The sequence below is a fragment of the Phaenicophaeus curvirostris genome, chromosome 1 (assembly GCF_032191515.1).
Source record: "Phaenicophaeus curvirostris isolate KB17595 chromosome 1, BPBGC_Pcur_1.0, whole genome shotgun sequence".
Classification (NCBI taxonomy): domain Eukaryota; kingdom Metazoa; phylum Chordata; class Aves; order Cuculiformes; family Cuculidae; genus Phaenicophaeus; species Phaenicophaeus curvirostris.
The window spans coordinates 29,785,667-30,074,024 of record NC_091392.1 but is presented as its reverse complement, the minus strand read 5'-3'; the positions used below and the strand labels follow the sequence as shown (position 1 = coordinate 30,074,024).

The following is a 288,358-nucleotide window of genomic DNA, read 5'->3' as shown; positions in this document are numbered from 1 at the left end:
CAGGACCATACTTACTCCTGAACTATACTCATGGCTGCTTCTGCATGTCCCAGCAAGAAACTCTTCTAAAAATTTACCAAGACAGGCAACTGAGTTCCAATGCACAGTAATACTCCCTGTCATTCTTTGATTAACATAGTACAGATGCAATGCAAGTGTCCCTAGGATCAGGTCCAGCAAGAGGTATGAATACTGAATATTACTCCTATGCACTTACATACTGGGCAGAATTAGTATTTCAAAAAACATTCTTCTGATTCTTAGCACTTGTAGCATCTAGAGTTTAAATATCTACATGATATTTGTGATTTTTTTTCCATTTAAAAACACACTGTTTTCTTTGGTTACTCAGACTTTTGTCTAATCTCATTGTAATATTCAAATGGTTATCTTGCTGTGCTAATCAGAACTGCACGTACAATTTAAGACTCACAGCAAGTGTAACCATTTAGAATTCAAGATGCTCCTCTTGACCTATAAAGCCCATTATAATTTTGAACATTATCTACCCAATGTGACCTCAAGCATACAGATACTGAGTTTGTATGATATCCACCTTACCTCACTACAGGCGATACACTTGAATAGGGAATGTGCTTTTGCTTACAGCACTGAGGTTGCCTTAATATGGCATCAGGAAAGAATAAGCATGCAATTTTCATATGACAAGTATACAATGGCAGTACACATCCTTAGCTCACATGAAAAATAAGCTAACAATTTGAAACTACAATGGTTTTACTGATAAAGAAAATTATCAACTAAGAACTATACATCTGGACCCCCACAAAGTCACTGTGCTTCGTGTACACTCCGTTCTTATATGTATTGTTTCCAAGGTACAATAGAAGCCATTCTCTGGTTCCAGAGTATCTTCTCTGTTGACATTAACTTCCATCCACAGTCACATCCTTACAAAAGAATAAATTTCTAATTATGAAAAGTCACTTCAAACACAACAAGCCTTTTGGTCTTTCCAAGACAAAAACTAAAAATAGTATGGATGTTAGAAAGGAGAATCAGTGAGAAGTATAATAGGAGTAAAGTTATACTTTCCATTATCAGCAAAGCAAAATAAACTAACATTTTGTGATAATTCTCAATGCACTTTCCTTTAACTTTAACCTCATGCACCAAGCCATGAAAACTCACTCACTACACTTGTTGGAGAGGAGCGCACAAGCTAATATGAGCTGCCATGTCCAATGAAAACACTGCAATCTTCAATGTAAATGCAGACAGCACTTAAATAAATAAACCCAACTATAAAACAAAATTTAAATATGACAAATAAGAATACAGTAAGTTTGGGCATTTCTGTATTTTTTTCTGCTAGTATAAGAGTACATTTACACTGCTTTTGAACTAAGTGAAAAGCGCCATGTCAGAATGAAACAAAAATATACTCTTAGAACCTTGATCAACATAGAAATTAATCAAACTAAAAGTATCTCTAGAAGGTAACACTTCATGTTACTCCACAGAAAGGGGGAAAGGCATTCAAAAGATCAGTATCATACTACTAGTGTAATGGTTACACTATATTACACAAAAAAAGAAATTAAATTAGCACAGCACTTGCTTTTATTAACAGTAAACCAGTGGACAGTAAGTCAGTCAAATTTGACACGGCATTTTTTTTCCAAAAAACTATTAGTACTGTCTTGGTCTGAGGAATATGACATTCCAACACTGCACTGTGACTCATCTACTTGACCAGAATGCACTAAAATAATTTGCGTCCATTTATAACAAGCAGCATATCAAGGCAATTATTATCAATTTTGCTGTGTCTCCTGTCTTACAGCTCTTCTGTAATGTTATTCTTGAGGAGTCTTTTTTACAAGAAATGTCACAGGGGCAATGAGAGAGAGAAAAAGCAGTAATGTTCTCTGGATATTGGTCCAGTATTTGAAGCACTGATTATATGAAATTCAATTACAAAATGCATCTTTTGCAATGACAAGAGAAAAAACAGCCTTGCCTACTAAAACCTTGAACAGCCAGCAGAACTCTATGAAACCAAACCACTTATTTAAATAGATAGCTATTTTTATGCATTAAAGATTTGGCCCAAATCTTAGCTGTAATGGAGCTGAAAGCACTAATGGTCCAGTGGTTACAGAATCAATGTATCTCCTAAGCGGTAAGGCAGAGAAGGTTGCAGAACATTTACATATAACTGAGATATTAATCTGTATAATCACTCAGTTCTCCATTTCCATGGCAACTGTTAGAGAAGAGTTTTCACCCTGAAGGAATTTTTCTTTCACGGTATTACTGGAAAGCTGCCACCAGAACAGTATTATTTGTTGCCCCGAGCACAGAAAATTTAAGGGCAGGTACAACAACACTGTAAAACTTCAAGAAAGGCTGTGCCCACCGAGACCAGAGAGGAACGTTAGGCAGACCCACATAGCCTGGAGTATCTGACCCTGCATCGCCTTTCATTTCTATTCACCACAAAAATCCCACAAGTAGAAAGAGGCCCACACATGTTAGATTTGTTTCACATGAATGAGACTAGCATAATGAAAAGGCAACAAATTTGAAAAATAAAAAATGGAAGTGATTCCAAGTACGAAAAAGCTGGTATCACCCAAGAGGACATTACAGCCCCCCATTCAGAGCCAGTTTGTGTGGGACCCCCGAGAGCAGAGCGCTGCTGCCTGCCCAGGGGGTTCCTGACCATCTCATGAGTGCTCTGGCTGCTCGGGGACAGCAGATGCCACTTCACTTGCAGTTTGGCCAATCAGCCTAAAGGCTTAACGTCCCAAAGGAGCCAATGTTACACTTGGAAATAGCACCATTCCCTCCAACCTGTGGGAATCTTTCATTCTTCCTCCCTTACATTACTCATCAACACTTTATTAGTTTCATGACTTCTATATACTGAAAGCCTGCTTAGCGACCTAATCCAATTCAACTGAAATACACAGCAAAAAACTCCCATTACTTTGGGAGAGAAGACAGATTGAAACCATTTATACCAAAGCATGCAATAATTCCAAAAATATTACGTGTCCCAAAACTGTATTTATAATATTACCAAATACAGCAGGTCATTGGGTTTTGTTTAGGATTTTTAGTAATCATTATATACCAGAGCTGACAAAATTAAGACAGCTTATGAAAACGAAAATTTATCAGGCATAATGTTTACTTGGCACCACCTGGGAATGACTCAAACAACAGACTATTCACACACTGGGCATTTAAAAACAATTTTTTTTTTTTGTAAATACATGCTTTCAATGTATTTGAAGGAGTTAATAAAGTACTGTACTTCCAGGATGAAAAACTGCAATTTCACATAAGATTATATTAAAGTAGACAAGTGGTTCCTGGGAAGTATACTATAGCACAATGTAGATCCCACAGGCATCTTCCTTAAAGGACAATCCTCTTGGTGTCCCTTCTCCTGAAACACCTCCCAGATTTCCTCCACTCTCTTTAAAGTTTTCCCATACCCTCTCACTGCCTGAATTACCAGCAGGGCAAGAGGCAGGACCATACTATCTACTGGTGCCTGCCAGCAGATCAAATATACATGAACAGGTACCTGTTTTGTTTTGTTGACCTTGGGTTAAACACATCCTAAAGAAAATATGAAAAAATTGGTTCATCAGATACTCTACTAGAAAGACAGGCAGACAGGGCTCATTACTGAAGCTAACTGTGGTATTTGCATATGGCAGAGGCAGTGTCTTCACCTTTCCATTTTTTGAGGCAGATCAGCAGCTTTCATTATGAAATAAAAGCCATAAATACGAATCATAACTGTCCTCAGATTGATGAGAAAATGAACACATTGGTAAGATGAGCTTTTTACCTATAATTCTATTATTCTATTAAAAAAATAAGAAAGCAAATTATATTATTAAGGGATCATTTTCCACAACTACTGAAAACAGCAGGACTGCTCAAAGGAAGGCATGCTATCACACTGATATCCTCAAAGTTTCACTAGGAAGCATTTGTATTTTAATCTCTTACAATTTGTTTTTCATAAGATACTTAATTTCTGTCCATTAGTGTGCTGTAACCAGTACACGTCTACTGCTCTATGCAACTTCTAGTGACTGATAGAATTTCTAGCTTAAAACTATGACAAATCAATAATTTTATAACAAGCATAAAGTGATCACTCAGATAAACAAACTCACATTTAACATAGTAGTGGCAGTCAATAAACACTAGTGCTACTTATTATAGGTATTTATCTACCAAATAATGCCATAATACAAAAAATCTCTTGTCACGCAGTTCACCTGGTTGTAAAGGTCAGCATCTCTGGCAGTCACATCCACAGCAGTGAAAAAAACACCCAAACAAATCCAAAAAATATCAACAAATTAAGAAAACCAACTACAAGAATACAAACCAACATTGCTGTCCCACTGCCTTAGATTGGTTTAGAACATGTAAGTAAAGTTTTCAGTTTGCTTTCTCTCCATGCTGGAATGCAGGATAAGCAGTATGCAGAAGTTTTTGTTTTACATCTTCAAATACTTCTCTTTTTTCACTGCTCAAACAAGCTTCCATTATTTGTCTTTTTGACTCTAAGATCACTTTGGAAGATCAGAAAGAAAATTAGCTGACATCAACGTGTTTTTAGTAAATTCTTTTGTTGTTAGGTGACAATATACTTTGGAGAAAATAAAACTGTTTATTTGAGATGACTGCTACCTGCATCAGCAGATGGAAAATGTCAAATTTAAATACTTAAAAGCTCTCGGTTATAAAGACTGGAATGACTGAAAATTTAAAATCTTTAATACTGTATGTTCAGATTTATCTAAAATATGTAGATGTACAATTAGCCTTTTGCTCTCCTACAAATTTATTATATGACAGTATACTTATCAAAACTCTTCTGCTCATCTTTTCCTTACAGCTGTGCTACCAAATGAAATTGAAACATTAAACTATCACTATGACAAAAATGGAAATAATTCATTAGTTTTTCAGTCAACTAATTTTATGATTGTTTTACTTGATATTTTTATGGTGCTTCTTGCTAAATCCCACTGGAACCCACAATGTCTGAAAATAGAATTCAATTTCTCAGAGCTCAGTAGGACAGAAATACATTTCTGAGGAGTTGAAATGCCAAACCTATTGCCTTCCCGTTTATTAAAAAACACAGGTCAAATAAATTCCCAAATTTTCCCTGGAAATGCTTAAAAGGAATGTAAAATTTGAAGTAAAATATTTCATTAATACTATTATGCATCCATTTTGATTCAGTGCCAGATGTTTTGTGCCTCATGACTCGTAGACTCTTGGATGTTCAGGCAGTTCACTCAAATTTTGCAACAAAAATGATTTCAGCATTGCGGGGAGGGAGGTTGTTTGTTGTAAGAGATACGTAACTGAGAAGCAAAAGGATGTTTTTGATTAAAAGAAGTAGTAAGTGACAGGCTTTTTAAGTGACTCTTAGAGGCTCTTCCTAGAATTTACCAAGGTGATCTCTTTTAAAAAGTAAATTCCTCAGAGACAAACTAAAATCAATTCAACATCCACACAGAAAGAAAAGTCAAGGGCAAACCCCACTTTCGTTTGACTAGAGTCACACACAAATTCCAGTTGGAGCATCATCATCCTCTCTTTTCCCATGAAATCCAATCATGCAAATATTTAACCAGTGACCTGTCAAACTACACCTCATGACAGTATCAGCACCAGCAAATGATGCCCTAAGGTTTCAATATGCATTGACTTTTCTATTACTCCATTAAGAGATAAACTCTAAAACAGTACATAAAACATGACCTACTTCTTCCATCTTACAGTTTTCATTTACTGCCTCTAGTGATAACCAGAAGACTACCCTCCAGGGGCCACATCAGTGTTGTCTGAATTGAAGAGGGAAAATGAACCTAATCCCCAGCAGTCAAAGCTGAAATTCAGTCCCTGAGAAAAGAACATCCTTGCACAGGACAACCATCTGTCCAAATGTTTCAACAGAGAATGCTCTTGTTTGAACAGCTACCAAAATCCCGAAACAAGGCATAAAATTTACTCAAAATTAAACATAATGAATATTCTAAAACTACCAACCTATTGCATTACGTCCCCCCCGCAAAAAAAACCCAAACCAACCATCATTACTTATTAATTTAAACCGAAATGGATCTTTCTGTCATCAAGCAATGAAATCTAGTGGAGTTCTTACTTCTTTGCTTCTATAGTAATTATTGAACCTTCATTCTATTTTTTGACTATGCTTACACCTTTCAACAGCTCTAAGTACTCAGGGGAAAAAAAGCAAAAAACAGGACTAAAAATAGAGTACATCAACAGAAATAGCATACTTGCAATCCTCCATGCAAATATCTAAGGGCATTACTTGGTATATCACTAATATGAGGACCAGAAGCCCGTATCAAATGGGTTCACAGGAGACAAAACACTGTGCTGAAAAAGATAACAAATACAAGCACTGTATTTTGGGGATTATCTCGTGAGATGCTGTGCATGTCTGTGAGCTGAACTAAGCTACAAAGGCAGCTCAAACAAGGTAAATGACATTGGCAAATTCTTTAAAGAAACTTGCTTTTAAAGGACCATTGAGATTTGCACTGTTCAGACAGTAAATGTAGGGTCAATGTGTCCTTCCCAATTCTCCTGAAAGTGTTTTCTTCTTATCAAGCAAGGACTCAGAGTTCTTCCAAATTAAAAGGCGCTATCAGGTATTTCCATTAAAATACATAAAAAAACCATTAAACTGTAAGGAGATTGGCATTTTGAGAAAAATAGGTTGGTGTGGTTGAATCTGTTCACTTTAAAAAAAATAATAAATTAGACACTCCAAAGCAGGAAGAAAATAGCCTTTTATAGGGTGACACTTAAAAGCCATTCTATGTCACCTTCCTCCTCTTCTACTGCTCCTTGTATGAACTATTACATTGAAAAACTGATCACTACAAGAGTTTTAGAAATCCACCACTATTTAATAAAACTAAGCTATTGCTAAGGTGATTATTTTTACTTTGTAAGTAGGAGACACTTAAATTTTTCAGGAGCTCAACTGCTAAAAAACATATAATTATTCTCTGCTTTTTCTCAAAGTGAATATATTGCATCTATGGAAAGCAGCAGATGAAATCATCTGGGATATCATTCATTCCCTTGATCTATCCATATATTTCAATATTCAAACTAACTCAAGGAGCCGTGAAATAGGTATTGAAATCTGTGTTGAAAATGTCTGGCTTTTTCCACCCCAAACCTTGTTCATTTATAAACAATATATTCAATTATATTCCAAATGAATAAGTAATCTTATTGTGCAATGTGAAAATATGGCACTAGATCTCTTCATAAATTCAATTTCTGCATCTTTATTATAGCAAGAAAAAAAGAACAAAAATCTCTAGGATTAATAACTCATATGAAAAGAGTTAGAAGAAAGCAGAATGACTATACTAAAATGAGGAATTGTGTTACCATCAACTGAAGCTCAAAAATACTGCAAAAATATCCAATGAAATTCTACCAAAAACCCTTTTCCCTCAACACTCCCAAATATTCAGCACTAAGTTTACACATCAGTCAACAAATTTTAGGGTACTATCTCATATCTGACAGCCACTAATTTTTGCCCCTAGTGTCATTAAGCAATAACAACATTAAAATGGTTTAAATACCTTAAAGTTTGGTCTTTCCTCATTCTATTTTAAATTTATGTTATTTTTAACTATTTAGGCAGCCAAGAACTATCACACACAAAGCAGCTATCACAAAATAACAGCCTTTTTTTTTTTAAAATTAATCTCACAGTAGCCTCAGTTAAGCATTGTTTACATGGACTTTTGTTAGGCTATAAAATAATAAACTTAACTTTCATTTACTAAAAACAGGAGTATTTAAATATTTCCAAACTGAAGTATTCAAATACTTCAGAGAATTATTTAGGTTTATCAAAGTCCAACCGTAAACCTACCTCTGCCAACTGCAGCACAAAACCATGTCCCTAAGACCATATTTATAACATAACACGTAAATGTTAACAGTGGTGACGATTTCAAATTGTTTAGCTACATTACCATAATAATTCAGAACAAAATGGAAACAAAAGGAAATAGACACAGTAATTTCCTTTGAGAATGCAGGTTTTAGTTAATCTTAATTAAAAATAATGGTCTAATTTACTTGCAGGTTCTTAGAAAATCACTTCAAGACTCAAAGTTATAAATGTGCTATTTAAAATCAAAACCTGAATTAGATTTTTTTTTTGGAGAATGAATGGAATTCACATTTTACTGTAGAGTTACAAAGTATGGAATGCCTCCATAATTACTGAGCTATTCATCACATAAAATTGACAACCCCATACCGTGAAACCATCTAGTGAACACTCTGCAGCCAATCTGCTCAAAGGTACATATAAGACCCAAATGAAATGCTCAGGTAATTAAAAGTCCTGAAATGAAATTAAAACATCGCTCTATGTTGCAATCTATATCTAAAGGATATATGAAATGCTGAGCACCTATAGACACCAAAAATAAGAGAAATAACCTACCTGACTTACAAAACAGTAAGGCTAACTAGCTTGATGCCTAATGTCAACACTCACTAGATATTCAATATTTTTCCAGATGTGAAAAACACAACCTAAATTTATCTGCATTCTGAAGCATACAAGATGCCTTTAGCTAACATCAGAAATGAAATATATTAGATCAGAGCAGCATTTAAAACTACTTCTTCAAATACAATTATTCCTTTTGCAACCAAATCAAGACGTGAAACAAAGCCAGTGAAAATGGCTTTTGCAAAGCAATTAACTTCATCTCATCCTACATATGGATGAAATTACATATCTACATATCCATCCATGGAAGCAATAGGGTACTACGTGAGAAAATTCTGAGATCATCGGATGCCTAAGAATCTACATAGGTACCTAGTGTGACCTTGAAGCAGCTAAAACAGTAGGTTATAAGGGCATCCTTTTAGAAGAGGCCTCTGATATTGTTCAGGCATATAGAAATATAATATAGGAAAAACATTTTATGTACTAAAAGCAGTTGATAGAACAATATTGAATAGTATCAACAGAACAGTAACTGTAATGCTCTTACATATCCTGGTCAGATCTTTTCATCTTACTTACAGTGATGAAATAGTACTTTCAATTAACAGCAACTAAATCTGAAGTAATCTACTTTTTTGTGGACAAAAGAAAAAAAAAAAGATGTTATGCAAATTACTCCTTATCTTCAAAGTTCTCTACCGACAAAGCTCATTAAAATCAGTTTTATGTCAGTGCCAGTCTTTTAACATCAGGTAAATTATTCCCAATGCATACTTCCACATGTCTGAAAAGTCAGGCTTAATAACCAGCCAATCACAGTGGAAATCCATAATGCTTTCTCCCATTCCTTACCACAAGTTTCAAGCGAAGAATTTTGAATTCTAAAAGTTTGGTAAAATGGACCAAAAGTTATAATATTTATGATCGAGATGTTTTATTGGTGTTTTATTGCTAAAAGGTGTGGGGTGTGTGGAGATTCTTCTCTCAAATGTATGCCTATGATTGTCTGACCCAAAGTAACAAGAGTAATATAGGCTCAAGAGGAGGGAATGAAGTATTGACACCAAAGGTGTATAAACTTAAAACAAAAGATGCATCTTGAGTCAGAGAGTATTACAAGGAAAATCCAGCATTTGCTGATAACACATTAAAGACAAACCCTTTACAGTCAGCAACATGCATAATCACAATGTTTTAAACACAACCTAATGACAGAAGTTGTATTTTATTAGAAATTCCCAAATGGTGTCAAATATAAATATTATATAAAGAACAATTATTCATCTGACCTAAGAATGATGTATTTCTTGAAAGAAAATTCCTTCTACCTTGAATATAAAGGAGGGGCTGGCGTGTTCAGTGAGGAAGACACCAAGATATTCTTATGCTTTCCACACATTCCTTAATGGTTTTAACTGTATGATTCTTTGCAGTCTTTCATCAGATTTCTATACCTTCTTAATAGTCTTTATGACTGCTATTCATACAAAGTGTGTTTGTATAGCAGTCTGATTCTGAGTGACACACAGAGGCACTGCTTCAATGAAAATTAATTTCTAAGTATACTTCTAACAAATCATCTTAACAATAGAAATAACTTACAGCAGAATCTCAGACTAATATTTCCTCCTTGAACTTCTCTTCCTAATTTTCCTCTAAGTGAGAAGGAACAAGAAGGAGCAAAGAATCACATTTTCAGATGCACAGTACAGAAATGTTTCTTTTAACGGAAGGAGGAAAGGAGCCATTCTTTGTATAGCTGCAAACTGACAACTTTTTTCTTCCTTGTACAGAATTCTTTTTTTCCACTCATTTCACACAGGTACCCCTGAAAGTTTTCCCAATTGGCACCTACTTTAACTTCTAAGCATTCTTAGACTGGCTTTCAAAAATACTGGTGAGACTGAGCTGTCATCTCTTAGCTGGTTCAGCAAAACACAAGTCATTGAGGACAAGTACTTATTCCTTATGCTGCCTACATGTATGGATTCTTTCTTTGAGAAAACTGAATAATAGCTGATTTTCTCTGGAAAAGAAAAAGAACTTGTCTTAAAAAGTCTATATTGTAGCATAAGAGAAGGAAGCAATTTCCTTACCCAACTTCTATGCCAATTAACAAGCTGTGCAGCTTACAACTCTCATTTATTGGAAGCTAGCACCTGCCACCTGCCTCTAGACCAGCAGAGGAAAAAGACACAGTAATGTTTTATGTACACTTCTGCAGTCAGAATTAACAAAAAATCTCACCATTTGCAACTGTCTGTAAAACCATAAGAGAATATTTCTACATGTCTGCAACAAATATTTCTGCTTTTAAATCACACCGAACTGAGTAAAAATGTAAACCCAAATCTCCAGATGAGCATCTTAGGAAACTGTTCCATAATGGTTTCTTTCATTGCTTTCAGCTGTTTCAGCCTTCTAGGTTGGACTAACTGAAAAACAAGAATACAGATATTTCTACATATCAACATGCAATAATGCAAAACTTCATAACAAAAAAGCTCATCCTTGTAAGGGTCCCTACCTTCCTACAAACTAACAAGTATAAATTGATTGGCAGACTACAATTCCTCCCTCAAAAGTGGTCCAGTTATACACAGTGAGTCATAAATGCATGCAAAAATGTGTGTAGTCTGCAAATTAAGAAATAAGTGCCTTTATTTGGAAACTGTTACAATGTAGATGCATAGGAAGAGCAATAAAATTGTTGAAATTATAACAGTAACCACTGGACTACAAATACTTAGAAACCAGGACATTTTGTGCATGCAGAAATGAAAGGTTTTAACAAAAAGCATAGTCCATAGTTTGAGTATATTCAATCATCAAGCAGGTTCTTCAATTCATTGGCTTGAATTAAAGTCTGAGGTTTTTTTCTAATAAATCTTCACATAACAATTAAAAATAATAATCCTGCTATGTTAATTTGCATCTTTGATTTGATTATATATCCCCATACTTAATACAGGAAAATTTGTCCTTACCTGGTATCTGAGTCATCTTCATCTTTCTTTAATTTTTTAGGTACTTTGAGAGACGGCAGGCTTACATACAAATTATAAATTAGGTATTAGGTTTCCATATTAAGTCCCGGGATCAGCTGAAGCCCACAACCTTAGCCTGGCGAGACTTCTAAGATTCTGCTGTTCTGAAGTTACCACTTAGTTAACAGCAAACATCCACTGAATAAGTCAGGACCTCTAATTCTTGGGCGCATTTCACACGAAGTCTGAAAGACAACTACCTCTGAGCAGACAGGTAATTTCACAGTAATTATGTACCAAATTGGAAGACTCTTGAAGGGAATAGCATGACAACTGCATGAACATAGGAACTGGCTGCAGTCCTACTACTTATTGAAATCTGGCCTAGATGACACTCTGTTTTTGAGACACAATCAGTAAATTTATGAGCAGTCCTAATCCAGGCTAGGGCAAAACCAGACGAGTTATTTTAAACCAGTGATTTGATTTTAAAGTCATGCAGACAACTTCAGACTGAAGTACAGAACAGGCCAGGCAAATTAAGAGATGTGTGTTAGCACTCGTTACGTATTACTTCTTCTGACCAAGTTTCTCATCACTCCCTGCCCTTAGGAATGAGATCAGGTTCACCCAAAGGGTTCTCCCCAGGCTATCAAGAGAACTTCAGAGCAGATGAGAGGACCACCCAGGATGAACGCCAGGATTACAAGTTTTAATGGGCCATAAATTCATAGAAAAGCATGAGCTCAAGCCATACTACTAACAAAGAATCATAGAATGCCTTGAGTTCGAAGACACTTTTAAAAGCCATCTAGTCCAACCCCCCTACAATGAGCAGGAACATCTCCAACCAGATCAGGTTGCTCAGAACCTCATCCAACCTGACCTTGAATGTTTCCAGGAATGGGGCATTTGCCACCTCTATGGGAAACCTGTTCCCATGTTTCACCAGCCTCACTGTAAAGAATGTCTTCCTTGTATCTAGTCTAAATCTATTCTCTTTTAGTTTAAAACCATTACCCCTTGTCCTATCACAACAGGCCTTACTAAAAAAGATTGTCCCCATCTTTCTTATAAACCCCCTCTAAATATTGAAAGGCCACAACAAAGTCTCCCTGAAGCCTGACCTTCTCCAGACTGAACAACCCCAACACTCTCAGCCTGTCCTCATAGATAAGGTGTTCCATCCCTCTGATCATTCCTGTGGCCCTCCTATGGACCCACTCCAATAGGTCTGTGTCTTTTCTTTGCTGAGGACTTGAGTTGGATGCAGTTTTGCAAGTGGGGTCTCACAAGAGCAGAATATTGGGGCATAACCACCTCCTTCGAACCGCAGGCCATGCTTCTTTTGATGCAACCCAGGATATGCTTTCTGTGACCTTTCTTTTCTGGTTGACATAACTGTAGAAACCCTTCTTATTCTTCCTTGAATCCCTTGCCATGTTCAGCTCCAACCACACCTTGGCCTTCCTGACCCTATCGCTACACAACTGGGCGGTGCTCCTATACTCTTCCTAGGGCATCTGTCCCTGCGTGCACTGCCTGTGCATTCCCTTCTTGCCATTTAGTTCAACCAGCATTTTAACATTTTAAAATATTACACAAACTGGCACCGCAATACAAATAGCAGGGAAAGATCCAACAGAACTTTTTATTCTAACAAAGTCAGAATAAAAAGACTGTAGACTAGCAAATAGAAAGCCACAAACATAAATACATTTTTTACATAAGTGCTTAGCAACATCCTGAAGAACTGTTTAGAAGAAGAACAAGTGCCTGTGTTCTGCAAGGTTACTCCAAACACCTAAGTACTCTATACTAGGGTAAACATCATCAGTCAGGTAGTGCTCATTCCAGCCCAAAACTTGCATCCAGATGATAAAGTTTAAAGGTCTAATGATAACAGCTAATATAAAGTCCTATCATTTAAATCCACCTATATTTGACTCTGAAAAGCCCTTATTGACTCTTCCGTTAAAACAAAGCAACAAGCAAAAATTTATTGTCGACGTGTATTTAACCACTCTTTCTCCCTGAGCAGGCAGGAATCAGCCCCTGGACTCTCTGGAATAGTGGCCTCTATTTTACAAAGCTGAACTGGAAGTACCTTGCCAGTAAAACAAAATTTCCAAAACACAGTTTATCAGCTATACAGATATTTCCCTTTGAAGTATTTCGTTATCTTAGATTAAAATGTCTCCAAGTCAAACTGCCAAATAAGTGCTCTTTGGCTGCTTGCATGCTCCATTAAATAGCACAGCATGTAGCTAGTACCTGCATAATAAATGTTTCCCCTTTTATAAAAAGGTTTTCTGTTTTATAAAGAGGTTCTAGATCTATAATCTATCATATTAATAACTCATTAACCATGAAAATCCATGAAAAAGAGGCCAAGAATATCCTAAATGTTTGGAGTGCTTCAGTTTAGACAGTCATAAACAAGTATCAAAATAGTTCTACCTAGAAGTGTGCTGACCTGAGAATGGGGCTGTCTAGAAACAGATCCCAAAGGGCTGAAATAAAAATTACAATTCCAAGTGCTCCATATCCTTCACTGTACTTATATTAACACACCAGTTTTTCTTCAAGCTGGTCTGCAAAGAATGTCTGAAAGCTGAGTAGTTCTGTAACATAAAATTCTGTAGGTGCTTTGATAGTTTTAAATAATAAAACAACAGTAAATTGTGACCTTTACTCATTGGTTTATGTGGTATATTAGATTTTTTTGACAGTGGCCAAAAAGGCACATATATTTTTCCATACATATCTTTCATCTCTTGTCACACTAGTATACGTTAACATGGGTGCAGAAAAGGAATGCTTGATGTTAAAAAAAAAAGAAACAAGAAAACAATAAAAAAACCAAAAAAACACACACCCAAAAAAACCAAAATACCCCAAAGAAATAGAAAAAAGACAAAAAACCCCCTCAAACTAAACCTCCACATACACAGTAAATTTCAGTGACTGTTTACAGGCTTCAACTAATCATTATTAGTTTAAATACTGCCAGTTGGTAACATTACTAAAGATAAGACCAGCTAAAAATATCCAGTAGGGCACGACAGCTTGCTACATGAATGTAAACAAAATTAAGGTAATACCTAAGTATGTGGTATGGCGGCTCATTAAAGTATGGTTCTTTCAGAATTGTCACAGCTAAAAAGACCCACCCTAAACCTCTGTGCTTCCTTCCAGTACACGCATAGGCAAGTTCTGAATTATATGAAGGTGCTGTAACTTCTGATACAAACATCATATTGGAATGGAGTTAAAATGGAGTTCCTGTGAAAGAAATAAAAGGATTTATATCTTTTGAACTCTTCATATAAGATCTCATAGAAGTGAGACAAAACAAGTTGTATGGTTCAGCCACATTTAAGACTGGGTCAGCTGGTCTGTAGAGAGCTTACAGAACGTATTACATTTAAAGAATGTTAGGGGAAATGGGAACAGCTGTTTGAACTACAAAACTTTCTTTAGGCCTTTAAGTTTCTGTAGGACATTCTGCTGTTCTTAGCAGCATATTCAAAACTCCCATTTCCTCAACAACAAAATATTTGGTTTAGTCAGATTTATCTTTTTCTGTATCTTAACATTATAGCTAAGTGTAAATTAATCTTTCTTCTCAGAAATAGGACTTTCCTCCATGCTTCAAAATCACATTTTGTAATCACACAGCCTAACAGTAAATGAACCGGCAAACTGCTGGCAATAAAAATGAAATCAAGTCTTTTTCATTCAAGAGCCTTTAGCCATCTCAAGTATTCTTAGTTAATAAACCACAGATCGCCACCACATTAAAAACAAAAAGCTATTTAATATTTTAAAAACGATTATCCACTCCATTTCCCTAGAGGGAGTGTTTACACTGGTTTTGCTCCTGGTTCATATTCACTATGATTTTCCTGAGAAGAAACAGGCAGAAATACTTCAGTTCAAGAAAACCCCTGAAGAAATGACTCATTTTTTGCACATACTGGCAGAAGGTCCCCAGAATAATAAAACCCATCCATTACCAAGTGAGTATGCTTTTTAATTCTTAATTTCATTATTACAATGCAAGTACCTCAAAGTACTGCTTACATTGACATTCTAATAATACAATCAGTAACTTCTAAACTCATTTATTAAAAATGATCCTACCTGAGGTTATCTGCTTCTCTTTCTTTCCATTATTTTTGGGGCATTTATTAGAGGTTAGCTTTCTCCTTCAGTCCACTATCTTCAGACAAACAGAAGTGCATTGGAGGTGAGGAGGAGCAGGGGAAGACCATGATGTAGATATGTTTGGGTATGTACACAAATATATATTAATATAATAGTGACTGGATGAGGCCAGGACAATGTGTTAGATGAGAGTTATGTATTTTTTGCATTATGCATTTTTTATATAATTTAATTAGGTTTTGTCAGTGCTTTCCAGATTCTTATTTTGTAAATACCAGCTACTTTAAAAGAGATTAACTCTTCATCTAAACTGCTAATATCCCCCTTGCACCTGACACGTCAAAATAAAACATACCTGCTTTGTAACTCTTCCCTAGTTACAGAGTTCTTCCTGCATGACAATACTATGCTTACACAGATAAACTGTTTATAAAAAGAAAATAACTTTGAGATAAATTGGTTGTGATAGGAATTATTCACCATGTACTGTAAATTTTCAGTTAATGCACCGGTAAATTTTGCAAAACTCTACATTTCAATGTGGCAGAATATCAAGAAATGAAAGAGGCAATGAACTATGATGACCTAATGCAAAACTGAACTGGAAGATACAGAAGATGTTTAAAGAACAAAGTATAATTGAGCAATCACCCGGTTGTTTAGAAATCACCCGGTTGTTTAGAAATCAGCATTGGAACTATTCCACTAGTTATTCTTTAGTGGGGTTGTTTTCCAATAGCCGGCACCGTTCTTACGTGATATATAGAGTCGAGAAAGAAGTGAAAGCAATCAAAAAGAAATTCAAACTTAGTTTTCTAAGCTCAGATAATGTTGAACTTTCATATTAATCAGTCTTTAGTTTGTGACTTTCAAGTCAAGCTGTAGACTAACTTTGCCATTGTGACAGCGTGAATTTGCCTTGTTTTCCAGGGATAGCATTGCTACACTTAGGGTAAATGTCAGAACAGGATACTTCTTTAAAATATTAATGTATTAAACAATTTTGGAAAATTACAAGGCCAGGAAAAGTCAGAGAGAAAAGGTGGAATAAGAATCAAGAGCAAAGAAAGTTAACAAATTGACAAGAAGGAAAAAGGAGCATTTAAGAATGCCTGGCTTTCCAAGAACTCTTTCAACAGCAGCTGGTGTCCCTTGGAGCTCCTTTAAAACGAAAATCTGAAGTGGGAACTGTTCAATATTCCAAAGTTCATTTTTATGAAAGAACTAAACTGTAGACAGCTGATGAAAGAGGAGCTGGGCTACTGGCAATATTTCAGAAGAGTGATGGCCTTATTCTTCACAAGAAGAAATACAGAAAACTAAAAAGAAGTATATTTCTAGCTGCTTTTCCTCATTTATCTTAATCCTTCTTTTTTTCTTATTGCATTGCTCAAAAATGTTCATAGTGAAAATATGCCATACTGTAGCAAAAAATACTACCAGCAACAGCAGTGAGTCTTCTTACTTCTAGAAACAGTGAGCCTTGTCAACAGGTAAGTTATCCTACTAGGCACTTTTAGAAGTTCACCATTAATAGTTAGTAAAGAAAAATACAGGTTTCATCTTCAACATATGAAGACATCTAATCACTTTTCTACTTTATTTTATGTCTTTCCAGTGAGTAGCTGGCAAGACAACTGACCACCTTTATCCAAATGAAGTCAGCTTTATTTCACCTTTCACAGAAAGCATACCAGTTGGAAATCTGGTTATCTAGAAGAAAATCTTCATTAAGAAATATTTAGGATATAAGGCTGCCTCTCTTTTCCCATGCAAGAAACAAAATAATTTTTTTTTTCTCCTAAGCTGAAATGAGGCTTGAACATGAAAAGCCTGAAGAACAGACATAATGAAAAACAAAACTACACGTGAAAGGTGCATTTATGATATTAATAAAATCAAGATAGCTTAAAAAAAGTTATGCATTCATTACTGCATCACATATTACTTTAATTATAAGCAGGCACTCCAAAAATCATTTGGTTTACAGAACACAGATGTGGACTTCTTTCCCAGTCATAGTAAATCCAAAATTCCCCATCTCACTGCAGCTGATGTGTTAGACAAAGTCACTCTTCTGTTGTCCCATCCCTCTGCTTATGACAGGGCATCTAGTTATCCCCCTCATTCAGCCAGCTGTGGTCATCCAAAAAAGATTAGCCCCTTAACTAGGTATAAAACTGAGAGAACTCAACAGCCTGTTCCAACAATCAATACCCAGTGTTTGTTTTAAATATTTACATTCAGATTGAGTGTGTGAAATTTGATTTGAAAGATATGTTTCTTAAAACAGCTGTATTAAGAAAAGGGATCCTTTCTTCCAAAGAAATTGAAGACATATCATTAGTTAAGTACTACAACTTGTTACAACATACCAACGTTAACTGACCATGCTACCTAATCCTGTTATTATCTCCCATTAAAAAGACCTATAATATGACATCAAGCCTACCTAATGCACACAACAAATCTAGCAGTGCATTTAAATAAAATTAGCAATTTAAACTAAAAAGGGAATTCAGTCTGTACAATTAAATATTTCATTCAGACATTAAAAATTTTGCCTCCTGGCAAAAGCTATTCTTCCCCTTTCAGAAAGTACTGCTCAGACTGTATATTAATGTTTCCTCTTTACAAAGAAAATAACAGGATAATGTCATAGGATAATTCATGTTGTAAGGGACATCAGGAGGTTTCTAGCCCAATTTCCTCCTCAAAGCAGGATCAGCTAAGCTATCAGATCAAGTTTCTGGGGGCTTTATCCATTTAAGTCTCGAAAACTTTGAAGGAAGGAAAGTGTAAAACTTCTCTGAGTAATCAGGTTCAATTCTTCGCTGAATATATCAACAACTTTCCTTGATTTCTACATATAAATTTAATTTAGCAGTTGCTAAGCTGTAGTGCATTGCTCAGATCTTATGGATGAGAAAAACAATTTTACGCAGAAACTAATACAACAGTAAATTCAACCGCATGCCTAACAACTCTGAGTACTGACTTGACCAGGAATCAACAGCAAATTACAGTTACGCTTGTATTCAAATATTTTGCTAAACTGGAGAAAATTGAATAGTCTATGGTAAAGCAGAGTGCTTCTGATAAAGCCACAGAGAGCACCCATCTCTGACTAAATCATGATCCTATGCTACAAGCTAACTCCTTTGCAGGGATAATCTGGTTACTATGTGTCAATTACAAAAGTATTACACAAATACAAGCAAACAACTTGTCAAGCATGTCTATTTATATGTGTTCATTTCAACACTGCACTACTGGTACAAGCTTTTAAGATGATTCCACAGATATCAAAAAGTTTTTACATATTGTCTCACGTTAATTACAATATTCATCCTGTGATATAAGCCATAACCCATCTGTACCCCCGGTTTCGGACATGAGACCCTACTAAGCTACTGCAAATAGTATTTTTATCACATCAAAAGGACTGCCTTATGTAAATAAAACAAAATACTTCGGTGGAGTGGTAACATTGAGAGGCCTCTATTTTCTTTTTGTAAATATTTCTCTAAAATGGCGTGACGGAACCTTAACATAAAATGGATGAATCCAAACCAAAGACCAAAATCATCAGTTATTTTATTTGCCAGCCTAGAAACCCCCAAAGCATAGCAGATTTAAGCCAAAATACAGTATATGCTCTCGTTGGAATTGCTGATGTGCCTTCATAGTTCAGACTATTTAAGTTGCTCAACATTTCTAATGTTTACTACTACTTACAACTTTGGCAAAGTGTCTTGTCTGTCCTTGCTTTCTGCCAATGCATATGCAGAAACACATACATACATGTCTCAATGAAAACTTCTTTGAAGAGTTCAGTTTTTAAAAGGGACCATAGAGGACACAATTTTCTCCTTTTTTTTTCTCAGCAAAAGTCTATTTTACTTCAAAAGAAAAAGTTAGTGAGTATGATGTGAAACCATCACCATAAGCAAGCTTTGAGTTCATGCTACACTCTTTCCTGTATCTCTACAAAGGTAGAATGAACCAACTTCTTAGAAGAAAATACTGTGTCATTTCGGTGCAGAAGAACAAAAGCCACCTATTCCCCTCTACAAAGGGGAACAAAAATTGAGACCAATGTCTGGTAAAAGCACGGGAAAAGTCACTGAAGACTGAGAAGAGAAGGAGACTAGGTTGGACTGATGTAGCAAATTAAGAAGAAGCAGGTCATGGGAATAAAGAAAATAAAAGGAATGGTGTCAGGCAAAAGGCAAGGAGAGACAGGACTGGCTGAGACTAGAAACCTAAGAAAAATTTGGAATGTTCAAGATCAGAAATACTGATAAAAAAGAAGACTGAAACTGGCTACAGGAGTATAAGGAGACTGCTTGCAGAAGACTGGCAAAAGAGCCTCCATCCACCATGATACATTCTCTCTAAAGCCTAGAATAGCAAGGACTCCAACCTTTCACATCTCTTCCACTATTAGAAGCACCTGTTCAAATGTACCACAAACTATGCCATTCTGCTTTATTCACTGATACATATAAATGGGAATGCACTCCCATCATGCTATCACTTACAATACTAAAAGTTCAAGAACTTTTGCAAAGGTTTCAACTTTTCCAATCCTGTTGATAACCATTATGTATCCAACACAGTAAAAAAAGAAGAAATTTACTTCGAGAGTTGAAAATTTTCTATGCTTTCTTGTGAGCTTTTGTAATTATTATTTTTCCCTTAAGTTTAGTTCTCCAGGTTTTGTGGAAGTATACAGGTGTATATTTTACCCCACAACTAACATAGTAAAATATTAAGGTTACTAAATCAACCGCTCAAAAGTTATAAATTACAACACTGTTGCCCGTGCAATCATAATTCTCTGCCCATGAGTGTGTAGATTTTTATGCAATATTTAAATAAACATGTACTGCTTCTTCAAAGTCACCTTGACTCATTCAGTGCATAGGATGAACATGCACTGAATGATGATATAGAACCTACTGTCTCTTGTCTTACCTACTGAAGAACAGGAATGAGGCAGGGCTTGCAGGAAAAGAAAAATGGATGGGTGCTCTGTAACACGCCACAAAGGCTTTAATGATTGAAACTCTCCTTTTTGTAGTTTCCCCCATTCCTCTTACTGTCATGCACACCATTTAATGCAAAATTTCCATAGTTTGTAATTAACTGTGAATTCCTATTTTTCCCATCTACTCTGCAGATACATTCATGGATGTGTGGAGTGCTTAGGACTGTTACTAAAAGCAGTGGCAGCTGTAACTTGAGCAAACATATTTACAAGAATTGCAGAAATTTCAAATCGGACACCAAAAAATAAGTGAATATTTCTTTACCTAACTCTCTTTGTGCCTCAGTTCACCATCTGTTGAAGTCTTATCTTAGGTAGTATTTGATAAACTAATCATTATTTGTAAGGTATTCTGATCATGTAATGATAAGGACTTCAGAAAAGCTCATACAGATGTTACCAGTTCTGTCTTCAAAGCAGAGCAGAGTAATGTGGAGTAAATAAATCATGGGCTTACACAGTGATCAATGAAAAATACTGAACTGTGTTAAAGTGAGCTCCATCCATCCTATGCATAGGGGATAAGACAGGGCTCCTGCAGAAAAAAGATAGTATGTGATCACGCAGTTAAGACTGTATCAGCAAGACATGCTCAAAAAGGCACTTAAAAGCTTTTGTGCCATAGTGGGATTTATTCTACAGAAGGTGTTTAAGATACTTAATTTAAGATTCTATGAAATCAAGTAAGTTCTCGCACTATCATGAAATGGTGTTGAGGTTGCATGGCTTTTTGGTGTCTGTAAGAAGTAAAACTGGAAATTCCTTGTTAGCTTAGAACCACACTGTAGATAATACAAACACGGACGAGGACAGCAGGGTTTGCTTAGTTTCATTTTTTTTTTACTTTTTGCAAAATATAGTGATGGATAAGGTATGTAATGACAACTATCACTAAACAGAAATATAAAAACTAAGCAACTGATGCCGATAATTCACATTCATATAAACAAAAAATCAAAAGCTCCATACTACAAACAGGCTCTTGCAACATTAAGAGAACTGAGTTATTAAAGAAATATTGGTCGATTATTTTTAGTTGTACAAAGTAGGCCAAAGACCATCCTTTCATAGATGTTTCCATTGGAAGAAAGACATTTAAAAGCTACTAAAGGCAGAAAAAAGAATTTGTATAACTTCAGGTTATTTCAGAAAGCTTTCCTCTGCTTTCATGCCATTTCAAGTTCATTATTCTTACTGGTTTACAAATATTTTTATATCAAAGATTGATATTTGGTAAAATGTAATTGTTAACACCTCTGATTTTTTTGCCTAAGTTGTATATACCAGTAATTAAGCAACAGTTGAATTTTAAAACCTTAAATAACGGTTAAAATATTTTGTATGGGTTTTAATATACTAACCATCGAAATCGTTCTGAGCTCGCAGGTCACGGTTTACTTTCATTACTAAATGGAGCATAGTCGATTAACTGCACGGATAATCTCTGTTAGATTTTATAAGCAGAATTAAACTGCGTTTCATAAAGCAGATGGGATTCCCAAAGAGCCCCTCGCTGCCCCCGTAGCTCCGCGCGGCCGCGCTCAGCCCCTTCAGGTGACTTTTAGGAGGCTCAGCAGCGGCATTTCTGCTCTCACCAGCAGGTGTTACTACAGGCAGCCCGCATCCCTGCCGCTGATGGAAAACCGCGGCGGAAAAGCAGCAGAATTACCATTTTACAAGGGGAAAACAAAGTGAAACAGTATTATTTTTTTTTTGCTGCGAGAAGATGCTACGAAGAAAAACAAACAAACAAAACACAACGTAGCTGATCAACATGAAACAGATGAAATACGCAGCCAAGTCAAAGGAGCCGCTCTGCCCCGCAGCCCCGCAGCCCCGCAGCCCCGCAGCCCCGCAGCCCCGCAGCCCCGCAGCCCCGCAGCCCAACCCACGCGCTGCACGGACGCAGCACGGACGCGTTTTCCCACGAGCCGGAGCCGAGCATCAGGTCGTCCCCGAGCCCCCGCCGAGAGGGTCGCCCCGGGGGAGCGCGTCCGCAGCGCCCCGGGAGCGGGCGGCTCCGCGCGTCCCACCCCCCCACCCGGCCCCGCCATCCCCTCCCGCGCCGCGCAAGGGCGGCAGCTCCCCGGCAGCGGCCCCGGGCTCCGCGGGGCGGCCGGGGGCTCTCCCCGCACCCGCATCCCGGCCGCGCCGGCAAAGCCGAGTGCCCCTCCGCGCTTCTTCCCCTCGCCGCGCGGAAGCGGGACGGGGCCGGGGAAGGGGGGGGCGGCCCCGCCGAGCGAGCCGTGCCCTACCTGTCACCCCGCCCGGCACGGGACGCGGCGGCGCGGGCAGCGCGGGCGGGCGGGCGGCGCGGGATGCGGGGAGCGGCGGAGGCTGATTGGACGGGGGTGATGTCACTCGGGCGCGCGCGCGGGGGCGAGCGGCGAGGAGCGGGCGACGCCGCGGGGAGAGTGCGGGGAAGGGAGGGGAGGGGAGGGGCGGCGCCGCGGGACAGGGCGGGGCCGGGCTGCTGCGGGAGCCGAGGGCGTCCCTTCCAACCTCGGGGCCAGAGGAGAAGCGGGCAGCGGCGGCCCCGCTCCAGGGGGAAGAGGGGCTCCAGCATCCCTCCCCCGGCGCCCGTCCCGCTGGCTGCGCCACGAGACTGCGGCTGGCGCTCCGCGGTGCCCAGTGAGCATGCCCCGCGGGAGCCACCGCCCGTGCGGAGGGGAAGGGGCGGCTCGGCGAGAGGCGTGATGCTCGGGAGCCGAAAGACAGGGGCCCGGTAACGCCGGCTGCAAACCTTGGGTTAATGCCCGCCTCCTAGGTTAAGAGAATATTTCTGAAATGGCAGGATTTTTCTTAACCGTCCGTTTCTTCTCAGGGCTTTCCATATTCTGGGTGGAAGTGTGGATCTGCTGGAGGGTAGGGAGGCTCTGCAAAGGGATCTGAACAGGCTGGACCGCTGGGCTGAGTCCAATGGCATGAGGTTTAACAAGGCCAAATGCCGGGTCCTGCACTTGGGGCACAACAACCCTGTGCAGGGCTACAGACTAGGAGAAGTCTGTCTAGAAAGCTGCCTGGAGGAGAGGGACCTGGGGGTGTTGGTTGACAACCGACTGAACATGAGCCAGCAGTGTGCCCAGGTGGCCAAGAAGGCCAATGGCATCTTGGCTTGTATCAGAAACACCGTGACCAGCAGGTCCAGGGAGGTTATTCTCCCTCTGTACTCGGCACTGGTGAGACCGCTGCTCGAATCCTGTGTTCAGTTCTGGGCCCCTCACCACAAGAAGGATGTTGAGGCTCTGGAAAGAGTCCAGAGAAGAGCAACAAAGCTGGTGAGGGGGCTGGAGAACAGGCCTTATGAGGAGCGACTGAGAGAGCTGGGGTTGTTTAGCCTGGAGAAGAGGAGGCTGAGGGGAGACCTCATTGCTCTCTACAACTACCTGAAAGGAGGTTGTAGAGAGGAGGGAGCTGGCCTCTTCTCCCAAGTGACAGGGGACAGGACAAGAGGGAATGGCCTCCAGCTCCGCCAGGGAAGGTTCAGGCTGGACATTAGGAAAAAAATTCTTCACAGAAAAGGTCATTGGGTACTGGCACAGGCTACCCAGGGAGGTGGTTGAGTCACCTTCGCTGGAGGTGTTTAAGTGACAGGTGGACGTGGCGCTGAGGGGCATGGTTTAGTGTTTGATAGGAATGGTTGTACTCAATGATCCAGTGGGTCTTTTCCAACCTGGTGATTCTATGATTCTATGCAGGATTGTTTTTCTTAATTATTCTTCGTTAGCATAAAGGTAGGTATTTATCTGTAAAGACAACACCTCTCCCTCCACCTCAAGTCCTGTAGTATTTTCCTTTGTAAACTGCTGCAGGAATCAAAACTCCCAGAGGAAAAAAAGACAAAAGGGCTGTGTGAATCATAGAATCATAGAATAACCAGGTTGGAAGAGACCCACCGGATCATCGAGTCCAAATGCACAAGCAGGAAGATGCCTTGTCCCGAGATAAGTATGGGGCTTGCTGCATACCTGTTTGAGGAAAGCAAATAGGGCCAGGGTAGAGAAATCATCCACTGAGGAGTCATAAGCTGCGAGCTTCGTGACAGCAGCTGCGGGAAGGATTCGTGAGGGATGGAACATGGAACCTGCAAAACTGTGAGACGTGAGTTCCCATTGTATGTGAAACTGCTTTTGGGGAGAGCAGGGATGCTTTGTATTTACAGAGAGTCACAGATAAAACACAGTCACAGCACACTAATAACACTTGACTAGGTTATGCCACCTGCACAAAAATAAGGACAAGAGAGTAGAAAACTGTAGCTAGTTCAAGACCTTCAGCCTGAAAGCCTGAAGCCCCATGTTGCTCCGTAATAAATCCTTTCTGTTGAGAGTAACAGCAAAATGCATGCATTTCCCCTTATAAGAAATGAGGTCTCTGACCAGAGAGGCATCTGAACTTTTGTTCAGCAGCTTGAGGTAAGTAGGAGCAGGAGAATGGAAGTCAGGACTGCTTTACTTGTAGCCATCATCTCAGCGAGTTCCAGCATGTCTGAAAGGACTTGAACTCGCTCCTCTAAAACACAAGATACCACTGACCTTATGGCTTTGCAGTCTGCAGATTGCAGCAGATACTGTTGTGTCAATTACAGGGAGATCATACTCTCACAACCATATGGGTCAGAAGCTGCTTGTTCAAGGATAAAAAAGATAGTTCATAAAAAAAAAACTGTAACAGATTCTCATTTAATCATTCCGGAGTTGGAGATTTAGTCTTAGGTCTTTAATTCCTGTGTCTAATCCAACACTGAGCATTGTATCTGTACACAAACATGCAGAAGAGAAGAGTTGTCACTGTGGGTGTGCTCTCGAAGCACGAGCACAGAGGCTGCATGCAGAGAAGAAAACTGGGTGGTACCAATGACGCAGAAAAACTGGGAAATAAAAACTGAGTAGCAGAGCGTATTACAGTAAGGAGGGTAGATTATACACGTTGGCAAACAATGATAGAAATGGACCAGAAGGCTTTTTAAATATTAGTGAGCTTTGAAACTGTGGCACAGACGTCATCTGCAGTGCAGTGTTTAGACACCTTAACTGCTTTCTTGCAGTGATGACCATAACACCATTTCATCCCCTGGCAGGGTTTAGAGCTATCTTAGCACTGCTCTGAATGGCGTTCAGTTCCAAAACTGCCTCAGGCTGCATTTTGCAGTTAAAAGCATTAAAGCTCGACAAAATCAACTTTAGGATGAAGATGCTGGAGGGAGTGGTAGGCTGCTCAGTATGTCCCCTCACAGGTATAGCACAGGCAGCTATATACTGCCACAGTTTATCCAACATCTAGGATACTCCCTGAAGGACATTCTGTAATAGTCAGTAACTTTAGTTTCCCATTTCATTGCCAAAAGTTAAGATGGCTGTCGTGCATGTTTTGAGATGGGGTGATTTTTTTTATTTTGCTTAAATATACCAGTGGGTGTCTCTGCGCTGCACAGAATGTCCCTGTCTCTCCCTGTGCTTGATTCAAACATCCTTCTCTGAGCCTAGGAGTCAGCAAAGCAAAACAGGAACATAAAATATGCAAAAAGCAGTAGCAGGGTGTATTCAACACCGTGTTCATTTGTAACCATCAACTGCCCGTTATTCCATAACGCACTCTTCCTAATACACATACCTACAGCCCTGGGTACTTGATTCCTCTGAGGTATTGGTTCCTTGGAAAGAGGCATAGGTCATTTAGGATCCAACCATGAGGATGGAAGAGGCATAGCTGCAGCCTGCATCACTAGTGGAGGAACAGCAACCAGTGACCTCACTTTGTAGTTCCTGCCACAAACATTCATAGCATCCACCATGGGAGGAAGGGGGGATGGGAGAATATGAAGCAGGGACGTCAGCTTTCTGTTATTATAATAAAATGGAGACACAGGGCAGCATGACCTCTATATACCCCTACCCAGCCTCAGCAATCTTTTAGAGGATTAATAAGATTAGAAGCCGCTATTGTTTTGCTAATGGCTGTTTATTTGAAAAATGGCTTTTCTTGTAAACATACAGAGTGACCATATGTTACTCCGTACTCCAGTGCTGCCTTGGGATGATTCCAGAAGCAAAGAATGTGAATCATGTTCCAGTTGTAAATTTTGCAAAAAAGAAACAATTGATTTGCCCTTCAACTCTGCTGCTGTGGAGTCACCTGGTTGAGGGTAACCATTAAAGTAGCTTAGGAGTACTCTTTCTTTGAAAAATTTTGCTGGAGCTTATGCTGCTGTAAGAAGGCTAACAATCCATTTCAAAATCCATGCTTATTTGAATTCCATATGTCTATTTGCAGAGATAATTTGAACTCTGACTGTATTCAAGTCTATCATCCATAAAGTTGACACATGCAAGTTCCTTTCCATTGCCACCAAATGATGTGAAATATTTCCTATTATATTAAAAATTTTCAAATTAAAGTGAGAGTTTTGAAGTCAGATACCACTGAGCTGAACATTACTCTTGTAGAATTCCTAACTTTCCAAAACAAATGGAACACATCAGAAAGGTGATTTTAATTATAAAGCTTGAAACAGAGCATACAGCAAGACTTAAAGTTGAAATTATCTTCTGTATATTATGAATCTCTTTTCAGTAGTTTGTAGTTTAATCATTGAGGCTATTGTTTCCTATGATTGATTTCTTTCCCAACTCAAATGCTTCTGGAAAATGATTCAGACATTTTTGTGGATGAAAAATAACAAAAATAGGTACTTCTAGTGAGAAACAACTAATCATTCCTTTAATGGGAGTACTGTTCCTTTATCCCTCCAAAGGAAAGAGTCAGAACTTGAAATCTGTGCAAAGAGGTAGCTTGGAGCTCAGACAGATTTTTCTTTATGACCAAAAATATTCATATCTGACAAAGAACCAGAGCAGGAGAGAATTGATGACATGAGAGCATATTTACACTCTCTTGATCTCTAAGTGGTACTGTGAGCTGTAGAGACTGGTCCAGAGCTTGTTATTTTAGACATTTAGACATTAAGTCTAAGATACACTGGGGTTTGTTTAAGAAGCAGTCACATCAGATCAGGTGTTGGGTGGTTATAAAATTATCTGTTCCTCTCAGTAAGCAGATCTCAACTTTCCTGTGAATCTAGTCCCACAAATTAAAATGTTGAACTTTCCCATGAAACTATTTACTTTATAAGCTATTACTAAAACATGAGGTTTGTACCACAAGACAGGTGATTCGAGTGTCACTTTAGAGAAGTGTCTATATACGATATTGAGTCAAAAATACAGTCTCTCACCGGGCCAGTCCATATTCCGTACATATAGCCAGATGCATGTAGACAGAGCCTTCCCAAAGTAAAATAAAGGAGAAAACCATAATAAATAACATTTTCAGAAAACAAATTTTGTGGTCCTATATTGTCTATTTCTCACACATGCTAATACCTATCGATGCCCACAGTCACTCGTTTGGCCCAAGTAAGAGAGACAATCATGTAATGAACACAAAATTCCTCAGTTTACTGGCAGTTCTACACATTGGGAAGATGTTTCAGTTTTCCTTAGGTATATATGGAAATCTGCATAAACACTCTGCAAAAAGGGTACTAATACTGCAGCTGCAAGTATTTAAATTTAAGAATGATTGTGTTACCTTACTTTTGTCACTCTGCTCTTATGTATTATGTAAACTTTCATATAAGCTCAGTGCTTTTTTTTCTGTGCATTCCTGTCTCATTCAGTGTAAAAGGTGAATATATATGATAGAGAGTCTCTGCAGTATTTCTTTATGTTCTTACCAATAACTAGATTCGGATGCAATTTACAGCTAAATGTTGCTAAATAAAAACTCATGTTCTTTTTCCATTGTACTGATAAGCGCAGTTCCTGAGGGTTCTCCAAGGCTCCTGGCTTTGAAACTTTTCTTCCAAAAACACAGGTAAAAGATTATGGTCTCTTCATTTCACTATATGCAACTGAGAAACAAAAAGGCATGTGGAAACTCCTAAACGAATTGCAAATATCTCAGCAATGGAATGTCCAACTCAAAATATTCATAGTTTGTTATTTTTAGAAATGGTAAATATTTTCCATATTCTTTGCAGGAAAGTGTGAAGCTAGAAAAAAAATCCTCAAAATCAGGCCTGGCATTTCAGTCTGGCTGAATGGAGGAAAAAGAACACCTGTTTTCTTTGAGACCCATGCACAGTATCATATAGTCTTGTTTTAAGCACCTTCTACTATTTGAAATCAAGTAGTGTAGGGCTTCCATGAGAAAGCACACCCATTTCAAAGAAAACCGCTTTGTTCACTTGTCAGTAATAATGCACACGTAATCTTTGCTTTGACCTTTGGATTTTACACTTCTTCCAGCATAATTTTTAGAGGGAAATATATAATGCATAATTGTATGTTACGTTCTATTTGCTTTTTAAAATAAAATATTCATCAGATGCAAAAAGAAAGAATTAATTTACTTAACAGTAGAAGAATTGCTGCGCAGTGGAGTTTGGGATGTCTTAAGAGGCTACAGTACGCTCCAGATTTCTGATGATTATTGAACTATTCTTTGATGATATTTTCAGAAACTCTTTTAGAAGGAGAATTTATGAGGAAAAAACTCTCAGCTACAGTAGGTGTTTAGGTATTAGGTACTTAGCTTTAACTATCGGATGCTTTCCAATAAGGTGCAACAGGTTGCTTGGGCCGTTAGCACCTTCATTTTTATACTCCCTGGCCTGCTAGTCATCACATATTAGCAATGTGAGATTTAAACTCTATTGTTTCCTAAATCTTATATGAAATCAGCCTGACAGGACAAGGTACAGTAGCTAATGTAGCCCCTGTCTGATTGTAGGAGGAAATAGGAGAAGGAGATTTGTGCTAAAAAGTGTATGGCTGCTGTTATCTGTGCTGTTAGTGGCCATCAAGGTCAGTAATGGGCTGTTCTTTTCAGCCGGGAAATATTGACATGTCTGTGTCAAGGCGGGAGTGCTGCCACCATTCAAACTTCTTCAATGAAAGAACCACAACATCAGCTTGAAGGTAATGGCAAGGCCAATCTTGCTGCTTGCCTGTGCGACCCTAACACATTTCCCTAATGATCATCAGTACAGGAGATAAGGCATATCAAAATGATGTGCTGGTGGTAGGGTATGTGGAACAGCACCAAAAAACCTCCCCGAAGACTACCATCATCATCACTTAGTTTTAATTCTTATTTCATGAGCAGAACAACCTTGCTTAAGCATTGCATTCGCTCTGTATCTTCATTTTCTTAATATCCTGTCTTAGGTGACCTAACCCCAGCTTTATCAGGTTCATCAGATGTACTGTATCTAGCACAGTTTTTCTTTCCTTCTGTCCTGATAAGACATTGTGTGAATACTGCAGCAAGATTTTATGGGATCTACATTGCTCGAAGCATGCTTGACTTCTACAGCTACAACCTAAGTGCTATGGGAATTTGTCACACAGCTACTTATGTTAGTGACAAGGCTAAAACCCTGAAACCTCCATATCTGAAATGTCTTTGTTCACCTTGCCTCAACCACATCTATATAGGTAAATATACAGATATAAATACAGGTGCAGATCCATACATGTGTGCATGCTCCTATGAATTTAGAACAGTTTTCATCAGGAAGAAAATAACGAAAAAGACTATGTAATAATTTTCATCCAATATAGTTTTTTCTTTTAGAACTCCAAATGGTCTTTAATCTTCTCAGCAATGTACAGCTGAACTTAATTTAAAGAATTCTCATGGGATAGACACAAATTGGTTACTCAGCAGTCAAGATCATCTAATAAAAGGCTAATCTTTAAACTACAAAGACCAGGAGCTTCTACTTCAAAAGACTATACTTTTTTTTCACTCATGGTTTTTCAAGCAAGGTATTTGCCTTCTAAAAGGACACAAAAGAAATAAAGAAAGGGAGATGCAACAAAATGCATATTTTAAAAGGCTCATATTTTAAAGTTTTTTCCAACTTCATTAATACTTAACATATTTTACAAATAAGTTCGCGGAATTTATTTTAATGACTGTTAGCTGTGGATTAGAAGAGATTACCAATGAGAGAGACACTTAAATATTCTTGAAACTTTGATTATGTGAAAGTTTAATTGACATTCACAAAGTTCTTTGCAAAACTGCAATTATAATTATTCTGATGTATTTTGCACAACGTATTGAAAGTTTTCAAGTTTCAGATGTTTTAATCTTAGAAACAGTGTTAAAATGTTTTCCCATCTCCAGCAGTAAAAGATGCAGCTGCCAGAATTACCACCAGGGAACCTGACACAACTCTTAGCAACCAGCATTGCACCCTTGCAGCAAAGAAGGCCAACAGCATCCAGAGCTGCATTAGGAAGAACATTGCTTGCAGGTTGAGGGAGGCAATTTTTCCTTGTTCCTCACCATTGATGATACACATCTGGAGTGCTAAGCCTGGTGCTGGGCTCTCAAGTACAAAAGAGACAGGACGTACTGGATCAAGTCTAGTGCAGGACCACAAAAATGATTAAGGGACTGAAACATCTGATACAAGAGAGGGCTCACATTCCCTAGTGCCAAGAGCTGGAATATTTTAGCCTGGAAAGGAGAAGACTCAGAGACGTCTTATAAATGTATGTAAGCGTAAGGAAGACAGAGCCAAGCTCTTCTCAGTGGTGCCTAGCAACACGATGAGAAGAAATGGGCATATAGTAAAATACCAGAAATTCCATTTAAGCATAACCCTCCCCTTTTTTGCTGTGAGGGTGGTCAAATATGGTGACAGGCTGTCCAGAGAGGCTGAAGAGGCTTCACCCTTCAGAAGATACTTAGAAATTGACATGACATGTCCCTGAGCAGCTTTCCCTGGCTGACCCTTCTAGATGATCTTTAAGGTCCCTTTGAACCCAAACAGTTCTATGATCTTTTCTATGATCTGTATACGTAAGAATTTTTTTCTTAGCACAGTGACATTTTACAGAATCACAGAATCACAAAATAACCAGGTTGGAAGAGACCCACCGGATCATCGAGTCCAACCGTTCCCATCAAACACTAAACCATATCCCTCAGCACCTCATCCACCCGTGCCTTAAACACCTCCAGGGAAGGTGAATCAACCACCTCCCTGGGCAGCCTGTTCCAGTGCCCAATGACCCTTTCTGTAAAGAATTTTTTCCTAACGTCTAGCCTAAACCTCCCCTGATGGAGCTTGAGGCCATTCCCTCTTGTCCTGTCCCCTGTCACTTGGGAGAAGAGGCCAGCACCCTCCTCTCTACAACGTCCTTTCAGGTAGTTGTAGAGAGCAATGAGGTCTCCCCTCAGCCTCCTCTTCTCCAGGCCAAACAACCCCAGCTCTCTCAGCCGCTCCTCATAAGGCCTGTTCTCCAGCCCTTTCACCAGCTTTGTTGCTCTTCTCTGGACTCTCTCCAGAGCCTCAACATCCTTCTTGTGGTGAGGGGCCCAGAACTGAACACAGTATTCGAGCAGCGGTCTCACCAGGGCCGAGTACAGAGGGAGGATAACCTCCCTGGACCTGCTCGTCACACCGTTTCTGAGACAAGCCAAGATGCCATTGGCCTTCTTGGCCACCTGGGCACACTGCTGGCTCATATTCAGTCGGTTGTCAACCAACACCCCCAGGTCCCTCTCCTCCAGGCAGCTTTCTAGACAGACTTCTCCTAGTCTGTAGCACTGCACAGGGTTGTTGTGCCCCAAGTGCAGGACCCGGCATTTGGCCTTGTTAAACCTCATGCCATTGGACTCAGCCCAGCGGTCCAGCCTGTTCAGATCCCTTTGCAGAGCCTCCCGACCCTCCAGCAGATCGACACTTCCACCCAGCTTAGTGTCATCCGCAAACTTGCTAAAGATGCACTCGATGCCTTCATCCAGATCATTGATGAAGACATTGAACAGGGCTGGACCCAGCACTGAGCCCTGGGGAACCCCACTTGTCACTGGCCTCCAGCTGGATTTCACACCATTTCCCACCACTCTCTGGGCCCGGCCATCCAACCAGTTTTCCACCCAGGAGAGTGTGCGCCTGTCCAGGCCAGAGGCTGACAGTTTCTCAAGCAGAATGCTGTGAGAAACTGTGTCAAAGGCTTTGCTGAAGTCCAGGAAGACCACATCCACAGCCTTTCCCTCATCCAGCAGGCGAGTCACTTTGTCATTTAAATGAATGTATGCATCTGTCATTTTAAATTTTAAATGAATGTATGCATCTGTATACATGTGTATGCAAAACATAGTGAAACATAAAGGATATTCCTTATTTTTCAAAAGGAACAAAGATTTTATATAGGTTAAATACCTCCATAAGTATTTGCAGAAATCAGGATTTTAATTTCTTTTTAGCTATTATAATGCATTCATTACAGATAGAGTAATATTTCTACAGATTGCATTACTTAATCCCTCTCTGAAGTACACCCTCTTTTCCAAGTGGAATACATCATGACAAGGAACTCTAAGGTATAAAACCTGCACAATTAACTTCAGAAGCAAACATAAAAATAATATATTTATACACACACAGAGTATTTCAAATGCCTAAGCATCAGCTATGTTCTTGATCTTCCCCTTTATTTTTGCAGACTACACAATGCTTGAATCTTCCTATTGCTCACTGAATATATATACTAGGAAGTATTCTGCAGTTTGCTGCATATGCTGTCATGATTGGATACAATATGGGCCATTTAAAAGTAAACCTAAATTGTCTAATTTTCTGCTATTCAGGAGTGGAGTTGATCTCTTACAGACTTGTATCCCTTCTATAAGTCTTTACTTTCTGCTAACATAATATTTGCCAGTGAAAAAAACCTATCCACAGCTAATCGTTTGAATAGAAGATCATTAACATGGGTTAATCATAAATTAAATCTCATAAAGGTTGGCAACATACATTATAGGAACATAAAGTTTTCAGTGTGGTTGTTTCTTACCTCCACTCTTTAGAATTCAGAGTAGAAGTCAATGTTTAGCATTTTAAACTGGCAGATTTTTCCCTAAGGTAAATCATTTCACAGGCTCTAGGAATAACATTGTCAACTTTATATATACCTATCAAGTTTTTAATGATTTTTTATAGAAGTGATGCTTTTAAACTTACAATACATGTTTCCATCCCACTATCTCTGTGACCATTTGAAAAGCTCTGATCATGTTGGCCAAATTTGAAGCACTGAAGCATAAGAGCTAAATTCTTACATGTTTTGTGAAGGCAGGGCAGAGTAGAAATACTTTGTAAAATGGCTTGATTCAAGGAAAAGCTATATTCTGTTAAAGATCATAAAACCTGCATGGGAAAGAGCATCCCTATAAAAGTCCCAAAAACCCACATAAACTGTTCCAAGGATAACCCATTAAACTCATCCACAGGAAAAATCCTGTCTCCAGTGCTATAGGCTTAGTGCAGTAGTAATTCAGAACTGAGATTGTTCATACAGTAAAACACAGGGAAATATCCTAATTTTATACAGTCCAATCTGCTTGGTACATAAACCACGCTGAATTAATGTCTGAGACTTGCTCCACCACTACCTGATTTTTTGTTTACACATTGCTGCTCACATGCTTTTCTTCTTGATTAACAGTAAACTGTGACAGAAAAAAACAATAAACACAACAGAAATAAAAATGAGATAAATGCAGTATTATCAACATAACATTCCATTTAATGTCAACAAGGATATAAAAATAAGTGAAGACAAAAATTACAGCTCCAGTAAAGTTAGCATTTGTTGCCTGGTGCTTTTTATGTTTAGCAGATGCTATACCTCAGGGGGAGGGAGGCAACCCGACGATTACAGTTTACAATTAATGCTTTCGTAGTTCCTAACAATTTACTGACTAATCACAACAAGCTACATCATTATGCTTGCAGTACACACAATTTCTCTGTTAAAAGGGTAGTTGAGAAAGAGAAATTTAAGTTCAGCCTAATATCCATCTGTTTTTTTCATCCAGTGGCATTCTAGTGGAAAACATAGAAACTGCTCTGAACAGCAACCAGAAGCTGAAAGTCTCTGTCCTGTCTGAGTGACATAATTCCTTCTTCTTCATATTTTTCCCATTAAATCTTCATTTAGTTTCTGCATAGCTTCAGTTAAGAGACTCTTAATCCTGCTGGGATTTAAGAACTAAATGTTACTGGGGTGCAGACTGCATTTGGGAAAATACACACTTCCTAGAAGAAACATAAAAGCCAAGGAAATTCAATGATTAGAAACTATGAGTTTGGAGGATGAGGGTCTCAGATACCTGAAATGACAGTTAGGTGGCACTTAAGTCTTTTCGTTAACCTACCTTTCTGCTTCTCTGCAGATATGACAAGACCGAATTGTATCAGACCAATCTAATCTCCTCATACAACAGCCTAATTGATCGTGTGGACAGATAAAAGGCAGTAGATTTCAAATACTAAGAATCTTTTAAGGTTTCCCATAACAGACTCTGAGCATTGGGAATTGAGGAAGATGGTTTAGATAAAAATGTAATTGCCTGGCTATAAAAACAGTTGGAAAAGCATATTCAGGGTAATTGGCACTGACTCAAAGTCAAAATGGAGAGATGTGTTGGGAGATGTTTGTCAAGGACCTGTCCTGGCATGGCATTGCTTAATATTTGTATTGTTGAGAGGAGTGATAGAAGAGACTACATAACTTACTAAATTCAAAGATAGTCTAGATGGGAGGGAGCTAGCTTGCCAGAGGACAAGTTTGAGTTCAAAATGGAATCTTGACAAGCAGAGATTCAATCTGAAAAAAAGTAATTTCCTATAGGAAAGGATCTGTGGGTTGTCTGAGGTGCTTCCTGAACACAGGCACACAGCATCATATTGCTGCAAGAAAATCAAACGTCAGCCTGGGACTTATAAACAGCAATATGAAGTTGCAGAATGCATGAATCTGTCCTTCTACCTTACTCAGGTCTGGTAAGGCCTTATTACAGACCCATGCCTTGTTTTGGACGCAACAGCAAATGGACATGGAACTGAGAAAAACTGAGCAGAGTCACTGTGCCATATGGAAAAATCAGACAAAATGAGATTATTTAGCCTAGGAGAATGGGACTAAGGTGGTGACATGACTGCAGTGTGTTAAGTAAAAGGTGGAAGAGATGGAGGTTCACATGTCGTTCACGCCCATAATAGAGAAGACAAGAAGTAATAGTTGTAAATTACAACAAGGAAGCATCAGCTTAGATACTAGTGGTTTGAAGTTTCAAACTTGAGAGCTTTGTAAAAGCAAGAATAATCTCACTAAAGATGATATTGCCTCAGGAATCTGGCTGTACTAGGTGATCTTGTTTAAGCTCCTTCAGCCCTGTGATTGATTGTCTTACTGATGTCTAAATCTCAGCTAGGCAGTTTTCCTGTAGCAAAAGCCTCAAGCAATAGCAAAACTGAGTCCTGAATATATTCAGTACAGTTTTTAGGTTATCCAGACCATAGCAATATTGCATTCTGAAGCTATAAAAGATTATTTTGGCCATATTACTCTGCATTAACTGAATGATGATGGGAACACCTGCTGCTTTTCATAAGAATATATTGCAACACAGGCAGTATTTACTTCATTTATTGCCCTTCCTGGGACCTGCTCAGCCATATCATAACCTGTCAATTATGAAACAGAGAGAACTGCCAAGGCGGTGGCCAGATTCATCTCACCTACTTTCCTATGTCCACAGTATAAATGTCTACAACTGCATCACTCATTCTAATCTCCATCCATGGTGAACAGAAAAAACCAGGCAATTTTAGAATGCAATTCATTTGACTTATTTTAGATGTCTGTACTAGGGTGAGATGAACATAAGTGCTTATTTTCCTCCATTGACCAGATGCAGACTAGATGAATAGCTCAGATGGGGTAATCTGCGTGGCAAATATCTTCATTTCCTAAGATGAATTCTGTCTGGTATGTGGATTTCAGAGTCCAACAGAATCCACATAACAATATGAATACACAACAGTGTTGACTAGCAGTTGTTTGAAAGAGAAGGTAATAGAGAGACCTCACTCCATCTCTCAATTAACTCCTACAGCTGTTAACAGCAGATAAAGCTAGGATGTAGAGATTATATTTAAAATTGAAATGACTGAGCCCATAAGAAAAGAGTATGATCATGCAAATTATGATAAAACCAGAGAATTTATATGTGAAAACAGGGCCAATACCTTTCACCTGGAAAGACTATTGATTAAAACTGCTATGTACATGACTGCAGTGCACTGGTGTTTATTTTTAATTAAAGCAACCATTTATATTGGAAAGTATACTACGTCTTCTTTTGGGCCCTCCAGATGAATCATTAAGATCAGGTTCAAGCTAAATCTGAAGTTATATATTAATTATCATATTATTATATTTTCAGTCATTAAAACCAAAAATATTTAAAAGGGAGGAGCACTTAACCTCATGTCTAGCACTAAGATTTTTTTTCTGGAAAATGACTGCCTCTCCTATCTAAGTATTTTCAGCAAAACACTATTTTATAATTGACAAAAGCACAGAATATACTTTTTAGCCTCAACCTTTGGGTCTTTAATGTTGCTTTCCTCTACAATACCAGATAGTTCTCTTTTTCTCTGGTCTCAACAACTGCTGCGTATTGTCTAAATAAAGTAAAATTGAAATGTTAACAAATATACATTTTTTTTCCAGTTCCTTCCTTCAAAGGCCAGGCATCTTGACTGGTTCCATAATCTTTGGTCCTTTTGCCTTACCCTTCTCCCCTCTTCTCATCTTCTCCCTCTTCAGTATTTGCCTGTAATATATTTCACTGTCTTTATATTTCTTAGAGTATTTTGTTCTGGAATTGCCTATGACAGTCAGACCCCATGCTAACAGCCACAGCGTATGTACCTAATCAGCAGAAGCATTCCAGTGTCAAGTTCCAGTCTGAATATTGCTTTTCACAATGCTTGAGTCACTCTCAAAGAGTCACTTGCAGGAGAAAACTTACCTCTGGGGCTACTAGGGGCAACATTTTCTCAATTACATGGAGGATTATTTGCTGTTTGATTGCCTGAGGATCCAGAATATTGAAGCCAATCAGATGGACAAAGACCATCCTGCAGACATGTTCCCCAGAAAGCCCTGAAAATATACACACCATTGGATACTATTTCTGTAAGCCTTCTGAAAATATCCATCAAGTATTTTAGGAAATAGTTTGCATAAAAACCAGAATAAGTGCCTTGATGGAGTAACTAGGGATTGCAAGAATATTTCTGAGAATTCAATATGTATTAGTCAGATACATTGGAGCCCTGAAAAATCTGAAGAACCTTCTCTGAACTGCAGTGGGTTATGCCGCAGTCCCTAGAGTTTCATTATGAACATGGTTTTAAATAGCTTCATGGGATTCATGTTGAGGTGGAAAAAACCTGTGTGGAGAAAGAGTTAATAGTTAATTCCACTCCTTTTGTAACAGCTGAAAAACTTCCCTGTTCTTGACCAGGAAGTTTTGAATCCTGAACAATATTCCATGGATTGTCCAAGGTAAAACCCCAAAATCTTGCTCAAGGGAGGAAAAAATAAAACTACTGTGCCTTGTAAGAAATATTAAACATGCTTTGCACTGTGGATTGTTTCTAAATATGATGTGCAATACTATTGCCTTGTGACTCAGCCATTACATGCCTGTATTCACTAAACAACAGCTTTTTTTAAACAGTAATACACTGAATGTGGCTGTGCTGAAATACATCACAAATAAAACTGTTGTTTCCTTAAAGTAAACTGCTAAGAGAAATGTATTAATTTTTAAATCACTTTGATGTCACTATCAGGCGTCAAGATTGAAGATACTTAAAAAAAAGGGCTTTCCATCACTGCTGAGGTCAGTGAAACTGCATACATGGTAGGGTTTGCTGGATAAAGCTCTTTAAGTTGCTCCTTAGTATTGTAAATACCATAGGAAAAATGATTCATCAATATTTTATGTGTATATTTACTTATGTTCCAGACTGCAGTCACTGAAATTGTATTATAAATAAACAACATAGACACAAAAATCTAAATGCATAGGTGAGTGAATAAGCAGATTCTAGAATGCCACATGGTTATTGGTTTCCAGAATTAAGACTGAGAATGAAGATGCATCATTTAAATTGTCTTCTAAAAAGAAGCAGGTGCTCCAAGTTAGAGAACCCAAGTACCTGTGAAGTTTTCCGTAACTCAGTAGACATGCAAACTAAACAGATTAAAAGACCAGAGGACAGATTGAGTGCAAATCAGAAGGGAATGCACAAGGCTGATCCACCCATCATCAATCTTGGGTTACAGCAACCTGCAAATTGTTCTTGAGCAGAGAACCAAGGTATCCCCTGGAAGCAGATGCTTGATTGTTTCTAGCTGTGTATGGGCTGCTCCTGGCCTGGGCTCTGGCAGCAGTACAAGCAGTATGAAGAGAACACTACCACACCATATAACTTTCCCTCCAGAAACTATAGATCACGTTAGTCTTCCACCATGTCTCTGTTTTCAAGCAGAATCTGAAAAATCAGCTCTCCAGTAAAGTCCAACTGCATTAAGGGCTTTTAAATGTATGAGGATAGGTTTCAGATGTCAGTGGTGACACCATCATGCTGGTAAGTGATATTTTCTGACAGACACAGTAATCTTTGCAAAATGCTGCACGTGTATGCTGAAAGAATCCTTCTGTGTGCAACCTGAAATCAGTAAAGCATGAAAGATAGAATTGCTAGTAATGACTGCATAGCAAATGATCACTTTAATGTCATAAATAAAACGAGCAAAACCACTAAGATTAGGAAAAAACCAAAACATTGTAGTTTTATTTTATTTTATTTTGTTTTATTTCTAAACCCAACAAGTTCACAGTCTGGCAGCAGCCTATTTTGAGCTCTATACTGATTTTCAGCTCACAGCTGCTAAACTCCAGCTGCTCACACCTTTTTTGGCACCCCACCTGCTATTCCTGCAGCTTTCCAAAACCCACACTTGGTGAGCTGACCTTTAAGAGAGATAATGTGGAAGAAATTAGATGTTTCCTGCCTGTCCAAAAGGAAGGTAAAAACACTGAAAGCTTTCTAAGAATTTAAGGAATCCTGGATAGGAACGACTAACTAGCAGGCTGCTGTAGAGAACAGACAGTCTGATCCCACCACAGGTTACACATTGCTAAGTCTGACAAGGTCTCTACTGCTCTGCTAGTGGAACTAAGAAAAGTAAACCTAGTCTCCGCAGCATTACTGCTCCTTCTGCAAAGGAGCTTTTTACTGGTGTAGCTAACGGAGTGGTGTCACCTCATACTTTGCATTAAAAAAATTTCATTTGATTTCCATATAGTTTTTCCAAATTTTTTTTTTTTTTTAGGCATATGACTTGACATAATCTTCAGTTAATTCCCAAGATGCTGATTTTTCTCTTTAGGAAACTGTGGGACTTTGGACAAGAACTTGTTTGATGGGGAGGTAGATTTGCACTGTTACTCCTGTGATGATGGCTTAAACTCAGGCAAACTGACTACCCAAGTGAGTGAAGACTGCTGCTTTTTTTACAGGTTGAAGGTGTAATGAGTAAGCATGACTGAGAGTCTTCAGGTGAAAAATATTAAATGTGCCTGATCTCTGGTACATAGACCAGCTGGCCCAGCATTGCCCTTAGCATCTTTGAATTCTCTTTCTCCTTATGGCAGTGGGGCCTCATTGCTACTGTCTGCTGGGAAAGGTGCCTGGCTGTGCTGATTTCCACATGGTGCCAGTGAATTGTTTGTCAGAGTGCTTGGTACAAGTCCAAACTGTGCCATCACCTGAGAGTATGGATAGGTGACCATCACTGGCCTGAAACTGTTTAATTTGCTTTAAACTCAGAGCTCCTGATCTTGGGTGTCATCTTCACATTCAAACATGCTTCATTGCCTCCCTGTTCCTAAACAAGCTCGAGATTCATGAGATGTCCCCATAAAGAGCAAACACGTTTGTCCAGACTCACCAGTGGCAAGCCAAGCTTTCCTTGAAACAGCTTCTTTTGCCCGACCTTAGGGAGCCCTTCTCCTCACTGATATTGTGCTAGAAGCAGCCTAATTCAATACCCACCAGGACTGGTGTGCTGAGCAAGTGGGGACTGGACCAGCCAGGGCAAAGCAAGACATGAGCAAACTACTGCCTCCAGACATAGTGGAGGAGTTTGACAGTCTGTCTGATGGTAAAATTAAGGACTCATTGATTCTATGAGGTCTTAGAATTGTAATGAATTGCCTCCGTATAAGTGACTTGAACTCTTGTGTATCACTTAGCTATCAGCATCTGTGCAAATACAAAATAGAAGGCAGCATTTTTTTTCCACAAAGGAGATCATCCTTCAACAGCCCTTCCTGCTTTCTTGGTGGGGAGGTTGTGTCAAGTTAGTTCAAATTAGTTCAAAGCTTCTAGAAGTTTTCTATATGGAAATATGAATGATGACCTTTGATGTGCTCAGAAAATACAAATGAGATTTGGACTTTTAAAAAATATTAATTAAATCAGATGTACTATAAAATAATTAATATAATCTGGCCTTTGATTTACAGTAGTAATATATGAGATTGTCACAGATAATAGGTCAAACAGGGAGACTTAAAACCTTTTAATACAGAGCTTACATTAAATTTTATTTATTCATCAAATCCTTTATTGCAGTTATGAGATTTGGAGGCACAATATGTACTCATTCTGTCATGAAGGTATAAACCCCTTATTGTTTGACCTCAGTCATAAGTGTATATTAAATAAAAAGCTAACATAAGATTAAAAATGAGGTCAAAACCAGGATGATTACTTTTCTTTGGCACATCTGGCATTTGATAATTATTTCAGTGTCTTAAAATGCAAGTGACCAATTCCATAAGAAATGGATTATTCATGCACGTATCATAAGGCAAATCCAGACACTTCCCTCAGAATAAAAACTGTTCCCTTATCTCCCCAAAACACACTGTATATTCTCCACAATTCCACATACTGGTTAGTGTATTTTAGAGTGAGATGCAGTGATGAAATTGCAGCGCCACAGTGAGGACACAAATTTACATCACTAGCAGATGCAAGGGCTCTCTCCTGATCTTTTGTTTCCTTTGAATGTGTTGGTCAGTGTGCAACTGAAACAGTCAGCAGACTGCCCTGGGTTTGGCTGGCAGTCAAACAGCAAGATGCTTGGGTTCATGCACTGCAAGTACTGGGCTTTGGGGAAGTGTGCTTGATTCAAGGATGGAAAAAAATGTCCACAATTAAGATGAAAATTCAAAAATAAGTGTGACCACGTGTTCATTAAGGGAGCCATTAGACAAGCTGTGTGGTTTTGCATGACTGTTCGTTTGTGAGAAATGCTTCCAATAAATATCACAGATTAGTAAACTGATAAGTATTAAGCCAAATTATAGCTACATTAAACTGAGATTATTTTTTTCCCAAAGTGTCTGTCCCACATTAAAACCAGATATTTTGTTCTCTGAAGCTTATGTCCTTTTTTTTCAGGAGAAAACTCCTCAAGGCCCTTATCCAGGTCCTGTTCCCAACAACTCTCTATGTGCTCTTAAAATCTGGATCCAGAGCTCTTATGTGTCTATTCTTTTTCTCAAAATGTATGTGTAAAGTCTCTGCAGGTGGAGATTGATTGGAAGTCAAAGGGTTAATACTCACTGCATGTTCTGGGTTGTACAAGGACGGGGAGAAACTGCATCTCTGATTTCAGGCTCCCTACAAGGACAAGCTGAGTGTGCAAAGGGACATCTTGGAAACAGTCCAGACTCTAGGTTTTCCTAGGTTCAGATAGCTCGGCTAAACACAGACCACAGACAGGATGATGGGCTTATACTGAATTTACAACTTTTATGAAAGGGAACAGATATTCTCAGCAACAGGCTCTGTCTCTCACTATCATAGAATCATAGAATCATAGAATCACCAGGTTGGAAGAGACCCACCAGATCATCGAGTCCAACCATGTCGCCACGGCAGAGGCCCCACAGAAAGCTGAACTCGGAGCACCAGGTTTTGTTTTGACCGGAGGGGTCAAGCAGGAGGAAGCAACAAGAACAGCACCATTGTACAGTATTGCAATATTTTTAAGTCCAAAAAAAGAATAATTTTAGGCTCTAGTTTTCTTTGTTCCCACACAAAGAGAGAATGACAAAGGAATATCTGGAAATAAAGTGGTTCTCAATGTTCTTCTTGGTTACTTCTGAAATTGTATAGTAAGGGTACTAGCCATCAACTAGTCACAAACGGCTCTGCACATCAGTAACAGGGAGGCAAAACTGTCTCATAGAACATGGGTCAAAAAAGATGTGTGCATGTAGAGCTGAATCCCATGTAATTCAGGGACCTGATGAGTATTTTTCAAGCCTTTCTTGTGAGAGAAGCCTTCTTTTAGAGTAATGTTTTGCTTTTTTTTAGAGTAATGTTTCCCTTTGTCTAGGGAGCTGGCAGGGGGAAAGGACAGAAGCTCTTCAGGCTGTGGAAGTTGAATTTAATAGGATTCACAGAAGAGATTTAAGGAGCTAATCATCCTTACAGCTGCTCAAGTCCAATTTTTATCCCCCAGAGCTACTATATTTTTTAAGTATGTATTTTTGGCAGTGCTCTCCAGCAAATATCTCCCCTCGGACCACACTGAACTGAGTAGGCTGTATTATGTAAATGAGCTGCTCAGCCCTAAATGCCAGTGTGAGACATAACTAGGTATTCCCTTATCTTAACAGGCTGACCTAGTCTTAGCCTTCCACCTATTAAACGCAGAAGAGGACAGCCATTCAACATAGTATTTGGGACGTAGTGGCACACAACACTACAGTACCTAGATGCCAGGATCCAGAGTCAGAACTGACTGTATTGTGTGCTCAAAATAGCCTTATCCAAATATGAAGGCAGCTCAGGTGTCTACAACAAGATTCAAAGCAATTAGAACTTTCACCATCTACCAGACGAAGGAAATACAGTAGATGTTTGATATTCCATATATATACACACACACACACACATTCCCATAGAGATGAAAAAGGGCGGGGAAAATGCAAACCAAGCTAACAATTCAATTCCATATGTATATCGTTCCCTGGCTTGCTCCTATCATGGATTCAGCATAATTTGAATTAGTGGAGTAAGAGGAACATTGCCCGCAATTTGTAAAGTGCTATTTAGGCACTACTTGGGTGCCCCTTAAGTCCAATAGATCGCTCGTTATCATTGGCACAATGCTTGTCAACAGGGCTGTCAAGTGCTTTTGACAGGTAATAAACAGGCAGAAAAGTGAAATAACTGTGGGGTTTGAGGATTTTATTACCACATTTTAGATGGAAGAGTTAGAGGCTCTGCTTTCCTTGAACTCCCAAAATTCCTCTCTGCTTTAAAGAAACACCCATGTTATACAAGTCTAGTATCTCTGTAGCACATCCTTCTTAAAACATAAAGGCACTATCTTAGCTTACTAAATGCAAGGACACCTGGTTTGATTTCTGTCCTTTCTGAGAAACTGTGAATATCTCACTTCACAGCAGTTTCCTTCAAAACAACTGTGTGTCTTGCGCCTGCATTGTAGAAGTGATTCATTCATCACTGACTGGGCTCTCAGCCCTGCACTGGGATGTGGCCAGGACTCATCTGAACCCTTGATACTTGGAGAAGGCAGGCTCTCTGAGATTTTCTCATATTTGATATTTACTGCAGCACACTAGAAAAACAGCAGGGCTGAAATCAGGCAGATCTGGAAGGGCTAAGCTGCCATCACTGTTTTCACCAAAACAACAAATCTGAGGATAGCCCACACACAGTTATTAGGTTTCTTCTATCTCATCTGCTGCTATGTTCAGGGCTAAATGGTTCTTCCACCTACCCAAAATCCTTCCACCTACCCAATATCCTTCCACCTATCCAATATCTCAGCAACTGGGGCTATGCTGAGACAGGCAATAAGAGCCAGAAATGTCATTGGATAAATAAAGATTGTGAATTACATACCACGAGAATACCTGGATCTTTTGGGATGTACTTTAACCATATAATTAGTCCCAACACTGCAAAGTCCACAACCGTACTTCAGTTCTTATCTCTTTTCTGCCTAGGTACAGTAGTCACCCCTTCGCATCAAGAAAAGCAAGTCAGTGCCAGTGTATATTGCTCACACTATCTGAAAATAAGATACATCTTGTTTCTGGGGTATCTCTCATCATGAAAGCCTTATCCTTACACTTGAAGAGAAAGACATAAATGGAGCTTGTCAGGGTTATCTATGGACTTGGATGATAAATTTCTAGTCATTCCTATAGAACCGGGTATTTCATAGCAATTTTGAATAGGGTTATTGTAAAGGTTTTTGATTTAGTTTCTTTAATGTTGATAACATGAAAGATATGCAGTATCACGTACACTAAAACATTAAAAAAATTACACCAGTGTACTACTAAAAGCTTATTTAATCACATTTTTATAACATTAACATGCTGGATTAGAATATCTGATCATATTTATCAGATAAATACCAGAACCAGTAATCACACAGTCACTGGGAGCTACTTCTGCACTCCCACAAAAGCTGCACTCATTTACTTTCAAACTTGTGGCTTTGAGCCAGTGTAAATGGGCAGACTAAAATTATAAAACAAGGAACTGCTTCTTCAGTTGTGAAAATCTTTCTGGCTACAGACCTTTGGTAGCTCCCGGTGCCATTAATTCAAAAGCCTCATCCAATTGTGTGGGAACTTGCTCAGACTTGCTTCATTTCTCACTTGATCAGGGCTGAGCCTTTAAACCTGCACAAATTCTACAATATATGTAAACTGCTGATGGTACAGAGCTGGGTTCCTTAAACATTGTTTTGCATTCTGGTGAGAAAAATAATTAGCATAAGCATATATCTACAATTACAATAACAAGCTTTCCTATTTCATGGTGCTAAAACGTATTTTTAATTGGATTCACAAACTGAATTCATTTTATATAATCACCTTGGATTCTGTAGTTCAGCTGTTAAAAATCATTATTTCAGCTGGCCCCTAGCAGTCTTTCCCCACATCTGACCAGCCAGTCCTGAATGCAGACACGCGTGAAAGGCTGCCTCGTGCTCCAGGGGATGATGGAAATATGGGAAGCTATCAATAGCCAGCTCAGGCTAATGAAAGCACATCTCTGCAGGGGCTAAGCAAGCTGATGTTGGTTGTTAATTATATGGGGCAAGTTCAATTGCATTTCCCTGCATTAGGTTATGTCTGTTTGACCATGATATCTACTCGGTTTACATACCTATTTAATTACATTGCAGCTTTCGTATTTGCAAAATATGGAAACTATTATTAAGTGAATAATTCAGAAATATATCCATTATCTCATTTTAAATAGTTTTGCCAGTCATATAAAGTCATAAGGAATTTTCATTGTATATGTATGCAATAGAAATAACAAGGTATAAGTACCGTGTGGTATCTAATTTCTCTGTTCCAAAACAGCAATTCCCAGCCTGCTCCATGTATCTCCCCTTTTTATACTTATCTTGAAATTTCTACCAAATGAACCCTCTAGAGCTGCTGCATAGAACTTCTCTGCCCAGCTCTTTCCTTCCTTCCACTGAGCTTGATTCAGCCTCCCTTTTGAAAGTCCTCTGCGTAGAGCTTTCACTGCATTTATGGAGGAAGTTGTGTCATCCAACTCAATATCTCTTCTGCTTCCAGCACAGCAGCCAGCGTATTTTTTTTTTATATTCCATCCTATGTCAGTTTTTGTCTGACCGCTGTTTAAGATTTCCTTTGTGACTCATCCACCTTTCTCCTGTGCTTCAACTCTGTTTTCTTCCTGTGCTTGCTTTGTTTATCTAGTTAGTTGGAATCAGCCTGACCTTCCAGCCTGACACCTTTCTGATCTAACCCTTTGCTTGTTGCCTCTCTTGAAGGCAACAGATGTGTGTCCCAGCCTATCTCTCTTCCTTTTCTGGGTCAGAGTTCCACCTACACACCTTCCACCACCTCTGTAATTTTTTCAAACTCTCCCCATGATCTCCTTTCCTTGGCGCAATTCAAAACTTCACTGTACTCTCTCTATCTTTTCCATTATTTGGCAGTCATATTTGATTTTCCTTCATATTTTTTTCTCTGTCCAAATATTAGTAGTTCTTCTGTCAAATCTGTCTGCCTGTGTCTTTCTCTTTCTGTCTCTTGGAAAGAAATGTTATCCTTGTTAGAGTAACTGGAGTTCTTTTGAGGTGTTTTGCCTATATATTTTCTACGTATTCTCTATGGTAAAGTAGAGTCCAGGAAACTGGAAAGAGACTATTTTGAACCAGTGAGGGCATTAAGGGAATCTTTGCCACTGCAGAGTCCAGATTTGCTTGATTTCCAAAGCAGAGGAAAAGAATGTCAGACGTGGAGTAAATGTGTCTTACGCTAATGTGTATTACTTTGAATTTAAAGCCACATGAAGCACCTTTGCCTGTGAGACACAGTCTGAACCCAGCCAGTCCATAAGCAGTGATAAATGGTTCAGCCACAGGTCTGTTTTCCTAGAAATTGTTTTATATATTGCTGCAAAAACATTCCAGTTAAATGGTCAGCCACGTTATCATTGCACCACGCTCTGACCATTTGGGTTATGTGGGATCTGCTCAGAAATAGAGTCTCAATAATCTTTTTTTTTTACTCTTCTCAGACCTTTATACAGCTTCCAAATTTGAATCATAGTAGCTGTATTCAGTGCCTGGAAAAACAGTTCCCATTCATAATCATCCCTCCTTGGTCTCTCCCATACTCCCTGTGTTGCCCAATCACCATCACTGCTTTTATGTTCAGTTTGTATTTATCTTCATGTTCCATTGTCTCACCTTCTTTTCCTGTTTTGTGTTCTTTAATGATAATTAAAAAATGTATCATGCATTTGTTTGAAATAATACTGGGTTTAAGTGGCACATCCACCTGCAGGCTTGGGTGCTTGCTTGCTCATATTCAACAGCCATTTATCAAAGTGCAATACTGATTTCACTCATAATTATGGACCCAGTGAGAGAGAGTACTATGGGATCTCACTTTTTAGGAGCATCAATGCACAACAGAACCGGAGTCCAATGGAGCCAAAGGGTCAGGATTTAGCTTTTTGCTCCAAAATTGTGTGGGCAAAACTATAAATTTTATGAAATGTTATTTCTCGCCCATAATTCATTGATTTTGGATGGGATCTGGAGATTCACACTTGATGATGAAAATACTAGGTGATGGAATATACTTGCAATATAAACTTTAGAATTCCTGTATTATACCCACATATGTTTGTAGCCATTTCATCTCCTTGAGCATACTGTCAGGCTGTTTCACAGGTACATATGATTTATGCCTTTTTTCTTGGAGTGAAACTTATTTCACTGGAGTAATCAGGATTTTCAGCCTATCTTTTATCAATGACATCAACTCACTCACCAGCTTAATGCTTCATTATCCCAGGAACATCACACTGTTTTGGTATTACCTTTCCCTGGAGGAGGCTGAATTGCTTTTATTACTTCCTGCTTGAACAACCACTAATCTCTTTCCTGGAGTTCTTCCAACAGGATGACTATACTTCTGACACAACTGATTCAAACTGCCCTTGCCAGGATTTAGCGGACTGAAATATTTGCCTCTCTTTCTTCAAGGACAGAGATTTGATTTCCTATAGAATCTGTGATTTAAAAACAAGTGTTGTTTTTTTGTGCAGTTTCCCATGTTCCCTACTTTGCCCACATTCTGAGTTTCCTGATGTCACATTGCTAGTTACTAGTACATACAGCCAGACTCCATAAGGGTTTAAAAACTGTAAATCCTACAGATTTCTGTTCCTATTAAAAATCTAAACTATGTAGAATTTGTTGTTAAATCCCTATTTTACTGCTTAAATTTTCTGGACTGTGACTTTCTAGTTTGCTAACCTGAGCCGCCAATCATCTGCTTACTTCGAAATCTAATGTTCAATATAGAAAAAGTTTTGTTAAACCAGTTCATGATCTTTACTGATGTACAAAGACTTTAGATCTTCTAGGGCCAAGAGTAGTTACAAGACAAATACATCCAGTACCCAGCCTTCACCAAATTAACACTGTGGCCATACGCTCAACATACACTAAGAGATACTCCCTTACCTAAAGTAACAAATTAAATTCCCCTGAGATTAAGCAGTAAAATTGCAGCAATGAACTAATATTCAAAAAGCCTTCAGCTTCACCATTGAATACAATGCCTACAACAGGGCTTGGGACTTCATGGGGTTGGAGGAGGATAAGGGGTCTAAGGAAGGTGGTAGAAAAAGAAAATGAGAATCTATCCCATGACTACCAAAAGCCTTCCACAATTCCCCTTTTCCACCATCCTGCCATAGACCCACAGACAGGTCCTGCAGAGCTATGCAGCTTGCTCAGATGTCTACAAAAAGAATTACTAATGCATTGTGTGCCCTAACTTCTGCTTTTAGCTGGAGATTAGTATTTTTTATATAAAGGGCTGTCCCTTGAGCAGCACCCCTTCAGTTCTTGGGGAGATATAGAACAAAAGTAAAGCTGGTTCCTCCTGCTGACAAGGGATGTTCAGAATAAACATCTTAGAAAAGTAAGTGGATAGCTGCAAGTCACGCAGGTCCCACTGTCTCTCCATTTCCCTTCCCAGTCTGTGATGTGCTTTTTTACTTTTGGCAGAAGGATTTAAGAGATGGGCCTGAATCTGATGGTTGGCTGCCACTCACGAGAATTGACAAAAATAAGGGGAATGGCTTATAAGTGTCTTTTGTAAGTGGATATCAAGATTAACTTAAAGGCAAAACCTAAGTTGTTTTTCTAAGCAACATAAATGAGATGGGATGCACCCTGTCTCATTTTTATTATTGCTTAACACATTGAGTTCTCCAAAGCTCTCCTTTTGATGTTGTAACATAAATAACAATGGCAACAATTGATTCTTTCTGGTTATGGATCTGATCTTACAGCTGAAAATCACGTATGTAAAATAGTACGAAAAAGAGACATATTTAAATATGTTGACAGCTCTTTTCCAGGTTGCCAGGATTCTGATAGTCCAGGTTTCTAATTTTAACAAAGTGTTTAGACCTGGCTATTTCAAGCCAGTTTAGTCCTACTCCGCTTGATGGAAGTAATATAGACTAGCTGAAGATCAAGTCCATTATCTTTCACTGCTGGAAGGGTAGAGGCAGTACAACAGAAAGCTGAACCCATTGCCACAATCAAATAAATAAATAAAATTAGCAAACTACATAGTACAAACAGTGAAAAATCTAATCTTCTTCCTATTAACTTCACTGCCACATAAGTTTAAATTCACCATTAATTTTATTAATTACATGAAGTTACTCATTTTGAAGCTGGTAGCATACATGTCTATAGGCTACCACCTGTAGTTTGACTATCCAAAAGAGAAGCAGAACTTCCAAGCAGAACCTTCTTGGTGCTCAGAAGTGGTGTGGACCCCTGAAGGTACTGTGCTTTTAACTGAATCCATGTCTGGATTCAGCAAAAAAGCTGCATGCTCAGATATTAGGTCCACTAACAATGACCGCATTATTAAATGGAGACTGTGACCTATTTGCTTATCCATTTAGTCAGAGCAGGCTTGCTGAATTCCCTTTAGAATAAAGTATTTAAATCAACTCAGTTCTCCCTAGATGTCTTATTAACTATTATTCAATGAAGGAGTGCCAATTATGTAGCTCTAAATTTGTTTTTCCCCTCCAATAAAACCATTTTAAGGCATCACACAAGTGTACATGTAGCAGCAGGCAGAAAATTTCTTTTTATGTTTGGACAAACAGCTATTTGTCTCTGCTTTTAGTTTCCTCAAGTTTAATCCTTCTTTTGTCATGTTTTAGTGGCAATAATTCTTTTCTAGATGGATTTATTCTTGCCTATTCATAGAATCCAATGTGAAGATATTACAGATTAATTTCTTTCAAAGCTTTAGAAGTAAATGTATCTATTGTAGAAAAGTCTTGTCTTGGTCACTTACACTTTCCTTATCTCTTCCTTTTTCTTGGATTTATTGCTTTCCAATTTACTTACCATGTTCATTCCTCCTGTGCCCTCTGCTTTGGCACTTATCCCTGAATTCGGTTGAGGCGATAGTGCTTGAAAAAATGTGTACAGGAAACATACCTTACATCTGCTACACAGATATACCACCCCCCCGCACTACCCCGCCCCCCCCATAGGCATATGATACATTCATGTCCTCTGACCTATGCACTTTTTCCTGTTAGTTGATGTCTTTAAAGGTAAAAATATTTTGTTTACCTGGAACATCCATTCTCAGCATCATTGCACAGATGTTCATGATCTCTTTGAAAAGCACACTTTAATTATAGATATTTAATAGTGGTGATTTCTTGTGTCTCAAGTGAGTAAAAGAATAAAACTGTATATTCTCTTAAGAAACAGATCATGCCATATAAAAGAAAGAGGAAAGGAAAGCATTATCTGACAAGCTAACCTAAGGTAAAGCAAACAGCAAAAGCTGAGCGCAGGAATAGATCATACCAGCCACATGAGACCATTAGGACCTCCCTGTATCCTGTCTTTAGCTGGAAGTAGTCTCCAACACCTCAGAGGAAAGTGGAATATTCTCTCTGGTCACCACTTGTGATTTTATCTCACACTGAGATGAACTCTGGGATCTCCCATTTCACTTTTTGATGGGCGTTGTCATCACTCTGCTTGCAATAAGAAACATGCAGAGGTGGATTTCCTAAACGAACTATTTTCTCAATGCGAAAATAAAATGAGATTGGGTCACTTTGGACTATTTTATTTTAAGTATTTATTGTTTGAGGGATCTTTTTTCTCTCTTCCCTCTTCCCTCTTCAGGGTGACATGGTTGTCACAGACAGTGAATGAACAGGACCACAGCAGTGCAGCTCTATGCACACTCTCAAATAAAAGAAGTTGTAGGATGAGTTGTTTGCCCCAAAAACAAGGATGACAGACCTGTTTGTGAACTTTGTACATTGAGCCCAGTCTGCAAGGGATTAGCTGGATCCACCAAGACTCAGCCTGACCCTTCTCCTTCCCTAGGTCTAAAGCTGTGGTAGCAGTATGAGAGCCTGTCTTCTGATGGATGAATCTGGTGTACTTTGGCTGTTTGGCATATGAAGCATGCTGAGGTGATACTGAAGAGAGACAGAGCTCATGCCTTTTGGGAACAGGTACCTCTGAGGCCCCACAGAGCCCATTAAAGCAGAGCCCAGTAATGAGCTAACAGTGATGCTCTGGGCTGAGTCAGAACTACTGTGGTGAGCTGAGCCCGGGGATGCCTCTAATTAACAGCAGACAAACCCGCTGAGGCCAGTGCAGAGTCAACAACACACCAAGTGCTTGTTTGCATTAGGGTTCAAATCCAGTTGTTTGACCAAACACAGAATGAAGCAAACCAACACATTCTAAAGTTACACCAGGCCATAGACAGGAACCACGGGGAGGCTTCAGCACTTGTTTGAGTTTTCTGAAAAATTATGACTGAAAATGTCTGGGTATATGTATAATTTATTGGAAATATATATACATTCTGGATGTGTTTTGAGCACACCTTTTGAAAAGGAAGGGGTGCAATTGATAATTACAATATGACATTACTATCACCTGGTCACATGCAGCTAGGCTATGTGCCAATTATTTTAATCAGTTTATATTTCAATTTTATCTGTAGTTTTGTTTCAGAACACAGCTCCTCAAATATGATTTGGCCTATCACTTCAAGGTTAGGCATGTGTTCAGCTTATTAGGATCCTGAAATTTGAAAAAATCAGTAGTGCGTAGATTAATGAAGTTGACAAATCTGCCTGCAAGGATGATGCATGGACCCATACCAAAACGGAAGCAGAATGCCTGGGGCTATTCAATCTGGACAACAACCTTTGATGAACATATTTATCCAGTGAAACTCTTTAAAAAAAAGCACATTTTTAGAAGAGTTGCACCAATGCATTTTCAGTTTGTTGCCTGTTGTTGTTAGGAGCAATGAAAGAAGGAGAGATTTACAGATCACTTATGTGACACACTGGGCGATTCACTGCATGCGACTACGGTCAACCTACAGCACCTCAGGAATCTTCTTATTTTGTATGACACAAGCTTTCTCAGGATTTAGCTCTATAAGTGTTTTATGCAGTAAGAACAAAATAATTCCGAATGCTTCTTTTGTTTCGAATAACATAATGTTGTACTCACAGTTGTACTAAACAAGCCCATGCAGTGCAACAGGCTTGAGGATGAATGGCTGGGAAGCTGCCTGGCAGAGAAGGACCTGGAGGTGTTGGTTGAGGGCTGAATGTGAGTCAGTAGTGTTCCCGAATGACCATGAAGGCAAATGGAATCTTGGCCTGTATCAGAAACAGTGTGGCCAGCAGGACCAGGGAAGTGATTGTGTCCCTGTACTCTGCATTGGTGAGGCCACACATCTAGCACTGTGTTCGGTTTTGGGCCCTTTGATACAAGAAAGACATTGAGGTGCTGGAGAGTGTCCAGAGAAGACAAACAAAGCCGATGAAGGGGCTGAAGAACAAGCCACAGGAGAGGCAGATGAGGGAACTGGGGTTGTTTAGCCTAGAGAAAAAGAAGCTGAGAGGAGACCTTGTCACTGTCTACAATTACCTTAAAGGAGGTTGTAGCGAGGTTGATGTTGGTCTCTTCTCCCAGACAGCTAGTGATAGGACAAGAGGATATATTTCTTCACTGAAAGCATTACCAGTCACTGGAACAGATTGCCCGGGGAAGTGGTTGAGTCACCATCCCTGGGGGTGTTTAAAAGACGGGTAGATGAGGTGTTCAGGGGTATTTTTTAGCAGTGGACGGGTATAGTTGGACTTGATGATCTCAAAGGTCTTTTCCAACCCTATGATTCTATGATTTCTGAAGAGTGTTTTGCTGGTGAAGATATACTGTAATGATAACTTGCTTAAGTAGTCCTTGCTGATATCTAAACTCCTGCTCCTTCATATATGTCCCAAGTGTCTCTATGAGAATTAAAAAAGCCAGAAGTCAGCATGATAGTCTATCTAAGTGTGCTGTTTACCAGCATGTGAGGGAACAGCACAACGATGTAATACACTGTAAAACCATCATCCATTTATCACAAGGTCAGCAACAAATATAATACTAATAAATTGTGGCGCAATATATTTAGGGGATTAGTTTTCAGTGCTCTGATTGTCTAGCCTACCAACAGCTACCACATCGAACAATTGCTTTTACATACAACGATGTGAATCTACACAAAAGCATAGTATCTAGTAACTTGACTTTTACAAAGGCCAGAGGTTATTTGAGGGGTAGTTGAACTTTCCAGAGTCAATACTGATGTATTTTTATATCACTTCAAGTCTCACATGGAAAGCTTCTTTGAAATTAAAACCTAAGTTACAGAGAAAGACTATTGCTAAGTGCAGGACTAGGCTGCATTGATTGTCACATCTGATATTTGATAGACATACTCTTATGGCATACAGCAATTTTTCTCTTAACATCTTAAAGAAAACCTCATCATTCAGTGATGAATGGATGTAAATCAGTCTTGAAATATATCCTACAAGATGTAGTAAGAAAAATAAATGCCTGACAGGCAACCAAAACTAGAATCAAACCTGCAGAAATATTTGAGATGAATGACAGGGAAACTCATCCTATTTCTTCTGTTATCTTTTACACAGAACATCAAATCCTAGCCATTAATAAAAATCAAAAATTTTATCTACAATTCAGGATGTTGCAATGATTCTCCTCAAGCTTTTCTATGTAGAATTAAGATGTGCAGAGTTGAACTGTACAGTCTGAGGCTGAGCCTCTTAAAAACATGGACTATGCCTCTGCAGTGGTCCTGTTACATTATTTTTATTGTTATAAATCTTTAGTGAACAACTGGTTAGCAATATTCTCACCAATATTAGCTACAAAATTAAAGTGGTTTGCTTTTTTAATATTTATAGTAGAATTTTTTCACCTGCAATCTGAAATACATGATTTAGCAAAGACAGATCACAGTTCTGCCATGTGTCTGTCTCCAGTAAGCTGGCTGTGGCTGTGATGTCCTCGCTGGAGGCTGCTGTCACTAGTAGAGAAACCCTGACACTCTATTAGACAGTTATTCACTAAAAAAATATTCATTATGCAAAACTCTGCCTGGAGACGTGGCTAAAATGCCACAAGCAGAAGTCTTAGCTGGTGTAAATGAACACAGCTTCAATGGCTTTGACAGGGAGGTTGACTGCCTGCTCCATATGAAGCATCTGTCCTAGGTTCCAGTTTTCAGCATCTCTGCTCTCACTACCAGCAAAAAGAAACAATTTGCCAGAGTTTGTTGGTAATAAGTAACCTGTGGCTGTGTTCCCATGTATATCTTGTACCTATGTGTTTTGTATGGTGCTTAAGCGATGATTTTTCTACAGTAGTGTTTTGAAAAAAATTCACTCTTTTCTTAACACCTTAGTATCTCTTATTTTATTCTACAGCCTCAATCCACACAAGTGTCTTCCTACAATACCATGCGTACCTTGCAAATGTTCCCCTTTCACCTCTTGCTGCTAGCACAAGGATGATGTGATGCTAATCCTGAAAGGCAGAGCTTCTGTCCTCCTCACGTGAATGGGCCCTGATGTGCTGAGGTGGTTCCTGCAGGCACAATTTCTCTGAAGATGATGCTGTCTGACAATGCAAATCAATTCAGTGTTTCTTCATGTCATAAAACCATAGAATCGTTTGGTTAGAAAAGACCTTTAAGATCATTGAATCCCACCATTCACCTAACACTGCAAAGTCCACCACTAAACCATGTCCCTAAGCACCACATCTACTCATCCTTTAAATACCTCCAGGAATGGTGACTCAACCACTTCCCTGGGAAGCCTGTTCCAATGCTTGACAAACCATTCTGTAAGAATTTTTTGTCTAATGTCCAATCTAAACCTCCCCTAGTGCAACATGAGACCATTTCCTCTTGTCATATTACTTGTTACTTGGGAGAAGAGACAAACATCCACCTCAATACAATCTCCCTTCAGACAGTTGTTGAGTGCGATATGGTCTCCTCTGCTCCCTTTTGTCCAGACTAAATAGTCCCAGTTCCCTCAACTCCTTCTCATGAGAGTTGTTCTCCAGACCCTTCACCAGTTTTGTTGCCTTTCTTTGCACAAGCTCCGTCACCTCAATATCTTTCCTGTACTGAGGGGCCCAAAACTGAACACAGTATTCAAGATGCGGCCTCAGCAGCACCAAGTACAGGAGGATAAACACTTCCCTACTCTGCTGACCGCACTATTTCTCATACAAGCCAGGTTGCTGTTAGCTGTCTTGGTGACCTGGCCACACTGCTGGTTCATGTTCGGTTGCTTGTCAACCAACATCCCCAAGTCCTTTTCTGCCAGACAGCTTTCCAGCCACATTTCCCTGTGGCGTTGCATGAGGTAGCTGTGGCCCAGCTGCAGGACCTACTCAGCCTTGTTGAACCCCATACAGCTAGTGTTGGCCCACTGATCCAGCCTGCCCAGATCCCTCTGCACAGCCTTCCTTCCCTCAAGCAGGTCAACACTCCCATCCAACTTGGTGTCATCTGTAAACTTACTGAGGGTGCACTCTGTTACCTCATTTAGATCATTGATAAAGGTATTAAACAAGACGGGACCCAACACTGAGCCCTTGGGAACACTGCTTGTGACCGGCCACCAACTGGAGGTAACTCCATTCTCCACATTCCTTTGTGCCCGGCCATCCAGGCAGTTTTTTTACCTAGTGAAGAGTACACCCATCCAATCCATGAGCAGACAATTTCTCCAGAAGACTCCTGTGGGAAATGGTGTCAAACACTTTATTAAAATCTAGGTAGACAACATCCACAGGCTTTCCTTCATCCACTAAGCAGGTCACACTATCATAGAATGAGATCAGGTTAGTCAGGCAGGACCTGCCTTTCATGATGTCATGCTGACTAATCCTGATCACCTGGTTATCCTGTATGTGCAAGGGTACCTGGGAAAGTGGAGATGGGCCTGCTGTGCCATTGTCACCATTGTCCCTTAAGTCAATGTGTTGAATCATGTGGAGAGAGGATAGGGAATCCTCCATATCATGTATCCTTTCTGCCTGTTGGACCTGTCCCAGGGAAGGCTGGGTGTGATTCCAGTAGTCTGTCTCTCTCGCAGACTTCATGATGCTCCTTAACCATCCTGCTTGCTCCTGGAGCTGTGTCACTAAGCAGAGGCATTCCTCTACCTGGGCGCATCTCCCACAGGTGTTCTCTTATGAGGAGCGGCTGAGAGAGCTGGGGTTGTTTAGCCTGGAGAAGAGGAGGCTGAGGGGAGACCTCATTGCTCTCTACAACTACCTGAAAGGAGGTCGTGGAGAGGAGGGTGCTGGCCTCTTCTCCCTAGTGACAGGGGACAGGACAAGAGGGAATGGCCTCAAGCTCCGCCAGGGGAGGTTCAGGCTGGACATTAGGAAAAAATTTTTCACAGAAAGGGTCATTGGGCACTGGAACAGGCTGCCCAGGGAGGTGGTTAATTCACCTTCCCTGGAGGTGTTTAAGGCACGGGTGGACGAGGTGCTGAGGGGCATGGTTTAGTGTTTGATAGGAAGGGTTGGACTTGATGATCCGGTGGGTCTCTTCCAACGTGGTTATTCTATGATTCTATGATTCTATGATTCTCACTGCTGCTATGCGGTGCTGCCATAATAGCCAGACCCACCCTGCAGCCTGGCTCCTGGGTGGCAGCGCGTTCCCACTGGAGCATTGTCTGGGAAGCTGCGGCAGTCATAGTGGGTGCAGAACTTAGAGGGGCTATGGCTTTCTGCCTGGTGGATACCATTGCTCCTCTGTTGAGCTGGCAGAGCTTCAGTGCCTTTTCTACATGCCTGTGAACTGCTGCACAAACTGCAGTTCCATACCCTTGTTGCCGTGCTCTATTTGCCCACCCTGGCCCAGGCCTTGTCAGACACTGTCTTGTGAGCTGCAGGCTGCTGGTGGCTCTCTTGGCTCCCCTTGAGGTTTTCCCAGTTTGGGACCTCCCCCTGTGCACCACACTGGAGAATCCACTGTGGATCCTGCCAGCACCAAAGCTGCTCACCTCAGCGACTGAGTGACACAACCAATGTGTCTTCTGGCGGTGTGATACTGAAAACATGCTGCATGCTGCCTGCCCTGAACAGAAGGGTTAATAGTGGGCACCATCCTGGACAGTGCAGTGACCTAAAGAGTGTCGGTGCGTGGGTCAGGCAGAGCAGGTCCAGTCCTGAGCTTTACTCCCTCTGCTGAGACAACCCACTCAGCCTGAGCACAATCTGCTGCGAGGCAAGCCGTTTCCATCTTCATGCGTCAAGACCTTAAGCCTTTCTTCTTTGACACAGAGATTAAAGACAATCCTGACAAATTCAACCCCAGATCAAATACGGTACTTTGGCTGGATGAACTACTGGCCTGCAAATTATCCGGCACAGGCTGGACTCCTGGGATACCCGCCACTGGTTTTGCACCTGTGGGTATCAGGTCACCTTTTCCTGAACCCACTCTGAGCCTTTACCTGAACTGCAAAAGCTGAGCTAACTGGCTGCAAAGGAAGCAAATCAATACCATCTTTATTAACCTTTATGAGCTGCCCAATGCAGGTATCTACAGACACCGACCTGGGAACTGCAATCTAGCCCAGCATTTGGCTGGTTTCTGATTCTGCTTCTAAAAAGCGCTATTTCCTTGTGTCTTTGGAACATTGCTGCCTGCTGAATTTTAGATCAAGCATCCCTGTCCCATAGTTCTTACCAATTTGCTTTACAAACAGCAATTCTGCGCAAAACGGCATAATTTGGGAAGTGTCATTAAATCCATAATCAAATAAATTAGTTTCAAAATTTTATTATGAAGATTACATAATGCATTTATTCCTATTCTATCATTATTATTATTTTTAGTATAATACAAAAAAATATACTAAACTTCAGTAATTCTCCATGGCAATCATATCAGCTGTTCCTACTCCCTCTATTGTCTCTTCATGTGTATCCATAAAATCAAATAAAAGCAGGGTTCTTTGCAAACAGGCACAAACATGCTCTGGTAATATAGTTCATATACTAATTAACAGTGGGGGAAAGCACATACTTTAGCACAGGCTGAATGAGAGTACTGCAGACCTCAGACGTGTTCTTGCATCTCTGATCCATTCTGAGATCTGTTACTTCATCCTCACTGCTATTGGCTACCCAAGTACAGCTATTACGAGTGGACCCGCTATACTCATAGATTACACAGGCAATCACAAGGGATGTGAGCTTCAATGTTTTGCTTTGGGTAGCAGTTTTCCCCAGGCTCCCGCTAACCAACAACTGTGACTTCCCCCTAGTGGTCAATTGTTATTTTTAAATGCTGAGTATTAAAGACTAGGCTGCCTCACATGAAAAAAAAAATCAGTTTCTTTTAGAAAAATATATATGAGCTTTGTTTTGATAAAGCTGCTGGTCATTGCCTAATTTTAATAGAGGTTGGGGAAAAAAAAAGACAAGAATTAAAAAATAATCTCAGCTGAGTAAAAGATCTTGCTGGCTAATTGGCTCACTAATTTTTCAGGTTATGTAAAAAAACCCACCTAAAAACTGTGTCTTGTGGACCACTACAAAATTAAAGCTATAATGTTCACTTTTAAGTACTGTAACAATTTTTAGGGCTTCCTTCTGCAATGTTTGTGTCTAGAGACCATCAGATTGCCTAGCAAAGGACACTTTTCCTCTCCTTACTGGAAATCAAACTATTCCAGTCCATGTCAGCTGTTTTTCCCATTCATTTGTCCTGGTCAGAAACTGTTTCAATCAGCTGATTTTTTTTTTCCTCTCCTCTCAACTTTTTTTCCTGAAGAAGCTCTTAAAAAAACATTGATTTTTGGTATTTCAGGTTTGGAGTCCTCATTGTGTAGGTTCTTGATTACCAGTTTGTAAGTCTCCCTTGTACCTCCCTTATCTCAACAGCTTAGAGAGTTCCTACTTTCATCAGATTACTAGAACAACATTGGTCAAACCCCAAAGCAAAGGGAAAAGGTTTTTTTCAGTTGGCCTTGCCCCACACTTACAGAAAGCAGTTGCTTCCTGGAAGACAGTTTTATCTTGCTTCAAAAAGTAAGGAAATTAAGGCAACTGCTTCATGTGTTTGTTTGTCTTTCTGAGTGCTTCCCCTATCCTAAACCTAGTAATTTTCAATTAAATTTGACACAAGTCTCAGAAATCACTAAGTCCTTGTAAGCCTCTTGAAATAGTAGTTGGATAAATAGAAAACAAAACCAATGTAAAATTCTTTGGAAGGAGAGTGAGGTACTATTAATCTATTACATGTTGTTTGTCAACAACAGTGTGGTCTACACATAGTGGTTTGTGCTCCTCTAGACTAGCAAAGGCTCCCGCTGCCTCTCCCGTGTGTGGGTAAAGTAGACTTCGGCTGCTCTCCTCCATTTCCCTTCAGGCCAGCTGTCTTACTGGTGTTCCTCAAATCTCTTAAAGAAACAACAAATATTAAACCTTTGTTTTTCATTTCTCTGTCCCAATAGTCTCATTTTTGCTTCCTTTTATTCTTACCGTGCTGGCGAGGCAAACGTTTAATGCCGACATGCCTGTAAGAACTCCCTCACCACAGCATCCACTGTGCAGACCATCTACTTGCAATATATTCTGAATACTGCCATTTAGATAACTTGATTTATCCCCTTAGTCCTATAAAGAGTTGAAGCCCTTTAAATCTTCACAAACACAAGGCTGATCAATGTATGGAGCAGGGTGCTATCCTCTGTCAGGCAAGATGCTGGGTTTCAAGATCAAAACATCCCTCTTCAGAGGCCCGTGGACTGGGAAATAGGACAGCACCCTCTGGAAGATGCGTATCAAATATAGTTTATTCATAGAGGTAAATATAGTTCATTCCCTAATGAAGCATGAGACCTAGCAATTTTTAAGATGTTAGACACTGGAATAAGACTGTTTAAAACTTCCCAGTCTGAAGGCTCAGGTCTGGAACCCTCGATATGCACACTTGTACAAGATGGCAGGCTGGGGACCAGGGTATTTTTCCTCCTCCTCACTTATATCCAAAATGTAATAGAAATCCAGGCAGAACTAAATCCAATTTACAGTTGCAGCTTACATTTTTTACATGATGCCATGGTGTTTTTTTCAACTGACAGTTGAACCATCCAATCTTTTCAAACTTCATTATTTTCCCTGAGCACCTCAGAGCAAGAGAGAAAAAGATGAAAGGCTGGCCAGGGCCCTGTGACAGGAGCTGTCTCCTGCCCTGCCTCACTATCCAACTTGCAACATATGCAAACCTATTACTTGCAAGCTGAATTCAATTTTATCCCGTGGGGCTTCCTCAGGGGACAAATCCAGTGCTGCCAAACTCACATTTGAGCAGAATTCTCCAACCCTAAATGCAGCATCCATCTTTTACTTATTAAACATGGTCTGATTTTTTTTTATCTGCTAACATACATGTGAGCATAAAAAGAAGGTCTGTATTTTTTTGTTGCTAAAAGTAATGAGATAACAAGGATCACAATGCTCCTGCTTGTTTACAGTCATGACGGATCACATCTACTGTCTGTCAAAGTCCTGTTGACATGTATTTAACTTGACAGTTTGATCTAAAGTTTCCACTTCATGTGTACAAAGTGCAGCAAGAGACCCCTTCAGAGATTAAAAAATAATGGCCAGTAGGATTTAGTTGCATCCCAGGGGGCATAATTGAGTGTAGATTCCTACAAGTAGCACACTCAGCTTTTTCCATCTTCCCATGATACCAGTTGCTGTTTCTGCCAGCTCTCTGAAATGTTCTTTCCTAAGGTAGAGAGAGGGGAAAGACTGAGAGGGAGGGGGACAGAAACACAACAAAGGACAATTACTTTCCAGAAATTCTCATCCTCCTGCTTTCTCCCTAACTCTTCTTTCACAGAAGAAACCTTTTCCATATTGTAGACGGTATTTCCTCATATATTAGTTCCTCTAGTTTCCATCTTAAAATGGGGCAGACAGCATATAAAGGTAATCTGTTTCCCAAATCTTTTGCCATTTGCCTCTGCTATGTGGAGTCACAAGGAAAGTTTATTTTCCTAGGAACAATGCAAGAATAGAAGATTACAAGAAAAATTACTGTTGGGGTATCCTCTTTAATTCCCTCCAGATTTATACAACCACTTCAGTGAGAATAAAGCCAAAAGCAAAGGCATATCACTAAAAGGAAAACTTAGCAACTATACGTATTAGTACACTTTGGGGAACATGCACAGAGAACGCACTTGTGTCTCCAAAAATAGTTATCGTATAAAATCTTCTGTCCCAACAAAGCCTAGGGAACTCAGACCCCTCTTTTCAGGAATTACTCTTTAATCAAAACAGAAACAGCTGTATTTCATATCTCCCAGTCAATGCATATGTTGGAAAAATCAACAGATACCTGTACAGAAAAATAGGCAGCCCAATATCTGAAGAACTGAGACTGTGTGAACAACAGAGCTGGAATAGCTGAGGGCTTCCAATTGCACATTGGTGGCTCAGAAGGCTGACAGAACTGCTTCTTCAGTGATATAATCCTTCTTTCAAGTATCGTGGTCAAACATTGACTTTCTGTTGTATCTCCTGAAGCACCTGTATCTCTCGGAATCCGTGGCTTTCCTGCAGCCTTCTCTGCAGAGCAGATGCCCTCCTGCCCAGTCTGTTTCCATTCATACACAGAATAGGCAAGATATGAAAAGAGCATTGCAATGGATTTTGTGTACTGTAAAAGGTTTTATTTAAAATTTCCTCACTTCTGTTAAAAACAGATGCCCAGAATTTTTTTATGTCAAACATTTCCTTTAGGACATGAAATCCTGATTTGGGATTCTATCTAGAGGGCTTTTAATTCTGAATAAACGTTCTTATTTCCTCTTACTCACTCTTGCAGGTATGGAACATGACTGCTTAGAGGTTTTTTTCTTTGCAGAAATATGACTAAAGAAAGCATCTCTAGAAGTAAAATGTAAATAGCAGAAGATTTCAATGGGAAATGGTCAGACAAATTCACATTTTTTCAAACAGTAGCATATAAGGATGCGCAACTTTCAATTTGGCTGCAGTACATAAAGTCCTATAACAGTATGGGAACACCTTCTGCCAGAGCTGTTTCATGCATTTTTTCACTTTGAATTCTTAGTTACATGCTGAATCAGAAGTGATTTTTACTGCTGGTGTAAACAGAACAAACGGTGAAATTTTAAAACCACATTTATTTTTAATACAAAATCTGTTGCACTGTTACAGAAGTGAGCCTCTATGTTTACCCCCACATGCACAGATAAGTCAGCATCTACAATTAAATATAATTATAGTTCTCTTTTACCAAAACCACTGGCAAATCTTATTAAGAAATGTTCTCTTTGTGCTTTATAATCAACGCTCGTAGAATTCATTTATTTTGGTTCCCATTAAGAAAATTGATCAATGGAAAGCTCAAAGGTGCAAAAGAAGCTGATTACAGCTACCTTACAGTTGTGATTACTTCAGTTGTGCTTTACCTACAATATATACATGGAAGCTGCGAGGTGTACTATGGTCTAATGTAATGCACTGGCAAAAGCTCTGAATGGTTCAGTTAGGAATCTGCAGTAAATAAGCAGACAGTTCACTATTTTGTTTTCACAGCAAAAAAAATATATATTTGAGTAGATGCTTTAAAATACCATGCACACCATTGGCTATAGTACTTCTTACACAGTACAACATAAGCTTTCTGTTCTTATTTTTCTGTAACACCTAGAAGCATATAGCATCTACGCTTTAAGTGTATTTACAAATTCAACAAAATATCTACATATAAAAAGCTTACTTAAAATTAAACTTGATGCAAGTTATGAAAAACCAATTTATTGGCAAATGAAACTGAGCATTCCTTCAACCATAGGTTGTTATAAAAATTTATATTTGGAGGTAAACATTTGATTGATAATAGTATGTGAGAAAATAATTTTGTAACTGATAATGGTAATCCTTTACCACTGAACAATACTAGCACTTGTCAGATTGAATTCTGTGGTTTGAGCAGTAACCCCTACACTGCTTCAGGGTGTAGATAATTACAAAGCTGCCACACTGATCAGGCCAGGACACAGAGGGAAATGAGCTCTTGCTGGTGTGGTTGGCTGTTTAACAATTTCTTTTACAAGGGCTTATACCATGCTGTGTTAGTAAATCATTTAAATCTGATTATGTTTTGTTTTTAATCTTCTAAGGCCATGAAACATGTTGTGCTGTAACTGTGTAGAAAGCATTTATCTTCTGTTTAAAGGAAAAAAAAATCATACTTTTCTATGTGTAATTTAAAATACTAAAACCCTTACCTTTTTAGCACAACAGTTTCATACCACTTTTATTCTCTACTTTTTTTATTTTATTTGGCAATGACGGTGGTCCACTAATCACAGTTTACTGCACCAACTGATTTAGTAGTACAGCACATTATGGAATGCATGTTGTATAAAGGCACTGAATGTATTTTGCCCTGTTTTCTGGAACATTTTCTCTCATATTAAAGTTTTTCTTTCAGTGACTGTACAAAGTCCAAAATGCATTGCAATGCGTATCTTTTATGCCCTAAAATCAATCCAATGTGTTTTGATGTAAAAATAGAACACTGTACTGCTGTAATACTTGATAGATTAAAAAGGCTATAAAGTAATAGGAGCAAAGAGCAGATAATAGGGTCTCATTAAGCATCAGCAAATGCAAGTGTCATACTTAAATCATTTAGCAATTATATACTGTACATACTGTTCCTAACTGTCTTGCAAAAAGACATATGATAGCTAGACATTAAGTCACCAATTTCACAACAATGTCCACAAAGACATTGAAGTTCTATATATAATACTACTATAACACTCTGACAATGAAAACGGAATTCCTATCCAGGGATTCAGCTGAGGACTGCATAACAAATTGTCAAACCATGTTTTTATAGTGTACATGAGATTACCTGTGAATTGTGTAGCATTTTTTCCCATGCATTATACTGTATTTTCAACAGGAAACAAAATTATAAGTTGATGTTATTGTTTGTGTCAGTTCCTTTTAAAAAAGTAAAAATACCCATGTTTTGAAAAAAAATTGTATTTCATATCTTGATTCATATCTAACATACCACTTAAGTGTGTCATTATGCCGTGTAACTGTATTGACCTGCATATTGTCATATCATAAACATCTTGTGGTGCGGAGCTCCGTTACCTGCATGTTCATAGTATGAGGAGGAGGATGTACAAGTGCATTAAACAAACTGGAGATACAAGGGGATCAAGTTCTGTGGTTACACGAATGAATTCATGGCATTTACAGGAGAAGGAGCCTCAGAGCTTTCATTTCCTTCTGCAGGTTCTTTCTCTTTTTTACCGCTATATTGTCCAATAAAGGAGCCATCCTCATTGAATTGACCATTTACACCTTCTCCATAGTCAACTAAACTATCATCACTGTCTTCTTTTTTCACAGTTCTGTCTGAAGGTGTCCGGCTTCCTTTTTTTAGAGGTTTATGGTCCTCTGCATCACTGGAGACACAAACAAACAAACAAAACGAATTAACTGATGTATTATATATTAAGACAAAATCAGCCATGCATGCAGAGTTTCTAAAAAGCATGTGTGCAGCCCTGTAATCCTTTAGTAAACCCACATCACATTGTAGAGACAAATCAATATGATGCAGTTGACATGAATACATGGTGTAGGAATGGTTTAAACAGATAATGTCTTCAGTGGAAGGAGGGGGGCTTGTGGTTTAGTTCTTTTTTCCCCCATCGTGCATGACTTCTCAATGATAAGACCTGTGCCCTTGGCTTGGAAGCAATTTAGATGCAACTGCAAGCATTAAAAACAGGGTTGTAAAGTTATAAAAAAAAAATTTATTTGTTCTCCAAAGTAACAAGCTTATGATGTGCTGTGAAGTTAGTCTGTTAAACTCCTTAATTTCTTTGACTCCTTGAACATGAATGAAGAATGAATTTGGTTAAATGAAATATACTGATTTTCTTTACTAGTATAAAGAAAATAGAGTGCTGCATTTCAAATAATTTGTTACATAATGCAGGCCAGACTTGCAATTTTCAACCTTACCTTTCAAGAGACCTACATATTCCATTAAAAGGGTGCAGAAGAAACAAATGAAAATAGCCTAAGAAGAAAAGCAAAGTCCATATCCTGATAGTGATCAGTATTTTAACAATAATAAGTTGCTCTTAAAATTGCTAAAACATTTGCTGTATACAGATAAAGGAACAATAGAGCTTACAGTAGCTACAGGTGAGCAGTTAAGAGCATGCTTAGATTTTTTTTTTCATTACTTATCAGATCAACTTCTTACCCTAATCCATAACTGATGACATGTTCTGAAAATGATGATGGTGATTTGGAGGACAATAGAAAAAGGAAAGGAAAGAAAGGGAGGGAGGAGGGATTCCTGTAGCAAAGTACTGTGATCTTTGTCTTGTCAGTAGAAAAGCTGCAGCACCATCAGAATTCTCAAGTAAATTTGCAGCTGTGCTAAGCTTGTATTTCATGCAATAGATGTAGCTGGGGTCTTTTCAGAATCCTTTACTCTGCACTCCAGTATCTTGATGAAGATTTCATCAGTGGCTCTAAAGCTTTTCCAACTAAAAAGCACTATTACCAGCTTGCACTTTTGGGTGCAATTATTTACCTTGTCTTAAACAGAACATGTGACTTTATTTGCATATAGGGTATAAAAGACTAAGTGATTTTTGCTTTTTATTTAAAGATTCCCAGCTTATGGAAAAGAAATATCCTTAGAATATCAAGGGTATAAAAATATAATTACAATATCCACAATATCAGGCTGAACTTATACTCAGCAAATTATCATAACTGTGTAACTCCTATAACCAAATACCTTAGTTCTTCCAATAATTATATTTTTTATTTTTTTTTCTCATTAATATCTTTGAACATCCAGAGAAACCATATATATACATATAGCTCTCTCACGTACAAGGTCACACAGATTATATTGTTAGCTAGCAAACGTCCTGTTGAGAAACATGCCACTATTGCTAGAAAACTATTACATCAATTTTCCATCAAGTTGCTGCTTCTCATCTCATCACATTTTTTGGCTTTGGAAGACTACAAGCTGTCACATTCTAAAAGAAGTACACCTCTAATACATACCAGAGCATACCAGAGGTTTTATTGTTCTATGCATACAACAAGAAAGAAGTGGTTGGAATATCTATCATCTTAACATGTAAGAAAACCATCACATTTAAAATACACAAAGGCGAAAACTCTAAATTTGACTATATCAATCTTGAATGTTAGTATTGCTGTTTATATGGCGTAAGGATAAATATTATGTAATTGGTCTTCTGTGCTCAGTGGTACTGCAAACATACAGGCTAGTAACATTTAAAAGAATGCTACTCCAAAATGTCAAGCATCCAGCAGCAAAGTGCAAATGTTTATTACACTGCAAAAAAAAAATAGCAGATTACAAGGACATTACTGAAGAGAGTTCATTTTGGAAGGATCCTGTATTTAAAAGGTTGAAGTTAGAGTTGAGTATTTAAAAATTACACACAACGCAGTTTCTCCATTGCCTCATCAGAGGGCATTAGCATCATTACAACAGGGTATTCAAGCCAAATGAAGACCAGACCCTCACTTTGAAATAGTACCCAGTCCTACTCCCAAAGAATGACCTGCAGTGGTTAATGCTTTCTAGGCAATTCTATTTAAAAAAAAAAAAGAATATTGTGCATATGATTTCCTGTTTAATTTTAGGTGGACAGCTTCATAATCGCTTACACTGTAATACATAGGAATGAAAATAAATTAAAATTGCATTTGTACCATATTCCAACTGGTACAGAAATCCTGTACAAATTCTAAGGTGTGGCCTTATGCAATGTAATTCACTAGGCTAGAATATATAGTAAAAAAATAAAGCATCATCACGGTATTAAAAAATTCACATTTTTGTATTTAATCCAAAATAAAGCTTGAGTGTAATTTATAACTTAGATAACTGAGTAATGGAACTTCTGCTGTTAGGGTTTCTGTGTTTGCATTTTTGAAAACAAAGTTTATTTAAAGGCCAAACAATGAAGCAATACTTACACAGTTGTTTGTATTGTGTTTGTGAATTTTCTCTATTTTAGCAATGATGCAGATTCTACTGTCTGCATAATTAAATCAAACCAGCAAAATTGCAGATTTACCCAGGAGCATACCTGCACAGAGGTGCAGACTGGTGTAATAGCACGGTTACAGCACACACAAAAATCAAATCTGAATCGGGGGATTCTCTCCCTTTATTGCACTATACAAGTCCAGAAAGAAGTTCCACCAAGATTTTGGCAGTGGAAGAAGATGTGGGATTATCCAAGGTTCTTTTCACTCCTAGTTCAGGAAAAGGAAATAGATGCCATAGTACCATTTATTCTTCATCAAACTGGATTATGACTCTTGTAATGTATGAATAGAATGTTTTGGGTGGAAGGGAAAGAAACTGAGAAATAAAAAGCAAAACAACAAAGCAGGAGAGAGAGGGAAAAAGAGTGAAGGCATCAATGTTTTGGATGGCACTTTTGTAACCCTGGGGGTTCAAAATAGAGAAGACACACTGGTGCTCTGGGGAAATGCATGTATTTTCTATCTGATGCCAAGAAACAAAGTGCAAAAGACATTGAATTACATTATGAATATGGATGACCTAAGAGCTATTGAACATATACTGGCTGTGTGAATGTATAGTGCTATATTTCAAAAACACATTAAAGCCATAGATTTCAATAAAAATATCTCCAGGATTTGCTGATCTTGCTTAAGATTGTTCATAAAACTATTCCAAAATGCAACCAGGATAGATCACAATTTCTCTTAGTTTTTGTTTGTGCTTTCGCTTGCTGACTTTTAGACTGACATAGTATAACATCATGAAATAAATAATAAAGTTAAAAGTGAGTTGACTAAAATTAGACTGGAAAACTGAAGGAGTTTTGATTAAGTGTTATATATGGAGTGCGTACAACTAACAGTGAGACCACACGTACTGGGAAGGAACAAAGCAAGAAATGAGAACTGGTGTGAATTCTATGTTTGTAACAGACAGACATGAAAGTTATGTGTAGTGAGACTTCTGCTATTTGTCTGTACTAAAAGCTTTTCAAGGATGAAAGTTTCTCATTGATATATACCAGATGATTTGATAAACATGGATATGCACCACACGCATTTCTTCCCCTTTTAGCAAGAACAGTATTTAATACTAAAGCATACACTAAAAGTGTGATTTAAATACTTTTAATGAATGACTGCCAATATATGAATAAATGTTTCTTTTATTTCTTAGTTTAATGAAACTCGTAGCAAATTTGCAGGTAATGATTAAGAGATATAACAAGTATGGAGGTGACAATAATGTGTAAGTGCAAAGTACAAACTTTTTTTTTTTAAAAAAGTACTTCCATTTCACAAGCTCATCAGTTATTGAAAGAAATAGGTACCTTGAAATCTCCTTTCTTCTTTCAACTTTTCAATTTTTCCTCCTTAGATATGGGTACATGCAGCAACCAGTCAGAATGGGGAAGACAGTTTTACGAGGCCTCTGCAGTCCAGCAGGCAACTAGTTCCCACTAAACTTTGCCACATTCATGGACATGCAAAAAGACTCAATATATGGTTAGCAATATACTACTTTTCCTTATAACACAACTGTCAGATGAAAGGCAACATAGAACAAACAAAATAGGTAAAGCATTCTGGGCTACAGGACACAGAAAGAGGCTGCAGAAGATGAAATCTGTTGGCAATAAATTCCTTTTTCTGTGCCCTTAGGAAATCAGCCCAGAAATATTTAAGTATAAACAGTCATGTAAAGTCACTGAAGCACCTCACACTATAGCTTCTTGCATGCTCCAGAAGAACCTCTGACCCAATACCTTGCAGGTTTCTTTCTGCTCATGCTCCTAAACTGATAGGACTGCACAGATGAAAAATGCTTTCCCTATATACTTATGCACTTGGATCAATCCAGAGCTCAAAACATTTTACTACTTCTAATCTTGGTAAGACAGAAGCACATCTGTATTAGTTTTCTGAGTAGTTTTTGTTTAGCATCTCTTTAATGCTCAATCTTCAATCCTGGCAGAAGCTGAAAAAAAGTGGGGGAATAAGCTCTGGCTTTAAATGGCAGTGGGTTGAAAAAACTTTCTACCTTTGCTGTTTCTGGTGGAAAATTTTACAAAGAGAAATCAAAGCACTGCTTTAAAAAGCTGTAATACAGATGTTCAAGAATTAAAATAAGAACTGTTAAAGAAAGCACATGTGCATAAATGAGAACACAATAAGACTGCTGCCAAATCCAATCAGACTATTCAGAGACAAGAATTCTTCAGGCAGTCCACTGACATCATCTCTTATACTATAAGGGACCAAGCTTAGAATTATGGTGCTGAGGAAAAAAAATCATTGCTCAATCCCCCTGGAAACACACCTAAGCTGCAATAAAACTTGAATAACTACAAAAGAAGTAGTTAAAAACTATTTTCTCATTGTTAATCAACCAGAACATGAAGGAAGAGTACTATATTATCTAGCAATCTCAGAACTCTCCACTAGCCATTTCCAGAAAGTCTCTCATGGGATATCAAAGAATTTCTAGGAAAAACATTGTGTGTGTCAAAGTGTTAAAGAAAAGAGGCAAAATAAATCAACACAATGCGCAAACATCCTGCATTACCACAATAGCAGTCCAACTACTGTAGTTACCTGCCTTATTTGATTTTCCTAAGAACATTTTGCAGACTGCAATGAGATGCTAAACTTCCATACTTCCTATGAAGTTAACTAAGAAATGCATGCTTGCAGTCTCTCCATCTCCAGGAATCCACAGGTCTGTAGATGGCATAACTTTTTAATTTCTCTTGATTTAAGGCCCAGGATAGAAATTTAGGCTAATTTATGCACCTATACTATCCTGAATGAGAACTCTAGAAAGTCTTTAATTTGAACTTAAATGAACATAAATTTCTGGTACTTCTTGAAGTTTCCTGGTGTAAGGATTGACTGTCCAGTATTTACCACCTCGGTCTTCTCAGGAAACTACTGGGACTGTAGTGTAGTTTGCTACAGAGGCACCGTTTTCCCTTATTAAGTACAAGTGCAGGTATGCCTCCAGTTACAGGAACACAGTGTACCTGGTTATTCTGTGGCTCCTGAAACACCTGTGTTTCCTAAAGCCTTACTTCCAAAGTTGGCTGGTTCTGCAGAAAGTATGCTCTTAGGTGAAGCTGAAGAGTGCAGAACGTCAGACAAATCCAAGCCATCCCAAGAACACTGGGAGGCCTGAATGTGACAGAACTGAAATGTGACAAAAACCTCCCCTGAAACTGAAAGCTATGAATTCTCTAGAAGATTTCAGTCAGTCATTAAGGTTTAAGTAATTTAAAAATTTAAATCGTATTTTGAAACAACTAATCTTCTAAGCACTAGGCTTACTTGTCCAGAAATATTGAATTGTATTCAGTATAAAATCCAAAGTTTTTCTTTCTTCCCAGTTACTGAGAAAAGAGAAGCATGTCTATATCCTTAGAAAGTTCCTCTTGCTGATCTGGTGTCTCTCTGAAAGTGAGATGTCCTTTCATATCTGGCATGCAATAATTGTGAAGCCTTATACTTTCCCTTCTGTCCTTTAAACTTTGGGGGAGAATGAAAGGAGCTCAGACACTTGTGAGGATAATAAAATGAAGAGCTTCCAACAGAGCTCTTTTTTTTCAGCTGACGTAAGGAGCATTTGCGTTCTGAGAAATCCTTCATGACCTGAACCAAGGAGTCACCAAATAGTTTGCCGCCTGTGTATGGTAGAGAGAGCAGTTTACGTTTTAGATCTTGCGATGATGTCCAAGGACGTAGCCATATAGCTCTCCAGGCTACAATGAGGCATGCCATGTTTTTAACAGTAAGTCTAAGAGAATCTTCAGCTGCATCATGGATAAAATTAGCTGCAATTTTACATAGCCTGCGTTTCCTCTGCATGACACCAGATGAGGCACATTTCTTTTTGCATCTGGCTCGTTCTTCCTCCAGCCATATTAGTAATGCTTTAGAAGTGTAAGTGCAATAGATAGATACTCCAAGTTGGGCTGCTACTAGCTTGAAAGATCTTTTAATTGCTTCCTCAACCTTTCTATCAGTAGGATCCTTAGGGAAAACATCCCTATTAGCTGGTACTGATAACACAGAAGCATCGGTAACCAATGCCCTGTCCACCTTGGGCAAGTTCCTCCACAAAACAGCTTTATCCACTGGAAGAGGATAGAGTTTATGTAGGAGTGCTGGGGCTTCATGCTTTGCCTCAGGATTACCCCAAATCCTACAGACAAGATCTTCCACAGCTGAATGGATAGGAAGAGCATTATCTACTTTGACTTCTTCAGATGCAACAGGCAATTCTTCTGAAGCATATTCAGATTTGGAATATTTTAGCATTAACACTTTCTTTATGCACTTGAACAGAAAATTCTGATTCTCCATGTCAAACTTACGCACAGGATCCGGTCCCTCTTCTTCGTCTTCTGTAGGGGATTCAGATGACACATCCTCATCTTCAGGGGATGACTCAACCTCCAAAGCCTTGTCAGCTTTATAGTTCTCCTTCCTAGAAGATGCCTGACCTTTTGAACTGTCCATATGGTGAGACTCAAAAGTTTGGGAGCTGCTCGCAGTTGTTTCTAGAGTAACCACTGGAACTTCTGCAACTGGTACCCTGGAACGCTTTACCGAATGGGACCTAGCCTGTGCCACAGATGTTATACTTTGTCTGGCTGCTGTCAAAGCATTCTTTAAGACAGTAGCTAGTTCAGGCAAAATTACAGATTTCATTAATGAATTCTTTTCAGATTCAGAGAAGTAAGTAGTGGTAGCAGAAGGTCTTACCTTCCTGTGGTAGGAGATCTGAGCGTCTTCTGAATCTGAGCTGTGGTCTGGGCTCTGGCTGAACCAGTGCTGGAGAGATTGCTGCCTTTTCAGTGAGCCACGAACTGAGTTGCAGCTGAGGGGTTGTAGGAAAGGGGATGGCTGTCCTGCCTGAGAATCTGAGCCCTCCTCCGACCCCATTATCTGTTGCTCAGAAGCATGATGTCTAGAGCCATGCCTGTACTTCCATTCGTCTGACCTTTTTTCCTCTTGGCAGAGGGAAGCAGAGGCAGAACTAACCCTTGTAAGCTCTGAAGACTGCCTAGCCTTCCTCCTCTTGTAGGAGGTGTCTGATCTGGTGCTGAAGTATTGATCCCCTGACCTTCTGAAGAAGCTGGATCTGTCAGATCTCACAGATTTTGCTTTGGTAAAGACAGGGTCTGCTTCAGAAGAATTGGCACAGCTACCTTTTCTTTTCTTTTCCTTGTCCAGTTTCCTTCCTGTCCAAGCAGATATGGACCTGAAGTGATGAAAAAAGTTCAAAATACTCGAATTCCTACATCTTTCAAAAATTACTATTTTTTTCAAGGAAATCCTACGCCCTTTTTCCTCAAAGAAGCACTGCATCATGACCAGTGGCATGTGTGGTAGGCAACCTGGGAACTGAGTGAATGCAGCGATGCTGGGCTGCAGAGAGGGTGCCAAGATATCTTCTGTAATCTGACTGGTTGCTGCTGCTGCCCTGTCTCTAAGGAAAAAAGAGGAAAGCCCAATACAGACTAATTATGCAGAAATATATTTTAGAAAGGAGTTTTTGCATGGTACATAGGATGAGCTCTTTCATGTGAACAAGTCTGAAAGCTTGGCATGCATCTGTCCGTATGCACCAGTCATGAGGTGGATAAATGCATTATAAAATAATTTCATAAAGCACTAGATGATTCTTTAGATTAACTCAAGCCACTTAAATATAGAGAAATAAATTCAAATCTTGCTACAGGTCACACATAAAAGCAGACTTGAACAGTCTTCTTCTAGGCCTGAGAAAAACTGCACTGAGGTCACATAATTTGTACAATTCTGTACAAAGGTCTTTTCTACTGTTGAAAGTTTCAAGTATTGAAAAATGGGAGCAATTAAGCAGCACACAAACAGGATTGCCTAGGAAAACTTACACAGTAGTATATCAGCTTCCAAACATTGCCCTTTTATTAGCTGAATTTAATTAATCCATATGCACTTAATGCTATAATAAAATACTATTCTGAATTCATTAACCCCCACACAGAGTATTGTATTTTTAGGTTTTTTTAAATCATGGAAAAATAAGCAGAAACAGTTCTTTAGCATTCAGAATCAAGACATCAGATCAAGACGTACATTTCTCTTATATGAAGAAGCAATGGAGTGGATCCTCAAAAAAAATTATTTTTCTATGTACATTTATAAATGCCACCTCTCCAAAATAATAAAGAGCTTCTACAATGCTTTTCACAGAGGAATGCCCTGGAGAATCTATTATAATATCAACTTAAAATATTACTGCATTGACATATTTAGAAATAATAACATTATTTCCTATACTAATTAAAAAAAACAAATAAAATGCTTCTTTTTTAATTGTTATTTTAACAGACTTGCCAAGGCATGCTTCTTGTGATGCCAGGAGACTCCATTTACAATAAGGAAGAGAGTCAGGAAAAAGAGCTCTCTTGCATGCTTTGAAGCTGCTTGCCGTGTACCTTGTATTGAAAATGAGATTTCTTTTTTCTTGGAGGACAATCCTTCACCTCTGCATATAACATCACTTTCTTGTTATTGGATTAGATGTTAGTATGGGCAGTCATTTTAAATACATTTGTTTTCCAGTCCATGTACCCCAAGACTGTCTTTCTTAGGCTTCAATTAGAAGTGCATTTTCAAAAACCATACTGCTAACTGAAAAGACACTGTATCTAGTAACTTAATTATCTGAAAGATGAACTTGTAAATAAAGATTCCTCACTTTGCGACAATCATGTTTGAATCTGGATTTCACTTTGCATTTGTGAATGACTTATTCTAAGCTTGGATATTTAATTTTTTTCCCGATGGTGTGGTTGAAATGCTGTCTATACTTTTGTACAACACTGGATACAGAATCTTTGCCAACACAGAAAAGAAGTTAGTTTTGAAATATTAAGCGTGATATTATACATAGTGCATGTGTGATATGAAGAGTGAACATGACAAACCACATCAGTTGCTCACCTGTATTCACCAAATGTTCCATCATCTTCCTTCATAGGTTGTATTTCTGGATCAGCATGTGCATCCTCCTTTTCCTTCACTAAAATATTTGAAATGGTAGTTTTTATCATTAAACTGCAAGATGAGAAATCTTAAGACGTTAATTTCTCAAACTGACCGCATTTGACAGGAACATGGTTTAAGTAAAAAATATTTTCTGAACTGGGGGCCTTAGCCTGTTATGGTTTTTCTTTTGAAGGAAAAGATCTTTCAGTTTCTTATGGAATTTTATTTTAATTCAAGTACAAAATATCCCACATCATTCTGAATTAGTAAAACTTTTATTCCTTTCATTTCTAGCACTAAATTTTTGTTAAAAGTCCACTGAAACACTTTCTTTACTTATGTTATTAGTAGAGCTATTATTTATTGAAAGCTAAATAATTTAGTTGTACTTATCCATACTTCATATTTCCTCTTGATATTCCTCTCATACTGATTGATAAAACTGAATCATATCCAATTGCGTTCACTGTCACTTTGTACACTTTCTGCTTCCATTTCCAGGAAATTTTAAATAGTATATTAATAATTATGAATATTGGAAAAAAATGGGTATGGTCTGTTCATTTCTTCTTTTCTATAACACGATCAAAAGCAAAGAAAAACCACCTACACCGAAACCTAAATTTAAACCCACTGTATCTCCTACACATCGTTGTTATAGATTTAATCATCATTCACTGATAGGAATAAATCCATGCATATAACAAGTCCCTATCATAAACTATGTAGCACTGTGTCCTTTGGCACAGAAACCCACTAGCACTTGAGTCAACTGATACTCCTCACCACAAGAAGGATGTTGAGGCTCTGGAGCGAGTCCAGAGAAGAGCAACAAAGCTGGTGAAGGGGCTGGAGAACAAGTCTTAGGAGGAGTGGCTGAGAGAGCTGGGGTTGTTTAGCCTGGAGAAGAGGAGGCTGAGGGGAGACCTCATTGCTCTCCATAACTACCTGAAAGGAGGTTGTAGAGAGGAGGGTGCTGGCCTCTTCTCCCTAGTGACAGGGGACAGGACAAGAGGGAATGGCCTCAAGCTCCACCAGGGGAGATTTAGGCTGGACATTAGGAAAAAATTCTTCACAGAAAGGGTCATTGGGCACTGGCACAGGCTGCCCAGGGAGGTGGTTGAGTCACCTTCCCTGAAGGCGTTTAAGGCACGGGTGGATGAGGTGCTAGGGGGAATGGTTTAGTGTTTGATAGGAATGGTTGGACTCGATGATCCAGTGGGTCTCTTCCAACCTGGTTATTCTATGATTCTATGATTCCTATAGGTTAAGATTATTGACAAGAGAAAATAATTCACTGGCTTCTATAATTACCTTTTCTGGTTCTTCCCTTTGTCTCTTCATGTCTGTTTTTCTGGCTACTAAGCAAATTTTGCCCTTGTTTGGCAGATACAGTTATATAATTCAATATGCAATCTCTTATGTTTTATTCTAGTAATTTCAACACTTAATCTGTATATCATTAGTTTTTACACTGTTACTCAAGATAATATGAATCATTCCTGACAGTATTTTCTACATCTGTAACTACAATAATGTGTAACACCTTGAAATGAATTTGCCTGTTATGATTTTAACCTGAAATAACTTATTCTTTTTATTAAACTACTCATGATGACATTCTACAATTATGACGAAAAATAAGAGTTAATACTGTTGTGCTTTGCATTTATCTTTATCTATGGAACAGTACACTTGCAATGACACAAGAAACACAATTAGCTCTGGAGTCAGTGCTATAAACAAGAGTATATACTGAATCTGGAAATCTTATACACAGTCAAGGTCTACTGTGTCTACTTAATGGCTAGCATTTTTATATATGTGTGTGTATATGCATGTGTATGTGTGTATTAAAAAAATAATATCTTACAACTAGTAAATCTGCAGAAGCGGAGAAAAAAGGACATAGTGGGGATCTCCACCAAGTAATGACAACCTTAGCACCCAACTGCCTTCTATGCTTTTACTCAGATTGTGTTTTACTCTCTTCTAGAGGGAGGCTTATTCCGAGTCTTCCCTAGTCTCTTCAGTTCCATCACTCGCTTGTTTCATCCTCCATATGTTCCTTCCCTTTTCTCAGCTCTCTCCACTAACAGTCCCTTTTCCCATCTCCTCTGTAATCTCATTTTGTCTTTAAAAAATTAAAATATTAGGAAAAAGCTTAAGATGATGTCTTCAGCATGTCATTCAATTCATATATAATGCTGTGTTCCTTAATCATTTGCCTTTTCTTCATGGACACATGCAGTTTGGACAGAAGCTTCTCTTACTTAATTTCTGCTGTCACTAAAAATCATTGCTGTCTCCATAGAAGAATGAAATGGTTAGATTGGTACATTGGGTGGAGTAGAATTCTTATACTTACTAAGGTGATTTCATCTTCTTATAAAAATAATCTGTTAAACTAAGATCAGCTGTAAAAGCTTTGCCTATTTAAAGGAAAAGTTGAAACATTCAACGACACTAGTTTTCAGAAGTGCACTGGTCAAAATAAATGGGAGAAATTGAAACATATTATGGTGTAAGTTTTTTTCTGTACTTTCTTAAGTACAACTACTTTTTTCATGTCAAAATTAACAACATGAACTTCAAGAAGTTTGAGTTGACATTAAGTAAGCATTCCAGCGTCTGGATATCTATATCATTTCCAAACCTTTTGAGTTGACATTAAATAAGCATTCCAGTGCCTGGATATCTATATGATTTCCAAACCTTTGGAATCTGTAATATAGAACAGATTTTTTTTTCCTGAAATCAAGATTTTACTTGAAACTTAGCAATCATACTTTCTATTGTGTGTAGCAGAGGAAAAAGAAAAATCAAAATATCCTTTGATGCCCAGTTTAAGTTCATTCATATCCACTCGTACATCACAGCAGCTCTGAGATCCTATTAGGCAGTGCTACTATTCTCTGCAAATTGGTTGTCAGTGTCCTTTCAAGAGAGCTTTAGTCTATCGACCTACCCCATAAACACAAGTCTAAGACTGGGGAACAATATATGTAAGACACATATAAGCATGGATATGTACATATGCATATTTATGCCTTTTATAACATGTACACCCACATGCATCAGAGTTTTGATAGAAGGCATACATTGTATAGTTCTAATTTTAGTCACACATTATAAAAAATGCTTGGCTCTTCCTAGGCCTAAAAAAGAAAAGCCTAAAAAGAGAAACTTTTATAAAGAAAAACTTAATAGGAGAAAACCTGCCGAAATGAAGGATCGTACTTCAAATTTGGCAGCAAAAATGCAGAGAAGATAACACAGATTCCGAGAAGAAGACTAAAGTATTTGAAACAAAAAACTGCATGAAGTGATTTGTCGTATGAAATGAATTCCCAGTCCATTAAAGTAACATGACAGCTACAGTCTCGTATATTTCCACACTTATATTCTAATTCATTTCTTTTTAGTGGGTTCAACTGATTTGCACTAGACTTCTGAAAGTGGGGCAGGACAACCAAGTATCTCAAACCAAGCATCTCAAACCAAGCTCAGATCTTTCTAGAGTGGTAATGTTGTAATATGACCCTCCAGGAATGAAGCAGATACTTTTCTTATGCTTAAACAGATTAAGAATTTCTACCAATAGGCAGATTGCTCCTCACAGGCCTATTAAATGATGACTGATTTACCCTATAGACCAGACAAATCTAAATTGTCAGCAAATGTAGTTTCTCCAGTAAATCTGAGGTCTATCTTAATGGATTACTAATACATGATTTTTACTCTCATTGTTATGTACCATACCTGGATATTTGCCACCCTTATTCCTCCTTATGAAGCAAACAATCAGTAAAATCAAAATCAGAAGAGCAACAGCACACATAAGACCAATGAACCATCCTTGAGTAGCGATGTCTACCTGCCGACTTGCCATTGCTAGAGAATAAAAGAAGAAAAATGAGATACTTTGCTGCATTAAAATGCTATGCTAGTTCAAATAAATGATAGCCAGTATACATTGTTCATTAAGGAATAACATTCACTGTGAAAATTAGTATTAAGAAAAACAGTGATACTGTATTTTGTGAATATTTTCATTATTTAAAATACTTACAAGTACATGTGCATAGAACTTACTTTTGAGTATGTAAGATTCCATCAACATTTAAGCTTAGCAGCTACTTTGCAAAACCTGTACACATACTACATTGCTTTTCACAAACCTCAAAACTATTCAGAACCATTTTACATTAATTAAACTACAGAAACAAAATTGAAAATTATAATTCACACAAACAATTCAACTGCATTCTTGTAATTAATAAAAAGCCAATACTCATTAGCTAACACACTCCCATTAGTCTGAAATGGGTAAACAGATGGGTCATTCAAGACCTTAACATTCAATTTCAACTAAAAATCAACAATGAAGCATCCTTTAAAGCCTTATTAAGCATCATCTTTTCTTCATCTCCTTAAACTTGTACCTCATCCTACAATTTATCATGATTGCCATGATTTAGTATTAGAGCTTAACACTATGCAATTGGGAAGCCTTTCCTTGGCACTGTTTCTTTCTAAAAGCTGAACAGGAAAAACTACAGTCACAAATAAGGACAGAAATTATCTGTGCAGTCTTGGGGCTTGATCCCTCCTACTGGTCTTCAACACAGCAGGAGAATTTTCCTGGTTAAGCTTACTTTTTACTCCCCTGTCTGGAAACACACTACAGGCAACTAGTCTTAGGATTTGCCATTGGGAGAAAGCAGGAAAGGTGAGAGGAGTTAAGAATGTGTGCTACAGACAGGAGAAGACATGAAGTGGAGAGATGGACATTCAGCCAAACCGACAGCATTGGTTCTTAACCTTCTCCTCTAGCCCCCAAACCCAAGAGTTTGTATCTCTAAGAGTTGCCTAATAGTCCTCTCTCTGTTTGGGAAATGGAGACAAACGGTCAACTTCCCACATGAATAACGAATGCAAAACACTTCCTATGCATAACTCATATGGCATTTTAGTTCAGTGTTCTTTCTTCTGGCTTCACGAATTATTGGATTATTCACTACCAGTAAACTACCTAAGGTATTACTAAGGGTCAATAGTACTTCCCTCTAGGACGAGATTATACTTTAGACCTTCAGTCAGTCTTTTTGGATGCTGTGAGTACCTCTCATCTCTCATGGCAAAACGTTTCACCCATATGTGCTAGGAAAGGTCTGTAGACTTGCTTCCACTGAAGTGGAGGACACAAAGCATGAATAGCTTTACACACAGAAACGTGAAAATTCCAGAGCACCACAAAGATTTCCACCTCTCCTTAGAGAATATATGTCTACGAGGGAAGGATCACAAGAGTACACAATTCCAGGTGATACAGCATAAACTCTTCCCCTTACAAAACATGTTGGATGACAATTGTCCTGTGCTGCTACTGTCCATTGAACAATAACTGAGCCTTGCTGGACAGACAGCTAGCTGACAAGAGATTGCATTGGGCTGACAAGCATGCCAACAATAAAATGGAACAATATTCAGTTACAGGACAGAATTCAACTCCATGTCTCAATGTTATTTGTTAGTTAAGAGAAAGATGAGACAGCTAGCTTGAAAGCATCAGCTGTCAATGGTCGGAAGTACCTCTGATGTCTGGAGACAGTTTCTACCCTCCATTTCGCATGGAAGATCAATGTGTACTCTACTGTAGATGCACTAGGCTAAAATAGACTACTTATTTTGCTGCCTATTTTTGGTCTTACTGGGCAAAGTTATGACTTAATTTTCATTTAAATAGACTAATGAATGAATGTGTCTGGTTATTGTTGAGCTACAATTAGGAGATTTCCCAGCCACTGCTTAAGATTATCCCTTCTGATACTTTAGAAACTGTTTCTCACATGCACACCAATTTAAACATTTGCATTTTGCACTAAATTTTCTACATTTACAACTTTTATATATATATATTACATACATACTTAATATCCTATATATAAGTACAAATACATATGGCAATTTTAAGAAAAGAAAATCATAATGGCAATCTTCCTCAGAATTAGAAATCAAATTAAAATAAATTTTTATTTCCACCTTAAGGTTAAAATTATTTTGAGTTTTGCACATAATAATAAGGCATTAAAGGTTGTATAATACATTCTGTGACAAAATGCAAAAGCACATTGAACATTCAGACGTCATAAGAAATAGCATCAAGCAAAACAACTCATGCAGAACAATATGCAAAATAGATGGGAGAGAGTAAACACAAAAACTTTCTTATGTAGCTTCCTGGATTGTTTAACTTATTGCATATCCAGTAGGAAAAGGTTTCTAGATCTCAGTGCAACTTTAAAAATGGCACAATGTTTCCTGTTTACATTAAATAAATTATCTGCTTCAGGCAAAAAGACCTCCATTCTTGGTGAACTGCTAATGCTGGAGTCAATGCAATACACTGTACTAGTACGCTCAAAAAGATAAACCCACACACTATGAGGATGCCCTTTAGGAATGCTTGTCAAAGAAAAAAATGTGGCAAAAGCCTCATATATGAAATATTGCCATTTCATTCATAATTAAGGACATATCCCATATTCTAATATTCTCCTCTTTATCCACTTCATTTTTTGCAGTGTTTAAAAGCTCTGATGTAGGCTGGAAACCGCATGACACAACATTTTTCTATAAGAATTTTGCTATATATAGAATTTAATGCTGCACACTGAACTTTTCTATTACAAAGAAGCCAAAAAACACGTCTTTAAATTGCCTTTTTCCTAAAGTATTCTAGGACACAAGCCACGGTGACTGGGTATGTACAGGATTCCTTATCTACTGGCTCAGTATTTTTTGGGCAGAAAGATGCTTTTGGGAAGGCTTCCACTCAGCTTGTTTCAAATTATACTATAGACCTAATCCTTGCTTTACTGCTGCTTTAGGCTTTGCATGTGTATTTACATAAAACTTTACATATGTGCTTTTATGCCATTAGCTGTCTCTGGCATAAATAACCTCTGTGTTTAGCCCATACGTATTCACTTGGCACTGTTACTCAGCACCATATTTTCAAAGCTTTCCTGCAACACAATACACCGTGAACAGAAATGGAACAAAACAAAGCAGAAAATTAGGATTTCAGAAAGTGCTCACTCTCAAACTGGAATATTCATTATTTAGTTTGTTGTCTGATAATTATAACAACTGTTTGAACATATTTGTGTATTTAAAGTACTTTCTTAAATCATAACATTCTGGAGTTGGCGAGGATACTGCTAAATAATTATGCACTGACCAAAATGCTTGAAATGAGCAGAAGTGGCTAGCAAATACACAACAAATAAGAACAGCTGACCAAGAACATGCTATGATGGTGATGATATATTCAGCAAACATCAAAAAACTTCCATTAAAGCCCTTTCCCTCAGTTAAATGAACAAGCATTACTAATTTGCTTATGAAGAAATATGACTAAAATTTGTACATAAGGAACTCAAACGGACTTATTGGTTCACAGGATACAGTTGTGACATCAAAATCTATATACAACCAGTATATGACAGGAAAAGAAACATTTGCAAGTAGGAATCTCTTAACAGTGGTATAAAGAGATTACATGAAACATCAAACTGAATCTGTACTCTGATTGTGCAAGCATTTCAGCTCAGATTATTTGTATTAAAACTGATCACATACGGAATGCTAGCTTTAAAAATATATACTTGGCTCTAATAAAGTACGTTATTTAAATACAGCCATCTAATTATTTTAATTAGAAATAAATTAAACAGGTCATCTTCAGTGCATAGCAAATACGGAGTGTGAGCAGCGAGTATCTTAACCCTACTTTAAACAACAGACACAGAGTGAATTATAAGGATGAAAACATTCATAACCTACATAACAATATGCTGGCATGATTTAGGAGTTTATAAAATAATTCAACATTGCTCTGAAAAAAAGAACATGCAAAGATGCTAGCTACATCTTTTAGTTAGAAGCAGTTCAAAGTTTCAACACTGTCTACCACAATTCTGACTTCAATACAGGACTGGTACGGTGTGCCTCACCTGGACCTGTCTCAAACACATCCTCTGAACTCCTAAAATCAGACAGGCCCTCAGCACCAACCCGGACTTTATATGCTGTTCCTGGTGTTAAACCTTTTAACACAAAGAAGCTTCGAGAACCATTTACAATTTCTTTTTTCCAATCTTCTTTGCCTACAAAAATTTTAGGAAAACAACATATTGGAATTTTAATTTTCTCTGCATTACTGAAAGTTTCTAGACAGAATACTATCAACAGTTACTTAACTAAACTATGGATTGGCTGAAAAAATAACTAGTCTATCAAAAAGTAATAAAATCATAAAAAGTGTGACTTCAAATAATATATTGCATGCAATATATTGAAGAAGACATTGTACATGAATTATGAAAATATTTTAAGCATTTGTTCCATTGTACTAGAGAAATATTATTTTAATTTATTTTTTAAAAGCTTATTGAACTTGCAATTATAAAATACATTAAAATAGATTTTAATCAATTAATTAAATTACACTTCTGTAGTTTCAGTCAATATTTACTTTAGCTGTGAATTCTACTTGGAAATCTGAACCTACCATACTTCTTGATCATTCTCTTGTACCTTTTTCTTACACAGTCTCAGCTGCTCCTTTGACTAATATCCAGAAAAATGTATTTATATTCTGATTTTCATATTAGCCACCTTTAATCATAACCTTAGAAGGACAGAATATTTGAACAGAACTATCTCCGTTTTATTAGCTAACTGTGTTTTAATTAATACTGGTATTATCAAAGGATAAAACCTTGCTTTATGCCAATAAAAGTACATAAGCTGGTTAACATCTTACTTTAAGGTTTAATTTAACAAAAAATATTGGTTTTATTTGCTATCATTTTTTTTTTCCTGGATTTGCCATAATTTAGGAAAAACGTCATATCTTATTTTAATGCAAGCAATATTATTTTTACACATGTAATCACTGCATGATAAACAACTTCACGTAAACTACATTTTTAGAAGTTCACGTTCAAAAGATTTTGTAAAATAATACAAAGGAACAAAGGCTGACATTATATCTAAGCATCAAATACCTGCTACACATTGATGTTTATTATAATAAAAATTATTTGATCTTCAAGATCAAATTAAAAATTCTAGACATTTAAGAGGTATCATTAACACTGAGTCAATTTAGGACCACATGTACTATAAAAATCTTTGAAAATATATCTGAACACTTTAGCAAAAGTCAATTAAATGATTTCTTACTGCCTGCTACACCATATTCAACATAAAAGATCGTATGCTCTGGTCCCTCATACTCCCAACTGATATTGGCATAGGTCTCAGCAGCAGCTGTTGTAACATTTCTGATCCTTGGATAAAGTGGTTGCACTGAATACACAATAGAAAAACAAAACAGAATACGAAATTGTGACTTCAAACATTAAAAAAAAAAATTTTAAGAAGCTACAATGTTAATTTTGACCATATACAGGGAAAGCATACTACGTTAGTCATTGTTTCCATTATTGGAAATTAGTGACAGACGTAGTATATTTGGTAATTGAATCCTAGGCATTTACCACACTATGAAATCATAAAATGTAATATATGTACTCCACTGAGCATGCCCTGTAAACGGAAAACTGCCAAATACTCAAAAGTACTCAATTGCCAAAATTCTGGAAAATGTTATTTCTATTCATCTAGAAGTAAAATGCAGACAGCTGGAAAGTGAGAACATTGTCAGGGTAAGGGGAACAGACTTACAAAGGTGATACACACCTCCCTTTATGCCACGTGTCACTGAATGGATTGCAAATGCCTCAACCGCAAGCCCTTATAGGATTTTGTCTCTATTGCATTGATAATGATAAAAAAGGAAGACAATACCCTTATAGAATGTTGGACGGACAGTGTGCATGACTGGGGAAGTTGCAAAAAGGGTTTCTGAATATCCTTCACCATCAGAGACAGTAGGAAAGAAAGAATAAAGAGTAAAAACACTTTGCATCAAGAAGTAACATTCAAATAATACAGTAAAACCTTACCTGTTACATGAATAACACATGCACACTCTTAAGTTCATGCAGGATTCAATTAGATTTACTTGTTAAAATATGAAACAGCTAACTAAGACACATATATTTGAAAACACACTGAAGTACGTGTGTATGGACAGTTTCACTTTCACAGAACATTTCTGAAATCAGCTTCACTAACTTTATGGATTCTTGGTATCTTCAGACACCGGAACACTAGGCATCCGATATTGGAAAGCCAATATCAAAACACTCTGGTGTGAAGGACACAAATCACTGGAATGCAAGCTGCTCATGTTAAGGTACTGTGTCTTACTGTTGACATTCCTGTTAGACAACAGTACTTTTCATAGGTATTCATAAAGCAGAAATCTATGCAAAAAAGTGCTGCTGTCTTCAGCAGCCTCAAATTAGCCCCTTCTTTGCTCATACCTTAATTCTTCATTCTCCAGTTATACTTATCAAAAATGGACATAATTTTCAGTATTTTTGTTGGGTCAATATAGAAAAATAAAGAAAAATAGATTTTAATATTACTAATATTGTAATAGTGCAGATACAAGAGGATGCTTTTCAAAGGCAAGAAAATTAGTTTTCAATGAAAATGCCTCACTCGGTATGCCTCTGGCATTTCTATCCTGCTAAAAATATCTTTTATGCTGGAAACAACATAAAAATACTTCCCAAAGGATCACGAAACAAAGGTAAAAACCTAGTCTCGGTAAAGGCAAATAGCAGAATTCCCATGACATCCGCTAAAACAGAAAATAAAATTGGCAAAAGTCCTGTTGTCAAGGCAAGAGGTGCTGCACATATTTTATCTATGTACTTTAATTATTTTCTCCTTAAAACAGGGTGGCCTTGTCCATACAGCTGACTGGAAGAAGTTCCAAATTAGATTCAATGATAAAATGGCTTACTCAGGCAGAGTAAAATAAATAAATCTGTATATAAGCCGCTAACATTGGGTAAATAATAGCAGTACCATGTCTAGAAAGCTACAGTTTCTGAGTCTTCTTAAAAAATACCTACATGATGCAAATATCATGAATTCTCACATGATTACAAATATTAATAATATCAGACTTTTTATCCCCAAACCTGCATCACTTTTTTCTTCTTAACTCTACTCCAGTAGTACCCATTCAACTGTATGTTGAATTAATTTGTATTAATTAATTTCTCCCACATTTGATGTCTTTGTAGGTAAGTTATGCTTATATATTTCATATACCACTTCTTTCACTAACGGATAAGTCAACAACAAAACCCCTAAGAAATACCAGAGCCAGGGTTGTCTATGGGAAATCTAGCATGTAATCATATACAATATGGTAATGCAAGGGGATTAGATTCTGCTTCTCTGTACCACTTGAAGACAGCCAGAGCAAAGAATAGTAGGCTCTAAACTTAGAAAGAAATTCAGTGTGAGATTGCAGACAGGATACATAAACTTACTTCCTCATTTGCACAGAGGAACAGGTGTTAGTTACAATCAGCATTGAAGCATTTGTTCTGTGCCAAGAAAACAACTGGTTTGTATTTGAAATACAACTTTTGTTTTGTTTTATTAACTCATATTTTTCTCAAACCTGTATTTCCATGGATTTTGTTTTTCCTCAAAAGTTGTCTAACAACTGGTGGTGAACTTGGCAGTGCTAACTTAAGGGTTGGACTTGATGATCTTTAAGGTGTTTTCCAACCTAAACAATTTTATGATTCCATGACTGATATTTGTCACCAATATTAAAGACAGAAGAAACTACTGGAAATAATTTGTTTCAAACTCTTGCAAAGAGGTGCCACAGAACTACACCTAACTTCTCCCTCTTCATGCCCAAGCCCCTGGGGGTGAAAGAATATGACAAATAGGTTCTGTACCACTAAGCAAATTCGATGATCACCTTTCCTGTAAAACCTCCATCTTATCATGTGGTTTGGAGGGGAAGGGGGTGTGTTCCACCTCCAATTTCCAGTTTCTGCACTGATTAAAGAGTTGGCTGCTAGACTGAAGACCTAGTATCTGCTAAATGTCTTTCTGTTCATCCATCTGACTGCATGTAACAATTTCACTCTGAAAATTACCTTTATTCTCTTGGTGTCTTAGTTTCTAAACCATTTCAAGTGAATGATATATGCTTACATTTATCACATGTACTATTATCTGATTCTTACCAATGTCTGTTTGTATAGGTTTATCCATGCATAGTATTTGGTCAGATTTAAGTTCTGGTGGGTTTTTTTTCCTACTGAGTACAGTGCACCGTGAAGTCTGTTCAATAGCACGTTTATTTAAAAAATCATTATGTATGTAATTCCTCCTCTTTTTCAATACTGCTTGCCATAATTTTCCAGCAGGCCTGGCGAGTTTTAGTTAAGTCTGTTAAAAGTGCCATATTTGCAACATGAACACACACATAAGAAGATAAAAGATGGCTGATGGATCCTGAGGTGATGAAAGCCTAAAGCTTAAGTAGTTACAACATACAGAGCTTGTCTCCAATCTACCCAGACTCTTGTCTTCTCAATCAGCATACCTGTAATTATAATTAACCTCTTAGTTCTTCAATATGTTTCCCAGCACTGTTCACAAATGCTAAATGTGTAATTGTCAGTTGGCAGAAATTCTCAGTGTGTGCAAGCGCCAGCTGGTAAAAGGTGGGGGGAGCAGAAAGCTTTGTCTCAGGGAAGAGGGCTTTTTCAGTAGCAGAGCACTCTGCTTTCTTGATCTGTAACCATGTACAATAATAGCGCAGCAGTGCTGACAAAAGCACTCTAAAACTGATAGGAATGGATTGTTAATAAGTTACACTTTTTGTATAGACTGACTTATTCAGCCACCTCCAGTAAATGAAGCTCTTTTAGTCATGCTATGATACAATGCAAAATCAGCTGGCATTTCTGAGTAGGGTTTCATTCCTGTAGTGAGATACGGCAGAAAAGCGTTTGCCGATTGTTGAGAAAGAGGCCTAGGCTCAAAGTAAAATTTTCCCTTCTTTTCAAATTAATTCCAGTGGTTTTTGAGAGGAGTTTTTTTTGTACAGTTGTATTTAATCTTCCAGCCTTTCAGGAACACAGTTCCTCCAAATAACACAATTACACTTTGGCTGCAAATTCAATACAATTTAATATGACATGGCATGAGATATGAATAGCTTTTAATAACAGAATAGGAACTCTCTCTCTCCCAAGATATATTTCAGCAGAACAGTAACTTAAATAATCCCCAAAGTGACTAAACTTTAAGAATTTTCATGGGATTTACTTGATCTCCAGGAAAAAAATAGCAGGTAAGTGACAAGTACACATTTGAAGATTGGTGTCAAATTGAAAAAAAAAGAAAACCACAAAGCAATATATAGCAGACTATTAGTTAAAATGCATATATAAAGACAAAACAATAAATTCCAAGGGTAAAACCCCACACCTACATGCAAGAAAAGATGAAGGAAAAAGGTAATAGATTTTGCCAGAGCATGTAGGACACAGAGAAGGGGGTTGCTTTTGTTTGTTTTTAACCTACAGCTTTTACAGTATAAAATTCAAGCCTTCTTATAACAGCAGCAGTGGATTCCATTTCTGGCAGTGAGAAATAGGGCATTAGTCACTTCTAAGATTATTTAGGCCACTGCAAGAGCATTCCTGACTAAAAGAAATACAGAAAACAAAGAAGAAATGCAAGAAATCATTTCACTGATAAGCATTTAGCATGGCATGGACTTTGTATGGCATCTATGAAGCAAAAGTTATTTGCAGGAATTTTTGCATTGCAATAATCATCATTTTCTCTAGTCTAGCATGCAAAACACCATCATTGTTGTCAGTAGACATAAAAGAGGACAAAACAGTCATTATGCATAGTAGGCTATACTGAAAGAATCACACTGATTTTTCATGGAGAAGTCCACAGGGAGAGTGGCTGAAGGAGCAGTACAAAAATGCTACAACCAACTTGAAAAGAAAAAGCAACTTGAATTTACTAACAAAAAATATGGAGACATTGTGTGAAGTGATTCAAAGAGGGAGGAAAAAGAGATGGTGGGCAGGGAAAATGATTTAAAGAACAAAGAACGCTGAGATGATCCTATCTTCTACAAAGAGATCAGAGATATGAACTCAGCTGAGAATGATTTCTAGCCTACAGCGAAGAGCTATGTATTGGAGATTCAGTCAGAAAAAAAGAATAGTATCAAACCCAGAGACTATACTACTTGCTTTCTCTCTTGCAAGAGAAGTATTTCTATCAATAATACTTGAGATCTGAAGTTCACAATGAAGGCAGACTAGGCTGAGCACCATATCGATAGGAAGCATTAGCTTCAATTAAAGGTAACTGTGATCTCACAACCTTATTTCAACTACAACTCAGGAGTGCCAGTAACCAGTGTCTGTGTGCATGCTGACTACAAGACCTTGCTTTCAAGTAAAAATGTTGACTAAATTAAAAGCAAGAAGGCTTGTGATATGTAGAGACTGATGTGTCATAGCATGACTTCCTACATTTTGGCTTACAACAAACACAATAATAAGGCCCTGTGACTGTTTATTTTCATCAGCAACTTTCATTTCTACCACTGGTCAAATTTGTATTCTCTTCCTTCCCCTCTATAGTCCAGTTATTTAAAACTTCTAATGGAAAAGGGTAGGAAGACTCGACTCCAGTGATTGTCACTTTCCAGCTGCTATCATTATTACTTTATGTGTAACCAGGTTCTTACTCCCCAGTTTTTCCCAACCTCTGTTACCTCATGCCTGTCATTAGATGTCAATACATAAATGGCAATATCAATGCATACTGCTTATCTAATACTGGGTATAATACATTATGCAGTTTTCAAACACATTTAGAATACAGGTTGCTAAGAAGAAAAACAATGATCTTTTCTTTGTAGTGCCACAATTTGATCAAATACAAGTAATTCATAACATCACAGTAATAGAAAGATAAAAATGTAGGGCAAGTCAAATAGTATCAAATATAACAGGATAGATTGCTCTTCTAGTAAAATGTCTGATGTAGGCTCGTGAGAGAATGACATTAATCTCTGTTAGTTAAATTTCTCTTAGAAAAGAAAAAACAACAGTTCCTGTCACTTGCCAAGATTCCTTACATTTCTGCTACTCTATGCAATGGCACTATTTGTCCAAAGAACATCTTTTATTAGGATGGTTCCTATATTACAGGGAGACAATACTTTCCTCCTTGTATTGTCCTCCACTTCAGTAGAGTTTCTAAGTTCTATTCAAGCTATGGGGGGAAAAAAAAATCCTTTATCTAAATCCCTTAGCCTTGACCTCATGTTCCACAGTTTCACCTAAAACTATTGTTTTAACTTACAGGAAAAATACACAAAACTTGCTTCTCTACAGCTCCTCTATCATTGGTCTAGAATGCACTGCTTATTTTTTACTTAACACCAGTGCAGTCGTCATAATCATACAAACTCAGGTGGGACAAATATTAAGAGTCCAGGGTAGCAGTAAGCAGACTGTTGTTACTTTGTTTTTAAAGTAATAGAAGACTACAGTACAATGAAGGGCCCATGACTGTCTAAAAAGATGGTAAAAGACTCATGGTACCAAGAGGCAGAGAATGTATTTCAGGACTACAATAAAACTATTGAGACAATCTAAGATCCTTAGATTCATCACAGCAATATTTGCCTCTGCATTTTAACATATAGAATTATTCTGAGAATGTAGTATGTCCCAAGTTGCACAGCTCATTCAGGTTTAGATTACCTGAATTCCTCCAGGACCTGTTTGGCTGCAGGTCTTCAGGGGCAGCTAGCCAGTAGAAAACACCCAGTAAAGAGTTTCAGCGCAATTTAGGCTGGCTGAATCTGGGACCTATCAACTTCTTAACTTCCAAGATGAATGTGCTCAAATTGAAAGAGAGAAGATAACTATGTTCTTCTGACAACTTCTGCCTCTCAAGGCAAAAAAAACCCTGAGATATTTTTGATAGGCCACAAAAAGGTTGGGAGCATCTAAGCTTCACCTTCTCCTTGGTTTGGTTTTGTGGCTACATTAGTAAGAACTGTATATATATGTATATAAAGTCCCTCCTGCCCTTAACTTAACAGAGGAGTAAAAATTCACTGCTGGGTATAGCAGTGGGCTATTTAGTGGGCTATTCTTCAGTGGGCTATTGCTGTCTTCCAAATCTACCCACTTATGAGAACATACAACTCCTCATTGTCCCATTGAACAGTAGCAAAACAGTTAGCACATTAATGTAAGGAACCACTGAGAACATTCATCTCAGACACGCAGCAACTCAGACGCCCTAACAGATGTCATAGCTTTCATTCTGTCCTTTTTGCAGTTCCAAACTTTTCTTTGCAATTGTAAGAGCTAGTTGCTACACGAATATGTGAAAACTTTGAAACCATAAACGGCATGGAACCAAACGAAGACATCTGCTTCATTTTCAGAGAATCTGAGATGACAGCTCTGAAACGTGAGCTGCTCCAGCTGATCTTACAAATAAGATGCTTTCGGCTAGCCACAGACTGTGACAGCTATAATTAGACCTCAGTTTCACACAGAGAATCCGTTTTTCCTTCTATGAGTTTTTATAGTCAACTATAAATAATGAGAACTTAATTTGCATTTCTGCTGTTAATGTCCAGGACTACATGCCAACTTGATTGTTCCAATCTGTGCTGACTTCTCAGATACAACTAGACTAAAAAACAGTAAGAAAGACTTATCAGTAAAGTAAACCCATAACTCCATACATTTACTAGAACTGCAACTGTTATTAGAATATATATATCTACACGTATAAATATATACATATATGTTCCATATGCATAAATGTATACATACATGTATATATAGTCTGATTTATACCAGACTGAATGAATGACAATCTTTTTTATGCCCATTATGATTCAAAATACCTGATCATCAAGTGGAAAGAATATAGATGTAAAACAACATATGCTAGTCTCTTGCAAATGTCTAAAAATTGTTGTGTGTTTCATGTACAGAGTTTGATTTGGGATGTTTTCAGTCTGAGAATCTGAAGCACAGACGCCCATTAGTGTTAATAACACCTCTGTGATAAAAGGACACCTTTCTGACTTATGGCTACCCAACAGTCCTCAGGACTGTTGACGGTAAAGGTATCAAAATTCATAAAAAAAAGTGAAGAATACCTTGTTTGACAGAAGAAGCAAATCATAAAGAACTAAATATTACTGAATTCAAGAATAAGGATGAAAATAAGTTCCACTCACTGAAATATCCTCAAACGCTCACTCCCAAGATCTCTGAACCTAAGAGAGCAGGAGGCCATTTGCCCGTATAGTCAATCTGACTGTCACACTGAGAAGTGTGCAGAGGGTATTGTCAGTCATCTGCCTCCTATGCCCAGTTGGCTTGCAAATTAAATAAATGTGATCAAATCAGTAGCATTAATTAGTAGTGAGAACAAGAACGCACCTACTTTTTAAAAACAAAAAAATACACATGGCACCAGCAGTTAAAAAGTCTTTGCAAAATGATGTTTTTTCTACTCTAGTTAATCAGTGCTAGTGCACCTGGATCCTGAATATTTATGACAGTGACATACATCTGTTAAATGTTCAGAAATAATTAGACTTTGCTGAAGCAAAGCTAATGAATTCCCCTGGAACTCTGTGGCAAAATAAACACATGAAAGGTGTTAATAGGCATTCTGGATTCCCTTATTTTTTTTTTTTTAAAAAAAAAGCCAAAACAAAACAACAAAACCCAAAAGTGTTTTCTTCCAGCACTAATTAATATTTGTGTAGCAATGTGTAGTCCAAGACTTTCTGTCCTTACCACTGCAATTTCCCCATTTGCAACACTTCAAAATCCACACATTAACAAATCATGCAGTTTCATTTTACCTTTGCCTGCACCTACAGCAGGACGGAGAATACCAGCTTTAATGGAGGAAAACAAGAATAGGAACACTATATAATTAGATACAACACCAAAGGGAACATACATATATAATTTCGTTATAAATCATGAAAGCATGCAGACTTGATAACATGTATTAATAAATTAGAAACAATCCACTGAACACTGAATGCTGAAAACTGAATGCTGAACACTGACAGACTATTACAAGACAAAAATTAATATACATGCATTTACAAAATTTTATAGCTCATGCTTGTTAAGATTCACGATCAAAAAATAAATGTAGTTCATATGCAACCTTAATACACTATTAGAGAAATTGCATATCAACTCATATACAGCAATTCCAATAAACAATAATTTTACTAAAAATAAAAATACATGAAAAGACATATCAAAATAGACTTCTACTACTGCACTGTGTGAAATCATTAAATGCTTTCCCCCAACCTCCCTTTTTGCTTTAAATTACTCTTATTTTATTGAGCTATCATATTTAAAATGAACATCTTCGAAAAAAGAATTGCCAAAAGCAGAGTTGGTTATAAATGTAAAAATCAACAGTGACAGGATTGAATAATTTTAATATTACCCAAAGTCACGAGTTACTTGGGGCAATTGATGACAAATTTATGACATATTTGACAAATATTTCTGCAGCTTTTCTGAAGTTACAGTTTTTGCCATCTCTGTGAAAAGAAGTTTTGACCTCACAGAAGCTGTTGTGTACTTTAAAAAATAAGTAATTTCCTCCAGCCATATAGCCCATCATTTCATTACTGTTCTCTGTGACCAGAGAAGGTCAATGAAGCAAAACAGATGAATGGAGGAACATCCCATAAAATGTAAAGCTATATGAAACTGTGCAGCCCAGAAAGGCCAAAGTCTTAGATCTTGTAAATTTACATCAAAACTCGTGGCTTTATGTCTCTTTTGGGGCTTCCACTATAGCAGAAAGGCTTTGCACATATTTTCTTAAAAATTAAAATCTTTTATTAGTGTATAATACAGTTATGAGATCTCTAGATAAAATTTTACTATGGGCTATTTGCTTAAAGGAAGGAAGTAGCAGTAATGTTTTTAATAAAATCTGCAGTGGTTTCTAAACTGAATGGGTTTTCTGTATACATACCCATCTTACCTTCATCCATAATTGTTACTGCTTCCTCAGTTATCTGATTTCCTGATCCAACTGAAGTTTGTGCGTTAAAGTAAAACTTGTACCGTGTACTGTAATTTAAATTTTTTAATATCAAGCTGCTCTCATTGGCAGGAATTCTTATCTCTACCAAGGGACCTAATTCATGTGTGTTGTTAACTGTTAAAAAAAAAAGACAGAGTTAGTTAGGAAAATTGCCTATATTACCATTGTGTTAAAACAGGCTTTTTGTTTATATTGATTTGTTTTGTTTGCTGCACTGTTAATTTCAGGCTACATTAATGATAATCTGCAGTTTCAAAGGAAAATCACTTTTGAATAAAAATAACCTATATAAGTGGCTAAAATTCAACAGGGAGATGGGAAACCCCTACACGTCTTTTAAATTCAAGTCCCATTCTCCTAAGTATCTGAATCAAAGGCAACTGAGTCCACATCAAATCATCTGAACTTACATGCATTGGAAACATAAATCTTTAAAATATTCTCAAAGTCTAAACTAGCTGCCTTATAATAAATTCAGTATGCCTATACTTTCTTAAACTGTCCCATGTACACAAATCTCTCCATATCCAGTGTCACTGCTGACAAATTTCTGGGCAAGTAAGCAGTGGCATGGGGATCCTAAGGAAGTGGTTTATAGCTATTACATAAGCAAATGGCACATTTATGATTTTTTTTTCAATTTAAAATTAGAATACCATGAAAACTGAAGAAGTAGACAACAAAATAATTGGATGTATCTTGATCTACTTATGATGATATTTCCACTACAGTTAGAATACAGGGTTAGTAACTGGTAGTATCTTGCTTTTAATTTGGCTGTCAATTATATGTAGGACTTCAGCTCTGATCTTCTGTGAAGCATGATTTGGAGAAATAAAAGTAATGGAAAAATGCTGATCTTAAGCAAGTGAAGTTTTCTGAATCGAGTCATTTATATTGTCAAAATACATTTATCTTTTTCAAACTTGACATCTACAATGCAATTGTATATTTTTTACAGTATAAACTCAACATAATTTTTTTCTTGGATTGCTATTTGGTAGACATATTGTCTGAGTTAGAGTTATATATTCATAATTAACTTACTTGGCTGAAACTTCAGTATATATGATGTCAAAACACCATTTGGATGGGTAGGGGAACCCCACTCCAAAGTCAGAGAGTCCAACGTGGGGTTGGTAATCTTCAAAAAGGAGGGTGAGCTAGGAACTTTTAAGAAGAATACACAGTAACTACAAAGTAGATTAACTTAAAACAGCTCATGAATTATTCATTCTGCATCACTGTATAGATTCAGATTATTATTTTATGATGTCTGAGATGCAAATTCAGCAGTTACACACCTAGTGTGCTGTTTCTGAATATGCCACATTTAATTTATTCTCTAGCTTTCTAATTTCATACCTCCTTCAGGTGTCTTAAATACTTTGTCTGGGCTTGCTGGTCCTTCTCCTTTACCATTAACAACTCTAACATTCAGCTTGTAAGAACTATAGGGCTCCAGCCCTGGCAACATTCCAAAAGTCTTGTTTCCCCTGAAAGTCAAGATCTTTTTTTCTACATGCCGTCTACTCCTTCTGGATAGACTCTGCACTTTCCAGTAGTAAACCTAAAGACAAAAGGAAATCTACAGTGAGTGTTTAGGTATTTTGATTTTACAAGCTTTAAGCTTTTTCATGAGTATCCATGAATTACAGATAGGAAAAACTGCAATTTTAATAAGCTCAGGTGAGACACAGCATAGAGCTTTCCTGCTCCAGAAAAAGACTTTTTCCAGAAATAATCATATCTACACAACTGGTTGAAGACGATCACCTGACAGCTCTGCTAATGCTCAAAGCCAGTGTGATACAAATTCTGGTTGGCAAATGCATTAGTTTGTGATGGCCCTCGTGTTAAGCAAGTCAACCTGGGAGGCAGAACCATTCTTGCCAACCATTTTTGCAGTAAGATGTCTACACAGCTTCCAAAGTAGACTTGCACTTTGTCACCTTGTTATGTCACACACCTGACCATGCTATTCTCTGTGATATGGAAGCCAAGTGGATATTTTTAAATGGGAAAGAAACCAAAAGATATGTCTAGGCTGGAAAAGCACACTAGTTCTGAAGGGATTCTGAGGTTACAGTCATGGAATGATCTCCACTTAGGCACAGGAAGACTATTCCTTCCTTCATGTGACAATTAGATCAGACCTCAAAGCTGATTCTGGTGTCCATTTTGATAATTGAGTTCTTAAGAAACTACAGGTGAGACTCAGAAGTAATTACCTTGACTTAGCAATTACCTAATTACTGTCTTTACTACACAGTCTCTCTAGCATGGTATCTGGAAAGAGGCTAACAGCTGCCCCTACAGAGACTTGTGTTACTCCTAAGACCTTCAAATACATCATTACTCATTTTTCACAGTATTTACATGCATGCATGATCACACACTAAAACTGATAGAGCAATATAAGTGGGTAAAATTCTGGTTCCATGTAGGCCAACTGCAAAACACCTCTTTAATTAAGGAGGCTGGGATTTCACATATGAATTAAAAAAAGGGAACTGTTAAAACTTAAATAGCCCAACTAGATAGCTTATAAAGCAATGTTGTGCTAGTACCAGCTTTCTATTGCTAACAGCGTATCATCTCACTCTAATCACTGTTAAGCATCACTGTCTTTTACATGGCTTGAGTTAATTCTTTTCAATACTGCCAGCTGTCATCCTGTAGCTCTCACCCTACCAACTAGTGTAGAAAGCCATTTACAAGCTAACAAAAACTTCAAGTGTTGGTACTATTAGTATCAAAACTCATCAGGTATGGTTCGTGGTATTTTAATAATTTTTATCCAGTAACTTTTCACAAAGCACTTGGTTATAATTGGGTCATCATCTGTCACTAGCCAGGCTAAAATTAAATGAAAGCTTTAATAAGCTGGGTTTGGTAAGCAGCGATTTGGAAGAGGAAAATGATAGTAAATGAGACTACATTTTTCACATGCTGTACTAAATAAGCACTGAATTCATAAGAATAATGAGAAAAAAATGGCAGCAGTGAAGCAGTGAAAAGAATTCTTTTTAAAATTGCTTCTTAGGATTGAAATGCTTTTTAGTATCATAGTATATTGAGTAAGAGCTAGATTAATAAAAGAGCAAGAAACGAGTGATGTGCTGTAGACTGCTGCCAGCTAAATGTTATCCTGCTTTGTTCATACATTTGTCTTCATGATGTGAGTGTTTGGAAAACATCTCTCTCTTTATTAAGAAACACGTCCCTAATGCAACACTGCATATTAGGCTACTGTCTGAAATAATTTGATTAATTAGGAAAGCTTGAATTAGCTAGTAGGATTTTGCAGATGTGTTTTAAAAGAGAGAGTCATGTGCTATGTAAGCTGTGTTGATAATTAAGATGTTTAAAGAATACTCTGCATCCACAAAAAGTTTTCAGCTTGAATTCAGAAAAACCTTTATAACAGTAGTTACCCTAGGTGCTAGGATTTGTTATGCCTTGTCTAGTTTTTAACCAATTTTAGCTTGATTTAGTTACATCTGTGAAAAAAATTAAGAAACCTTTGCTGCATCTGCAGCTGGTATATACCATTGTCTCATTTGTCCCAGCTGTCACACCAAACATACTCAGTGGTCAGGTCTCTTGTCAATCCTGTGGTGTTGAGCTTGTTTCATTTATGATTATTGAGTAACTTATTTTAGCTTCAGTTTTGCTTACCTTTGTGTAATTATGTCGTTCTCTCCTCTACAGAAAAAGATCATCCTATATACAAAGAACTAACACACTAAACAGAAGTAATCATGGCACAAATAACTCCTCAGACGAACTGGAGAGGAAAGTGTGCCACCCACTAGAAAATGCAAGACAGAAAATGACTCTTAGAGAGTCTTAAGTCTGAGGAAAAAGAAATTTCCACCTAAATTTGGGATGATAACTCACTGCAACCATGCCTTTGAAAAGTGAGAACTTAACACCTTATGTATGGATAGATACATGTGTCTATGTATTTATTTTTTTTTATTATTCATGATGTTTAACGGAAATTTGGTGATTTAGATTACAAGCATTAGCACTGCTGTAACTAGATTATTAATAAGGATTAACTTCACTAAATTCTAATTCTTTAATACTCGCTCACATAATGGTTATTTTCTTTTGGTTGCCTATTTGTGTGAAATACCAGGTTGATATAAGACTCTCATCTAACGGATAAACATCTAACAGACTATTCCTCAGCTGAGTTTATTATGTAGGGCAAAGCACCAAACTAACTACAAATACTTATGCTAGCACATATAGAACTACAGTAAGTCTTTCTGGATGGTGATATTTTGTGCCAGGTAAGTGACATCCACATACCAGGAACTCACACTCATGTGGTAACCAGCTATAATGCACTGAGGGTCAGTTTCAAAGCTCCGCAATGCTAGTCTCCCATTTTGTAAGTATGTTAATTCTCCTCCAATTGTATGTTAATTCTCCTCCAAATATTCTTACATACTTTTTCCTTTTTCAAATATTTCTTTTTTCTCCTTTCATTTAAACATAAGTAGTTCAAATTAGTCTATCTTACAAAGTAACCTAGTTTGGACTGCATAACTAGTCTGTTTCATTAGAACATATTTATTAGTATGCTTGCAGAGGAACAAAGAAGTAATATTTTTTCTTATTGTCATCTATTGTCTCACAGGAAGTCACTATATCATTTCATTCCACTCTTCACCACGTCTACTGTGCTTCTACAGTTTCCAGTCTTGGTTCTCTTCTGATAGGCTTCTAATGCAACCACTGAAGTAACTTTTCCCATCAGATTTTCCCTGTCCTTTAGGGACACCAGTTCCCCCAGTTTCTAACCTTGAAGTCCTGCCTCCCATTCTGTATTAACTGCAGTTTTCTGTCTCCAACACAGTCTTATCAGTTACCATCAAACCAGCAAATACACTAAGCTTCCTTCAATTATATGTGCACTCCAAATCTTCTGCCATTTCCTGTCTTCTGCTTTTAAAATGAGCTATTTTCTCGCCTCCAAAAAGACACAGCATCCAGCATAAACCAGCAGTTTACTGGCCAGTGACTCAGAATTAAAGACACAACTAAACATGTTATGGTAGAATTACTGGCCAGTTACTCAGAATTAAAGACACAACTAATCATATTATGGTAGAATATTAGTAATCTTAGCATTAGACCTAGAAGAGACTCCTACAGAAAGTATTTCTCCTCATTCCATACTTTTGGAATAAGACATGTAAAACCATTATCTTTTTTTTATCTATATAACGTATGTTAACTTAATTGCAAAAACCACATTCTTCTTCAAGGACAATGTCACAGGAGGCTAATACTAGAAGGCTGGAACATTACTGAGCTTGGAATGCTGTTGCTCGTGTCAGCAAATCTTGTGAGAGATCACTGAAAAGCCAGAGTCCTCTTATACATCAGGTTACTTCAACCTGGGTACAGTCTCATATAGGAAAAGTGAACCATTTTAACAAGCAAGGAACAGAAAACTTTTGACTGTACTTACTTTGTACCCTTGAAGGTGTCCACGTACAGATTTTAGTGGAACTGGGTCCCAATGCACCTTTGCTAATGTGCTGTTAATAACATGAACCTGAACATTGCCTGGAGCAACCATTGGCACTGTGTGGAAAGGATGCAACAAGTACCTAGTTAGAATAAGACACCACACGAACATAATTTTTCTGAATGAGTGTCTTTGCACTCAAGGAACAGGTTAAAAAAATAAAATTCTGACCTCAGGATTAATACTACAGAGCATTAGAAAGCCTTATGATCTCCAAATTACTTCACATTAATTAAAAACCAAACCAAACAAAAACTACTACATCCCTTTCTCAATCCTTTAGTCTTTTAAATACCCATTTAGGTTACACATCTAGTTGGTTTTAATTAGTACAATTGCGTCAAACTACAAAACTTACAGTCTTCCCCTGAATGTCCAATCACCTCTGATGGCTCCGGTGCATATCCCAGGTCATTTAAAGCTTGTACTTTTATTTCATAGGGAACAAAAGTTGGTGTACCAGATACAATATATTTAGATACATTTGCAACTATAACAGATGTCCATTCATCATCAACATCCTTCTGACGCCAGCTGACTTTGTATTGAAGTCCTGGTCCATTAGACTGAAAACCTGTTAAAGACTGAAATGAAAAGAAGTATTTTTAAAAATATTCTGAAGCATCTGAAAAATCCAAAGTTACAAAGGAATTTACCGATTCTCCTTTGGAATTTCACTGAAAATTTACCACTGTGTTCTGTCACTGAAAAACACTGCTGAAATTTCCAAGCTACACAGCTTTTACAGGAGGTCAGTTCAGTTGTTTTTCATTCATTAGTAAAAATCACACTGAATGGGGACTCTGCTCATGCAAGCTTGTGATTTTTGTATAAATATTTTGGTTTCAAACATCTCTTAAGAAGTCGGAGAAGCAAAACCAGACTTACACCAACACTCCATAAACAGTGTTCCCTAGGCAATGTTTCTTGCCTGGGATATGAAATTGGTTTTACATTGCTCTCCTTGAGTTCTTGTCACAACAGTAAAGGCATGACAGAGAAAACTTTGCCACAAAAGTTTTTTAGTGGAACACTAAACAATATTTAGTTTATCACAAAAGTTGAGGGTAGAATTAGGATTCACATTAGAATTAATTCTAAAAATAGGACTCTACTTGAGATAAACCACAATTTACATATTTAAGTTTTCCTTAATTGGCAGCAATACATCCTGTATTATCAGATTAATGGCTTATCTTGAGAAATCACTTAAGAAAAATATGGGACCTTAATTTAATTTATTTTTTTTTTCATAATGCATACAACTTTTCCCTGAAAATGAAGACAGGAAAATATCTAGATTTTACTCTTTTTCAAGAACATTTTAAGTGAGCAACATGTTGGTTATGCTCATACTGTGTTCACATTTAGATCATTATTATTTGTCAAGAAAAAAATGCTACTCACAGACCTGAAAACAAACACATGAAATATCAAAAACCAAACTTACCTCCCATGTTATTACCAAATTGTCAGGTTCTGAGCCTATCCCTTGTACATTAGAAGGATTTTCATCAGGGCCTAAAAATAAAATATTTACACATGAACAAGAATGACTGCTGTTTGCATTCCAAGCAAATTCGATGCCATTTAGTATAAATCAATCGCTGGTGAGCAGTAATAGCTATTTACTTGCAGGTTTTGTCAGGTACTGCTCAGATGCTTCACTTGGCTGACTTCTTCCAATTTCATTGACAGCTATCACACGAAATGAGTAGTTGACATACGGAGACAACTTCAACTGTACTGTTGTCTGAGTTCCAGGAACTTCCGTCTGGTAATGCCATACTCCTGGTTCATGCAGCCCATCTTCATATTCAATCACAAAGTCTGTAAACAGAAATTGAATCCAACTTTATGTCAAAACTTGCAACACCTAGATCAGTGCATGCATTTCTTGAATGAGCTAATTAGAAGGGAGTGATCCAATCAACATTTTTAAAAGTCATGGAAACTGAAATATTTAAGTACATAAACCAGAACAAAAATCTATAATGTGGATCTCAAAAGTACTGCCTAGATAGTACTATGATAGAAACACTCTTATTATTCGGTATCCTCTGTAATGTAGCCACCTGTCAGGCAACACGTTATTACAAGAGCTCTTTCAGGTGCTGGAATTTACTGTAACAGGCACCATTAGAATTGTCACAGCAAGAAAGTAGGACAGGATTGGAATCTTGATATAACGGCAATATTTGGCTCACAAATACATTGCTCTTATTGTATCAAGCTAACAGCAAGTAGTACCTGTACAATGTTAAAACCCTCTCAGTATTTCATTTTCCCCCATGAGATTGGCTTAGTGAAGAACTACTTCAAGTTAAGAACCAGTACTTGAGGAAGTTTTTTGAGAGCACTCTTCAGTATCTTCAAATTAAGTCAAGGAATGCAAGTTCAGAAGTTAAATTTCTGGAGAGTTCTCAGCGTGAATATTACAATGATTACTGTTAAGATCCTATAGAGTAAGTAACCTCAGGGATAAACAGGTTTGTAGACCTCGAAAACCAAAATAATATTCACTATATAAAAGTACGGGGTTTTTTAACAGTGAAACAGACAAAAAAAGATTCCTGCTCTTAGGTATGAGATAAAAATTTTGAAACGCTTAATAGGAATTGTTAGGATACAGTAAATAAATGGTAGAAGAATGTGTAGTCTAAGCATAACCTTAAGATTAGATATACAAAATCTACACGAGCATCAAAGGTTTGTGTGCCGTGTAGCACAAATTTTGCCCTATCCCATATATGTATGATGACAAGAATCCAGAACATGACCCACAATACATCCTGTTTGCAGTACAAAAGAAAGCCTTAGGGACATCTGGAAAATGCTTTTAGAATACTTACATTAACACATCGAAATAATCCACAAGACTTTGAGAAGCCAAGATGTTCAAGAAGTAAAATAGATAAGTAGTACTAATCATAGGCTTCTGGACTTAAACCTTGCAGATTTCAACCTCATCTGAGTAGTAATAAAGAGGGAGAACTGGCCCTAAATTAATGCCTGAGTTATACCTGGTGTTGTGTGTTCAGAGATAAAGATCTTGGGGTGGGATACTTTCTGGACCAAAATCTTTGTTGAAAAAGGTGAGAATATTAGATGCTAAGAAAACAAAAAGCACCCACAAAGTTTTTGCTACTGCTATTTTCTTCCCTAGTAATGAGCATTCTGTCTGAAACGCTGGCAGAACAATTATGAGAGACTTCAAGGAAGGAAATTCTATTTGAGCTTTCAGAGAGACTGTAGCATCTCAATCATGTTAGTTGTGTAAAGGGATCGCTCCTAATGAAATGCTACCCTTGATTCTTGATCTGCACTTCGAAGTGATAGCAGCAGCAGCAATAAGAGGCTTACTTATGAAACAAATGCCTTATTTTGCAGGCTGTCAGGGGACTAAGCAGCAATATAAATTGTATCATAATTAAAACCAGCATTATTTAGTCAGTCAATTTCCAATATCAAAGAACATGCAATATTGTGTTTCTAGAAAAACTCTGAGAGAAGACAACACCACCTAGTATCATCTCCTTTGAAAAAGTGTGATCTGAGTCCTACAGAAAGGCAAGACTTGTGTCTTCTGGTCTGGAGAAAAATGAAAACACTGATAAAAGTGTATATGAATACGCCATAACTTCAATACAATTCAACTATTTACATTAAATTTATATATATTATATTTTTTAAAATATATTACTAGTTGATGCCTATTAGACAAGTCTGAAAGGGTAAAACTTCAGCAAAACTCCTTGGTGTTTCATCAAAATGCAATCAAACTCTTTGATGTACTCTGAATTTTGTGAAATTCTGTTTTTACAAAACTTCCTTTCCAGATGTCTGATCCTTACGGTTTGTGTTCAGTGCTGATACTGACCACCATCAGACCCTGGAAAGCAACACTCAGTCACTCTAACTCATTCATTCCAAATATGTGTACACCGGTCTCAGTAACTTGCAGTAGTTATTAACTAAAAATGCATTGTATAAATAATAATTACATTAAGTTGCTCATTATGAAAATGTTGGCCCCATGGATCTTTCTGATCCTGTTATTCCTTGGAAAACAAGCAGTAACACCTTTCTTCCTTCTAAATTCCCCCCTCCATCCTCTGTGCTCAGTATAGGCAAGAGTATCTTTCATTGTGTTCTGCTGGGAAGAACAGCAGCATTTAAGATCAATTTCCTATATTAAAAGTTTATAAAATTTTATTTTCTCTGTCTTATGGACATGCTCTTTCAACTGTCTGGACTAGAAAAAAAACCAGGAGAAAACTCTCTGTGTTATATTTTCATGAAGAATAAGCTTCTGTATCGGTAGTGTTTGATAATCTCTAAGGATATTGCTACTCTCCTTTGGAAGCATACAACTAATGAATAAGTTTACTCTCTTCTTATTCATAAGACTGGACGTTGTCAGACAGAGCTCATATCAGTATCAGTTTGTATTTTAAATAGCACAGGTTTTTGAATCAAAAGCTCAGCTCTTTAGGCTTTTCTGCCTAAATAGGCCTTTCTGTGTGGCTGTACAGAAGAGAACACTCAGTGAATTTTTGTAGTGTAAACAGCAACTATAATGAATGAATTTATCATTCTTCCATGCCACACACAAAGCTTATCTCAAAACTCTTTTGAATCTGAGAATGGTTAATATAGTGCTGTTAATGTACTGCAGTACATAGAAACATACTTGTAATGGGACTGTTGTTTTCGTCTCCTGGTATCCACGAGAGTTCAATGCTTCTTTCTAGCTGACCTGTCAATTCCAAGTCAAAGGGGGGATTTGGCCGAGCTGTAAATCAAATGAACGCAAAGTAAATAATCGTATCAGAATATGTAGTTTCTTCTTTGAAAAAATCCTTACATTCCAAACAAAAGAATTCCACAAATACAGCAGGGTGGATCTACTCACGTAAGCGCAACTTAATGACCATTAGCATGCAGTTGTCACAAAACAGATGAAACGGAGACTTGATGTATTTGGAAACTTATATGCTTTAATAAGAATCTATAATTTATTTTATCTACATCTGCACGGTTTTATAAAAATGTAATGAGATGCAAAGAAATATGAAAAGCATGTGTAGTTTATCTTTGAATAATTATGGGTGGTTGTCTGTTTCAACTAGAAATACTTGATAAAAATGGAAAATGAAGATATATTCACATCAAAGAAACTTTGCTAAAATCACTACAAATACTTTGCACATGAATTCAAAACAAGTATTGTTCAAATTGCAAGTTACTAAGTAATTTATTTTTTGCGGTAGGTTTATAAAATCTTGAAATGCCAAACAAGCTGTTACTGTACATCCTTATAATGCATAGAGATGTAGTTGTCCATTCTGAATTGCTGAAAGTATTACACAATTCGTTATACAAAAAAATCAAGACTAATGAGTAGGTTCATTTAAAAATATGTAAGAACTGCCACCAAATATGATAGAAATTATGTAAATGTGCTCAAGTCACTCGTACTTAGAAGTGTTTTAGGCATATTATATTGCATTTTAAAACCCAAATTCAGAAAAAAATACTACAAATAAAGACTGTCTACTGTCAAACTTAAGATTGTACCTGACTGACAGATTCTTATTTTTAATTTCGGCTTTGATTTTAAAACCCTTATAAGCAATTACATCAATCATAGACCAAGCTCTTCAGTATGGTCCTATCCTTTTTATGAGTGAAATAAAATGTAAACATCCTACAAAATACAGGACACCAGGCCTACAAAGTGGTCATCAAAGCAATGTTGAAACACACCATAACTAGGTTGGTGCAAGTTCTTTGATAGTGAATTAGCTTTCAAGGAACAGTTGGATCTACCTTTCAGATCTTTAATTTTTTATGTAATTAATTTGCTTTACAGTGTTCTCCATGAGAAAAAAACATTATCACACTGTAACCGTTATTAAAAATAATTTATCTCTGAAAACTATTTATTCTCCTAAAATACAAAGCAGCTTGCACTGTGGAAGTCCAGTACTCCACTAGTGGAGCAATTGGTAAAATGGAATGAAACTACACACATGCACAAACACAGGAAAAAGGGAAAACCAGAAAAAAATGTATTTGGCAGATGATTTAGAAGGAGAACTTCATGTTAGTTTACCGTAAATGATAGCTGGAGTTGGGGGAGCAGCTGAAAAGAACATTAATATAAAGGATTTAATCAGTTAGTAGCCAAAGAAACAGAATACTGTTTGCAGTTAAAAACTATAATTATTATAGACAAAGAAAAGTTAACTTATTTAGAATAAATGGCTGATTCTAAGTAATACATTGATTCTTTTTCACTGAAAAGTTATAAAAATATTCTTAAGTTATCCATTGTTTTACTAAGGATAGGTAAACAAAATAAATAAAGTAAAAAAATCTTACAAAAACTTTTCAACAGATACAAGACATTTGGCTTTTGTCATCCCTGGAGAGGCATAAGATCTCAACATAATTTTAAAATACAAGCATATTTGACTTTGAATCTCAGCTTGAGCTCAGGTAAGAATCATTCAGGACATCTACTCAAAACTTTCTTACAAACTGGGAGAAAGGGCAAAGTAATGTATTTTAGAATAATCTGCAATCATAGAAACTTAATAGAGAGAACTAACTTTAAAAGAAAATCCTTGGAAAGTCAGAAACCAAGCATGCTCAGTCTTTCTGAAGCATAATTTAGCTGCAAAAGACGTTTATGTTCAAATACTCTGCAATGTGTAATCTACTGAGTTAGCTCAGATGAAATCCAAACAAAAAAATCTACACAGCGTGAAAATGAACATGTCCTGTAGCTACCAGCTCCTTTGTAACAGCTGATTTAAAGGCAAACTTTAAATAAGACTATATTTTGAAAAACTGAAACACATTTGCAAATGGGTAACATTTCCTTTGCTGGCTGAGAAATCAAAACTATGTTTGTGTTCATCATTTTACATCTAATACTGTTTTCATGCTTAACAGTAACTAAACACAGTTCTGCTATCATAAAGTTTGAGAGTATTCTTACCAACAACAGTAAGCACAGCACTTGCTGAAACACTGTCCAGAGTAGTATTAACTATGCAAGTGTATGTTCCATCATCTTTATCAGTTACATTCATTATGGTCAAGTTGTCTTTACCAACTAGAAACCTGTAAATACAATACATTCAGCCACTGATTTTTCAATAACTGGTACCGTTACAAGAAACTTGCAGAAAACATTATCAAATCCCATATACTTGTGTATTTCAGCAAATACCTAGAGAGCAACCTAGGCTATGGGACTTTGTCAGACTTTCCTACACTGCTCTTGACCATCTCTCCACAGTAACTGTCTGTCCTAAAGTTCTTTTACTTCCAAATATACTAAAACTACTTTTAATTATTTGTGATCTACAGCAAAACAGTCTTCCATTATCCTTTTGGCTTCTCATGCCAATGATGTTCTCCTCACTATTTGTAAACATGCTCAATTTACACAATTACAAGTCTTCACATCTTATTTTATTTTGAATTCTATCTCAATATTTTACCACACTACCTATGTCCTTTAGTCAGCAAATAGGGATGATTTTGTAAAATGTCAATATGTTCCTTTCAAAGGTCAGGAAAAGGAGTAGACAAATGAAACCAGAAAACCAAAAATAAAGGCAAATTATTTTGTCCATACCTTTCATCATCTGGCAGTTCATCATTGTCCTTCAACCATGTAACTGTTGGTAATAAGGTAGAATCATGTTTTATTATACACTCAAATGAAACTTGCCCATATCTCTGAATCACTTTGTATTCTGGCTGTTTAATAATCATTGTTGGATCTGAAATTTAAAATTACTATTAGATATTTAGAAAGTCCGAAGTACTATACTAACCTGTGATTAAAGAGTGGTTAATTTCTTACCTTTAACTTCCAATTGCACCTCATTTTGTATCTTTCCTAATTCATTCCTTGCTACACATGTGTATGTACCAGAACTATCCTTTTGTGCCACCGGAATTTCCAAGGTTCCATTATAATGGAAAATGTATTCACTTCCACGCAAGATGCTGCCTTTCACTCCCTTAAACCTTTTTATATAAAAAGTAACATCATTAACCAACATCATAGTTAAATTCTGTTGTATTTTACTACCAGAACACGCAAACTTGGGACTGCCACATTAGAAAATACAGACAGATTCATATAATGAAATTTAAACTTGACTCTGTAGGGATAACTTAACTTTTGTTATGTTAAGTATGTGATATTGTACTAGCAAGCTGCAATCAGCATATATTTAAGAACACACTTTTAAAATTGTAAATACAGTAAAAATAGTTTTAAAGCTTTACAAGTTTGTTTACATAGCTGTAACTGTCTCTTTTTGCATAACTTAAGCACAACTAAAGCTTACCATTCAATTTCAGGCTTAGGTGAACCAAAATAAGCACAGTCCAGCAAAGCAGGACTGTCTGCGATGACTTGATATAGTTTATTAGCGGGAGTTAGAATTCTTGGTGGCTCAGCTGAAAAGACAAAGATCTCTGTGTATACATATGTATATACGCAAAGATGCAAATACTAAATAGTAAGACAACAAGAATGGCCTAAAGAATTATACTTTAACATCTTTCTCTGAAATGATTTCTCGTCTCAGTCTAGGTCCCAACATGTTCTACTGCCAGTAGCCTAAGGAAACGTTAATATAGGAGAATTATCTCATGAAAAATAAATGCTCCTTTCCTGTTTACAAGTAATAGGGATGGGCACCAAAGGCAATGATTTAATTTGCAAAATTTAAATCAGAACATACTTCAAGAAGAGAAACTCCTGAGAAAAGACTGAACTACATAATTCTGAACAAACCTGCCGGCCTGAAGACGCTAAGATATATTTTTGGTGAAACACCTAATTTTTTGTAAAGGAACCATGGAACTAAAGGGAGTTCTTTCATTTAAAATACAGTGTTTCTCAATCAAAAGGTCTGCCACTTCCTGTAGGAGAGGATCTTGCTACTAGTTTTGTTAAATTCAGCGAGAAGAATTAGAGAGGCCACATATTCTGTAACTAAAACCACATTATTGGGAGGCCTTCAAGACAAATACATAACTATGTCCCCTTGCAATTGCAATTTAGAGATCATCTTTTTAACTGATCCAAAACTTCTGTAATCAATGAAAGCATATTGAAACATACAAACTTAAGGAATATTAATTCCTGTCTCATTAGTTAAGGTTCAGTTTGCTTGATTTACATAAAAAACCAAACAAAATCAGATAGAATTTCTTCTCAGTTTTCCCAAGCTTTCATAACTATCTTTCTTACTTAGAAACAGTGAAAATGAAATTCAGAAATATCCTATAAAAACCAAGGTATGTATATCCGTGCCTTTTACAGGGCTCAGGAAATACATCCATCTCAGTGAAGACCTCAAGCAAGGCTTAAGCATGCAGTCCTTGTAGTAGCAGGAGAAAAATGAATACACACAAAAACTGAAAAATATCAATCTGTTTCTTACCCAGAACATTCACAAATGCGTTTGCTAGCAAGTATCCATATTCATTAGAAGCATTGCACTGATAGACAGCACTTGACCTTTCCTGCACATGTGAGAAAATAATGGTATCTCCATCTACCTTTCTGCTAGGATCTTCTGGGGCAACTGTTGGTATAAAGAACAAAAAAAAATAATTTTTTTTTCTAAGCTACTGTTGGGTGATCTGTTTCATACTTCTGAAAAAAAAAAAGAAACCATTTGGAAGACCAATATGACCTTCCTTCAATTTTCCTCTCTGACTGTTCACTGGTTAAGATGTGAATTTCAATATGATTGATGAAGTTCTTCCCATTCTACTAGTATTTGACTGAGGATGGTAGAGTTCTCACTTCTTGAGTTTTTGTTGTTGTTTGCTTTTCAAAGAAGTGACATTGAGATCATAGTTTGCATGCATTACAGAGGATAAACACTGATATGACAAGGTTCAGGCAAAACTAGACAACATCTAGAGAAAGCAAGGAAATATTTCTGAGTGTCAAAAGGAAACTATGTCAGAACAACACTGGAACTTTACAGTCCTCTCTGACTTAAAGGTTTCAGCTTTTCAAATGAGTTGTTACACCATAAATAATTATCCAAACATAAAAATATCCATACCCAGTTGAAAACATAGAATAAACTTGGATTAAAACTTAATCTAATGATTCTTTCACACAAAAAGTGATAGCAATTCAGTAGGTGGCACTCTTTCCCTGTTTTAAGAATTATACAATGCCATTTCTCAACCGTTCTGTAGTCAAACAGCTCTTCACAGAATAATTGAGACTATAACTGAAAATAAAATTCTGAGATACTACCGAAGAATAAAAGTTGTCAGTTATGATACAACTGGATAGAGTTAAAGAGTTTTAATAGAGGAAATTTTAGCTTGTAACACCAAACTACATAAAAATCCACAAACTACTGTTTTAATATTTTAAGTAGATATGCAAAACACATCAATGTGTTACTAATATTGAAACTTGACAGTGACATTCTTTATATAGCAATATACAAAATGCATATGTGCATAAATAAATGCATATATGTATAAATAAATGCATCATTGTTTGGTTGCCAAATTGACAAGCTAATATATTTTTGGAACTTGAGAAATTACATATATTTCTGGGACACATTTTCACATAAAATCATTTCTAATTTCTTTGGATTCATAGAAAAGATCAAAGGCAATACCTTTTGATCCAGACAGCATCTGTACTCATCTGTAAAGAAAATGGAGAAATTTCTCCAACATTTTCTCAAATCTACTTAAGTATCCGTTACTGAATTCTCTAGGAGAGATGAATGAAAGGGAACAAGTGAAGGGGACCACAGTTCTGTGTTCCTGCTTAAGGGTATTTCCATCTTGGATAAATTTTAAGGCCATTTGGCATGTAAAGTAATTACATTAATTTCCAAACACATGCTTCAAGAACAGTTTTCAACTCCATCTTTAAATCTTACCTTCCACCACTGAGTTTAAATCAGTATCACAAATTCCAAAATTTCAAAACAAAGAAAAAAGTACTAGTGGAATTTCAAATGCTTATTCTCTGGGCTTCTGGACGGCCACCAATTATTTTCCTCCTCTTTTGCTTTACTTTCTATTGTGTTCCATGTTCCACACTGCTTTCTCTCCTATGTAAATGCCATTTTCATAAAAAGATTCATGGGCTGAAAATAGACGGAGCAGGTGAGTAGCCCAGCAGGCAGGCCAGTCAGCCGTGAGAAGTGGTCTGTTTCTGCATATGGATCACAGTTAAATGGAAAATACATACAATCATCAGCCCAGGAGGTAGGGGGTCTGCCCACTGCTGTTCCAATCAGTGCTGTTTCCTGCCCTAGGCTCTGGGCTTTCCTCTACTCGTGTCCTGAATACTGCAGCATTTTCTGCACACAGACAAGAGCTTTTATTGGTGCACAGACTTCCCCCCCACACACACTCCCCTACATAATACGTTATAGGCTGTTGATAGGGCCCCTTGAGAGAGATGGAAGACATTAGTTCAATCCTCTATGACTGAAGAAGAAACTGGATTTTAAAAGAACAATCATTAAAATATTGTATATAACAAAAGCTAGCATTTTCCCTTCCCACTGCTTTATTTGAGGGGATAAAAAAGATACCCCTCTTCAATTATTTGAAAGAAAGGAGGTGCCTGTTCTCAGAAAAGGTTTTCAAGCTGTGGGCCCCAAGAGCGGAAAAAAAATTAAATAACAAACCTGAGAAAAGTGTTCGGTTATTTAATGCTTCCTTTTGACTGGTCTAGCTGCTTGCATAATAAAGAGTGCCGATTTTAGAAAGCTCTCTGTTGAGACTGGCATCTGTTCAACCAGGAGTCTTCCAACACACCTCATCCACCTACACCACACCAACAGAACCTATTTGTCTTTGCCTATACTACACTGCGTCTTGCAGGGCCAGATGCTAGAAGTCAGACGCTGTATAATCCATCTGCTTTACTGATCTTAAGCACTCACACACACACAAAATTCTTGAGGTTGGAAGGGACCTCTGGAGGTCACCTGGTCCAACTGCCCGCTCAAGAAGGGCCACTCAGAGCTCTAGACTGTGTCCAGATGGCTTCTGAATATCTCCAAGGCTGGAGACTCCACAAACTCTCTGGGCAACCTGTGTGAGTGCTCAAACACCATCACGGTGAAAACGTTTTTCCTGATCCTTAGAGGGAATCTCCCGTGTTTCAGTTTGTGCCCACTGCCTCTGGTCCTGTCATTGGCCACCACTGAGAAGAGCCTGGTTCCATCCTCTTTGCACCCTCCCTTCAACTATTTACATCCATCAATAAGATCCTCCCTGAACTGTCTCATCTTAAGGCTAAACAGTCACAGCGCTCTCAGCTTTTCCTCTTATGTGAAACACTTCACCCTGTTCATTATCTTCATGGCTTTTTGTTGGACTTTCTCCAGTATGTCCGTATCTATCTTGAACTGGGGAGCAAAGAACTGGACGCGGTACTCCAAGGGTGGCCTCACCAGTGCTAAGTAGAGGGTTAGGATAATCTTCCTTGATCTGTTGGCAATTCTTTGTTTAATGAAGCCTAAGATACCATTGGCCTCCTTTGCCACAAAGGAACATCACTGGCTCACGTTCAACTTGGCGTCCACCAGGACCTCCACTCCCATTTCTGCCAAGCTGCTTTCCAGCCTGGTGGCCCTCAGTGCATAATGATGCATGGAGTTGTTCCTCCCCAGGTACAAGACTTTGCAATTCTCCTCGCTGAACTTCATGAGATTCTTATCAGCCCAATTCTCCAGCCTGATAAGATCCCTCTGGATGGCAGCACAACCTTACAGCATATCAGCCATTCTTATCAGCTTTGTGTCACCAGCAAACTTGCTGAGGGTACAGTCTGCCCAATCAGTCATAAGATTAATGAAGTTTTTAAACAGGACTGACCCCTGGGGTACACCACTAGTTCCTGGCCTCTAACCAGGCTCTGTACCATTGATCACCACCCTCTGGGCTTGACCCTTTAGGCAGTTTTCAGTCCACCTCACTGCTTGATTATCCAGCTCACACATCAACGATTACTCTACAAGGATCTTATGAGAGACACTGTCAAAGGATTTACTGAGGATCACTTGGCCAGGCATGACCTCCCCTTGGTGAAGCCATGCTAACTACTCCTGATGATTTTCTTGTCCTGAATGTGCGTGGAAATGGTTGCCAGGATTAGCTGCTCCATTGTCTTCCCAGGAATCAAGGTGAGGCTGAACAGTTTGTAGTTCCCCGGGCTTTCCTTCTTGCTTTACTTGAAGACATGGGTAATATTTGCTTTCTTCCAGCCTATGGGCACTTCTCTCAGTCACCAAGACTGATCATAGAATCATGGAATGGTTTGAGTTGGAAGGGAGCTGAAAGATCATCCAGTTCCAACCCCTAGACACCTCCCACTAGATCAGGCTGCTCAATGCCCCATCCAACCTGGCCTTGAACACTTCCAGGGATGAAGCATCCACAACTTTCCTGCGCAACCTGTTCCAGTACCTCACCACCCTCATCATGAAGAATTTCCTCCTAGTGTCTAGTCTAAATCTACCCCTCTCCAGTTTATAGCTATTGCCCTTAGTCCTACCACTACATGCCTGATGAAAGATTATCAAGAGGGGCCTTGACATACGTCAGCTTCCTCAGCATTCGTAGGTGAATCTTACCGAGGCCCAGGGACTTACAGATGTCCAGTTTGCCTAAGTATTCTCTACCCTGATCCTTTTCCAGCATGGGTACATCTCAAACCAACCTTTCCCCTTGGTCTCTGGGACCTGGGATTCCTGAAGACCGGTCTTGCTAAAGATGTCTGAAGCAAAGAAGGCAGTCAGTACTTCAGTCTTTTCCATATTATTTTTGTTTCATATTTCCTGGGTAAGAGAGTGACAGCAGGGCCACTCAAGCACTGCTTGTTTGCCTTTACCACGAATCTGGTCACCTCACTGCATGGCTCCACAAGAAGGAGAAAACGCTTTTGACATGCTTGACAAATCTGAATTGGGCACTGATAGACAAAATAGTAAGGAATTAAATAAGACTTAATATGGGTTTGTACAACTGGGATAATGAATGATGAGGATTTGTTATAGGAGTTCTGCTGTAACAGACAGTTGAACCTGTGCCTTGTAACAACCAACATTCACTCTTAGTAACATTGATTCTCAAGTCAAGAATGTAGTTCTATCCTTTTTGTATAAAAACTTGATTGCCTTGTTTCACCTAAGTTTTCCATTACTTGGTGTAACAAGACATCTTCTCAACTCTGTAGCTGCTATGTACAGCATATTCCTGTACAAAGAACATATAGCCTCCATTAGATAATTTTAACGCAGTTAGTCACCAGCACCCTGAATACCTTCTGTTCATCTGAATGCATACTTCCATCTGTTTCATAAACCTTGGACAGCCAAAGCAAGTACTTGTATTAGTATGCTTAAATAACCACTATAGCACCATGATTACTTTTTTCTTGTGGAAAAAAAGGCAAAACAAAATGTGATCTCTGAACAGAAGTAGTTAAAACATGCTATCATGCTTAAAAATGGAAGAAAATTCCCCAGATTATGTGGAGATATTTTACTCTTTTCTGTTGAAGTATTACTTTTTCATGACCAATTTTAATTGCTTGCCAATGTATATTTATGCAAACTGGGGAAGTGAAACACATAGAAGAATAGAACAACTATTAACTGATGAAGGAGTATAAAATTGAAAGTTATTGGCCCAAATAAATGATACACATTTCAGACAGATCTGTAAGATATGTAATTTAGGCAGAAAATTATTAAAACATTAAATTGGTCTAGCGACTTTACATTGTTTGGCTCAGATCTTTAAGCTCTGTATAAAATTGGGGGAAAAATCCATTGCTTGGAGTTACAGGCTTTTTTTAAACTTACTTTAACAGTGAGGGTCATCAGATTCTAAAAAAAGGATGCTCAAGGAGGTGATGGAGTCTCTGCCCTTGGAGATAATCAAATCTGTCTGGACACAGACAATCAGATGCAGATAACACTCTGCTTTGAGCAGGTTGGTTGGACTAAATGTTCCTTCCACCCTGAACTATGCTGCGATACAATGGTGTTAAAATAACGTAGTAAACAATGCAGATTGAAAATAATTCATTAGAAAGGAGGTATATACCTTTGATTGTGATTCTCTAATTTTCTATGGTTTAAAAAAGCTAATAACGTGAAACTCATCATTTCTGAAATCAGATTTCCTTATATTGTTACCATATTCTGCAGTACAGCAAAATGAGGGTAAGATCAAACTGACATCAGTAGTTCTCAACTCTGCTAACTTAGACTCCAGGTCCTAGAGGGCACTGAATGAGGGTGTTATTTTTTGCCTCACCACTATGATGTAACCTAAGGTAGCATATATCTTTTTCCAGAAGCATGTTGTGGATTAAAATTGTAGTTTGTAGGATATGTGAGCACTAACTGTTTCTATTCTGCAGTGAAAATGCTGATGTCATCCTCAGATGATGTACTAGGATTCCCTCTGGCTGAAGACAAGCTGGAAAAGAATGGGACAGCATGACTTGACTGCTTTTCTCTGTATCAATGAGAACACACATACATCTTTGGCATGTGTACTAATCTCACCCAGATTAGTAAAATGTCACAGCAAAACACCATGAAAGTAGATGATAATTTCTCTTTAGAAAAGATCAGAAATATTCATTACTGTCTTTTGATATCTGCATCTTCTTTAGCCAATCAAAATTATGAATCAAAGCAACCAGTCCTGCTATGTATTCTTAGTGACTCTATAAGCTTGTTGGAAAATGATTCTGATAGTATTACTGCCTACAAAAGGTCAGCAGCTGATAACCACAACACCTATGACTGTCCTTTGACTATAAAGTGCAGAACGAAAAAAATTGATAATGAAAGGTTTTCATATCTGCTCCAGTTACTAGGCCAGACGCACAGTTCTAACACAACGACAACCTAAGCGGTGGATAAATGCCCACCCTGGCACTCCCCTCCTCTCTTCTCTGAGATTGAACTCCTCAAGGCATCCAAGTCCAGCAGATTTCTCCTTACCCTCCCATGGCTGTGGTGAACAGCTTGTGTGTACACTCACAGAGAACACGATGGATAACGATTCTCTGAGCCAGGGATTATCAAGGCTTTTCACGAAGAACATCTGAGGGCTAATGTTTCTCCCTTAAATTCAATGTGATTACAAATATAAACTAACTAAAATCTAAGATTCAATGCAAAATGTGATATAAACAAGTGAATAACATGTTGAAAGAAGATAAACAGAGCCTTTCGGTGCACTACTTTGTGTAAATCTAATTGTGTGTATTTAATATTTAATAGCTCATCATGGACTATAAACCACTGAACCGCTAAATTAGTCTTTTGTGCAGTATTTGCAATGCCTTTCTGAAGTCCCAATTATGAAAGTGCTTCCCCTTCCCAATTACTCCGGGTTGTTATTTTCTTAAAAGTTGAGATACTTTATGCATCATTTCCCTTTTGCAAAGCCATGCTGAATATCTAAGCAATGAAACACAATGGATTATGCAGCAGTATAAATAATGCAGATCTTGAGCGTTAATTGAAGCACAAGGCAAGACAGAGTCATGGCCTGAACTTTCAATTGCAACTTGCCAAAGTAACTCTAATTGACTTCAACGGGACCATGCATGTGCGTTCAAATTAGTCCTGTGAGTAAACACTAGTTAGGTCTTTATCACTCCAGCATGTCTGAAGCAGCTTGCTTTTCAGACATACTGGAGTTTTTAAGCATTACTGTTGAAAAAAAATTATTAAAATATTTCAAAGAAACCTAAAACCTCCCTTAAAAATTATCTTTTTACCCTGATTAATGTAATCTGGAACAAAATTTACATCATTTCAATTTTTTTTCATAGGTGCTTAAGACAGTAAATTTTTCTTTATTCTACCCTTTTCCCTTTTGGTATTTAAGCTTCACCCTTTGACTGAGATATGGACGAATGGTTCTTTCTTCAACACTGCTTCTTCCTTGCCTGACTCTATTATGGTAAAACAAAACTCGAAGAATTAAGCATCTCCCAGTTGTACTTTGCAATAGAAAATTGAAGTATTGCAAACAGATTACTGGGCCACAGGAGGCACATTGTGGTATATATGATGACAGCAGGGCTTTGAAATTCAAATGTAGCTGTTTTTCTTTGAAATCTTGCCATGGGTGTAGCGCTCTAAGCACTGCCCTGAAGCTGAAACAGCTGCTTTAGTTTCCTTTTACTAATCATTCAGTTGGAAGAAGTCAGGCTCAGTTCTATAATTTAGTAACAAGTGAACAAAAAGGCACACTGTACATGCTAGTTTCCAGACCAGCTTTTGAGATCTCAGAATAATTGAAAATCACAAGAATTGTAAGACCTGTACTTTCTTTGATTGCAATGCTCCCTACTTAAATGTCCTGACAGGCTCAGTGTACTGGAGCATTCAGCAAACTTGCACTTAAATATTTAAGGTTAAAACATCAGCTTTTCTAAGCAGTGAAACTGACCTTTAACACAAGGCTGAGCTACTCATTTATCTCCTGTGTTCCTTTCTCTCTGTTTTTTTCCCTGATGAGGTTCAGGGGGTAATTCAATTAAAGTCTCTTAATTTCAGTTCCCTTCAATAAGACTCTGTGTACTGATTCCTCGAGTCCAGCCAGCCAATACATGCTGTCCTTGTATCTGAGAAATCTGGTGGCATCCTGCAGCTGCTTCTGAAAACTCTATTTCTTACTGTTTCACTGCTATTCTGCAGGAATGCAGAACACATCATTGCTTTCTGGAAAATATTCTTGTCTATCTTTTGAACAGCATGTCCCACAGCTTTGACAAGGTGGCAGTGCAAGATGAGTAAGTGAATCTCATAGCTAGGTGAAAAAGCTTTTACTACTCAGGAGGCCTGAAAAGAAGAATTAAACCATCAGGACAGCAGGATAAAAAGCCCCTTAAAAATTGCAAAAAAGGTTAATGGCAACTATATAGAAAACAGTAAGGAAGATAAGATCGTCCAAACTCTGAAAGGAAAGAGCAGGATAGGTACCAAACTTTGACTATAAGGCATGCATTATGACATATTTACACGCAATATATACAATACAAAATCACACTGGTATTTTCCCAGGTTCCTGTAATACCCAGTGTTTGATGCAGTCCCAGAATCACAGAAGAGTTTGGGTTAGAAAGGACCTTAAAGATCATCTAGTTCCAGACACCCTGCCATGGGCAGGGACACTTTCCACAAGGTCAGGTTGCTCAATGCCTCAATCCAACCTGGCCTTGAACACCTCCAGGGAGGGGGCATCCACTACTTCTCTGGGCAATCTGTTCCAGTCCCTCACCAGTGCCAGAGTTAAAAAAAAAAATAAATTCTTCCTACTATCTAATCTAATTGTCCCCTCTTTCAGCTTAAAACCATTACCCCTCATACTATCATGGCACTCCCTGACAATGAGCCCCTCCCCAGCTTTCCTGCAGGCCCTCTTTTAAGTACTGGAAGGCTGCTATAAAGTCTCCCCACAGCCTTCTCTTCTCTCGGCTGAATATGCCCAATTCTCTCAGCCTGCCCCAGCCCTCTGATCATCTTCGTGGCCCTCCTCTGGATGATGTCTGTTCACATAACTTACCCAACCAGCAGAAACTTCACATTTTAAATCTCAGGCTAGAGACCTCATTTTAACTTTAGTCAGGATTCACAAAACACATTCTTTGCTAAATATTTCTATCTGTTTCAGTATATACCCTTACTTCTCCTGCCACAAAGTTCCATATTTTTACCTCCAGTTCAGTTCAATCTCTCTTAATCTCTCTATCCCAAGTATTTCAAATATACCTAATAATAATTCTCATTTACTTGTTGGTATTTCCTACATTCTCATTGCAGAGAGTCCTCCTCCAAGTCCCAAACTCCACGACACTGATTGACAAACATTTCTTGAAACTCCTGAACGTTACACTGTTGTATTCTTAATAGGTCCACACAGACCAGTATTTTAGAGAACGTTATCTCTCATGAGTCATCAGGGTAGACTGTTTTTATAATATTGTTTTGTGAAAGAAGATGGATGAAGATGGAAGAACCAAGTGTGATTTTACACTACAGGCTATGCTGAGTGCAAACCCAACTGACAACACACTGCAGTGTCCTCCAGCAAGTTCTTCCCAAGCAAAGTCATGCTATATATAGCAGCTATCTTGTGGTGTCTGTCATACAGTCATAACACTGCAACAATTAACCCCCCTATTTACTAGTTCAGAGTTGCTTTTCTTACCCATGCACACAGAAACAGCTGTTTCCATGCCTTAGGGGGTTCCTTTTCTTTGACACCAACCTGGCACAAGCTGTTTGCCAGGCACTTGCTGATGCGTTCAGTCAGTTTTGCTGCTGCTGCTGCTGATTTTTAGTGCTTAAGCCTAGAAGGCTCAAACATACTTTAACCTGCAAATCAAGTAAAAGTGCCCTGTACACCCACAGAGGTGAAGACTTTTTATTTCACCTTTGCGATTCCTAGAAAAAATTGTTGCAGTGGGGCATTAAAGGAGAGATCTAGTAAACATGACTGCCATGGCAACACAACAGTAAAAATTACTTCTAGTGATAACCCTGTCAAAGAAAAATGTCACGGCTTTGTTACTACGACCCTATCTCTGCAAGGATACTACCAGCAAAACACCATACAGGATAACCAAGAGTATGGTCACAAACTTTAGTGCTGTCAAGCACATTAGAGGCACACTTTCTTGCTCCATGTTTATGAACTGCAGTATTTTTATCACCTCATTCATAATTCAGTATTACTTTTCAGGAAAAAGCTCAAATATATGTTCTTCATTTATATTTGGAAAAAAAACCCCTGATATTCCTCAAATTCTCTTGATCACCCTCCCATAAAGTAATTAAGATTCTTACTTGCTATGGGAACGCCATTTGCTAACCAGTTTATATTAGGCTTTGGGTTGCCATTAGCTCTGCAGATCAATGTCCCATCTTCTCCAGGAGATAAAACCAAGTTTCTGGGTGCTGTTATCCAGTATGGGGCAGCTGGGGTTATGAAGAGAAACACAGCGATCATTTTCCAAAATTATATACAGAAAATCATAAGGCACAGTCATGCTAAACAGAAGACAATTCAAACACGGTCTGTATAGATATAGACTTATACCTACAATGTTAACTTTAAAAAAAAAATACTTATGCATGTGATACTCAATGATTAAGAGGTAGATTATACTTTGGTTAAACTGAGCTATTTCCTACCCACTACGTTATTAAGGTGGTAGATATTTACTTCAAAATTCTGAGATAAGCAACAAAAGGGTTTTTGTTCCATTCAGGGTTGCCTGCTTTGAATCTAATTTGTCTTTCCTAAAGAAAAGAAAAACTTATCGTAGTATAGCATCTGCAGAGACTAGAGTGGTCTTTTGATTAATTTCAGAGATACCCATGCTCACAATAGTTAGGCTGTTAGAAATGAATTTAGGTTTGATTACATAAAAAGATTTCACGGCAAGCATGAAATTCAGAAATGGCAAAAACCTTGGTCTCAATTAATTCAGTGGGTGGTTGCAATGGGGCCAGATATTTATCTGAGACAGCTGAAAACACAAAGAGATCAAAATGGATGGAACACTCCTTACCAAAAAATATTCATCTATGTCTCCATCTCTTTTACAATAAATAACCACAAACAGTATGTTTAATCACATCTTGCAATTTATTTTCAGATTTTGGATTGATGGACAGATGCAAACAGAAAATTAAACTTCTGCTGTTAAAAAGGAGGCTGAATGCAATCACAAAATTATGCTGGTCTACAATAAAATAAATTACTATTTAGCATGCAAAGTAAGCAATAAAGTTGACTATGTCAATGACTAATTAGCTGTCATTACAGTTTTTTTGTTTCAATTCTTATTTGGACAAGCATACTGTAAGTGTTTTTGGAACTTGTACAACATCATCTTGGGTGAAAAACATGAAGACAGAAAACCAGGAACATCAATTTAGAGGTGAAAAGGAAGACTGTAAGACCATAAAACAAATAATAAAATAGAGAAGATAAAGAATATGGGCTATATGAGTGGAAAGAAAAGATGGAGAAAAGAAGAAGATGATGAACTAGAGAGAGGGGAAGGAAGACACAAAAGACAAGGAAAAGAAGCAGTCTAATGACAGCTAATTAAATGATATAAAATATATGTAGCACTGGTACAAGTTAAGATATTATATTACTACTGTTAGAATACAGTCTCAATTTGGCCTGTTGCTTTACAGAATGGCATATAAAAAAAAAAACCAAAAGAGATAGCAGAGATAGTAAAGCCTTTCCAGTGGCAGAAATCAGTAGGTTCAATGATAATTTACTCAGTTTCATTTTTTTTTGTTTGTTTTTACCATTAACATTCAACCTTTCAGCTACATTTTACCCTAGAAAGACTACTTCAGTCTTCCATTTTGCGTACTGACAATATTCCATTAAGGATTATTTTAGTATTACCTTTCACCGTTACTGAAATGACATGATGAACAGAACCTAGTGTATTTCTTGCTATACATTTGTAGTTCCCAGAGTCAGCTTCAGAAACATCTATAATCTTGAGAGTTTTTTTAAAGTTTTCAAAAAATGTTCTGTTGGCTGGCAGTTCCCCACCCTCTTTAATCCAGCGGATTACTGGTGTGGGTCTGGAGAAACAAAAGCACAGATCAAATTTAGGCACTGGAGAAAAGGAAAATGGGATTTCAATACAGCAATTTTTTAACATATATTTTACAAATAATTATTTTAAGGCCCTTTACCCAAATTTTGAGGCACATTCAGCAAATGTGCAAAACATGCCAACATTTGTTTCTTGGAAATGACAAGCCTCACTAACACTGTCGATAGACATCTGTTCATAGGCTTAATAATTATCGAATGCCTTTGTCTGCTGATTTATCTAAAAGTCCTGATGGCTAAGAAATGAATACAAGTGTATCACAAATCGTAGTGCATTTATACTATTAAATTGTTGTCCACTGCACTTTAAAAGGTAAATTCTACATAATGACAAGTTTATAATTGTCCTTGATTTGACCAATAACCTAATGCTTTATGAACATCATAAATTTTAGAGATGAGCTGCAAGGAGACAGAAATATTTCCTATAAGAAATCAAGAAAAAAACCCAAATCAGTGCTGAGTCAAGTATAGCTACCTGTCACTGCACCATGTCTAAAGCCTGGCTATACTCCATTTCAGTTGTCCACTGAAGCCAAAAGCTGTCCAAACACATGGAGATATACTTTTAATACTACAAGAAAGTACAAAGACCTGCTTAATAAGCAGAATGCCCTCTCTTGGACAGTAATGCTTCAAGGCAAGTATTCCTTTAGCAGTCTAATATCACATATTTTCTGATAGGGAATCCTAGTAAAGTTTACCTTCAATTATAGTGTCAATAATCAGGAATAACTGTTTCAAACAAAAATCTCAATCTGGCCCTTTACGGACAAGCATGAAAGCCTCCCTTGTCAAATTATTTATATCTTAAACTACACGATGGCTAAAGACTTCACTAAAGTGATATAATATATAATATTTCTGTTTCCCATCTATTTTTATCCAGCCATTTTACTAGATTGCTGAATAATTTTATTGCAGCATTGTCAAAAAGCATGTAACTATTGAAAAAGGGAATAAAAGGGTTAACCAACAGAGGCATTCAGTAACTTCAAAACAAGGACCCATTCTCAACACCTCCGGAGCTGTGCAGCTGTGCTTCACTAAGACAAGAAGACTATCCAGTGTCACTATATTGCAGATGAAGATTACCTGAGCTGATGCTACTCCCACTCATCAGTGTGGTTTTGATACCGGTGCTGATGCAAAGATGCCTGAGCAGATCACAGCTGAGACAGAAACACTTCACTGATGCTTGTATCAAGCTGTGTCAAACTGTGCTTGAACATGCCCTATGGAGCTTATGCAAGTGAATACACATGCAAGATGCTGTGCTGCATCATCTGCAGTTACTGGCTTTCCTCGAGGCTACCTCAGAGCATTCTGCATTACTTGCTTTTGTGCATTGTAAACACATTTACACTTCCTGAAATAGGTATTAAAGATTTTCCAATTCTGCACTAACCAATCTATTCTAAGTTTTTTCCTGAGAATGAAACTGATTTAAGACCAAATTAAATCATGAAGTTAAATTACTCTTTAGTAATTTTCTACTTGCACAATAACCAGCAGAATAAAACTTGTATTACATCGAAGAAACAAGAACCAATTAAACTCAATTACAATGAGAAATTGCATGTAAGGAGCTGAAGGTATTTTCTAACAGCTCTTGCCTAGCTCGTCTGCTAAGTAATTATTAGAACATGTAAGCAACTTTTCCAGGTTAGACCAGCAGATCTTATCTGTTTTTATATAATTTGAGAGCCTAATGACTGTAAATTTAGGGAAAAAATAATAGGATTGAAACCTGAGTGCAATTCTGCAGATCTGTGTCTGAGTTTACCCTGTGGCATTTTTTGCTTCTGTCCTTTAAAAAAAATATGCTACAATCTGAATCCTGTGCATAGGGGCTTGGGGATATGAGAAGGTAAAGGCCACACTTATGTTCTTGCTCAGTTTTAAAATCTGCTGATTCCCAAGTAAAAGGTGGATTTCCTTTCTTCAAAATACCTACCTTGTATGGTGTTAACATTTTAAGCATTTCTTAAATGTTTCCCTCTGTTTCTGCATTTTTATTTAGAAAAACACAGTCTAAAATGTAACTCACAATCCTGCTGCGATGCACTCCAGCAAAAGCACATTTCCTCTGAGTTCCACTTTGGTACTTGTGCTGCCTGTTGGTGTTAAAAGAACCGGCTGCCTCTCCGTAACTGACTTTGCTGGAACAAGAGAAAAATAAAACAATTAATTTCTAATGCATACATCCATTCTCAGATATTGGACAGAGATTTTTGCTCCACGCTGAGAATGTCATTAAAAGTAATTGTGTTACACAACTACACAGCTCAACAAATTAGTTTTTTCACAGACATAACACATCTCAACTTGTTAAATGCCGTAATTTTGAACACATACGTGGAAAACGTTATTATTAAAGATCAGAACAATTGATACATAGTTTTCACAGAGGCAACTATGCAGCCTAATGGACAGATGCTGAGGTGTAATCCTAAGCAGTCCCTATTAACTTCAGCAGAACTGTTCCAGAGAGTAAGAGGTCACTGATGTGAGTCATAGTGCAAGACTGATAGTTACCAGTAATTTCTAGGCTTTCATCAAAACAGAAATAAAGCAAAGTTATTGCATTCAGAAATATAAACCAAGAGGATGAAAGGTACTCTACAGTTTGCAACAAGCATTGATCAATGTTTTCTAGACAGTGTGAGGAGTCTTTTTAAAAGACTTGTATTCTCCCCTTACTATGTATTTAACTTTAATTCAAGCTGTTCCTCACCCTGATAAAATAGAACCATTGATCAACCTGCAAGAAATAACCACAGTAAATAGATATCTATAAATATAAGATCCATTTCTGACATTATAGTCTGTTGGCTCTCGAAGTACAGATTTCATGTGCCTTCATGGAAGACAAAATAAAAGTGCTTTCTGTAACGGAGTGCTTTCTGTAAATATTCTCCTATTCTTCCATAGCAATTTTAAAATACAGTATTAAATTGCTCTAAAATGCAGTAGCAGTCTGAATCACTACATTATTGCATTTTTTAGAACTGTGTGCAGAAACATAATAAACTCTTGTTTATTAGTTTAGAGGATTTACTGATAGTTTTACATAAATAGAACACTTGATTTTAACACAGCATGTGCTACGAATTCCCTAAAAATTGGTACACAAACAACTTATAGTTGGGAGAAAAGGATGGTCTAGAGTCAAGAAAGCAGCTGATGGTCAAAGGCAAGAACTATGTAGCCAGTTTTGGCACTGCTAAGGACTGCTGATCCATTCTGCAAGACTACAAAATTCAGACCAATTACCTTTGGTACTTCTGAGTTGTGAGACAACCAAATGAGGTTTTCCTCACTAACTGTAGCTGATCATTCTGTGTTCAGGTACATAGTTCTCATTTGTTCCCGAATAATGTTTTATTTTTATGCAGAGAATTAAACAATTCAGTGCTACTGTTTTATTTTAGATTCCTAGAAGCTATGGTTTAATACATACAAAGCCTCATTCGACAAGGAAAACCACAAAAATGAATAAATATAATGCATTTTCTATTTATCTCACACAGTATCAAGTCAAGAGTCTAAAACCTCAAGTGTTACAGTATCAGTGTCGCTCCAAAGTCAGCCTTCCCAAGCACACATACACTTATCTGGGAGGATTTAATTCACAATATACATAAGACTATTTGACACAGATTAATGTAAATATCAGCTTAAACATCAGACAGACAAAACTAATATTTCCCCTACGAAGTTATTTATACAGATAGCATTAAAATGTTTAGGTTCTAATTATTTCCAGTTTTACATTTATGAAATATGTTAAAAATGAGTGATATATTCAATAAGCTATTAAACATGCAATGCATCTGTTAAATACTTAATTGCAGTTATTTATTACGCAGCATGTGATATTAATAGTCCTAGTGATAATGAATGTATCAAACTATGAGGTAAATTGGAGGAAAAATATAACAAAGCAACACTATAGAAGCAATCAAAAAGACATATTTAAAATCTACCCAGTGTGAAAGGACTCATTTATTATAAGTTTATATTTTTTATGAGATGTATGTTACAGTAAAATTGAAACATTAAATATTTGAAAAGATCACACTGTGTAGCCCCTTTCTAAAGTATTTATTATCACCAGCACTAATAGATACCTTTATTAGAAGCTGAAAAGGATGCAAAAGGTTAAGTAGCATGGAAGTGAAGTTAGTTAACTAAATGCTACTGTGAAACAGGGAATATCAGTGGGGACCAGAGTAACTCACCACCATAAATATCAGTGTCACTCAAATTAGCAGCTATAGTGTCATTCAATGAATCCACTGAAATAAACAGAATATCATGAAGAATGCATACAAGTGGGATAAATCAAAGTACTAGGAATCAAATGGGATGATATGGCCACGGCGAGTTAATCAAATGACTGATTAATTTGTTTCAATAGTTATAATAATCATAATAACTCAATATTCTTGCACATGAAATCCATGTATTTTTTTTACACTGTATTTTTTTCAAGTTTTCAAATCTTATGAAACATTTTTTAAAAAACCAAAGCATTACAAAGGGAAAAAAAGACAGCTTTTAAAATTAATTATGTCAGGAAAACTGGCAATTACATTTTAAGTTTATACACTAATATAATTTCTTATTCAGAATTAAAATGACAAAATTCCCCAGCATAACACTACGTAACTTCAGCAATTAGCTTGAGATTCTGGATAAACACTGTGTAAGTATGTAATTAGGTAATGCAATACCTACTTGAAAAGACTTTTACAGAAATGGGTTGTTTCTGCTGTATAGTTTGCGTATGATTAAATCTTGCATAGCAGATATAGTCCTCCCGGCTGTCTTCTGGTTGTACATTAGAAAAATAAAGGTCTCCATTTAGACCTTGGGAAACTCTTTCACTTTGAGGCAGCTTTTGGAAAGCTAAGGGAAAACAAGAACATGTTAACCTCAATTACAATACACACTCCATTATTATGATCGGCAGACTCCACATTTGCTCAGTTATGATCTGTGTGTCTTTGTAAATATACAGACCTTTTTGAGTTTCCTCTCCAGCTCCCTTTAGCTCTTCCCATTTTTCACCAGTGGGTTAATCCACAACTTACATTAAGACCTCCAGCTGCTTTTGGCTTTGTGCTTTTGGGCTGCATGCCTACCTGTTTCTTCTTTTCTACTGAAATGAAATTCTTCGAATTTTAATTCAGAGGGAAACTCCACCATCTGTGGTCTCAGTAAGTAATGACGAACTACACAGAAAAACTGCAAAAAGTAAACTAATTCTGCATAAATCCAACTCACCATTATCCATCCAAAATATTATAGGTGGTGGTAAGCCAACAGGAGGCCTGCAGTGTAGTACTAGTGAATCACCTTCTCGAACATGATTTGGTTCTAGTTTTTCTTTAGTCCACAAAGGGGATCCTATAGAGAGCAATTTTATCACACACAAAAAATACTGATTGACAAAACATCCAGAATTTAAGGACAAAATGCACATAATATTCCAGAAAAAAAAGGTAAGAACACATGCATCAGAATGTTAAGTCCTGTCATGTTTACTGAAGATTTTTTTTTGCTCTTTTTTAAGTTTCCTTGGGAAAAAATAGGGATTTTTAAAAACATTTTTGTTCAGCAATGATTTGTGGAAGGTATCATCAACTGATCCAAATTATTTTGGCTACTCACTAAATGTTCTGTAATGGTATCATGGAAAGTTTTAACTATGATAATGCAAAAAAACCCCATTTTTAATCTGAGTATCAGAAACTATACAATACATTCTAACACGATCTATTTGATGATTAAATTTTTAAGACAAGAAAAATCAAAACATTAATAAGAAAATAAGTAAATCATAGTGTTTTACATTTCATGAATATTAAGAGCTTCACTTACTAGAAGGCCTTATAACAATATTGTTGGAAATGGCTGCTCCTCGTTCATTCCTTGCTGTACACTGGTATACTCCTTCATATGCTTCTGCCCTCCCACCATTCATAATATTTACGACAAGGGTCCCTGAATTTGGTTTCATTGTTACCAGTGCATCTTTATCTATATCAAAATGAGTTCCATTGCGTGTCCAGGAGAAGCTAACATAATAAAAACAAAAAGAAAAGTTTCTTCTTCAGTTGTATTTTGCAGATTGTGTGGAGAGAAAGAACAAAAAAGAAAATTTTAATAATACATGGTATTTGCTGTTTTTTCTTTAGCAGATAAATAATAATTGTTCCCAAACTAAATTAACTGATAAAGTAATAGAGCACTTTTTAATATAAGAAATCTGACAATACTTTAAGATAAAAACCTTGGCTGAACTCGAACAGGAGCCGTTTCATAGGCAATATTTTTTTAAAAAAACATACATTAAAAGATTCTGAAGTAAATTGTGTATGGGATAGAACTGATATTCTTTCTAATAAAGATGATACAGCAACATCTGCGAGAACTGATATTACTAAAGCTGCATTAGCATTTCCATTATAAAACCTATTGTTGAATGGATTTAAAAACCTGCCTTTAAAACCTGCTCTGGGCTGAAACGTGTCTTCTCAGGTCCCAGCAGGAGATCATTGCTTTTAATTGGTTTGGCCATTTTAAAGTTATGCAAGTGAATTAAAGACTGTGCGGTGAGTTTGATTTCTTCTCTCTATTCTCATGCAAACAATCATGATTCTTTAAATGAAATTTTGCAATCTGATAGCCCATGATTAACATAGGAAATTCATACTGGTGTTTCTCAAAGTAAGAGTTGTTTTGAAAAGTAGTCACTAAAAATGAAGGCTGCTAGAACTCATGAAAAAAAGTGAAAAAAAAAGCTAAGATTCACAGTCTGTGATTTATGCTACTGTAAATATTAATTTCTTGCTTACCCTTTCATAGTGGTCAAAAGTACAGTTACAAAGAGCTAGACCAATGCCTGTGCAGTGCTGAGCACTCACGCATTCAAATGCTGCACGCAGCAGTTTTTATACTTGTTACATTCAGTTTCATCTTAAACACAAACCCTATATATGCTTCCTGGTTAGAACACTTCCTAAAAGTATAAACTTATATGATACCAGAAAAGCTCAAATTACTCCGACAAAGCTCTAAGTGACTCCGACTGTGTGATGATCTTTGGAAGGTAGGACTGGACATGCTATTTGCACTTTGTGGTGGAATAGAGCAGAAGAACTGGATGTGACGAGCAGCGCTGCACCACATTGCAGTGGTTTAGGGAGGACTAGTGTGCATAGTGAATGAATAGCAAACCTGTTTCTTACGACCTTGCAGGTTAAGCTGCAGAATGCAGGGTTTCTGTAATCCTCTGCTACCAGTAACACTGAAGGATACAGGGAACTGTAATGTAGCTTCAAATGAGAGGTGGCAAATGTGGTACAAAATCCCTGAATTTGAGGCACAAGAAAGTCAGAATCTTTGCTGCTCAAGCTATAGGTAGCAGCACATCCATGAACTTTTATGCCAGCTGCTCCCACCAATAAGAAGTTACCATATTTTAACAAAAAATCCACCGTCTGAACTGATAAAGTTCATCTTCAGAGTTTTGAAGCAGCTCAAGTTCCAACATGCATTTGAAGTTCACCAGGACTGATGAACCAGTATAGCTATTGAAATAAATTATCTTTACATTTAAGAAAAACTAAGCACAAGGTTTCAATGCTCCTTAGAAAATTCTGCACTTAAATCCTGTCACTGCCTCTGTAATAGAGGAACAAAGTGAGACACAAGTTTGACAGGAAAGACAAGGCTGTACAGCAGCGTCTTGGCACACAACTCAGATACATCAGTCTCTCAGACAATGGTCTTGTTCTCTCAGGCAAATCTAACCCCCCAAAAAACATTCAAGAGAAATATCTGTAGAAGCAGTGTAGTTCTCCCAAAGCATACAATAATCATCTGATCCTCTTCATCAACAAATGGACTCTTGAGAATGGCACTGTGCCTGCTAAATTAATACACTGGTAAAAACAGCCGCTTTATGCCACTCCTATTGTTAACAGAATCCTAGAAAGGGTAGCAGCATCCTAGATAACCTCCATCTTCTCCATTCTGTGCCAAGCATGATGACCATGACCCCGAGGCAACCAAAAGGAATAATGTAGACCCCACCTGGTTATTCAGCAGTGGAACATTTAACGAGCTCTCTGTGTGTCTGAATGAACAGCCGCAGACTGACTTCACTAGTAAGTTGTAGCATAACACTACTGAGAGCAAAAGGATGCACATTTCTCTTCACAGTCTCTGAAACCAGAAGCAGTTCCTAGCAATGCCAGAACGCATCATGGCCTCATGCGGCTTTTTCCAGTGCAGGTACACATTATCTTGAAATGAGCTGTTTTCAAATATTTCAAGATACTGAAATGGGGCCTTAAAACGAAAGATGATCAGGGATCCGATATATACACAGGGTTACCATTTCTGCCAAAACCAAAACTTAAGGCTACTAAAAACACTTGGTAAATCAATGCTACTGATCATTAAAACTGATAAACATTATATAATGTTCTGACAATATGCTTATGTATTTCAAGATAAGCATTACATTTGAGGAGAAAAAAAATAACACAGTTGCCTGATAACTATGGAAAAGTCTAAACATCAAGTATGAGAAAAGTAAAATTTATGCTATTATCTGGTAGCTTTTTAAATTACAAAAGTAGGAGTGCATGCATATTTCTGAGTGTGCAAGCACATACATATGCATATATTTGTTAGTTTACAAAAGTTACACTATTTTCTCCAAGTTTTCCTATGCTGTTAGGCCAAAGAAAAGCAAAACAAAATGCTACTAACCTAGGAGGTGGCTTTCCTTTTGCTTCACACTGTATTACAATATTCTCTCGAGGGTCAACAATGTAATCTTTTGGAGATTGCTGAGTTATTGTAGGAGGTTGCAACACTTCATTATGGAATATAAGAAACGGAGAGGAATTTAACAATATTTTCAAAGTATAAGTGATACAGTTTTGTAAACAAAGATAGCAGAGCTGCAATTAGTAAACAAATCACTGACAGAAAGGTGGGATTGAAGTATCCTTTGCACTAGGAGGCTGAAGTCCTCTACTCTTGTAAATCAGTGTAGCTATACTAACATCCAATTGAGCTATACTGATTTACAGCCAATGAAGAACTTGGCCAAAAAATGTAACAAATACAATTTCCATATATCAGATTTCAACAGATTTTCACAGAACCAAAGGACACCTGAATTCTAACTTCACCATATCCTGAATGAAGACACATATCCACACAAAATGTTTTTTGCCACACAGAAGACGTTGCTTTGTATTTCTAAACATTTTATGCATTTTAAATTCTCTATGGGTGTAAACCTTTCACACATTTATTGTGCTCATCGTATTGAATTAATCTACAAAGCATGCTTTTAGGTGCTACTTTTCAGGAGTAAACAATGTGTTATAAGACAAAAAAATTACAAAAATAGTAACTACTTTCCAAATAGAGTAAACGTCAAGTACTTGTTCTTCTTAAAAAAACTAACTATACGTAATTGGTCTTGTGAATTGCCCTAGGAGAAAAAAACACTTTAAGATTTATAATTTTTCAAGTACTCTAGAACGAGTAGAACAAAAAAGAATTTATTCACCTGACAATGTAGCTGTTGCCTACCTATCTGAAATGATTTATAATCTGTTACCATTATCTATGCCATCCGTTTATAGTTCAGTGTCATCTAAAGGAATCAGTTTAACATCCTTGAACATCCCTGTCCAAATGTTGTAAATTGTCTGTCCAGCAATACACTTTGCTACTACTTCAGGCTAATTTCTAGCCACTTTACTAAAATTTTTCAATCATTAGCTAGCTATGTTCCCATACCTCACTCCAGCTAGTTAGAATTGTAAAACTGGCCTTTTTATTTTAAGTCTTCCCTAGCATCATACACTAAGTACTCTGTTGCCCTGAAAGAGGCAGCTGGACTGTAAAGCCCTACCCACAAGAAATAGCCAGGAAAAAAATCAAATCATGGAATCATAATGAGGTGTAGCAGCTAAGCAGAAGAGAACAGGCCATGCAGAGCTGGGTTTTGCTCCTGTTCCTCACTGCAGAGAGGAGAGTGCTTAAAAGAGGAAGGTGACATCTTTACATGATGATAATGACTCTTTGTGTATTACTTTCGAAAGGCACTTTGAATAGTCCTTTCCCTCTATTAGGCAGTTATGTAAGTACATATATTCCATTGAGTTTATTTTTTTATCAAATACATTTACTCCTGAAAGTAATAACAAAACATTGCTCGTGCTAATATTGTGTAAAGATTTTAATGCTCAGACAGCACACAATCAAATATCACACAATTAATTTGTTTAAAGTATCAGAACACTGGTTTATGTACAGTACTATTTTCTGAACACTGCATGCACAAAACGTCAAGCTACAGCAAACCAACTATGAACAAAATATCAGAATCACACATTTTTGGACTGCAAGTTCAATTTACAATCATTAATTTTCAGCAGCACACAGCCTAGTTTTTGTGGACAGGAACTTACATTCTTCTAGAAGTTTTGCTTTTATTCCCCCATCAGAATCAGCAGTTGAATGAACAAATGGAGATTAAAGAGAAACATTTGTTAGTTAAAGGAAAATTAGCATTTTTGAGAGGGAAGATAAGTATCTCTGACAAGTACATTGGTCACCATTAAAAAGAAAACTTAACACATTTAGCACTGTAACCCATGCAGTGATGCCTGAAATTCCAGCCTCTCTTTCCATCGTGTCAGATACTGCTACATTTATCTCAAAGTTCATGGTATAAAAAACTTCCTCGATGTGTTGACTTTTTAAGGGCAACCACGGTATATGGTTTTGGTCTTGCAAGGACACAAAACACTGGTACTGAGGAGACAGCAAATCAGAATTAACGGAGTTCACTGCCCTCATGCAGCAGTCAAAATCAATCCACCCATATGATCATGTGGAATAACAAAGAGAATGCTTCAGGCTGAAATTACTCTTACAAAGACAAAAGCACCTTTATTGCTTACTTCAAATGTTTTCCATAGAGGTCTCCTCATCAATAATGTTTTAGAGCAAGTCAAATTGCTTTTGGTCAGCTGTGTTGTCAGTCATCCCTTACCTTTTTTGAGACACTGATGAGCACAGGAACTGCTAACCTGGATGGTTCAACTAACCAAGTATGTTTTCACCACCAGGTCCCTGTGGTAGGTATGTAGGGAAGACCCAGAGAAAATATAAGTCCTTCTCTTGTGGTGCTCTCCCAGAGCCCATTCTAATCATTATTTATGAAAACAATAACATCATTATAGTTGTAATTTTGGTTAATATGTGGGTTTTTTTGGCTAAAATTTCAAGTATGACTTTATCAGACCTAACACACTTATTAAACATTATGTAGTACAGAACAAGCTAATTGAGAGTTACCATGATACATCTAAAAGGGCTACTCATTTGAGTCCATCCATGCATTTCTGGTTAATTTGACCTGAAGTGTTGCTCTATACAAAAGATATTAGAGGAGTGCACAATTCACATTAGTTGCAAAACTACAAGAAGGCTTTAAAATACTATTTATAGCCTGCAAAAATACTTAGGGAGAAAAACTAAGTTTAGAAAATAAGACATTCACTCCTCAAACTCTTAAAACCCTCTTTAAGCCAGTTTATTGCTCTATCTGTGATTCAGATACATTGATCCTGTTACAGAAATACAGGTCATTGGTTTGAGAGGCTTGTAAATATGCACAAGGAAAAAAAAAACCACCAAAGCAGGTGCAACGTATGTCAATGATTACTAAAGAAAAACATGCATTTATGGAAAGTAGGACGGTATCAAAACCATAGGAGTAAAGAAAGACATATGGATTAGAATCATAGGCAAATTTACTGCTGTATTAATCCATCAGTTTAACATCAGCCCTAATGTTCTCTTCTCTGGTAATTAGTTTAACAAATGAATAGACACTGTGAGGTACAACATGGTTCACTGAATGCTGAAAATGTGATCATGCTTATCTTAAGAAGGAAATAACCTGAAGCATAAATAATTTCATAAAATTAGCTACTAGGGCTATAAAATGCAGCAGCTACCATTGCTTTCTTTTCAGCATGGAGTGCTACCTTCAAAGTTCCCCACTAACACAGGCCTATATTAGACAAGAATTTCAAATCTTGGGATCCCTCCTCTTCTAGATGTTTCCTCACTAGTTAATGCTAGAGTTTTCTACTCAGCACTTAAAAGTTAAGATTTTACTTTCAAGTTAGGTACTGCACTCTTTTCAGGCACTGCTCAGGAAATCTAAGAGCCTAACTTATTCTTCTGGATCAAAAAGTAAGATGCTTCCAGTGTCTGAACTTCGGGCATTTGAATCTTCTGCTAGATCTTTTATCAGCTTCTGGAAACTTCTTACATGAAGATAAAGGTGACCACTTACAGTAAAAAGGCATCGTCCTGGGGTTTTCAGCAAATTGTCACTATGATCTTAAATTCATAAATAACTAGGTTTCTCAGTCTTTTTCATTTTCATCAAATAAAGTGCTCAATAAAGGCATGCCAAAGTGTGAGTATTCACGATAATCCTATGTAAACCCTTCTCAAGTGAACAATGTAAGTCATTTTACATGCACAGTTCTTGAAAATCTCCAGTGTAAAAATTTTATGTGTGAGCCAATGCTCCATGTTGGAGTTACCTTCATTTTCCTACAAAGAAATTGACTAATCTCCCATTATTCTGCATTTATGTAGCAGGTTAATACTTACAGTCAAGAGGTACATCCAATGCAGAAATCATTTGGCACAGAAAGAGGACTAAGGAAGCTTTGCTTGCAGCTATGTTCTTCTTTTTCAACATGATTTCAGGCTGTATTGAGTAAATCACTCTAGAAGAATGAAGTTCAACTTCATCAGACTAGGTAGCTTGGAATAGTTATGTAAATAAACACAAGAAACCTGGTAAATGAAAATAAGAGAATAACAGTATGCAGATACTACGGGGAGTTAAATGATCGCATGTGAATAATACTACGAAAAACCAGGAGTCTACATACTACATCCAGGGATCAAAGCTACACCATGTGCTCCAATGAAATCCAAGCAGAGATCCAGAAGTTCTTAGAACACTTAGATCACTACACTTTCCTAAGGAAGCTAGCAAACAACTCTTACAACCTTGCTGAATGGAAATACAAATGCCTCTTTTAAGAAGGATAAAGCATCAGTCCAGCTACTTAAAAACCAGTACATGCTAAAGATAATAGACCTCTGAAGTAGATTTAGGAGATTGAAGCTCTGAATTTCCACCAAGTCTCTCTTTCAAACATCCTGGAGTAAAAGTTGCAATGAAGCAGCCGCCTTGCAAATGTTAAATAAAGAGTTATTTGTGCGTCCCAAAGCTAGTTAAACCAGTCTATGCTAAGAATTTTCCTCAATCTTCAGGTTACAAAGGAAATTATATATTTTAATTGCTGCTGTAAATGGATTTTGTATAGTTTTCTGAGCAGAAACTGGAATTGGAAACCAGAACTTAGGTGTAGAGCTCAACCTCTTATTCTATTCTAGCATATCAAACTCTCCAATTCTTACTGTCACTACTTATAACACAAGTATTTATTTCAAGATACAAATACTCCGGCAAGTTTAGCTCCTAGAGACGTACTGCTCCTTGGAGCTCTTGGGAACTGATGACTGGGGCACCAGGTGAATCGGCAAATTGCTTATTCACATTCAAAGCTATCTACAGTACTGCATAACACAATGAGACAACTAAGTATTCATCATGGCAGATTAGAAAGATTACAAAATTCATCAGAAGATCTGCTTCCTAGAATTTGTATAAATATTTATACAAACTGGATCTGCAGAAACAGACAAGATGGCAAGCCTATCCCCAAAATACCCAGAAAGAGTTTAAGTAAGTCCTACAGCAGGGAAGCATGACAATTACTCAGAAGTTCCTATAAAAGTAAACTGAACTTTCTTAAATTTTAAATGAGCACCCTAAAGGGCCAGAGGTTTAGCTGGGGAAGGGAAGAACTGTTTCTCCCATCCCACTTTTGGCATGTATAGTTACCTATGTTTCTGCTGCAGTGAGTAACGGAAAGGAGAAAAGCTTCGCTTGAGAGCACCTGAGGCCACTCTACTACATTTCCTGCAATTAAGTGCTTTCCAGAAGAGCTGATTTTGTTCCATCAACCACAGCTGCTTGTTCTCCAGTAAAACTAGGTTCTTGCACACTGTTCTTCTGATTTTTATGTCATCTCCTCATTACAGCACTGCTGAAATTAAGACGGTGCTCTCTCTGCACAATGTGTTTGACCCAGGATTTACAGGATACTCTTTGATGTATTCTAGAAGTGAACCTTGATTCTCTATTGTTTCTTCTCTAAGCAAAATTTCACTTCTTACAAAACCCTGACAACCTCATTACCGACTTTATTGTCTTGTTCTTTCACCATGTAAAATGAGTATTGCAGTGATTTGAGAGTATTTTAAAATTAAATTGCATTCCCTTTGAACAAGTACAAATGATTATGCAAGCAGTGGTGAATCAGGCATGTACAATTAATATGATTGTGAAAATAATACCCTTGAGAAAATGCCTCACATTGTCTACCTCTGCTATTGCAATGTTCCAGTAGGATACCACTGAGTCTACTGCTGAGATGTTTGGATATAATATAGGAATTCAACAAGCAGCGGGAATTATAAAGCTGAGCTCGCACACCATTGTTTTCTTCAGAGAAGCAATGTGCTCTAGTGGTCTGTGATAGAACATATTTAACTGAAAATGATTTTAGGTTTGTCAGCACAACTGGCTGCTCTCATTGAATATATTCAGGATTAAATCTGACATAATTTAGTATGAATACAAATGCTGCTGAGTAGAACTAAACATTGCTTTGACACAATATTATCTGCTACAAAACAAGGCCAGGCCTCTAAATGCAGATAAAAGTAAAGGCTTCAATCTCAAAACTTGAAATATTTATACAGCAGATTGCCTTCTCCTCCAGATAATTTAAGATCTACCATAACTCAGACATTTTGTCCAACCCTTTTCATAGGAGAACATATACGTTTTGACAGATCATTCAGAAGTTGATTCACAGACTTATGCAAAATAAGATTCTCTATAACTATATACCTCTTAGGTACATAACAAAATATCACTTATATCATTTCCTGTTCTTCTTGCCAAGATGCTGATTGTGAGTAAAAACACAGAGTAAAGATTGATGCTGTGGTGTAGCAAACAGGAGTGAATATAAATATGAATGCGTAAGAAATTTATAATAATATTTCATCATAAAGTATAACATCAGATTTCAAAGGGCTTTTTACATACGACAAAAGGACAAGGATCAAGTGAGAGACATCCACTTCCTTTTTTTCTCTTTTATTTAAAAAGAAAGATATCACTGCTTTGGACAGATGAGCTACAGAAAGACATGACTGGAAGAATGAAAACACCAGTGAGCTGCACAGAACAGTTTGGTGCCAGTGATCTCCTCACTCTGACTCATGTTTGGATGCTTTTGGCCATCAACCACAAAACCAAAGATTTTCAAAACATTGAAGGAGCTAGTAAAAACAGCTTGCACATAAAGGGATCATTTGGGAGGCAGAATCCAAGATTCCTTTTCATACCATAAATCAAACAGGACAGGGACCTTCTTGATTTTAAGAGCTTAATAACAAATGAATCACAGAAACATCGAATAATTTGGTTGGAAAGGACCCTTAAGATCAAGTCCAACCATAAACCTAGCACTGCCAAGTCTACCACTAAACCATGTCCCTAAGCACCACAACTTTTAAATACTTCCAGGGATGGTGACTCAACCACTTTCCTGGGCAGTCTGTTCCAGTGCTTCATCCCTCTTTCAGTAAAGAATTTTTTTCTAATATCCAATCTAAACCTCCCCTGGTGCAACTTGAAACCATTTCCTCGTGTCCTATCACTTGTTATCTGGGAGAAGAGACCAGTACCCACCTCACTACAACCTCCTTTCAGGCAGTCATAGAGAGCAATAAGGTCACCCCTGAGCCTCCTCTGGCCAGGCTAAACAATCTGAGTTCCCTCAGCCACTTCTCATAAGACTTATTCTCCATGCTCTTCATCAGCTTTGTTGCCCTCTTCTGGACACGCTCAAGCAGCTCAGTATTTTTCTTTTACTGAGGGGCCCAGAACTGAAGTGTTCTATTACTCGTTACTTGGGAGAAGAAACTGAAACACGATGACTTAACATCCTTTCCCTCTGAAGGAAGTGTCCATACTACCTACGGACCATGCTACTCTCTGAATCACGTCTAGGCATCGTCTGGGAGATTATGGTTGGCTCAAGTCAGGGAGAGTGTTAACAATTACACAGTATAAATGATTGCAGAATGCACATAATATGGTATATCTTGCTATACTACAGCAGTACTGAGTATTAGTAATTTCCAATTGTGTTATTTATAGACAGACACACTTTCAATGGACATTTCAAAACTTAATCAACCAAGGCTCCAGCTCACAGAGGGAACCTGTTTTTCCTCTAGCTATCTTCAACATAAGCACAGAGCATCTTTGATTCCCTTGCAAGTGCAGCTGCAGTATTTCTTTAGTAGGTTGTAAGAGGTATAAGTGAGTGTATTTACTGAAATTCAGACCAGTACAAAGTTAAATAAAGTATTTTCTAAACGTAATATTGTTCTAGAGTTCTGGTGCATCAATTGATGATGCATTTCTACTCAATTACGATTTTAAGACAAAAAGTTCTCTATGAACGTGAATTGAAATCAAGGTTAGTCTTAGAAATGTGAAAGGGTTATAAAACTGCAAGCAAGAACAACTGAAATACTTCATACGCATTAGGAAAAAAAAACCCCACATTCTCTTCTATACTTAGTCATTATTAAATTAAAGGAGAACAAGTTATACACCACAAATGAGAGGAAAATTACCTCTGAGCAAAACCCCTCCTATACTTCATTTATCGAATACCTGTGTTTTTTCTTACAGGGAAAGACCTATATAATCAGAATATAAGAAAAATAAACAGTTTTCCAGGAAATCTTTTTCAAAGCAACATTACATAAAGCTCCAAAGAAACATGAAGAGCAATTTAAATCAGGTAAATGGATTTAATCATTTTATGAAAAGAGTGATGAAAATGCACGATACATAATAAACAATATTTTATTTCATATTTTTAACAGATAAAAAGAACAAAACAATTGTTTTTGAGGACAGCTACAGTACACTTATTCCTTAATGACAGATCTTTATAGGGCTTCTATATTCTATACAACTGTGATAACTATGCAAGTATCAATAAGGTGATTTAAAATATTTTTTACAACTAGTTTCAAATTTCACACTTGTTTTTTTGGCTTATCTAGCATTTGGAGTAAAAGATAACATTAAAAATTCCAAATAGAAACAATTATTTCTCTTAAAATTTTTCAGATAGAAACAGGTAACAATGCACTTGGTGTTATATAGCCTAAGTGGCATGGACACAGTAGTACTTAATAGAAACAATGCTGTTTAGATATTGCTTTCATTCTAGCTATTTTTATGGAGGCAGCATGTCTTAATAGACTAAATATCCATGTATGTGTCCTATTCAAAATTCCATTGTTGAAAAATGTTCTAGTGAATTCAACTGGTTTGCTTTCCCTATCCACCGCTTACCTATTAGAAGTAAATTGTCCAAGGCTCTACTTACACGTATGTGGTCTTAATCTACTTACCACAGGACACAGAATTCTGGGGTGGCTGAACACAGGTATACATAAGAAATTATTTCTAAAATTTTCCAAAATACACCAAATTAGATCTATTTCTAATCCTCTAGAAGTCTGGAAAACACCACATTGCTTTCCTCCAAATTAGTGATTTGTCACCGTCCACTGTAGATATATTATTTAAAGTCATCAAATCATCTTTTCTGACCTCCTGTGTATGAAGCTTAAGTGTGCTGCTTTGGCTCTGGCTACACTGTATGTGCTATGGGGATATCCACGCAAAGAAGACTTGATGAAGAATAAACTATGCAGACAGAACTCTTTAATCATTACTCTTTTGGCTCTGATACCATACATCATCATTCACAATGGTCTCCTTCCTCCTCATCACCTAAGCACAATTTCTAGTCTTTCTACTCTCATCCTTTATTTTCTAAGCATAGCTTTCTAGCTTCCTTTTTTTCTACATGGATTATTTGCATCTTTCCATACTAAAACAAAAAAAAAATGGCTCACTCAGTCACTTCAATCTCTCTTAACAACTGCCTTGTCTTCAGGGCTATTGTTGTCCTGCCAATTTTCAGAGCACCTGTTAATTTCAAAGTGTAAAATTACAGCTGATAAAGTCAAGAAAGAAAATGTTAATATTATTGCCTTTTACATTGCTCCCCATGAGAACACTGGGAAAGCCACTTAGTCCTTGAAGTTCTTTTATTGACAATCCTACACTAAGACCTGCTAGCCAGTCTGTTACTCTTTCAAGTCTGATCTGTTTCATTACATAGTTCAGTTTATGTTTTTATTAATTGGTTTCACATGGCAGTAAGTCAAATACTTTTCAAAGTTTATTACATTGACAGTATCATCTTATCCAATTTGCAATTTTATCAAATATTAAAACATTAAAATCAAGGCGGTTTTGTCAATCATTTGTTTCACAAGCTGTACTTCCCATGAAACTATGTTGAGCAGAATTAATTTTACTGCTGGCCTTTAATTCCCTACCGGCTGAATCCCCAATCAGCTTTTTCCATATGTTCACTGTGATTTATATCAGGCTATATTTACCCTGCTCAATCTGCTTGTCTGTTCTGAATCTGCGCAGAACATCAGCTTTCTGGCAGTCTTAAGGAACATATTAAAAATGAAAACTGTGAACCAGAAATGTCCCCTGCTGGCTCCTCCAGAACACACAAGTAGACCCACTGCATCTAGACCTGCTGACTAAAAATATGTATCTTCAAAATATATTATTTAATAACTATTAATAGTTACTATGACTGAAAAAGCTTTCAACCCCAACATAATGCAACATACTTTTTCTTCCATTTCATCATGTTTCTTGCAATAATAAATCAACAGCAAAATAAGAAAACGATCGTGAAGTAGCACACAAAACAGTGCTAATCCTGTTTCTGTTCTGTCCTATGGAAATAAAACCAATATTTATCTGCTTGTCTCCACCACGGCAATGGCCAACACATCTGCCATGCAAACAGAAACTCTTTCACGCAAGCATCCCTACTGACTGTGCATCTGTACAGCCCCATCTCAATGAGGTCCAATGGCTTCTAGCGTAACTTCAGTATCAGCTACAGAACTAACACTGTCAAACAGCTTCACTTTGCATCACTACTGAATTGCACTTAGACGCATTCATCTGACACCCACGCAGCTGATGCAGCTTTGCACGAGGTTGAGTCCTCTGGTCCAGGCAGGACTGAGCAGGGTCCTACAAGGGCATGAATGCTGAGGGTCTACCTTATCATAGTCAACAGCAGATCAGTCCTTTAACAGTGTTTTATTAGGGCAGGTGGGGGTATAAATGAAGATATGTCTATTCGGGTAATGCTGTAAGACATCCTTTCTCCAGCAGCCAGTTGCCCATTGAATAGAAGATGGGGGAAACTCCTAGGTTTTCAGGTTAGCTTTGATCCTTTCCACTTTGAATAAAGGCATAGGCTACCTAGATCTTGTTTAGTTTATTCGTTTATGGGGCTTTGTGGAGTTTTTTAAAATTTTCTTCTCTCCAATTTTTTTTCCCTTTTTCTTTTGGGAGTCTTTAGTATTGTTCTTCCCTGAACAATATAAAATGTTATAGCTGCTAAATGCTGCTCATTAGTAAATCACGATCAGCACTGAAATACAGCTAGAATAGTGAGGATGTAGGTCCTTAAAAATTCCACTCAGCAGTCTTATTTCAGCTGTCTGCCACATCCTAGGAGTGCCCAAAAATGTAAGGTAAAAAAGTCAACCAAATACCGAGTTCAAATCTCTAATTAAGACCTGCAGGTAGGCCCGTGAACTCAGTCATGATCCAAAGACTCAAATCTTCTCGAGAGCAGCCACTCCAACTTCATTTTTAAAAGACTAGAGCAGGGCTGATCTGACTTTTTACAGTTCTCTTACCTAGTCCCTCAGGACCCATACTGGATTTGTCCCTTCTGAGGATTTAAAGAGAGGAGCACTTACTTTCTAGATCCTGCTCAGATTAAATTATAAGCTGCTTTGGCTGGGGCGATTACATACGTGGCAGAACAAAGCTGTGGATAGCTCTCGAACACAGAGGTAAGCCTAATAAGCCTGGCAAGTTTGGATGCCTCCAGAGTCAAATTAGCTGCTCAACAGCATTTTTGGACTGCAGATCTAAACTCGGACATCTCAGTCTTGCTTGGGTGCTTTCTGGCGTTCTAAATTCTTCAGTGGATTCAATCTTTTTCACTTTTTTTTACCTTCTCACTTAAAACAGAAGATGGAATGTGGCACAGAAATAATGGTTTAGTGCTGTTTATTTCAGTAGCCCTTTAAAGTAATTATAGCCTGAACAAATACACTTAATCTCTTAAACATATACATGCTTTGCTGTCTGTCAGAGACTTGACTGAAGTACTTGAATTGAGGGCAGCTTTGTAAACCTGCTAAAGACTATGGCTTTACACAGGAGGAAGTAAAAACATAACCTTACCTGGGTTTAGAGAGATATGGTTTGGCTTGGAGCTAATCACTAAATATGATGATCAAGGAGAGGGAAAAATCATAGAATCATAGAATCACCAGGCTGGAAAAGACCCATCGGATCATTGAGTCCAACCATTCCTATCAAATACTAAACCATGACCCTCAGCACCTTGTCTACCCATCCCTTAAACACCTCCAGGGAAGGTGACTCAACCACCTCCCTGGGCAGCCTCTGCCAGTGCTCAATGACCCTTTCTGTAAAGAATTTTTTCCTGATGTCAAGCCTGAACCTCCCCTGGTGGAGCTTGAGGCCATTCCCTCTCATCCTGTCCCCTGTCACTTGGGAGAAGAGCCCAGCTCTCTCCTCTCCACAGTTTCATTATTAAATCTATCAGTGAATTAGAAATGATATAGAGTGAGTGAGGGAAAGAAAATACATTCTTACAGCACCTGGATGTTAAAAAAAGGTACTCACACAGTATTCATAGAATCATAGAATCACCAGGTTGAAAGAGACCCACTGGATCATCGAGTCCAACCATTCCTATCAAACACTAAACCATGCCCCTCAGTGCCTCGTCCACCCGTGCCTTAAACACCTCCAGGGAAGGTGAATCAACCATCTCCCTGGGCAGCCTGTTCCAGTGCCCAATGACCCTTTCTGTGAAAAATTTTTTCCTAATGTCCAGCCTAAATCTCCCCTGGCGGAGCTTGAGGCCATTCCCTCTTGTCCTGTCCCCCGTCACTTGGGAGAAGAGGCCAGCTCCCTCCTCTCTACAACCTCCTTTCAGGTAGTTGTAGAGAGCAATGAGGTCACCCCTCAGCCTCCTCTTCTCCAGGATAAACAACACCAGCTCACTCAGCCGTTCCTCATAAGGCCTGTTCTCCAGCCCCCTCACCAGCTTTGTTGCTCTTCTCTGGACACGCTCCATTATTATATCTCTTTAGGCTATGCTTTAACATATTTAGAAGCATGCAAATGATCAAATTGCTCATTAAGTCCACTTTCAGAAGATTCAATTCAGACTGAATTTCAACAAGACAAAGGTTGCCAAGTATCCCATCTCTTTCCCTCTAAAAGGTTTTGCAATAGAGCAAAAAATGCTTATGACAAAAATAATGATCATCATCAGACTATTGCAGCCATAACATACTGTGAAACAGAATCAGAAGGAAAACTGCAGTGTGAGCACAAGGAAAATGCAGCATCATCCTGAGTGAAGAATCTCAATTCAATGAGTGTAGAGTATAGTTATTTCCTTGTAAATATGCAAAAGGGACGCTCAGCTGAAATTATCCCTGAAATATTAATTTCTTTACCCAGGAGTTATGATGAAAGTGATTTTTTTTCCGTATTTTGACTTTTTTTAACCCACCAGAACTCAGATCAGGGGCTTCAGAGAGTTCACTTAGGAAAAGGTAGCAAATTCTGTATTACTCTGGTTAATTACCTTTTTTATATCCCTAAAGCTAAACCCAAAACCACTATCTGTCCAGAAGTATTCCTGAAGTCCTAGAGATGTTCTTGTGGAAAGCATACTGTGCAAAAGAGCGCATTCTGATTCAAAGACAGGAAACTCCTCCCTTTGGGAAATAGAGCAGAAACCACTAATATTAGAATGAAATGCCAGAATAGTTATGGTAGGGAGGAGGTCACTCAGAATAGGGACAGTGCCAGAAATCAGGGACTAAGGCATTCTGTCAGATATAAAATCCTAACAAGTACACGAACAAAAGAGGGTAAACAGTGCCGAGGGAACAAACTGTACAAACTCCAGCTAGCAGCCTTGGTTAGATTTTTTGGAGATGGGGGTTTGGTTTGGCCATCTATGTGCAACATCTACTTAACAGGCAAAAGCTAGCATGTTTGTTAGTTTAATTTTAATTAATTCTGTTTAAGGAGTTACAACTACATCTGTTAGCGTCTGCCTACCATTAAAAAATGAAATAAACCAAGAGTCTAGATGCAAACACTTCTACACTTTAGAAATATCCCTGGCCTTTCTGAAAGTGCTGATGATGTTCACAATGATTATAGCTGAAAAAAACAGGTCTGTTTTTATATAACAGTAATTAATGCTTTAAATAACAGTAATTCACTGCATGTTGCTGTCACTGAGCACTGACTTGCTTGGTTGGCTCTTGAGAAAGCAAATGAGACTGGGGTCTGCCCTCAAAAGCTCACCAGCACAACACAGGTAGATTCTTCTGGGGTTTCTCCCACTGTAAATGAGTAGGGCACAGAGCTGTCTGGATGCCTATAAATATTTAAAGGCATTAAGGTTGGAATTACATGTTAAAATTCAAAATCACATGTAGAGAAATTGAAAGTATTCAACATAATATTAACATGGAAACAGGATATTAATTTTCCAGTAGTGCTGAAAGCCACAATCTGGGAGACAGCATGGTGAAAAGAAGGACCCAGTAAGAGCCTAGTGGTTTGCACATGAGTATTTGCTACAGCTCTGCTCCCTTCTACAGTGAATTCACAGTGATGGATTATTTCACTATAGATTTCACCTTTAAACAAAAGTTACAAGAGCATTACAGATAATTCACAGAAAGAGTCATAGAATCATAAGGTTGGAAAAGACCTTTGAGATTATCAAGTCCAACCGTACCCGTCTACTACTACATCATATCCCTAAGCACTTCGTCTACCTGTCTTTTAATTACCTCCAGGGACTGTGACCCAGTCACCTCCTTGGGCAGCCTGTTCCAGTGCTTGATAACCCTCTCAGTGAAGAAGTTTTTCCCGGTGTTCAGTCTGAACCTCCCCTGATGCAACTTGAGGCCATTCCCTCTCGTCCTATTACCTGTCACTTGGGAGAAAAGACCAACATCCACCTCTCTACAACCTCCTTTCCAGTAGTTGTAGAGAGCAATAAGGTCTCCCCTCAGCCTCCTCTTCTCTAGGCTAAACAATTCCAGCTCCTTCAGCTGCTCGTCCCAAGACTTGTTCTCCAGCCCCTTTACCAGCTTCGTTGCCCTTCTCTGGACTCGCTCCAGCAACTCCATGTCTTTCTTGTAGCAAGGGGCCCAATACTGAACACAGGACTCAAGGTGCAGCCCCACCAGTGCCGAGCACAGGGGCACAATCACTTTCCTGGTCCTGCTGGCCACACTGTTTCTGATACAAACCAACATGCTATTGGCCTCCTTGGCCACCTGGGCACACTGCTGGCTCTCAGCCAATGCCCGCACGTCCTTCTCTACCAGGCAGCTTTCAAGCCACTCCTCCTCAAGCCTGCAGTGCTGCACAGGATTCTTGTGTCCCAAGTGCAGGATGCCACCAATTCAGAACCCTTTGAAGAGCTTCCCTGCCCTCAAGCAAATTGACGCTTCCTCCCAGGTTAGTGTCACCTGAAAACTTACTAAGGGTACATTCAATCCCCTCATCCAGGTCATTGATAAAGATATTGGACAGAACTGGATCCAGCACTGAGCCCTGGGGGACACCACTTGTGACCAGTCTCCAACTGGATTTAACTACATTTCCCATGACACTTTGGGCCTGGCCATCCAGACAGTTTTTAACCCAGCAGAGGGTTTGCCTGTCCAGGCCAGTGGAAGCCAGTTTCTCAAGTAGAATATTGTGAGAAACAGTGTCAAAGGCTTTACTTTGAAACAAGGGAAAGGTGAAAAACCAATATTACTGTTATTATGAAATATTTTAAAGGGCTTCAGACACATTGTGGATCCACTATGGATCTATCACAAGGCAAATTCCAGAAAATCTGAATCATACAGAGGGGCTACAGCTCAGATTGGTGCGACTCTGTCACCACTGCGACCTCTGACTCTGAAGTATAAATAACGGGTACCCTCCTCCTCATTAGTTGATTATATTGCCAGCTGGACGTAACTGTTAAGGGTTTTAGTTCAAGAGCAGGAAAAGCGCCTTGGATGAAACTGCCAGAAGCAAAGATGACATTTTGGATGAACCAGCATTTCACCTGTTATTACTTCCCCCCAGAATATACTGTTACCTACAACTACTGCATTCATTCCATTTATTACTATATTTCCCTTCCTTTTTTTTTTTCTTAAAAAAGCCAGTTTTAACACCATTGACTGTTAAACCTCATCTGTCTAAATACACAAATGAGTAGACCCAATGTTAATATTTTAGTGTGACAATTTCAAACAACCGATAAAATGCAATAAAATTCATACTTTTAGGATTAATCCCTCATTTTGCTGGTGTTATTCAACCAGATCTGCCACTGGCTGCTTTTGAACTTGGCTTGATTAATAGTCTTAAGGTTTGTTCTATAACCTTTACTGCTGCTGCTTCTGTTAAATCGCAGTCCCCCAGCCATTTCCTTCTATCTGGATTATCAAAATAATAAAAAAAAGTAATTAAAAATATAAAGGAAAGGCTTATTTTTCTATGTTTCACATTTATGGAAAATGTCTCTGCTGTTATGATGTTAAAGTATTAATATGGCTTTTTAATAGAATGCATTTTTATTTTATTGTATCAAAAACAAAACCCTGTAGCTTAATTCTCACAGTAAACCTTGCACTTCAGAGTTTTAAAATACCATTATCAAACCGAAACCTTCTAAATGAGTTGTGCTAACCTACATTTTCATGCTGTTGCCCTTTAATTTGAAATATATTTTATATGTTAAGATTATTTTCAATTTTCTGTTTAAAAGAATCAAAGAAGGCACTTAACACCACTAAAATGACATAATTTTAGGTGCAATTTAAGCAAGCAGCAATAGGACAAAGCCAATAACTAAAGCCTGAGTGAGCTTTTTCATACAAATCATTAATTCAAACCTTTAGGGTAAAAAAAGCTCATTTATTCATCAAGAAGTTAATCCAGTATGTTGCTTAACTAGGAAATAGCTTTTCCTGCATTTTTTGTCATTGTATGCTATTCATTAATGAAACAAAAAAAAACTTACCCAGGACTGCATATCTACTCTGTAAATAAGACACTACACTTTGATGTAAAAATTTACATTGTTCACAGATTCATTTGAATTGCACATTCACAAATTACCTCCAAGGAGATAAAAGAAATTTCTTTTATTCTGCTACATTCACTACTGTTTTCTTTGGTTTGTTACAAGTAATTTATCCTTTAAACCAAGATCTCAAATGTAAACAGCACACATTGCAATAACAGTATTTTTTTTTGGTGTTTAAACTGAGCTCAGTGCAGTTCTCCACAGTTGCACCAATAGATGAGGAAAAACTTTTTTTCCATTTAATGTGCTCTTTTCAAAAAGTCTGCTTTCTCATTAAATTAATACTACTCTAAGCATATATGATATCCCCACGCAAAATTAATAACAATATTGAACTAAAGAAACATTCTTCAAGGTAAAGGGAAAAATAGCATTGCCAGAGGAAAACATATTATGAAATACCAAAATAACTACAAAAAAATCTTTCTGAAATTTTGCTGATAGTACTGCAAAAGCATTTTATTACATAATTTGAAATCCAGACTCTGTTTTGGTACCAGCAGACTAATAATCATATTATTGTATCCACACTAGACAATGACCACATTTAATCATTCAAAAATAAAAATAGCTTATTAACATACATCCATATATAATATATGATTTGTATCACACAATGAGGCATCCAAAGAAACATCCACCTTTTATGACAATAAATCTAGGCACAGAAACAAGGCAGCATGATTTCAGCCTACAGCTGAACTCTCATTCTCATGACAAGACACTATTTTATAATTATGCAAATATTTCATTTCCAAACTACCTTTTTTTTCTTAAGTCAGGTTATTCACTAAAATTCTAGACACAAACAAAAAACGAAAAATAAATTTCTCTCCAAAAGTGTGTCTACACTCAACAGTAATTTCTCACAGCACAATTATTAGAAATTATTTCAGTATATTCTGCCAGATCTATTTTTTGCATAGCTGTAAAATCTAACGCCTATTTGTCATGCAGATGCAGTACCAACTATGAGCATTTGTGAAGGAAAAACGGCAAGAAACTATAAAAACAAAGGCAAAGCATTGAAAAATGAAAAGAAATAATATTCCTAATTAGCTTTAATTCCTTTAAGCATTTGGCTACACTTTCTAGTTTTTATTAATTATCTTACTCTTCGAGGTAATTTTCAGTCAATCCAGTCATAGTCAGAATAACAGTGTATCAAGGCACTTGTCAGTCAGACCCCTCTCTTTGCACATCTTAAAATATTGATCCCTCAAAGCAAACACAAAGGACTGCTTACTTGACTCTCAAGCAACACCTGCAGGTGATACAGCCATATTAGCATAATACCGTTCTGGATTTCAACATATAAAGAATGCAAAATTGCTGTAAATTAACATTAAAGGCTAAAATTACTTTCTCAGCCATGCTAATCTGAGAGAGATGCTGTTGTCCAAGGATTTTCAATTTTACATTAAATTGCCTTACTATTTATACACCACAGAAACCATAATATAACTAAAACCAGAGAGCGCTCTTTAATCTTTAATATAAAATTAAATTTTGCTGTTTTTTCAGTTTATCCAGAGACTTAAAACTGGGCTTTGTTGTAATCTTTTTAATCAAATGTTATTTTAATTGGGTCTGTAAGGACAAGTAGAAACTATGGCACCATTGGAAATAAACTAATTTTTGATCTCCTATTCTTATATCTCTGAAACCAGGCTGGTTTTTAGTCTCACTTCCCTGCAGGCGTTATTCCCTTGGGTTTCACAGCTTCAATTCCCAATTCAGATTTGCTCAGAAGAATAATGTATCTCAAACCAGTACTTGTGGAAACCCAGACTTGTGGAAACAGGGACATCTTACCAAATTTTCCATATGTTCTATGAGAAGAAGTTGAAGCCTAAAGTAGGGCTCCTGGGAAATGCTTCATTGGGTGTATTAATAGACCAAATGCAAAAGGCAATTCTACCCAGTGTGTAGGTTAATAATGTTTACGAGGGTTGCCACTGTGTGCATACACTACAAAATTAGAGTGCCTCCTTACAGAAAGCAGCAAGAAACCCTGGCAGGTCCTTAGACAATCAGTTGTAAATGTACTACATCTCACCCTGCTCTCTTCTAAGCATTCTTCCTTCTTGAAGACAGACAGATCCTACCTTTTTTTCCTTCCTAAAAGCTCTAAACTAGCTGCGTACCACCAGACTGGTGGAAGAGCTGTTCTCCATACTGCTTAGAGAGTAGCTATCTCTGAAGGCAGAGGGTAATGGGAAATAAAATTCATGAAGGAAAAAATCTTCAGGTGGACTCTGAGTAAGAACAGCCTACTTCATACTCAAGCACAAGCTTTGAGATGTGGCTTTTCTTACTGCTGGAACAATAAAATACTAAATTAATAATACTCTCTCACAGATGGCAGTTAAAATAGCCAAGATTGCCTGATAATACCAAACAGCAAAACTAGGGCAGCCCTCTCCAAGCCCTGATTCCTTCCTACCTTACCTGGAACTTGACTCAAGCTGTTTCACTGCAGAGATGTGATGAGTAGTTCATCATTTTCTAGTCTAAACTACAAGTTAAATTCATAACTATGTTCCATGATTAAGTTAGGTTCAATTTGTCTAGACAAGATTTAAATTTAAATGAACAGCTGAACTGTCCATCAAAATAAATTTATAGTAGCAAGCCAACTTTCACCTCTAAGTGCATGAAAACAGTGATTTTCATATCAAGTCTCAAGAATGTTATTTTGTTGTTATTAGGGGAGAGTGTTTAGTGTTCTTGGGTTTACTTTGGGTTTTCTGTCATTTGAGATCCTGGAGCAAACCTTTTGCACTGTATTTTAGGTGGAATTGGATCAAGTTCATGAAAGAGGTTATGTCACATTGGTTGCCTGTGCAGCAATCACCAGACAACAATAGCCAAGTAAACACTTGCAAGCTTCCTCTTCCAGAAGGAAAAAGCAGATAACAGGCATCAACATTTAATGCTTTTCCGTAGAGGACAGTAATACTTTTCTTATAACCCTGAACAGCTGAAATGGGAAACAGTCTCCATCTTCTTTAAGATTCACGTCTTAAGGCATTCTGGTTTTGAACCAACAGTGGAACAAAAAGGCAACAGACCTGTTTCCACCCATTATTATTTATTTTAAAATGCTACAAGTTCTCACAGTGCATCATAGGGATCTCTGCATTCACACTCATGTCTTGGTTTTCACTTCATAATTCATTCTGTATCAAGAGCTGTTTGCTGTAAAAAGGGCTTGCATGGAAGCATCCTCCACAAAATTATGGAGGGGGTAAAGATGAAGTAAGAGCTTTTCTCACTTTTCTTTAATCTTGATAATGGGTTCCAGCATTAGGCTAAGTCCAACAAATTACATGCACTTTGACATATAATGCTTGCTGATGGGTAGTTGCCAGGTAAGATAATAAAATCTCTGCTTAATTAAATTACATTCCTTTTCTCCACAATGGCTGACAGTCTTGGCTATTTTTAACATCACAAGAGGTATTCACATCAGTATATGCTGGGAAAAGTGTGATACACATTTTGTTTAATAAAAAAAGTCTACAATTTCCAGACATAAAACCAACAGCTGGCACGACCTAGACGCTCTGAACTTCACACACATGCTTTCTCACACGTTTAATGAAAGAGTTTACCTAAGTCACCACACTGGTTTAGCAGAGATATTGAATGTCATGGGGAAAACAGAAAGAGGAAGGAAAGACTCAACTCAAAGATACAAAAGGACGGAAGTATGGTTAAAACATTGTTTTCAACAAAAATTAACTGCTTCTAATGCATTTGGGTGAAGGCATCTGCACCAGGAAAAAAAAAAGCATGCAGTGAAAGCTGAGTTAACAAATACAATTAAACCTGAATTAACTTGACTGCTGAGTAGAAATGAAGACAGCCATAAAATTGCCTTTGCTACTTGCCTTCAGCAAGGACCCAGCTTCTTCATGTCCTTGTGATTCACACACATACTTGCTTTTTAAACTACTTTTCACTTCAGCATCCCATTCGCTGACTTTAACAGTACCTAATACCATTCAATCGCTTAACGCTTATAGCATTGAAAAAAGAAGAGATGTATTTGATTTTGAGGTAACTTGTTGGAAACTTTGTCTCACATTCAGCAACTTCAATATACACATGGTCTAACACTTTTACACATATTCAGGACAAGACATTGGATAAAACATGACACAGAGCTAGACCCTGAGCAGCAGACGACCAAGAGGTTAACCTAACAATGACAAGGAGATGCTAAATTTCTCTCTAACCACTGGACATTTCATTATGTCCTGAACAGGCTTTGATAGCTTCCTATCACATAAGTAATAATTACAAATTGTTCTACTTCATCTTAAACCTAATCTCATCTTTGAATTCCTCTTGCCTCTTGAACAGCAATGGAGATGATGCCTTAATGCTCAAAGATTTTGAATAGTTTGTTTCCCTCTTCCCTTCATAAAGGGAAGCTCTCTGGACATATCCTATTTGCTCATAGATGGTAACACTTTCAGGTTTAAATACATTCAATTAGCAATACACACACATACACATATGAAAACAATATTTAGTCTGTTCTGTGATAAATTAGAACTGCATTTCTCAACTTAATCAGAACGTGTTGCTTTGATGAGTAGTCTCCTTTAAAAAAGTACCCTGGGTATGCAGCGCCTGTGCTCACTTCTATCTCAAACACAGAACAACACAACAGAACTTTTCCATTTGCACAGCAGTTTGCAAATGATACAGAAATCATTAATTTATCTAAAAGTTATTAAAAAGGCAACTGAAAACTGAAAAAGGTATTTGTGGAAAAGGGGTGCAGACAAAGACAGGTACTTGACAGAACGTTTGTGAGGTTAATATAATACTCTGGAACGTGACACACAGGGAAAATTACCCCATGATTCTCCATTAAAACACACTGAACTGTATCAGAATTTTAAAACTATTTTTGCTTAATAATCAGTTGAACTGTGTGCCATGTTAAAGACAAGCTCATAGGGGAATAAAGACTCACTGGACATTCTGGTTACTAACTTTATTTCAACTGTTGGTATAATTTTAGGAAAAAAAAAATTCTCAAAGCTCTGTCAATACAGTAAAACAACAGAAACTCCAAATGCTGGCCAGGAGGCATCTTGGTGCTTAGATTATTCCAAAAAGGAGATTTTAAAAATGCATTTCATCACTTATAAGAGTCTAAAGTGACATTCTTTCAAAAATATATCAGATGCTGGTTTTGTGCTCAAAGCTTCACAGCATTTTCAGGCACTACCTGGACCAAGCAGTTCACAGACTCGGCTACTGCTAAGACCATGCAATGACACTTTGCAGGTTGTATCAAAGCTTCTCCCTCTCTCTTAGCATGCTGGTGTCTTCAGCAGATTTCCTTATCAACTATGTGAATGAGCACAGATGTACAAACAATCTTTTTTTCAAATCTGTAGGGATCCTTTATTTGGTTGGGTTTTCCAAGTGGAAAAAAGCTCTGCATAGCTTTGTCACAAAAAAGCAGCAGTCGCTAAGTCTATAAGCATCAAGAAGCTTTATCTGATGGCAATAAACCATATACTTTGTACTATAAAGGTAGTCAGGTTCTTTAAACATGAAAGAAGTACCAACCGCTTTACTAACAAGTTTAGAAGGATGACAATAGGCACAAGAAGTTTTACAAGAAGTTTTTGCTAAACTAGTTGTAGTTTTAAAGACACACTACTTAAAAATTCATAATTAATATATACAATCTTACTGAATACAGAATGTAATGAGAAATAAATTAACCCTACTTGATAAAAGAAAGCATACTTTTTGAAGAGAAATTAATGCAGTCCTCTGGTAGAGGGAGTAGGTAGAGTCTTTCCTTTTGCCACTTGACTAAGATTGAGTGCTGCAGTAGGCAGACACAAAAGGGACTTTCTCCTGTTCCCAGAGATCCTGTCCATCCTTTTTCCATGCTGTCATTTCTTGCTTTAAAGGAATTACAAGGAAAACAAGGCAAGGATAAAAGCATTTTGTGAATAATACACAGATTTAATTTTTATTGCATTTAGCCAGGCTGAATATTTACTTTCTTCTGTCATTTTGCCACTAGATTAGGTCCATAATTTACTTACAAAACTTTTAGTATCAATTTTAACATGAGAGGGGTATATCCTCTTTCAAAACAACTTCACCCTTTTTAATTCATGGCTGCTTTGGTGGCATTTCAAAAACTAATGAATATAATAACAGATGACTGGATGACAGGTTTCAAAGAAATGTTTTTGCTTTCTGTGGCTAAACATTTGACAGTTTTCTTGCAGAAATGTGTTCCCTGAATAACACTTCATAGAAATTCAACAAAAAGGATTTATAACTCCAAAGTTGTAAAAGCCAAAACCACATGAACTGTAATTATTTTAGAAACTAAAGCGGCCATCAACATTTGTATATCCAGCCTTTGTTGTTTTGTTCTAGCACTGTACACTGTCATTATCTGTTCTTTCAGCAGAATTAAAAAGCTTTACAAACTGCTGATACTCGGTCATTTACTCTTTAGTGAAGCCAGAGAGCTTTACAACATTACCAGACCACGTCACATACCGAAAGACACTTAGCTACTGCAAAAGAGGGCTCCTGATGCCAGACAGATTACATTATTGAACTATTACAGTACTCATATCTGTTAATTTTTAGAAGACCCATGGGAAGTCATGAATCTCAAAACAAAACCAAAAGCCTCTGTGGAATAAATATGAGATTATGTATTCTTCAGCATGCCTTATTTAACAATGTTTCTGCTTTGGAGTCCACAAATCCTATATAGATTAATCATTTTATAAAAGCTTAAAAATGTTGATGCTCTATAGATACTTGTCCAAATGTAACAGTTTCTCTATTTCCCAAAGGACTTAAAAGGGTTGCAAAAAAGGGCACAATTACAGAATTTTCATATCACAAATTTTAGATTTCACCTTTTGCAACAGAGGGAATGCAATCCCTGGTGTTTAATTAGAAATCTGAAATAACCCGTGACATTTTACTATTCCAATACCGACCTAAACTGAAAAGTGATACTGTAAAGTGTTTTTCCCCACTGATGATAGCGCCCACATAATCCAATCTAGCGCTCTTTACTGATCACATTACAGGTTCAGTGAGATTTTAGCTCAGCTCTATTTAAAACTGAGGTTATTCTTCCCACCTCTGCCTAATAAGTTTAAGGTCAAAACTTTTACGTTTCTATCCTTAGACTTATACATGCTAGACTAGGTTCCACAAAATCCACCTGACAAACCAGAGATACTATCCCTAACTCTTCATAAAGTTATAGACCACTGCAGGTCTGCGCCCAATTTAATTCCATCACTAGCAGTCTTCCAGCTAGCTCAATGAACAAAGGAATGAACAAGATTTTAACAGGTAAAATACCAAATGAGTGGTTTAGCTGGCTCTCATAGGAAGGCAACACCTATCAGCAGGGAGAAAGTCAGGCAGGCTGATAGGTGCCAAGATCTTTTGCTCTCTAAGCTGTTGGAAGCTGTAGATCCATCTGTCTACATGCTAGAAGTTGACAAGTCACCACGTTAGCAAGAAAATTACAGTGACAGAGGATGGTGTGCTCCTTCAGCCATTTCCTATCATGAATGAATGGTGAGGAATTTTGGTATCACAAAAAGCAATGGCTTCCTAACTGCAGTTTAGTGATAATGTCCAAATAAGGGCCAAATGTCACATTCTTTGTCACTTGGCTTTCGAATGAAATTAAAAAAAAAAAAAAAGCATAGACACCTTTGTATGGATCTTCCTAGCTGTGTAGAACAGTACAGATGAAAAGAGCTTGACAAAAATCAATTGGAAAAGTAAATTAAATAATCTGAACCTAATTCTATCAGTTTTCATATACCACTACAAATATAATCTCATCACAAACACCCAATGGTAATAAATGAAATCCTAAATTAGTAACATAATAGGAATTCTACTGCTGAGTCCAATTACACACAATTATATCCAAACACGTTCCTTAAATCAAATAAGGTTGTTGCCTGGCTGAGTACAAGTACCAAAGGAACTACACACCCTGGTACAAAGTGGTTGCCTCTTGGAAATAAAATGGAGGTTACCCTGAACTAACGTATTTTATATTCAAGAAAGGAGTAACCTGCTTTCCCAAGGTCTACGACAAGAAAGCAGGGTGCAGCAGAGCACCTGAGAGCAAAGGTGCTGTGCAAACTACAGCTCACAGGCTCCACAGAGAAGCTACTGTCAGACACAACATGTCACAGGCAGTTATTGTACTAAACAGACAAGGAAGGTAACTGCATGCATAACAAAGATAAGTGCTGACATCTGTCAAGATACAAATTCACATACCACATAGTGCCCTTACAGTCTGTTTGTGTCCTAAGCCTGTGTTCTCTGTAACCTTTCTCTCATACGCTCACTTCTCTGTGTAACATCTCTTCTTCCTGAAGGTTCCCTGCAGCCCAGAGGGCAAGATCTTTAAATAACCTACCACCAACTATCATATCTTTCTATGAAGTAGGCTTCAGCAGAGACCTGCACTGAACAACAGGTGTAGGAGAAGAGCTGAAGCTTCGTCAGAAGAGGAGATGATGTGCTGCAGCTGCAAGAAGAATTACGGGTGCAGGAACATTCATTGTTACAATCTGCCACTCGGTGTTTATAGAATTTGTTTATTTGTATTTTTCCAGGGAAGAAAATCTTTTTCTTGAGTAGTTAGGTCATTCATCACTGGACACTGTGCAACTTCAGGGTATTCATTAGCTCAGTGATGAACAAACTGATAATATCAAATGCTGTATGTGCAAGTCACAAGGTCCTACATGAACAACTTGGACCAAAACCACAGACAACAGACACTGGCTTGCCAGCACTGAAGGCCACAAGGACATAAGCACCTAAGTCCAGAGAAGAACTCACATTGTTCATTTGGGCATCTTCATTCCCTATTACACTGAACACAAAAGAGACAGATGTTGGTGCATAGTTTTTATAACAACTAGCAAACTCAGTGAGGAAATGCCTATCACAACCAACAAACTACTGATTTATTTTTTTTTCTTTCTACTGAGAGTTCAAAGTACTGTTACATCAGCATGAAACCAGAAATCAGAGCTGAGAACCTGGTGTGCAGTCATGAGACCACATCACAACTCTGAGTGTGGAAGAAGGATGCAGCAACATTTTACACAGTAGGGTGGTAAGGCAACTATGGAGTAGAAGGAAACCTGTTTTGGAGAGAAACTGCATAAGGAAAGAAACAAGATTCAATTGTTAATGTAGAAAAATAACTCTTATGGTTCCCATTAAATCCCACAACCACTTTTAACATCTGCAGGAATACTTTGTGTCTTTCCAGCCTTTTATATCAACTAATTGAATTCATCAACATTTCATTAACCAAAGATCCAAAGTGCTGCATCTAAAACATTTATACTTTTTTACATTCCTCAACCACCTCACTGTTCTAGCAAATATCCCAAAGGTCCAAAAAGAACAAAATACTGTCTTTATTCTTTTAACAGAAAGGCTGTGCCAGCTGAATCAATGAAATATGGAGAAGTATAGTGGAAAAAAGTGTTAAAATATTTACTTCATGCAAACTGTAGTCACCTGATTCTTGAGGGCCCTGTAAACAGCCCAAGGCAACTAATGCTGCCCTTTAGGTATGCGACTAATTTGGAAGAATGGTTGCTGTATGTTATTCCACATCATCATTCAAGATACATCTCTCTCTCACGAGTTTTACAACTGCTTGAAAGACACCAACGGGTGGAAGCGTGCTGTTCTGCAATCTGCTGTTCTAGGCATGAAGGAGCTTCAATACTGTCAAAGCCTGTGTGGCCTGAGAGCTGCCATTTCACAGAGGACTAGAGAAACTTGTCTGAACAAATCTAAACTAGTAGAAAGATATGACAGTTGGTGGTAGGTTATTTAAAATATACCTACAGGGTTTAATTCTTTCTTGCAACCTTTTTTCTCTTTTCTCTGGCTGGAAAACATCCACTCCTGCCAGCCAAACATCCATTTGCCTTTGAAGTACTTCCTGAGAATTTAATTGCCCGGTAAACTGCCAACAAAACTTTCAAGATGTAGACCAGCCCTGAGAGACTCCAGGGGGAACAGCCTGTAATGCTTAATTCATCTTTCCGCGGTCTGTCAGGAAGGCAGAGTTGCTCTACAGACCTGCAGTCACAAAATCGGGTTTTGCCTGGACAGAGTTCACTGAGCGATATACCGCCCTGTACACGAGGTAGTGGTTCTCACCAAACACAAACCGAAGCGACCTTGGAGCAATGCTTTTAAGAACTGGAATATTTATTCAGATGATTATTGGATCCAGCTACGTACGCACTACAACTCAAATTTGAGTGTTTCATATTTGAAAACATGTTTCTTAGACCATTTAAACTTCTCCAGTTATTTAAACTCTCTTACATCCTTCTTTCGCTCTTGGCAGGTTTTCTAAATTGACTGCTTACCATATATTTCAAGTTGGCAAGGTCTAATCATGACACATCACAATAAATACAGTGGAGAGGAGCATTAAGTTACTAAAAGATTATTTACTTTTTAGTCACTGAAACAATTTTAGATTCTTACTTTCAAACCTTCCCAAAATTTTCCATAATACAGCAAAAGGACTCAAAATTCTTGCAAGACATGAGATATGAAAATTAAAATGGAGTATTTTTTTTTAAAGAAAATGCCAAATAATTGCAGTAAAAATCCTAAAACTGCTGAAAAAAATTCACAATACTGTAAATTATGTACTTCATGCAGTTTTGGAAAATCTGTTATTTGCCAGGAAAACATAAATTGAGGTAAAACTGAACTGCAGTAATGCCTAGTATTGTATGAATAATCTATTTATTTTTCTTGCTTGCAAACAATTGCTTCACAAAAAAAAAAGCTTATGTTAGAATAGAGACTGTTAATCACTCATGACACATTTTATTATGCGTATTTTAGTGAATACTTTTTATATTGGCAACTCTGAAAAAAATTCTGAACATTAGATACTCAGGCCTGTTAAGTGTGTTGGAATATATTACCATGAAGGGCTAACCTTAACTGTGTTATCGCATTATTAATTAAAGATAAGATTTTTCCATGGAAATTAATGCTAAAAAGATATTACTTCAATAGCTCAAATATTATTTCTTCAGAACCTTCATACACTGTATTTTCCACTGCTTCTCCCATTTCACTAAGAACTTTCTCCCATTCAGTGCTTTGTAACCTTTCCATCTAATTAAGCGTGTCCTAGCAACTCAGCAGCTAGAAAAGCACAGAAAATACAGAGTAGCTGACTAGCAGACGAACAGCAGACATTAAAAGATTTGTGAAAATGGTAAATCATTTAGAAGAAATCATGGAAAGTAAAAATATTTTGGAAGCCCCAGACTGTGTACCTCTATATTCCCTGGATCTTTCTATTCAAATTCTCTATCATTTTTTAAAATACTTGAATGTATGTACACTTGTAGAATGAAGAACAGAGATCAAGAAGGGTTCTCTTAAGTCACAGCCTGAAAAAACTGTATTTAATCATATTTTAACTTTTATTTATACAGTTCAAACTGTTACTGTATTCTCACTTAAGTCTTTCACCCAGAAGTGCACTCATGACTAACAGTTACACAACTAGATGACCCATTAGGGGCACATCTGCTTTTAATCTTGAGATTCTGTACAGCCTCTGGGTTTCTGAGACTAAATAATACTAAATAATACTAAATAATGCAATTTAAGTTTTGAAGTCATGTTTTTTAATTATCTTCCAAGAAGTGCTAATTTAAAGAATTAGTTTTCTTAAAAGATTTCTATCTTTTAACCTCAGTTAACGTCTCTGAAAAAAGAGAAAACCATTCTTTGTGCAGAAAAATATAACTCCTTCCTTCATTACCATCTTCAACCTTTCTTGTCCTCTCTAAATTTACCTCTGTACCTCTTGTAATCATGTCCTAACATAGTGTGTACTTTTGTCAGGCTGAACTAGCGTGAAAGAATCTCTTAAGTAAAATAGGTACAGAATATTAGGGGTGAGAGGGTGGAAGCTTTTGTAAGCTTTTGATCATGTCTGATAATGTGAAATCAATGAGATTTGGAAGTACATATCCAAGGTCTAACAGGAGTAAAAAATGGCTCAGGAATGGTCTCATTTCAGGAACAGCACAGGCTGATAATTACCACTGGTAATTACCAAACATGTACAGCATCTGTTGATGCAAAGGACACATGCCTACAAACGCAAGCAGCACCTATTAGGTCTGGCAAAGACACAGAAAGAACATGAAAGTCAGGGAGGTCCTCTGACTGATTACTGATTGGGTTGTTCAATCTTCCACAAGTATCTTACATCCAGAGAAATCCTGTGCTTTGAAGATTATCTCTCTCTCTCTCTTTCACACACATCTGTGCAGTAAGGTGTGTGCTGTTCACAGCAAAGAGATTTATTAAATTGGAAATGTTCTTGTAGGATAAACCTTTAGTGTTTATCCCTCCCTTGCAGGCATAAAGTTCATTAAGAAGAATATCTGTGTTAGACCTCCCTTGAATGGAAAGCAGAACCATATGCACTGTACACATTACCACTTCCTGTTTACCTGAAATCTAGAAGTCTACATACTATACCAGAACTCAAATGTAATATAGCATGGGTGGAAAATGAAAGACATAGCACTTCTTGAGATACAAAATGAGATTCCTAAAATGCACTTTTAAAAATATTAAAATAACTAAGAATGAGTATTTCATTAAAAAAAAAAAGAAAAAGGCAAAAATAAAAAGACCAACAAAAACCCCCAACAAACTGGAACCCTTATATTAAAGTCTGTGGTCTGCTTCTAGACTTATTTTTAATCTTCAACTAATAAGCACTTCTGACTAATTTCCTTTCTTACATACCTTCAGTCTGATTATTGCATTGTCATATGCAGCACCATGGGGATAAAAAGCAAGAAATAAAAAGCGCCAAGAATGCCTTGGGCTAGGCTTGAAGTAAGGGAAAGAAAACTATCTACTGCAAATAACACAGATATTTGAGCAATGGTACAAGTAAAGACAGAAAGGAACCCTTGGTAGAAAAAAATGAAATGAAAACACAAAAATCAGCTTTCTACCAGAAGGAGAGACCAAGGAAAAACTCAGGATTGCTTGTCATAGGACATAAATACAGAACAATGCCTGAACATCTGATATACCTACCTGCAGTAAAAAGATGAACATTAGTTATCTGTCCAGCCTTCCATCCACAGACAACATCTGTGTTGCTGGGACTAAATTTCTCATTCTGTTTTGCAAATTATATTTTAGAAACAGAGTAAATTATGAGAATCCTAGTAAAGCTAGGACATTGGCCATCAAACAAAGGCTGAAGCCCTCCCGATACTAAAATGCAACACATTTGCTGCCTTCATTATATTCCTTACATTTTATTGAAGCATAAATCTGTCTATTGAAGCATAAATACGTCTGTTCATTAAATTTACTAACTTTTCCATAAATTTTTAATAAAACAGCATCTTGTTTTCTTCTCTTATTATACAGAATAATAGTGACTTAAAAGAACATTTTATTCCTCTCCATGTTTTAACTGTTATCATTTGTCCACTAAATCCAGCTGGTCTTCTAACTGATTTTGTAAGGTCATCTTTTGTGTCATACAGCATCACAAGTTTTTCCAAAATACCGATTATGTTCTTTCTTTCACTTTCTTTGTTTATTACTACATCCTGCTGAAAATGTGAGCATGAGCTAACACGCTGGCAAACTACTCTATAAAAAAAAAATCAGCATTTCCAAGCTTTCCACATGACAGATTTAGGGAAAAAAAAGATGTCTCTGGGAATTTTTGTACAAAAGGTCTTGGTACAAAGCCACAATCTCTCAGTAATATGCTTCCTTGCCCATTTCTCACATTTACATGCTCTGTAAAATTTTTAATAGAATAGGACTTTAAACAGGTAGTATAATGCTTCCAAACAGTATCTTGGTATTTCATAAAGTACCGAGATAGGGTGTTTCAGGGTTTTTGTACATTCCCTGTACCAAACTCCAAAGTCTGAGGAAGGAGGATTGCAGAAAACACAGAGCCAGCCTTCTTGAAGGTGCACTACAAAAAGCCAAGAGGTGGTGGTCACAAGTTAGAGGAAGGATAAGTTCAATCAGACTTAAATAAAAAAAAGTTCTCAAAGGAGAGCAGTTAAGGACATACCAAGCTGTTCAAGGAGCCTGTAAAATCTCCTCCCCTGGAGTTTTTTAAAGCTGAATGAGACAAAGCTCTGAACAATCTGCTCAGACACTCAAGTTTGCCTTGCCTTGAATAGGAGGTTGGACTGGATGCTTTCCAGGCCCACCGGATGACCTCGAAAACCGAATTATGTTATTTTTCTATTAACTGCATAGAGTTGAGAGTCTTTAAAGATTAAATTGTATATTTTTGTCATACAGAGTAGCTGAAATAAGTAAAAGCATGTTTACTAAGCTTCCATTGAGGCATCACTATTTTAGCAGGGAAAAGTTACTAATACAACTATATAAACCTGACTTCCAAACTTCAGGAGGCTTTAAGTCACAACTTATTATGATAAAAGAATCCTATATGGTAACAGAAGGTAAGTTAACTTCATTTTCAAAGATCTTCACAGAGAGTTTTAGTCATTTCCAGTAGTTTCATTATCAACAAGAAACAGTAACAAAATAATTCCCCTAAAGTTGCCCACTCTATACTAACAACAGGATATTTAACAATGGATGAAAAATAGTGAGAACGGGTGCAACATTTTCAGAGGAGGAAAATAATACTAGTTTGATTAAGAGAACTGGGAAAAGAAAAAAGGAACAGTGGAAAGAAGCCGTCAAATTCATAGGCTGAAATTTCTGCAGCAGCTCACTGATCTCCTGTTCGCCCTCATTTCTAAATACTTTTCTGCTCCTTGTTAGCACTTACACACCAACTCTTTTTTTCTGCTTGCACATGTTTCAGTGGACATACAGGTGGCTGGATAAGATAAATTAGAAAATAATTAAAATTGCCTATAAAAAATTGTGTTCCTCTTTAATTGGATCAATTCCCATTGATTAAATAACTACGTTGTTAATTTAACTGAGGCATCCAAGCTCCTAAGATGAGGTAGAATAAATTCATGCCTTAATATTCCTGGTTCCTGCCTTCTGTGTTTCACAGTGTTAGTTGGATACTAATGGACACAAGCAGCAAGGAAAAAATACATGACACTTAAATATATTCCCAAGACCTTTCACCACTGCTTCTCTCACAGGAAGCTGAAAGCTCAGAAAGCTTTCAAAGACATAGAAAACAAACACAGAACAAAAACTTGTTTAATGTTTCTTTTCATTACTTTACCTCCCTCCCCTTTAAACACTACGTTAAAAAAAACGCTATAAAATGTTTATTTATGGCATCTATGGTTGTATTAATGGTCAATGCAGGAACGAACTCAAACTTGCAATAACTCATGTAGCGTAAAACTGATACCTCTAAGTCATCACCAAAAGTTCTTGTGAAAAAACTCTGTGTATAAGTAACTAAGGATTATATATTTTCCTTATATGCTGTCCTATTTTAGCATATGAAAAAAGACATATTGCAAGAAAGCTAAAAAAGGAACATGTGAAGAAAGAGGTCCATTTCATAGAATCATAGAATCAAAGAATCACCAGGTTGGAAAAGACCTCCAGGATCCTTGAGTCCAACAATTCCTATCTACCACTAAACCATGTCCCTGAGCACCTTGTCAACCCGTCTTTTAAACACCTCTAGGGATGGTGACTCAACCACCTCCTTGGTGAGCCTGTTCAAGTGCCCAATGACCCTTTCTGTGAAATTTTTTTTCCTGATATCCAGTCTGAACCTCCCCTGGCGGAGCTTGAGGCCATTCCCTCTTGTCCTGTCCCCTGTCACTTGGGAGAAGAGGCCAGCTCCCTCCTCTCTACAACCTCCTTTCAGGTAGTTGTAAAGAGCAATAAGGTCTCCCCTCAGCCTCCTCTTCTCCAGGCTAAACAACCCCAGCTCTCTCAGCTGCTCCTCGTAAGACCTGTTCTCCAGCCCCTTCACCAGCTTTGTTGCTCTTCTCTGGACTCACTCTAGAGCCTCAACATCCTTCTTGTGGTGAGGGGCCCAGAACTGAACACAGTATTTGAGGAGCGGTCTCACCAGTGCCGAGTACAGAGGGAGAATAACCTCCCTGGACCTGCTGGTCACGCCGTTTCTGATACAAGCCAAGATGCCATTGGCCTTCTTGGCCCCCTGGGCTCACTGCTGGCTCATGTTCAGTCGCTGTCAACCAACACCCCCAGGTCCTTCTCCTCCAGGCAGCTTTCTAGACAGACTTCTCCTAGTCTGTAGCACTGCATAGGGTTGTTGTGTCCCAAGCGCAGGACCCGGCATTTGGCCTTGTTAAACCTCATGCCATTGGACTCATCCCAGCGGTCCAGCCTGTTCAGATCCCTTTGCAGAGCCTCCCTACCCTCCAGCAGATCGACACTTCCACCCAGCTTAGTGTCATCCGCAAACTTGCTAAGGGTGCACTCAATGCCTTCATCCAGGTCAAAGGTCATTTTATTTAACCAATTTACATGCAAGGAAATAAAGTCTGTGAATTGAGAAAAAAAGTTGGGCAAATCCTAACATTTCTTGCAAACACTACAATTATCCTTGAAACCACACATTTACTGCATTTGGGCAGGCTTTAGTAGGGCTACAGTGGTTCTGATCCTTAAATAAGTTACAACTACTTCTGTTTATAACTCTGCTTAGCTGCAAATGAATTTATGAAAAATATCAGTTTATTATCATTAAATAAATGCTTTTAACATAAACAAATCCATGTTTTTTACAACAGAAACAAGCAGCGTTCCTTTCCTACAGCCTCCCATTTTCCAGACCATTAAAAATGTCTCTGATTTCTCGAGGGAATTTCTGTCACTTAAAAATACTTACATCTACATTCTTGAATAAGAAACACTTTTCATTCTGTCTTTGCTGATGTTATGAAACTATACATTACTGAAATATGCTTCCTTTTTCCACATGATTTCTCCTGTCAAGTTTCCTATATTTAACTAGATGATATGCCAGTCCTATTAGAATGAGACATTTCTCACAATCAAAGTTTTACAAGGAATAATGTAAATTTTAAAAATTGTACTTATTATAAATAATTCCTCTGATTCCTACCAAGGTTTCCTTTCTTCAGTCTGCTTGTTATAGAAACAGCCATAATACAGTGTCTAACCTTTTTTTTGTCTTTATTTTCCACCTCTGTCAGCAAATCATTTTATTAGCAAGGACACAGCGAGGTAGGAACATAAGCAGTTGCTACATAAACAATGTTGACAACAGCTATGTTGCTGACTTCACACCACTTAGAATACTTCCAAATCTGACAATGTTTAAATGACTACTTTAAAATACATGCCATCAAAAAATAAGCATTATTTTAGAAACACACATGCAAGTCAGCCAAAGTAAAACCAACAGTATTTTTTTTAAACAAGCCGTGAACTGGGGAGACACTGATTTCATGGAGCAACCCTGCCAGCAGCACCTGCTGGGACTGAGACAGTCTGAGCAGAACAAGCCAGCTAATGGCTGGCTCATGGGATGACTGGAGAGCAGCAGATGTTGTTTATCCTGACTTTTGCAAGGCTTTTGACGTTGTCTCCCATAAAATCCCATAGACAAACTGATAAAGTACAGACTAGACAAAACGGGCAGTGAGGTGGGCTGGAGCCTGGCTGAACTACCAGACTCAAAGGGTTGTGATCAGCGGGAAGTCACTGCTGGTGTAGCCAAGGGATCAATACTGGGGTCATTACTGTTTAATCAATTAATAATCGGGATGGGACACAGTGCACCTTCAGCAAGTTTGGTGACGGCACAAACTGCGAACAGTGGCTGATACACCAGCTGGTTGCACTGGCATTCAGAGGAACCTCAAAAAGCTGAAGCCAAAAGGAATCTCAGGAAGTTCAAAAAAAGGAAATACAAAGTTCCATACCTGGCAAGCAGTAACCTCAGGCACCAGTACAGGATGGGGGACGACCAGCTGGAAATCAGATCTGCAGAAAAGCACCTAGGACTCCTGGTGGATTCCAAGTAGACTATGAGCCAGCAGTGAACCCCTGTAGCAAGGAAGGCAAATAGCATCTTGGGCTATCTTAGGAAAAATGTTGCCAGCAGGTCAGGGGAGATCATCCTTTCCTTCTACTTAGCAGTAGCGAGACAGGAATGCTGTGTCCACTCATGGGCTCCACAGTGCAAGCAAAACATAAGCACCCTAGAGCGAGTCCAGTGAAGGACTGCAAAGATGATTAAGGGATAGGAGAATGTGACATATGTGGTGAGACAGAAAAAGCTGGGACCGTAGCCTGGGGAAGAGAAGGCTCGGGGAGGTATAAATATCTCATGTGGGCAAGGGTAAACAACACTTTTCAGGGCACAAATTAAAACAGATGAAATTCCATCTGAATAAAAGAAAGCACTTTACTGCAAGTGTGGTCAAGCATTTGACTCACTTGTCCAAAGAGCAAGCTGCTCTATTTGACCGTGGTTTGAGCAGCAGAGGTGTTGGACTAAACCATTCCAACTCCAGGTAAGCTACGGTTCTTTGAGGAAGAGACAAAAAGAGGGCAACTGTATCTGAGTAACATGGACCATGGACTTAATGTCAGTTCTATTCTCTGCACAGACCAAGCCTTCCATAAAAATAAACAGTTCCCTGGCACATCAGTTGCCTTTATCTGACTGTGTTCTACGAAGGTAAGTTGTTTATTAGACTTAAGAAAAGACCCGTTGTTCAGATAATACAAAACAAATTCTCTTTCTCTGGCATACATTTCCTGATGCTCAAGCTTGTAGGTCGAGCCAGTATGAGAACTACCTAATATAGAGATTAAGACCATGTATTTGCTTTCACTAGTCAAATAAATCACTTTACTGTCTACTACAATGTCCCATTGTATCAGCAAACACCCATCACGTTAACCGATTCCTTTGCTTTCCCTCCAGTCAGCACTCAAGTGGTAAAGCTAGTTTAACCACAACAGGCTAATGGGAAATCACACTTATCCATTCACCATGCCTGTTCTGGTGCATCAATGTACTGGCAGTTTTGTTTTACGGCTGTAGGAAAAATGAGAGAAATCAAGAGAACATCACAGAGAAAAGCTAGAACATCTCACTCTTTAGGAACAGGCACCTGTGCACTGACCCAATTAGACATTTAAACACTTGTCACTTTGGAGCTGGCTGGCTGTCATTCATCCAAGTAGCTCCAGGGGACGTATTGTATGGTGGCATTCCCTGACAGAAGAACTGGAGCTTTGGAGGCAATGAGGGCACAGCGATAGGGTGCCAGGATCCTGGTGAGCGAGAGCAGCCAGCAGCCAAAGAACCTCAGAGCTTCCTTAACTTGGTTACCATCCAAAAAGCCTTTCAGAGTTTTCAATGGTTATCTTTTTTTTTCAGAGCAGACTAGTTTGAAAACCTTACAGTAACAGTCCTCTTTATCCAAAGCTACATTTAACTCTTGAGTGGCTTAACTCAAGAATCATTTCAGAAGAGATCCCTGGAAGATTAGAAAGAGGATGCATTAAATGTTACTCCTAGTTACACCGCTAGCATGTAATTCCAAAGTCACAATTATTCATTGTTTATCTCCTCTCTTCTCCATTTTAAACATTATTGATGTTTTCAGATCTGTCTCTGCCTGAAAACAAGGGATAAAACACTGTGCAGCTACCCATGCCTATGCACTATAAAAGATAGAAAAGGCCTGGTCTAGTAGACTGCATACAATACTGTATTCAAGACCCCCAAATCAGATTTTTCATTCAAACAAATCAGATGTTAAAACACAGATGACTATTCAGCAGCTACTGCAGACTTAAAGCAAGACTATCTCTGTTCTTATGCTGAAAGATTTATGCAACTCAAATACGAAGGCTGGGAGGGGTTGGAAGAGGGCTAAAAAAAAAGAAAAATCTAAGCTTACTTCAAAACTTCCAAAACAAGCATTTTACCACTGGGACCCAAACTGTGAGAGTAAAGAATTCTGAATGTCACCAGATCTGTGATCTATGCTAGAAGAAAATAAACTTCTCGATTTTGGTACAGAAATAGTTCTGATTCCTGTGTCCATTTTTCCAGACTCCCTTTTTTACTAGTTGACTTGTCCTGACACCTGTTCTCTCCAGCAAGGAACATCAGAGATAATTAAGCCTCCCTTCAATGATGTGAAGCTATGGAATACTTTCAGCTGCTCTTCTAGTTAACCTACTTGATATAAGCCCTTCAGTTAAAAGCTGAGCTGATATTTTAAAAACTATATTAATCACAAACTGTTAACTCAAACATGGAAATGCACATAAAAGCAGAGCACATATATAAATACCCTGAGGGTACTTAACAGAAACTGATCAGAAAGATAGAAACTTAACAGACAGAATCTTGATGTCTGTAGCTTTTTTTTCCCCCAGTTTGGACAGGAAATTAAAATCTAGAGGGGAAAAAAAATATCTTACCTTTGTACAAATAGCTTCAGAGTGAGATGGTCTATCTTTTTACTTTTTCTTCTTTCTTATCCCCTGTATGATAGGTCTTTATGTTACTGTCTTGCCTGAAAAAAATAACATACAACTTGAAATATTTATAGAGGTCAATAATTATATTCACAGCTAAACTGCAATAAATACATCAGAAGTATCTTGATAAAGCTGCAATGCTAAATCCAGTTAAGTAAAGTGGAATGGAATTTTAACAGGAACTAATTTACATCAGTGGGGCTGAAGAAAAAGTAAGCATTAGCCACAAAAGAAGTTTCCTAGGTTTCTTAATCATGTTTTGCATTTAGCTTTCCGAAATAACATAGCTGGTTACATCAGATCATACCAGACCACTCATGCAGTTATCCAGGTTTGCTGTATCACCAGTGAAAAACAGGCAGTGCTTCACAGAGCTTGAACAAGCCAATAGGGAAGCCTAAGCGCATCTTTCTTGCATTCAGTAGCCTAACTTAAGGCCCCCCAGGTATCTCTCTCTCCTCTGGATCAAACACTTCAGTACTCTTTGGGATACAGGTGCACAAAGACAACTGCTGGAAGAGGTCACAGCAGCTGAAATCAAGCCTCTATGGCAGGAAAAGACTTCAGTCACAGCACTTGCGCAGAAAAATAGAAATCTGGGCTTACAGTCAATTTGTAACCCCCCCTGATTTCCCACTTTCTGGAAGAATATCCTAACTTCTTGTTGAGGGATGGGACAAACTCCTTCTAACTGCCCCAGAGTAAAAACACAATACCAAAAAAGAGGAAAAAGCAGGTTTTGTTTTGAATTCAGCTACTACTTTCTTCCTTTTTTTCACAAGAATTATGCACCCAGTTTCTCTCTTCTTACTTTTTGTTACTTGAACTCCCCTTTTTAAGCATATTTGAGGTTTTGTTGAGAAGGAAGTTGCTAATTTTTTCCATTATAATGCATATGTGGAGATCATAGAATCATAGAATCGTAGAATAACCAGGTTGGAAGAGACCCACCGGATCATCGAGTCCAACCATTCCTATCAAACACTAAACCATGCCCCTTAGCACCTCGTCCACCTGTGCCTCAAACACCTCCAGGGAAGGTGACTCAACCACCTCCCTGGGCAGCCTGTTCCAGTGCCCAATGACCCTTTCTGTGAAAAATTTTTTCCTAATGTCCAGCCTAAACCTCCCCTGGTGGAGCTGGAGGCCATTCCCTCTTGTCCTGTCCCCCGTCACTTGGGAGAAGAGGCCAGCTCCCTCCTCTCTACAACCTCCTTTCAGGTAGTTATGGAGAGCAATGAGGTCTCCCCTCAGCCTCCTCTTCTCCAGGCTAAACAACCCCAGCTCTCTCAGCCATTCCTCGTAAGACCCATTCTCCAGCCCCTTCACCAGCTTCGTTGCTCTTCTCTGGACTCGCTCCAGAGCCTCAACATCCTTCTTGTGGTGAGGGACCCAGAACTGAACACAGTATTCGAGGAGCGGTCTCACCAGTGCCGAGTACAGAGGGAGAATAACCTCCCTGGACCTGCTGGTCACACCGTTTCTGATACAAGCCAAGATGCCATTGGCCTTCTTGGCCACCTGGGCACACTGCTGGCTCATGGTCAGTCGCTGTCAACCAACACCCCCAGGTCCCTTTCCTCCAGGCAGCTTTCTAGACAGACTTCTCCTAGTCTGTAGCACTGCACAGGGTTGTTGTGCCTCAAGTGCAGGACCCGGCATTTGGCCTTGTTAAACCTCATGCCATTGGACTCTGCCCAGTGGTCCAGCCTGTTCAGATCCCTTTGCAGAGCCTCCCTACCCTCCAGCAGATCAACTCTTCCACCCAGCTTAGTGTCATCCGCAAACTTGCTAAGGGTGCACTCGACGCCTTCATCCAAGTCATTGATAAAGACATTGAACAGGGCTGGACCCAGCACTGAGCCCTGGGGAACCCCACTTGTCACTGGCCTCCAGCTGGATTTCACACCATTTCCCACCACTCTCTGGGCCCGGCCATCCAACCAGTTTTCCACCCAGGAGAGTGTGCGCCTGTCCAGGCCAGAGGCTGACAGTTTCCCAAGCAGAATGCTGTGAGAAACTGTGTCAAAGGCTTTACTGAAGTCCAGGAAGACCACATCCACAGCCTTTCCCTTGTCCAGCAGCCGAGTCACTTTGTCATAGAAGGCGATCAGGTTAGTTTGGCAAGACCTGCCTTTTGTGAACCCGTGTTGACTGGGCCTGATCACCCAGTTCTCTTGCATGTGCTTCATGATAGCACTCAAGATCACCTGCTCCATGACTTTCCCTGGCACTGAGGTCAGACTGACAGGCCTGCAGCTCCCTGGGTCCTCCCTGCGACCCTTCTTGTAGCTGGGCACAACATCAGCCAGCCTCCCATCCAGTGGGACTTCCCCAGTCTTCCAGGACTGTTGGAAGATGATGGAAAGGGGTTTGGCCAGCACATCCACCAGCTCCTTCAGTACTCTTGGATGAATCCCATCCGGCCCCATAGACTTGTGGGTGTCTAGTCAGGCTAGCAAGGCTCTGACCACCTCCTCTTGGATCATGGGAGCCTCATTTTGCTCCTCTAGCTCCTGGATTTGTACACAGACAGAATAACTTTCTTTACAGTTCAAGACTGAGGCAAAGAAGGCATTAAGTACCTCAGCCTTTTCCTCATCCCCTGTCACTGTTGTTCCTTCTGCGTCCAATAGGGACTGTATGGTCTCCCTAGTCCTCCTTTTATTATTTATATATTTATAGAAGGATTTTTTTGTTATCTTTCACAGACTTTGCCAACCTGATTTCTAACTGAGCCTTAGCCCTTCTGATTTTTTCTCTACACAATCTCACTTCCTGCCTGTAGTCCACCCAAGAGGCCTGTCCCCTCTTCCAGAGCCCATAAACGTTTCTCTTCTTCTTGATATCACTCAAGATCTCTCTGTTCAACCAAGCTGGTTTTCTGCCCTGCCAGCTTTTTTTCTGGAACATGGGGATGGCTTTCTCCTGAGCTGCTAGGATTTCCTTTTTGAAGAGCTCCCAGCCCTCATAGGCTCCCTTGCCCTTAAGTACTGTCTCCCACGAGACTTTGCCAACCAGCCTTCTGAGATGAAATTTCAAACAAGCAAGGTTCCAGTAGGATAATGAATTTTGAAAATGAGCTTCAAAAAAGGTCAAACTAAGGGTTCCCCTTACAGTCTTTTAATTTTACAATACTCTTTCTAATCAACTTTTCACTCCTGCGTAATAAAGCACTGGTAAGAACACATTATCTATGTAAACTTGGGAGTTTGGCATATCTAATTAATTTCACTGGGGTGAAATTCACTTAGGTAATTCATTTCATTACCTGCATCTTCATTCAGGCACCCAAATCCCTTCCCACCCCCCACCTCTACATTCACCTGGAACAGCTGCCTGCAAACCACGAGGACACCGATGAGCCCAAGTCAACGCAGAAATTGAATTCATAAATTTTACATACATGCACCTCCTAATTGACCACAATACTCAAAGAAGATAATGATCATATGTATTCTATTACATAAAGGTAAGAGCTACATGTACCCTGCTGTTCATGTTGCTTCCTGCCCAGTTCAATCCACCAACTCACTGTCTCCAAGACAAAACCAGAGCACACTTTAAGGAACGCTCCAGCCCGAGGGACCCTTCCAAAGGGCAGCACAGGTGAGACTGCCTAAGTTTTGATTCTCCACCCTGTACAGTCCGGCAGTTCTCCCATGCAAGGCACTGCATCCTCAGGAGCAGATTCCACCTGCCTCCATATGACATTCCAGAGTACAAGCCATGGACTTGCAGTATCAGGCTGCAAAATGCTAACTTTGATGGGCTGCAGTACAGCTCTCCCATTTTTGGATACTCTGAACTAAAAACACTTACTGCTTATTAAGGCTGCAGGAACACCACAGTACTCAGACAAAAATCAGATTATGGCCAGTCTATTTTATAGAAGGCTAATTTTCTAAAACATTAACATGTAGAGGTAGACCAGCCCTTGCCAACTAACCTACCTTGATGACAGAAATTTGTCCCTGTCTTGCTATTATTACCACTAAAGAACAGCTGTAGCCCCGAGGGCTATATTTAAAAGGTAGGCATAATCTTAAATGCAGAGATGGCTGGTGTGAAACCTCACAAACAGCAGAAAACCACAGTTCTGTTGACACTGCAGGTAACCTTTTGAAGGCTTCCAACATGCATTAAGAGAAGTGGAAAAAAAACCCACTCACCATTTGGTTCCACTTAATTCTTTTGAAGTAAACATGTTTATGTAATTATATATACAGTTTGGGAAACAATACAATGAATTACAATTTTCAGTGTTCTCTTAGGAGAAAAAAAACCTCTGATACAGTCAAACTGGTTTCAATTGCTGGGTAAGAAATGGTTAGAATTATCAGTCTCTTTTATTCCTGGACTACACACACGCTGCTCCAAAACTCAATATTTGCCATAGTTGTTCTTGACATCTGTAGCTTTAACATTTACAGTTCATGATTAGATTCTTTTGGCGTGACATTATTTATATTCTCTGATAAGTCTCTTAGGAGAGCAATTTACAAAAGTTCAAAAGTCCAAGGAAAACACAGCCATCAGGAGTTCTGTAAATCATGTGCAGAAGAGCACCTGAACATCCAAAACCCAACTCAGATGGAATGAAGAAATAAAGATGGAAACTCAGGTGTTTTTTAAGTTTGCATTCTTATTCACAGTATTAAGAGCATAAAGACTATACTTTGATGGGCTTTGTGCCATCATCTTCCAGAACTGAACAGGTAAAGTCCCATATACTCATATACTTCATACTGGCATCCTTACAGGAAAATGATGAGAGAGTGAGATAGCATGAAAAAAAAAAAATCAAGGCAAGGGCAAAATACAAAAATTTGGTTTAATAAAAGTCTACAGATTAGATGAAACATGGTTAAATTTCTGATTTTCTGTGTATTAGTTTGGCTGCTAGCGTATTGTGGAAATGTAAAGCACATGTTTTACTGTTCTATAACTGATACCATGCTTACTATGTACTCAATTTAAAAACTTGTGAAAGAACTGAAATTTAAATAGTATTGTCACTTTACAAGCTTTTCTACTAACATTGTTGATAAACTTCAGGGATGTTAAACTCTGAATGAAAAATACATAGATTGTAACACATAACTATGTAAAAAAATTCAAAATACAGAAATTCCACTTTTCCTTTATAATCTGATTGGCCAAATGGTTTTATATAAAATATATTCAAATATTCATTACAAGGTTAAGATGCTTTAATATTCTTACAGTAACCTTAAAAAGCAATAGAACGAGTCAACAACATGCAGCTTTCTCCTAAAATTAATACTGCATGTGCATATACACACACACATAATTCAGGGTCCATTTGCTTTACAGTACTGCAGAAAGTTATTTATTATAAAACATTTTCAGGGGACCTCTAAAAGTATTTGCTTTGTGACATATAAACTTTATTTAGTGTATTTAAGAGCAGTTTTATGCAATCCAGTACTACAGAGCTCCATTTTCAACCTCCTGTCATTTCTTCTTTCAGAACAAAGGAGTGATCAGAAGCCCTAAGAAAAGGAGAAGCTACCCTGTTGGTTGATGAGGTCAGAGATCCATCTTTCTGTCACATCTATCTTATCTCCAGTAGTGCTCAACCCCAGATGATTCAGAAGAGCTAATAATGGAAAAAGAATATCCTGAAAATACACCAAAAGTAACTGTTTTTTCATTTCTTATACACACATCCGCATGAAGACAATTCCTAAGGTAAGTGGTCTGGCCTATTAACATCTGTAAAAATAATGTCTTAATTTTACACATAATAATCAAAATAGAATATAATTTTCATCTGATCTTTAACATGTTGCAAAGTCATGCCCTTCCTCCATGGATGCAAATTGAAACTTCATCAATTTAATTTCCTAGACTGTTAACCAAAGTCAAATATTTAAGTAAGTTACATAGAACAGGTTCATTCTCCTCTTCAGAGGTATAAGATCCATTTCTTCATGTCAGTCCACTCCAACAAATCCAAATAACCAATACTAAGGTAGGTACACAAATCTCAACTATGTAAGTGATTGAGAAGAAACAGAATAGAAAACGGAAGTTGGCCAGTACCTTGTGCATATAGCTATATACTCCTTAGTCCTCTTCCTCCTTTTTTTTCCTGCTTTCTTTTTGTCAGCAAGAGGTGCAGATTTGTAACACGATCCCCTTCATGTTGTAATCTTCACAAAACTCTGCTGTTAAACTCTGCTGCTGCTGGATTGTGTGCAGAAGCAGATACAAGAGGAGCTGGTTCCAGCAGCCCATCGCTTTGTTCTCAGCCCTCCCAAGCTTCCCTGTGATCAGCACAGGCTTTGTGACCATACAATAGAGGTTAAACATTGCCCTGTACTTATTTCAAAGCCCAGCTAAATCTGCTTAGCTGCACGAACCTTTTAGTAAAATGATGGCCAGTGTATTAGGGCATTTTTCAATTTGTTTATTTAAGAGTCATTGGCTGTGATCAACAACAAAACAAAAATACAGTTCCTTTTCATCATACATGGTGCATAAGCAATGCAGTCAGTAAAATCAACAAGATTTTAATCAATATCTTTACCTTAATTTCCCCCTAAGCAACTACATGGAACTTTCCTCTTATCTTAGAGCTCTAGTGTCAATTTTCCTTAATGTCCACTCAACTTTGTCACTTGCCATTGATTGGGGCAATCCCCTGGTCCTCATCAACACTGCCTGAAGAAGACACGAGAGTACACTGGTACAGAATAGCACCTTTTCAACTTCTAAAGAAACCCTATTTAAAACTTTTCATTTCTGTTCTGCCACAAATCCAGACTTTATTTTTTACTGTTTTCGTGGTTTTTTTTAAAGTGCAGTTAAAATGTTTCTAACTTCAGGGGGCTTGCAGCTTTTTATAGGTAGCAGTAAGCATTCTGTCAGCATTTATTAGTAGCAACATTAGTTCAGAATAAACTCATCTGCTCCTTTGAAACCTATTCTGTTCTCAAGGCTTATTAGAACAATGCTTTTCTTCACAAAACCACAATCTCTACTTAAGATACTGCTTCAAGGCAGATTGTTAGTGAGGTTCAGAAGTGACTGCATCCACCTGACCTCTTAAACTTGCTGAAATTGAACCAGGGTATCTTAACGTAAGCTTCTACTTCACACGCAAAGGACTCAGACAAGAAAGCTAAAAAACTTGGAAAACCAGAAGTTACAACTACAGGCGATTTATTTTTGATGTGAAGATTCATCATCAAGTAACAGAAATTACTAATTTCATGGTTTTGACCATTCCATCCAAAATTATGTCCCAGATGAAAAGCTACTATATTGGCAGAATTGCCCTTAACTACTCGTTCCCTTCTGCCTTTGTCAGCAAACTATATCAAGAAATAAGTTAAGATGCAACTGACAGAACAGATTTTTTTTCTTTAATTGAATTTAAGCAGAATTTTTTTCTGAATTTAAGAGCTGAATGACAGAGGGGCTGGGCCCATCTTGTCATCTGGTCGACCAAGCCTAATCAGAATTATTTCTGCACACTGCTTCACTACAGCTGTAGACCCATTAAACACTAAATGCTCTGGAGGCCCGTTCCCCTTCAGCTTCCCACTGTGACTCCTACTTTTCAGCCAGTAGCTACTCAGTGGGCTACTCAAAACATTCACAAAATGGAAGTGGTATAGTTAATGGACAGCTCAAAACCATACCAAAATCTGTCACTTGACTGTCAGAACAGCAACTATCATAATAATTCAACTCTTTGTGATGGAGACTTAAAAGAAACTTTGAACTGGTTCTCCTCTCTCCCAATACATTTTTATTAGTAGGTTTTCAGCCATAGCAGCTATTTTTCCTTCCACAGAAATAATCATGTCTGTTTCTGAAAATGTTTACTGAGATATACACATATTTTTTTTCGTAATCAAAATATTACCCATGCTATCTTGTTTTACATGTTATTACTATTTTAGCCTCAGGAAGCCTTTAAACTAATGCAACCATTAGGAATGTCTTACAGCACAATTTACATATTAACAAAACTATTTTTCAACCCATCAAACTGTTTACACTGAAAATAACTGTGGTGTGCACATGTAGCGCACAGTTCCTTACTTTGAGATTTGCTCTTTAGAAAAGATGAAAAACAGATTCTGAAAAACATACAGGAATCACCTGGTCATACTGATTATTCATCCATCTCCTTCACATATTTCTGGCTTTTCTTTCCAGATGTCCTCAACTCTTTCCAGACATATAGTAATACTCAGGAAAACCCACAAACCATTTATGCTTTCCAAGGTCAACATCATACTCGCATCAAGATTAGCAAATGCAGTATTCAGCCGAGATCTTCAAGCAGCTCGACATCCAACCTCGGTGCAGAGCTTAACCCCAGCCGCTGGCCTTAGACTGTGGTAGGTCAGACTGGGAAAACAGGTATGGGATCTGTAACTCTAGAAAGACATCGTGGTTCACAAGTACCCAGGGACACAGGAAGACAAACCCAAGATGAAAGATGCTTGTGCAGTTAGGTCAGTGCAGTGAAGATAGAAGACTCACTATCACAGTGGAATAATAAAATGGACTAGTTGTTTCACCTGTTGTTTTGGACACTGAATGTTTTGAAGGCTTCTGTATGTCTAACAATTGCAGCTGAAGTCAGATAAATATTATTCTTTTTAGAGTAAAGATTTGTGTATAGAAAGGTATGACTGAGTACATCACAACCTCCATTATGCCTTCTGGCATGTCCCCCTCATTAGAGGACAGCTTCATTTTGATGATCACACAAGGACCAAGAGTAGGTATGCTAACTAGGCAGCCTGAGTTTTTTTATTATTACTTCTACTGCTGTGTCTTTGTTTTAAAAGCAAGAGGGGAAGACACTTCCATTTCCTACATGGGAATTTAAGGAAGGCATTACCTCGATTTAGGTTTGTTCCTCACACATGTTTTCACAGTCATCTATCTTTATTTCTTCACATTTTTGCATAGGCAAACTGGGGGGTTTTGTTGTCATTTTCCAGCTTCAACTTCTTTTATTTCACCAGTAAAGTTTTCTGGGATCATAATTTTGTGTGCAAAAGTAAGATCCATATAGTTTCCGGTTTCTTTATGAAAAATGTCCTTAGGATTAGGGAGTCTAAAAATAATTTAAAGTGCAGATGACATTCAAAATCATAGCTCCACAGGCATAGCAAGATATATAGGATGACTATCCACTGTCACCTGTGTATCCTCCTCACAAAAACTCATTCCAAATATTTGGGTTGAGGTGAATTTTAAAGAGTAGCTAGTCAGTTAAGTGCTATTATGAAGGGAAAATTGTGAAGATCAGTATCCTCTGAGAATTTTAAAATTTCTTTATTTATTTTAAAACATCATCATAACCACTTCTACTGGTTTTAGCCGTTATCAAAATTTCATGGACTGACTTGAACTAAAAACCCATTGCTATTGCTCCCTCATTAATAATTTATACACTCTGTTTTTTCATACAAACATACATAAGGATGTTTTACTTTACAATATCACAAGCTATTCCTTAATACAGTCACCAAGAGTTTACTGCAGGCAAAAGCAGGTCAAGTAATTTTAAACTAGACCTGAATAACCCATTATTTTTGTTCCCCAATCATTGTAGCATCTATGTCCTGATTATGATGATTATCATTCCTAGATTCTTCTGTCTCCTTTCTACATTTTCTTCGTGTTCATTGTACCAGCCAAAGCTGACTATCTGTCAGCTACAGAAAATCACTTACCGAACACTTCAGGGATGCAGACTCATACTCATTTGATTCCTCTGAATCTGTTACAGGGGGAGACTTTGTTCCCACACATAAGGCATATAAGCTGTTTATCACAGAGAAGTTGTCAAGGAGAATAAGGTTTCCCAGAAGCAGCTCCAGCATGGCAGACTGAGAAGAATCCTTTTCAAGTAACTCAAGGTTCATTCACTGTAGCACACGCAGCTTACTATTGCCAGAAATTCAAGTACATGGGCTTTCTTTTTGCCTTCATGTTACTTTTTGATGAGGGTGTTACACAATAGGATCCACAGCATCGACTTTAATTATACCAAGACTTTCTCTAGCACTGTTGTCTATCCTTTTTCATAAAGGAACAAATGCTTTGCCCTTCCTCTTTGTGCACAATAAGTGTCCTTGTTTGCCAGATGCCTAAAGCAGTTGAAGCGCATGGGTCACAGACACGCAGTGTAAGTGTAGACAAGTGTACGCTTTCTAACCCCAGGATGAGCAGATTTATCAGCAGCTAAAAAAACACTGCAGTTTCAGGAACAAAAGATTGGCTGCTACTGCACTGCCTGTAGATAAGTAGGGAAGAAGTTACTGAAACTAAAACCCTCCTAAACGTATTTAGCTCATAAGAAAAAAGAACAGAACAGAATCAAGCCTGAGGAAGAAAGGGAAGGGAACCTGCAAAGGGATGATATTGAACCTGCTAGAAAAAAATCAAAACCAACCAAGCAGGAAAACAAAACCAAAAAACCCAACCACCCAAAATCACTGAATCAAGATTTTTGCATATGCAGTTTTCAATTGGTGTTCAAGGGGAGATTAAAAAAAATAAACAAAAAATAAAAAAATTTACAGTGAGCCTCTGTTTGCAGAAATGCTTCAGCTGCCTAAGAGTTCTTTATTTCCTGGTAAGACACGTGTTGTTTGAACATCTGCCTGTGACATATTCACTACCAAAGAGGACCTGGCTGGAACAGGCCTCATTCCACTCCTGATGTTCCCCAGTCCAACTTCATCTGCCACCACACTTTGAAGCACCCAAATCCATCAGTGTCTTAAACTTTAGTTGAAGGCTCTCCAGCTATCTACAATTCCTTCTCTGTAACAGTTCAAAAGAATATAGCAGCTCTCTCTTGAACTGTGCCAACATCTTGACAGTCAACTTGAAACTAAGTTTACCCACCTGAAGCTCCTAATGCTCCACAAAGAGCATGCCTAGCACACAAATAGGCTGGACTCCCCAAAGGACTGGCACAGCTGTGATTTTCTTTAAATTAACAGGCAGATAAATTGCTATATGGTGGCATTTTCTCCTTTACGCAGAGCAGGACTGGTTGTGGCTCAGTCTTCAGCATTTTACCCTCTGCCTCTGCAGAAAGACTGAGAAGATCCTCTCTGGCCCCTGCAGATCACATACGAGGAACACGTTCAAGTTAAAAAAGAGCTCTCTCTTCTGTCCTTGCTGTCCTTGCTGTCCATGTCCAGAGATCCTAAAACGTGATGAATAGGGATTTCCCTCAGAGATGAAAGATGTGGACTTGAATCTACTTTGAAAAAGGGTATATTTTATCTCAAGTACTGCAGCGTCATGGCTGTTTGTTGGAAAAGGCACAAATCTGTAAGAAGCTTGAGAGTTATTGGGAGAATTAAGAACTTCATTAAAAAAATCAGCACCCAGCAGTAAAGCAGAGTCTGAACAGAAAAACAGATGGAGATACCTCCTAATTCTGTCTTGGTCTTCCTATGGCCCAGCTCTTCACAGCTACACACTGCTGCGCCCCAAGGAGGGTCCTCAAGGCACCACCTACATCAACAACTGGTGCATAACAAAGTTGGAATGAGGGGGGGTGCAATAAACTGAGCAGTCATACATGAAACCTGCATGCACACCTACACATGGCAGAGCAGCTGTGATGAAGAAAGCCCTCCTTTTGATGTTTTGATGTATTTTCCATTTTTCAAGGGAAAAAGCGCACGTTGTACATAAATGCATTTCTGGACATCATCTTCCCCAAACCTGCACTTGAAACATGGTTTCTATTTCTGAGACTAAACCATGAACACCTATGCTCATCACACACAAAACTGCCTTCAGGTTTAGGTTCTTAAAGTTTTGCAAGATTTCCAATAAGGCAGAGCCCTTTCATACCAGATGATAAAGACTTCAAGATCTCAATTTAAAAAGTCTTTTTGTCAATGATAACAGGCACATTCATTTTGATGACTACTGATCTGGAAAGAATTTCAACAGTGGACTGCAGACAAAAAAAAATTAAACACTTAAAACCATTAATTCCTGCATTCCAGTCAAAACTGCATTTGATTTTAAATACATTTGAATAATTTGGTATTACTTACGGAAAGAGGACATTCGATTTTTCTTCTCACAGTTATACTCCCAAAGTATTGTCTCTCAATGTGTCATTCACATCTGCACAAAGGCTACATGTTACTAGTATATTGTAAGTTGTCAAATGTAGTGTAGCAACTGACTTCTCTGAACTTGCATTGCGCGGATACAGTAAATATCTCATGGTTAGGGTAGCCACTGGAAGAGCATTAATCAGCAGCCACACAAGCATAATGGCTTCTTCAACACTGCAACTAAAGAAAATAAACTATTTGTATTTTCTTTAGACAGTAAAACTACATGGCAACAGAGGTGAACTGAACAATGAAGTCACACTCTCAAAAGACAGTTCTGTCAAGAAAATATACTATGAAAATACTAGCAGCTGAGAAAAAAAAGCAGTAGGATGTAGAAAGTCTACATGGTTTGTGTAAAAATAAAGCATAATTAAAATATTTTATTATGGAATTTTTATTAAAATAATTCCTAACAGCAGATTCATTACAGCCAAATTCCCACACATCCAAAGTTGCAGCAGGCTCATTTTTTTTAATTTGCATGCACTGCATGGTTTTGTTTTCTGTACACAAAGAAATTAAATATTCACAGACATACAAAAACTGTTCAAAAAAAATACCAGAGAAGTTGAGCCCTTTATAGTCTTTTCCTTACTTCACATATTTGTCATATTACCTCCTACATAAGTTTCCCGAAGAACTTGACCTTTGCAGAAGCCTTTTTTGCTGGTATCAAACAGCCTTATGAGCACAAGATACACCTCTCTGTCACAGCAGCTTGCAAAGCAAGATGTTAGAACTGGTTTTGCATCTAGGAGGCTGGAGTTGCCAGCTCCCCAGTTCAGTTATTTACTGTTTGCCTTCCTTACGGCAATCTGGTTTGGATCAGCTCCAGCTAGAACTGCTGCAGAGACAGAGCTGAAGCAGCTGCAAAAATGCTTAACTCTATGACACCAACAGGTACAGCATATTGGATTAACTCCTGACACCAGGCAGTCCCTCTGCAATAACACTGTCTCCTCCTTTCATTACTGTGGGAAACTCCAACTACTTTACTCTTCAGATGGAGGAGGAATAATTTACATATAATTTCTATATTTAAATATAATTCATTTTAAGCACTTTTTGCTTACCAAATTGTGTTCCATATACAGAATTGCAAAACAGCTACCTGTTTTGCAAACTCAATAGAGATTTCCATCTCTCGGATGTGTTTTAGTAGTACAAGAGCCTGCAGTACTGGATTCCAAATGGATATGGCCAAGAAATCAATGTGTTTCCAGCAGGTGGCTGAGGTAACACAAGAGTGCTGTGTTCTCCTCCAAAAGTGCAGATAACACATGCATGTAACAAGTAGAGCCTCAAGATTTAAAGTTCAAGGAGTTTACAACATATGTAGTAATCAAATTTGAACTTAGAAAGTGAGGAGTTTGCCTTTAAGGGACTTCTAAGAACATGACTAAAATGAACGTTGTTTTATTCAACATCCTATTATCAGTCACTATTTTGACACACAAAATCACTGATCTGTGAATACCCCATTAAAAGCTTTAATATCCACTCATCACATGGTACCCTAATTTACTTTTCTGTCTGTACTGAACACTTCTCCATAGTAGTAAAGCCCCCAGTTCCACTTGCCTTTTTTCCAACCAACACTTTTCACATCTTTCTAACTTCATTATTTACTGGAAGAGTCAGTCCTGGAAATTCAATCAAAGCTATTTATTTTAGTTATATTACCATGGACATCAATATATAAAATTATTCTTTCCTGAATGCATACCATGATAGATATGTTACCCCATTATCGGCCAGGAATATTTTGGTTCATGAGCTGTGATGGGTGAAATGCCAAGTTACGAGAAATCCAAATCACACTGGAATTCTGCAAAACATGTTTCAAAACTACCCTAGCAAATAGAGTCTATTACAAACAATGAATTAGCCTCAGAAAACTGAAAACATTTATTTCTGATTTTAAATTAAGATATTATTCAGGTAGGCCACTTCTTGATTTGGTAAGTAAACTCTCAGTAATTCTTTTCTACAAATACATAAATAAGGATTTGTTTTCACTTTGCTAAGCTTTAGGGGTATTTTTTGTTTGAAAAAATACTTAAATCTAAAACTAAACAGTTTAAATATTAAATATATTAGTTACTATTTCATTTTTCTTTAAGAAACAGTAAAATTGACTATGAAGAACATAAAGGCAACTAATAAAGGATGATTATGTACAAGCAAAGACTGGGGACTTGAAGACATACTACAGCAATCCAGCAAACAAAATAACAAGTATTTTTCATTCCAATGTGGCTGTGCAACTACTTTCCAACTGCAAATCAGATTTTTTTTTTTCTGCTGTTGCCACGGTGTTGTAGTCTGTCTAGGATAATCCATCAGCACTGACAGTGTTGCTATGCATGCACTGTTGTCCCTTAACAAAAACATAATAATACTCAAGCAAGGACTACAATCAACAAATAATTTTTAAAGCATACTTTTACTCTTAAAATGCTACAAACAGCAAGAGATTAAATGAATACTATTGACAAAGCCAAATCCAATATGGGAACTGGCATTCAGGCAGTTTAAAGGAAGGAAAAAATAGTGTAAGAAAAAAATAGTCACTGCAGGTTGCTTAAAAGGGTTTACAGGCATGTATTGATTGAGGCTAACACCAAGTGCTACCAATTCACTTTGAAGTACTGAGATATCTTTTAAAGCACACAGCAAGTTAAGCTGTGGCATTATTAATTTTTAATGCTATTTTGACTTTACAGACAAGTTGTCTATTTTATCAAAATAAAAAAAAACAACAAAAACACATGAAAGAACATCCAGACTTTTTGAGACAGAAGATTAAAGTTTAAAGCATGCAGTGCAAAACTTTCAGATTCCAGTTTCTGAGGGCATTTGAAGACCTGTGCATTCACAACATTTAAAATGCTACCAACCCAATAAAGATGTCTGCAATAATAAAAAAAAAAAAGTACAAATCCAACAAAATGTTAAATGTTTCGATTTTGATTCACACATTTTGGAAAAGATAATTTAAGAACGTTGTTCTGGTTTTATGTTTAAACTGAAGGAGAACTAATGCACAGAAACCTCATGTTGAGAGCAGTTCTGTTAAAAGAGCTGTCACTATTCTTCCAGCTTTACAAAGGCCTGACCTCCACAATGTAACCAGATAAATGATGCTGAACTTGGGTTAATGTAGGTGACATCAAACAGTACAGTAGCAGTATCTGTCAGCTGAAGAGAGTGTATGTTCCCTCATCTCTCCTGTGTTGATATGCAATTTAATAAAATTCAGATGTACACAAAGGAAGTCTAAGTACTTCCATTTACTTTAAAAATGAAAATTAAAAAAGAAGTCTTTCTAAAATAGATTTAAATATAAGACTACAAACTATTCTACAAGCTTCATACCACTTAATATAGTACAGTCAAATAGCAGCTCTTATTTTACACATCCTATTGATAGCTGAAATGACTGAGGGCTACAGAGCAGCAGCAGATATACTCCAGTATGACAATTATACAAGCTTCAAAAGACAAATAACTTGGATGATGACATTGTAACAGATACTAGTCCTTCACTCTGTTCTGCGTGGTCCTACGTGTCCAGGCTTATTTGGTTCTACTTTCTGTCTCCCCCTCATTCTGCAACTACCAGGACTCCGCACCCTCTCTCCAGCCCAATTCTTCTGACTCCATTTCCTAATCCGCTGTTCAAGTAGGTAGTTATTTTTAAATACAAGCAATGGCTAGAATCCACATGTGTAAGTCATGCCCCTTTTTTTAGCAAACACTGCAATGTACCTGTGTTAGGACTGCTCTCTGCTCAACATGTCTGAGTCTAAATTAGCCTCACATTCAAATTAACTCTGTTGCATTCACTGAAATCACTGCAGAGCACATCCTTCTTCTTTTGACACATCAGAGGCAAGCAAGAAACACATCTGGATTACTGCAACTACTTCAGGCACCTGGGTATTGAAAGCTTGGAAAAAGAGGTATACTGACTAAACTATAACAACACAGTCTGCAGTACTCTCTGTGTAAAATGACAGGAAGATATTTTCATTTTGCATCAGGCAACATATATTGATAACACCTGTCAAAGCTACAGGGCATTAAATTAATTTTTACCACCTGTTGAGAAGGTGAGCAATCCATAGAAACCACCTGGCTTCTCTAATAAACGATGAAGCATAAGATAACGAAGAAAATAAAACCCTTATTTCTTCCCTCACAATGCTTAGGGATTGCTTTTGCCTCAGGAAGAAGGGCAAGGAACACTAACAAAAGCAAACTTTCACTAGAGATTATTTTCATCTTGGCTACAAGGTTGGAAAACCAAACGTGTTTTTGTGAGCTGGCAGGTGATTAAAGCTGCCAAGCTCTGTCCTCTCCTGAAGGGCAGTGGGAACTGGGGTTTTGTGTGCTGCAAACCCCCACTGACTGACAGGAAAAGAGCTGACAGAGCATCCAGCAGCACCACAGTGACAGCACCATCACTAAGTCCGGAAGCTGGGAGTTCAACGATGCTGCAAATACAAACTCTGGGAGATGAGAATGAAAAAGAGACCTGTAAGACTATCAGTATGTATCTGAAAACAGAAAAGCCAAGTCATCCATACTAGAAGCGATAGAGAATTCAGTCCTAGGCAATGGGGGAGTTTCTGCAAAGTGTTTCTCCAGAAGATTTTGACATTTAACACTCTGGGAGTATCTGCCAGTTCCTTCTATGTGCACTTCCCCCAGCATCCTATATACATTTCATAAACAGCATATGGCGGGATGAACTGATATCTTTAAGCTGATCTCTACACCTATATCAATAATTAAATCAAATTTTCCAGCAGCAACTTCATCCTTGCCCCTTATATAATCAGACGATTTATTACATCAATTTCTGCATGCCTTATCATGTAATGATTATAATGCACATGTATTATGAGACTAAAGCTCTACCACACTTGCAAATTTATTCTAAAGTTTCTATCGAGTGCTTAATTTTGGAGGTTTTCTGATTTCATTCAACAAAACCTTCATACCAGATTTTCAGAGAATTTTTTTGAGATAGAAATTCTGTTAGAGAGGATCATTATAAATAATGACATAGCTTAAAAGCAGAATTGAGAACTTTAGGTTTGTTACAAGTGATCTGAACACTGACCTCACCTCTAAAGAAAGCAAACATCAAAAAGTGAACCTCTCTTTGCGAAACACCACCACTGGAAGAGACAATTTATGCTTTTGCAGTGGATTACACAGCAGGAGAAAGATGACCCCAAAATTTTGGAGTCAACCTTTGAAGCTGTGTAATGGGTACTGTTCAGAAGCACATTTCAGCGTACACGAACTTTTTTTTACATCTGTGTCTCTTCTTTTCTTATACTGCCACTCCTTAACCTTGTTTCATGCTCTCTACTAATCAAGCTCCAGCTCTTCCAGTTCCTTAAGGTTCCTCCTGGTAGCTCCTCTTTTCCCAGCTTTTACTCTTACCTATTCCAAATCCATGTGCATAAACAAGCTTCCAGTCCTTTAAGTCAACCCTTTACACCCCAATGTCCAGCTTCACAGGCCTAATCTCTTTGTCAAATTGGTCTCGTGGAACACATGCATACTGCTCAAAAAAGGGCCATATGCAGGAGCTTAAGCACTGAGCAGCTTGACTATCCATATTGTTTGGTCCCTTAAGTTAGCTTTCTATAATATCATCACACTTGGGGGCTGTTGGCAATGGACGGTATTCATAAGACAGCATTATTTCTATTTCATTCAACAGTGCTCTAACACCATCCTAGGCAGCTACTGTCACAAATATGCTCTCATATTCCCCAGGACACACAATACACATAACCAAGTCCCAAACCACAGAAAAACAACATCCTGCTGAGCTGCAGCAGAGTCCTGACATTGTACCAAACACTTGGAATTGAACATTCCAAAACCATCGACTGATTCAAGACACAGGATTACCACAGAGGATTTGGAGGAAACCCAGTGCCAAATGCCACATGCTATAGAAGTGGACACACTACAAGAGGATGCAGCCCTTACCAGGGCTGAGCCAGCTACTTTACTCTGATTGCCTATCAGCCAAGGGTCCCATTCTTGCCTAGGAATTTCCACACCCAGATTCATCAGCTCCACAGCTCCTCGCAGACTCTGGACCTATCCATTCACCCATCATCCTGCTGACTCCACTTGCTCCTCCACATTACCAGCTATTAATCTCTCTAAATTACTTATAAGCTACATTATTAACCAAAGGAAAAAACTTCCTTTCCCTCCTAAACCACCAGTTCTTTTGCCAAGCCCCAGACTTGGCCAGCCCCATACAGTTTACCACTATTATTTGAAAGACGGCCTTTTCAGACACCTGCAGGTATGATCTGGAATGCACTCAGTATAAATACCAGTATTTTTTACAGCTTCCCTGTTACTCCTGAAAAAGGACAAGCTGAAATTTATCAAGGGTTCTTTAACTCAGACAATAATAAGCAAATATTCCCAGATACAGCAAAATAGCAACCTTTGACAGAAAGGTAATGATTTCTAAATGAAAGCTGTCTTTTTTTTAAAAAAAACCCAACATCTACTCTTTCATCACCTTCACAAGTGACTGAAGTTACTTTGGCTGAAGTTTTTCAAACAAATTTAGCTTGCAGCAAACACTAGCACCAAACAGCTTTAAAAGCAGACAGCACTAATAATCTCTCCCTTACTAATAAAGAATGAGACACAATCAACTGTAAGAAGTTCTATTTATTTCATGCAATTTTATATCACTGTGCCTGTTTGAATTCAAATAATTCAAAATGGGAAAGAATGCTTAACAAGAACTCATCTCCAGGTTTGAACAGAGCTCTAATTTTACCTCAGCATTGTGTAACAGTTTCTTTTGGTATAATTTTCTTTAAAGCGTTTAAGTCTGAAAGTTGTTCTCAACTGCTTTTAAAAAAAACACCAGAGAAAAAGCTGCATACAGAACTGGTGCGGCACAAAGCTTACTCAGGCAACTCAGCAGCATCTGCTCTGCTCAAAGCAAGTAATATTTGACTTTCAGCTCAGAGTTTCCAAGTTTGTAGGAGCCTGCTTTGGATTTAGAACTACAGCAAGCTTAAGTATCAAGTAGAAGATAATCCTTTATTACATACAGACATGTTATCCAGTAAACAACAGGAGAAACACCTGGGACCCTTAGAGCCTGAACATGGAAGCCACAAATTGCACTCACAGGTCTGGGCAGCCTGCACTGCAACATGCAGACCCTTGCAAGAAGCCCAGCACAAAGAAGCAACACTGAGCAGCTAAAGGAGATCTCCTTTCCCGTCTGTAACGTTGCAGTGCCAATAAGAAGAGCTTTGAATTCAAAAGCAGTGCACTGGAAGTAAAATTAGCTCAAAGCACCAGATCGTGACTTGGCATCTAATCACTGTGCCATCCTACATGATTCACCAAATTGAGAACTCCCAGGCGGCTGACCTTAACAAAAGCAAACCTCCACCAGTATGATATTTTTAAGGGTAAGGAACTCTGCAATACGCACATATAAGTCGGGCTGTTGTGCAGATGCTGTGTGCAGTCATTTTACAATAAATTAAACAGATCAGTAAATATACAGTTCTTTCAATTATGCAATAAGCCTTTAAGAGAGGCACTTGAACATTAGAGAGTTTAGGCATAGTAAGCAGAGATTTGTATTTTAAATCAATTTCTTGTCATGCCCTCCATCTGCTCGATTTCTGGTTTTGACTATATTTTGGGGAAAATCTATATAAACTTTTTAAATCAGAGTAGTTAATAGAGAAATTAAACCCAGTAGAAAATTCCCAGCATGGGGGCTAAGAACCCACTCTATGTAAAGAAGCATCTCAACCCAAACTAGAACCAGTTTTCCATTTTAAAACATTAACCCCCTAAAAGGGAATACTAGGTGTTTTAAAAGTCATGCTTTGACTTTCACACAGAGCATACAGAAGGCTTTTCATTAAAAAGCCCTAAAATTAAACAAGCTTTGAATATGAGGACAAGAAACAATGACTGCTGATTCAAGTTCTCTCATTTAGATTTGTTAAAATTCTTAAAAAATGACATGTCCAGTCCTACACAGACCCTTCCATTTTCCTGGTTTGTTTTGCTTTCTAATCCTTCTGCTAGCTTGCCTCCTCAGCAGAGATACCTTTCTGTACCTGTTCATGGACCACACTGTCACCAACTCCTTGTGTAAAAGCTGGAGTCAAACCAAGTGACTGTGGGAAGAAGGTCTTCCGGGGATTTTGTGTGGAGAGTTTCCTTCATTGGTCATCTGCAAATTACACATCAGGACTGAGACTACATGACAAGAGTTTGAATAATCCACACAAAATGGACTGCTGCATGTGCAAATATATTCTGCATAACTCATTCTCATAATGAATTCTTTCAACAATGTAGTAAGCACAGAGGATTAAAATACTCTTAATGTTAACACTTTTAAAAGGCCTGTATATTAACCATTTGCATTAAATACGGAGTTGGGTTAAGTAAATTCTCTGCTATCACTGACAGATGATAAACTCATAAATGCACAGACAATACATTAAAGTAAGCTTTTGATCTATTTATTTCTGAAATAGCTGACAGTAACTGTCTTTTTCCACTTTGGGAATAGAAATTATGAAGAATTCTAGTGCATAAATAAAATTACTCAATTCTTTTCAATCAGTTTATGGTGATGAAAGTCACACTGTTAACAGCTCACAAATAATAAGGAAGAGACCCCTCAAAATTAATGGCATTAACAGAATATAGCCATATATAGATCTCAAACCATATCATTAGACAGATACTCTGAGAAGGTCTCTTAAAATATTGGTTACTGAAATTAGTCAACATTTTGGAGGTTGTTATGGCCTGTTTAAAAACTACTGTTAGGTGAATACTTGCACTGAATTACCCATCATCCTATCAGGCTTCACAAATTATCTGCTGAATAATATTCCTTGAAGAATTTTCATAATTAAAAACCGCACAAATATTTATTAATTGACATTTTAACAACCAAATTGAAAAACAACATGGAAATAATGAGAACAGGCAACAGTAATCTGCAGACCTTTAGAATCTGCTCTTTCAGAAGCATAACTAAATACTGTATTTTGCATGATGCTCACTTGTGAAAAAGCTTTTTTGCCAAGAATTAGTGTTTTTAACAGGAAGATGGCATTTAAGTAAAAAACCCCCCTCTTCCCTACTATATCACTTCTTACTTTTTTTCACTTTTCTGTATTATCATCCTCTAGTCACATCTGAAGAACACAGGTACCACACAGAGTAAACTCAACCTAAAAAAAATGGGAAAAAGCAAAATATTTGCTCCAGGAAAAACTCTATAAGTATTCCGTGTAAAAAAGAAATTAAGTATACTTCTTACACCTTGACTAATTCATCTTTTCGCTCTGCTCAAAAAATAACTTATGGGTCCAGTGCTAGAAGGCTTCAAAGCTCCTTGAAAGGTCATCTGGGGAAATTTGCTCAAGTTTGTCAAACAAAATCTGACAATTGACTAGATACCACCAATTGCTAGAAAACACAATAAAATGAATTACAATCGTGTTGCAGGCAGAAGGAACATAATTGAAGACAGGCAGCTAATGAGCAAAAAGAGGTCTTCCAAAGCAAGACATGCTAACAGGGCACAGAGAGTTCAAGTCAAATTTAACAGCTATTAAATCAATAGAAAATGATGCCAGGAAAGAACAGGATTTTTAATAAAGCATATTCTCACAAATAATGATTAACTGGGAATCATTATCTGAACTGGAGGTTCATCATTCTCCAGCATCTCTCAGACGCCATGGGTGATTTTTGTACCTGTCTCGGGGCAGGGTGGGGAATAAAAAAAAGAGTTACAGCACTTCAGATTACATCACTTAGCAGAGTACAGCAAGGAAAAAAAAAAGTATACTTAGGCTCCAACAGTGATGCAAGTCTATTGAAATCCTGCTGTTTAAAAACACCAGCCTTTATGTTCAGATTTCGCTAAGAAAGACACTAAAGACATTCCCAAGACTCTATTTATACCTTGCATCATCTGTCTGGTGATACACAGAAGTCTTTCCAAGGTCTTTATTGTTAGGGCCAGGAAATTAAATGAGGCAATACTTAAAAAGCAAAGGGAAAGCAAACTCAAGAACTGTCTCAAGCTGGTTTAATGATTAAAATGAAATGTACAGTAACAAGTACTTCACATATTCTCACCACATTATTTGTACTTGCAGAAAATGTTTCTCTGCATTCTGATGTTAAGCTCAGAAAGCCTCATTTGAAATCATGCTGTTTCAGTGCTCTATGAATCACCCCATACGTACCCTTGGTCTTTACAGCCCACTCACTGCCATACCACGTTGACATGCCATCCTTAGGAGTACAAAGGACGCTCCAACAAAGAGGGATCACCCACTGCTTTCTATAAATCATCTTGAAACTCATTGATTATTTTAACAAAGGTGGTTCTGATACATGTGCATCTTTGGCTCCCTTGCACAGAGAAGAGGAAGAATCTGAAACAATGACAATGTTACACCCTAAAATTCAATACAGGGCAATAATGACAACATTTTGTAATAGGCTGAAAACAAAGTTTTAGTCGCTCATGATTATTCACTGAAGAAATTACAACGCCTATCAAGCACACACTGCCTAAAATCCTGATGTTATGTGGAAGCATAACAAAATATTTCTCTTTACTTAGGAGGGACTAAGCAGGAGGGAAATATGAAAGTCATAAGAATCCCTGCTGAGTCTGACACACAAATTCTGCTTTTCAGGCTTCAATAAATACAAAATGAAAGTTTTACACTACTGAAAAGTACCCTGAAACAACACAACTTATTCTCTAATTTAAAAGTATTCCACTGCTCAACCTGCAACTATAAATGCATATGGTGAAGTTTTCTACCACATGTTCAAACAACTTTCATCCATCTAAAGCACACCCTCCCTTCTTGGAGGTTTTAGTTTCCTAGACCTGACAGCTTGAACAAAAACACTGCAACTACTGCTCCCAAAGCTAAGCAGAATGGGTATGCCTAGGCAAATTTATTCTTTAGTTCAAACTGCAAAAAGCAACTGGCTTTTCTCTCTCCCTATTTCATCTAGGTAAATATTTAACCAAGCATTTAACCAGAACTTTCAACTTGACTGAAATTTAAAACCCCAAATTCCACACAGCAGTCCAGAGAAAAGATTATGTCCTTGATTTCAAGTAACTACTTCTCTAGGAGGGGAAGAGTCTTCCTAATTTACGTGCCTAGTGAAGTTATCATTTTACTTCTGAGTTGGCATTGAGAGAGTGGGATGGCAGGTAATCATTTGGGATCCAGACATTGTGGAGACTGCAATTATCTTACGTATATTAACACCATTACAATCCTGGTTCAACACCTGCTCCTCCCTGACAAAACGTAACCCATCTTTTTCCCATACCAAGGGCACTGGTCTAACTCACAGAAAACTATTACTCTTTCAGAATGCCTTTAATGCCTCTTGCTGTAGCTGGGCCACTGCATGCTCTAGCACACATAAAAGTCATTAGTATACATAGTGTAGGATATACCTCCCCAAGGCACTCAGCAGGTCCAGAAGGTGCCATTTATTCCTGTCTAGGACATTACGCTAGTCTAAGATATTTGTCTTGGCGGGCAGACCACACAGATTAGCCCCTGAATCATTTCTATCAATGTACTATCAAAAGAAAAGACAGAAACAGTCCAGGGTTCACAACCAGGAAACCACATTACTCCCATTCTCCCCTCCCTCGCTGAAGAAACTCCTCTCTCTCATAACCACCTATTTCTTATCTCCTGCCCCTACTGATTAAAATCTATCTGTACTCACTTTGATTGCTGTTCTTATTATTAAACTGAGGCAGTGTTCAGTCTCAGACTGCCTCAACTGCTTTATCTCTGACCACATGTCTCCACAGGAAGGATGGCACAGCATAGCTAGAAACACAGGTGCTAGAAACTTCCACCTCCAGGGCAGCGTGGGACCAGATGTTGACTGCCACAGTGATAACCGAGATAAGCTGGCCTCTCCTGTGCTCCTGCTCCCAGTACTAGAGGCAGTGTGGTACAGGTGTGCCCTGCATCATTACAGCCACGTAAAGCGTCTCTGTAATCAAAATTTGTGTACAACTGGCCTTTCAAATATCCAGTGAGGAACAGCACATCTACTCACGTGCTCTGTGACAGATTTGGGCTAGTAAATCCTGCCAGGGAGGTGTGAGCAGTCAGACTAGGTCTCTGGAATCTCAAGCTGTTTACCTGGAAAGAGTTTAGATGCACCCAGCACCCCAAACCCCAGAACAGCTTGTTCGCTTGCACATTTAATGCATGAATGCATAAGGCTAGCTTGGATCTCATACAGAACCTGAGCCAAACTCCTTCTGGCACCTGCTGAGGACTGCAGAGCGGAAGCATCCCATCTGGAGCCAGCAGGAGCCAGCTCAAGTCCAAGCAGGGCCAGTGCCAAGCCCTAAGCAGGAACCTTTTATGCCACCACAGCCTCTCTGACCTAGCACATCCAGCCTTTCACCTTGGGTGGGCATTTCAGCCTCTGCATCGTGTGACCTAAGGGAGACTCATTGCACAGGCACACAGTGGTAGTGGGAGTAGACGACAATCAATGGCACAGAGGTTGGAACAACCAGAAAGGAGAGCCTTCGAGGAGCCAAAGTGTGTTGCTATCAGAGCCACAGGCTCTTCTGAGGGCACAGAGGGGGAGGCAGGGTTGAACAAATCACAGGATCTGCGCCAGGTATCCTCCAAATTGAAGTATGGTTCTCAATACCTGAAATTATCGTTTTCAAGACCTTGGACATAGTGTAAGAAGTCTTTCATGGCTGGAGGACTTTACAAATAATGTTGACAGATTTCAAAACACACAAGTGATTATGGGCACATGGTCAGCTAGTAGGGAACATAAACCCAAGGAAAACACTTGTCCAAACTAAGAGCAGTTTTCTATGATCTTACAAACAAAAAAAGGTTGCCAGAGTGGGAAGGGTTTTCATGCAGCAGCAAGCTCTGGTCATTATAGGGTGCTAAGACTTTACTATACAAGGACATACAGATAACTTAGTTTTACACTGTGAATGACAGAGAGCAGGTTTCGTAGTAAAACACTAGGAGAAATAGAATTCCTTCCCAGTTATTATCACCTTCCTAGGTAACAACTTTTTTGTAGATTAATGATTAGCTAAACAAAAACCTTAAATATAACCACTTAGCTTTATTTCAAAAGACAGTATTAAAAGGGGAAAAACAATGAAATTAAGCTTCATTTAATAAACCACAAAAGCTTACGGCAATATGTTCATAAGTCACTGAATTAATTTCTTATTCTCAAATCACCACCGTTGGGGGATAGTAGATTTCTGTATGAAACACCAAGCCAGAACAATACTGGCAGAGTATATACTGACTTGTGCAAAGCGTTTGACACTGTCCTGCATGGCATCCTTTCCTCTGAATTGCAGAGACACAGATTTGACAGATAGGCCACTCTGTGGATAAGGAATCGGTTAGATGATCACACTCAAAGAGTTGTGGTGAATGGCTCAATGTCCAAAGCTCGCTTTAACTAAAACTTAATAGTCAACAGAAATCAATGAAAACAGGTAGGTAACAACAGAAGAAAAAAAAAAATGGAGAAAGGCTTGTTTGCTTACTAGCCTCATGGTGTTAACCATTAGATCTACACAAGACTAATGGATAATGTTCTTCAATATAAGTCTGAGTGGCTTATTGCCCACCTCAGACTTACACAAGCCCTAAACCATAGTGCAGGTCACATGTGAGCAAGTCAAGCAAAGGGAATGGGACCCTATGCAGCTACAGAACAAGCAAGGACTTGTGAGAAGTTTTATTCTAGCTCGCTGCTTTCACAGCAGGCCCAACAACTGCTCACAAATGGTGAATTAAGGCTCTGTCTGATAAAATGTCTTGCATGACCTATACACGTGATGTAACACAAGATGTAGGTGAGAATCCATGGAGCTCAGGGAAGTGGTAAAGGGTAAGTGCCACAAGCCTGTTTTCCTCGTGCCTGAACTTGTGAATTTCCAGGCAGAAGAGCTCAGTTCCTCTCTGTTCAGAGATGTTCCCTACAGAGAACTCTACACCTTCACCTACGTACCTTCACCTTAGGTCCCAACCAGTATGATAACCTAACCCCTTTCCTTGAACACAAAAGCCCATTTCAGTCAATCAACACAAAAATTTATTATCACTGCAAGACTGCAAGATCAACCTTAAACTGCAGATTCAATATTATTTCTAACTGCATCCACTACACATTAAAACAAAAATATTAAAAAATTCTGGCTCTAACAGACGTATATCAAATACAAAAACTGAGATTTTTAAATCTTCTGAAACATAAGATTTTTAAATCTGTTGGTCTTTTTTTTTAACAAATCAAGATTGAGTTACAACAGACAATTGCTCTCAAATACAAATCAAAGGTAAATTATAATGATCAAGTAACACCTAGGGGTAACGTGAATTTGATAGTTCATGAGACAGACTTTGTTAGAAGATAAGTTTTGTTGTACTTCATTTTAATCATATTTTAATGAGATTTGCAATACCGCTCAGCAAGACTGAAATAGGTTACTGTGCTGAGAAGAACTGCCTCAGGGAATGTGAGAAGAAAGACCTGGGACAGACTCCTCTCCAGAAGTACATCACACTGCCTTCGTCTGTTAGCTCCATCCTCTACTAGTGTGTCTGTGATCACAGAGACAGTGCTACAACAGTCTGTTACACATTTTAAGAATCCAGCACAGGAGAAGAATACGGGAGGAACTTCCTTTGTCTTTTAATTGCATATTTCTTTGATAAGAAAAAGACTGAGTGAAAACCTTTCGTACAAGAGACTACTGCCCTGGAGACAGTGTGGAATCTTTACATTTCCTTTCAAAGCATATAAGCATGAGCCTGAGAGTAATAGTGCAGCAGAGAGTAAAAGATTCTGTAGGAGCCACAGTAGACAATTTCAAAGCAAATTAATATACAAATACATACTATACAGATCATTCTTCATCCACAGTAACTCATATTTTGCTCCCAGCTTTATTGTAAGACAGCTTTGTACAAACGTGCTGTTGATATCACCTAGAATAAAAGTCAGAAAACGCAGCAATAATAGGCATGTTTTCTATATTTATAAGGGGACAAATGACTCATTTAAAAGGTGTACCACCACTAAATAAAGCAAGTAAAAGACAGTACCGGTGCCATTTTCATAAGAATGGAAAAAGAAGCTGAATGAATATGTCCGATACACATATAAAAGATGAGCTAGCAGGAGCCAACAGATAAACAATTAGCACAATTAATTTGCAGGGAAAAAAATGCATACAGCTTTCTCCTCTCCCTTCATCCACAAAGGCAATTTAAATCTCAATGAGCTTTATTAAAGCAAGAACTGATGCTTTCCTATGAGCAATGCATGAACAATCTGATCCCTGCCTCTGTCAGAGGACAGAGACTCAGAAGAACCGTGCCCACACCAGGGATTTTAAGCACAGGTTGAAGTCTTTGACTTAACCAGGACAATTAACATGTTAGGAGAAGCTGAGTGTGCCTAACTTGGCCTCAGACTGGAACCAGGTTTTCACTGGTTTCTTTTTAAGCTAGTTTCATTTTAAGCTCTTCTCCATCACCTGTTCCTGACCTGGCTGGAGAACCCAACTCATGCTCGCCCTACTCCACAATGTAATAGACAGGGGGAGGAGAGGAGTAAGTGAGAAATTTGGCTGGATTCCTGAGGCCACTGTTTCCTCTCTGACTGACCACGGCAGCTCAGATCTCAAGCACTTCCAGAGCACTAATACTCTCTGTAAAAATATTGGCTGCACTGATTAATAATGAAAACACGGTAATGGAGAGTTGAGAAGAAGCAGGGCATATGTTGATGAGAGTACATTAATTGAGATACAGTATAATATAAAGCCTTAGAAGAAACAAGAGGAGGGGGAAAAAAGGAAAGCTCTATCTATAAAAGGCCTTTCCAGACAAAATATGCTATGCAAAGCAACACCCAGCCTCTTGGCCTTATCCATTATCTCCAACACCATTTCTCAGGAATATGAACTCTCTACAAACCTGTCTATCCCCAGAAACTATACTTCCCCAGACTTTTTCTAGAAGATGCTGACAAGGTCATTTTAATTCGAGGTTTGGGCAACATTTAAGCATCTCTCCATGCTACTCAGATACCTAAATGCACTAGGTCAATGGCTTCATATTCTGTCGGTCACCTTTTCAAGCTACCTCCCCTTTGCCTTTCTGATCTGAAGTCCAAATATAGGAAAAGTGAAACCCCCTCTACCCATTACACTTTGAGTCGGCTACAGCTTTGTTTCTCCTTATACATTCATATATATGTTAGCCTGTAAAAACAAATGAAAGAACTGAAACTGCCAATTGATCCTCTCTTTCTACAGAGTAATTGGCACATTCAGGAGTCCACTCAAACAAGAAGGAAAAAAACATGGTTACATACAAAATGCTGCCCCAAAGCTGATGTTCAGTCATGTTCATGAAAGCCTACATTATCACGTAAGCATATTGAAAAGTTACAATACAAAGGTATTTTCTTGATCTCAATTTAAATTTTGTCCTTAAGGCAACAATTATTTCCATGTGGTTTTCCTCTCAATTTTTGCACAGTTCTCTAGTCTGCAGACTACTACTTCTCTCAACACAGCTGAAGAAATTTTAGTTTTCTGCTTCTTCCACACAACTCTTTGAAAGAAATCTTTTGTTATTTTGCCACTTACCATCCCTTAAGAGATCTGAGGTTTCATCTTCTGATCACCTCCAAGTCTCTGCTCTTTCTTACTACACAGTGAAACCCTAACACTTATATTGAATAAGGAAAGGAGGGTGAGGAAAAAGAACAAAGAAGCCTATTTGTAATTTACTGAAAACTTGAATCATAAGAGAAAAATACAAGCCCAAAAGACAACATTATAGCAAAGAATTACTGCCAATCCAGCCTATCAGCACTTAACCAACATACTGCAAAAACAGAAGAGCCCCTACACATGCATGAATCATTCAGCATTCTCATCTTGACTATGTAGAAGGGCAACGTGGTCAGGCTGCCCTGAAGTTACAGCTGTTTTGATATATGAAAAAGTTGGAAATTAATTTAGAAGTCAAGTATGCTCATGGAGAGCATCACAAAAACACCATCTCCATGGCAAGAGGCTCTGCCCCGCAGCCTGAGCTGCTGCTTTCCCCACCTCCACAGCCCGATTTTGGAACCTGGTAGCTACTCAAACACCTGAAACAATGCACCATCACTACACAGACACCTTGTCATTTTGCAGGTTTTACACTGTTTGTTTTATGCCTTTATGATGCAAAGGCAAGGAACTTTTTATAAAAAAATGAGTGCAAAGTGATCTCATCTTCAACTATTGGCATGTATGAAACAAATGAAGTAGAAAAAGTGTCCGTATAAAAATATTATACAAAAAATGTGACTATCATTAAATGATTATATCTCTGGGGGAGAGAAATGACATGCTGTTGAATTGCATATTTATGCCGTAGGTATTTAAAACAACAAATAAGTTGTAAATCAGTCTGGGAATGTACTTCCCTGTCACAAAAAGGTTGTTTTAAAATGTGAATCAAGTATCAAAGATGATTTGCTATGGAAGATGATGGAAAAAATCAGCTATCAGACCTTAAATTACTCTAGTAAAAATAATTTTAAAATCCTGACATAACATATTATAAGACCTTGCAAAAAAAGGGCATTGATTTGTAAACATCTATGTATTTCCTCCCAGCTATTTCCAGTAAGCTACTACATAGAGCAGATCTCATCTGTGTCATTCCTCATACACTATTGTCCCTGCTCTCCATTCCAAGTTCAGGTAGTCTATCGGCGTCCAACTGCTTTAGTTTGGTTTAGGACACCAAAGCAAGTCAAAATCACAACAACCAGGAGACTGAGAAAGTATCCAATTGCAGTTATTGCTACTGAACACTGTTTGCTAAATGCAAACTAGGTGTTTAGTAATGGCAAGGAAAAAATACAAGCTTGGAGTCTTCATTACTGACCCTGGTTATTATGTGTAGCTTTAAAATTCTAACGAGGTAATCATACCACACAAGAAAGGGAGGCTATCCTGAGTCCTTCAGGGATCCATGCTCAGGCTTATGGTGTTCCCTGTATTCAGAAATTACCTGGAAAAGGAGCAAACACTGAACCTTCTGGTGTTCCCAGATCATTCCCACTATGAAGACAAGAAGTGATCACAACTAACTCATGAAGGGCCTTGCAGTACAAAGTCAGCAGAGAATAAAATGCCATAAGAAAGTCAAACAAAAAAAAAATTAACTATTCAATGAATTCTGAATTCCTTATGAAAAAAAAAGAGCCAGAATTAAATATTTGGTTTATGGTTAGTGTTTCTAAGAAAGGTTACTAGGTGAAAAAAAAAAACCAAACCAAGTACTGGGAAAGCAACAGACATGCTTTTTTATGTATACTGTAAATACATATATGATAATTACCATATAAATTCATGACATAGTTGCATCTGCATTTGGAGTGTCATTTTTGCCCTCCCTCAAAGACCTCCTTCCTCCTCCAAATCTCAGGAAAAACATGAAGCCACACAGGAAAACAGTTTTGAAAACAAATCTTCCAGTCTCCTCTTTTCTTTCATATATAGAAATTGATTTCTCTTATTAAGACTGTACTGTGGTATTTCCAATAGACTACTGTTTTAATAGACAGAGGTCTGCAAAACTGGCTTTAGGATATCGATACTTTCTTATTAAAACTCACCCAAAACCATGATGAACTAACAGAATCCAACTTCAGTTTTCCCAAAATGATTACGGAAGAGATTATATTAAAGACACCACTTGCCTCTGAGAAAAAAAATTACATTTTCTGCTTAATGTTCCTTCTCTTGTAATAAATGCAGCACTTCTGTTAACGCAGAAATACTGTTTTTTTCTTACAAAGGGGCTGGAGTAAGCAGCACCCTGCAAATTAATTTATTGTAGCTTGTTACTGACCATCAACAAGTTTGGACATAAAGACAGCTAAATATGCTTGTGCAGTGGCTTCCTAAATGCAAGACAGACCAACATCAGCTAGATGTAGACTTACTATTTCAGACTGACCATAGCAGAAGCTCTGCTAATCATGGAGATGAAAGGATATGCAGTCTGTCAGAAAAGGGAACAAAGACCTGTGGCTAGAGGAAAAAAGCTCCCTGCTCACTGGGTTAGGATGCTTCATTTGCATTATTCGAAGCAAAACAGTGCTTGTCAGGAGGTTTTTGACCACCCATTCTCTTTCATTTCACAGTGGAATTAGGCAATATCTATAGCTAATTGTTTGACTTCTCAGAACAGGCTGAGTAAGCAGTAACGTAGGCTGGGCTACACTCATTTAATAGAGCTTTAGAAAACAGAAGGCTAGATCACCACCATACTCATATCCGCAGCATAAAACAAACCCGTGACCTTTTGGTCAGGGAGCCGTGTCAGCCTCTTCAAGGAAAGACTGCAACCAGAAAGATAAAATTCAGAGTCCAGACTTAACTTCTCTAGAGCTGCCAGAGCAGTAGTTCTACCCTCCCAGGTAGAACAGCACTCTTCTGCTCTGAGAGAAAAACACATCTTCAATTTATACACTGGTATGAAATGGAGGTAGTAAAGAACCTGCTAGACCCTTGCTGTATTTACATCAACCCTACTAACCCACTGCTAACAACTCACCGCTGGTTTCTGGCTCATCTGTACCAATGAGAGGAGCTGTCAGGTATCTCAAGCTTCACAGAGGCACGACTTCTCTCCCTTGTGTGTATGAGCTTATAGGGTAAAGACACCGTGGAAGCTGACTGGTGTCACTCTGCAGCTATACATATTCCACACCCATGTGTTTACCCCCCCTCTCTCGATCAGTCCAAATAACAGGAAATATTTTCTGACTTGAGGAAGTCAAACCTCCCCCTTGCATTGAGCTTCACTCTAGGCATGCTTGGCAGCACATGTGCTCTGCCGATTGCTGTCCAATCAGCAAAAGCAGCACAGAAGGTTAGAGGAGTCATATGGAGAAAGAAGACCAAAGCCAACACCTGTAGCTCAGTAAAAGTGCAGGCAATAGAGAAAGAGGCCATTTCTTCTAGCAGTGCTTTGACCCGGGAATTGATGATTGCTTTCTTCTGTTGTTCCGTCATGTCACTGTTTCACACCCATCCACCTCACACACATTTCAGGGTACATACTAGCAGAGCCAAGAACCAGCAACAGTACTGAAGGGCTATGTCATCTCAGATCCTTGGATACATCGAGGTATTTTGTATTCAGAGGAAAGCATGGGAGAGACATGCTTAGTTTTGGAGAAGGAAGCACTCATGAGAAGTTTTGGACTGTGTCACATCAACAGAGAGTTTATTCTGAGAACCAGACAGTCCCATTCATTCATCAAGATTACCCAACCACTAAGACCAATCAGATTTCTTTAAAGAGTTATAAATATAATAATGAAGTGGGAAAAACTTTAAAACATCAATTCTAAACATAAATTAATTTACTAATAGATGCCAGATTTGACAATGGATGACAGCACTCCAAACCAAGACACGTCTATGTGACTAAATATAACTTGATGTGCCAATTATTGCAGTCTCCATTAGAAGACCATATTTACTCAAAAGACTTGTCATTTGTCTCCCATATGTCACAGGAAAAACATATGCATATACGTGATCAATAGAAAAAAAATAGAGTTATAATTAGGCCATTGAGAAAGAGGTTATAAATTCACAAGAATATCAGCTCCTTATGTCAAAGGAGAGAACATATTGATTCAAAACTGAAGGTAAGTGGTAGTTTTAGTCTATCTCCCACTTTCTGTTTATTTCATGATATTTTATAAAGCTTGCTTAAGCATCTTAGAGGCCTAATCCATGCAGGTTTAGAAAACTGAACAGCTGGGTCTTATCAGGAACTCATGGTCCATAAGTCTAGTACAGGAAACAAGAGCAGACATTGAACTTAGTTGGTCTATATTGCATGCATGTTTCAGACATTTCAAAATGGTCACTTTAAAACACAATTTCAAGCCCTTATTTTTAATAGCATTTGTCACATAACCTAATAGGATAATTTTATTTGCTCAAATACCTTCACATGGGTGCATGGAAAGAAGGTCTGCAGACAGCATGGGAGCACAGGAGAGATAAGGTAAAAAAAACTGAAACAACAAAAGAAACTAGTGTGGGAGAGGATTTAATTACTGAAATATGTTCAGCCACCACTGAATAATCCTGTTGCAATGGGAATACCCACACTTCATTTTCACCTAAAGGAAATGTCTGTATCATTACTGTCTGGAGCAAGCTGCTGAACAACTTTATAACAGAGATTTCATCCTTCCCTTGTCTCTCTTCTCTGTTTCAGCGCTTTCAGCACTTCAGAAGGCAGATCACGAGCACAAGGAGAAAGCATTACCCCCACTAGTCCCATATATTCAACAGCAGATCTGTGAAAGCCATGCAAATCACAGGTATGTCCTTGATCAGACCATCATTTAAGAGCCAAGCGCACAATGTCTCCAGGACTAATGCCTGCCTGTTAGAATCTGAGTGATACAGAGTGAGCTGAGCTTATCAGGAAGCCATGGGCTTTTTCAGCTGCTTCCCTGGAATTTAAGGAACATCAAACTTTGTACACAGTTGTATTTATATGTCTTTGAACATAAATTGTATATAATCATTTAAAAGGAGCTTTTCTCAAGGTACCTTCCAGCCAAATTTTACCATCACAAAATCCTGAATGTCAGAATTCCCCTTCTCAAGGTCTCTCAGAAATAATCATTATTTCCCTGTAGAGCACATCAGTATCTATCCAAACACTACCTAGAAATGGCAAATTGAGTATACTACAGGATTTTATCTTCTGAAAGGATAGGTTCTGATTGTCTCCATAACGTTCAAACTCCTTATGGCCTGCAGCATTTTGTAGCTATATTTTGTAACTCATGGAACAGAGCTCTGCAGAAATGAAAACTAAGCCAATGGGAAAACTACCTAGTTGTAGTAAGAGATATAAACACAAGTCACAGAATACAAGTTCTTTAAAACAGAAGGAAGAAAGTGTCTACATGCAAGCTACAGGTTGAGGTGGTTTTGCTTGCGTATTTATGTGTAACACTAACATTTCAACAGTGCTTAAGTTTTGGGGTTTTTTTCCCCTCCTAAGCTTCTACTTTTTCTCTTTTGGCTGTGGATATTAAATGCACCTTGTAATGCAGGAAACTGCCAAATGTTTCCCCAGGAAAAACACCAGGGTAATAAAGGGCTGGAAGAAAACTGGTGCTCAAACTAGAAGATGTCAATATATTTGAATGAAACTGAGCATAAGCCACAGTGAAATATAAAAACTGAAACTAGTTTGGGGGAAAAAAAAATAGCGTGCTTGCAGTTAAGTCTGTTAAACAGGAAACTTTGGCTGCATCCAACATTTTAGCTTTCCAAAAGGATACATTACCTTCGCAATAGACTTTCTTTCTTGTGTCTAACAGGGAGTGGCACATTTCAAGCATTCAGAGCATAAAGCAATGGCAACAATGCAGAGTCACATGAAGCTCTTCTTTGCCAGCTGTGTAAGCTTCCTGAAATTTCATTCACTAAAAGGTCAAGAACTTCTGGTACTTTACACACAAGTCTTTTAGAAATTATTTAGAGTTCAACTGCCGGTAAGATTTTCCTTGTGGGGCAGTACAAAACTAACATTTCGCTGATTTGCTTGGCAGTGTGACATGTCCAGCTACATTCTTTCACGCAGGAAATGCATTTGGTCTTTTGTGTTGTTTTTGAACCAAGTGGCTCTCTGCCTTAGGGAAAAGATCATAGGCGATATGATGGACAACAGCAATTTCTGATTTTACCTACACAAATCAGATTGCAATGATCCTAAACAAAGGAGCCATCCACCTTGAAAGCTATTAAAAACAATCACAACTCAGATTTAAAGTTCATAATTTTAAAAGAAAAAAGTCATCTAGCCTGAAAATATCAAGGATTTGGAAAATAGTATTCTGCTGAGGCTAATCCTAAGGTGCTCAGTAATAAACAAACATACATAACCCAGTAAAATGTAGCCTCTGGCTTAAAAACAATCCTGTATTAAAGCCATAGGTAATCTGTCTTACATAATGCTATTTGCATTTTGTTATCCTGTTAAAAATACTTGTGACATCAAATCAATGCCTTCTATTCACAAGTGCAACATCAAAACCAGGAGTTACACTCATACAGAAGAACTACTCCAGGACTTTTTCTTTATTTTTTGAGTAGTACTTTTGTTGCACTTCTGGTATACAGTATGTGGCATTGACGTGAACTGAACTTTGGTCTTTAAATTGAATTGGAGCACAATCACCACTCATCCTAGGAAATTAAATTGGATTCTGATGTTCCAGTTAGTGAATTATTCACATCCGCAGTGAGTGGGATGGTAACACAAAGTTTTACCATTAATAAAGCAGATTGTAACTTTATGGTGGGAAATTAATATTAAACCTTATGCTAACTCACCTTATCCCACCTGAATTGCTGAACAGCAATTCAGTTTGTAGCATCAAAACATCCCAGGATGCAGGGAGATACCCAAATACACTACACAACTCCCAGTTCAGCCTTAGAATTTCCTAGAGAATATGTGCACAGCAGCACACATTCTGGGTAGACAAACGCTTACGTTCTGTGTAGTGCTTTATAGCTCTCTAAGTAGATGTGATTATGCATCTGCAGTCCAAAAGAGCTCTCTAGGAGAAATAGAAAAGTCGCATTTGATAGGGATCACAACTACTTCCAAGAAGCAGAAACGGTGATATTTCTGCCCACTTTCTTCTCAGCCAGGTGGTTAGAGCACTTATCTAAGGATGGGAAACCTAACCTCAAGCCCCACATGAGGAGAGCTGGTTAAGCAGGACTAATGACGATTTACTACAGAATTGCAGCTCATCAGAGACCATGATCTTGGCAAACCAGCTCTTCCAGCCATTCCCTGTTGCACAGGTGCTCAGAGCAGATGGAAGCTTTCACGTAGCTTTCCCTGGGTACTGGCAATTAGGATACAGAGAACAAAAGTGACTAAGACCCCATGAAAGCCAGAAAAAAAAAAACCAACCAACAAAAAACCAAAAAACAGAACAGAACCAAGATCTCCCACTTCTTCTGTGCCCTTGTCACTGGAAAAAAAAGTGTGTTTTTCCTTCTAATGTTTTTGAAACATCCATCCACAGAAGAACTACAGACAGATTTGTATGGAGAGAGGGCCTATTGCAGAATTAGAGAGTAGTTAAGGTTGAAAGGGACTTCACACATCCCAATTTAAACACTTGCCTCCCATCCCATTTAGCAGAGGAAAAAATTCAAAGCTAGATACAATATCCTAATGATTCCTTAATGCTTTTAATAAAAGACATGCACCTCATTGGACTGGTCTTCAGAGAGCTCTTTTATTTCATCATGAGGCAAAATGCTAAAAACAGTTGTATCGGGCAGCCTTGCTTGCTAAATAATTCCAATTCTAGCACAGCTGAGTTTAAGTTAGGAGGACAGCATTTCACTCTTAGCGTGCAGAGTCAGAGAGTTACATTTACAGGTATGTTCAATTACTGCTTTAACATTCATGAGAAAGACATCCTTGATAGTCCAGTAGCTTTCCAAGCCCTGAGCTTGTTTAAAGTCTGATGGTCTCTTTAAAAATACAAGTGCTGCATGTCCTACCAAGTCTCACATTCACTTAGCATAATAACAAAGATCCATCTAGCCCAAATTCTCATCTCTGATAGCAGCTAAAAGCAGATGCCCAAGGGAGAATGATACTTGTGTGACAATATTGTCCCAGCTTTGATCAGCTGAAAACTGGGAGGCCTACTGCAATTTACCATTGCTCGACTCTACTGCTATACTGTCTTGATGAAGGACTAACATTTTTACATTATTTTCATCATCAGACTGAAGACCTCCAATTTTAGAAACTGTAGTGCGCTATTTGAAATATGACATGCTGTTAATGGCAATGGCTGTAAAGTTAACAATAAACACTAGTACAGAAATTGCACTTAAGGCATATTGTGCTTCTATAAAAAAGGCAAACTGCAATAAAATTTTTCCAGAAGCTTTTTCAAGTGTGTATCAGTTCATTTATCTTGATTTTTCTATCAAATTATGGTTTAAAACAATATACTCCATGCTGTGGCAAGGTCTACAGAATATATAATTGTGGAGAAAAAAAAGAATTAAATACAAGTGCATCCTTGAGTTAGAGTCTTATGTGTCAGTACTATGTCTGTGTGCACACCCAGCAGACTTACTCACCAGCTCCAGCATGGTCCAAGAAGCGTTCAGCTGAAAATCTCTCAAACCAACCCTTTATAGCAACCCTGTGCAGCATGGTCACTGTCTGAACTCCCACCTACCTTTACAACAAGGCAGCTGGTAAACAGGACCTGTCCGGCTGGGAACTGTGGGCAATCCCTAAAGTTTCCCCAGGCAGCTCCTGCTATGCATAAAGTTATGAATAGCATCCCAGGTTGAGAATCCGACATTCACAGAGATTACCTGAGGCAGCCAAAACTTTTCCTGATTACACAGCAGTCTCCTGTATACATGCAAGAAATGGTTCATACAGAGCTTTATGTAATCTAGAGAAGTGGGTTCTCCATAAACAGAAGAAAACATTTTGTGGTGTCTCATCTAATCCAGCGGAAGAGACTCCCATCACCATCCAGTAAGGGTCCATCACACCCTATCTGAGAGATTAGATTCCCCAGATAAGCATTACTCTACACAACAGAAACCATTTGATTACTTTTCCCTTTAAACAAACAGCATCTGACCTTGCAACAGTATTGGGAAAGTTATTTGGACAAAGGATTACATTGTCTTTTTCAAGTAAAACACTGAAGTCACTTCCGAACATTTGCCATCACACTAAGCCTATTTCATCTACATCTGTGTTGCTTCCTTAATAGTTTCCAGATTAAAGTTTTATGCATAATTCCTAGAAATACTTGTTTTATCAAAGTTGCACCAGACTAAATGACAGGAAGTGATCAAAAGCCCAATTCAAGCCTCAGATTATACAATTACTGCCATTTCACATAGACGGCAGACCAGAAAAAGCCCTAAAGACTGAGACTGTTTCATGTAATCTTAAGGTAATGAAACCAGATGGAAAAATAAAACCTCCAACATTTCTCACACATTTTTCTCAAATACTTCATGTAAATTCACTGTACCACCAATGTTCCTGCAAGTACTTAAAAATAATGCCCAGATAGTATCATAAGTGTTTCCTGCGTGAAAGTTGCATCTAGCACTTACATTACAAGTTCTGAGATCAGTCCCAATGTAATCAGCTTAACAACTCCGGCTTCTCAAACCCCAACAAAACATTCACGTTTGCTTTTATTTTTATTTATTTATATACACCTTTATGTGATTCCAACAGTTTTCCTTAGATATGACCTTTGCACCACAACTGTCTTGAATTGTTAGTGATCGGTTGCAGTATATCTTACATACTGGTTACACCTTAGGACCATCTGGATCATTGGGCACTGGAACAGGCTGCCCAGGAAGGTGGTTGAGTCACCATCCCTAGAGGTATTTAAAAGATGGGTGGATGAGGTGCTGAGGGGCATGGTTTAGTATTTAATAGGAATAGTTGGACTCCATGATCCTGTGGGTCTTTTCCAATCTAGTGATTCTGTGACTGGTGCTGATGTGTGATACAGTCATCACCTCATAAGGTATTCTGCCCACCTTCATTTCCACCCCCATCACCACCACCCCTTAAACAAAAAAGTTAAGTTTCAACTATCCAAGGCAGTAAAAGGGTTAAATAATCAAGAAAAAAACTCCACAGGGATAACACATGTGAACACATCTTAAGCTACAGAACACTTTACAGTATAACCAATGCCAAAGAGGTCAATTATACAGTTGACTATGAATGGGCACTAATCTAATACTGAGCTCAAACCAGACAGCACTGCGTAAAAGTATCTCTCCTGCTCTCTGACCTAAACCTGCTCACAGGAAGCCAATTTGGGCACTTCTAGATTTATAGTACAGTTAGTAGATAATCTGAAATATAGATACAAATAAGTAAACCATAGCAGAAACCAAAGCTTGGAGAATACAGAAATAGATATAGTGGAAAGCTTTTTATTTAAAGCTACTGTATGATGATACTTCTAATGATTAAAAATTGCCCGTGTAGCATCAAAAGCATTATCAGGACAGTTGGCTGGATGTGCAAGAAAATTCAACCATCACCCCCCTTCAAAATGCAATGAAATACAGTCTCAAAGCTCATCACCTTTCTGTCATGAAGTCTTGTATTTGTTAATATAATTAGTGATTTGATTACAACAGGATACCATCCATTCATGCTGAAGATCAAGTTGGTGAGGATAACCTGGCCGCGCTGGCTCTTCAAACTCTATAATGGTGCCAACTTCACCAACCACCTGCAGGATATTGTACTTTCTTTGCAATATAGTTGTTAGCCTTTCAGTACTGAAGCGGTATTCAGAATTGAACTAGCTGGATATAAATTCAAGTTTTCCTTTTGACATTCCCAGTAAGATTAAGTGCCTCAAACCCAGCTTCGTTAACAGCAAAGAAAACTAGTGAGCCATGCTATATGAAATGCTCTGAAAGTGGAATACCTACACTAAACATGTCCTTTCATACATTGTTTTTAAACTATGGCACTGAAAAGTATAAGAACATTTTTTTGTGACCAATGTGAATATATTTAATGAAGCAAATTTTAATATCCCTTAAAAAATGTAAGGGATAAAAACTATACTGTATAGTACTCGTTAGCTGTAGCCATATATTACAATCTCATTAGGACTGGCAGTGTATGGACAGATAGCCACAGCTTCAAAGAACACAGAAATTTGCAAAATAATTCTATATGAAAAATGAAAAATCATTATACAGGAAACAAAGGTTTTAAGATACTTCAAAGCCTGACTGTCTAATTATATCTAAGCATGTAAGCCTCCTTAAATGGAACCTTTAAGTTTGTTTTACAGTTCTGTGCCTGCTATTGCACCCTAAGTAAGATTTACATAGTAATGACTTGCCTGGGCCTGAATAGCAGGTATTTAAAACTCTATCATAGGATGGTAGAAACAGCAACTAAGGGATAAAGAAGACAAGGAAACTGAAAAAAAATGTTGCTTTTCTGGATCCTGTAACAACTACAGCCTTGTAAGTGTTACATTTTGTACTCCTGAAAGTCTTTGTTCGGGGATTAGAGTTCAGAAACTGAATTACATTACAACAATTGAGTTACATTTTATGTTCTGTCAGAAAGATGGCAGGTTGTTTTTTTCACAAATATTTACAGTTAAAAATTATCAGTAACCATATTTATAATAGGTAATATTTTATGTAGAATGGCAATATATTTAAAAGTATTTTAAATGCTTTAAATTCCAAGCCATATTTCAAGGCAATGCAAAACCAACATCAATTTAGTTCCTTTTTTTGTTAATTAGAAAACTAAATTAATATTGAAACTTAGGGAAATATATCTAATTATAATCCAATTAATTATGAAATCCAAATTCATAATTCCACTAATCTCAATTCTGTTTTTTTAAATATCAAATATTAGTCAGAGTAGTGCATTAGCTCATCATAGTGAATTATAAATTATTGCCCACAACCACAGATTAAAGCTCCCACTAATGAACACAAATATTAAATTATTTTTATAGACATGCTTTCAGGAAGAGATGTCTCTGTCCTTTACCACCCGGGACAAGTCAGATACTCAATTTTAAGGATCAGCATTATTCTGTATCTTCATAGAAACATGTACTTATACTAACCTGTACTAACTTGCAATTTCATTCAGTGTTCTTTCACAATTCAGATCTTTTATATGTACATATATATTTTCTCCAGTGAGCACAATAAGCACTGGAGCCTAGATCAAGACACCATCAGTGAAAGGTCATTTTTCCACTTGCAAGCTGCAAGACAAGGAACAGATGTGCTGTCTTTGAGAAGGATCATACAACTGACTTGGTTTTGCACTATACATTTTTTAAAAAACTTAATTCTTTGCGAATTCAGACAGTTCTTCATAGTTATGAGCATTATAAGGTCACTAATGTGTTAGAAACCACCAAAGTACCTTCTAAAATGGTGATGAGATCATCAGCCCAACTGAAGTGTATCTATACCAGTGCACATAGCACAAGTAACAAACAGGAGGAGTTGAAAGAAACATGGTGGGATGATTCACATGACTGGAGTGCTGCAATTGATGGCTATGAACTTGTCAGAAGGGACAGGCAAACAGCGTGGCCAGCAGGTTGACGGACATTCTCCTCCATCCCTACTTTGCACTAGTGAGGCCACATCTGGAGTACTGTGTCCCTTTCTGGGTTCCCCAGCTCAAGAAAAACAAGGAACTACTGAAGAGAATCCAGCAGATGTCCACAAAGATGATATGGGGACTGGAGCATCTCTCTTGGGAGGAAAGGCTGAGAGACTTAGATCTGTTTAGCTTGCTCTATGTGAACCTGCTTTATTAAGGGTATCGGATTATATCTCCAGTGTTCCCTTCCAACCCCAACCATTCTATGGATTCTGTGAATTTTAGGCCCTTCATGTTAAATAACTGCCATGATACTCTGAGGAGTAAAATTACACACTTTAAAGGGCATAAATGTTATTAATTATAAAAGGGAAAAGAATAATATGCAAATGCTGGGGGATCTTTGTGAGAACATGAACTTTAATTCAGACAGAATTAAATTGTCCTTTAACTAAGAGAAACTATAGTGGTAGATGTGTGTTTTTAACTTGCAAATAAATACAGACACAATTCTGGAAAGCATGATTGAATTTACTGGGTTCAACATAAAGGTGAAAGGGTTAAGGTTAACAACTCATTATTTACAGGTCAAACTATATGATATGATGAACTATTCTGACTTCCAGTGCAGGAGTTCAAAACCACAGGTGAGTTCTAAGCAGATGGAATTAGGTTTATCTTAAACATTAAACAGTATTATATTTTGTCAGTGTATGAAATTCTGTGCATCTATACCATGTTATTTATTCAGTCATTATCTCGCTGTATTTCTACAGGCAGTCTCCTTCCTAAGGATATTGTTTGGAATCATTAAACAATGTGTCTGCCCTCTGGTGGTCACAGTCACCTTTATATATTCTCACATTTTGACCTTTTTTTTAAAGTTAAAAAAATCACACCATACAACTACCATCTACAAGTCTAGCAGATAATTTAACTTTTAGACACCTCAGGCTGTCTTGCTTTCCAGTTATGTAACTGCTTATATTTCAACTTCGCCACACAGAAACAGCCTGCATATAATTTAAGATGTTACTCATTTTGTTCATATCTAGAACCAAGTTTAAAAACCAATTATTAAAGCACTTGAACTACAGAAAAGCATAAAACTGGCAAAAAAATCCCAGAAAAGCATCTGAAGTTTCAAGTTATATTAAGACTATCTGTTTGGTATTGTCTGGGAGAAGCTTTTACACCTTGTAACACATTGAAATGTTAGCTACTAGTCTCCAAAGTCCATAAATACATGAAATGCTTCTGAAGGAAAGGTGGATATTTAAGACTATTTGCATGTTAGAGGTGTTACAACTGTACTACACAGAAACTTCTATGACTTTGTATAACAAGCAAGATTAATGTAGACAAAAAAAAATTCAATAGGGAAGGAGCAGGGTCTGTAGTCGAGTTATTAGCACTGCTCCTCTGACAGTCACATTATAAGATGATGCAAAAGTCACAGCGCCAAACATCAAGAGGATTCAAAATACTCCCAGAATGTATAACACTGACATCACATTTGTTCACTGTTTTAGACGTCTAATGAAAAACCAGCTCATGAGTAGACAAAAGCAAGCCTAACTACACATAAAGTATGCACAGCTCCAATACGAAGGATTTCTTCTTTCATACCCCTACAGAAGTCCTAAACCCCTTGTAGTATTACCTGGACTGGGTTGCAGTAATAGTGATAATGGTCTCCTGCCCTAATCAAACCTATGCCTGAGGAAGAATAATGTCACTTGCATTAGAAAGAAAAGCTCATAAGACTGTGGATTCTCTACATCAACCTCAAGAACACTGCTTCACCTTCCACCTTCAGTCCCCATCTTTGATCATCAACCTTTGAGGAGGCTGAGGGGAGACCTCATTGCTCTCTACAACTACCTGAAAGGAAGTTGTGGAAAGGAGGGTGCTGGCCTCTTCTCCCAAGTGACAGGGGACAGGACAAGAGGGAATGGCCTCAAGCTCCACCAGGGGAGGTTTAGGCTGGACATTAGGAAAAAAATTTTCACGGAAAGGGTCATTGGGCACTGGAACAGGCTGCCCAATGAGGTGGTTGAGTCACCATCCCTGGAGGTGTTTGAAGGACGGGTGGATGAGGTGTTGAGGGGCATGGTTTAGTATTTGATAGGAATGGTTGGATTCGATGATCCAGTAGGTCTTTTCCAACCTGGTGATTCTATGATTCCATGATCTCTGAACTTCACTGTAAATATTTAAATAAATATGGTGTTAAACAGAAGTAGGAATCTTTTACATCTGATGAAAAGACCATATCCTGTTGTGGAACAACATACTTGCCTGACTTGGCAAGGCCGATCTTGCATGAAGGGGCAAACACCAAAGTCACCATGACTTTGCAAAAGGGCACGGTTCAACTGTAACAACTTTATCCAATAAAACAGATGGATCAGGTGGTGGTGCCTCAAATCAGCCAAGTGTCATCTAGGGTGAGGTGGAGCACTAACAGCCTAATTTTGCTTCAGTTAAGAAGAAAAATAACCCTGAAAGCAGGAACTGAGCTCCCCACTCTGAGGGTGTGAGGAACCCTTGGGTTCCATCTCCTGATAACACAGCAGACCTTGTCAAGAGCCAATCAATACCTAATAATTCACTTAATTCCAACTCCCCAAAAGGTGCTTAAGAGTTAACTAAAGTATAAAATTAGCACCTAAAAACCCTTTTGTTGGGTAGATGGGACTAAATAACCACCTTACCTGATGAACAGGTGGACGGGCCTGGACCTCTCTTCTCTTGGCAAGAGTAGGGCTTCTGATTTTGTCAGATGTTCCCAGGGAAAATAACTACTAACTCGAGTTTCATTTGTTCAAATAGGAAATTATCTCCCTTTTCTGAGCTTCAGTAAGAAATACCTAGTCAGAAATTATTAAAAAACAGTAAAATGGCTAGCACAGCCTAATAACACCTTACCTCACCTAAAGAAAGAATCAGATTTTGATTTTACGTGGCCATCTAAGAACTGCAACAAAATTACCAAATTCAGCTGAACTGACAACAAAAAAAAACCCTTCCAGAAAAGAGCAGCAACTCAAGTGGGTTAGACTACTTCTTTTATATTTAGTTTGTCCAGACATCACAGTAAGACACTAGTATACAGACTTAACAGAGGGACCCAGAGATTCCAGTTTATTTGAAGTGTCAATAACCAACTCATTAAACCTACTTATCTCATCCAAAGAATAGCCACAGCCAAGCTTAACTCTTCCTGATATCACTTGAAATTGTCATGAGGAAGGCACAAGCACCTCCTACATTTTGATTCTCTTAGAGATGTAAACAGCAGCAGTCCCTCTAAACACTGGAAAAGTAGTGAAGAGGACTGTTGTCTGTTGTTACAAAGAGTAATTTGTGGTGTATAAGCCTACTGATGAACAACACCAAATTCTTATATGCTCTTGAAAAGCCCTTTAAATGACAGGGGATATGGCAGGAAGATAACAGGGGCATGTAATGGTTCTCTTCAGATTGCTTGATTTGATAATTCCTAACAAAAAAAGATCCCAACTCTTCACCAACAGTAAGACAAAACCTTGGTTTTCTTCTACTCTTCTACAAGTAACTCCTTCCCTCCTTCAGGACTGGTTGCACTTTCCACCCTACACCAAGGAGCTACCCCCTGATTAATTCCACACACTTTTCTATATCAGTTGTACGTACATTCCCTGTCAATCTATTCTACTCAGAGCTCCCAAGACCAGTGCCTTTTCTCTTTAAGATTTCCAGCGAATTTTATTCCCAACTCCCTCACTTCTACCACTTCTTTCAAATCTAAAAGTCAATAATACATTTTGTTCTTCGTTCTTCTTCTCATGGATTTTTTTTCTTCATAATTCATTATCTTCAGCCTTTTTCTTTGAGTTGTGTTCATTTCTACACGCCTGCCCATGCTACAGTACTCAGCAGGATGACTAGCACCTATGGACTGGTTGGTTAACTCCATGGTATTGCTCTCCACCAGCAGAACTGTTCCCTGACTCCAAATCTTGTACAACAGCTGGCTTTTGCAATAATTGATTATATATAATGCTTTTGCATACACGCAGACACACAGCGTTGTGACATCGTAAAGACAACTCCTTTGGATGAACACTCAGAATCAAGGTGAACAAATGCAGCAACACCAAAAACATGGAAAAAGGGAAGTTAGAAGTGAAAAGCAGAGTTCAGAAAGACCAAGGAATCTATACTCATGCACAAAGACTGCGAGTTCCTCACTTAGATAACAGGAAAAAGTTACATTAGTATTTTGCGTGGCTGTCCAGAAAAGCCTGACAATTTAGACAGCTAGTTCCTTTCTAATGCAGCTGTTTTTTAAAGGTATCACGTCCTCATAAGCTGAACTGGCCTCTTTTCCCCCCTAACTCAGTTATTTTTGTGCATCCAAGATGCTCTGCATGAAATGCTGCTTTTTATATAGAGTTTGGTTGCTTAAAGTAGAATGGGGGTACTGTGAGCTCCTACAGAAACATTTTATAATTCAAGCTGTTATGCTTCCAAACTAAAAAGTTAACAAGGGGAAAGCTGTAATCACATTATGAATTGAGCCATTTCAAAACTGAAACAGTGTAGGAAAACAGTGTATTCACAAAATGAATACTAAGATACATCTACCCTGATTCATAGAGGAAAACAAAAAAATATTGAAAGATGCTTACAACAGTTAATAGAAGATCCAGATGAACATTTCTGTACTTATTCAACATTTACTAGAAGAGAGAAGCTAAAGAGCAATCCAGAGGAGTATTTGCAATGCAATTAGGCTAGACAAGTAAGTCTGAATGTATGCCAGCTGCAGGGGCCTGCCCTTAATTCACACAATCAAATGTCTAGTCACACAGCGTCTAGCATCAGTATCTCCAGTATCAGAAGTCTCATCAGATATGTACTTGTTTACTGAGCATTTTAATCAGGGTCCAAACACCCTTTAGCTACCTGTACCTTCTAGCAGTCTGTGTGCCAGTCCATCACCATCTGTCAGTTAAAGTTTCCATAGATAGAAAAAAAAATCAATTCAAACAAATGTGTTCAACGCTCAAACTAAGCTATCATTCAGATTTCAATATAAGACTTGAATTCCTTTTCAGTCTTCTTCAACTTTGACCCAGCTCTACCCCCTCCTTCACTGAAAAGGGCAAAGACAACAGCCCAGCAAGTGGGACAGGCAAAACAGACCTCCTTTGTTCACTTTTTCCCTTTCAGTTTTCTATTGAGGTAAATAACTGAAAGCTCAGCCAGCCTCCAGTAGCTCAGAAGAAAGCAATATAGCTAGCTTGCAACTATGCTTTCCTGGTTAACAAACAGTATGACAAAACTTATGGTGGATCATGTTAACCTTATTATCAGAGATTAACTCTTTACAAATTCCCTTAATATTACATTTATAAGACAATATTCATAAATGCATAAGTAACAATATCATTACTTCTAAAGTGAATAGGCGATATACATACTTACCAATTAAAAAAGCAACAAATTATCACTGTGGCGAAAGTATGACTGAATTTTTTGAATATTATCAGCCCACTCAGGAAGGCAAAATCAGATTCATTGTATATTGCCCAGCAGACAACCTCCTACATTATTCCCTCAGCTTAGATTACTGAGATATACTTTCTCTGTATAGCTCCCCATTTTACCAACTCCGTTCACAAAACACAACAAAATGAGCATATCCAGTGAAAACTGAATAGCAGAGTCTTACTGTGTTATTCAAATATAATGGAAGGTAACTAATCACAATGCAAGGTGATCTAGGACAACTGAACAAGACTAAAGACTAAGAGCAATTCCACAGGCACAGCCAAAACAGATTTAACATTTAGGCTGATCAAGCTATTTGAGCTGTGCAATCATATATTCACCAAAAAACCCCAACCAACCAAACCCCTATCATATTAAGTATGTTTTATATCCAGATATCACAGAGAGTCATTTCCCTACAGCAGGAAGAAAAATAAGAGTAACATTACCTTTTGCTGACTTGAAAACAGAACCCTCAAACCAATAAAATCTGTCAATTAGAGAGACATCTCATTAACCCTAAGAAATTTACGTGGTTACTAACGCTTCTGCCATCACCTTTTTGAGCACTGGATAGAAACACCAAAGCACAACAAAGCTAACAGGAGGTATCAGTAAGCATCTACTGGATTTGTTACTTCATTTCCTGAAAATAAAGACCATTTTAAAAAGCCGAATCTTCTTATTCCAGCCTTCTTATCAAAAAAGCCATGCTATATGTAATAAATACAGTTATGCTTTCTACAAGAAGATAAACAGAGATAACTAAGGCTCAGATCCTGGTCATATCACTCACCTTGAACACTATTACTTTTGAGTATAGTCTCAGTGGCCACAGTAAAATGATTACAGAACTAAAAGATCAATACAAGTATGATTAATTGTGGATTTATTCTGCAAGTTGTGAAGAGGGTTTTAGCTCCATCATTAACACCATCTGGTACACACTACCCCATTACCGAATGTGGTCACACAGCTGTATGGATTTCTTTCAGCGACATCGCCTTTGGACAATCCAGAATGTGAATTCATTCAGTGGATCCCGAGTCCTGTCAACTCCAAGCAGCTTTCTGGTGCTATTTCTTTACATTCAGTATTCTCAGAATACACCACTTTACCAATTCTGTACCGATATAGTCTGACAGCTAATTTTAGACACCCAAGAGAATTTCACAGTACTTTAAAATACAAATATGTAACTCACAGACTAAAGCATCAAACTCTTTAGCAACTCTGGTCACTTGCTTTTCAATTTCTATTCAAAACTAAGACAGTCATCAACTAAACAAATGCCTAAGATGTATACATACAAATGCTAATATCAGAACAGACAAATAATAAAAATATGTTGCACCTGCAAATCAGTTTCCTGTCTTCTAGGTCCTTTGAGACAGAATGTAACACTATAGTATCCTTCTATTTCCAAAGATATCCCTTGCCAAAGAATACCAGCAAGATGCATCTCTTGGCATATACGCACTACTCAAATTCAAAGAAAAGCTCAAATGCCTTCTGATGTTGTACACCGCTCTATTCTATGCACAGCCCCATATAATCATTATCCATAAATTATCACATTGATTATGTTAAATTAGGGAAGAAGCTGAAATGATTAATAGTGCACCTGTTAGGTGCAATGAGGTTTTCAGGCTTCATGTACCTTTTCCATAATGTACTTAATTAAGAATCAAAATGTATTTTAATACTCAGAAATAGAGAGAGAAATACTGAAAGACAGGGAACGTTAGTAAAAAAAAATAAAATAAAAGCAGGTGGTGAATACTGGCTTCTTGACTCAGTGGGAGGTTGCTTGGAATAAATAGTGAAAAACAGACCTTTTCGGATGAAAGAATCATATAGATCATAGAATCATATCTTGGTATGGGTTGGAAGGGGCATTAAAGATAAGCTAGTTCCACCCCCTTGCCATGACCTATAGGTCCCCGCTGTAGAGTTATATTTTCCACCTTTTTATCTACACAGAGAGCTAAGAAACAGCATTTCTTTCACCGTGTGCTTGCCAATACGGAACAGCCTTATTGATCAGGCTGAAGCACACTGTGATCTCAGATATTTAAACAAGCTTGGTATTCTTCATCAGGTGCTGTTTACACTTAAGGCTACAAAGACACGGTTTAAACAGATTCCAGGAAAGGAAAAGGCACCTTTCGGCTATTTTAAACCTCAACACAGCGGCAGGAAGGGAAGGAAAAGCACCGACAAGCGACACCCGCATCCCCGGCGCTTCAGCACCGACAGCTCCGCGCTCCCGCCCCCGCCGGGCAGCGCACGAAATGGCGACCGAAACCACCACAGATGCGGGAGCGTCGCAGCCTCGGAGACGCTCCGAACGGCCCCTCCGGGGGCCGTTCGGAGCGTCTCCGAGGCTGCGACGCTCCCAGGCGACATCCCTTTCGAGCGACATCCCTCCCACCGCTGCCTCCCCGCGCCCTTCGATGCCGGGCAGGCTGATACTCACGGGATGCTGCGAGCCCTCCGCCCCGGGAAGAGGGAGGACGCTCTAACGCGCTGCTGCCGCGGATCCTCCTGCCGTTCCTCGTCCTCCTCCTCCTCCTCGCTCGGCAGCCCGGCGGGCGGAGCGCGGGGACGGGGCGGGGAGGGCGCTTCTCCTGCCGGGGCGGTGCCTGAGGGAGGCGCGGCTGCTTCGCACCTGAGAGCCGGCGGGGGCGTCGCCCCTTCGATCTCTCTCTCTTTTTCCTTCTTTCCGTCCTTCCCTCACGCCGCCTGGGTGAAAGGCTGTGGATGTGGTCTTCCTGGATATCAGTAAAGCCTTTGACACAGGTTCTCACAGCATTCTGCTTAGGAAACTGTCAGCCTAACACTAACACAAACCCTAAACCTAAACCCGACCACCAAACACAGCCGAACCCTAACCCTAACCTTAACCCTAACCCAGCCCTAGACCTAATCCAAACCTTAGCCCAAATCATAATCCTAACTCCAAAACTAAGACTAACACTAACCCTAAACCTAAATCTAACCCCAAACACTAAACAAAGCCTAACCAGGATCCTAACCCTAACCCTAACCCTAACTCTAGCCCTAACCTATACCCTTATCCAAGCCTTAGCCTTAACCATTAGCCTAACCCTAAAACTAACACTACCCCTAAACCTGAGGCTAAACCTAACCCAAACCACTAAACAAAGCCTAACACTAACCCTAATCCTAGCCCTAACCCTAACCTATACCCTAAACCGAGCCTTAGAATTAATCATTAGTCTAACCCAAAACTAACCCTAACACTAAGCCTAAACCAAAAGCAAAAGCTAACATCAAACACAAAACAAAGCCGAAATGAAACCAAACCCAAATCCTTAAAACTAATGCTAAACCTAAACCAAATCACTAAACAAAGCCAAATCATAACCCTAACCGTAACCGTAACAGTAACCGTAACCCTAACCCTAACCCTAGCCCTAACCCTAGCCGTAGCCTACAACATATCTAAGCCTTAGCCTTATCCATCAGCATAACCCGAGAACTAACACTAACACTAACCTAATGTTAACCTAAACCAAATCAGTAAAGAAAGGCTAAATCTTAGCCCTATCCCTAAACCTTACCCTAGCCCTACCCCTTACATTCACCCTTATCAAAGCATTAGCCGTAACCATTAGCCTAAACCAAAAAATAACTCTAATACTAACCCTAAACATGTGGCTAAACCTAAAACCAACCACTAAACAAAGCCTAACCCAAACCCTAAGCAAAAACGTTACCTTAACCCTAACGCTAGCCCTAACCCCAACCCTAGCTCTAGCCCTTGCCCGAGCCCTAAACTATACCCTTATCTAAGCCTTTGCCTTAAACATTAACATTACCCAAAAAATAACACTAACCTTAAACCTAATGCTAAATATAAACCAAATCACTAAACAAGGCCAAATCCTAACCCTAGCCCTAGCCCTAGCCCTAGCCCTGGCCCTAACCTACACCCTTATCTAAGCCTTAGACTTAACCATTAGGGTAACCTGAGAACTAACACTAATACTAAACTTAAATCTAATGCTAAACCTAACCCAAACAAATAAACAAAGCCTAACCCTATCCCAAACCCTAACCCTAAAACAAACCCTTACCCTAGCCCTAGCCCTAAGCCTTAGCCGAACCATAAGCCTAACCCCAAAACTAACATTAACACTAAGCCTTCGCCTAAAGCTAAATCTAAACCCAAACACTAAACATAGTCTAACCGAGACCCTAACCTTAACCCTAATCCTTACCCTAGCCCTACCCCTAAACCTAGCCCTAGCCCTTGCTCTAGCCCTAAATGTACCCTTATCTAAGCCTTAGCCATAATCATTAGCCTAACCCAAAAACTAACAGTAACACGAACCTTAAATCTAATGCTAAACCTTAACCAAATAACTAAACAAGGCCAAATCCTAACCATAACCCTAAATCTACCAATAGCCCTAGCCCTAGCCCTAACCTACACCTTTATCTAAGCCTTAGCCTTAACCATTAGAGGAACCCCAGAACTAACACTAACACTAAATTAAACCTAATGCTAAACCTACACTAAACCACTAACTAAAGCCTAAACCTTACCCAAACCCTAACCCTAACCCTAACCCTAACCCTAGCCCTAGCCCTAGCCCTAGCCCTTACCTACATACTTATATAAACCTTAGCCGTAAACATTAGTCGAAAACTAACCCTAACACTAACCATAAACCTGAGGCTAAACCTGACCCAAACCACGAAACCAGGCCTAACCCTAACCCTTACCCTAGCCCTAGCCCTAAGCCTTAGCCGAACCATAAGCCTAACCCCAAAACAAACACTAACAGTAACACTATCCCTTCACCTAAAGCTAAACCTAACACAAACACTAAACAAAGTCTAACCGAGACCCTAAACTTAACCCTAACCCTAACCCTAACCCTAACCCTAATGCTGACCCTAGCCCTTGCCCTACGCCTAAACTAAACCCTTATCTAAGCCTTAGCCATAACCATTAGCCTAACCCAAAACGTAACACTAACACTAACCTTCAACCTAATGCTAAACCTTATCTAAATGACAAAACAAGGCCAAATCCTAAATCTAACCCTAATCCTTACCCTAACCCTGACCCAAACCCTAGCCATAGACCTAGCCCTAGCCTTAGCCCTAACCTACACCCTTATCTAAGCCTTAGCTTAAACCATTAGCATAACCCGAAAACTAACACTAACACTAACCTACTGCTAAACCCAACCCAAATCACTAAACAAAGCCTAAACCTAATCCAAACTCTAACCCTAACCCTAACCCTAATCCTAAACCTAACCCTAACACTAGCCTTAGCCCTAACCCTAACCCTAACCCTAGCCATAGCCGTAACCCACACCCTTATCTAAACCTTAGCCATAACAATTAGCGTAACCCGAAAAATTACACCAGCACTAACCCTAAACCTGACGCTAAACCTACCCGTACCACGAAAGCAAGCCTAACCCTTACCCTAACCCTAACCCTAACCCTAGCCGTAGCCCTAGCCCTTTCCCTAACCTACACCCTTATCTATGCCTTAGTTTAACCATTAGCGTAACCCAAGAATTAACACTAAGACTAACCTTAAACCTACCGCTAAACCCAAACCAAATCACTATACAAAGCCTAAACCTTACCCAAACTCTAACCCTAACCCTAACCCTAGCCCTAGCCCTAACCTACACCCTTATCTAAGCCTTAGACTTAACCATTAGTGCAACCCGACAATTAACACTAACACGAACTATAAACCTAATGCTAAACCTTAACCAAATCACTAAACAAGGCCAAATCCTAACCCCAAACCTAACACTAACCCTAACCCTAGCCGTAGCCCTAGACTTAGCCCAAACATACAACCTTATCTATGCCTTAGCTTTAACCATTAGCGTAACCAGAGAACTAACACTAACTTTAAACCTACTGCTAAACCCAAACCACATCACTATACAAAGCCTAATCCTTACCCAAACTCTAACCCTAACCGCAACCCTAACCCTAACCCTAGCCCTAGCCGTAGCCCTAGTCCTAGCCCTAGCCCTTATCTTAAACTTTATCTATGCCTTAGCGTTAACCATTAGCGTAACCCGAGAACTAACACTTACACTAACGTTAAACCAACTGCTAAACCCAAACCAAATGACTACACAAAGCCTAAACCTTACACACTCTAACCCTAACCCTAACCCTAGCCTTAGCCCTAACCCTAAAACTAACCCTAGCCCTAGCCCTAACCTACACCCTTATCTAAACCTTAGCCATAACCATTAGCGTAACTCGAGAACTAACACTAAAACTAACCTTAAACCTACTGCTAAACCCAAAACAAATCACTACACAAAGCCTAAATCTTAACCAAACTCTAACCCTAACCCTAACCTACACCCTAACCCTTACCCTAGCCCTATCCCTAAGCCTTAGCCGAACCATAAGCCTAACCCCAAAACTAACACTAACACTAACACTAAGCCTTCACCTAAAGCTAAATCTAACCTCAAACACTAAACATAGTCTAACCAAGACCCTAACCCTATCCCTAGCCCTAACCCTAGCCCTAGCCCTAGCCCTAGCACTTGCCCTAGCCCTAGCCCTAGCCCTAGCCAATACCCTTATCTAAGCCTTATCCATAACCATTAACCTAACCCAAAAACTAACACTAACACGAACCTTAAACCTAATGCTAAACCTTAACGAAATCACTAAACAAGGCCAAATCTTAACCCCAAACCTAACCCTAACACTAACCCTAACCCTAGCCGTAGCCCTAGCGTTAGCCCTAGCCCTAAACTACACCCTTATCTATGCCTTAGCTTTAACCATTAGCGTAACCCGAGAACTAACACTAACACTAACTTTAAAACTACTGCTAAACCCAAACCAAATCACCACACAAAGCCTAAACCTTACCCAAACTCTAACCCTAACCCTAACCCTAACCCTAACCCTAACCCTAGCCTTAGCCCTAACCCTAACCCTAGCCATAGCCGTAACCTACACCCTTATCTAAACCTTAGCCATAACCATTAGCGTAACCCGAAAAATTATTCCATCACTAACCCTAAACCTGAGGCTAAACCTAACCCGTACCACGAAAGCAAGCCTAACCCTTATCCTAACCCTAACCCTAACCCTAGCCGTAGCCCTAGCCCTTGCCCTACCCCTTACCTACACCCTTATCTAAGCCTTAGACTTAACCATTAGTGCAACCCGAGAATTAACACTAAGACTAACATTAAACCTCATGCTAAACCTTAACCAAATCACTAAACAAGGCCAAATCCTAACCCCAAACCTAACCCTAACCCTAACCCTAATCCTAACCCTAGCCCTAGCCGTAGCCCTAGCCTTAGCCCCAACCCACAACCTTATCAATGCCTTAGCTTTAACCATTAGTGTAACCCGAGAATTAACACTAACACTAACTTTAAACCTACTGCTAAACCCAAACCACATCACTATACAAAGCCTAATCCTTACCCAAACTCTAACCCTAACCCTAACCCTAACCCTAGCCGTAGCTCTAACCCTAACCCTAGCCATAGCCGTAACCTACACCCTTATCTAAACCTTAGCCATAACCATTAGCGTAACCCGAAAAATTATTACATCACTAACCCTAAACCTGAGGCTAAACCTAACGCGTACCACGAAAGCAAGCCTAACCCTTACCCTAACCCTAACCCTAGCCGTAGCCCTAGCCCTTGCCCTACCCCTTACCTACACCCTTATGTAAGCCTTAGACTTAACCATTAGTGCAACCCGAGAATTAACACTAACACTAACCTTAAACCTCATGCTAAACCTTAACCAAATCACTAAACAAGGCCAAATCCTAACCCCAAACCTAACCCTAACCCTAACCCTAGCCCTAGCTTTAGCCCTAGCCTTAGCCCTAACCTACAACCTTATCTATGCCTTAGCTTTAACCATTAGCGTAACCCGAGAACTAACACTAACACTAACTTTAAACCTACTGCTAAACCAAACCAAATCACTACGCAATGCCTAATCCTTACCCAAAATCTAACCCTAACCCTAACCCTAACCCTAGCCTTAGCCCTAACCCTAACCCTAGCCATAGCCGTAACCTACACCCTTATCTAAACCTTAGCTTGAACCATTAGCGTAACCCGAAAAATTATTCCATCACTAACCCTAAACCTGAGGCTAAACTTAACCCGTACCACGAAAGCAAGCCTAACCCTTATCCTAACCCTAACCCTAACCCTAGCCGTAGCCCTAGCCCTTGCCCTACCCCTTACCTACACCCTTATCTAAGCCTTAGACTTAACCATTAGTGCAACCCGAGAATTAACACTAACACTAACCTTAAACCTAATGCTAAACCTTAACTAATCACTAAACAAGGCCAAATCCTAACCCCAAACCTAACCCTAACCCTAATCCTAACCCTAGCCCTAGCCGTAGTCCTAGCCTTAGCCCTAACCTACAACCTTATCTATGCCTTAGCTTTAACCATTAGCGTAACCCGAGAACAAACACTAACACTAACTTTAAACCTACTGCTAAACCCAAACCACATCACTATACAAAGCCTAATCCTTACCCAAACTCTAACCCTAACCCTAACCCTAACCCTAACCCTAACCCTAGCCCTAGCCGTAGCCCTAGCCTTAGCCCTGACCTAGAACCTTATCTATGCCTTAGCTTTAACCATTAGCGTAACCCGAGAACTAACACTAACACTAACTTTAAACCTACTGCTAAACCCAAACCACATCACTATACAAAGCCTAATCCTTAACCAAACTCTAACCCTAACCCTAACCCTAACCCTAGCCCTAGCCGTAGCCCTAGTCCTAGCCCTAGCCCTTATCTAAAACTTTATCTATGCCTTAGCTTTAACCATTAGGGTAACACGAGTAGTAACACTAACAATAACCTTAAACCTACTGCTAAACCACAACCAAATCACTACACAAAGCCTAAACCTTACCCAAACTCTAACCCTAACCCTAACCCTAACCCTAACCCTAACCCTAACCTACACCCTTAACCTAGCCCTAGACCTAAGCCTTAGCCGAACCATAAGCCTAACCCCAAAACTAACACTGACACTAACACTAAGCCTTCACCTAAAGCTAAATCTAACCCCAAACACTAAATATAGTCTAACAAAGACCCTAAACCTAACCCTAGCCCTAACCCTAGCCCTAGCCCTAGCCCTAGCCCTAGCCCTAGCCCTGGCCCTAGCACTTGCCCTAGCCCTAACCTATATCCTTTCTAACCCTTATCCATAACCATTAACCTAACCCAAAAACTAACACTAACACGAACCTTAAACCTAATGCTAAACCTTAACCAAATCACTAAACAAGGCCAAATCCTAACCCCAAACCTAACCCTAACCCTAACCCTAAACCTAGCCCTAGCTGTAGCCCTAGCCCTAGCCCTAACCTACACCCTTATCTATGCCTTAGCTTTAACCATTAGCGTAACCCGAGAACTAACACTAACACTAACTTTAAACCTACTGCTAAACCCAAACCAAATCACCACACAAAGCCTAAACCTTACCCAAACTCTAACCCTAACCCTAACCCTAACCCTAGCCTTAGCCCTAACCCTAACCCTAGCCATAGCCGTAACCTACACCCTTATCTAAACCTTAGCCATAACCATTAGCGTAACCCGAAAAATTATTCCATCACTAACCCTAAACCTGAGGCTAAACCTAACGCGTACCACGAAAGCAAGCCTAACACTTATCCTAACCCTAACCCTAACCCTAGCCGTAGCCCTAGCCCTTGCCCTACACCTTACCTACACCCTTATCTAAGCCTTAGACTTAACCATTAGTGCAACCCAGAATTAACACTAACACTAACATTAAACCTCATGCTAAACCTTAACCAAATCACTAAACAAGGCCAAATCCTAACCCCAAACCTAACCCTAACCCTAACCCTAATCCTAACCCTAGCCCTAGCCGTAGCCCTAGCCTTAGCCCCAACCTACAACCTTATCAATGCCTTAGCTTTAACCATTAGCGTAACCCGAGAACTAACACTAACACTAACTTTAAACCTACTGCTAAACCCAAACCACATCACTATACAATGCCTAATCCTTACCCAAACTCTAACCCTAACCCTAACCCTAACCCTAACCCTAACCCTAGCCGTAGCTCTAACCCTAACCCTAGCCATAGCCGTAACCTACACCCTTATCTAAACCTGAGCCATAACCATTAGCGTAACCCGAAAAATTATTCCATCACTAACCCTAAACCTGAGGCTAAACCTAACGCGTACCACGAAAGCAAGCCTAACCCTTACCCTAACCCTAACCCTAGCCGTAGCCCTAGCCCTTGCCCTACCCCTTACCTACACCCTTATCTAAGCCTTAGACTTAACCATTAGTGCAACCCGAGAATTAACACTAACACTAACCATAAACCTAATGCTAAACCTTAACTAATCACTAAACAAGGCCAAATCCTAACCCCAAACCTAACCCTAACCCTAACCCTAGCCCTAGCTTTAGCCCTAGCCTTAGCCCTAACCTACAACCTTATCCATGCTTTAGCTTTAACAATTAGCGTAACACGAGAACTAACACTAACACTAACGTTAAACCTACTGCTAAACCCAAACCACATCACTATACAATGCCTAATCCTTACCCAAACTCTAACCCTAACCCTAACCCTAGCCCTAGCCGTAGCCCTAGCCTTAGCCCTGACCTAGAACCTTATCTATGCCTTAGCTTTAACCATTAGCGTAACCCGAAAACTAACACTAACACTAACTTTAAACCTACTGCTAAACCCAAACCACATCACTATACAAAGCCTAATCCTTACCCAAACTCTAACCCTAACCCTAACCCTAACCCTAGCCCTCGCCGTAGCCCTAGTCCTAGCCCTAGCCCTTATCTAAAACTTTATCTATGCCTTTGCTTTAACCATTAGGGTAACATGAGAAGTAACACTAACAATAACCTTAAACCTACTGCTAAACCCAAACCAAATCACTACACAAAGCCTAAACCTTACCCAAACTCTAACCCTAACCCTAACGCTAACCCTAACCCTAACCCTAACCTACACCCTTACCCTAGCCCTAGACCTAAGCCTTAGCCGAACCATAAGCCTATCCCCAAAACTAACACTGACATTAACACTAAGCCTTCACCTAAATCTAAATGTAACCCCAAACACTAAATATAGTCTAACCAAGACCCTAACTCTAACCCTAACCCTAACGCTAACCCTAGCCCTAGCCCTAGCACTTGCCCTAGCCCTAGCCCTAGCCCTAGCCCTAGCCCTAGCCCTAGCCCTAACCTATACCCTTATCTAACCCTTATCCATAACCATTAACCTAACCCAAAAACTAACACTAACACGAACCTTAAACCTAATGCTAAACCTTAACCAAATCACTAAACAAGGCCAAATCCTAACCCCAAACCTAAACCTAACCCTAACCCTAACCCTAAACCTAACCCTAGCCCTAGCCGTAGCCCTAGACCTAGCCCTAACCTACACCCTTATCTATGCCTTAGCTTTAACCATTAGCGTAATCCGAGAACTAACACTAACACTAACCTTAAAACTACTGCTAAACCCAAACCAAATCTCTACACAAAGCCTAAACCTTACCCAAACTCTAACCCTAACCCTAACCCTAACCCTAACCCTAACCTACACCCTTAACCTAGCCCTAGACCTAAGCCTTAGCCGAACCATAAGCCTAACCCCAAAACTAACACTGACACTAACACTAAGCCTTCACCTAAAGCTAAATCTAACCCCAAACACTAAATATAGTCTAACAAAGACCCTAAACCTAACCCTAGCCCTAACCCTAGCCCTAGCCCTAGCCCTAGCCCTAGCCCTGGCCCTAGCACTTGCCCTAGCCCTAACCTATATCCTTTCTAACCCTTATCCATAACCATTAACCTAACCCAAAAACTAACACTAACACGAACCTTAAACCTAATGCTAAACCTTAACCAAATCACTAAACAAGGCCAAATCCTAACCCCAAACCTAACCCTAACCCTAACCCTAGCCCTAGCCGTAGCCCTAGCCTTAGCCCTAACCTACAACCTTATCTACGCCTTAGCTTTAACCATTAGCGTAACCCGAGAACTAACACTAACACTAACTTTAAACCTACTGCTAAACCCAAACCAAATCACCACACAAAGCCTAAACCTTACCCAAACTCTAACCCTAACCCTAACCCTAACGCTAACCCTAGCCCTAGCCGTAGCCCTAGTCCTAGCCCTAGCCCTTATCTAAAACTTTATCTATGCCTTAGCTTTAACCTTTAGCGTAACACGAGAACTAACACTAACAATAACCTTAAACCTACTGCTAAACCCAAACCAAATCACTACGCAAAGCCTAAACCTTACCCAAACTCTAACCCTAACCCTAACCCTTACCCTAGCCCTAGACCTAAGCCTTAGCCGAACCATAAGCCTAACCCCAAAACTAACACTGACACTAACACTAAGCCTTCACCTAAAGCTAAATCTAAACCCAAACACTAAAAATAGTCTAACAAAGACCCTAACCCTAACACTAACCCTAACGCTAACCCTAGCCCTAGCCCTAGCACTTGCCCTAGCCCTAACCTATACCCTTATCTAAGCCTTAACCATAATCATTAACCTAACCCAAAAACTAACACTAACACGAACATTAAACCTAATGCTAAACCTTAACCAAATCACTAAACAAGGCCAAATCTTAACCCCAAACCTAACCCTAACACTAACCCTAACCCTAGCCGTAGCCCTAGCGTTAGCCCTAGCCCTAAACTACACCCTTATCTATGCCTTAGCTTTAACCATTAGCGTAACCCGAGAACTAACACTAACACTAACTTTAAAACTACTGCTAAACCCAAACCAAATCACCACACAAAGCCTAAACCTTACCCAAACTCTAACCCTAACCCTAACCCTAACCCTAACCCTAACCCTAGCCTTAGCCCTAACCCTAACCCTAGCCATAGCCGTAACCTACACCCTTATCTAAACCTTAGCCATAACCATTAGCGTAACCCGAAAAATTATTCCATCACTAACCCTAAACCTGAGGCTAAACCTAACCCGTACCACGAAAGCAAGCCTAACCCTTATCCTAACCCTAACCCTAACCCTAGCCGTAGCCCTAGCCCTTGCCCTACCCCTTACCTACACCCTTATCTAAGCCTTAGACTTAACCATTAGTGCAACCCGAGAATTAACACTAAGACTAACATTAAACCTCATGCTAAACCTTAACCAAATCACTAAACAAGGCCAAATCCTAACCCCAAACCTAACCCTAACCCTAACCCTAATCCTAACCCTAGCCCTAGCCGTAGCCCTAGCCTTAGCCCCAACCCACAACCTTATCAATGCCTTAGCTTTAACCATTAGTGTAACCCGAGAATTAACACTAACAATAACTTTAAACCTACTGCTAAACCCAAACCACATCACTATACAAAGCCTAATCCTTACCCAAACTCTAACCCTAACCCTAACCCTAACCCTAGCCGTAGCTCTAACCCTAACCCTAGCCATAGCCGTAACCTACACCCTTATCTAAACCTTAGCCATAACCATTAGCGTAACCCGAAAAATTATTACATCACTAACCCTAAACCTGAGGCTAAACCTAACGCGTACCACGAAAGCAAGCCTAACCCTTACCCTAACACTAACCCTAGCCGTAGCCCTAGCCCTTGCCCTACCCCTTACCTACACCCTTATGTAAGCCTTAGACTTAACCATTAGTGCAACCCGAGAATTAACACTAACACTAACCTTAAACCTCATGCTAAACCTTAACCAAATCACTAAACAAGGCCAAATCCTAACCCCAAACCTAACCCTAACCCTAACCCTAGCCCTAGCTTTAGCCCTAGCCTTAGCCCTAACCTACAACCTTATCTATGCCTTAGCTTTATCCATTAGCGTAACCCGAGAACTAACACTAACACTAACTTTAAACCTACTGCTAAACCAAACCAAATCACTACGCAATGCCTAATCCTTACCCAAAATCTAACCCTAACCCTAACCCTAACCCTAGCCTTAGCCCTAACCCTAACCCTAGCCATAGCCGTAACCTACACCCTTATCTAAACCTTAGCTTGAACCATTAGCGTAACCCGAAAAATTATTCCATCACTAACCCTAAACCTGAGGCTAAACTTAACCCGTACCACGAAAGCAAGCCTAACCCTTATCCTAACCCTAACCCTAACCCTAGCCGTAGCCCTAGCCCTTGCCCTACCCCTTACCTACACCCTTATCTAAGCCTTAGACTTAACCATTAGTGCAACCCGAGAATTAACACTAACACTAACCTTAAACCTAATGCTAAACCTTAACTAATCACTAAACAAGGCCAAATCCTAACCCCAAACCTAACCCTAACCCTAATCCTAACCCTAGCCCTAGCCGTAGTCCTAGCCTTAGCCCTAACCTACAACCTTATCTATGCCTTAGCTTTAACCATTAGCGTAACCCGAGAACAAACACTAACACTAACTTTAAACCTACTGCTAAACCCAAACCACATCACTATACAAAGCCTAATCCTTACCCAAACTCTAACCCTAACCCTAACCCTAACCCTAACCCTAACCCTAGCCCTAGCCGTAGCCCTAGCCTTAGCCCTGACCTAGAACCTTATCTATGCCTTAGCTTTAACCATTAGCGTAACCCGAGAACTAACACTAACACTAACTTTAAACCTACTGCTAAACCCAAACCACATCACTATACAAAGCCTAATCCTTAACCAAACTCTAACCCTAACCCTAACCCTAACCCTAGCCCTAGCCGTAGCCCTAGTCCTAGCCCTAGCCCTTATCTAAAACTTTATCTATGCCTTAGCTTTAACCATTAGGGTAACACGAGTAGTAACACTAACAATAACCTTAAACCTACTGCTAAACCACAACCAAATCACTACACAAAGCCTAAACCTTACCCAAACTCTAACCCTAACCCTAACCCTAACCCTAACCCTAACCTACACCCTTAACCTAGCCCTAGACCTAAGCCTTAGCCGAACCATAAGCCTAACCCCAAAACTAACACTGACACTAACACTAAGCCTTCACCTAAAGCTAAATCTAACCCCAAACACTAAATATAGTCTAACAAAGACCCTAAACCTAACCCTAGCCCTAACCCTAGCCCTAGCCCTAGCCCTAGCCCTAGCCCTAGCCCTAGCCCTGGCCCTAGCACTTGCCCTAGCCCTAACCTATATCCTTTCTAACCCTTATCCATAACCATTAACCTAACCCAAAAACTAACACTAACACAAACCTTAAACCTAATGCTAAACCTTAACCAAATCACTAAACAAGGCCAAATCCTAACCCCAAACCTAACCCTAACCCTAACCCTAAACCTAGCCCTAGCTGTAGCCCTAGCCCTAGCCCTAACCTACACCCTTATCTATGCCTTAGCTTTAACCATTAGCGTAACCCGAGAACTAACACTAACACTAACTTTAAACCTACTGCTAAACCCAAACCAAATCACCACACAAAGCCTAAACCTTACCCAAACTCTAACCCTAACCCTAACCCTAACCCTAGCCTTAGCCCTAACCCTAACCCTAGCCATAGCCGTAACCTACACCCTTAATTAAACCTTAGCCATAACCATTAGCGTAACCCGAAAAATTATTCCATCACTAACCCTAAACCTGAGGCTAAACCTAACGCGTACCACGAAAGCAAGCCTAACACTTATCCTAACCCTAACCCTAACCCTAGCCGTAGCCCTAGCCCTTGCCCTACACCTTACCTACACCCTTATCTAAGCCTTAGACTTAACCATTAGTGCAACCCAGAATTAACACTAACACTAACATTAAACCTCATGCTAAACCTTAACCAAATCACTAAACAAGGCCAAATCCTAACCCCAAACCTAACCCTAACCCTAACCCTAATCCTAACCCTAGCCCTAGCCGTAGCCCTAGCCTTAGCCCCAACCTACAACCTTATCAATGCCTTAGCTTTAACCATTAGCGTAACCCGAGAACTAACACTAACACTAACTTTAAACCTACTGCTAAACCCAAACCACATCACTATACAATGCCTAATCCTTACCCAAACTCTAACCCTAACCCTAACCCTAACCCTAACCCTAGCCGTAGCTCTAACCCTAACCCTAGCCATAGCCGTAACCTACACCCTTATCTAAACCTGAGCCATAACCATTAGCGTAACCCGAAAAATTATTCCATCACTAACCCTAAACCTGAGGCTAAACCTAACGCGTACCACGAAAGCAAGCCTAACCCTTACCCTAACCCTAACCCTAGCCGTAGCCCTAGCCCTTGCCCTACCCCTTACCTACACCCTTATCTAAGCCTTAGACTTAACCATTAGTGCAACCCGAGAATTAACACTAACACTAACCATAAACCTAATGCTAAACCTTAACTAATCACTAAACAAGGCCAAATCCTAACCCCAAACCTAACCCTAACCCTAACCCTAGCCCTAGCTTTAGCCCTAGCCTTAGCCCTAACCTACAACCTTATCCATGCTTTAGCTTTAACAATTAGCGTAACACGAGAACTAACACTAACACTAACGTTAAACCTACTGCTAAACCCAAACCACATCACTATACAATGCCTAATCCTTACCCAAACTCTAACCCTAACCCTAACCCTAGCCCTAGCCGTAGCCCTAGCCTTAGCCCTGACCTAGAACCTTATCTATGCCTTAGCTTTAACCATTAGCGTAACCCGAAAACTAACACTAACACTAACTTTAAACCTACTGCTAAACCCAAACCACATCACTATACAAAGCCTAATCCTTACCCAAACTCTAACCCTAACCCTAACCCTAACCCTAGCCCTCGCCGTAGCCCTAGTCCTAGCCCTAGCCCTTATCTAAAACTTTATCTATGCCTTTGCTTTAACCATTAGGGTAACATGAGAAGTAACACTAACAATAACCTTAAACCTACTGCTAAACCCAAACCAAATCACTACACAAAGCCTAAACCTTACCCAAACTCTAACCCTAACCCTAACGCTAACCCTAACCCTAACCCTAACCTACACCCTTACCCTAGCCCTAGACCTAAGCCTTAGCCGAACCATAAGCCTATCCCCAAAACTAACACTGACATTAACACTAAGCCTTCACCTAAATCTAAATGTAACCCCAAACACTAAATATAGTCTAACCAAGACCCTAACTCTAACCCTAACCCTAACGCTAACCCTAGCCCTAGCCCTAGCACTTGCCCTAGCCCTAGCCCTAGCCCTAGCCCTAGCCCTAGCCCTAGCCCTAACCTATACCCTTATCTAACCCTTATCCATAACCATTAACCTAACCCAAAAACTAACACTAACACGAACCTTAAACCTAATGCTAAACCTTAACCAAATCACTAAACAAGGCCAAATCCTAACCCCAAACCTAAACCTAACCCTAACCCTAACCCTAAACCTAACCCTAGCCCTAGCCGTAGCCCTAGACCTAGCCCTAACCTACACCCTTATCTATGCCTTAGCTTTAACCATTAGCGTAATCCGAGAACTAACACTAACACTAACCTTAAAACTACTGCTAAACCCAAACCAAATCTCTACACAAAGCCTAAACCTTACCCAAACTCTAACCCTAACCCTAACCCTAACCCTAACCCTAACCTACACCCTTAACCTAGCCCTAGACCTAAGCCTTAGCCGAACCATAAGCCTAACCCCAAAACTAACACTGACACTAACACTAAGCCTTCACCTAAAGCTAAATCTAACCCCAAACACTAAATATAGTCTAACAAAGACCCTAAACCTAACCCTAGCCCTAACCCTAGCCCTAGCCCTAGCCCTAGCCCTAGCCCTGGCCCTAGCACTTGCCCTAGCCCTAACCTATATCCTTTCTAACCCTTATCCATAACCATTAACCTAACCCAAAAACTAACACTAACACGAACCTTAAACCTAATGCTAAACCTTAACCAAATCACTAAACAAGGCCAAATCCTAACCCCAAACCTAACCCTAACCCTAACCCTAGCCCTAGCCGTAGCCCTAGCCTTAGCCCTAACCTACAACCTTATCTATGCCTTAGCTTTAACCATTAGCGTAACCCGAGAACTAACACTAACACTAACTTTAAACCTACTGCTAAACCCAAACCAAATCACCACACAAAGCCTAAACCTTACCCAAACTCTAACCCTAACCCTAACCCTAACGCTAACCCTAGCCCTAGCCGTAGCCCTAGTCCTAGCCCTAGCCCTTATCTAAAACTTTATCTATGCCTTAGCTTTAACCTTTAGCGTAACACGAGAACTAACACTAACAATAACCTTAAACCTACTGCTAAACCCAAACCAAATCACTATGCAAAGCCTAAACCTTACCCAAACTCTAACCCTAACCCTAACCCTTACCCTAGCCCTAGACCTAAGCCTTAGCCGAACCATAAGCCTAACCCCAAAACTAACACTGACACTAACACTAAGCCTTCACCTAAAGCTAAATCTAAACCCAAACACTAAAAATAGTCTAACAAAGACCCTAACCCTAACACTAACCCTAACGCTAACCCTAGCCCTAGCCCTAGCACTTGCCCTAGCCCTAACCTATACCCTTATCTAAGCCTTAACCATAATCATTAACCTAACCCAAAAACTAACACTAACACGAACATTAAACCTAATGCTAAACCTTAACCAAATCACTAAACAAGGCCAAATCCTAACCCCAAACCTAACCAAAACCCTAACCCTAGCCCTAGCTGTAGCCCTAGCCCTAGCCCTAGCCCTAACCTACACCCTTATCTATGCCTTAGCTTTAAACATTAGCGTAACCTGAGAACTAACACCAACACTAACTTTAAACCTACTGCAAAACCCAAACCAAATCCCTACACAAAGCCTAATCCTTACCCAAACTCTAACCCTAACCCTAACCCTAACCCTAACCCTTACCCTAGCCCTAGACCTAAGCCTTAGCCGAACCATAAGCCTAACCCCAAAACTAACACTGACACTAACACTAAGCCTTCACCTAAAGCTAAATCTAACCCCAAACACTAAACATAGTCTAACAAAGACGCTAACCCTAACACTAACCCTAGCCCTAACCCTAGCCCTAGCCCCAGCACTTGCCCTAGCCCTAACCTTTACCCTTATCTAAGCCTTAACCATAACCAATAACCTAACCCAAAAACTAACACTAACACGAAACTTAAACCTAATGCTAAACCTTAACCAAATCACTAAACAAGGCCAAATCCTAACCCCAAAACTAACCAAAACCCTAACCCTAGCCCTAGCTGTAGCCCTAGCCCTAGCCCTAGCCCTAGCCCTAGCCCTAGCCCTAACCTACACCCTTATCTATGCCTTAGCTTTAACCATTAGCGTAACCCGAGAACTAACACTAACACTAACTTTAAACCTACTGCTAAACCCAAACCAAATCACTACACAAAGTCTAATCCTTACGCAAACTCTAACCCTAACCCTAACCCTAACCCTAACCCTAGCCCTAGCCGTAGCCCTAGTCCTAGCCCTAGCCCTTATCTAAAACTTTATCTATGCCTTTGCTTTAACCATTAACGTAACACGAGAAGTAACACTAACAATAACCTTAAACCTACTGCTAAACCCAAACCAAATCACTACACAAAGCCTAAACCTTACCCAAACTCTAACCCTAACCCTAACGCTAACCGTAACCCTAACCCTAACCTACACCCTTACCCTAGCCCTAGACCTAAGCCTTAGCCGAACCATAAGCCTAATCCCAAAACTAACACTGACACTAACACTAAGCCTTCACCTAAATCTAAATGTAACCCCAAACACTAAACATAGTCTAACCAAGACCCTAACTCTAACCCTAACCCTAACGCTAACCCTAGCCCTAGCACTTGCCCTAGCCCTAGCCCTAGCCCTAGCCCTAGCCCTAGCCCTAGCCCTAGCCCTAGCCCTAACCTATACCCTTATCTAACCCTTATCCATAACCATTAACCTAACCCAAAAACTAACACTAACACGAACCTTAAACCTAATGCTAAACCTTAACCAAATCACTAAACAAGGCCAAATCCTAACCCCAAACCTAATCCTAACCCTAACCCTAACCCTAACCCTAGCCCTAGCCGTAGGCCTAGCCTTAGCCCTTACCTACAACCTTATCTATGCCTTAGACTTAACCATTAGTGCAACCCGAGAATTAACACTAACACTAACCTTAAACCTAATCATAAACCTTAACCAAATCACTAAACAAGGCCAAATCCTAACCCCAAACCTAACCCTAACCCTAACCCTAACCCTAGCCCTAGCCGTAGGCCTAGCCTTAGCCCTTACCTACAACCTTATCTATGCCTTAGCTTTAACCATTAGCGTAACCCGAGAACTAACACTAACACTAACTTTAAACCTACTGCTAAACCCAAACCACATCACTATACAAAGCCTAATCCTTACCAAAACTCTAACCCTAACCCTAACCCTAACCCTAACCCTAACCCTAACCCTAGCCCTAGCCATAGCCCTAGTCCTAGCCCTAGCCCTTGCCCTTATCTAAAACTTTATCTATGCCTTGGCTTTAACCTTTAGCGTAACACGAGGAGTAACACTAACAATAACCTTAAACCTACTGCTAAACCCAAACCAAATCACTACACAAAGCCTAAACCTTACCCAAACTCTAACCCTAACCCTAACCCTAACCTATACCCTTACCCTAGCCCTAGAACTAAGCCTTAGCCGAACCATAAGCCTAACCCCAAAACTAACACTGACACTGACACTAAGCCTTCACCTAAAGCTAAATCTAACCCCAAACACTAAACATAGTCTAACCAAGACCCTAACTCTAACCCTAACCCTAAGGCTAACCCTAGCCCTAGCCCTAGCACTTGTCCTAGCCCTAGCCCTAACCTATACCCTTATCTAAGCCTTATCCATAACCATTAACCTAACCCAAAAACTAACACGACCTTAAACCTAATGCTAAACCTTAACCAAATCACTAAACAAGGCCAAACCCTAACCCCAAACCTAACCCTAACCCTAACCCTAACCCTAACCCTAGCCCTAGCCGTATCCCTAGCCCTAGCCCTAACCTACACCCTTATCTATGCCTTAGCTTTAACCATTAGCGTAACCCGAGAACTAACTCTAACACTAACCTTAAACCTACTGCTAAACCCAAACCAAATCTCTACACAAAGCCTAAACCTTACCCATACTCTAACCCTAACCCTAACCCTAACCCTAGCCGTAGCCCTAACCCTAACCCTAGCCATAGCCGTAACCTACACCCTTATCTAAACCTTAGCCATAACCATTAGCGTAACCCAAAAAATTATTCCATCACTAACCCTAAACCTGAGGCTAAACCTAACCCGTACCATGAAAGCAAGCCTAACCCTTACCCTAACCCTAACCCTAGCCGTAGCCCTAGCCCTTGCCCTACCCCTTACCTACACCCTTATCTAAGCCTTAACCATAACCAATAACCTAACCCAAAAACTAACACTAACACGAACCTTAAACCTAATGCTAAACCTTAACCAAATCACTAAACAAGGCCAAATCCTAACCCCAAAACTAACCAAAACCCTAACCCTAGCCCTAGCTGTAGCCCTAGCCCTAGCCCTAGCCCTAGCCCTAACCTACACCCTTATCTATGCCTTAGCTTTAACCATTAGCGTAACCCGAGAAGTAACACTAACACTAACTTTAAACCTACTGCTAAACCCAAACCAAATCACTACACAAAGCCTAATCCTTACCCAAACTCTAACCCTAACCCTAACCCTAACGCTAACCCTAGCCCTAGCCGTAGCCCTAGTCCTAGCCCTAGCCCTAGCCCTTATCTAAAACTTAATCTATGCCTTAGCTTTAACCATTAGGGTAACACGAGGAGTAACACAAACAATAAACTTAAACCTACTACTAAACCCAAACCAAATCACTACACAAAGCCTAAACCTTACCCAAACTCTAACCCTAACCCTAACCCTAACCCTAACCCTAACCCTAACCTACACCCTTAACCTAGCCCTAGACCTAAGCCTTAGCCGAACCATAAGCCTAACCCCAAAACTAACACTGACACTAACACTAAGCCTTCACCTAAAGCTAAATCTAAACCCAAACACTAAACATAGTCTAACAAAGACCCTAACCCTAACACTAACCCTAGCCCTAGCCCTAGCCCTAGCCCTAGCACTTACCCTAGCCCTAACCTATACCCTTATCTAAGCCTTATCCATAACCATTAACCTAACCCAAAAACTAACACGACCTTAAACCTAATGCTAAACCTTAACCAAATCACTAAACAAGGCCAAACCCTAACCCCAAACCTAACCCTAACCCTAACCCTAACCCTAACCCTAGCCCTAGCCGTATCCCTAGCCCTAGCCCTAACCTACACCCTTATCTATGCCTTAGCTTTAACCATTAGCGTAACCCGAGAACTAACTCTAACACTAACCTTAAACCTACTGCTAAACCCAAACCAAATCTCTACACAAAGCCTAAACCTTACCCATACTCTAACCCTAACCCTAACCCTAACCCTAGCCGTAGCCCTAACCCTAACCCTAGCCATAGCCGTAACCTACACCCTTATCTAAACCTTAGCCATAACCATTAGCGTAACCCAAAAAATTATTCCATCACTAACCCTAAACCTGAGGCTAAACCTAACCCGTACCATGAAAGCAAGCCTAACCCTTACCCTAACCCTAACCCTAGCCGTAGCCCTAGCCCTTGCCCTACCCCTTACCTACACCCTTATCTAAGCCTTAACCATAACCAATAACCTAACCCAAAAACTAACACTAACACGAACCTTAAACCTAATGCTAAACCTTAACCAAATCACTAAACAAGGCCAAATCCTAACCCCAAAACTAACCAAAACCCTAACCCTAGCCCTAGCTGTAGCCCTAGCCCTAGCCCTAGCCCTAGCCCTAACCTACACCCTTATCTATGCCTTAGCTTTAACCATTAGCGTAACCCGAGAAGTAACACTAACACTAACTTTAAACCTACTGCTAAACCCAAACCAAATCACTACACAAAGCCTAATCCTTACCCAAACTCTAACCCTAACCCTAACCCTAACGCTAACCCTAGCCCTAGCCGTAGCCCTAGTCCTAGCCCTAGCCCTAGCCCTTATCTAAAACTTAATCTATGCCTTAGCTTTAACCATTAGGGTAACACGAGGAGTAACACAAACAATAAACTTAAACCTACTACTAAACCCAAACCAAATCACTACACAAAGCCTAAACCTTACCCAAACTCTAACCCTAACCCTAACCCTAACCCTAACCCTAACCTACACCCTTAACCTAGCCCTAGACCTAAGCCTTAGCCGAACCATAAGCCTAACCCCAAAACTAACACTGACACTAACACTAAGCCTTCACCTAAAGCTAAATCTAAACCCAAACACTAAACATAGTCTAACAAAGACCCTAACCCTAACACTAACCCTAGCCCTAACCCTAGCCCTAGCCCTAGCACTTACCCTAGCCCTAACCTATACCCTTATCTAAGCCTTAACCATAACCATTAACCTAACCCAAAAACTAACACTAACACGAACCTTAAACCTAATGCTAAACCTTAACCAAATCACTAAACAAGGCCAAATCCTAACCCCAAACCTAACCAAAACCCTAACCCTAGCCCTAGCCGTAGCCCTAGCCCTAGCCCTAGCCCTAGCCCTAACCTACAACCTTATCAATGCCTTAGCTTTAACCATTAGCGTAATCCGAGAACTAACACTAACTTTAAACCTACTGCTAAACCCAAACCACATCACTATACAATGCCTAATCCTTACCCAAACTCTAACCCTAACCCTAACCCTAACCCTAACCCTAACCCTAACCCTAGCCCTAGCCGTAGCCCTAGCCTTAGCCCTGACCTAGAACCTTATCTATGCCTTAGCTTTAACCATTAGCGTAACCCAAGAACTAACACTAACACTAACTTTAAACCTACTGCTAAACCCAAACCACATCACTATACAAAGCCTAATCCTTACCCAAACTCTAACCCTAACCCTAACCCTAACCCTAACCCTAACCCTAGCCCTAGCCGTAGCCCTAGTCCTAGCCCTAGCCCTTATCTAAAACTTTATCTATGCCTTAGCTTTAACCATTAGGGTAACACGAGGAGTAACACTAACAATAACCTTAAACCTACTGCTAAACCCAAACCAAATCACTACACAAAGCCTAAACCTTACCCAAACTCTAACCCTAACCCTAACCCTAACCCTAACCCTAACCTACACCCTTAACCTAGCCCTAGACCTAAGCCTTAGCCGAACCATAAGCCTAACCCCAAAACTAACACTGACACTAACACTAAGCCTTCACCTAAAGCTAAATCTAACCCCAAACACTAAATATAGTCTAACAAAGACCCTAACCCTAACCCTAGCCCTAACCCTAGCCCTAGCCCTAGCCCTAGCCCTAGCACTTGCCCTAGCCCTAACCTATATCCTTATCTAACCCTTATCCATAACCATTAACCTAATCCAAAAACTAACACTAACACGAACCTTAAACCTAATGCTAAACCTTAACCAAATCACTAAACAAGGCCAAATCCTAACCCCAGACCTAACCCTAACCCTAACCCTAAACCTAGCCCTAGCTGTAGCCCTAGCCCTAGCCCTAACCTACACCCTTATCTATGCCTTAGCTTTAACCATTAGCGTAACCCGAGAACTAACACTAACACTAACTTTAAACCTACTGCTAAACCCAAACCAAATCACCACACAAAGCCTAAACCTTACCCAAACTCTAACCCTAACCCTAACCCTAGCCTTAGCCCTAACCCTAACCCTAGCCATAGCCGTAACCTACACCCTTATCTAAACCTGAGCCATAACCATTAGCGTAACCCGAAAAATTATTCCATCACTAACCCTAAACCTGAGGCTAAACCTAACGCGTACCACGAAAGCAAGCCTAACCCTTATCCTAACCCTAACCCTAACCCTAGCCGTAGCCCTAGCCCTTGCCCTACCCCTTACCTACACCCTTATCTAAGCCTTAGACTTAACCATTAGTGCAACCCGAGAATTAACACTAACACTAACCTTAAACCTCATGCTAAACCTTAACCAAATCACTAAACAAGGCCAAATCCTAACCCCAAACCTAACCCTAACCCTAACCCTAATCCTAACCCTAGCCCTAGCCGTAGCCCTAGCCTTAGCCCTAACCTACAACCTTATCTATGCCTTAGCTTTAACCATTAGCGTAACCCGAGAACTAACACTAACACTAACTTTAAACCTACTGCTAAACCCAAACCACATCACTATACAAAGCCTAATCTTTACCCAAACTCTAACCCTAACCCTAACCCTAACCCTAACCCTAACCCTAACCCTAGCCCTAGCCCTAGCACTTGCCCTAGCCCTAACCTATACCCTTATCTAACCCTTATCCATAACCATTAACCTAACCCAAAAACTGACACCAACACGAACATTAAACCTAATGCTAAACCTTAACCAAATCACTAAACAAGGCCAAATCCTCACCCCAAACCTTACTCTAAAACTAACCCTAACCCTAGCCCTAGCTGTAGCCCTAGCCCTAGCCCTAACCTACACCCTTATCTATGCCTTAGCTTTAACCATTAGCGTAACCCAAGAACTAAAACTAACACTAACTTTAAACCTACTGCTAAACCCAAACCAAATCACCACACAAAGCCTAAACCTTACCCAAACTCTAACCCTAACCCTAACCCTAACCCTAGCCTTAGTCCTAACCCTAACCCTAGCCATAGCCGTAACCTACACCCTTATATAAACCTTAGCCATAACCATTAGCGTAACCCGAAAAATTATTCCATCACTAACCCTAAACCTGAGGCTAAACCTAACCCGTACCACGAAAGCAAGCCTAACCCTTATCCTAACCCTAACCCTAACCCTAGCCGTAGCCCTAGCCCTTGCCCTAACCCTTACCTACACCCTTATCTAAGCCTTAGACTTAACCATTAGTGCAACCCGAGAATTAACACTAACACTAACCTTAAACCTAATGCTAAACCTTAACCAAATCACTAAACAAGGCCAAATCCTAACCCCAAACCTAACCCTAACCCTAACCCTAAACCTAGCCCTAGCTGTAGCCCTAGCCCTAGCCCTAACCTACACCCTTATCTATGCCTTAGCTTTAACCATTAGCGTAACCCGAGAACAAACAATAACAATAACTTTAAACCTACTGCTAAACCCAAACCACATCACTATACAAAGCCTAAACCTTACCCAAACTCTAACCCTAACCCTAACCCTAGCCTTAGCCCTAACCCTAACCCTAGCCATAGCCGTAACCTACACCCTTATCTAAACCTGAGCCATAACCATTAGCGTAACCCGAAAAATTATTCCATCACTAACCCTAAACCTGAGGCTAAACCTAACGCGTACCACGAAAGCAAGCCTAACCCTTATCCTAACCCTAACCCTAACCCTAGCCGTAGCCCTAGCCCTTGCCCTACCCCTTACCTACACCCTTATCTAAGCCTTAGACTTAACCATTAGTGCAACCCGAGAATTAACACTAACACTAACCTTAAACCTCATGCTAAACCTTAACCAAATCACTAAACAAGGCCAAATCCTAACCCCAAACCTAACCCTAACCCTAACCCTAACCCTAACCCTAGCCCTAGCCGTAGCCCTAGCCCTAGCCCTAACCTACAACCTTATCAATGCCTTAGCTTTAACCATTAGCGTAACCCGAGAACAAACACTAACACTAACTTTAAACCTACTGCTAAACCCAAACCACATCACTATACAAAGCCTAATCCTTACCCAAACTCTAACGCTAACCCTAACCCTAACCCTAGCCCTAGCCGTAGCCCTAACCTTAGCCCTGACCTAGAACCTTATCTATGCCTTAGCTTTAACCATTAGCGTAACCCGAGAACTAACACTAACACTAACTTTAAACCTACTGCTAAACCCAAACCACATCACTATACAAAGCCTAATCTTTACCCAAACTCTAACCCTAACCCTAACCCTAACCCTAGCCCTAGCCTTAGCACTTGCCCTAGCCCTAACTTATACCCTTATCTAACCCTTATCCATAACCATTAACCTAACCCAAAAACTGACACCAACACGAACATTAAACCTAATGCTAAACCTTAACCAAATCACTAAACAAGGCCAAATCCTCACCCCAAACCTTACTCTAAAACTAACCCTAACCCTAGCCCTAGCTGTAGCCCTAGCCCTAGCCCTAACCTACACCCTTATCTATGCCTTAGCTTTAACCATTAGCGTAACCTGAGAACTAACACTAACACTAACTTTAAACCTACTGCTAAACCCAAACCAAATCACCACACAAAGCCTAAACCTTACCCAAACTCTAACCCTAACCCTAACCCTAACCCTAGCCTTAGTCCTAACCCTAACCCTAGCCATAGCCGTAACCTACACCCTTATATAAACCTTAGCCATAACCATTAGCGTAACCCGAAAAATTATTCCATCACTAACCCTAAACCTGAGGCTAAACCTAACCCGTACCAAGAAAGCAAGCCTAACCCTTATCCTAACCCTAACCCTAACCCTAGCCGTAGCCCTAGCCCTTGCCCTACCCCTTACCTACACCCTTATCTAAGCCTTAGACTTAACCATTAGTGCAACCCGAGAATTAACACTAACACTAACCTTAAACCTAATGCTAAACCTTAACCAAATCACTAAACAAGGCCAAATCCTAACCCCAAACCTAACCCTAACCCTAACCCTAAACCTAGCCCTAGCTGTAGCCCTAGCCCTAGCCCTAACCTACACCCTTATCTATGCCTTAGCTTTAACCATTAGCGTAACCCGAGAACTAACACTAACACTAACTTTAAACCTACTGCTAAACCCAAACCAAATCACCACACAAAGCCTAAACCTTACCCAAACTCTAACCCTAACCCTAACCCTAGCCTTAGCCCTAACCCTAACCCTAGCCATAGCCGTAACCTACACCCTTATCTAAACCTGAGCCATAACCATTAGCGTAACCCGAAAAATTATTCCATCACTAACCCTAAACCTGAGGCTAAACCTAACGCGTACCACGAAAGCAAGCCTAACCCTTATCCTAACCCTAACCCTAACCCTAGCCGTAGCCCTAGCCCTTGCCCTACCCCTTACCTACACCCTTATCTAAGCCTTAGACTTAACCATTAGTGCAACCCGAGAATTAACACTAACACTAACCTTAAACCTCATGCTAAACCTTAACCAAATCACTAAACAAGGCCAAATCCTAACCCCAAACCTAACCCTAACCCTAACCCTAATCCTAACCCTAGCCCTAGCCGTAGCCCTAGCCTTAGCCCTAACCTACAACCTTATCTATGCCTTAGCTTTAACCATTAGCGTAACCCGAGAACTAACACTAACACTAACTTTAAACCTACTGCTAAACCCAAACCACATCACTATACAAAGCCTAATCCTTACCCAAACTCTAACCCTAACCCTAACCCTAACCCTAGCCCTAGCCGTAGCCCTAGTCCTAGCCCTAGCCCTTATCTAAAACTTTATCTATGCCTTAGCTTTAACCATTAGCGTAACCCGAGAACTAACACTAACACTAACTTTAAACCTACTGCTAAACCCAAACCAAATCACCACACAAAGCCTAAACCTTACCCAAACTCTAACCCTAACCCTAACCCTAACCCTAGCCTTAGCCCTAACCCTAACCCTAGCCATAGCCGTAACCTACACCCTTATCTAAACCTGAGCCATAACCATTAGCGTAACCCGAAAAATTATTCCATCACTAACCCTAAACCTGAGGCTAAACCTAACGCGTACCACGAAAGCAAGCCTAACCCTTATCCTAACCCTAACCCTAACCCTAGCCGTAGCCCTAGCCCTTGCCCTACCCCTTACCTACACCCTTATCTAAGCCTTAGACTTAACCATTAGTGCAACCCGAGAATTAACACTAACACTAACCTTAAACCTCATGCTAAACCTTAACCAAATCACTAAACAAGGCCAAATCCTAACCCCAAACCTAACCCTAACCCTAACCCTAATCCTAACCCTAGCCCTAGCCGTAGCCCTAGCCTTAGCCCTAACCTACAACCTTATCTATGCCTTAGCTTTAACCATTAGCGTAACCCGAGAACTAACACTAACACTAACTTTAAACCTACTGCTAAACCCAAACCACATCACTATACAAAGCCTAATCTTTACCCAAACTCTAACCCTAACCCTAACCCTAACCCTAACCCTAACCCTAGCCCTAGCCCTAGCACTTGCCCTAGCCCTAACCTATACCCTTATCTAACCCTTATCCATAACCATTAACCTAACCCAAAAACTGACACCAACACGAACATTAAACCTAATGCTAAACCTTAACCAAATCACTAAACAAGGCCAAATCCTCACCCCAAACCTTACTCTAAAACTAACCCTAACCCTAGCCCTAGCTGTAGCCCTAGCCCTAGCCCTAACCTACACCCTTATCTATGCCTTAGCTTTAACCATTAGCGTAACCCAAGAACTAAAACTAACACTAACTTTAAACCTACTGCTAAACCCAAACCAAATCACCACACAAAGCCTAAACCTTACCCAAACTCTAACCCTAACCCTAACCCTAACCCTAGCCTTAGTCCTAACCCTAACCCTAGCCATAGCCGTAACCTACACCCTTATATAAACCTTAGCCATAACCATTAGCGTAACCCGAAAAATTATTCCATCACTAACCCTAAACCTGAGGCTAAACCTAACCCGTACCACGAAAGCAAGCCTAACCCTTATCCTAACCCTAACCCTAACCCTAGCCGTAGCCCTAGCCCTTGCCCTACCCCTTACCTACACCCTTATCTAAGCCTTAGACTTAACCATTAGTGCAACCCGAGAATTAACACTAACACTAACCTTAAACCTAATGCTAAACCTTAACCAAATCACTAAACAAGGCCAAATCCTAACCCCAAACCTAACCCTAACCCTAACCCTAAACCTAGCCCTAGCTGTAGCCCTAGCCCTAGCCCTAACCTACACCCTTATCTATGCCTTAGCTTTAACCATTAGCGTAACCCGAGAACAAACAATAACAATAACTTTAAACCTACTGCTAAACCCAAACCACATCACTATACAAAGCCTAAACCTTACCCAAACTCTAACCCTAACCCTAACCCTAGCCTTAGCCCTAACCCTAACCCTAGCCATAGCCGTAACCTACACCCTTATCTAAACCTGAGCCATAACCATTAGCGTAACCCGAAAAATTATTCCATCACTAACCCTAAACCTGAGGCTAAACCTAACGCGTACCACGAAAGCAAGCCTAACCCTTATCCTAACCCTAACCCTAACCCTAGCCGTAGCCCTAGCCCTTGCCCTACCCCTTACCTACACCCTTATCTAAGCCTTAGACTTAACCATTAGTGCAACCCGAGAATTAACACTAACACTAACCTTAAACCTCATGCTAAACCTTAACCAAATCACTAAACAAGGCCAAATCCTAACCCCAAACCTAACCCTAACCCTAACCCTAACCCTAACCCTAACCCTAGCCCTAGCCGTAGCCCTAGCCCTAGCCCTAACCTACAACCTTATCAATGCCTTAGCTTTAACCATTAGCGTAACCCGAGAACAAACACTAACAATAACTTTAAACCTACTGCTAAACCCAAACCACATCACTATACAAAGCCTAATCCTTACCCAAACTCTAACGCTAACCCTAACCCTAACCCTAGCCCTAGCCGTAGCCCTAACCTTAGCCCTGACCTAGAACCTTATCTATGCCTTAGCTTTAACCATTAGCGTAACCCGAGAACTAACACTAACACTAACTTTAAACCTACTGCTAAACCCAAACCACATCACTATACAAAGCCTAATCTTTACCCAAACTCTAACCCTAACCCTAACCCTAACCCTAGCCCTAGCCTTAGCACTTGCCCTAGCCCTAACCTATACCCTTATCTAACCCTTATCCATAACCATTAACCTAACCCAAAAACTGACACCAACACGAACATTAAACCTAATGCTAAACCTTAACCAAATCACTAAACAAGGCCAAATCCTCACCCCAAACCTTACTCTAAAACTAACCCTAACCCTAGCCCTAGCTGTAGCCCTAGCCCTAGCCCTAACCTACACCCTTATCTATGCCTTAGCTTTAACCATTAGCGTAACCTGAGAACTAACACTAACACTAACTTTAAACCTACTGCTAAACCCAAACCAAATCACCACACAAAGCCTAAACCTTACCCAAACTCTAACCCTAACCCTAACCCTAACCCTAGCCTTAGTCCTAACCCTAACCCTAGCCATAGCCGTAACCTACACCCTTATATAAACCTTAGCCATAACCATTAGCGTAACACGAAAAATTATTCCATCACTAACCCTAAAACTGAGGCTAAACCTAACCCGTACCACGAAAGCAAGCCTAACCCTTATCCTAACCCTAACCCTAGCCGTAGCCCTAGCCCTTGCCCTACCCCTTACCTACACCCTTATCTAAGCCTTAGACTTAACCATTAGTGCAACCCGAGAATTAACACTAACACTAACCTTAAACCTAATGCTAAACCTTAACCAAATCACTAAACAAGGCCAAATCCTAACCCCAAACCTAACCCTAACCCTAACCCTAAACCTAGCCCTAGCTGTAGCCCTAGCCCTAGCCCTAACCTACACCCTTATCTATGCCTTAGCTTTAACCATTAGCGTAACCCGAGAACTAACACTAACACTAACTTTAAACCTACTGCTAAACCCAAACCAAATCACCACACAAAGCCTAAACCTTACCCAAACTCTAACCCTAACCCTAACCCTAGCCTTAGCCCTAACCCTAACCCTAGCCATAGCCGTAACCTACACCCTTATCTAAACCTGAGCCATAACCATTAGCGTAACCCGAAAAATTATTCCATCACTAACCCTAAACCTGAGGCTAAACCTAACGCGTACCACGAAAGCAAGCCTAACCCTTATCCTAACCCTAACCCTAACCCTAGCCGTAGCCCTAGCCCTTGCCCTACCCCTTACCTACACCCTTATCTAAGCCTTAGACTTAACCATTAGTGCAACCCGAGAATTAACACTATCACTAACCTTAAACCTCATGCTAAACCTTAACCAAATCACTAAACAAGGCCAAATCCTAACCCCAAACCTAACCCTAACCCTAACCCTAATCCTAACCCTAGCCCTAGCCGTAGCCCTAGCCTTAGCCCTAACCTACAACCTTATCTATGCCTTAGCTTTAACCATTAGCGTAACCCGAGAACTAACACTAACACTAACTTTAAACCTACTGCTAAACCCAAACCACATCACTATACAAAGCCTAATCCTTACCCAAACTCTAACCCTAACCCTAACCCTAACCCTAGCCCTAGCCGTAGCCCTAGTCCTAGCCCTAGCCCTTATCTAAAACTTTATCTATGCCTTAGCTTTAACCATTAGGGTAACACGAGAAGTAACACTAACAATAACCTTAAACCTACTGCTAAACCCAAACCAAATCACTACACAAAGCCTAAACCTTACCCAAACTCTAACCCTAACCCTAACCCTAACCCTAACCCTAACCCTAACCCTAACCCTAACCTACACCCTAAACCTAGCCCTAGACCTAAGCCTTAGCCGAACCATAAGCCTAATCCCAAAACTAACACTGACACTAACACTAAGCCTTCACCTAAAGCTAAATCTAACCCCAAACACTAAATATAGTCTAACAAAGACCCTAACCCTAACCCTAACCCTAGCCCTAACCCTAGCCCTAGCCCTAGACCTAGCACTTGCCCTAGCCCTAACCTATATCCTTATCTAACCCTTATCCATAACCATTAACCTAACCCAAAAACTAACACTAACACGAACCTTAAACCTAATGCTAAACCTTAACCAAATCACTAAACAAGGCCAAATCCTAACCCCAAAACTAACCCTAACCCTAACCCTAAACCTAGCCCTAGCTGTAGCCCTAGCCCTAGCCCTAACCTACACCCTTATCTATGCCTTAGCTTTAACCATTAGCGTAACCCGAGAACTAACACTAACACTAACTTTAAACCTACTGCTAAACCCAAACCACATCACTATACAAAGCCTAAACCTTACCCAAACTCTAACCCTAACCCTAACCCTAGCCTTAGCCCTAACCCTAACCCTAGCCATAGCCGTAACCTACACCCTTAATTAAACCTTAGCCATAACCATTAGCGTAACCCGAAAAATTATTCCATCACTAACCCTAAACCTGAGGCTAAACCTAACGCGTACCACGAAAGCAAGCCTAACCCTTATCCTAACCCTAACCCTAACCCTAGCCGTAGCCCTAGCCCTTGCCCTACCCCTTACCTACACCCTTATCTAAGCCTTAGACTTAACCATTAGTGCAACCAGAGAATTAACACTAACACTAACCTTAAACCTCATGCTAAACCTTAACTAAATCACTAAACAAGGCCAAATCCTAACCCCAAACCTAACCCTAACCCTAACCCTAATCCTAACCCTAGCCCTAGCCGTAGCCCTAGCCCTAGCCCTAACCTACAACCTTATCAATGCCTTAGCTTTAACCATTAGCGTAACCCGAGAACAAACAATAACAATAACTTTAAACCTACTGCTAAACCCAAACCACATCACTATACAAAGCCTAATCCTTACCCAAACTCTAACGCTAACCCTAACCCTAACCCTAGCCCTAGCCGTAGCCCTAGCCTTAGCCCTGACCTAGAACCTTATCTATGCCTTAGCTTTAACCATTAGCGTAACCCGAGAACTAACACTAACACTAACTTTAAACCTACTGCTAAACCCAAACCACATCACTATACAAAGCCTAATCTTTACCCAAACTCTAACCCTAACCCTAACCCTAACCCTAACCCTAGCCCTAGCCCTAGCACTTGCCCTAGCCCTAACCTATACCCTTATCTAACCCTTATCCATAACCATTAACCTAACCCAAAAACTGACACCAACACGAACATTAAACCTAATGCTAAACCTTAACCAAATCACTAAACAAGGCCAAATCCTCACCCCAAACCTTACTCTAAAACTAACCCTAACCCTAGCCCTAGCTGTAGCCCTAGCCCTAGCCCTAACCTACACCCTTATCTATGCCTTAGCTTTAACCATTAGCGTAACCCAAGAACTAACACTAACACTAACTTTAAACCTACTGCTAAACCCAAACCAAATAACCACACAAAGCCTAAACCTTACCCAAACTCTAACCCTAACCCTAACCCTAACCCTAGCCTTAGTCCTAACCCTAACCCTAGCCATAGCCGTAACCTACACCCTTAATTAATCCTTAGCCATAACCATTAGCGTAACCCGAAAAATTATTCCATCACTAACCCTAAACCTGAGGCTAAACCTAACCCGTACCACGAAAGCAAGCCTAACCCTTATCCTAACCCTAACCCTAACCCTAGCCGTAGCCCTAGCCCTTGCCCTACCCCTTACCTACACCCTTATCTAAGCCTTAGACTTAACCATTAGTGCAACCCGAGAATTAACACTAACACTAACCTTAAACCTAATGCTAAACCTTAACCAAATCACTAAACAAGGCCAAATCCTAACCACAAACCTAACCCTAACCCTAACCCTAACCCTAGCCCTAGCCGTAGTCCTAGCCCTAGCCCTAACCTACAACCTTATCTATGGCTTAGCTTTAACCATTAGCGTAACCCGAGAACTAACACTAACACTAACTTTAAACCTACTGCTAAACCCAAACCAAATCACCACACAAAGCCTAAACCTTACCCAAACTCTAACCCTAACCCTAACCCTAACCCTAGCCTTAGCCCTAACCCTAACCCTAGCCATAGCCGTAACCTACACCCTTATCTAAACCTGAGCCATAACCATTAGCGTAACCCGAAAAATTATTCCATCACTAACCCTAAACCTGAGGCTAAACCTAACGCGTACCACGAAAGCAAGCCTAACCCTTATCCTAACCCTAACCCTAACCCTAGCCGTAGCCCTAGCCCTTGCCCTACCCCTTACCTACACCCTTATCTAAGCCTTAGACTTAACCATTAGTGCAACCCGAGAATTAACACTAACACTAACCTTAAACCTCATGCTAAACCTTAACCAAATCACTAAACAAGGCCAAATCCTAACCCCAAACCTAACCCTAACCCTAACCCTAATCCTAACCCTAGCCCTAGCCGTAGCCCTAGCCTTAGCCCTAACCTACAACCTTATCTATGCCTTAGCTTTAACCATTAGCGTAACCCGAGAACTAACACTAACACTAACTTTAAACCTACTGCTAAACCCAAACCACATCACTATACAAAGCCTAATCTTTACCCAAACTCTAACCCTAACCCTAACCCTAACCCTAACCCTAACCCTAGCCCTAGCCCTAGCACTTGCCCTAGCCCTAACCTATACCCTTATCTAACCCTTATCCATAACCATTAACCTAACCCAAAAACTGACACCAACACGAACATTAAACCTAATGCTAAACCTTAACCAAATCACTAAACAAGGCCAAATCCTCACCCCAAACCTTACTCTAAAACTAACCCTAACCCTAGCCCTAGCTGTAGCCCTAGCCCTAGCCCTAACCTACACCCTTATCTATGCCTTAGCTTTAACCATTAGCGTAACCCAAGAACTAAAACTAACACTAACTTTAAACCTACTGCTAAACCCAAACCAAATCACCACACAAAGCCTAAACCTTACCCAAACTCTAACCCTAACCCTAACCCTAACCCTAGCCTTAGTCCTAACCCTAACCCTAGCCATAGCCGTAACCTACACCCTTATATAAACCTTAGCCATAACCATTAGCGTAACCCGAAAAATTATTCCATCACTAACCCTAAACCTGAGGCTAAACCTAACCCGTACCACGAAAGCAAGCCTAACCCTTATCCTAACCCTAACCCTAACCCTAGCCGTAGCCCTAGCCCTTGCCCTACCCCTTACCTACACCCTTATCTAAGCCTTAGACTTAACCATTAGTGCAACCCGAGAATTAACACTAACACTAACCTTAAACCTAATGCTAAACCTTAACCAAATCACTAAACAAGGCCAAATCCTAACCCCAAACCTAACCCTAACCCTAACCCTAAACCTAGCCCTAGCTGTAGCCCTAGCCCTAGCCCTAACCTACACCCTTATCTATGCCTTAGCTTTAACCATTAGCGTAACCCGAGAACAAACAATAACAATAACTTTAAACCTACTGCTAAACCCAAACCACATCACTATACAAAGCCTAAACCTTACCCAAACTCTAACCCTAACCCTAACCCTAGCCTTAGCCCTAACCCTAACCCTAGCCATAGCCGTAACCTACACCCTTATCTAAACCTGAGCCATAACCATTAGCGTAACCCGAAAAATTATTCCATCACTAACCCTAAACCTGAGGCTAAACCTAACGCGTACCACGAAAGCAAGCCTAACCCTTATCCTAACCCTAACCCTAACCCTAGCCGTAGCCCTAGCCCTTGCCCTACCCCTTACCTACACCCTTATCTAAGCCTTAGACTTAACCATTAGTGCAACCCGAGAATTAACACTAACACTAACCTTAAACCTCATGCTAAACCTTAACCAAATCACTAAACAAGGCCAAATCCTAACCCCAAACCTAACCCTAACCCTAACCCTAACCCTAACCCTAACCCTAGCCCTAGCCGTAGCCCTAGCCCTAGCCCTAACCTACAACCTTATCAATGCCTTAGCTTTAACCATTAGCGTAACCCGAGAACAAACACTAACAATAACTTTAAACCTACTGCTAAACCCAAACCACATCACTATACAAAGCCTAATCCTTACCCAAACTCTAACGCTAACCCTAACCCTAACCCTAGCCCTAGCCGTAGCCCTAACCTTAGCCCTGACCTAGAACCTTATCTATGCCTTAGCTTTAACCATTAGCGTAACCCGAGAACTAACACTAACACTAACTTTAAACCTACTGCTAAACCCAAACCACATCACTATACAAAGCCTAATCTTTACCCAAACTCTAACCCTAACCCTAACCCTAACCCTAGCCCTAGCCTTAGCACTTGCCCTAGCCCTAACCTATACCCTTATCTAACCCTTATCCATAACCATTAACCTAACCCAAAAACTGACACCAACACGAACATTAAACCTAATGCTAAACCTTAACCAAATCACTAAACAAGGCCAAATCCTCACCCCAAACCTTACTCTAAAACTAACCCTAACCCTAGCCCTAGCTGTAGCCCTAGCCCTAGCCCTAACCTACACCCTTATCTATGCCTTAGCTTTAACCATTAGCGTAACCTGAGAACTAACACTAACACTAACTTTAAACCTACTGCTAAACCCAAACCAAATCACCACACAAAGCCTAAACCTTACCCAAACTCTAACCCTAACCCTAACCCTAACCCTAGCCTTAGTCCTAACCCTAACCCTAGCCATAGCCGTAACCTACACCCTTATATAAACCTTAGCCATAACCATTAGCGTAACACGAAAAATTATTCCATCACTAACCCTAAAACTGAGGCTAAACCTAACCCGTACCACGAAAGCAAGCCTAACCCTTATCCTAACCCTAACCCTAGCCGTAGCCCTAGCCCTTGCCCTACCCCTTACCTACACCCTTATCTAAGCCTTAGACTTAACCATTAGTGCAACCCGAGAATTAACACTAACACTAACCTTAAACCTAATGCTAAACCTTAACCAAATCACTAAACAAGGCCAAATCCTAACCCCAAACCTAACCCTAACCCTAACCCTAAACCTAGCCCTAGCTGTAGCCCTAGCCCTAGCCCTAACCTACACCCTTATCTATGCCTTAGCTTTAACCATTAGCGTAACCCGAGAACTAACACTAACACTAACTTTAAACCTACTGCTAAACCCAAACCAAATCACCACACAAAGCCTAAACCTTACCCAAACTCTAACCCTAACCCTAACCCTAGCCTTAGCCCTAACCCTAACCCTAGCCATAGCCGTAACCTACACCCTTATCTAAACCTGAGCCATAACCATTAGCGTAACCCGAAAAATTATTCCATCACTAACCCTAAACCTGAGGCTAAACCTAACGCGTACCACGAAAGCAAGCCTAACCCTTATCCTAACCCTAACCCTAACCCTAGCCGTAGCCCTAGCCCTTGCCCTACCCCTTACCTACACCCTTATCTAAGCCTTAGACTTAACCATTAGTGCAACCCGAGAATTAACACTATCACTAACCTTAAACCTCATGCTAAACCTTAACCAAATCACTAAACAAGGCCAAATCCTAACCCCAAACCTAACCCTAACCCTAACCCTAATCCTAACCCTAGCCCTAGCCGTAGCCCTAGCCTTAGCCCTAACCTACAACCTTATCTATGCCTTAGCTTTAACCATTAGCGTAACCCGAGAACTAACACTAACACTAACTTTAAACCTACTGCTAAACCCAAACCACATCACTATACAAAGCCTAATCCTTACCCAAACTCTAACCCTAACCCTAACCCTAACCCTAGCCCTAGCCGTAGCCCTAGTCCTAGCCCTAGCCCTTATCTAAAACTTTATCTATGCCTTAGCTTTAACCATTAGGGTAACACGAGAAGTAACACTAACAATAACCTTAAACCTACTGCTAAACCCAAACCAAATCACTACACAAAGCCTAAACCTTACCCAAACTCTAACCCTAACCCTAACCCTAACCCTAACCCTAACCCTAACCCTAACCCTAACCTACACCCTAAACCTAGCCCTAGACCTAAGCCTTAGCCGAACCATAAGCCTAATCCCAAAACTAACACTGACACTAACACTAAGCCTTCACCTAAAGCTAAATCTAACCCCAAACACTAAATATAGTCTAACAAAGACCCTAACCCTAACCCTAACCCTAGCCCTAACCCTAGCCCTAGCCCTAGACCTAGCACTTGCCCTAGCCCTAACCTATATCCTTATCTAACCCTTATCCATAACCATTAACCTAACCCAAAAACTAACACTAACACGAACCTTAAACCTAATGCTAAACCTTAACCAAATCACTAAACAAGGCCAAATCCTAACCCCAAAACTAACCCTAACCCTAACCCTAAACCTAGCCCTAGCTGTAGCCCTAGCCCTAGCCCTAACCTACACCCTTATCTATGCCTTAGCTTTAACCATTAGCGTAACCCGAGAACTAACACTAACACTAACTTTAAACCTACTGCTAAACCCAAACCACATCACTATACAAAGCCTAAACCTTACCCAAACTCTAACCCTAACCCTAACCCTAGCCTTAGCCCTAACCCTAACCCTAGCCATAGCCGTAACCTACACCCTTAATTAAACCTTAGCCATAACCATTAGCGTAACCCGAAAAATTATTCCATCACTAACCCTAAACCTGAGGCTAAACCTAACGCGTACCACGAAAGCAAGCCTAACCCTTATCCTAACCCTAACCCTAACCCTAGCCGTAGCCCTAGCCCTTGCCCTACCCCTTACCTACACCCTTATCTAAGCCTTAGACTTAACCATTAGTGCAACCAGAGAATTAACACTAACACTAACCTTAAACCTCATGCTAAACCTTAACTAAATCACTAAACAAGGCCAAATCCTAACCCCAAACCTAACCCTAACCCTAACCCTAATCCTAACCCTAGCCCTAGCCGTAGCCCTAGCCCTAGCCCTAACCTACAACCTTATCAATGCCTTAGCTTTAACCATTAGCGTAACCCGAGAACAAACAATAACAATAACTTTAAACCTACTGCTAAACCCAAACCACATCACTATACAAAGCCTAATCCTTACCCAAACTCTAACGCTAACCCTAACCCTAACCCTAGCCCTAGCCGTAGCCCTAGCCTTAGCCCTGACCTAGAACCTTATCTATGCCTTAGCTTTAACCATTAGCGTAACCCGAGAACTAACACTAACACTAACTTTAAACCTACTGCTAAACCCAAACCACATCACTATACAAAGCCTAATCTTTACCCAAACTCTAACCCTAACCCTAACCCTAACCCTAACCCTAGCCCTAGCCCTAGCACTTGCCCTAGCCCTAACCTATACCCTTATCTAACCCTTATCCATAACCATTAACCTAACCCAAAAACTGACACCAACACGAACATTAAACCTAATGCTAAACCTTAACCAAATCACTAAACAAGGCCAAATCCTCACCCCAAACCTTACTCTAAAACTAACCCTAACCCTAGCCCTAGCTGTAGCCCTAGCCCTAGCCCTAACCTACACCCTTATCTATGCCTTAGCTTTAACCATTAGCGTAACCCAAGAACTAACACTAACACTAACTTTAAACCTACTGCTAAACCCAAACCAAATAACCACACAAAGCCTAAACCTTACCCAAACTCTAACCCTAACCCTAACCCTAACCCTAGCCTTAGTCCTAACCCTAACCCTAGCCATAGCCGTAACCTACACCCTTAATTAATCCTTAGCCATAACCATTAGCGTAACCCGAAAAATTATTCCATCACTAACCCTAAACCTGAGGCTAAACCTAACCCGTACCACGAAAGCAAGCCTAACCCTTATCCTAACCCTAACCCTAACCCTAGCCGTAGCCCTAGCCCTTGCCCTACCCCTTACCTACACCCTTATCTAAGCCTTAGACTTAACCATTAGTGCAACCCGAGAATTAACACTAACACTAACCTTAAACCTAATGCTAAACCTTAACCAAATCACTAAACAAGGCCAAATCCTAACCACAAACCTAACCCTAACCCTAACCCTAACCCTAGCCCTAGCCGTAGTCCTAGCCCTAGCCCTAACCTACAACCTTATCTATGGCTTAGCTTTAACCATTAGCGTAACCCGAGAACAAACACTAACACTAACTTTAAACCTACTGCTAAACCCAAACCAAATCACCACACAAAGCCTAAACCTTACCCAAACTCTAACCCTAACCCTAACCCTAGCCTTAGCCCTAACCCTAACCCTAGCCATAGCCGTAACCTACACCCTTATCTAAACCTGAGCCATAACCATTAGCGTAACCCGAAAAATTATTCCATCACTAACCCTAAACCTGAGGCTAAACCTAACGCGTACCACGAAAGCAAGCCTAACCCTTATCCTAACCCTAACCCTAACCCTAGCTGTAGCCCTAGCCCTTGCCCTACCCCTTACCTACACCCTTATCTAAGCCTTAGACTTAACCATTAGTGCAACCCGAGAATTAACACTAACACTAACCTTAAACCTCATGCTAAACCTTAACCAAATCACTAAACAAGGCCAAATCCTAACCCCAAACCTAACCCTAACCCTAACCCTAATCCTAACCCTAGCCCTAGCCGTAGCCCTAGCCTTAGCCCTAACCTACAACCTTATCTATGCCTTAGCTTTAACCATTAGCGTAACCCGAGAACTAACACTAACACTAACTTTAAACCTACTGCTAAACCCAAACCACATCACTATACAAAGCCTAATCCTTACCCAAACTCTAACCCTAACCCTAACCCTAACCCTAGCCCTAGCCGTAGCCGTAGTCCTAGCCCTAGCCCTTATCTAAAACTTTATCTATGCCTTTGCTTTAACCATTAACGTAACACGAGAAGTAACACTAACAATAACCTTAAACCTACTGCTAAACCCAAACCAAATCACTACACAAAGCCTAAACCTTACCCAAACTCTAACCCTAACCCTAACCCTAACCCTAACCCTAACCCTAACCCTAACCCTAACCTACACCCTTAACCTAGCCCTAGACCTAAGCCTTAGCCGAACCATAAGCCTAATCCCAAAACTAACACTGACACTAACACTAAGCCTTCACCTAAAGCTAAATCTAACCCCAAACACTAAATATAGTCTAACAAAGACCCTAACCCTAACCCTAGCCCTAACCCTAGCCCTAGCCCTAGCCCTAGCACTTGCCCTAGCCCTAACCTATATCCTTATCTAACCCTTATCCATAACCATTAACCTAACCCAAAAACTAACACTAACACGAACCTTAAACCTAATGCTAAACCTTAACCAAATCACTAAACAAGGCCAAATCCTAACCCCAAACCTAACCCTAACCCTAAACCTAGCCCTAGCTGTAGCCCTAGCCCTAGCCCTAACCTACACCCTTATCTATGCCTTAGCTTTAACCATTAGCGTAACCCGAGAACAAACACTAACACTAACTTTAAACCTACTGCTAAACCCAAACCAAATCACCACACAAAGCCTAAACCTTACCCAAACTCTAACCCTAACCCTAACCCTAGCCTTAGCCCTAACCCTAACCCTAGCCATAGCCGTAACCTACACCCTTATCTAAACCTGAGCCATAACCATTAGCGTAACCCGAAAAATTATTCCATCACTAACCCTAAACGGGAGGCTAAACCTAACGCGTACCACGAAAGCAAGCCTAACCCTTATCCTAACCCTAACCCTAGCCGTAGCCCTAGCCCTTGCCCTACCCCTTACCTACACCCTTATCTAAGCCTTAGACTTAACCATTAGTGCAACCCGAGAATTAACACTAACACTAACCTTAAACCTCATGCTAAACCTTAAATAAATCACTAAACAAGGCCAAATCCTAACCCCAAACCTAACCCTAACCCTAACCCTAACCCTAGCCCTAGCCGTAGCCCTAGCCCTAGCCCTAACCTACAACCTTATCAATGCCTTAGCTTTAACCATTAGCGTAACCCGAGAACAAACAATAACAATAACTTTAAACCTACTGCTAAACCCAAACCACATCACTATACAAAGCCTAATCCTTACCCAAACTCTAACGCTAACCCTAACCCTAACCCTAGCCCTAGCCGTAGCCCTAGCCTTAGCCCTGACCTAGAACCTTATCTATGCCTTAGCTTTAACCATTAGCGTAACCCGAGAACTAACACTAACACTAACTTTAAACCTACTGCTAAACCCAAACCACATCACTATACAAAGCCTAATCTTTACCCAAACTCTAACCCTAACCCTAACCCTAACCCTAACCCTAGCTGTAGCCCTAGCCCTTGCCCTACCCCTTACCTACACCCTTATCTAAGCCTTAGACTTAACCATTAGTGCAACCCGAGAATTAACACAAACACTAACCTTAAACCTCATGCTAAACCTTAACCAAATCACTAAACAAGGCCAAATCCTAACCCCAAACCTAACCCTAACCCTAACCCTAATCCTAACCCTAGCCCTAGCCGTAGCCCTAGCCTTAGCCCTAACCTACAACCTTATCTATGCCTTAGCTTTAACCATTAGCGTAACCCGAGAACTAACACTAACACTAACTTTAAACCTACTGCTAAACCCAAACCACATCACTATACAAAGCCTAATCCTTACCCAAACTCTAACCCTAACCCTAACCCTAACCCTAGCCCTAGCCGTAGCCGTAGTCCTAGCCCTAGCCCTTATCTAAAACTTTATCTATGCCTTTGCTTTAACCATTAACGTAACACGAGAAGTAACACTAACAATAACCTTAAACCTACTGCTAAACCCAAACCAAATCACTACACAAAGCCTAAACCTTACCCAAACTCTAACCCTAACCCTAACCCTAACCCTAACCCTAACCCTAACCCTAACCTACACCCTTAACCTAGCCCTAGACCTAAGCCTTAGCCGAACCATAAGCCTAATCCCAAAACTAACACTGACACTAACACTAAGCCTTCACCTAAAGCTAAATCTAACCCCAAACACTAAATATAGTCTAACAAAGACCCTAACCCTAACCCTAGCCCTAACCCTAGCCCTAGCCCTAGCCCTAGCACTTGCCCTAGCCCTAACCTATATCCTTATCTAACCCTTATCCATAACCATTAACCTAACCCAAAAACTAACACTAACACGAACCTTAAACCTAATGCTAAACCTTAACCAAATCACTAAACAAGGCCAAATCCTAACCCCAAACCTAACCCTAACCCTAAACCTAGCCCTAGCTGTAGCCCTAGCCCTAGCCCTAACCTACACCCTTATCTATGCCTTAGCTTTAACCATTAGCGTAACCCGAGAACAAACACTAACACTAACTTTAAACCTACTGCTAAACCCAAACCAAATCACCACACAAAGCCTAAACCTTACCCAAACTCTAACCCTAACCCTAACCCTAGCCTTAGCCCTAACCCTAACCCTAGCCATAGCCGTAACCTACACCCTTATCTAAACCTGAGCCATAACCATTAGCGTAACCCGAAAAATTATTCCATCACTAACCCTAAACCTGAGGCTAAACCTAACGCGTACCACGAAAGCAAGCCTAACCCTTATCCTAACCCTAACCCTAGCCGTAGCCCTAGCCCTTGCCCTACCCCTTACCTACACCCTTATCTAAGCCTTAGACTTAACCATTAGTGCAACCCGAGAATTAACACTAACACTAACCTTAAACCTCATGCTAAACCTTAAATAAATCACTAAACAAGGCCAAATCCTAACCCCAAACCTAACCCTAACCCTAACCCTAACCCTAGCCCTAGCCGTAGCCCTAGCCCTAGCCCTAACCTACAACCTTATCAATGCCTTAGCTTTAACCATTAGCGTAACCCGAGAACAAACAATAACAATAACTTTAAACCTACTGCTAAACCCAAACCACATCACTATACAAAGCCTAATCCTTACCCAAACTCTAACGCTAACCCTAACCCTAACCCTAGCCCTAGCCGTAGCCCTAGCCTTAGCCCTGACCTAGAACCTTATCTATGCCTTAGCTTTAACCATTAGCGTAACCCGAGAACTAACACTAACACTAACTTTAAACCTACTGCTAAACCCAAACCACATCACTATACAAAGCCTAATCTTTACCCAAACTCTAACCCTAACCCTAACCCTAACCCTAACCCTAGCCCTAGCCCTAGCACTTGCCCTAGCCCTAACCTATACCCTTATCTAACCCTTATCCATAACCATTAACCTAACCCATAAACTGACACCAACACGAACATTAAACCTAATGCTAAACCTTAACCAAATCACTAAACAAGGCCAAATCCTAACCACAAACCTAACCCTAACCCTAACCCTAACCCTAGCCCTAGCCGTAGTCCTAGCCTTAGCCCTAACCTACAACCTTATCTATGCCTTAGCTTTAACCATTAGCGTAACCCGAGAACTAACACTAACACTAACTTTAAACCTACTGCTAAACCCAAACCAAATCACCACACAAAGCCTAAACCTTACCCAAACTCTAACCCTAACCCTAACCCTAGCCTTAGCCCTAACCCTAACCCTAGCCATAGCCGTAACCTACACCCTTATCTAAACCTGAGCCATAACCATTAGCGTAACCCGAAAAATTATTCCATCACTAACCCTAAACCTGAGGCTAAACCTAACGCGTACCACGAAAGCAAGCCTAACCCTTATCCTAACCCTAACCCTAACCCTAGCCGTAGCCCTAGCCCTTGCCCTACCCCTTACCTACACCCTTATCTAAGCCTTAGACTTAACCATTAGTGCAACCCGAGAATTAACACTAACACTAACCTTAAACCTCATGCTAAACCTTAACCAAATCACTAAACAAGGCCAAATCCTAACCCCAAACCTAACCCTAACCCTAACCCTAAACCTAGCCCTAGCTGTAGCCCTAGCCCTAGCCCTAACCTACACCCTTATCTATGCCTTAGCTTTAACCATTAGCGTAACCCGAGAACTAACACTAACACTAACTTTAAACCTACTGCTAAACCCAAACCAAATCACCACACAAAGCCTAAACCTTACCCAAACTCTAACCCTAACCCTAACCCTAACCCTAGCCTTAGCCCTAACCCTAACCCTAGCCATAGCCGTAACCTACACCCTTATCTAAACCTTAGCCATAACCATTAGCGTAACCCGAAAAATTATTCCATCACTAACCCTAAACCTGAGGCTAAACGTAACCCGTACCACGAAAGCAAGCCTAACCCTTATCCTAACCCTAACCCTAACCCTAGCTGTAGCCCTAGCCCTTGCCCTACCCCTTACCTACACCCTTATGTAACCTTAGACTTAACCATTAGTGCAACCCGAGAATTAACACTAACACTAACCTTAAACCTAATCATAAACCTTAACCAAATCACTAAACAAGGCCAAATCCTAACCCCAAACCTAACCCTAACCCTAACCCTAACCCTAACCCTAGCCCTAGCCGTAGCCCTAGCCTTAGCCCCAACCTACAACCTTATCAATGCCTTAGCTTTAACCATTAGCGTAACCCGAGAACTAACACTAACACTAACTTTAAACCTACTGCTAAACCCAAACCACATCACTATACAAAGCCTAATCCTTACCCAAACTCTAACCCTAACCCTAACCCTAACCCTAGCCGTAGCCCTAGCCCTTGCCCTACCCCTTACCTACACCCTTATCTAAGCCTTAGACTTAACCATTAGTGCAACCCGAGAATTAACACGAACACTAACCTTAAACCTCAGGCTAAACCTAACGCGTACCACGAAAGCAAGCCTAACCCTTACCCTAACCCTAACCCTAGCCGTAGCCCTAGCCCTTGCCCTACCCCTTACCTACACCCTTATGTAAGCCTTAGACTTAACCATTAGTGCAACCCGAGAATTAACACTAACACTAACCTTAAACCTAATGCTAAACCTTAACCAAATCACTAAACAAGGCCAAATCCTAACCCCAAACCTAACCCTAACCCTAACCCTAGCCCTAGCCGTAGCCCTAGCCTTAGCCCTAACCTACAACCTTATCTATGCCTTAGCTTTAACCATTAGCGTAACCCGAGAACTAACACTAACACTAACTTTAAACCTACTGCTAAACCCAAACCACATCACTATACAAAGCCTAATCCTTACCCAAACTCTAACCCTAACCCTAACCCTAACCCTAGCCCTAGCCGTAGCCGTAGTCCTAGCCCTAGCCCTTATCTAAAAGTTTATCTATGCCTTAGCTTTAACCATTAGGGTAACACGAGAACTAACACTAACAATAACCTTAAACCTACTGCTAAACCCAAACCAAATCACTACACAAAGCCTAAACCTTACCCAAACTCTAACCCTAACCCTAACCCTAACCCTAACCCTAACCTACACCCTTAACCTAGCCCTAGACCTAAGCCTTAGCCGAACCATAAGCCTAATCCCAAAACTAACACTGACACTAACACTAAGCCTTCACCTAAAGCTAAATCTAACCCCAAACACTAAATATAGTCTAACAAAGACCCTAACCCTAACCCTAGCCCTAACCCTAGCCCTAGCCCTAGCCCTAGCCCTAGCCCTAGCCCTAGCCCTAACCTATATCCTTATCTAACCCTTATCCATAACCATTAAACTGACCCAAAAACTAACACTAACACGAACCTTAAACCTAATGCTAAACCTTAACCAAATCACTAAACAAGGCCAAATCCTAACCCCAAACCTAACCCTAACCCTAAACCTAGCCCTAGCTGTAGCCCTAGCCCTAGCCCTAACCTACACCCTTATCTATGCCTTAGCTTTAACCATTAGCGTAACCCGAGAACTAACACTAACACTAACTTTAAACCTACTGCTAAACCCAAACCAAATCACCACACAAAGCCTAAACCTTACCCAAACTCTAACCCTAACCCTAACCCTAGCCTTAGCCCTAACCCTAACCCTAGCCATAGCCGTAACCTACACCCTTATCTAAACCTGAGCCATAACCATTAGCGTAACCCGAAAAATTATTCCATCACTAACCCTAAACCTGAGGCTAAACCTAACGCGTACCACGAAAGCAAGCCTAACCCTTATCCTAACCCTAACCCTAACCCTAGCTGTAGCCCTAGCCCTTGCCCTACCCCTTACCTACACCCTTATCTAAGCCTTAGACTTAACCATTAGTGCAACCCGAGAATTAACACTAACACTAACCTTAAACCTCATGCTAAACCTTAACCAAATCACTAAACAAGGCCAAATCCTAACCCCAAACCTAACCCTAACCCTAACCCTAATCCTAACCCTAGCCCTAGCCGTAGCCCTAGCCTTAGCCCTAACCTACAACCTTATCTATGCCTTAGCTTTAACCATTAGCGTAACCCGAGAACTAACACTAACACTAACTTTAAACCTACTGCTAAACCCAAACCACATCACTATACAAAGCCTAATCCTTACCCAAACTCTAACCCTAACCCTAACCCTAACCCTAGCCCTAGCCGTAGCCGTAGTCCTAGCCCTAGCCCTTATCTAAAACTTTATCTATGCCTTTGCTTTAACCATTAACGTAACACGAGAAGTAACACTAACAATAACCTTAAACCTACTGCTAAACCCAAACCAAATCACTACACAAAGCCTAAACCTTACCCAAACTCTAACCCTAACCCTAACCCTAACCCTAACCCTAACCCTAACCCTAACCCTAACCTACACCCTTAACCTAGCCCTAGACCTAAGCCTTAGCCGAACCATAAGCCTAATCCCAAAACTAACACTGACACTAACACTAAGCCTTCACCTAAAGCTAAATCTAACCCCAAACACTAAATATAGTCTAACAAAGACCCTAACCCTAACCCTAGCCCTAACCCTAGCCCTAGCCCTAGCCCTAGCACTTGCCCTAGCCCTAACCTATATCCTTATCTAACCCTTATCCATAACCATTAACCTAACCCAAAAACTAACACTAACACGAACCTTAAACCTAATGCTAAACCTTAACCAAATCACTAAACAAGGCCAAATCCTAACCCCAAACCTAACCCTAACCCTAAACCTAGCCCTAGCTGTAGCCCTAGCCCTAGCCCTAACCTACACCCTTATCTATGCCTTAGCTTTAACCATTAGCGTAACCCGAGAACAAACACTAACACTAACTTTAAACCTACTGCTAAACCCAAACCAAATCACCACACAAAGCCTAAACCTTACCCAAACTCTAACCCTAACCCTAACCCTAGCCTTAGCCCTAACCCTAACCCTAGCCATAGCCGTAACCTACACCCTTATCTAAACCTGAGCCATAACCATTAGCGTAACCCGAAAAATTATTCCATCACTAACCCTAAACGGGAGGCTAAACCTAACGCGTACCACGAAAGCAAGCCTAACCCTTATCCTAACCCTAACCCTAGCCGTAGCCCTAGCCCTTGCCCTACCCCTTACCTACACCCTTATCTAAGCCTTAGACTTAACCATTAGTGCAACCCGAGAATTAACACTAACACTAACCTTAAACCTCATGCTAAACCTTAAATAAATCACTAAACAAGGCCAAATCCTAACCCCAAACCTAACCCTAACCCTAACCCTAACCCTAGCCCTAGCCGTAGCCCTAGCCCTAGCCCTAACCTACAACCTTATCAATGCCTTAGCTTTAACCATTAGCGAAACCCGAGAACAAACAATAACAATAACTTTAAACCTACTGCTAAACCCAAACCACATCACTATACAAAGCCTAATCCTTACCCAAACTCTAACGCTAACCCTAACCCTAACCCTAGCCCTAGCCGTAGCCCTAGCCTTAGCCCTGACCTAGAACCTTATCTATGCCTTAGCTTTAACCATTAGCGTAACCCGAGAACTAACACTAACACTAACTTTAAACCTACTGCTAAACCCAAACCACATCACTATACAAAGCCTAATCTTTACCCAAACTCTAACCCTAACCCTAACCCTAACCCTAACCCTAGCTGTAGCCCTAGCCCTTGCCCTACCCCTTACCTACACCCTTATCTAAGCCTTAGACTTAACCATTAGTGCAACCCGAGAATTAACACCAACACGAACATTAAACCTCATGCTAAACCTTAACCAAATCACTAAACAAGGCCAAATCCTAACCCCAAACCTAACCCTAACCCTAACCCTAATCCTAACCCTAGCCCTAGCCGTAGCCCTAGCCTTAGCCCTAACCTACAACCTTATCTATGCCTTAGCTTTAACCATTAGCGTAACCCGAGAACTAACACTAACACTAACTTTAAACCTACTGCTAAACCCAAACCACATCACTATACAAAGCCTAATCCTTACCCAAACTCTAACCCTAACCCTAACCCTAACCCTAGCCCTAGCCGTAGCCGTAGTCCTAGCCCTAGCCCTTATCTAAAACTTTATCTATGCCTTTGCTTTAACCATTAACGTAACACGAGAAGTAACACTAACAATAACCTTAAACCTACTGCTAAACCCAAACCAAATCACTACACAAAGCCTAAACCTTACCCAAACTCTAACCCTAACCCTAACCCTAACCCTAACCCTAACCCTAACCCTAACCCTAACCTACACCCTTAACCTAGCCCTAGACCTAAGCCTTAGCCGAACCATAAGCCTAATCCCAAAACTAACACTGACACTAACACTAAGCCTTCACCTAAAGCTAAATCTAACCCCAAACACTAAATATAGTCTAACAAAGACCCTAACCCTAACCCTAGCCCTAACCCTAGCCCTAGCCCTAGCCCTAGCACTTGCCCTAGCCCTAACCTATATCCTTATCTAACCCTTATCCATAACCATTAACCTAACCCAAAAACTAACACTAACACGAACCTTAAACCTAATGCTAAACCTTAACCAAATCACTAAACAAGGCCAAATCCTAACCCCAAACCTAACCCTAACCCTAAACCTAGCCCTAGCTGTAGCCCTAGCCCTAGCCCTAACCTACACCCTTATCTATGCCTTAGCTTTAACCATTAGCGTAACCCGAGAACAAACACTAACACTAACTTTAAACCTACTGCTAAACCCAAACCAAATCACCACACAAAGCCTAAACCTTACCCAAACTCTAACCCTAACCCTAACCCTAGCCTTAGCCCTAACCCTAACCCTAGCCATAGCCGTAACCTACACCCTTATCTAAACCTGAGCCATAACCATTAGCGTAACCCGAAAAATTATTCCATCACTAACCCTAAACGGGAGGCTAAACCTAACGCGTACCACGAAAGCAAGCCTAACCCTTATCCTAACCCTAACCCTAGCCGTAGCCCTAGCCCTTGCCCTACCCCTTACCTACACCCTTATCTAAGCCTTAGACTTAACCATTAGTGCAACCCGAGAATTAACACTAACACTAACCTTAAACCTCATGCTAAACCTTAAATAAATCACTAAACAAGGCCAAATCCTAACCCCAAACCTAACCCTAACCCTAACCCTAACCCTAGCCCTAGCCGTAGCCCTAGCCCTAGCCCTAACCTACAACCTTATCAATGCCTTAGCTTTAACCATTAGCGTAACCCGAGAACAAACAATAACAATAACTTTAAACCTACTGCTAAACCCAAACCACATCACTATACAAAGCCTAATCCTTACCCAAACTCTAACGCTAACCCTAACCCTAACCCTAGCCCTAGCCGTAGCCCTAGCCTTAGCCCTGACCTAGAACCTTATCTATGCCTTAGCTTTAACCATTAGCGTAACCCGAGAACTAACACTAACACTAACTTTAAACCTACTGCTAAACCCAAACCACATCACTATACAAAGCCTAATCTTTACCCAAACTCTAACCCTAACCCTAACCCTAACCCTAACCCTAGCCCTAGCCCTAGCACTTGCCCTAGCCCTAACCTATACCCTTATCTAACCCTTATCCATAACCATTAACCTAACCCATAAACTGACACCAACACGAACATTAAACCTAATGCTAAACCTTAACCAAATCACTAAACAAGGCCAAATCCTAACCACAAACCTAACCCTAACCCTAACCCTAACCCTAGCCCTAGCCGTAGTCCTAGCCTTAGCCCTAACCTACAACCTTATCTATGCCTTAGCTTTAACCATTAGCGTAACCCGAGAACTAACACTAACACTAACTTTAAACCTACTGCTAAACCCAAACCAAATCACCACACAAAGCCTAAACCTTACCCAAACTCTAACCCTAACCCTAACCCTAGCCTTAGCCCTAACCCTAACCCTAGCCATAGCCGTAACCTACACCCTTATCTAAACCTGAGCCATAACCATTAGCGTAACCCGAAAAATTATTCCATCACTAACCCTAAACCTGAGGCTAAACCTAACGCGTACCACGAAAGCAAGCCTAACCCTTATCCTAACCCTAACCCTAACCCTAGCCGTAGCCCTAGCCCTTGCCCTACCCCTTACCTACACCCTTATCTAAGCCTTAGACTTAACCATTAGTGCAACCCGAGAATTAACACTAACACTAACCTTAAACCTCATGCTAAACCTTAACCAAATCACTAAACAAGGCCAAATCCTAACCCCAAACCTAACCCTAACCCTAACCCTAAACCTAGCCCTAGCTGTAGCCCTAGCCCTAGCCCTAACCTACACCCTTATCTATGCCTTAGCTTTAACCATTAGCGTAACCCGAGAACTAACACTAACACTAACTTTAAACCTACTGCTAAACCCAAACCAAATCACCACACAAAGCCTAAACCTTACCCAAACTCTAACCCTAACCCTAACCCTAACCCTAGCCTTAGCCCTAACCCTAACCCTAGCCATAGCCGTAACCTACACCCTTATCTAAACCTTAGTCATAACCATTAGCGTAACCCGAAAAATTATTCCATCACTAACCCTAAACCTGAGGCTAAACGTAACCCGTACCACGAAAGCAAGCCTAACCCTTATCCTAACCCTAACCCTAACCCTAGCTGTAGCCCTAGCCCTTGCCCTACCCCTTACCTACACCCTTATCTAAGCCTTAGACTTAACCATTAGTGCAACCCGAGAATTAACACGAACACTAACCTTAAACCTCAGGCTAAACCTAACGCGTACCACGAAAGCAAGCCTAACCCTTACCCTAACCCTAACCCTAGCCGTAGCCCTAGCCCTTGCCCTACCCCTTACCTACACCCTTATCTAAGCCTTAGACTTCACCATTAGTGCAACCCGAGAATTAACACTAACACTAACCTTAAACCTAATGCTAAACCTTAACCAAATCACTAAACAAGGCCAAATCCTAACCCCAAACCTAACCCTAACCCTAACCCTAGCCCTAGCCGTAGCCCTAGCCTTAGCCCTAACCTACAACCTTATCTATGCCTTAGCTTTAACCATTAGCGTAACCCGAGAACTAACACTAACACTAACTTTAAACCTACTGCTAAACCCAAACCACATCACTATACAAAGCCTAATCCTTACCCAAACTCTAACCCTAACCCTAACCCTAACCCTAGCCCTAGCCGTAGCCCTAGTCCTAGCCCTAGCCCTTATCTAAAACTTTATCTATGCCTTAGCTTTAACCATTAGTGTAACACGAGAAGTAACACTAACAATAACCTTAAACCTACTGCTAAACCCAAACCAAATCACTACACAAAGCCTAAACCTTACCCAAACTCTAACCCTAACCCTAACCCTAACCCTAACCCTAACCCTAACCCTAACCCTAACCTACACCCTTAACCTAGCCCTAGACCTAAGCCTTAGCCGAACCATAAGCCTAACCCCAAAACTAACATTGACACTAACACTAAGCCTTCACCTAAAGCTAAATCTAACCCCAAACACTAAATATAGTCTAACAAAGACCCTAACCCTAACCCTAGCCCTAACCCTAGCCCTAGCCCTAGCCCTAGCCCTAGCCCTAGCCCTAGCCCTAGCCCTAGCCCTAGCCCTAACATATATCCTTATCTAACCCTTATCCATAACCATTAAACTGACCCAAAAACTAACACTAACACGAACCTTAAACCTAATGCTAAACCTTAACCAAATCACTAAACAAGGCCAAATCCTAACACCAAACCTAACCCTAACCCTAACCCTAAACCTAGCCCTAGCTGTAGCCCTAGCCCTAGCCCTAACCTACACCCTTATCTATGCCTTAGCTTTAACCATTAGCGTAACCCGAGAACTAACACTAACACTAACTTTAAACCTACTGCTAAACCCAAACCAAATCACCACACAAAGCCTAAACCTTACCCAAACTCTAACCCTAACCCTAACCCTAACCCTAGCCTTAGCCCTAACCCTAACCCTAGCCATAGCCGTAACCTACACCCTTATCTAAACCTGAGCCATAACCATTAGCATAACCCGAAAAATTATTCCATCACTAACCCTAAACCTGAGGCTAAACCTAACGCGTACCACGAAAGCAAGCCTAACCCTTATCCTAACCCTAACCCTAACCCTAACCCTAGCCGTAGCCCTAGCCCTTGCCCTACCTCTTACCTACACCCTTATCTAAGCCTTAGACTTAACCATTAGTGCAACCCGAGAATTAACACTAACACTAACCTTAAACCTCATGCTAAACCTTAACCAAATCACTAAACAAGGCCAAATCCTAACCCCAAACCTAACCCTAACCCTAACCCTAATCCTAACCCTAGCCCTAGCCGTAGCCCTAGCCTTAGGCCCAACCTACAACCTTATCAATGCCTTAGCTTTAACCATTAGCGTAACCCGAGAACTAACACTAACATTAACTTTAAACCTACTGCTAAACCCAAACCACATCACTATACAATGCCTAATCCTTACCCAAACTCTAACCCTAACCCTAACCCTAAACCTAGCCGTAGCTCTAACCCTAACCCTAGCCATAGCCGTAACCTACACCCTTATCTAAACCTTAGCCATAACCATTAGCGTAACCCGAAAAATTATTCCATCACTAACCCTAAACCTGAGGTTAAACCTAACGCGTACCACGAAAGCAAGCCTAACCCTTACCCTAACCCTAACCCTAGCCGTAGCCCTAGCCCTTGCCCTACCCCTTACCTACACCCTTATCTAAGCCTTAGACTTAACCATTAGTGCAACCCGAGAATTAACACTAACACTAACCTTAAACCTCATGCTAAACCTTAACCAAATCACTAAACAAGGCCAAATCCTAACCCCAAACCTAACCCTAACCCTAACCCTAGCCCTAGCCGTAGCCCTAGCCTTAGCCCTAACCTACAACCTTATCTATGCCTTAGCTTTAACCATTAGCGTAACCCGAGAACTAACACTAACACTAACTTTAAACCTACTGCTAAACCCAAACCACATCACTATACAAAGCCTAATCCTTACCCAAACTCTAACGCTAACCCTAACCCTAACCCTAGCCCTAGCCGTAGCCCTAGTCCTAGCCCTAGCCCTTATCTAAAACTTTATCTATGCCTTAGCTTTAACCATTAGGGTAACAGGAGAACTAACACTAACAATAACCTTAAACCTACTGCTAAACCCAAACCAAATCACTACACAAAGCCTAAACCTTACCCAAACTCTAACCCTAACCCTAACCCTAAACCTTACCCTAGCCCTAGACCTAAGCCTTAGCCGAACCATAAGCCTAACCCCAAAACTAACACTGACACTAACACTAAGCCTTCACCTAAAGCTAAATCTAACCCCAAACACTAAACATAGTCTAACAAAGACCCTAACCCTAACCCTAGCCCTAACCCTAGCCCTAGCCCTAGCCCTAGCACTTGCCCTAGCCCTAACCTATATCCTTATCTAACCCTTATCCATAACCATTAACCTAATCCAAAAACTAACACTAACACGAACCTTAAACCTAATGCTAAACCTTAACCAAATCACTAAACAAGGCAAATCCTAACCCCAAACCTAACCCTAACCCTAACCCTAAACCTAGCCCTAGCTGTAGCCCTAGCCCTAGCCCTAACCTACACCCTTATCTATGCCTTAGCTTTAACCATTAGCGTAACCCGAGAACTAACACTAACACTAACTTTAAACCTACTGCTAAACCCAAACCAAATCACCACACAAAGCCTAAACCTTACCCAAACTCTAACCCTAACCCTAACCCTAACCCTAACCCTAACCCTAGCCTTAGCCCTAACCCTAACCCTAGCCATAGCCGTAACCTACACCCTTATCTAAACCTGAGCCATAACCATTAGCGTAACCCGAAAAATTATTCCATCACTAACCCTAAACCTGAGGCTAAACCTAACCCGTACCACGAAAGCAAGCCTAACCCTTATCCTAACCCTAACCCTAACCCTAGCCGTAGCCCTAGCCCTTGCCCTACCCCTTACCTACACCCTTATGTAAGCCTTAGACTTAACCATTAGTGCAACCCGAGAATTAACACTAACACTAACCTTAAACCTCATGCTAAACCTTAACCAAACCACTAAAAAAGGCCAAATCCTAACCCCAAACCTAACCCTAACCCTAACCCTAATCCTAACCCTAACCCTAGCCCTAGCCGTAGCCCTAGCCTTAGCCCCAACCTACAACCTTATCAATGCCTTAGCTTTAACCACTAGCGTAACCCGAGAACTAACACTAACACTAACTTTAAACCTACTGCTAAACCCAAACCACATCACTATACAATGCCTAATTCTTACCCAAACTCTAACCCTAACCCTAACCCTAACCCTAGCCGTAGCCCTAGCCCTTGCCCTACCCCTTACCTACACCCTTATGTAAGCCTTAGACTTAACCATTAGTGCAACCCGAGAATTAACACTAACACTAAACTTAAACCTAATGCTAAACCTTAACCAAATCACTAAACAAGGCCAAATCCTAACCCCAAACCTAACCCTAACCCTAACCCTAGCCCTAGCCGTAGCCCTAGCCTTAGCCCTAACCTACAACCTTATCTATGCCTTAGCTTTAACCATTAGCGTAACCCGAGAACTAACACTAACACTAACTTTAAACCTACTGCTAAACCCAAACCACATCACTATACAAAGCCTAATCCTTACCCAAACTCTAACCCTAACCCTAACCCTAACCCTAACCCTAACCCTAACCCTAGCCCTAGCCGTAGCCCTAGTCCTAGCCCTAGCCCTTATCTAAAACTTTATCTATGCCTTAGCTTTAACCATTAGGGTAACACGAGGAGTAACACTAACAATAACCTTAAACCTACTGCTAAACCCAAACCAAATCACTACACAAAGCCTAAACCTTACCCAAACTCTAACCCTAACCCCAACCCTAACCCTAACCCTAACCTACACCCTTAACCTAGCCCTAGACCTAAGCCTTAGCCGAACCATAAGCCTAACCCCAAAACTAACATTGACACTAACACTAAGCCTTCACCTAAAGCTAAATCTAACCCCAAACACTAAATATAGTCTAACAAAGACCCTAACCCTAACCCTAGCCCTAACCCTAGCCCTAGCCCTAGCCCTAGCCCTAGCCCTAGCACTTGCCCTAGTCCTAACCTATATCCTTATCTAACCCTTATCCATAACCATTAACCTAACCCAAAAACTAACACTAACACGAACCTTAAACCTAATGCTAAACCTTAACCAAATCACTAAACAAGGCCAAATCCTAACCCCAAACCTAACCCTAACCCTAACCCTAAACCTAGCCCTAGCTGCAGCCCTAGCCCTAGCCCTAACCTACACCCTTATCTATGCCTTAGCTTTAACCATTAGCGTAACCCGAGAACTAACACTAACACTAACTTTAAACCTACTGCTAAACCCAAACCAAATCACCACACAAAGCCTAAACCTTGCCCAAACTCTAACCCTAACCCTAACCCTAACCCTAGCCTTAGCCCTAACCCTAACCCTAGCCACAGCCGTAACCTACACCCTTATCTATACCTTAGCTTGAACCATTAGCGTAACCCGAAAAATTATTCCATCACTAACCCTAAACCTGAGGCTAAACCTAACCCGTACCACGAAAGCAAGCCTAACCCTTATCCTAACCCTAACCCTAACCCTAGCCGTAGCCCTAGCCCTTGCCCTACCCCTTACCTACACCCTTATCTAAGCCTTAGACTTAACCATTAGTGCAACCCGAGAATTAACACTAACACTAACCTTAAACCTAATGCTAAACCTTAACCAAATCACTAAACAAGGCCAAATCCTAACCCCAAACCTAACCCTAACCCTAACCCCGAACCCTAAACCTAGCCCTAGCCGTAGCCCTAGCCTTAGCCCCAACCTACAACCTTATCAATGCCTTAGCTTTAACCATTAGCGTAACCCGAGAACTAACACTAACACTAACTTTAAACCTACTGCTAAACCCAAACCACATCACTATACAATGCCTAATCCTTACCCAAACTCTAACCCTAACCCTAACCCTAACCCTAGCCGTAGCTCTAACCCTAACCCTAGCCATAGCCGTAACCTACACCCTTATCTAAACCTTAGCCATAACCATTAGCGTAACCCGAAAAATTATTCCATCACTAACCCTAAACCTGAGGCTAAACCTAACGCGTACCACGAAAGCAAGCCTAACCCTTACCCTAACCCTAAACCTAGCCGTAGCCCTAGCCCTTGCCCTACCCCTTACCTACACCCTTATGTAAGCCTTAGACTTAACCATTAGTGCAACCCGAGAATTAACACTAACACTAACCTTAAACCTAATGCTAAACCTTAACCAAATCACTAAACAAGGCCAAATCCTAACCCCAAACCTAACCCTAACCCTAACCCTAGCCCTAGCCGTAGCCCTAGCCTTAGCCCTAACCTACAACCTTATCTATGCCTTAGCTTTAACCATTAGCGTAACCCGAGAACTAACACTAACACTAACTTTAAACCTACTGCTAAACCCAAACCACATCACTATACAAAGCCTAATCCTTACCCAAACTCTAACGCTAACCCTAACCCTAACCCTAGCCCTAGCCGTAGCCCTAGTCCTAGCCCTAGCCCTTATCTAAAACTTTATCTATGCCTTAGCTTTAACCATTAGGGTAACACGAGAACTAACACTAACAATAACCTTAAACCTACTGCTAAACCCAAACCAAATCAATACACAAAGCCTAAACCTTACCCAAACTCTAACCCTAACCCTAACCCTAACCCTAACCCTAACCCTAACCCTAACCCTAACCTACACCCTTAACCTAGCCCTAGACCTAAGCCTTAGCCTAACCATAAGCCTAATCCCAAAACTAACACTGACACTAACACTAAGCCTTCACCTAAAGCTAAATCTAACCCCAAACACTAAATATAGTCTAACAAAGACCCTAACCCTAACCCTAGCCCTAACCCTAGCCCTAGCCCTAGCCCTAGCACTTGCCCTAGCCCTAACCTATATCCTTATCTAACCCTTATCCATAACCATTAAACTAACCCAAAAACTAACACTAACACGAACCTTAAACCTAATGCTAAACCTTAACCAAATCACTAAACAAGGCCAAATCCTAACCCCAAACCTAACCCTAACCCTAACCCTAAACCTAGCCCTAGCTGTAGCCCTAGCCCTAGCCCTAACCTACACCCTTATCTATGCCTTAGCTTTAACCATTAGCGTAACCCGAGAACTAACACTAACACTAACTTTAAACCTACTGCTAAACCCAAACCAAATCACCACACAAAGCCTAAACCTTACCCAAACTCTAACCCTAACCCTAACCCTAGCCTTAGCCCTAACCCTAACCCTAGCCATAGCCGTAACCTACACCCTTATCTATACCTTAGCTTGAACCATTAGCGTAACCCGAAAAATTATTCCATCACTAACCCTAAACCTGAGGCTAAACCTAACCCGTACCACGAAAGCAAGCCTAACCCTTATCCTAACCCTAACCCTAACCCTAGCCGTAGCCCTAGCCCTTGCCCTACCCCTTACCTACACCCTTATCTAAGCCTTAGACTTAACCATTAGTGCAACCCGAGAATTAACACTAACACTAACATTAAACCTCATGCTAAACCTTAACCAAATCACTAAACAAGGCCAAATCCTAACACCAAACCTAACCCTAACCCTAACCCTAATCCTAACCCTAGCCCTAGCCGTAGCCCTAGCCTTAGCCCCAACCTACAACCTTATCAATGCCTTAGCTTTAACCATTAGCGTAACCCGAGAACTAACACTAACACTAACTTTAAACCTACTGCTAAACCCAAACCACATCACTATACAATGCCTAATCCTTACCCAAACTCTAACCCTAACCCTAACCCTAACCCTAGCCGTAGCTCTAACCCTAACCCTAGCCATAGCCGTAACCTACACCCTTATCTAAACCTTAGCCATAACCGTTAGCGTAACCCGAAAAATTATTCCATCACTAACCCTAAACCTGAGGCTAAACGTAAACCGTACCACGAAAGCAAGCCTAACCCTTACCCTAACCCTAACCCTAGCCGTAGGCCTAGCCCTTGCCCTACCCCTTACCTACACCCTTATGTAAGCCTTAGACTTAACCATTAGTGCAACCCGAGAATTAACATTAACATTAACCTTAAACCTAATGCTAAACCTTAACCAAATCACTAAACAAGGCCAAATCCTAACCCCAAACCTAACCCTAACCCTAACCCTAGCCCTAGCCGTAGCCCTAGCCTTAGCCCTAACCTACAACCTTATCTATGCCTTAGCTTTAACCATTAGCGTAACCCGAGAACTAACACTAACACTAACTTTAAACCTACTGCTAAACCCAAACCACATCACTATACAAAGCCTAATCCTTACCCAAACTCTAACGCTAACCCTAACCCTAACCCTAGCCCTAGCCGTAGCCCTAGTCCTAGCCCTAGCCCTAGCCCTAGCCCTTATCTAAAACTTTATCTATGCCTTAGCTTTAACCATTAGGGTAACACGAGGAGTAACACTAACAATAACCTTAAACCTACTGCTAAACCCAAACCAAATCACTACACAATGCCTAAACCTTACCCAAACTCTAACCCTAACCCTAACCCTAACCCTAACCCTAACCCTAACCTACACCCTTAACCTAGCCCTAGACCTAAGCCTTAGCCGAACCATAAGCCTAATCCCAAAACTAACACTGACACTAACACTAAGCCTTCACCTAAAGCTAAATCTAACCCCAAACACTAAATATAGTCTAACAAAGACCCTAACGCTAACCCTAGCCCTAACCCTAGCCCTAACCCTAACCCTAACCCTAACCCTAACCCTTAACCTAGCCCTAGACCTAAGCCTTAGCCGAACCATAAGCCTAATCCCAAAACTAACACTGACACTAACACTAAGCCTTCACCTAAAGCTAAATCTAACCCCAAACACTAAATATAGTCTAACAAAGACCCTAACCCTAACCCTAGCCCTAACCCTAGCCCTAGCCCTAGCCCTAGCACTTGCCCTAGCCCTAACCTATATCCTTATCTAACCCTTATCCATAACCATTAACCTAACCCAAAAACTAACACTAACACGAACCTTAAACCTAATGCTAAACCTTAACCAAATCACTAAACAAGGCCAAATCCTAACCCCAAACCTAACCCTAACCCTAACCCTAAACCTAGCCCTAGCTGTAGCCCTAGCCCTAGCCCTAACCTACAACCTTATCAATGCCTTAGCTTTAACCATTAGCGTAACCCGAGAACAAACACTAACACTAATTTTAAACCTACTGCTAAACCCAAACCACATCACTATACAATGCCTAATCCTTACCCAAACTCTAAACCTAACCCTAACCCTAACCCTAGCCCTAGCAGTAGCCCTAGCCTTAGCCCTGACCTAGAACCTTATCTATGCCTTAGCTTTAACCATTAGCGTAACCCGAGAACTAACACTAACACTAACTTTAAACCTACTGCTAAACCCAAACCACATCACTATACAAAGCCTAATCTTTACCCAAACTCTAACCCTAACCCTAACCCTAACCCTAGCCCTAGCCCTAGCCCTAGCACTTTCCCTAGCCCTAACCTTATCTAACCCTTATCCATAACCATTAACCTAACCCAAAAACTGACACCAACACGAACATTAAACCTAATGCTAAACCTTAACCAAATCACTAAACAAGGCCAAATCCTCACCCCAAACCTTACTCTAAAACTAACCCTAACCCTAGCCCTAGCTGTAGCCCTAGCCCTAGCCCTAACCTACACCCTTATCTATGCCTTAGCTTTAACCATTAGTGTAACCCAAGAACTAACACTAACACTAACTTTAAACCTACTGCTAAACCCAAACCAAATCACCACACAAAGCCTAAACCTTACCCAAACTCTAACCCTAACCCTAACCCTAACCCTAGCCTTAGTCCTAACCCTAACCCTAGCCATAGCCGTAACCTACACCCTTATATAAACCTTAGCCATAACCATTAGCGTAACCCGAAAAATTATTCCATCACTAACCCTAAACCTGAGGCTAAACCTAACCCGTACCACGAAAGCAAGCCTAACCCTTATCCTAACCCTAACCCTAACCCTAGCCGTAGCCCTAGCCCTTGCCCTACCCCTTACCTACACCCTTATCTAAGCCTTAGACTTAACCATTAGTGCAACCCGAGAATTAACACTAACACTAACCTGAAACCTAATGCTAAACCTTAACCAAATCACTAAACAAGGCCAAATCCTAACCACAAACCTAACCCTAACCCTAACCCTAACCCTAGCCCTAGCCGTAGTCCTAGCCTTAGCCCTAACCTACAACCTTATCTAAGCCTTAGCTTTAACCATTAGCGTAACCCGAGAACAAACACTAACACTAATTTAAACCTACTGCTAAACCCAAACCACATCACTATACAAAGCCTAATCCTTACCCAAACTCTAACCCTAACCCTAACCCTAACCCTAACCCTAACCCTAGCCCTAGCCGTAGCCCTAGCCTTAGCCCTGACCTAGAACCTTATCTATGCCTTAGCTTTAACCATTAGCGTAACCCGAGAACTAACACTAACACTAACTTTAAACCTACTGCTAAACCCAAACCACATCACTATACAAAGCCTAATCCTTACCCAAACTCTAACCCTAACCCTAACCCTAACCCTAGCCCTAGCCGTAGCCCTAGTCCTAGCCCTAGCCCTTATCTAAAACTTTATCTATGCCTTAGCTTTAACCATTAGGGTAACACGAGAAGTAACACTAACAATAACCTTAAACCTACTGCTAAACCCAAACCAAATCACTACACAAAGCCTAAACCTTACCCAAACTCTAACCCTAACCCTAACCCTAACCCTAACCCTAACCCTAACCTACACCCTTAACCTAGCCCTAGACCTAAGCCTTAGCCGAACCATAAGCCTAACCCCAAAACTAACACTGACACTAACACTAAGCCTTCACCTAAAGCTAAATCTAACCCCAAACACTAAATATAGTCTAACAAAGACCCTAACCCTAACCCTAGCCCTAACCCTAGCCCTAGCCCTAGCCCTAGCCCTAGCCCTAGCACTTGCCCTAGTCCTAACCTATATCCTTATCTAACCCTTATCCATAACCATTAACCTAAGCCAAAAACTAACACTAACACGAACCTTAAACCTAATGCTAAACCTTAACCAAATCACTAAACAAGGGCAAATCCTAACCCCAAACCTAACCCTAACCCTAACCCTAAACCTAGCCCTAGCTGTAGCCCTAGCCCTAGCCCTAACCTACACCCTTATCTATGCCTTAGCTTTAACCATTAGCGTAACCCGAGAACTAACACTAACACTAACTTTAAACCTACTGCTAAACCCAAACCAAATCACCACACAAAGCCTAAACCTTACCCAAACTCTAACCCTAACCCTAACCCTAACCCTAGCCTTAGCCCTAACCCTAACCCTAGCCATAGCCGTAACCTACACCCTTATCTATACCTTAGCTTGAACCATTAGCGTAACCCGAAAAATTATTCCATCACTAACCCTAAACCTGAGGCTAAACGTAAACCGTACCACGAAAGCAAGCCTAACCCTTATCCTAACCCTAACCCTAACCCTAGCCGTAGCCCTAGCCCTTGCCCTACCCCTTACCTACACCCTTATGTAACCTTAGACGTAACCATTAGTGCAACCCGAGAATTAACACTAACACTAACCTTAAACCTAATGCTAAACCTTAACCATATCACTAAACAAGGCCAAATCCTAACCCCAAACCTAACCCTAACCCTAACCCTAATCCTAACCCTAGCCCTAGCCGTAGCCCTAGCCTTAGCCCCAACCTACAACCTTATCAATGCCTTAGCTTTAACCATTAGCGTAACCCGAGAACTAACACTAACACTAACTTTAAACCTACTGCTAAACCCAAACCACATCACTATACAATGCCTAATCCTTACCCAAACTCTAACCCTAACCCTAACCCTAACCCTAGCCGTAGCCCTAGCCCTTGCCCTACCCCTTACCTACACCCTTATCTAAGCCTTAGACTTAACCATTAGTGCAACCCGAGAATTAACACGAACACTAACCTTAAACCTCAGGCTAAACCTAACGCGTACCACGAAAGCAAGCCTAACCCTTACCCTAACCCTAACCCTAGCCATAGCCCTAGCCCTTGCCCTACCCCTTACCTACACCCTTATGTAAGCCTTAGACTTAACCATTAGTGCAACCCGAGAATTAACACTAACACTAACCTTAAACCTATTGCTAAACCTTAACCAAATCACTAAACAAGGCCAAATCCTAACCCCAAACCTAACCCTAACCCTAACCCTAGCCCTAGCCGTAGCCCTAGCCTTAGCCCTAACCTACAACCTTATCTATGCCTTAGCTTTAACCATTAGCGTAACCCGAGAACTAACACTAACACTAACTTTAAACCTACTGCTAAACCCAAACCACATCACTATACAAAGCCTAATCCTTACCCAAACTCTAACCCTAACCCTAACCCTAACCCTAACCCTAGCCCTAGCCGTAGCCCTAGCCCTAGTCCTAGCCCTAGCCCTTATCTAAAACTTTATCTATGCCTTAGCTAACCATTAGGGTAACACGAGGAGTAACACTAACAATAACCTTAAACCTACTGCTAAACCCAAACCAAATCACTACACAAAGCCTAAACCTTACCCAAACTCTAACCCTAACCCTAAACCTAACCCTAACCCTAACCCTAACCCTAACCCTAACCCTAACCCTAACCCTAACCCTAACCCTAACCTACACCCTTAACCTAGCCCTAGACCTAAGCCTTAGCCGAACCATAAGCCTAACCCCAAAACTAACACTGACACTAACACTAAGCCTTCACCTAAAGCTAAATCTAACCCCAAACACTAAATATAGTCTAACAAAGACCCTAACCCTAACCCTAGCCCTAACCCTAGCCCTAGCTTTAGCCCTAGCCCTAGCACTTGCCCTAGCCCTAACCTATATCCTTATCTAACCCTTATCCATAACCATTAACCTAACCCAAAAACTAACACTAACACGAACCTTAAACCTAATGCTAAACCTTAACCAAATCACTAAACAAGGCCAAATCCTAACCCCAAACCTAACCCTAACCCTAACCCTAAACCTAGCCCTAGCTGTAGCCCTAGCCCTAGCCCTAACCTACACCCTTATCTATGCCTTAGCTTTAACCATTAGCGTAACCCGAGAACTGACACTAACACTAACTTTAAACCTACTGCTAAACCCAAACCAAATCACCACACAAAGCCTAAACCTTACCCAAACTCTAACCCTAACCCTAACCCTAACCCTAGCCTTAGCCCTAACCCTAACCCTAGCCACAGCCGTAACCTACACCCTTATCTAAACCTGAGCCATAACCATTAGCGTAACCCGAAAAATTATTCCATCACTAACCCTAAACCTGAGGCTAAACCTAACCCGTACCACGAAAGCAAGCCTAACCCTTATCCTAACCCTAACCCTAACCCTAGCCGTAGCCCTAGCCCTTGCCCTACCCCTTACCTACACCCTTATCTAAGCCTTAGACTTAACCATTAGTGCAACCCGAGAATTAACACTAACACTAACCTTAAACCTCATGCTAAACCTTAACCAAATCACTAAACAAGGCCAAATCCTAACCCCAAACCTAACCCTAACCCTAACCCTAACCCTAGCCCTAGCCGTAGCCCTAGCCTTAGCCCCAACCTACAACCTTATCAATGCCTTAGCTTTAACCATTAGCGTAACCCGAGAACTAACACTAACACTAACTTTAAACCTACTGCTAAACCCAAACCACATCACTATACAATGCCTAATCCTTACCCAAACTCTAACCCTAACCCTAACCCTAACCCTAGCCGTAGCTCTAACCCTAACCCTAGCCATAGCCGTAACCTACACCCTTATCTAAACCTTAGCCATAACCATTAGCGTAACCCGAAAAATTATTCCATCACTAACCCTAAACCTGAGGCTAAACCTAATGCGTACCACGAAAGCAAGCCTAACCCTTACCCTAACCCTAACCCTAGCCGTAGCCCTAGCCCTTGCCCTACCCCTTACCTACACCCTTATGTAAGCCTTAGACTTAACCATTAGTGCAACCCGAGAATTAACACTAACACTAACCTTAAACCTATTGCTAAATCTTAACCAAATCACTAAACAAGGCCAAATCCTAACCCCAAACCTAACCCTAACCCTAACCCTAGACCTAGCCGTAGCCCTAGCCTTAGCCCTAACCTACAACCTTATCTATGCCTTAGCTTTAACCATTAGCGTAACCCGAGAACTAACACTAACACTAACTTTAAACCTACTGCTAAACCCAAACCACATCACTATACAAAGCCTAATCCTTACCCAAACTCTAACCCTAACCCTAACCCTAACCCTAGCCCTAGCCGTAGCCCTAGTCCTAGCCCTAGCCCTAGCCCTTATCTAAAACTTTATCTATGCCTTAGCTTTAACCATTAGGGTAACACGAGAAGTAACACTAACAATAACCTTAAACCTACTGCTAAACCCAAACCAAATCACTACACAAAGCCTAAACCTTACCCAAACTCTAACCCTAACCCTAACCCTAACCCTAACCCTAACCCTAACCCTAACCCTAACCTACACCCTTAACCTAGCCCTAGACCTAAGCCTTAGCCGAACCATAAGCCTAATCCCAAAACTAACACTGACACTAACACTAAGCCTTCACCTAAAGCTAAATCTAACCCCAAACACTAAATATAGTCTAACAAAGACCCTAACGCTAACCCTAGCCCTAACCCTAGCCCTAACCCTAACCCTAACCCTAACCCTAACCCTAACCCTTAACCTAGCCCTAGACCTAAGCCTTAGCCGAACCATAAGCCTAATCCCAAAACTAACACTGACACTAACACTAAGCCTTCACCTAAAGCTAAATCTAACCCCAAACACTAAATATAGTCTAACAAAGACCCTAACCCTAACCCTAGCCCTAACCCTAGCCCTAGCCCTAGCCCTAGCACTTGCCCTAGCCCTAAGCTATATCCTTATCTAACCCTTATCCATAACCATTAACCTAACCCAAAAACTAACACTAACACGAACCTTAAACCTAATGCTAAACCTTAACCAAATCACTAAACAAGGCCAAATCCTAACCCCAAACCTAACCCTAACCCTAACCCTAAACCTAGCCCTAGCTGTAGCCCTACCCCTAGCCCTAACCTACAACCTTATCAATGCCTTAGCTTTAACCATTAGCGTAACCCGAGAACAAACACTAACACTAACTTTAAACCTACTGCTAAACCCAAACCACATCACTATACAAAGCCTAATCCTTACCCAAACTCTAACCCTAACCCTAACCCTAACCCTAACCCTAGCCCTAGCCGTAGCCCTAGCCTTAGCCCTGACCTAGAACCTTATCTATGCCTTAGCTTTAACCATTAGCGTAACCCGAGAACAAACACTAACACTAACTTTAAACCTACTGCTAAACCCAAACCACATCACTATACAAAGCCTAATCCTTACCCAAACTCTAACCCTAACCCTAACCCTAACCCTAGCCCTAGCCGTAGCCCTAGTCCTAGCCCTAGCCCTTATCTAAAACTTTATCTATGCCTTAGCTTTAACCATTAGGGTAACACGAGAAGTAACACTAACAATAACCTTAAACCTACTGCTAAACCCAAACCAAATCACTACACAAAGCCTAAACCTTACCCAAACTCTAACCCTAACCCTAACCCTAACCCTAACCCTAACCCTAACCCTAACCTGCACCCTTAACCTAGCCCTAGACCTAAGCCTTAGCCGAACCATAAGCCTAACCCCAAAACTAACACTGACACTAACACTAAGCCTTCACCTAAAGCTAAATCTAACCCCAAACACTAAATATAGTCTAACAAAGACCCTAACCCTAACCCTAGCCCTAACCCTAGCCCTAGCCCTAGCCCTAGCACTTGCCCTAGTCCTAACCTATATCCTTATCTAACCCTTATCCATAACCATTAACCTAAGCCAAAAACTAACACTAACACGAACCTTAAACCTAATGCTAAACCTTAACCAAATCACTAAACAAGGCCAAATCCTAACCCCAAACCTAACCCTAACCCTAACCCTAAACCTAGCCCTAGCTGTAGCCCTAGCCCTAGCCCTAACCTACACCCTTATCTATGCCTTAGCTTTAACCATTAGCGTAACCCGAGAACTAACACTAACACTAACTTTAAACCTACTGCTAAACCCAAACCAAATCACCACACAAAGCCTAAACCTTACCCAAACTCTAACCCTAACCCTAACCCTAACCCTAGCCTTAGCCCTAACCCTAACCCTAGCCATAGCCGTAACCTACACCCTTATCTATACCTTAGCTTGAACCATTAGCGTAACCCGAAAAATTATTCCATCACTAACCCTAAACCTGAGGCTAAACGTAAACCGTACCACGAAAGCAAGCCTAACCCTTATCCTAACCCTAACCCTAACCCTAGCCGTAGCCCTAGCCCTTGCCCTACCCCTTACCTACACCCTTATGTAACCTTAGACGTAACCATTAGTGCAACCCGAGAATTAACACTAACACTAACCTTAAACCTAATGCTAAACCTTAACCAAATCACTAAACAAGGCCAAATCCTAACCCCAAACCTAACCCTAACCCTAACCCTAACCCTAAACCTAGCCCTAGCCGTAGCCCTAGCCTTAGCCCCAACCTACAACCTTATCAATGCTTAGCTTTAACCATTAGCGTAACCCGAGAACTAACACTAACACTAACTTTAAACCTACTGCTAAACCCAAACCACATCACTATACAATGCCTAATCCTTACCCAAACTCTAACCCTAACCCTAACCCTAACCCTAGCCGTAGCCCTAGCCCTTGCCCTACCCCTTACCTACACCCTTATCTAAGCCTTAGACTTAACCATTAGTGCAACCCGAGAATTAACACGAACACTAACCTTAAACCTCAGGCTAAACCTAACGCGTACCACGAAAGCAAGCCTAACCCTTACCCTAACCCTAACCCTAGCCATAGCCCTAGCCCTTGCCCTACCCCTTACCTACACCCTTATGTAAGCCTTAGACTTAACCATTAGTGCAACCCGAGAATTAACACTAACACTAACCTTAAACCTATTGCTAAACCTTAACCAAATCACTAAACAAGGCCAAATCCTAACCCCAAACCTAACCCTAACCCTAACCCTAGCCCTAGCCGTAGCCCTAGCCTTAGCCCTAACCTACAACCTTATCTATGCCTTAGCTTTAACCATTAGCGTAACCCGAGAACTAACACTAACACTAACTTTAAACCTACTGCTAAACCCAAACCACATCACTATACAAAGCCTAATCCTTACCCAAACTCTAACCCTAACCCTAACCCTAACCCTAACCCTAACCCTAACCCTAGCCCTAGCCGTAGCCCTAGCCCTAGTCCTAGCCCTAGCCCTTATCTAAAACTTTATCTATGCCTTAGCTAACCATTAGGGTAACACGAGGAGTAACACTAACAATAACCTTAAACCTACTGCTAAACCCAAACCAAATCACTACACAAAGCCTAAACCTTACCCAAACTCTAACCCTAACCCTAAACCTAACCCTAACCCTAACCCTAACCCTAACCCTAACCCTAACCCTAACCTACACCCTTAACCTAGCCCTAGACCTAAGCCTTAGCCGAACCATAAGCCTAACCCCAAAACTAACACTGACACTAACACTAAGCCTTCACCTAAAGCTAAATCTAACCCCAAACACTAAATATAGTCTAACAAAGACCCTAACCCTAACCCTAGCCCTAACCCTAGCCCTAGCTTTAGCCCTAGCCCTAGCACTTGCCCTAGCCCTAAACTATATCCTTATCTAACCCTTATCCATAACCATTAACCTAACCCAAAAACTAACACTAACACGAACCTTAAACCTAATGCTAAACCTTAACCAAATCACTAAACAAGGCCAAATCCTAACCCCAAACCTAACCCTAACCCTAACCCTAAACCTAGCCCTAGCTGTAGCCCTAGCCCTAGCCCTAACCTACACCCTTATCTATGCCTTAGCTTTAACCATTAGCGTAACCCGAGAACTGACACTAACACTAACTTTAAACCTACTGCTAAACCCAAACCAAATCACCACACAAAGCCTAAACCTTACCCAAACTCTAACCCTAACCCTAACCCTAACCCTAGCCTTAGCCCTAACCCTAACCCTAGCCACAGCCGTAACCTACACCCTTATCTAAACCTGAGCCATAACCATTAGCGTAACCCGAAAAATTATTCCATCACTAACCCTAAACCTGAGGCTAAACCTAACCCGTACCACGAAAGCAAGCCTAACCCTTATCCTAACCCTAACCCTAACCCTAGCCGTAGCCCTAGCCCTTGCCCTACCCCTTACCTACACCCTTATCTAAGCCTTAGACTTAACCATTAGTGCAACCCGAGAATTAACACTAACACTAACCTTAAACCTCATGCTAAACCTTAACCAAATCACTAAACAAGGCCAAATCCTAACCCCAAACCTAACCCTAACCCTAACCCTAGCCCTAGCCGTAGCCCTAGCCTTAGCCCCAACCTACAACCTTATCAATGCCTTAGCTTTAACCATTAGCGTAACCCGAGAACTAACACTAACACTAACTTTAAACCTACTGCTAAACCCAAACCACATCACTATACAATGCCTAATCCTTACCCAAACTCTAACCCTAACCCTAACCCTAACCCTAGCCGTAGCTCTAACCCTAACCCTAGCCATAGCCGTAACCTACACCCTTATCTAAACCTTAGCCATAACCATTAGCGTAACCCGAAAAATTATTCCATCACTAACCCTAAACCTGAGGCTAAACCTAATGCGTACCACGAAAGCAAGCCTAACCCTTACCCTAACCCTAACCCTAGCCGTAGCCCTAGCCCTTGCCCTACCCCTTTCCTACACCCTTATGTAAGCCTTAGACTTAACCATTAGTGCAACCCGAGAATTAACACTAACACTAACCTTAAACCTCATGCTAAACCTTAACCAAATCACTAAACAAGGCCAAATCCTAACCCCAAACCTAACCCTAAACCTAACCCTAGCCCTAGCCGTAGCCCTAGCCTTAGCCCTAACCTACAACCTTATCTATGCCTTAGATTTAACCATTAGCGTAACCCGAGAACTAACACTAACACTAACTTTAAACCTACTGCTAAACCCAAACCACATCACTATACAAAGCCTAATCCTTACCCAAACTCTAACCCTAACCCTAACCCTAACCCTAACCCTAGCCCTAGCCGTAGCCCTAGTCCTAGCCCTAGCCCTAGCCCTTATCTAAAACTTTATCTATGCCTTAGCTTTAACCATTAGGGTAACACGAGAAGTAACACTAACAATAACCTTAAACCTACTGCTAAACCCAAACCAAATCACTACACAAAGCCTAAACCTTACCCAAACTCTAACCCTAACCCTAACCCTAACCCTAACCCTAACCCTAACCCTAACCTACACCCTTAACCTAGCCCTAGACCTAAGCCTTAGCCGAACCATAAGCCTAATCCCAAAACTAACACTGACACTAACACTAAGCCTTCACCTAAAGCTAAATCTAACCCCAAACACTAAATATAGTCTAACAAAGACCCTAACGCTAACCCTAGCCCTAACCCTAGCCCTAACCCTAACCCTAACCCTAACCCTAACCCTAACCCTAACCCTAACCCTAACCCTAACCCTTAACCTAGCCCTAGACCTAAGCCTTAGCCGAACCATAAGCCTAACCCCAAAACTAACACTGACACTAACACTAAGCCTTCACCTAAAGCTAAATCTAACCCCAAACACTATATATAGTCTAACAAAGACCCTAACCCTAACCCTAGCCCTAACCCTAGCCCTAGCCCTAGCCCTAGCACTTGCCCTAGCCCTAACCTATATCCTTATCTAACCCTTATCCATAACCATTAACCTAACCCAAAAACTAACACTAACACGAACCTTAAACCTAATGCTAAACCTTAACCAAATCACTAAACAAGGCCAAATCCTAACCCCAAGCCTAACCCTAACCCTAACCCTAAACCTAGCCCTAGCTGTAGCCCTAGCCCTAGCCCTAACCTACAACCTTATCAATGCCTTAGCTTTAACCATTAGCGTAACCCGAGAACAAACACTAACACTAATTTTAAACCTACTGCTAAACCCAAACCACATCACTATACAATGCCTAATCCTTACCCAAACTCTAACCCTAACCCTAACCCTAACCCTAGCCCTAGCAGTAGCCCTAGCCTTAGCCCTGACCTAGAACCTTATCTATGCCTTAGCTTTAACCATTAGCGTAACCCGAGAACTAACACTAACACTAACTTTAAACCTACTGCTAAACCCAAACCACATCACTATACAAAGCCTAATCTTTACCCAAACTCTAACCCTAACCCTAACCCTAACCCTAGCCCTAGCCCTAGCCCTAGCACTTTCCCTAGCCCTAACCTATACCCTTATCTAACCCTTATCCATAACCATTAACCTAACCCAAAAACTGACACCAACACGAACATTAAACCTAATGCTAAACCTTAACCAAATCACTAAACAAGGCCAAATCCTCACCCCAAACCTTACTCTAAAACTAACCCTAACCCTAGCCCTAGCTGTAGCCCTAGCCCTAGCCCTAACCTACACCCTTATCTATGCCTTAGCTTTAACCATTAGTGTAACCCAAGAACTAACACTAACACTAACTTTAAACCTACTGCTAAACCCAAACCAAATCACCACACAAAGCCTAAACCTTACCCAAACTCTAACCCTAACCCTAACCCTAACCCTAGCCTTAGTCCTAACCCTAACCCTAGCCATAGCCGTAACCTACACCCTTATATAAACCTTAGCCATAACCATTAGCGTAACCCGAAAAATTATTCCATCACTAACCCTAAACCTGAGGCTAAACCTAACCCGTACCACGAAAGCAAGCCTAACCCTTATCCTAACCCTAACCCTAACCCTAGCCGTAGCCCTAGCCCTTGCCCTACCCCTTACCTACACCCTTATCTAAGCCTTAGACTTAACCATTAGTGCAACCCGAGAATTAACACTAACACTAACCTGAAACCTAATGCTAAACCTTAACCAAATCACTAAACAAGGCCAAATCCTAACCACAAACCTAACCCTAACCCTAACCCTAACCCTAGCCCTAGCCGTAGTCCTAGCCTTAGCCCTAACCTACAACCTTATCTAAGCCTTAGCTTTAACCATTAGCGTAACCCGAGAACAAACACTAACACTAACTTTAAACCTACTGCTAAACCCAAACCACATCACTATACAAAGCCTAATCCTTACCCAAACTCTAACCCTAACCCTAACCCTAACCCTAACCCTAACCCTAGCCCTAGCCGTAGCCCTAGCCTTAGCCCTGACCTAGAACCTTATCTATGCCTTAGCTTTAACCATTAGCGTAACCCGAGAACTAACACTAACACTAACTTTAAACCTACTGCTAAACCCAAACCA

The 288,358-nt window shown here is 39.5% G+C and overlaps 1 protein-coding gene across 33 annotated transcripts; it reads right to left on the bottom strand.

The window, feature by feature from the left end:
* Positions 1-63,981: 63,981 nt before the first annotated feature.
* NRCAM (neuronal cell adhesion molecule) lies at positions 63,982-217,238 on the bottom strand. Of its 33 annotated transcripts, none has more exons than XM_069851606.1 (33): positions 217,182-217,238; positions 167,533-167,627; positions 134,081-134,262; positions 131,854-131,871; positions 130,133-130,238; positions 127,232-127,428; positions 126,635-126,757; positions 126,086-126,256; positions 125,587-125,643; positions 123,393-123,504; positions 121,124-121,308; positions 119,536-119,667; positions 109,090-109,233; positions 107,986-108,097; positions 107,493-107,659; positions 107,262-107,409; positions 106,617-106,741; positions 105,726-105,755; positions 104,301-104,402; positions 101,240-101,437; positions 101,058-101,128; positions 99,966-100,191; positions 99,548-99,663; positions 95,422-95,626; positions 95,104-95,226; positions 93,994-94,170; positions 92,834-92,869; positions 84,802-84,867; positions 84,175-84,300; positions 82,941-83,093; positions 78,682-78,813; positions 74,875-74,953; positions 63,982-65,243 (listed from the first exon to the last, which is right to left on the bottom strand). In XM_069851606.1, exons 3-33 carry the CDS (start codon positions 134,169-134,171, stop codon positions 65,006-65,008), a joined length of 3,966 nt encoding a protein of 1,321 aa, XP_069707707.1. In that variant the 5' UTR covers positions 134,172-134,262; positions 167,533-167,627; positions 217,182-217,238; the 3' UTR covers positions 63,982-65,005. The 33 variants fall into 33 exon arrangements, with proteins under 33 accessions (XP_069707707.1, XP_069707715.1, XP_069707804.1 ...); XM_069851445.1 differs by lacking the exon at positions 63,982-65,243 and adding an exon at positions 71,082-73,144; XM_069851614.1 differs by lacking the exon at positions 84,802-84,867.
* Between the last annotated feature and the right edge of the window lie 71,120 nt (positions 217,239-288,358).

Bases quoted from the DNA above. Each gene is read 5' to 3' on its own strand.
- NRCAM (XM_069851445.1), bottom strand. From the start codon at position 134,171: ATGTTGAAAAAGAAGAACATAGCTGCAAGCAAAGCTTCCTTAGTCCTC. The intron at 119,668-121,123 runs GTAATACTAAAA...TCATAACCCCAG, and splicing joins CATTTCAGTAACGGTGAAAG to CTGCCCCATACTGGATAACA. The intron at 94,171-95,103 runs GTAAGTTAATTA...TTTTTTTAACAG, and splicing joins TATACTGAAGTTTCAGCCAA to TTAACAACACACATGAATTA.